Raw genomic sequence first — 279,668 nt, 5'->3', positions numbered from 1 at the left:
AAAAGGTCAAAATATGCTTTTAACTTGAAAAGGAATAAAACACGATTTGCCCTTTGGTGTTTAACTTGATGACACTTTCACATGAAATAAGGTTTTATTGTGGAACTAAACTCTTTTTGCAAAGACTTATATCTCAGTTTACTCTCTCTCTCTCTCTCTCTCTCTCTCTCTCTCTCTCTCTCTCTCTCTCTCTCTCTCTCTCTCTCTCATTGATGACTGCAAAAAAAAATTAAAATTTATCTTGTAATATCACAAAAGCACATATGCGGAATGCGTTCATGTCATTCATATTCTCTTTTCCTTTCGTCATTCATATATCAATATCGGTATATGATTCCTTATAACCGTTCAAATTGCCACAATTCTTTTCTTTTTTGGTCGAAAAAAACTAGCCTTCATTACTTTTAAGCAAAATCTGAATGACAAGATTGATGGGCATCTTAACATAAAAGGTCCCACAAGGCTTGAAAAGGCTTAGAGAGCCATCATCCTCTTCACGGTGTGGTGATTTCGCAAGTCCCCTTCTATGAGGGAATAGCATCAAATCCCCATATGCTAAAACACAACTTGCAACTAGCCATGTAGTCAACTCATGAAACTGAGACTTTGGGAAGAATTAGGGGTGTGCAAAGGAATTGAGAACCGCCCAGAACTGGACCAGACTGGCCCGGAATTGGTGGTTCCTAAGGATTCTGGTCCGGTTCCCGGTTCTATGTGTGGAACCGCCCACCCAAATCGGACCGGAAATATATTTTTTAATTTTTAATTTTTAAAAAAATGAAAATTCTAAATCCCTAATTTGGCTGGCGCCCCTCCTGGGTGGTTCCAACCGGAAGTTGCACGAAATTATAGCTCCAACAAGGAGAATCCTCACCTGGAAATTCTGCGTAGAGACATCAGCATCTATAGTTGACTGAATCAAGAGAGTTTGCTGCCGTGAGAGTTGCAAATGGCAAAGAACTCAGTAAAAAAAAAAAACTGCACAATTGCAGGAGCTACACAAACAGGGAAATGGACGGGGATTGGCAACGATCTTGAGCTAAAAATGGAGGGAAATTGTAGTTGGTATTTTGACCATTTGAGAGGTCATTTGAGGTGACAAAACGAGGGTCAAAACCTTGATGCAATTGCTGGAAATGCGGAGGGAAGATAACAACTGTAAGAAGGGAAAACATAAACTTTGAATTGCAGAGGAAGAGATAAAGGGACATAACGCCGGGAAACGGACCAGACCCACTCGAGAATCGGACTAGATTGGCGGTTTGATTTCCGGGTGGATCCATGGAACCAACGTACGGTTCTCGGTTCTAATTTTCGAAACCGGTCCTTAGCGGGCAGTTCCCGGTTCTGGGGTAGGAACCCCCCACTTGGACCATGCTCACCCATAGGAATAACACATTGCTAAATTAAGAATATAATTCTTAACGCACACAACGATTATTCTCGTGATATGAGCAATCGATACCTTATAATTTAGAATATTTTGTTTATCGAATATGTCTATGCTCTAGTTAAAAGATACCTTGTGAGCGCTGCTCTCTTCATAGTCAACGATAGGACGACCTTATTGGGCTTTGGGCCTAACTAATATAGGATTCACATTCTAGAACCTCTGTATTGGGCTCTGTCTTGCTCAAATTGGTGACAGAGAAACTCAAATCTTTCGAGGTGCTTTTGGGCTTGATCTAGTGGAACTCTCTGCGTAGACAACTTGCAAACAAATGTTTGATTCTATTCTTTTGTTCCAACGGTTTGGGAACAAATGCGTTTGTTTAATTTTTTGATTCTAGGCACAATTTTGTCAAAAATTATTCCCGAATCAGTTTGGAAACGAGAATCAAGAATAAAAAAGTAGCTTCTTGATTAAGGAACAATTTTGAGAATTAATTTTTTTTCTTCTTCCTTTTCTTGATTTTTAATTTAGCTTCTAATGTCCGGCCCGAGGACCGCCCTCGCCGGATCTAACGAGAATAAAATATTTTAATAAAATATATTATTAATAAAAAATATTTTACCGGTCATGGCCAGCGACCAGGCCATGGCAATAAAAAAGAAAAATATATATTTTTAATAAAAAATTATTAATAAAAAATATTTTACCTGCCATGGCGATCGGCCATGGCAAAAAAAAAAAAATATATATTTTAATAAAAATATTTTAATAAAAATTATTATTAATAAAAAATTATTTTACCGGCCATGGCCGCCCAGGCCATGGCCAAAAAAATAAAAATGTATATTTTTAATAAAAATATTTTAATAAAAAAATTATTAATAAAAAAATATTTTACAAGCCATGGTCGCGATCGAGCCATGGCCAAAAAAGAAAAATATATATTTTTAATAAAAATATTTTAATAAAAAAATATTTTACGAGCCATGGCCGCGGCACCAGGCCATGGCAAAAAAAAAAAAAATATTTTAATAAAAAATATTATTAATAAAAAATTAATTTCTACGCCATGGCCTAAGAACTGACACATGGCCAAAAAATAAAAATATAATAATAAAAATATTATTAATAAAAAAATATTTTACCTGGTCATGGCATGACGACGAGCCATGGCAAAAAAAAAAAAAAAATACTTTTAATAAAAATATTATTAATAAAAAATATTTTACGTCATGGCTCTGGAAGAGCTATGGCCAAGAAGGAGGAAAAGAAAAAGAAAGAAATATTAAAATATTTAAAAATATTATTAATAAAAAGAAATTTTGCGGCTACCAAACGCATTTATTCTTTTTCTATTCCGGGAATGGAATTTTGGGCCGTTAAACAAACGCCTTAAAATGCTCAATCAATTCGCACGTAATCAAAAAGAATCATTTCGCAAATCTTTCGAGGTGCTTTTGGGCTTGACCCAGTGGAACTTTTAAGGACGCGAATGATAATCATTCCGTTTCCCTATTTTTTATTTTTTTATTCCCGAGAATAGATTTGGAACAAAAATCCATTTTGTAAAATAATTTCATTTTTTTATTTCCGGCACAAATTTTGACCTAGAAATAGATTTTGAACAGAAATGAGAAGTTAAAATTTTTTACTTTTCTATTTCTGCAACATAAACAAAAATAACAACTCTCTTTTATTGCTCTCTCTTACCTCCGCCGCCGCCACCCGCCGCCGGCCGTCCGCCACTCGCCGGCCATCCGCCGTCGCCTGTCACCACCGCCACCGCCTTTCACCAGCCGGCCGTCCGCCACTGCCGCCTTTCACGGGCCGTCCGTCGTCGCCGGCCATCCGCTGCCGCTCGTTGCCCCCTATCGCTACTCGCCCGCCGCCCATTGCTCGTCGGCTGTCCACTGTCACCCGTTGCCATCACTTGTGACCCCCCATCGTCGCTCGCCCGCCGCCCGCTGCTTGTCGGCCATCCGCCATCGCCCGTTGCCACCGCCGCTCGCCAGCCGTCCGCCACTGCCGCTCACCGGCCGGCGGGAATAGAAATTTTGCTTCATTATCAAACGAATTTTTATTCCGAGAACAAAAATTTTGTGTCGTTATTAAACGATACTTTTTTCTCAGAAACTCACCCAGGAAAGAGAAATAAATTTTTTAATTTCTAGCCAGAAATAGGGCCGGGAAAGAGAAAAGTTGTCATTCGTGCCCTAAGATTGCACGCAAAATTTGAACATGAAATCAAGAAAGATAGAGTTTGGAAGGTTGGGAATAGAAAAATTGAAAGGGACTCCGGATTTTTAGTACTTCATAGGGACATGTCGCGCGCAATACTAGGAACTCATGCTTGTTATAGTCCTTGAAGATCGCCCGAGGACGAGGATGAGTACTTGCGAGGTCCAACTGGGTCCGACCTTATTTAGTGACGAGATATTTCAGTATCTAACTTTCGAATAATCATCTACACCGTCCGACTTCTCCCGAAATTTAACAAGGGGCGAGGGATACTTGAATCCAGTCGCAACGTGTTTGTTGATTTTCCTATTATTCGATGCTAAAGTACGCCCTTCCTCCCCTTCCTTTTTCTCTCGTGTGGGGGTGGGATACGGGCCCAGACTGGGCCATCGCGCAATTCCGTCCAACCAAACGACGAACCAGACGAACTCGCGAGCTACGTCTCGGGTCCATGGTCCTGGCCTACGAGCCCGCCGTCACATCATAGAAGATGGCTACTACCAAATGGGCCCACCCAAGAATTCAAATCCGACATCCGAGGGACATCCCTAAACACACAAAATAACCTAAGCCTTCGTATTCGACCGCAAACGTTGCCGTCGAACGCTCGATCGTTGCGTTACCGAAGCTTTCATGATTTGTTTAGCCCGCAAATGCCAGTCGCCATCTAATCACAGCCACAAACAAACCAGAAAGCACGACAAGAACCAGTCGCCATCTCCATCACCCCCAGCTTTGCTTAACAGAAGCCACCAAGCAATCGTCCCCCCCTAATGGAGGACACGTGTCCCGCCTCCGGCTCCCGTTGCATCACCCGACGATCCCCCACTTCCTCCCATCGTCCACGCGTACGCACCCCATTGGCCGACCTCTCCCCCCTTTTTAATTTTTTTTTAATTTCGAAGGGCATATAGAAATATATATATTGTATAGAAAAATTGGAAAAGTAGAAGCATCTTGGGTCTTTCCTAGCACATAATTCGGGCAAAGAGATAACGTTGATTAACACGTGAGACGTAGGCATGTAGGCAACCTCGGGAATCACCGATCTCGTACACGTGGCGGCCGTCGGGCGGGACGTTAGCGACAACTCTTGGTGCGAGGCAATTATCAGATGAATGGGGTCCACGTGAATCCAGTCCGCTTGCGAACGTCGGATCGAGACGAGAATCGCCAAGATCGAAATCTCAAGGGCCACGATGAGCCGCGCGCACCTCAGAGAATTTTCGTCCTTTTGCATGGGAAGAAAGGTACGTGGTTTCCCCCGCGTGGGGCCCGGGGTCCTCTCGGAGACCGCCACGTGTGTGGGCCCCCTTGATGCCGACCCCCGGCCCGTGACAGGTGTGTAGGTTTGGAGTAGACCGGGACGGGGACCGACTAGGATGCGTGGGGCCCCTTGGAACTGTTTCGACCGACACTAAACTCCAAAATTTGACCGAGCAAAATCCTGCTGATCATTTTTTACAATTTCCAAGAGGCAAGAATTAACCATTGACACTCGCATCAACTTTTTTTCAGAAGGACCCTTATCACGAATTCTTTCAATAATGCCCCCCTCAATTTCAGCCAGTGGTACTCTTTTGGCCCACCTGTTACCTCCATGACGAAATAGCAAATCCCACTTTTTTGAAACGCACGCTCGCCTTGTTTACCGGGTCGTGTCCTTTGTACGTCTGGCTCAAGTCGTCTCGCTCGTGCTTAATTATTTAATTACCCGATTCGAGGCTATGGTAAGTCACGAGTATCATATTCGAAAGACAGCAAACACCCAAGTTTTTGTTTCACCGCTCACATACACGGTCATAATCTGGAAATTGAATATCAATTTGAGTCGAGCAGGTTTGTAGATGCAATGTTTAATAGCCATTTCGACTAGTTTAATTGCTAGAGGGTACTCGGAATAAGAGAAGAAATGACATGAAAGATCATACAATGTTAGATAGCCATATAGTGGGTTTAGACTTAAATAAGCGTAATTGAAAGGTTTAATGGGTTTATGACTTTTTGGGTAATTTTTTTGAGAATCATTAGCGGATAATATCAACCCCCAGAGAACCGACTAGCAAAGGTGGGAATAAAATTTTGTCCATTTTCTCTTTCCACCTTTAGGCCGACCTAACTTTACCTTATCGAGGGGGGTAGTGATTAATCGAAATCACTTTCGCGACTTCTTGAATCCCAGCAAACTATTCATTTTTAGTGCGTTAGATCTGGACTGTTGATTTCGATAGACCTTATATTTAATCTCACATAAAATGTACACTCTTTAACGTCAGGTTCAATTTAGTACGTACGTGTATCACATCCAATAAATGATTCCTTACTTGAATTCCCTCTACTTTCAACGTGGCACGTGTGTGGCTCTCATTCCTTCATATACCGTCACCACAAGACAAAACAGATAATGAAAAGCCCAGACCATGATTAAACCCTTTCTCTCACTACCTCGTCATTCCTAGTCCCTTCTCTCTCTCCATCTCGTTCTTGTTTCACTTCCCTTGCTATGCTGAGCATCGAACATCATCGTCAGAGGCCTACCACAAGCAGCGGATCAATCGCCGACGACGATGAGCAACACTTCAGAGACATCCACGCTCTGACCCCGCCGCCCCTGCCCCCGCCGCCCCCTTCCTCCACCGGTGGCCGCAGGAGAGACGCGTGGGAGCGGTCGTCCTCTCTGTCCATGGGCAGCGACGTGGCCTCGAGCGAGAACTTCACCACCATGAGCAGAGAGTTCAACGCACTCGTCATCGCCGGTAAGGCCGCCAACATCATCTCACTAGATTTGCTTGATTTAGTTGAAGTGTGCAACCGTTAAGCGTTTAAACTGTTAGAGAACGAGGCTGATCGTACAGATAACTTCTCCGAAGCTTTTGACGGATCGCACGACCGTGTGCTCTAAATCTTTCACGATCATAGAGCGATGCGAATTCCACTGTATGATGATTCGTACGCGATCTATATAAAGAATTGGGTATATAGGATGACACGACACGAACTGCATGGCGTCTTGCAGGCTCTACGATCAACACCGAGACCGAGCAGGGGTCGAGCAACAACGCGAACGGGAACAACCTGGCGATGATCGGAGAAGAAGACGACGGCATCCCGGTGGAGGAGACGAACCCGCTCGCGATCGTCCCGGACAACAATCCCCTGGAGGAGTTCGGGCGGAGCAGCAGCTCTTCGAGGCGCGCGGGGCCGAGTGCGAGCGGCGGCCCGGGGGACCAGGTGACGGTGCAGAGTGTGAAGAAGGAGGAGGTGGAGGCGAAGATAGGCGCGTGGCAGAACGCGAAGGTGGCCAAGATAAACAACCGGTTCAAGCGGGAGGACGCCGTCATCGGGGGCTGGGAGAGCGAGCACGTCCACAAGGCCTCTTCTTGGATGAAGAAGGTCGAGGTACGTGGCGCTTGGTTGATCAATATGATTTTCACGAGCACTTTCTGAGGTTAATTATTTTATTTTATGATTTATTCAGCTTTAACTGGTGTGGTGGCTTAACGTTAATCACTCCAAAATGAGGATCCTTTTGACCAGAGGATGGTCTATTTGTCGGATGCATGCGTATCAATTGCATGGACGTTAATGCAACTCAATGATTGAAAGAGTATAGTTTAAGCTTAAGCCCTAAAAGTCTCCTCAAGTTGAGGTCTTCGTTACCTGACGAGATTATTGCCTAGTCTCTCGCTAATACCAAGTTAATCGATAGGATCGATTTTCTTATATATAGGAAGCTGTTAGGATTTTGGCTTGTTGGTGGTGATCACTTAGATCGATATGAATTAATGAATTTGATTGATGCTGCAGAGGAAGCTGGAGGAGAAGAGGGCGAGAGCGCTGGAGAAGATGCAGAACGACATCGCGAAAGCCCGCCGGAAGGCGGAGGAGAGGCGGGCGAGCGCGGAGGCCAAGCGAGGGACCAAAGTCGCCAGGGTCCTCGAGATCGCCAACCTGATGAGGGCCGTCGGCCGAGCCCCGGTCAAGAGGTCCTTCTTCTGATATGTTGTAGAAACATATATACCAAAAGTCAGAACAACAAAAGGCCAAAAAAAAAATAGAGGGTGTTGAGTGTAATTATGTTTAATTATGGGCATGGAAAAATAAGTGCCCCTTCAAATTTCAGGCCTCCTTCGACCTTTTTCAGAAACGGGGCAATATTGGAAGGTGAGCGTGTTCGACTTTGGACCGTTTTTTAAGCTTAGGAGCTGTGAATTGAATGGTTGTTTGCCAAGGACTCTTTTGGTGGGTCCGTTGTGTCATCAATTGCTTTTTTTAAATTTGCCTTCTTGAAAGGGGCAACGTGTGTATTGGCCGATATTACCCAACAACGAGTGTCTTATACGTATCGTTAAATTGAACCCGGATCGTCAAATTTGATGGGTCTCTTGTGGAATTCACATAGGATTCGTCAGATTTAACGGTTTGAATTCAATTTAGCATGTGATGAATTCAAAGGACAGCCTTTTTGTACATACACGGTCTTGGTGGGTGAAGAAGTTGATGCCAATTTGGCTTAATGGTTGACCTAAAGCTGATGGTTCGGTGCATCTGCTTTTGGTGATGTGATGTTATTTTGTGTATCAATCAATCTGTCTAATAATTTTGGCTGCTTATCTACTGTGAAGTCACGAGCTCTGAAAAAATTGTAATTTCACTTTGATTTCAATTTTGCTAAACTTCCATTTACAAGAGGAGTTTTGGTGGGGCCATCTTTGTATAATTTTACGACTATAGTGCAGATGAACCCACCTGCGCATGACCGAGTTGGTGGGCGTTTTCTTTCCCTCGAAAAGGTTAAAAAAAAAGTCACGAGCTCTGAAAATATTGCAATTTCACTTTGATTTCAATTTGGCTAAACTTCCATTTACAAGAGGAGTTTTGGTGGGGCCATCTTTGTATAGTTTTACCACTATAGTGCAGATGGACGATGTGTAACTAATGTCCCTGTCCCTGTTATGATGGTATGAGTAATCGAGGCACACTTTAATGCTCTCTGTATGGGAATGGGAAAGGAGAAAAAATGGAGGGATTGAAAATTTAAGTAATAAATTTATAACTTTTGAGATATCTGTGAAAGGAGAGGGGAGGATAATTTCGAAATTTGTGGTAATTTCTCTCAAAAATTTCTTCAGCTTAGTGTCCCAAACTTAGATTTTTGCCTTTTGGCTCGTTCGAGCATAACATCTGGCAACGTATGCTGAGAATTCTATCTTAGGAATATGCCTAAGAAGATTTCCTTATCAGCCGAAAATATAGGAGGATAAGAACGAACAAGTACACTTCCCCTCTTAGACAATTGTATGGATAGAGTAGATGCACTCTATGCTTGTGTGCACCGTTATGGATTGCGTTTGGTTCGGCGTTTTGTAAGTCTTTTGGGACTCCAAATGTCCCTGTGCCAAAGTTTAACATTTATAAAATCCTTCGACCCGATGCAATTCTTACCCAGCATTTGTATTACAGCATTTTTGGAATGCAACAAGTGGGTGAATGTATTTTTTTCCTTCTAATCTTGTCCTCGTTGAAAGATTTTCATGCTCCATTTTTACCCATGCTAAAGATAGATTGTGGTTAAGATACCCGGATGAGCTAGAGGGACGCCGGTGAAGGGTTAACTAGGGTTGCGTGACACCGGCGTCACCTCACCAAGGGTCGCACCACCTCGGCAGCCCGTCACCTAGGACATGCGACGTTAGCGGCCCCTTGCCTAGGGTCACACTACCTCGACGTTTACTAGACGGGGTTGCATTACTTCTCACCTGGTGTCACGTGACCTTGGCGGCGCTCCCCTGGGGATGCACTGACATTTGATCTATCTGGCTCCCCAAAGGTCGTGCAACCTCGACGTCGCCTTGTCTAGGGTCCCGTGATCCCAAGGACAAAATGCAAGGTTGTGTAAAAGAATTGTTTATCAAATGCTATTTATGTTTCACGAAACCCCTTCAGTCTAAAACCCTTTGCGCAAACACAAAGTTTTTAGGCAAAAACCGAACCAAATGCAGCAAATCCGATAAAGTGTTCACGGATTTTCAATCCCGTCAATGGATCAAGGATATACATATATCCAATTCACGAGCGAAGAGAAGCCCACCATTTTCTAGCTAGAGACACACCAATTCAAACGCACCCAAGTCCTTTGCATTATTTTGTGGTGAAAGAAAGATATTTTCCCCCCTATTCCTCCTTATTCAAAACATAGGAAATCTCCCTTTCGATGTGCTGGCCACTATTCAGTCTCATACTGGTTTCTCTCAGAGTTTTGTTTTCAAGTGCACTTATCCAACGATATAGATTAAATTGCGCGTCTCTTTAACTATATGGATTAGTGCCTTTTCGTTCCGCAAAATCCGCTACTTTAGACCTATCAACACTGTTTATCGACAGATATAAGAGAATCCTCGAAGTATGCGCAAGAACTGATTAGATGAAAGTGGATGCAAATTCGGAATTAAATACCACCGAAAGTGATTTGGAACAAATCTTTCATGGGGCCGACTCATACACTCGCACCAGTAAAGCAACTCTCTCTTTTGGAATGTCAACTTTTATCGATTGGAAAGGCCAACGCGGTCGTTTTTTAAACTAACATTAATCGCATTGCAGTGTTACTACTCTCTGCTGTCTGACGACAAATTAGAAGAAAACTATATTTACAAGTGTTAATATGTCGCGACAAAAATATAGATGTGATATGTGAATGATAAAATATTAGCACGGTACATCATCGATTGACTGATGAAAAGACGTTGAATGAACTCAAAATCGAAGTATTTTTCCTTTGAATGTCGGGCGGTGTATGTTTTTTTTACATGTATACTACTTTATGCTTTGATAAAACGAAATATTTTTCATAAGTCTAGGATATGTACGGGAGACGGAAGTTTTATTGAGAATCACATGTGTATGCATAACCTACGGTTAACAAGTGATTTTGCTTAAGAATGGAATGGGGACTGATTCTTAATCGTGTCGTGCTGTTTAATTGCAGCATGAAGTATTGTGGTTGACTAATCGACATGACACACTTCCCAACCAATCTTGCACTTGAATTTCAAAAAACTCTCATCGTCTCGTTAGTTGTTTCTTCGAGTATTGCCGTCGCATGATGTACCCGATGCACGACATATCTTTTTCCCATTTCATTTGTTAAGAAATCTTCAACTCTCCAACTCAATCTTCTCTCCAATCTCCAAGGGCCAATGTCTCGTTGGCCCACAAAACCAATCGTTCCGGCGGGTGGCCCATTGTTCCCGTCCATGGGCCGAGGAACGAAGGCCCAAAGCAACCAATAGGCATGGCCTAAGAGTGTAGCACGTGGATCCTGCGAGATGGGCCGGTCCATGGACGGCCGGGGCAGCCCATGCTTTGCATGGGTTTTACATTTAAATAATAGTTAGATTTTTTTGTTTCTTCTGGGAAATATATAAGATATTTTTTTATATGTAAATACAAGAAAATATTCTAATGACAAATACTGATTGTAAAACGTCCCACATCATTGATGCACAAAAAACCCACTTGAAATTGTACGTATTTAACGTAAAAAAAAATCACATCTAGTATAATATATTATTCAGAAATCTTCTTACTATACTTTTTCCCTGATAAAAGCCTTTTAATTTTATTAGGTACAGAAAAGGATCATATCATTACAATGAAAGCATTAACTGCGTGAAAACTAGACCTGTCAAATTGGTGAGTCAGGTCGGGTTTGGATTGGGTCACAAATATTGGTCTGACCCAGATTGACCCATTAACTCGTTTATGACTCATTTATGCGCGATCCAATTTTCTTGACCCCTACCCGACCCATATTGTTAAAAAACTTTCATATTTAACTAAATCTAGGAAAACTCATACCTAAATTGATATGAGAGTGTGAAAGTAGGATTGAGTGAGGGTGAAAAAGATGAGTTGAGTTTAAATAAATTGTAAACCCATTTATGATCAATTTACGACCCATTTAACACCCATATTATATCCATATCCATTTACGCCCCATTTACTAAATATAACTAATCAATTTATGACTCATTTATTAATATATGGGTTAAAAAATTGATTTATGATCCATTTTGACATGTGTAGTGAAAACCAATTTTAGTATACTGTATGTTGCGGAATATATTTTAGTTTTAATACTTTTCGAATATTTGTTTATTACTTAATGACTTTCTTTGCATCATATTTAGTACATTTAATATTTAAAAATTCTATTTTACTATAAGATATTAGTTTAGATCAGGCTAGACTCTCAGATGTCCGCCCGAGCCGAGAGAGGAGCCCCGGTAACCCCAAAAACGAACAAAAATACGCAGATAAATAAAAAAAGCGCACGCGACGACAAATCAACAGGAGCCACGTACCAGGAGCCGTCCACGTCACCCTCCAAGTGGGCCACACCGTCGACGTGGACGAACACTGGGCCGCAACTAAAAAAACCCAGGAGAAGAAGATGGCGATGAAGCGAAGCGCAGCACCACCACCACCACCGCCATCGATTGACGGCCTCATTTGCGAAAGCGCTTCCGCCTCGCTCTCTCCCCCGCGCGCGCGCGCGCACACACGCACTGCAATTGCAGAGAGAGTGAGAGCAAGAAGGAGGAAGAGGAAGAAGAAAGATGGAGATGGCGCTCGGCTTCCGCAGTCCTTCGCGTGCCCTGCTAAACCCTGGCGCGAGAGGTCCCCGCCCTTCTCCTCCTCCTCAGCCGGCGAAGCAGCTCTTCGGTCTCGGCACGGGCGGCTTATCTTCGCCCCCCCTCGCCTCCGGGACGAGCCTCCTCCGGTGCCGCTCCGAGCGTCGAGTTCGCCGCCCCCGCCCCATCGCTTGCTCCGCCGCTCAGACCGCGGAGACCCCTACCGGTACGTTTTTCGGGAAACTCCGAGTCGCCGGTTTGCGTCGCCGCCGTCGCGGCGGGGGAGGAGATGAATACTCGCTACTTGATATCATGTAACGTGCGTGCAAGGATGCAATTTCGTTTTTGTCCTTGTTCCGGGGTTCTGATTTCTTAGTTGGCAGAAAGAGGCTTCTTCCTGGTGGAAAAAATGAAATTGTCGCGACTGGAGAAATGGCGAGAGATTTTGATTTTTTAGATCATCAGTGCGTCGAGAGAGTATTGATGCCGAAATTTTGTTCTGGCAGAGAAGAAGAGCCAGTTGATGAGGAGAAGAGACATAAGGAATATAGCCATTGTTGCGCATGTCGACCACGGGAAAACAACTTTGGTGGATTCTATGTTGAGGCAAGCCAAGGTACGGCTCGAAATCGCTTTTTATAATCTGACTGCGGGAAGCAAAGTGCTCCAAAGACTCCAGACATTGGTCTTCGGCAGTTGTATATCTGAACCAGGAGCGCATTCTCTTCCGAGGGAATGAGATATTGCTGACGAGCGTATCGGTTTCTCATTGGCAGGTTTTCCGTGATAATCAATTCGTGCAAGAAAGGATAATGGACTCGAATGATCTTGAACGCGAAAGGGGAATTACAATTCTTAGCAAAAACACTTCTATTAATTACAAAGACACGAAAATTAACATAATCGACACACCGGGACACTCTGACTTTGGAGGTGAAGTGGAACGCATCCTTAATATGGTGGAAGGAGTGCTGCTCGTGGTAATTTTTTCCATTTTCCCTTGTTGGTCGTGTTATGCAGTTCTTGTGGTTTCTGAAAAAGGAAACCTAAATTATCTCATAATTGATGATTATCATTTTAGAAAAGCGGCAGTCTTAGTGCTGCGATAAGATAATTTAGCTACAGAGCAAGATGATATGGTAATGGCTGCATTTATAGATAAATCTTAAACCCAAAATTAAGGAAATTTGAAACCCTGTGCACATCTGGATTCCTGACTTTATTTTATTCGACAGAGTTTGTCACTGAGTAAAAACTATGGTTTCCTCCGATTGTTCACTTCAGAACATTGTGCATTTGATGCTTTGCTACTTCCCTTGTCTGTAATGTACTTTCGTGTGAATAGATGGTAAGAAAGACCTTATTTGAATCGCATATTCAATTCTACACTAGAAGGCATGTACTTTCGTCCGTTAGTTAGTTGTTTCTTTACATCAAATGACAGCCGATCCTCCCTTGTTGTTTGTCTCTGTTTTACTTTCTTTCATCTGTGTGGTTGATAAGTGTTTACTCCAGTGTTAATTTTAATGCACATCACTCCTTTCTCGTAGGTGGATTCTGTTGAAGGTCCTATGCCACAAACAAGATTTGTCCTGAAGAAGGCATTGGAATTTGGTCATGCTGTAGTTGTTGTCGTCAATAAGATTGATAGACCATCTGCTCGTCCAGATTTTGTCATCAACTCCACTTTTGAATTGTTCATTGAACTAAATGCGACAGATGAACAGGTACTTGTGACATGTACAGGAAGACAATCATATCTCTGTTGTGACGCGTCAATAGATAAAATCTAGGTCGCTGAAGTATTTTTGTATAGTAGTAATAGTTTCTGGTAGTCTTGATGGAGTTACCCATCAAGATTATTGTTAAGTCCTTTTGGCTCTTATCTACATGGTTACCGTCAGAATCTAAACATGGGTAATTGGGATTTTATTATTCTTTAATTACTGTTCCTCTTTTATTTTTTGGGTCTTAAGAACTGGATTCATCAGAAGTTAATTCATCTAGATGTGATGTGCGTGCAGTGTGATTTCCAAGCAATATATGCTAGTGGTATTAAAGGAAAAGCTGGGCTTTCCCCCGATAATTTGGCGGAAGACCTTAGCCCACTTTTTGAGGCGATAATCAGATGTATACCCGGACCACGTATTGACAAAGATGGCGCATTACAAATGCTTGTCAGTGGTTCTACACCTTCATAGCCTCTCTCTCTCTCTCTCTCAAATCTATCATGCCATTTTCATCATTGTTATTAGCTGTCTGATGTTGCTATTATGTGCTACCTTATATTGCGCTAGGAAGAAAAAATAATTTCCTGGACTTGTCTACAAACTAGAACACGGATACTTTTTACCTTTTTACACAAATTTCATTGTTAGGTAACAGATGGAGTTTAACATAATGCTGGTCAGCAAGTCTAGAAGATAAGTAGAAATGAACGAGTCTCTTGTTCTCTCAAGTTATAGATACTTTGCTTGGAATTGATTAAGTAAGCTTGATTGTCAACATATCATGAATCCAGTAATGTGTAACAATCACTTTTTGTTATTTTAGGTCACAAATATTGAGTATGATGAACATAAAGGACGAATAGCTATTGGGCGCTTGCATGCTGGGACTTTGAAGAAGGGCACTGATGTGAAGGTACAGCTCGAAAGCTCAAATTTTTTCATGGATGTCTTTCCTTTTCCTTCTCTTGAACTTTTAGCTTTGCTAGTCTTTCAAAGATAGTTTACAGCCGGAACTTCCCTCAACCTTAGTTAGTGACGATCAGATAATTGTGTAAAACTAGCGCAGCGGACATATTGGCTTTAGTCGGTCCACTGTTATTGGAAATACATGCTAATGAAGTGTTCGTTGGTTATGACTCCATTTTGTAGAAAATGCACTGATGAGTCAGTGAAGGAGTTGTCTGCTATTTCAGGGACCTTTTTCTTGAATTTAATCTTGAGATGAGTTTAGTTTGGGACATTTTTCTTATATGCTTTAGTCTTGATGATTCATTTGCTAGAATTGAGAGATTAGTAACTCGTGCTCAAACGGTCTTCGTTAATAGTTGTCTTTTTCATCAACCTGAGATTCTAATCTTATGCTTCTCAATGGAAAATTATTGAATCCTTCCAATTCAATATCTGAATCCACCAAAGTTTATATGACTTACTTTCTTGTCACAAAAACAGGAATTTAATATAAATACTCTATAATTTAGCAACTATTATTCTGTATATAGCCTAACCACGATATCCTTGTGGACAGTCTTTGTTTGAAAGCTTATACACAACTACAGATGCATCGTATTTATCATGGGTATAGCTTGCTTGCTCATTATCCTGATTGAATTTAATTTGTGATATAGTCTAAAAAATTCTTGTATGCCTATTATTGACCTTGTAAGAGGCCACAACCCTGGGATGTGAACCAGAATTGGCTGTATGCTTGTCAGAAAGAAAGAAAGTTTGCTCTCTTTTCTGACTATTTTGAAGTTGTTTCTTGTTTAGGTATGCACTTCAGAAGATTCTTGTCGATATGCAAGAGTTAGTGAGCTTTTTGTGTATGAAAAATTTATTAGAATTCCTGTAGAAAGTGTCGAAGCGGGTGATATATGTGCAGTCTGTGGCGTCAACGATATCCAGGTAATTTATTCATTTCTGACATGATGATCACAATAATGTTCAGCTATCTTTCTGCTTTGTGACTAGCATCTAATCTGCTCAGATTGGAGAGACAATTGCTGATAAAACATCAGGGAAGCCATTACCTGCCATCAAGGTGGAGGAACCGACAGTGAAAATGTCATTTTCTATAAACATATCACCATTTGTTGGACGTGAGGTATGCTATTTGAACAGTAATATACTGGAAGTCATTTGGGGCCTACTTGTCAATTGTAACATAAAATTGCGGCATGGATAGATACATCGTTCTTTGCTAGGTTCTCTTTTTTAGAGTACTGGGAGTCTACCACATGTTAACCAGATCTGCTTTATCTAAGAATTTCATGGCAAGAGCACACATATTCTTTTACTAAAAAATCTTGTCCTTAATTAATGTCCCTGGATTATCCTCTGTAATATTGCATCTCCTACGGCGTTACGATTTACTGCTAAAATTGGTGCGTAAAGGTCCTCTAGGAAATTGTTGAAGTAGCTTGTTTGATTTGACAGTTTTCATATGTCTGGCGATGTGTGCCCCTCTGCAGCTTGACTATAGTTGTACTTGTAAAACCTTTCTAGCAGTTTGACTGGAAGTTTGAGATTAGGAGACTAGAGATTCAACTTTTTTTCTTATGGGATCAAAGCGGAAGCTCCTGATTTCAAAACTTTCTAGGTTTCTATGTGCCTCCCCTATTATGTATTTCCATGCTTTAGTATCAAGTGTCCAGCCTATGACTGAGGGGGAGTGTTGAAGTGTTTAAATATTAAATTACGCATTTATCTAATAGCTTAAGGTTTTAAAATAGTTGACGGTGATCCCACAAAATTTCACATCTTCAGACCTTACGAGTTATGCATATGTTTCCTTACTATTTATAGGAAATAATAGGTTAAGTGTGGGTCCCAAAGTTGGTGTTATTGAGACCCTTGTCTATCTCCGTACTCTTATCACTTTAGCGAAAGCAGCTTAGAAGTAAGATAGATCTGTGTCTTCAGTAAGGCTTAATAGATGCACAGAGGATTGTTTGCTTTATCCCTGGACACTCCATTATTTTGCCATTTTGTCTGTCTGCTTTTCCTTTGTTTCTTATTGGGATGGCATGTTAGTATTTGGATTGCCAGTGAAAATATTGTGGAAGACTCGTGTGGGGGAATTAAATTTTGTTTTTCAGGGAAAATATGTTACTAGTCGGAACTTACGTGATCGACTATATCGTGAACTTGAGCGGAATTTGGCAATGAAAGTTGAAGATGGTGAAACTTCTGATACCTTCATAGTCAGTGGGCGTGGTACCTTGCATATCACCATTCTGATTGAAAACATGTAAGTGTACTCCCTCTCCTTTCGATTCTCATGTATGTATGCCTACGCACTCATTAATGCCTTTCAGGCGAAGAGAAGGATATGAATTCATGGTGGGCCCTCCTAAGGTCATTAGCAAAAAGGTGAATGACAAGTTGCTGGAGCCATTTGAGGTGAGTGCCTAATTATCATTTCTTCGCAATTAATACTTTCAATACTGATATACCTTCTATCTCTGCGGAACCCTCGGATGACTTTCTATTTGCTGAAATCAAGTGAGGACATTACTGGTAGAGAGAATTTAGAGAGAGTACTGGAGGATCTGCATCTTCTGTTATGTATTGAAATAAACCCATGTTCCTGCACCAGATATTAGGGTTCTTGCCGCTATTTAACTTAGAAACTTGATTCTATTCACATGGAGAACTATGCTTCAAAAATTAGGTGATCTTGATGTTTGATATCCATGCCAGATTGCTACGGTGGAGGTACCAGAAGAGCACATGGGATCTGTCGTTGAACTTCTTGGCAGAAGGCGTGGGCAGATGTTTGATATGGAGGGGGTCGGGTTTGTAAAACAATTTCTCTCTTCTGTCTGTTATTTACATGACCAAACTTTGAGGTTTCTTTTTGTAAGTGTATATATTGCAAATTTACTACAGCATTCAAAATGCATGTCAGATGCATAAATGACAACTTATGGAAGAAGTTGTTTGCATAGCCGTTTTGGTGCCTGGTGGCACCATATTTGATCATTGTATGGTAAATAATGCTATGCTAGTCAAACTTTTGTGCTTCCATCTGTAAAAATGAATGATGCTATCTGCTCATTGGAGATCTTTAGATTTTAGCGTTCTTGCACACCATTGCATGCTATATGAGGATAGACATAATTTGTGAGATGAGATGCTTTCGCAGGCCCATGTTTAGATAGTTCTTAAGATCTTTGATTCCTGAAGATATTTAATCGGCACTGAAACACATTTGTTTTACTGGACTTTTCTTAGTTGCAGCTAGAATAGAGCAGATCAGCTTTAGTCTTGGTAGAATGGTGCTTGGCTCTTCACAATATGTTGTTTAATTGAATTGCTGACTGCTGCTGCTTCCTTGATCATTAGGGTCTCTCTCCAGTTTGTTTGTTGTGTGAAAACTTGATTTTGATCTTAATTTAGGTGAACTTTTTTGTCTTGCAGGTCAGAGGGAACTACTTTGCTTAGATATAAGATACCAACTCGTGGCCTTCTTGGACTGCGAAATGCAATTTTAACTGCTTCTCGGGGAACGGCTATTCTCAACACAATATTCGATAGCTACGGTCCTTGGGCTGGTGATATCAACACTCGGGATCAAGGATCATTGGTAACTTTTTTTCTCGGGAATTTTGTTATTAGTTTAGACTTAAAACCATGTGCATAAATTATACTTCCACGCTTTTATTAACCAAAACCTTCTCTCTCTACCTTTCTCTGTTTGATAGTGACCTATAAGACTAATTTTCAGGTTGCTTTTGAGGATGGAACAAGTACATCCTATGCCCTTGCAAGTTCTCAAGAGAGGGGTCAGATGTTTATTGGTCCTGGCGTGGATGTTTATAAAGGTCAAATTGTAGGAATTCATCAGCGTCCAGGGGATCTATCCCTCAATGTCTGCAAGAAAAAGGCAGCAACCAATGTACGCTCTAACAAGGAACAAACTGGTGAGAAGCAGCTATACTAAAGTTGTGCATTTTCATCCTATTACCTGTCAATAAATAGGCAGGAGCATTTATGTGAAGTTCCTAAATTATCAAGTTAGAGTTTGCTTCTCATCTTTGAGATGTTGATTGGTCCCAATTAATAAAGACAGAATGTCACTTCAATTGATCAGCTGCAGTTACATTTATCTTTTGTGCATTTTGGTTACACAAGTTAAAAATTTATATCTCCTAATGGGTATCTGGATTTGCGTCATAACTTCATCTTTGATCAATTATAGTGGCAAAAATTCTAGAAGTTCATCTCTGTTAAATTTCAAGTACCTACATCATATACATGTATTTGTTATCTGGAAAGAGGCTAATATTAGATTGCTCAAATGAAGTTTTGATCCTCTCTTTTATTTGGGATGTCACTGTAAACTTCTCAGCTGGTCACATGCAAGCAGTAGTGTAGCATTCTCCAATCTGATCATTTAATATTTTATTCCCTTTTGCAGTGGTGCTTGATACGCCAATGGATTATAGTTTGGACGACTGCATAGAATATATTCAGGAAGACGAACTGGTGGAGGTGACTCCCTTAAGTATCCGGATGTGCAAAAATCCTAAACTTTCAAAGAAGCCTAGGTGAAACTTGCAAGAAGTCGAGGTGAAGGTGAACAGCTGAACATCTGCTTGTTGCCTTATTAGTCATCTGCAGGTCGAGCAACATATCTGTCAAGTTTACATGTTGCTCTCTCTCTCTCGCTCACTTTCTGCGGGAGGGTATATAGTGAATGTTGGAAGCTCTCTACACAAGCTACTTTTGGCGATCCACCTCATTTGGTCATCCAGATCATGCCCATTTTTTTTTAACCTTTCTAACTCCTAGCGAGTTCATACATACAGAAAGGGACATCAAGCACTGTATCATTGCCAATTGGAGGTCATAGTTAAATGTACTACTAATTTTGCACATCGATAGTGAAGCATAGAATATACCCTTGTATTCTTTCACCCGAACGAATCATACAATGGAGATCTGCAGAGATTCACTGCCATGTCTTTCTTCACACCGTCGTACAGCCACTTTTTTTGCTTGCTCGAGTCCGCGGTAAGCTTTATTTGTTCATATATGATTTTTCTGCATATGCTGTCATACAATCACCGTCGATCTCAAGTGCCTCTTTGTGGCGTGTCCTGTTGTTTCTGTCATCTCTTTCTTCTGTCTTAGTGATGGAGGGATTTGTTCATATATGATTTTTCTGCATATGCTGTCATACAAAAACCGTTGATCTCAAGTGCCTCTTTTTGGCGTGTCCTGTTGTTTCTGTCATCTCTTTCTTCTGTCTTAGCGATGGAGTGTGGAAAGGTTCAGTGGTTCGTGGCATGTTGATATTTCATGAATGGAAAGTGTAAAAGCCATCTTTCTAGAAACCTTGCTTTTGCATCCATCTATTCAATGAACGAGACGAGTCATTAGCTTTATTCCATCGTACCTCGTCTTACTTGCATATACTCGACGCATTAGGGAAATTTCCCAACATCTAGAACGACAAGTACTCTTCCGTGGATGTTTGCCAAGTCTCCATGACCAAGCATCTCTTAATCCATGGAGTGGATCAAGAAGAAACCATCCTTCTCGCGCACGTGTGCATCTAGAAGGTGAATGGCACTGCACACGATGTCTTTATCTTTTATTGTTTTCTAGACCGCAAAGCATCGAAGACTATGTCAAAATTAATATCTATGACGTCTTGTCAAGGCAGATTCCGGTTCAATAATCTCCAATCATCAAACGGCTGGACATGGAGATCGGGACGACTTTTATTCACCATATTCGGTCGCTTTGCTTTGTTTGACCTTCGCGGTGCAAGATGACGAGAACGAGAAAGAAGAGCTTTCAGAAAAATGGCAGCGATGTTGACTTCTCCTCTCTCTCTTCCTCTTTTGGGGTTTAATTTACCGTCGTTTGGTGGAAGCCTTGATTTGAACGGGCCGTCATAAGTTGCCGAGGCGACGATGTCTCTGCACATACCATTCTTGACTCGGCATCCTCGCATGCTGTCCTGGTGGGACTTGGATCTTTCATCTAGCAAACAACCCTGTCAGTCCGCCCACCTTGCGGGCGAGTGAAATGACCAAGTTTTGTTTTGCTCCGTGTAAACGAAAACGTACTTTCTTTCCATCCCTTTTCATTTGAAATAAACGTACTGAAAGCTTTAAAACTTGCCACAAAAGTATAATTGAGTCCTAAAATTTTTGAAAAGTGCAATCAAGTCCTAAAACTAGTCAAAGTGCTGTCGAGTCCCAATCGAGCCCTAAAACTTTCAAAAAGTATAATTAACGGAATGACTTAATTGGGTCAATTTGATAAATTTGAGGACTTGATTGCACTTTTTGAAAGTTTTAGGACTTAATTATACTTTCATGACAAGTTTTAAGATTTGATTGTACTTTTTGAATGTTTTAAAACTCAATTGCACTTTCGTAACAAGTTTTAGGACTTCCAATGCATTTATCCCTTTTCATTTCGAAACAGCCCGTGTGTCTCGAGGCCAGGTTTTTGTCTCGAGTCTCGGTTCTATCAACGACCCTCTTCTGTGCATCTCGGTTTTATAGCTAACCCACGACGGTAGACTGGCAAAATGGTTGGAGTGTTGATGTGGTGGCCGAGTCGGCGCCGGTGAAAGCGTTTTGATCAGCGCGGCGTCGATTGACCTTATCCAAATGGAGGAGATCTTGGTCCCGCAATGGGAGCCCGACGTTCATAAAATGCGACACCCAAATATCCCAGCACTCGCCAACAACTAGGTCTCTCTATTTGTCGTTCTTTCTATTCTGTCCATCTTCTTTGCAGCAACCTCCTGTATCAGAAACAATGAGAGGTCAATGGATTGGTTGAGGATTAGAAAGAACTTTAGCTCATCAAGCTTATTACAAGAGAAAGGGTAAGACAACTTTGCAAATACAAAGACCACCTCGCATCACACTAATGAAGGCTAATAATGCCCTAGGACAATAGCACTCTTCTACACTTTCTAAAGTCAGAGAATAAGCTAACGCGAAAGAATAAAGGCTACGAACAAGAACACTTTAGCAGATGGTCGATGGACCATTCAAAGAATTCAAAAGGACTGACGCGCCCCACCAATTCCATCATCCTCCGCCTTAGAATAATAAGTTAGAACCACGAGAAGAGACCCACGCGAAGGTGGCGAACACTAAATTAGTAGGGTAGGAAGTTTGGTAAGGTCCATTATGGGCATTAGTATTATACACAAGCGCATCTCATTCGGACCGATGATGTCGACGTGACAAAAGTAAAATAACGGCATCGTTAAACGAGCACAACGTATCGAATCATTAGTTACGCTTACCACTTGTCCACCGATATTTGTGTGTGTATATATATAGAATAGTTTTTGCCAACAGGCCCAAGCTACATTGCACCGATTTGTTCAGTTACATTTCTTTTTCTGCTGTTTGAACAAAAACGGAAAACGCAAAAATCTTTTGCCAATCATGAGTTTCTTTTCCTCTTTTTGTTGTTGTTTTTTTCCGGCTTGGGGCCAGTAAAAGCGCGAGCTGTCTGCTCCGTCGCTTCTTTCCCACTGTTGAATCCACGCTTGTTTCTTTACAACCCAGCAACGTTACGACCCTGTACCTTCTTTTAGCACTTTTTGGCTTTATAGTCCGGTCATTCAGCTCCTGTTTCTAACCTTGCATGCATCTCGCTCTTCATGTCATGTAAACCAAAGTACATACATACATGCACACGCACATATATATACACATACACATAGGTCAGAGACAAGTTCTTTGCGGCGTGAATGAGGAAGCCACTAGAGTAGTCAATAAGTGCCAACGTTCTTCATTCATTTCCCACCGGAAATAGTGAATTTGCCATTTCGACTTTCGAGTGGTTCACATGTTTCTCCCTATGCACACCGTCCAAACTCTCCCCCTCCCACTTGGGCAAATTCTTGACTCTTGGCCCTCGATTTTCTCCGCTTTTCGCTTAGTGGGTCTGTGTTGAATGTCAAAAGAACGACACGTCGGACATTGCCCGTCGAGGAAATCTCGTGATATGATCGAACGGCGGCGATCGGTCGATACCGATGACTGACGTGAGTCATTAGGTAAGAGGAGGTCACTCGATAGCGGATTCAGTTTAGAGAAGAAAAAAAGAAAGTAATGTCCTGTTAGATGAAAGATACTTTCGATGCACCAGCAAGCGCATTTGAGAAATCAGATAAAGCAGACCTTTTTTTCTTTGGAGATGTCTTTATAATCTTAAAAAATTGAGAAACCATGAACCACTAGGGGACACCGTTCCCACGTGGGAATAGGGAATTCGAAACTCCCCTCCTCCGAATAGGGGGATTTTATGGGTTTATGTGATTATTTTCCCGTCACTTCAACACCCAGCCGGCCAAAAAAAACGGAGAAAAATATGATATGATCGTAATCGAACGAATTATATAAAAATTTGTGGTGACATGAATATGTTTTCTTCTTTGTCTGTATCGATTATAATGCATTTTAGCTGCGTTTGATTGTTCGAATTCGGATCGCCAATATATCCTCGCATATGGATAAGAAAGGAAATCCCCCCACTCTAGCTACGGTTAATTAGAGGACTGTTGACATGTCAGCATGTCCACAATGATGTATAATAATAATAATAATAGAGAAAAAGAGAGAGAAAATTTCCAACGTTATGTTCAAAGTCAAAATCTTGGAGTTTGACCGGACAGCTGAAAGGTGGCGGTGCTTCTTAGATGCTAAAGTGGGGTGCTCGAATTGTCCAAATTACCCCTCCCCCACTTTCCCCACCCCTCCAGCTCGGAAGGAGACATGAAACGACTTTCTCTCCCCGCAAAAAGAAAGAAAAAAACATTGAAAAGAAAAGAAGAAAAGAAAAGCAGATAGAGAGAGAGAGAGAGGCCGTGTGCTTTGACGCAAATGCCCCTCGGGCGGGATCGAAATTACCTCAGATGACATCCTCCGTTATTTCCCATCCCTTGCATGTCATTTTTCCCATTTTTCCTATACAGGTAATGTCAGGCATACCAAACTAATTTGCTTGATAGTTTCGGTCACATTTGATGTTGGATAAAAGTTTGCTGCATCGTATTATCGTAACAACTCAGACACCGGTCCCGCTATATTTGAGCTGCTCGTCTTCGAATTTATCGACCGAAATTAATTATCGGTAAGAAGTTTGTAGCGTACTTAAAACGTTCACCAACCTCAACGCGTGGGATAGTCATCATCTTTCCACGCGTGAAACTCCGAATTAACCGAGCCACTCCACAAATCTATGAGATACATCGGTTAAATAGCAGCATTGTTGTTACGATTGCTTTTATTTCTTATCATGCAACTCGAAAAGCATGCTGTGCACAAGGTAGGCGAAAGTGCACAAGGTAGGTAATCCGACGGACATGTTCACAAGAGCTATCCCATCAACTAAGTTGTGATACTGTTCGGAATTAGTCAGCGCCTGCAACCGGGTGAGGAGCTTAGAGGGGCTCGGGAGAGATGGCGATCGATGGAGGACTAAGTTGGACTTCTCATCGAGGTGAATGGGTCCGTCGAGATAAACTATTCGAGAGAGATTTTACTGAGTAGTTCTCGTAGGGTTTATATTGATAGGGTATGATCATGATCGGAAAATCCTTATGAGTGAGTGTGATCGAGTGACTATTAATCTCTTCTTTTACCGATTAAAGTAAAGCCATCTCGTCCATCTTTCTTCACAGAGTACACAAAACCGTTGAATCCCCGTAACTATGCCGTGTCAAGTTCACCTCCTCGAGAAAATGTTCTGGTTTGGTTTGCATACGAGATCTTTTATTTATTTATTTATTTATGACCTAGTTGCGTATGCGATCTTGCGCAACAACACATGTTCTAGCGGCTTTTTCCCATGCCAAACTACGTCACATAAAACCCACATAATAAAAGAACAATTACCTAAGTCAAACCACGATTTTCGTCAAAAACACTTAATTGAAATGTTAGGCTTATTCCCCCCCCCCAAAAAAAAAAATACCAATTTTATCTTGAGCGATAATTCTGACTCGGAGAACTTTTTTTTGTCTCAATAAAAAGCACTAACTTTTACTCGAGTCCCAAATCTGATTCCTGTGATGTAAAATTTTCAAATTGCTCGGGTCAGATTTGGGACTTAAGTGAAAGTTGGTGATTTTTTATGTGATAAAAAAAGGATTCAGGTAATTGTCACTCAAGGTAAAGTTGGTATTTATTTTTTTTTCGAAATTAAGCCCCAAAATATTGTACTTTAATGCTCAACAGCTATCCAGATTATGCCTCCGTCATAATGTTGAAATTCGTTAGCTCATAACAACCACTTTGGAAGACTTTTATTTTTTTTATATTTTATGTGGTAGCTGGTGAGGTGGACAGTGAAACGATCTCTTGATTTTAATAGGGTTTGATTTTGGATGATAGTTATGTGATTTAACCAATAAAAAGCCAAGAAAATAAACAATCACCACACCATTCAGCCAACTGGCCAACAAAATGGATTTAGGGAAAAAAAAAAAGAAAGGAATTTTTGGACTATTATCGTTATTATTATTAATTATTATTTGGGTTAACACCACGAAAAACTCCAAACTGATATACATGTGATAAATTTACCCTCCGTTAATTTCCATTAAATTTTACTATCAAATTGCTTAGTTAAATAACACGTGACAATTTACGGATATACCAGTTTAGGGTTTTACCTTCTGTTTGTCACATGTATACTAGTTTGTGATTTTTTTTCGGATTAATCCAATTTAATGGGGGGTAAATTTGTTACGAATGTACTAGTTTGAGATTTTTGGTGGTAAAAAGTTAGTTTATGATAAATCTGTCACCGATGTACTCGTTTGAGGTTTTTTATGGTCAAAAAATTAATTTTGAGTAAATTTATTACGGATATACAAATTTGGGGTTTTTCGTGGTATTAATTATTATTATTAACATTATTTTGAGTGGTAAATGGGCTGGGATTATCCTTAATTTAATTTTTTTTCCAAATAAAGTAACTCGGTAATTAATTGACCGGGGGGGGGGGGGGTCCAGGTAATTTATTAGTAGGAAAATATACACTCCAAAGCTATTTGGGGGGTGGGGGAGAAGGTGAATTGACAGAAGTGCCCCTCGTCGCTCCTGTCCAATCGCCGCCGTCCTTTGTACGCACGTTGCGGGGAAATGCAGGCCGGCCGGCCGGCCGGCTTCCAGAAGGGCTCGCGCCATTCGGCCAATGAATCAGGTACACGTGTCGATCGCCTAACTTCAGAGGGTCGGCTTCTAGAAGGACTTTGTAGTGGAAGGCCTTTTTGTTTCCCCCGACTATATTTTTACGAGATAAAAAAAAGTTATTTGCGAGAATATCCTTTGGCTTGTCTAAAATCCGGAAGCTTGTGTACCAGGAGAGTAATACATTGACATGAGAAAATTCATGCATCGATTAAATTGTGCGCATCTTCGACGTGGTATAATCGATCAATCACGTCACTCACGAGACACGGGTGTCTAATCCGATTTTCTAACCCGAAACCCCCCCGTTTTTTTTTTCTCGAATACAAACGCACACCGCCAGCTACGGACTTCGTAGAGCCGTTGGCCCCTCCGAATATGTATACTTAAATCAAAATTTTTTTAATGACTGCTGTATTACCGATTTGCATTAAAATAGTACACTTTAAGTACAGTATAAAAAAATTAAAAAGAGGTTTCGGACGGAAAAATTATGTGAGATATTTCTTTCACAACCATTTTCTCTTGATTCTATGTTAACTTTGCGAGGACTGACGCATCGAACGATCGAAACGAAGAATCCCATGCAAAATAATTGTCCAACTTTGGACTCCAAATAACGACGGAGCGCGCATCGGAGCAATTATTTGATACATCGGGTGCACCAAAATGTTCGATGCAATTAAGCCAGTGAATTCGATGGATGGAATGATCCCACACGAGGTTCATCTGATCTAGACACTCGAAAGCAGTTAAGCCATTGAAGTCGAGTCGAGTGGCAGCATTTGTAGCGCGAGGACAAGGACATCGTTCGGATAGTCCAAGCGAAACCCAACGACGACGAAGAAGAAGAAGAAGGGAAAAAAAGATCATTGGCCACGATAATGACGGTCCATAATTCTCGAATAAATTAATGACGTGGAAATTCATACGCCCTATGCACAAAACCTCGCGGGACTCATCATGAAAACTGTGACCCCACGTATAATAACTACGTGGGGCGAACGTAATAATGACCATGCATGTGTGGTTGTAATCGATTGAGAATATGATAATAAAAGTTTAGTAACGAGTGCTCCGAAACACTTATCGGATAATAAAATATGCAAAAGTCCTCTTACCATACAATGTTAGGTTCGAATATCGGCTTTCCCCTTTCTTTTCTCGTAAATAAGCGGCCCATGTCTACGTAAGCCCGAATTTAGAATATTGATCGTTTATCGGACTTCATATTACAATATTGTTTGGATAACTATAAATTCCAAAACGATGTGTGCTTTCGTTTATATTTATTTTTTATACCGACAATTTATGCTCTAATTTATTTAATTTAAATATTTATTTAAAGTCAATTGCTATTTTCGGTGGCTTATACAATTTTTGTAATTTTTTTTTTGTCGAGGTCGTCTAACTGGTCAAGGGAACAGTACTCGCATCGCACGATCTTTCGTATACCGAGGTATCAGAAGACTCGCGCGGTGAAATCACATCGGTAATTCGAAAACCGAATTTAAATCTTCCTTTGTGGGTGAACGACGCTGGGTGGATGCTGCCGACCGAGTCGCGAAAGACGTCTTATTCGACGTACGTGGGCAAAGCAATTCGCGTACGAGTGAGTAGGGTGAGCATGGTTCCGAGGTAAAATTTGAAACCGGACTATTGGAAACCTGTCCGGTTCCAGGTTCAAAAAAATTGGAGAATTTATTTCGACGGGTAGGTTCCAGATTCTAGGTAGGTGGAATCTGGAACGTGGAACAAGTTTTTGTGTTTTTTTCCTTTTGTTTATGTCATCGCGCGATCCTGCGTTATTCTATGGCGTCTGATGATGAGTGTATAATTTGGAACCAAGAACCCACCGCCACGCCCCGCTTAATCATACAAAGCTGCCAATGTGAATCGAACCCTGACAAAATTGTAGACGAACCACACAATCCTAAGACGCCTAACTAATCTGAGAATGCACCACGCGCGTGTAAGTGATAGACTGAGACTTTTACTTTATTAATATTTCATATTTTTCGCGTGTCTAAATATAAGTTACGGTAAGTGGATTGTATCGACAAATGGTGGTCATAAAATGTGATGATTCACCTTAATCGTTTATAGAACCTGGATAGATCCTCAAACCGGCTCTGGAATCTGTGACACGGAAGGTTCCAGATCCAGGTTTCCAAAAAACGAGGAACGCATTCAAACGGGATAGGTTTCGAGTGTAACGTTTGTGGCGCCTACACGTGAGGAAATTAGGCGAAAGATACGGGGTTGTTAAATATGTCCCTGTTTTAACGGGAAAGAAATTCATTTGTTCGCATATATTGCGCGCGTCCCATTTGCGCAATAAAAACGAACAAGAGAAGAGAACCTTGAAGTCCAAATTTCCCATTTCACACATATATAGAGGCAGTGAGTGGCATTCTTGAAAATAGGGGGACAACTCAGGGGCCATTTCGTTCGACGGGACCGTTTTCCATCTCGATTTTCCTTTTTTGTCTTTCTTGACCCCAAGTTAAGTTCCTCCCCCCTCTCCCTCCCTCTCTTCTTTTACTATATCGATCAGGGGCGCAAAAACGATCCTTGTTTCGGACATTCTTGGTAAACAACAACATAAACAACAACAGAGGAGGAAACTCCCTCTCTCTCTCTCTCTCTCTCTCTGTCCCCCCTTCCCCTTTCTCTCTCTTCCTCTGTAAAACTTCAAAACAGCAGAGAGAGAGAGAGAGAGAGAGAGAGAGAGAGAGGAACGTGTCTGGGAAAGGTAGGAGAAGGGTCCCTTTCCTGTTTTTTTTCTTTTTTGCTTGTCCTCCCTCGTTCTCTCTCTCTCTCTCTGTCTATTATACATTTTTTTTTTCTTTCTTTTTGTTGGGTTTCTCTCTGAGGCGGGTTTGACCCCCCATCTTGGGGTTCTTCAGCAATGGTGGCTGGTCACGCGCTATATTCCTCTCCTCATCCTCTTCTCCTTCCTCCTCCAAAACCCTCCTCCCCATAAATTCCCTCCTCCATTTTCTTCGCAATTCGCACCTTCTCTCTCCCCCTCTCGGATTCTTGGGATTTTCCCCCCGTCTCTCCTTATCCGCGTTCCCGTGTTTTCCCGGGGAGAAAAAAAGAAGGAAACTTTCAGATCTCCCCACTTCGTCGTTTCCCGATCTGATCTCGACCCTGTTGAGCCTTTCGTCGGTTCTTGCGTAAAGCCGGGTTCTTGCGCCGGTCCCGGATCTGCAAAGGGTCGCTGGAAAACCCCTCCTCAGGAATTCGGACGCCCGTCCCGGCAGATCGCCCGGAGAGATCTTGATCGCCATCCATGGGGAATTGCTGCGCCACGCCCCAGGTCGACGGCGACGAGGCGAGGGGCAAGAAGAAGCCGAACCCTTTCGCGGTCGACTACGGCGTCAGTTACAACGTCAACGGCGGCAGCCACAAGCTCGCCGTCCTGAAGGACCCGACCGGGACCGACATCGGGCTCCGGTACGAGCTGGGCCGGGAGCTCGGGCGCGGCGAGTTCGGCATCACGTACCTGTGCACGGACAAGGAGACCGGGGAGGAGCTCGCGTGCAAGTCGATACTGAAGAAGAAGCTGAGGACCGCCGTGGACATCGAGGATGTGAGGAGGGAGGTGGCGATCATGAAGCACTTGCCCAAGCACCCGAACATCGTGACCCTGAAAGACACGTACGAGGACGACAGCGCGGTGCATTTGGTGATGGAGTTGTGCGAAGGAGGGGAGTTGTTCGACCGGATCGTCGCCAGGGGACACTACACGGAGCGTGCTGCCGCTGCGGTGATCAAGACGATCGTCGAAGTTATTCAGGTGTGTGCCTTTTTGTGTTTTATCAATAGATTTTGGGCTACTTCTTGGTACTTTGGATTGATGGCTAGATCTGATCCGTGGGTTACTGTCTGCCTTTTTAGATCGTGAATTCAAATTATCACGTCTTGTGTGTGATTTTTATTACTTGATCTCGTGGGGAGATGAAATCCAGCTTCAGGCCTGTTGATGATCGCCTTACTAGGTGAGTTAGGTGGCACTTGGCAGGTTACTAGGTGGACACATGTATCAAAGCCGTTCGATAAATCAGATTGTGACCGGAGGAAAGAATGTAAGCTAGTTAGTCAAACCGGTCGACAGATTAGGTGCTAATAAATTCTTGAAATCCGGAAATATGGAGAAGTGGTATTTAACTTCTTCATCCTGTTGGGAGTGTCAACGATGTTCTGGAAAAGAGTGTGAATTCAAGAAGGCGATACACCAGCTAGCTTTTTGCTTGTTTTAATGATAATAAGGCTATGAGCTAATGTTATGATGCCATCTCCTGTATGTCTTGACATTCCCAGTTGACGTGCTACTAGATTACTATAAATTTCACTATAGGAGAAGAGAAAGAGTGACCCAGCACTACGCTCTTGAATTTGGATTTACGAGGTTCATTATTGTTTGTGATGCTGCAGGTTTGCCACAAGCATGGGGTGATGCATCGGGATCTTAAGCCAGAGAATTTCTTGTTTGCTAACAAGAAGGAAACATCACCCTTGAAGGCAATTGATTTTGGTCTGTCAATGTTCTTTAATCCTGGTAAGTTTTGTGGTACAAATCTTCTGACTTCTTGTGTCCAATTAGATACATGTAGCTTAGATATTTTCCTGAACTTAGAGATTTCTTACAGGTGAAAAATTCAGCGAGATAGTTGGAAGTCCGTACTACATGGCTCCAGAGGTGCTTAGAAGGAATTATGGCCCAGAAGTGGATGTCTGGAGTGCCGGAGTGATCCTTTACATTCTGCTTTGTGGTGTCCCGCCTTTCTGGGCAGGTTGCTTCCTTTTCTCTTTTTGGGAATGAATTATTCATCAATGTCCGTTAGGGCTGTTATGGTTTGCAGCGAAATGGTGTATAAGTTCACAAAGATGGATCTGCTGTGACCTTGGATTCGTAAGATAATTGGAATGCCCATACCATTTAGTTAATGCCTGCATTGAATTCTTTGACCAAATGTCAGGCATGCTTGATCATACGAATCCTAGCTCACTTGGTAAGTTAGAGCGGTGGAGTGGAAGTCAGAATGCATAGTTTACGACGTAATAAGTTGGAAATTTAGTGTCTCAAATGGATTAGAATCAAAATTTTAGATACCAAATTAACATTTTGTTTTATCATCTTTTTCTCTTCTGAGGGAATCTTATGTTTGGACTGTCCACTCATGTTTTGTTTCAAATGCAGAGACGGAACAAGGAATCGCCCAAGCTATCATCAGGTCGGTTGTGGATTTCAAGAGGGACCCCTGGCCCAAAGTTTCAGCTAATGCAAAAGACCTTGTGAAGAAAATGCTGGATCCTGACCCGAAGAAGCGCCTTTCAGCTCAGGAAGTGCTAGGTGATGTTTGTTTTGTCGTTTTGGTTTCTGTTCGTGAGTGAATAATAATGCTTAGCTCCTGTCAAGGCAGATGGGCGAACACTTGAACTCACTGTGTTTCCTTGTTAAATGCAGATCATCCTTGGGTACAAAATGCAAAGAGGGCTCCAAATGTTTCTTTGGGTGAAACTGTGAGGGCAAGGCTCAAGCAATTCTCTGTGATGAATAAGCTCAAGAAACGAGCTCTTAAGGTATTATTGTGGCCTGTTGTTCTTTCTTCACCTAACACGCCAGTCAGCCAACAAAGATGGATTCTCCTTTGCATTTGTGCACGTTGCATTTTCTGAATTTGCATGGACTTTGTAAATAACAGGTAATAGCCGAGCATTTGTCTGTGGAGGAAGTTGCTGGCATAAAGGAGGGATTTCGATTGATGGACACAGACAATAAGGGCAAGATAAACATTGACGAGCTACGAGTTGGTTTAAACAAGCTTGGTCATCAGATCCCTGATGCAGATCTTCAAATTCTAATGGACGCCGTAAGTACAGCATTTCATAGTTTTAAAACCTTGTGCTATGTTTTTCTTTCATCTCTCTCTCTCTCTCTCTCTCTCTGTGATTCGGATTTAATAGTCTGGACTCTAGTCAGTTACTTATCAGCTTGCTTTCAACAGATAGCATTACCTAGTGAATGATAGCTTATTACTAGGAAAGAGAACTTGGCGGTTTCTGTTAAACATTTCTTTGAGACCTTACTCAATTCATGTATACTTGATTAGTTGCTGCTAACGATTGAGGCGGTTGTGGTTAAAAAGGTTTTTGTCTTAAGTAATCTGTGATTGGCGATGAGAAATGTGACTTTGCCATAGGCCTTCAGATGAGTGCAAGCAATGCAAATGCGGACCATCAATTACCTTTCATCAAGCCAATTCATACAAATCTGTGACTCAATAGTAGTAAACGGTGACTACATATCCATGTCAAGCCCTTTACATTTTGGAACTTAATATAAGAAGGATGGGGGAGAACTAGCTATGTATAAATATTTCTCTTCCAACTGCTTGTTCTTCACTTTGAAAGATGTTTAGCGGAGCAGACTTGTTAACTTTTCCAGATTTGCTTGTTGCAGGGTGATGTTGACCGGGATGGATATCTTGACTGCGGAGAATTCGTTGCTATATCTGTTCACTTGAGAAAGATGGGCAATGAAGATCATCTGCAAAAGGCGTTTGAGTTGTTTGATCAGAACCAAAGTGGATACATAGAGATTGAAGAACTGAGGAGTGCCTTGGCCGATGAAGTTGATACGAGTGAAGAAGTTGTTAGTGCCATCATGCAAGATGTAGATACGGACAAGGTTAGTTGGGCGAATGTGCACGTTTCCACTGCGATTATTCATCCTGTTTGCTTTTCATTTGGTTATCAAGTTGATTTTTCTACCTAAAACCAAAGCAGATTTTGCTGCAAAGTGCATAACTAATCATGCGTATGGTTAACTTAAAAGGCAAAAATGCATATGAGGATGCTTTGGAAATGCATGAAAACTGCCTATTGACAAATCGGAAAATTTACGATTTTCAAATTACCATTAATGAGTCTTAAAGTGCCCCAAAGGGCACTACCTGTCACTTTCTTGTTTTTTTTTTAGTTGATGCTTCTGCGTTTGCGAGAGTGTCTTAGTGGATTCAGAATTGTCATGTCCGGGGATCAATTAATGGGGCTCAAGCGTGAGCTTGATCGAATTAATTTGTCACGCTGGACTTTTCTGCCTGTGGACTCTAGTTCTAATCGTCACCTTATATCCTCGATATGCCCGTGTGACTCAGCCCTGAAATCTTTGATGCTAAATTCATTACGGCGTGGAACTTGTAGGATGGGCGTATCAGTTACGACGAGTTTGCGGCGATGATGAAGGCCGGCACGGATTGGAGAAAAGCGTCAAGGCAGTACTCAAGAGAGCGGTTCAACAATCTCAGCTTGAATTTGATCAGAGATGGATCATTGCAATTAAACAACGAGGCTAAGATGAGTTGATGAGGAGGATGTTATCCCGGACAACTATCTAAACGAGTAGGGGGGTATAGGGTACGAATGAGGAACAGTGTATTTGTTCCTTGGCTTTTCAGAAATTATTTTTCTTCGGTTTTTTTCGATAATTTTCTCCCCTTCCTTCTAGGGACCCGGGTATGAACAAATAGATGATTTGGGTCCCTGGCTGGTTAATGTCTTTCAAAGGAATTGCTTTGTGTTTCTTTGGTTTGTTGTTGTGAATTACACACTGGGAAGAGAGAAAGGAGTGGTGGAGGTTGAGAGAGGTGATTGGTGAATGTAAATATTGATTTGCCAAATACTATTTTCAGTATAGAGACAGTCGGTCGCTCTTGGTTTTGTTTAGGTGGTCTTTGCAGACCTTGTGGAAGAAGTATGTTTGTCTTGTCAAAAGAGCTCTCTCTACTTTGTTTATGGGATGCAGAAGGCCATTGGATCGGCATAGGAATGGCGCAGCTGGTGGGGTCAATCACGTGCCTTGGCAAAAATCCAAGTATATCGACTTGGTTTTCCGACTCGAATTGCGTAGAATTCGAGATGGCTCAACTTGATACTCTTGAGTGCCTCACATGGTATTGTATCATGAAAATGCTCTTGCTAATTCTCGGGTGTTGTCAAGTGATTCAAAGAACGGTTTCCTCTGCATTGGTGTTGTCCTAACTTTGAGTTGAATTTCAATACTTGGACGATACAACCGAGTCAAGTGTAGGAGAAAACGGCGCTAATCAATCTTGCAAATCGGCTTCGGTACATCGTTTGCCAGCTTAAACTCAGACCGGATGCCGTTTCTAGCGTGCAGCGGTTGCCATTTCTGCGATTGTTGCAATAGGCATGGAGTTATTTTCATGGTGTGGATGAGGAGAGATGGAAATGAAGGGAATTGAATGGAAACCCCACCTGCCCAAGAAAAGCAAGCTTCTCCCTCCTCCACATTGACACTTCACCAGCTTCGTTTAGTTGGGGCTTCTACAAACAAGAAAATCTGACAAAACACAGAAGTTAGGAAGCAACTGATGTTTCTCTTCATCTCAAAAAGTCAATACTCTAAGACAACCTGATAGCTTTTAGGAAGGTTTAGGTAACCAAAATCATGACTAGGAAAAAGTGATCTTTGTGTGAAGAAAATTTTGTAACTGAGTTTGTCAATTTGTTGTCCTGTTGTCAACCAAACACAGAGTACAAACTTGTGCCTCTTTCTTTCCTCTCCATCCGAATTGACATACCGATAAATTCACCTTTTGTTCTAATTCTATTATGATCGTTCTGTTCGCTTACGATACGTCCAGAGAAAATGAGGACAACGGAAAACTAGTTTTCATCGCGAGATTAAGGGGACACTCAACATTACTATCCATAGCCGACCCAGTTGTAAGAAAAGTTCCTGGATTGGCTACAATTAGGGGTGAGTGGTTCCAGGTTCTTTACAGGTTCCACCTGGAACCTAGCCTCAGGTACAGGTTTCCCATTTTTTGGAATCTGGAACCTACCCGTTGGAACTTGGAAACTACCCTGTCACAAGTTCCAGGGTAGGTTCCAGGATCTAATGAGTTCTTTTTTTTTTCATTTCATTTTTAATTAAACAAAACGAAAATGAACGTAACAATATTGAACAAGCTTGTCATTCACCAAAGAGAATACAAAAGACTAGTTTTCCGGGCATTACGGTTCAAATAAATACAATTAAAATGAGAAGTTATTGCGTGAATCGATACTAAAGGTGAGTGGTTTCATGTTTCGTACAGGTTCCACCTGGAACCTACCCATGAGAATAGATTCCTCATTTTTTGGAATTTGGAACCTACCCTATCACAGGTTCTAGGGTCTACTCAGGTTTTCCCATTTGCTGCTTTGATCCACTGACCAAAACTTATATTTAGACACATGACGAATGTGAAGCATTAATAAGTCATTAAATGAAAGTTTAGATTAGTAGTTCCAAATTATACAGTAATCATTTATGGCCATGAAATACCATAGGATCACGTGAAGACATAGATCAAGAAAAAACACAAAAAACTTGTTTAGGTTTCAGGTTTTAGGTTCCACCCTAACTAGAACCTGGAACCTACCCGTCGAAACAGGTTCCCCAATTTTTGGAATCTAAAACCTACCCTGCATACTTTGGAATCTAGAACCTACAGGTTTTCACCAGTCAGGTTCTCAGGTTCCAGGGTAGAACCTGGAACCATGCTCACCCCTAGCTACAATGGCCCAAATCTTACTTTCTGGCCCATTCATCATGGAGACGGCCTAGCAGCATATTGGGCCGATAGCAAGATCCCCAATTTAATTGGGTCCTTGGAGCCATGGGCCCGGCCTATACAAAGGAACATCAATGGACGCATTAATGAGCGAAGACTGGTGTTTAAGATTTTTGGGCCAAATCCGTCACCTCCACGCCACCGGTCAGTCCCCTTTCTACCTTGGACGGGCTGAAAGACCGAGGCGTCATAGATTGGCGGGGGGGGAACTCATGTCTTCCGCTCTCGAATACTAACTTGAGTGTGGAAGGGTTTAATCTGGGGACATGGTGCCGATAAGTGCTCGCACGGATCTAGCAATGCACGAGCAGGTCGGGTCGGGTCAGGACAGGGCAAGTGCTTGCTTGTGTAAAGAAAGAATTAGATTGCAAAGCCATTTTATGTAGGAGAACAAGGAGGGAGAGAATGAGAGTCTAGAGATCCTACAGTTCTAAGGCATGGTTGGACCTTTGAGTGGGATGTAAGAAAGTGGACTAGGCCTTTCATCACTTGCCCTCATTGTGCCTCACCTATGTGTTACCCAAAAACCCTGAAGCAATCCATTAGAATTGGGCCCAAAAATTAGGTAATTTTAGGACTACCTAACTTTAACAAACTCGTGGCCCCGCGTTTTGACTATAACCGGGAAGATGGAAATTTACGTAGGGTGCGAAACTTGGTTGACGATGACACCATGCCACGATACAAAATCGAAGAGACGTATCACACACAATCCTTTCTTTCTCAATGGTGTTTGGATATATCAGACCACTCGACTTAACTCATCGGGCCTAGGTAATCTTCGCATCTCATCGAAGACCCAGTAACTGTCGGGACCCATAAGCCCTAGAGGGAGGCCCTAAGGGAATTGCTTTCGCCACGACCTGAATCCGCCGCGCATCTCTAATCGGCTCGACAAACTCCTCGACTTGAGATTGGGTCGCGCAATCTCTTTTTGGAGTTTTTCCACAACGTCGAGCGCAATGACAATCCAAATCAAAGATCAAGATCCACATGCCACATGATAACTTTTTACCGCGATGCACGTGCTGAGAAGCAGACAGTCGAGGCTACGCAACAAAAAACCATACAAACGCGAGGTGGCGATGAAAGGAACGTCGATTGTCGAATTGCTCGTCAACGATCGAACTTTGTTGGGTTATGATCGTTAAAACGACACTTGGACTCATCTCTCTGGTTATGATCATTCGTGCGTGGCTGAACCACTCCTTCAGGTTCAGTCCATGGCTCTCCACCTGCGAAATCGGCCATTGTATGAGGCCCCTCAGTGCCAACAATCATGGGATGAATATGATCATCGTGTGACCACGACAAAAATCATCACCACATTCATTGCTGCAATTAAGACAAAGAAATGTGGGTACCCAAGAGCAATGATTATATGCAAGATCCATCTTATCGGATCATGGGCATCGTTCTATGATCAGAAAAGGACAGAAATTATCTGAAAAAAGAGCCAATAATTGGCCTCTTCCATTTGCTTCTCCAATTGGGTTTTCACTCCTGATGAGCTCAATCAAGACCCCAATAAAAAACCCTGAAAATTGGACGCACACAAAAAGAAAAAGAAAGACAGAGCAACGCAAGGAAAAGTTAACAAAGAAAAGTCCTAAATTTATTGTATTGGTACCAATTCAATCGTCCTAAACTTTTCAATTGATTCTGTTCGCATTGGTACCAATTCAGTCCATTTGATCAATTTAGATCGGAAATCGTTGATGTGTACGACGGTCATCCTACATGGTACGACAGGCTCTGATTTGGACACTTTTTTTTTTAATTTTTAAATACTATCTTTGAATTTTTTTATTAATTTTTTCTTTTCTTGTCTTTTCCTCTTCTTTTTTTCTATCCTTTCTCTTTTTTCTTTTTTCCTTAGTTACCCCCGCCAGTCACCGACCTGCGGAGGTCACTGGTCGCCGAAAAGGGCAAGGGCGGGACGCTCTCGCCAAAGGTCGGCGAGGCCCTTGGCGACTGCGGCGAGGGCTTAGCAAGGCCGCCCCTCGCCACATGTTGGCGAGGACATCCCGGCCCTCACCCTCACCAGTGACCTCCGCCGACTGGCAACAGGCGGAGGGTAATAAGGAAAAAAGAAAAAAAAAAAGAGAAGGAAAGAAAAAAAGAAAAGAAGGGAAAGAAAAGGAAAAAGAAAGAAAAAATTAATAAAAATTTCAAAAAGTATCCACGTAAACACTGGCCCTCCGTGTCACGTAAGATGACCGGTATCCACATTAGCAATCTCCAGTTTATATTGGCTAGATAAACTGAATTGGTACTAGGTTTAGGACTAAATTGCTATCAATATAATAAATTTATGGCTTTTTTTATACATTTGCCAAAACCATCTCTTTGTCCAATTCGCATGATTTAGGCGGGTGTGTGGCGATCTAACATCCCATACGGGTGTACTGATTGCCCGCACGTGAACGTCTTCGAAATGATTTCTGTTTTAGTCGGGGTCTTCGAAACGATTGATTGAGCATGTTTTGTGCGATCGCGTGGACGTGGGTACACCTGGATATCCTATAGCCATGCGTATCCGACCCTCGAAACTCCGGAACACTACGCGAATTTGGGCTTTTGCGAGAACACAAAAAAAAATGAAATGAACAAGATAGAATGTGTTCGACAGAGATGGTGGTCAAGCAGGGCACGTACGTGGGACGCACCTGGTGGAATCGACATGTACGTCCAAACCGAGAAATCGGGGGAAAATGACAAGAGCGACAAAACATGTCGGTAGGGTCTGAAAATCTAACTTTGTGAGATCGATGTTGAAGCGGAGCAAAATGCAATCAATCGACGAGAAAGGTGACTAGACCGAGTTAGCAACAATCAATCTTAGGAATAGTGCAAGAAGTGATCGACTGACTGTTAGCACATAAGATGTCGGACTAATCCTCCTCTCCAATGTACTTTAGAGACATTGAGAGCGGAATGTATGAGCTCGGGACCGAATTATTTGCAAGGGTGCGAAGGTACATGCATATACTGTTCGTATACGGCGATGCGTGTCCCAGGATCGATGATTCCGCCCATCGAATACGAATTTCACGAGCGTGCGCTAGCCACGTGATTAGTTCGGGAGGAGACTCGCATCCGGTCTCTAAACTCGTATTGCCGATCCGATGTGATTTTTCGAGCTTATGATTCGTGTGGTCGAATTCTTGAACCGGTGGTCCAGTCGATGTGTCAGCTTCGATATGCAATGTCGTAATTGCGATTCTCATTGATGACTTTAGGCAATAATTTCGTTGATGGGTCATTGTACCAAGAGCAACCCTCTCCCTCATATCCACCACCTAACTTGCATTGGCCTATTTATGGAAGAGATGTTGACCTGGTTAGGCCGTCGATTTGTTGAGGTTTCTAACTTTCGAAAATCTCCATTCATCCGATAAAATGTATCTCGATAGTATATATACTTGGCCAAATGGAAAAAAAACAATAAAAAATCTTCATCCTATTTATGTCAACATCGTATGGTAAATAAAATGTGTCGGAATTCGGACCCTCGAGTCGCATTTTGCTATTACGTTTAGGCGACGATCATTTTTCTCGACAATGTAAAACTATCAAGAAAAACAAACCCTAGTTAACTAGTTTTCATTCTCGTGAGTTGCACGGACCATGATTGGTTTCTATAACTAAAGAAATAGATATGTAAGGGAAAATACATTTAGAACCCTAAAAAGTAATTGTAAAGTTTTTTTTTGCTATATCTTTTTGGTGGAGTTTTATTTTAAACGAATGAAGATGCTCTAATCTAAAGGAGTGACAATTTACTATGAAAGTGCATGCAGACATGAAGTGTTTCTGAGATGGAAAATGTTCTGATTCATCAATATATGAATTTTAAGTTACTACGTCATTCGTCAGACAAAACTTATACATCTCTCTTTGGTACAATTTCATACTATATAGAGTTAAAATGTCTCGTTAGTCGTAACTAAAATATGTAGCGTCGGTAAAAAGCGTTGCGATATTAGAGAATAATGCGGCGAACGAGGAAATCTCTTTACAGCTTGAGTTCAAGGATGAATGGCAGAAATCATACGAACCAAGTCATGCGTAGACCGGCTCAACATGTGGTTTTGTCAAGTTTCGAGCACATGTGCCAATCGATGCACTCAATGCACGTGAGCCCACTTTATCTCAATCATTAGATATTTAAACGGTCGAGACGAGACGGGCTCTCGTGATCCAATCGCATGCGGGAATTTTCCCCCCCGGTCACGAGGGCGGCCGGGGAGTGCGTAAAAGTTTCTCCGTATCATAATCGATCGGGAAAGAAGAGGACAGAAGCAAAACGACACCGCGGCTAACAAAGTCGCACATGCCTCCTCCGACACTTCCCACTTTCACCAAAATTCCAGCGACAACAGTGCACGTTCATGTCCGGACTGGTCCTTCCCCCTTCTTTTTAACTCCAACTGCCCCCTGTCGTTTTCATCAGCAACGAGCTGGAATTGCGGGGAAGAGGAACAACACGCTGCTCCAACGTTCGTTGCTCCGACCAATTGCCCGTTCCGTCGTTTTGAGGGTCAAGCTCGATCAGGATTCAACCCCGCTCGAAAACTCGGACTTCGACACGAGGATGTTGTAAGGGTGTATCTGGTTCGACCATTTTCGAGCTTCCGTCGGAACCGGAAAGAAGAGGCGCTTTGAAGTCTTGGAAACTGTGAAAGCATAAACGCCGTTATTGATCCGTTATTGATTTCATAGAGTCCGATACATCAAAGAGTCTAAAGTAAGAATTTCACAAAACACACCCGATTGAATAAACAGAGTTATAAAGTTACACAGTCGCGGCATCGCGCGTTCTTTTATCGGCGAGACCTTTCGCTCAAAACTCGACACGCATCTTTGTAAGTGAGAGTGAATGGCGTTTTCTTCTCCGGTCGTCGGGTGGGTCGGACGAAGTTTGTGCAGTCGGACCTTGAGGGGAGGATGCATGTGGTCCGTGAGTACCCCCATTCACTAGCCAATAATTCGAGGGACATATGCTGAGCATCGAAATAAGATCTCCAATTTGTCGTATTTGTGCTTCATTTTTATTCTTATCGTCATTTTTTCTGTTGCAGATGCCGAATCCACGGCTACAGAAGAAGGGGATTCGATGCTTCATGGTGGTGAAAGACAGTTGTGATTGTGCATGGTGTTGATTAGATCGAAGCTAGTGATGACAAGGGCTTTTGCCTATAGGGGGTAGACTTTCATATTCTTATAATTCCAATCTTTTCAAAGCATAGTGCTTTCTTCGAAGTGGCTACAGGCAAGTGTATGGAGACTAGTGAAGATCGACGAGCCTTCCGACTAGATTCCTTTTTGCAATCATAACCATCGATTTCCATACAATCCGAACCCCTTATATATATATTGTAATATTCGGTATTCATGGGTGATGCAAAAATGGACTGCTAGTCATTTTACCGTATCATATTATTACGAACATGAATATTTTTCGCCACTCAGATGAAAGACGTATGTTTGATTCCCAAACGCCGCCGAGTGTAAACAATCTCGTGTTTGGAGCACCCGTCTGATTCGGATTTAACGTGAGTATTCGACGGATTTGGAGGTTAATTTACCTTCCCAAGCAAACTTTTACGAGGATTTCTCGATCTAATGTTAATAAGATCTTTGATCTCAATCGTTCGTAATCATTTTCACGAGGCTTAAACTTGATGGCCTGTTCGAGAGCGACTCGAAGATTAATCTTTTCGATCAGCAAATGGCAGACACTTTTAGACTCAGCATCATTCGAAATGCGTCCATTACAATAAAAAAAAACCGAAAAAAAAAAATATTCAGAATTTACTTGCAAAAAGGAACCAAATTTTGCCATTCGATGGCTCGAATTAGGCTTTGCTTATTATATGCAGGAAAGCAACAAAGCGGAACCAACACACGGCGACCCCTGTATCTATAAAAATAATCTAAGCCAAAGACCCCCCCAAAAAATATTTAGGTTATCTATCTGGCCACGTGTCGAAGTATCACGGGCCGACTGGGTTGGTACCGACGTGGACGAATCTCCACCGCCCTTGCGATGGATCTCATGCGACGAAGATCTCTACTTGGTTTCTTATTCTTCTGGAGTAGAGCTAAATTTGGGACTTGATTACTTCTCTGAATTGACCTGGTGTTAGGAGGCCACCGAAAAAGAATTGACTTTTTGAGATGACTTTAGACGATAACACTTCAATAAATAACCGTGAAGATCTCGGGTTTTTTACTGTAAAAACCCACGTTTCGCACGCTAATGGCTAGAGTTTAATCACAAAATTTAAAAGCCAAAAGTAAAAAAAATCGAAAATCGAAAAATCGAAAGCCAAAATTCAAATCCAACGTGTGTTTTACTTTATTAGAGACATGTTTCTTCCAAAAATTTTAGAAAACTATACCCCATTATCATTTGAAAAAATTGTTTCCTAATTTTAGATTACGTAGGATATCCACATATTTGGTACGGCTAATTTTCGTGGATGCGCAAGCTGCTTTGTCCATGTATATCAAGTGAGGCTCCTCTCGATTGTGGCATGCGCGTCTCTCAAAATTATCTGAGTGAGAGACTCTGTAATTGAAGTATAAGATTAGTTTTATTCAATCTAAACGCTTGATCGCATAGCTAACCATTTAGATGGGAAAATAAGGCTTATTGAATCACGAATCGTGAGGTATTGAGAGCAGTTTTATTTTCACAATTTCCCTCTAATGTATCAGAAATGAATGCACTTGGACAATGATCTGACCTAAAATACATGGATCAAAACCCTTAAAAGAATTACTTAGACGATGGTCACTATCGAAATTGAAATGTCCCATGTCGTTGCTAAAACCTAGCTCGGCACTTAGCTAGCGTGTCGTAAATACGAGATCAACGACACGAGAATTGTGGGCGGTTGGTTACCAATGTACCATGCGAGTGGTCTTACTCTAGAGAATGGGCGCCTACCATGGATCTACATATTTACACATGCTAGACGACCGGGTTCACACGACAAGCACGTACGGATCTAACCTATGGACAACACCACAATCTATAACTCCCGTTTCCGATACACGTCGGCCGTCTGCCTCCACGGTCGATCGGGCGGTGAACTTTGATAAATTTCGAGTTGCTAGCTACTAATGCACGACTCCACATTGGATTGAACCGCACTTGCAACCACGCATGCGATGAAGAAACTCATTTGAAGCAAATATAATTGAGTTAGGTATATGCTCGTGTCAAGGCAAAAACCAGTCAGCACCTAATCACCCATGGAGTAGAATAAGCCAAGAGTGGCAGCCAGAGGGTTCAAACCGCCCACGACCGGTCCTTTTCCTTTGCTCATTCACGCACTCATAACATCGAAAGGGACAACCCCAAACTAAAGTCACGTTTAATATGCCCATCATTGAGACGATATTATTGCCTTAAGATCATTAGAATACACGGGGAAGTTTGGGTGCTTCTGTTTCTGTCGAGCCCTCCTCTCCGCTAATCTTCCTCTCGCGCGCACCCACAGATGGCAGGCGATTACATCGGAATTACAAGGGGAAAAGACAAGGGTTTAGCGAGAACTCAAAGTTGTATTGCTCTCTTCTTCTTGGAGAGAGATTTTGAAGAGGTTGCACGCGTGAAGAAGAAATCTTTGGCAGGCGAGGTGCGAAAAGTGCATACGAGCCCTTTCGATCGCAGTCACTCACCATCTTCCCGGGTTAAAACAAACGTTAGGTAGCCCATCGAGCCTTTTTAGAAGAAGAATGTATGTCGAATATACCGAATGCTGACCTTAACATTTACTAGGAGTGTCAACGGGTTTGAGTTCTCATGATACCCGAACCGACCCCAAACATGTTCGGTACGTGTGTGTTCGCGACCCGAACCGAATAGTGCTCGAACTGAAAACAATGTTCGGGTCAGTTCGGTTCAGTTCGAGTCGAGATACGAAAAGACAATTATGAAGGAGACTTTTTTTGGAGGTTGTTCTCTGCTGGGAGGAAGACTTTCTTAAAGTATTTCGATTCGGTTCGGGTACCCGACCCGAAACTGTTGAAGTACCCGAACCTATTACAAGAACTCGACCTGAAAAGACCCGAAAAATAAAGTCTATAACTAATTAAGAAAATGAAAGTGTTAAAGAGTGCATCTAGGACATTCGTTAAGTCTAAATAAATTAAACCGTGCCTTGAAAACATGCATATTTCTATTTAAGGCCGGTGACTTTTTCGAAATGTGTTATAGCTCAATTTTCAATGTGTCTCTATATGCCTCATATCTATTTTCGGTGCTTTCACTGCTCTTAGTTAGTCTCCTCGAGCACTCGTTAACAAGATCCTAAAAAAGTACTACAAATTTTATTAGATTAACTATTCGTACATAAGCATATAAATGACGCTTTTATCAGCTTATGTAAATATTAAATAACACATTCATCTAACAGTTCGAATATTTTAATTTCTTAAGACTGCCGGTAGTGGTCCCTACAGACTTGTTTTTATCTTTTCTTCTCGAAAATTCTCGACTCTCTCCCCGCACAATAATCAATCGATCTGACTCGCATCGAATCTTTTGAGCTGGCTGAAAACTCTATCTTTAATCGTCGCTAAACAAATTATCTAGTGTCGGCCAAAATAAGGACCACATCAAGTAGCAACGACTACATGCTTCCCCTGTTTTTCTACCCGCTAATTAATGCGTCTCACGTAATCGTCCACAACTTCGCCCTTGTTTAAGGACTTGCTTGAAATAAATATAATTACGGGGGGCAGGACCTGCAAAGGTAATACCCAGTAATCCCACATGCAAAGAACGCGACAGGGAAGTCGGCGGGATTTCACGTGACGACGATGTGTGGCCCCCCCCCGAACAAGAGGACATGCACGAACGGATACGTTCCTCGTCGGATCTGACGTGTCGTGGACCCACATTTGTCCCCAATTATTTATTTTAATCATAAAACTGTCACCATTTTATTTATAAAATTTTTTTCTATTGATTTAACTTAAGGATTAATACCGCGGAAGACTTTAAACTGGTACACATACAGTAAATTTACCTAAAAATAATTTTTTGACCACAAAAAACTCAAACCGGTACACTCGTGACAAATTTACCAAAAATTAATTTTTTTTATCATGAAAAATCCCAAACCAGTACATTTGTGACAAATTTACCTTCCGTTAAATTATATTGATCCCACGAAAAATCGTAAATTAGTAAAGCCCGTGACAAACGGAGGGCAAAACCCAAACTGGTATACTCGTCAAGTACCACGTGTTATCCAACTTATAAATTTTAACTAACTGAGGGTAAAATTGTCACAGGTATATCAGTTTGAGATTTTTTATGATCAAAAAATTAATTTCGAGATAAATTGTTATAAGTGTACCCGATTTAGGGTTTTTCGTTGTATTATCTTTTGATTTAACGACGAAACATTTTTTTGGCCTACTAAATAAATCCCCACGAAACGGAAAACAATGCCGATCCGACATTCTCTCTCTCTCTCCGTCTGACGTGGAGCTGAAACGTTTCGAGACGCCATTGCACCCACCCCGGCGCTGCCCCCGGTGGGCCCCGCGCACTTTCGGGGAGGGGGGAGCCAACCGGTTGCCAAGGGGGTTACGTGTCCCGATCCGGACCGTCCCTTGTCTTGCCCCCGTCCTTAAGGAAAAGACGGGGAGAGGAGGTGATCGTTTTGATTATGGAGATGCCATTACGATCGAGATTAGCCCACTTCCACTTCGTTATAATCTTCCCTTCTTCTTTTTTATGCCGTTTTTGGGCTTTCGATGTTCTCTTTCGGAGGCGAAAGACAGCAACCGAATTGGGTCGTTTCCCTATATGCTCAAATGGAAACATATTTGGACTCCGCAAGGGCAAAAGCGAAAAGACCGAACGCATAAGGGACGGCATCATTTGGGGACAGGATAAGCTCTAAGCCTTTTTTGTGAGATGTACTTAATGGTGGTGGTGGTGGTGGTCATGTCAAGGAATGGGACTAGACTAATAATGGTCGGTTGAGATTACGTGGCGATCGTGCATTTGGTTCGAAAGTTACTGGGGCTTATCCCGTAAATCGTGCGAATGAAATTTCAGCTCGATGCCGATGAAATGACAAGGCTAGCTAGGATGCGTCGACGGAGATTGACCTGAAAGTTTCGGATACCCCGTCTCGTTCAAATCAACTCTGCATTGCAAGGAAGTTTTCACTTACCAAAGCACAAATAGTTGTTAAATTATTAATATCTCATTATTTGATTATTCACATCACCCGTTGATAAAAACAAATTTTGTAGTTTTATTCATCAGGGAGTGACTCTGCGGGATGTTTTCTTGTTTGACATTGCTTGCTTGCGTGCATGCGCTGCTTAGGAAGATAAAATAGAAGTCAAATCGTTTTTTTGGCGTGAGATCAATGTCTTCACGCACATGGCCCCCGATTGCTCCATTTCCCTTTGCCATACTCGCAGCAACTTAGTGCATTCCATCCCATTTTTTTAGTGATTCACGTAACCCTTTTTTTTAGTAATACCAATTAGAATGATTTTCCTCACTTATATTGCCCCGACGCCAATGAATTGCACGTATAGATATGAATCGTTAAAATTGGGGCAAGAAGCACGCGAAAGCCACGATGGGCTTACACAAAAGCGACCAGTCAGAGTTAGAGTCGCTTGATCTAGTGATGGATAAACGTTGCATGTTGTCGAATTCCTGAGACATCGACGCCTTCCTCGAGCGAACGACAAATATATTTTGTAACCGGGTTTTCTTGGTCGCCCATTGAAAGTGCACCTAACTTTCAATTTGACTGGGAAAACAAACACAAAGAAAAGGGGGCAATAAATTTTCCATGTTCTCTGATCAGTTCATCATCTCGAAGGACACCCACAAAAGATCTGATTTCAATGCAGAAAGCAGCCTAATTCCTTAAAAAAACCCTCAATTTTAGGTCAAGTCTTAAATCTGCCTTGAATCTTTTTTTGTCTAAAAAAAAACTTAAAATTTTAGGTCCAGTCCCAAATATATCCTGAACTTTTTTTTATCTCGGAAAAAATCCAAAACTTTAAGTCCAATCCCAAATTTGCCCCAAATTTTGTTTAGTGTAAAAGAAATCATCAAAATTCAATTTATTTTCAAAAATATACCTTGTGATCTAGTCTCAACTTGACGTGGTACTTCCACGTCGATAATAAATTCACATTAACAAAGTAATTGAGCTTTTTTTTAGACAAAGAAAAGTTTGAGGCAAATTTGGACTCAACTTAAAAATTGGGTTTTTTATATTAAAAAACTTTTTTTTGGGATGGATTTGTTATCGTCCCTAACTTTCATATCCTAGATCGGTCAACAATTTTTATTGGGTTGGATTTGTCATCAAAGTAGAAATGCGACGTTGGCTTGTACCTATATATCGTCCCATTACTTTGCTGATGTGAATTTGTTATCGACGTCGAAGTGCCACGTGAAATTGGGATTGGATAACAAGGGTATATTTTTTAAAATAAATAAAATTTGCTGATTTTTTTACACAAAATAAAATCCGGGGTAGATTTGGGACTGAAGTTAAAGTTTGGGGTTTTTTCTGAGATAAAAAAAAGTTCGGGACAGATTTGAGACTGGAACTAAAGTTTAAGATTTTTTCTAAGATAAAAAAAGTTCATGATAAATTTGGGACTTGACCTAAAGTTGAGATATTTTTTTGGAATTCACCCTACAGAAAGCTGCCTTTTCCTTTTCCTCTTCATCAGACAACATAAATCGGGCATTCATCAATTCATGCTCTGCCAAAACGACACACACACACATATATATATATATATATATATATATATATATAGTCTTTATAATTTATGTTTCCTGCTATATATTTTTACGTGCAAAGAAATTGGTTTTTCGTCCCCTTCAATGGGCTTAAAAAAAAAAAAACCTAAAATTTTGAAATCTTGCCCTTTCATAAAACCAAAAAGGTCTTCTAATCTTATCAATCACCCCCTCGAAATCACAAAAATTTAAAATAAAAAAACCGATTTATAGTGACTCGGTGGTGCCCAAACAGGGTTACCCTTTCCTTGGCTCCTCGGCGCCAAAGAAAGATTACGAAATTATAAAAAAGAAAGAAAACGGAGAGAAAATCAACTGCCGCGCCAGAACTTCCTTCGAAGCCACAGTGCTCACATAATAACTCCAAAAAAAAAAAAACGAAATAAATATAAGATAAAACTCGCAGGAAAAAAAAATTAAATAAAAGGAGGAATGGGATTGTTGCGTTTCAGGGAGTGGAGAGGCGGCGCCACCACTTTGGAACTGCGTTGATGATCGAAGACAAGTTGCTGCGGCGGTCACAGCTAGTTCGGCATTTTCGAGGTGGAGATAAATAATAAATTTGGCCGACAAAATTTTTTTTTTTTTTTTATGAAATCATTTCGCCAATTTTCATAATCATCAAGACATGCACGAACGGATACGTTCCACGTCAGATCTGACGTGTCGTGGACCCAAATGTCCCCCATTATTTATTTTAATCATAAAACTGTCACCATTTTATTTATAAAAAAATTTACTATTGATTTAATTTAAGGATTAATACTGCGAACTACTTGAAACTGGTACACGTATAATAAATTTATCTCAAAATAATTTTTCGACCATAAAAAATTCCAAACTGATACACACGTGACAAATTTATCTAAAACTAATTTTTTGACCATAAAAAACTCCAAACCAGTACATTTGTAACAAATTTACCTTTCGTTAAATTGGATTAATCCCACAAAAAATCACAAATTAGTAAGCCTGCAACAAACGAAGGGTAAAACCCAAAACTAGTATACTCATTAAATGCCACGTGTCATCCAACTCAACAGTAAAATTTAACGGAAAGTAACGGAAGATAAAATTGTCACGGGTGTATCGGTTCGGAATTTTTGATGACCAAAAAATTAATTTTGGGATAAATTATTATAAGTGTACCCGATTTAGGATTTTTTGTGGTATTAATATTTGAATTTAACCATTAAACATTTTTTTGACCTACTAAATAAATCCGACATTCTCTCTCTCTCTCTCTCTCCGTCTGACGTGGAGGTGAAACGTTTCGAGACGCCATTGCACCCAGGCGGGACGCTGCCCGGTGGGCCCCGCGCGCACACGGGAGGGGGGAACCAACCCGTTGCCAAGGGGTTACGTGTCCCGATCCGGACCGTCCCTTGTCTTGTCTCCCGTCCTTAAGGAAAAGACGGGGAGAGGAGGTGATCGTTTTGATTATGGAGATGCCATTACGATCGAGATGAACAATTAGCCCATTATAATCTTTCCCCTCCCCCCTGTTTTTTTGCCGTTTTTGGGCTTTGGATATTCTCTTTTGGAGGCGAAAGACAGCAACCGAATTGGGTCGTTTCCTTATATATGCTCAAATGGGAAAATATTTTGACTCCGCAAGGGCAAAAGCGAAGACCGAACGCATAAGGGACGGCTTCATTTGGGACAGGATAAGCACTAAGCCTTTTTGTGAGATGAACTTAATGGTGGTGGTAGTGGTCATGTCAAGGAATGGGACTAGACTAATAATGCTCGGTTGAGATTACACGGCGATTGTGCATTTGGTTCGAAAGTTACTGGGGCTTATCTCGTAAATCGTACGAATGGAATTTCAGCTCGATGCCCATGAAATTACGAGGCTAGGATGCGTCGACGGAGATTGACCTAAAAGTTTCGGATACTCCGTCTCGTTCAAATCAACTCTGCATTGCAAGGAAGTTTTCACATAACAAAGCGCAAATAGTTGTTAAATTATTAATATCTCATTATTTGATTATTCACATCACTCGTTGGTTGATAGGGAAAATTGTCAAAAAAGCCCTAAACTTATTGCACTTTTGCTAATTCAGTCATAAACCTTTTAAGTTTGCAAATTCAGTCATAAACTTTTGCACTTCTTGCCAATTCAGTCCTAAATCTTTTCACTTCTTGCCAATTGAGTCCATTTGGGCGGCCGGCGCTGACGCTGACGCGGCCACCGGCCGTCCGGCGCTGACGAGGCCGCCGGCCGTCCGGCCAACTTTAACGTGGTTGCCGGGCGTCAGGGCAACGCTGATGTAGCAATTTTTAAATATTTTTTTCTTATTTTTTTCTTCCTTTTCCCTCTGGCCGGTCCGGCGATCGGCCATCGACCTCGCCGACCTCTGGCAAAGCTCACCCCTGCCCGCCATTGGCAAGGGCAAGCCTCGCCCGCCGTTGCTAGGCCAGCCTCGCCTTGGCTGGGCGAGGCTCGACCTCGCCGTCGCTGGGTTTCGCTAGCCTAGCGACGGCGAGGTCGACCTCACAGCGGCGGGCGACGTTCGCCCTCGCCAGTGGCCGGCGGGGGCGAGCTTTGCCAGAGGCTGGCGAGGTCGACCTCGCTGGCCCGCGACTCTAGCTGGTTGCCGGACTGGCCAAAGGGAAAAGGCAGAAAAAAAAAGAAAAAATATTTTAAAATTCGAAAAAAATATTTAAAAATTACCACGTCAGCGTTAGCTGAACGGCCGGCGGCCACGTCAGCGTCGGCTGGCCAAATGGACTCAATTGTAAGAAGTGAAAAGGGTTAGGACTGAATTGGCAAAAGTGCAATAGGTTTATGACTTTTTTGATAATTTTCCCCTCGTTGATAAAAACAAATTTTGTAGTTTTTTTCATCATGGAGTGTTTCTGTGGGATGCTTTCTTGTTTGACATTGCTTGCTTGCGTGCATGCGCTGCTTCGGAAGATAAAATAGAAGTTAAATCGTTTTTCTGGCGTGAGATCGATGCCTTCACGCACATGGCCCCCGATTTCTCCATTACCCTTTGCCGTACTCGCAGCAACTTGGTGCATTCCATCCCATTTTTTTTTGTGATTCACGTAACCCTTTTTCTAGAAATACCAATTAGAATGATTTTCCTCACTTATATTGCCTCGAGGCCAATGAATTGCAGGTATAGATATGAATCGTTAAAATTGGGGCAAGAAGCATGCGAAAACCACAATGGGCTTACACAAAAGCTACCGGTCGGAGTTAGAGTCGCTTGATCTAGTGATGGATAGTTGCCGAATTCCCAAGACAACGACGCCTTCCTCGAGCGAATGGCGAATAAATTTTGTGACCGGGTTTTCTTCTTCGTCGCCCATTGAAAGTACACCTAACTTGCAATTTGATTGGGAAAGCAAGCACAAAGAAAAGGGGGCAATAAATTTTCCATGTTCTCTGATCAGTTCATCATCTCGAAGGACACCCACAAAAGATCTGATTTCAATGCAGAAAGCTGCCTTATCCTTTTCCTCAGGCAACATAAATCGGCCATTCATCAATTCATGCTCCGCCCAAAAAAAAATAAATATTTATACATAGTCTTTATCTTTACTATTCATGTGTCCTGCTACATTTTTATACGTGCAAAGAAATTGGTTTTTTGTCCCCTTCAATGGGCTTATAAAAAACAGCTGAAATCTTGAGATCTTGCCCTTCCATAAAACCAAAAAGGTCTTCTAATCTTATCAATCACCCCCTCGAAATCACAAAAAATAAAAAATAAAAAAACCCATTTATAGTGACTCGGCGGTGCCCAAACAGGGGTCACCCTTTCCTTGGCACCAAGGAAAGATTACGAAATTATAAAAAAGAAAGAAAACAGAGAGAAAATCAACTGCGGCGCCAGAACTTCCCAAAAAAACAAATCAGATAAATATAAGATAAAACTCGCAAGAAAGGGAAAAAAATATGAAATAAATAAAAGGAGGAATGGGGGATTGCTGCGTTTCAGGGGGTGGAGAGGCGGCGCCACCACTTTGGAACGGCGTTGATGATCGACGACAAGTTGCTGCGGCGGTCACAGCTAGCTCGGCCTTTTCGAGGTGGAGATAAATAATAAATTTGGCCGACAAAAAAAAAAAAAGAATTGATGAAATCATTTCGCCAATTTTCGACCAAAAAAGATATCACCAATCGAATTTACTGTTTGAGTCATTGCACGGTCCACAGTAAAAGAATACATATACAGTAGGCCTAATTAAAAAAATAAAACGCCAACTTTACTTTAACCTACAATTTTGATCTGAATATTTTTTATCTCTTAAAAAATCACAAATTTTCTCTTAAATCTCAAATCTGATCAAAACAATTTGAAAAAATTTCACATCACGGAGAACTAGATTTTGGAGTAAACTAAAAGTTGGTGTTTTTTATGGAGACAAAAAAAATTATGGCCAAAATTATCATTTAAGATAAAATTGGTGTTTTTGGAATTAGTCTTAAATATATATGCTTGCATAAATGGCCAAGTTTGTGTTTGAAGTTGGTTTTGCAATTGAACCTTTTCGTATATTAAACATCGTCCAACATCGAATTCGTGAATTATTCTTTTCCACCTTGCAGTGGAAATAATAAATATTATCAAAACACTTTCTCGTAGAGATCGAGCAACATGGAGAAGCAAAAATTGAAAGCGAGAAGACTTTCAAAAAATCAGCGGGGCGAAGCCAGACGAGATTTTGCATCGGGGTGGACATCCTCGAGTCGCTGGGCTGCATCAACGTCGCGGTCGAGGTTCTTCTTACATGAATTATATCGAGTGCACTGGAAATCGATTTGGTAAAATAACACGTCCGAGTTAGGTGGTAAATTTTTATCGAGCACTGAATATGGCTCGTTTATTTAAGCACTTAATTTACTAATTATCCGATCATTTCACTTGATGTATCGGATTAATATATATTTCTTTCTGAGTTTTTCCTTTTTTTTAGTAATTTTTGCTGAAATCAGTAGGACTGTCGTTCTTCCTAGAATTCACCAGAGAAGAAGACCAACTTTATCGTCGCCGAAATAATTAATAAAAAGAAACTCGGAAAATATCCCAAATTTTTTTATTTATTTGGATTTTCGGGATGGGTTCTTTCGTTTTGTTTATTCCACAACCCCCACCAGCGACGTCGATCAACACCAGTTCTCCACGTGTCGAGATCCGGACGGCTCCCGCGCCTCGAACTTGCTATAAATAGGGGCCACTAAGCTTTGCCGGGTCTCCAATAAGTGTAGCGGAAGACCAAAGCTTCTCCAGAGCAGCTTTCTATCTCTCTTCGCTCGCTGGCTCTCTCTCTCTCTGAAGAAGAAGCATTCCTCTGTGGAATGCGCTTCTTCTGCTGAGTTCGATTCCTCCCTATCGCGAGAGCGAAGAGTTCTTTCGCCGTCGTCTGCGCGCGAGGCTCGGGGATCGTCTGGTGAGTTTTCCGGCGGAGATCTTTGGCGTCTTTTTGAGCTTTTGGTGTTGTCGTGTCGATGCCGCGGGAGATGAAGCTCTCTACTCTCCCTTTTGAGTTTTCGAGCCGCTTCTTCGTGAAGAAACTCCCTGCCACAGAGAGAGAGGGGCTCGAGTTACGTGCCTGATAATCTTAGACGTTGTCTTGAGCTCATCCGTGTCGGGCACCGAACGATCGGGACCTTCCCGTTCGAGATTCGTCGTCCGCTCTTTCGAACGACTTTTTTAAGTTCGCGGAGGAGGGCGACTGACTTGAGAGGGAACTTTCGTTTGGTTTCTGAACTTGCCGAGTGAGTTGTGGCCTTGCTTTCTGGTGAAACTTACTTTTGTGTTGTGGCGGTGGTCGGTCTCTGGACGATTTGTTTTTCGGACTCGTGTTCAGCCTTGGGGCGAATTCCGCATCCGTTCGCTGAAGCCACGGCGGATCCGGTCGCGAACGAGACCGTAACTCCCGAGTGTGAGATCCGCGTAGTTTAGATGCGGAAAAAGGACGCGCTCGTGACCAAAAGTCGACGTCCCTCGAAAGTCGCTCGCCCTATCGCCGCGGTCATCGGAGGATCTTAACCCCGTTTCGACCGACTCCCGTGAATCTCTCTGGTCCTTTCTGAATGTCTTCGAGCTCTCTTTCTCGTGCAATCTCCCAGCTCTGCTTCCCATCTCTCACAGGATACTCGTCCCTTTTTCCTCCAATTCATTTGCCCTTTTCTCTTCAGTGGATATTTTTCCGTATTTTCTCCAAGAAAATAAGAACAAAAATTTAGGAAGGGAAAAAGAAAAAAAGGACGAAGTAAATGCCAAGCTTGGTTGGCAAAGCTATAAAGAGTTTCGAAAGCGCGAGCAGAGCTATGGGGCGGGGGACCTGCCGGGCTCCGTCCAAACGATTTTCCCTTCCTCTCTTCTTCCTTTTCTTTGCCTTATTTTGCGAGGAAACCCCCTGAAGATTCCCTTATTTTCCAAGGTAATGGCGGTTGCTGTAGCGTTTGGCTTGTTGGAGCTCCTGTAAATGGTCCAAATGGTTCCATCTAACCCGAAAGCGATCTCTTGTTCTGTTCTGGCACGATCCAGAACAGAACAAACACCACAAAATTAGTGTGGCTTCCGTGGGTTAACTGTTCAAATCAAGCACCGAGTTTCCATTGACAAAAACATACGTGTTCAGGCATACCAACCGCTGAAGCAACCGGGGGGGAAACTTTTGCCTTCATCTTTGTTTCCTTCCCCTCCTTAGTTGTTCCCTGGATATAGTAAAATTGAGATTGAAAAACCAAGAACAACATATTTTGAGCACCATCTTTTTCCCTTTTTTTTTTTTTTTACTATTTCTTTGTCTTGCCCCGGTTTTGTTCTTCGGGGTAGTTGAGGATGTTGAGGACAGCATCAGTGCATCCACCCAAATGGTTTGCTCATTCATGGATGTCGCGTGGCAGTCGTTCTGATGCACGCCTAACATTTCCCAGGAATCATAAATCTCTAGGTTCTTCCCTCAATAATTTTTTTTACCCTTTTTTCCCGTCCTCCTTTTCTTTTAACGTTGTGATTGGTTTGGGTGAATGAGTCTATCCTTGTTGCTGTTGATTTTTGTCCTGTATCATTCCTATTTGAGGCAACGTTTGCTTCGAAGGGGGCACGCCATTTGCTCTTTGGCTTGTATCTGAAATTGCTAACTCTTTAGCCTGTCTGCTCTTTTCGCAGTACTAAGGTGCTCGACAATGACTGTCACGCCGAAAATCTCCGTCAATGACGGGAACCTTGTGGTTCACGGAAAAACCATACTCACCGGGGTGCCAGACAACATTGTGTTGACTCCAGGGACTGGAGTTGGGCTTGTTGCTGGTGCATTCATCGGGGCTACAGCCTCTCACAGCAAGAGCCTTCATGTGTTCCCTGTTGGTGTTTTAGAGTACGCACTATTCCACCTTTATTATTTTATTCATTCTTTATTCAATATGTGTAGACTTGTACAATTAACAAATCCTGTTATGTGCATGTTTATATATTATCTGTGCAAGTGATGGCAACTGCAATTAAACCATAGTAATGATTCTGAAATGAATTTGATACACCCAAGTTCTTGAAAAAGGATCTATACATTAAATTTGATGTTTGCGGTTATTATCTGGAAAAATTGCGGAGTATATGTATGATTGTGGCTTTAATTGAACTCTACTACGAGCTTAATGCTAAGAGATGGCATGTTGCCATAATTTTATTTCTCCTGCTATATATATACCGTCGAGGGTGATTTCAATTTAGGAGAGATTCCTACACGTCAGCCAGACACTTTAGTAGTACCCCCTGGTAATAACGGATATGCGGGCAGTAAACTGGTTCTACTTGCTTGATTGCCAGTTAGATGGTGTAGAAGTAGTCTGGAGTGCATGAAGATTGAGAACCTGCTTATGATCCATTTCTGGAGACTAAACATCAAAACACGTCTACCAATATGATATAAGAGAATAGTTCTGTTCATAGCATGGTCATCTCATCCTATATTTGCCTCTCTTACATTATGATTTAAGGCTCAAGTTTAGTAGAGTTAAAATAGGATGAAGAGAAATTAATGTCAGCATTTGCGTGGGCGAATTCTGAAATTTCTTGTTCCTATCTTCTGATAGGGATCACCGGTTCATGTGCTGCTTCCGGTTCAAGCTCTGGTGGATGACTCAGAGAATGGGAACAAGTGGGAGAGACATCCCGCTTGAGACCCAATTTTTGCTCGTAGAGAGCAAAGACAACACAGAGACAGGGGAGCAGGGTGATGCATCCACCATTTATACCGTCTTCCTTCCTCTCCTTGAAGGCCCATTCCGTGCTGTTCTTCAAGGCAATGACAGGAACGAGCTAGAGGTCTGCCTCGAGAGCGGTGAGTAGATCATGGTCATGAAAATGTATGAGACGTTGTTGACCATACACACACTGGTCGCGCTCAATTAGGGGCCATGTCATCTGTTAGTTCTGTCATGTTCCATCGGGCAATAGTGGAGACGCCTGACCATACGAAATCACGTGGTGAAGATGCAATCGACGCGAACACAGTCAGGCTGGAGAAATCACACAATTACTGCATTCGCATGACACAAATTACTGGAGCTTATAGCATCTGTGGAAGAGCAATGTAAAGTCAATCGAGCTCGAAAGAACCGAAACAACATATTTTTTTTGTCCTGTTAATTGGTTTTGCAGGAGATAGTGCTGTCGAAACCAACCAAGGTCTCTACCTTGTCTATATGCATGCCGGGACTAACCCCTTTGAAGTTATCAACCAGGCTGTGAAGTGAGCCCTCCTAACTTTCATGAAATTATTATGTCGAATAATCTCAAAATGTTTTAATTTGCACCATGCATCATGAATAAAATTCTTCTGAACTCTGAAACAGGGGTGTTGAGAAACACATGCAAACTTTTCTTCATCGAGAGAAGAAAAAGGTAGGTGCTCTCTTCATTTATTGCCAAGATGAGTTAGTGCCTCCATTAGAATAAAACTTACGCGACCTTTTCATTTGGTTTTTGTCCAGTTGCCTTCTTTCCTTGACTGGTTTGGTTGGTGCACATGGGATGCGTTCTATACCGACGTCACAGCAGAGGGCGTTGATGAAGGCCTTAAGAGGTAAATAATGAGGGGATAAGTTCAGCTTCAGCATTTTATTCTTAAGTAATATCTTGAGTAAAATAAGCTATAAGGATGGATGACGGCCTTTGTGGCATGCCTCTTTGCAGCCTATCTGAGGGAGGGACACCTCCAAGATTCCTCATCATTGATGATGGTTGGCAGCAAATTGAAAACAAAGCCAAGGAGGAGAGTGCTTCGGTTGTACAAGAGGGAGCACAGTAAGACCCTGCCCCCCGGTTACTCTCCTATTCGATAACCATGGAAAACAGACGCATGATCAGGAGCTGCAAATGCAATCTTTAAGACTAGATTTACGAAATGGAAAACATACTTATCGATTTGAAGGATTGAGAATGTATATGCCTGTTAACTTTGTCGACTGTCCTATACGTGGTAACAAGATTCTTAAAGGATTAATGGAGGTCTTCCTGACTTTGTTATCCTCTTTTGCTACTCATTTTTCAATTTTCAATTTCTATAATCAAAGTAACCACTAACCATCACTTCTGTCTTATTTTGTTTGTCGTAGGTTTGCTAGTAGGCTGACTGGCATTAAAGAGAACTCAAAATTCCAGAAGAATGGCCAGAATAACGAACCGGTCTCAGGATTGAAGCATGTTGTTGATGAAGCCAAGCAGCATCGCAATGTCAAGTAAGTCTCTTAAATGATTCTTTCATTCTCATTTTTCCTCTTATTTTTTGTAATTATTTGAATTTCGCAACATATCCTGTAATTTGTATGCTTTCTCTCAACAACTTCCTTCCTTCTAGTTAATCGGCGAGCATTAAATATAAATCTAGTTCTCCGAGGCATACTTCAATGCCTTCTCTTTGCTCATAACCGTACTACTCACCCGCCTTTGAAGTAATAGATTGAAGCTACTGGGCTCCAATGAGATTATTTGCTTTGTGATTGTGTATGTGTGACTAGAATATGATGATATTTGGCTGAAGAGGTCAAATATTTATATTTAAAGTTTTAACATTTGTAACTGGTGCAGGTTTGTGTATGTATGGCATGCTCTTGCCGGTTACTGGGGTGGAGTAAAGCCAGCTGCTGCTGGTATGGAACACTACGACACTGCTCTGGCATATCCAGTCCAGTCCCCAGGTGTGCTTGGCAACCAACCAGACATTGTCATGGACAGTCTCTCTGTTCACGGCCTGGGTCTGGTGCATCCAAAGAAGGTATTCAACTTCTACAACGAGCTTCATGCCTACTTGGCTTCATGCGGAGTTGACGGAGTGAAAGTAGACGTTCAGAACATCATCGAGACTCTAGGTGCTGGTCACGGGGGAAGAGTGTCACTTACCCGCAGCTACAACCAAGCCCTTGAGGCTTCCATTGCTCGAAACTTTCCCGACAACGGATGTATTGCTTGCATGTGCCACAATACAGATGGGATTTATAGTGCCAAGCAGACTGCTATTGTGAGAGCTTCTGATGACTTTTACCCCAGGGATCCCGCGTCCCACACCATACATGTTTCGTCCGTGGCTTATAACACGCTTTTCCTCGGAGAGTTCATGCAACCTGACTGGGATATGTTCCATGTAAGTACTAAGAACTTTCGAGACCGTGACATATAGTCAATTCTTCTCTTTTCAGTTTTGGTTGATACGCTATACTAACTTCTAACCAACTGAAAACGGTATGAATACTTGGGTAATAAGTAAGTGTTCCGCTTCCTCCTTGGAGTTCTATGTGGAGTGGTACAGGATCATAGATATGGGAGATCATTAGCATGTATCGATTTTATTTTAAAGTTTTAGTTGATGTTGCGACCTTTTTTCAGTTGCTCATAACTAAGTCTTAGTTGACAAATTTTGCCAATTTTTTAATCGCAAATTGAGAAGTTCTTTTCCATTGTTCTACATGCCCTTTCTGCTGTTTACATGAGAAAATGGCTGTCGTTGTGACTTTTGCTTATTCTGTGAACCTGAGAAGCTGACAAAAATGTTTTCCTTTTTCAGAGTCTTCATCCAGTAGCAGAATACCATGGTGCTGCTCGTGCTGTTGGAGGCTGCGCGATATACGTGAGGTAGTTTAAACATATTCTAATATCATTCATATCAATGCTTGTTTTGATATTGACAAGGGTTTTAATGGGAGTGTGTCTTCTTGTGATGTACATATCAGTGACAAGCCAGGCAACCACAACTTTGAGCTTTTGAAGAAGCTTGTTTTACCAGATGGGTCCGTTCTGCGTGCGCAACTGCCTGGTAGGCCTACACATGATTGTCTCTTCGTTGATCCAGCACGAGATGGAACCAGTTTGCTCAAGATATGGAACTTGAATAAATGCACTGGAGTGGTCGGAGTATTCAACTGCCAAGGTGCTGGCTGGTGCAAGGTGGTAAAGAAGACTCGCGTCCATGATGAATCACCTGGTACCCTCTCCAGCTCTGTCCGTGCCACGGATGTCGACCACATTTCCCAAGTGGCCAGTCCAAATTGGAATGGAGAGACCATTGTTTATGCTTACAGATCAGGTAATTATATAAACCTGCCATTCCGAAGAATGATTCTAGAACATAGAGTTTCTTGTATGCTCGAAAGGTTTCTAATATGGGAACGAAAGTTTCAAATTCTGATACCGTTGGAAATTCTAGGGGAGGTGATTCGGCTGCCAAAAGGTGCATCCGTCCCTGTTACTCTCAAGGTCCTGGAGTATGAGCTTTTCCACTTCTGTCCACTGAAGGTAAGAATTCTATCCTTTTCTGTGTTGCCCGTGCGCGGTAAGTAATTTCAGACTTGTCTTTGCAAGACATGGTTCCTAATACCGACCTTTCTCTTTGGCAGGAAATCGCATCTAACATCTCTTTTGCTCCAATCGGCCTGCTCGACATGTTCAACTCTGGTGGTGCCGTCGACCAATTCGACATCCACATGGTTTCCGACAAGAAACCGGAGCTTTTCGACGGGGAAGCTTCTTCGGAGCTGACCACTGCCCTCAGCGAGAACCGTTCTCCAACCGCGACAATTGCACTCAAAGTGAGGGGATGTGGCCAGTTCGGCGCTTACTCTTCTCAGCGGCCATTGAAGTGCACCGTGGGCGGCGTCGAGACAGAGTTCAACTACGACTCGGCCACTGGTCTGATGACGGTGAGCCTCCCCATACCGGAAGAAGAGATGTACAGATGGCCGGTGGAGATCCAAGTTTAAGCTATATGTCATTGTAATAATAAAATATTGGATTAGAATGAGGAGGATCATCAGGTTGGGATGGGATTTGTAAGAGTGAGGGCGGGTTGAGTCTTCATTGTCAAGGTATTAGAGAAGGGGAGTGAGAAAAAAGACCCTTCGACACGGGGCATTATCACTAGTGTGTATGCTTTCCTTCGATTCTATTAAGAAGTGCTAATGTATTCCGAATCTGTCGCCTCTCTTACCGTTTTGTACTCTCTCTCTCTCTCTCCACTGTGCATGAACAATACGAGGACGGTGAAGTACTAGCCAGAGAGATCTAAAGCTGATCGAACCGGACTACCGAGTCCCCAATCTCTCGTGCCGAGGCTAGAAACATTCAACCTCGCTCATCGAACTTTCCGTTCTTGACAGAACTGCTAGGATGATGTTGATGTCGATGGATAACGTAACGGCCCCACGTCTTTTCACGAACGGGTCGCCGGAGGTCTTCCCTCAGCCAGCACCGGAACAGCATTATCACTTTTGACAGGGGATAGCGAAAAGAACACATCTAGTTGCTAGGTCAGGATATCAGCGAAAACTTGTTCTTTCCACATTGGTTCTCACCGAAGATAAACCAGCATGTCCTCGAAGAGCAGAATTTCCGTGCTCAAATGTAGGGATATTTTTGTTTGGTTAAAGTGGACAATTAACCAAATGAGCATTGGGCAATCGATTCAAAACAAGAGTTGGTAGGGTAAAATTAGTCGGTAACTCAATCAAATAAAAGTTGGTAATAATTCTAATTGACGATGGTAATTTTCAAAAAACAGTTGGCCAGTTTAAAAAGCTAGTAAGGAAGGGAAGTAACAACCGCAACACAATAGGTAAGTCGGTAAATTTAAGGATCAACAGATAAGACCTGTAGGCAACTCAAACAAGAGTTGAAAATAAAAAATAAATGATAACTTAATTGGAGAAAAGTTAGTAAATTACACAAACGGTATCTAGTAAATTTAAACCGTAAAAAAGAAAGGTTAATAAAGTTGGTCAATGATAATAGAAGGTAGGATGGGTTGGCAATTTAGAAACCTAATTAATAAGCATTGGCAACTTACTCATATAAGAGTCTACGAATTAGTTTGTAATTTAATTCGAGAAAAAGTTGTTAATCACTTCTATGCTTTGGAGCCTTCTTCGTGGCGACACCCATCAAGGGTTTGCTTCTTTGGAGAGATGACATTGCTATGCCCCCTATAAACTACTGACGAGATGACACAAGACAACCAACGTCCAAAGCAACATAAACCCTAACTTGCTTTTCAATTGGCCTTCTCTCTCTTGTATGAAGTTTTAGAAGCTAATTGCTAATTCTCAATTTTATAGTTTTGTTGAAACGATGCAACTTGGCTTTTGATTATCCAATAGTCCTCGAAGATGAAACTTTAGACGAATTTGTTAGGGGGAACCTTTCGATTTGGTGACCTCCATGTGAAAACTCAAATGACTCAACTTGCTCTGTTCATGTGCATCGAACTAAGTAATGTAAGCTTTCGCCTTCTAAAAGGCGTATTTCGACCAAAAAAAAAGGCATATGGTCATAATTAAGACCGGTCTTCACAAGATTTTGCCTTGTGATACAATCCAATTGGCTAACCTAGGAGCTCAATGAATGCTTAAAGTGGTAATTGGAGAAAACTCCCTTTAATCATATCCTCTAATTGATGGGTCACAAGTAATTGATCCAAACTTAACTATAACTAAATGGGGGCAATGTTTATGCTTATTACCTATTTGATCAGAGTCATGATCGTACACGGTTGTAGGAAAACACGTCCTCTATTGTAAAGAATGTAATAACCATTTGGACTATCTTAGGTTATTATTGTTGAAGCGTAACTTGTGAGTACTTTTGTAATTATCCAATATGTGGAACACCGGATATGCTTTACTAGGATCGCTTGGGATTAATCGGGTGTTCCAATGAGATTTCATGCATACCCCATCTTATAATATATGATATATCCAATCAAATGGATAAATTGGGGAATCAAACGCACGCCCTATGTCCATTTCTTCTTTCTTTTTTGGGTCGGAATATGTCCATCTCACTTGCATCATCGGCAGTAGTCCACAACACCTCCTTGGGATCCAAAACCTTCGTGACAATCCTAACAAGCATACCTACCTATTCCCTCCTCCGCCATTGCGTGGTTAATCGAGATTACGAACGTCCTAATCAAGCATTTAAGGCTCGTTTTCCTTACCCGAAACAATGATCTGAAAATCAAGATGTAAGGCCCAAAGATCATCTTTGGGTCAATTTTTGGCTAATTGCCCCATACCTCTATAGAACAACACCCCATTGACTCGTTGACATTTAACGGTTCGGGACGCACCCCGTCCTTACAAAATCTAGGTAGCTCCGACATCAACCGACACACGTGGCATCGGCATAGCCATATATGGAACGTGAATCACACAAGCTAAAAACTCTTCTTGTCCGAGTTGATCGCTCATCCATGTTGACATCACAAGGGATTTTTGCACCCGATTTGGGACTTGTCCTCCCCGTCCCATTCCGACTCTCACGATTTTATCCTTTAATATACAAGTAAACACCTTCCCAGGAGGTCACCCATCTCGAGAGTGCTTCGTTCTGAGCGCGCTTTACTTTGGAGTTCCGAAATTAAGTATTATTGTTACGTCAATATATATATTATAATCGTTTTCTCCCTGTTTGGTATACAGTTCAATTTATTCTTCGCTATCCTAGAAGCCTATTATGAGCCTCTCCTTATCCAAGCTCTCTGGCCCGGCGACCACTCCCTGTCCTCTTTGGACTGGGTCGTTACAAACGCACTAAAAGGTGTCTAGCACACAACATGGGCATGATGACAAGAGATTCTAGGCATTCTTATTTTTTAGCACTAAGGCTCCATTTGTTTCATGAAAAATGAACGATATCGAAAACATTTTCATCAAAGTGATCACTTGAAATAATTAGTCAATAGAAAAATTTTCCATTATTATTTTCGTGAACGATGAAAATAGTTTTCATTTATTTATTTTTATAAGCAATACAAACGATCACTTTTAGAAAAATATTTTTCAAATTATTCATTTTTCGCGAAATAAACAAATATCTAAGAAGTTTGGTTTATCGTGGTTACCCTAACTTGACCAAAACATAGACGGCAACCATCTATACGAACGTACACCTTGCATCATCTTAAGTTATTGGTTTATTATTTTATTGAATTGGTTTTGATTTAGATGGAAATTTTGCTAAATCGAACAGCGAGCACTCCCGATGTAATATGTTCCAAATGATGTTAGGATACTCAAATTGATTTATGGCTATGGTAACTTATTTACCTTTGTCACCCTATGTCGTTTGTGTCAAATATGTTCTCTGAACATGGGGTTTTCATATTTCAAAAACTCTTATCGCCCTTTTTACGGGGAAAATTGGCAAAAAATAACCTCAATCTATTGTACGGCCACGATTTAGCCCTAAGCTTTTCAATTTGATCAATATATTTGTAAATCTTTTGGCAATTTTCTAACACAATCCACTTGGTCAATTAGGCTGGAAATCGTTGACTTGGCTATCCAATTGGCGCTAACTATTCCATGTGACACAACCGGCAGCTAGCATGGACGATCTTAAATGAAACAACGTTATTTTGCAAGTTTTTTCCTTTTCTTCTTTCTTTTTTCTTTTTTCTTGTTTTTCGTATTTCTTGCTTCTCTATTGTTCATCTTCTTCCCTCCGCCGGTCACTGGCCACAGGCAAGGGCCTGCTAACCTTGCAGGTCATTGTCGAGGACTTGGCAACTTGCAGAGGGAACAGAAGAAGGAAAAAATAGGAAAAAAAGTAAAAGGAAGAAAGAAAAAAAATTGAAGGGAAAAAAGAGAGAATTGCAAAACGACGTCAATTTATTTAAGATAATCCACATCAGTCACTGGCCATGCCACAAAGGACAGCCCAAACTAATTGGACCGTCACATCGGCTATTTCTTGCCTAAATTGACCAGATTGACTATATTAAAAATTTGCCAAAAAGTTTAGGACTAGCTAAATTATAAAGTTTAAAATTGAATTGGCGGTCATACCATAGGTTTAGAACTTTTTGGACAAGTTTCTTTTCTTTTGAAGTAAGAACGGCTAATAATATTTATTGCTAGATTATCAAATGTTATGTGATCTTTTTCCGTCAATTTGATCAATCTTCACGTCCTCGGTCTAAGTTATTCGTATCTAACTCCTTGTACTTCGTGTGAGTTACAAACTTTCTATTCCACATCCTTTGCAACCAAAGCAATATTTGGATTTTTTGTCTATGTTGTATGAGATAAAATTCTCGGATACGGTTCTCAGAGAAGTAGTACTCTTGGTTTACCTATCTTAATAAAGTCTATGATTGGTTTGAAGAATGTCTCAAGATTCAGGCGATTGCATACGATATAACTAGTAAATATGCTCCTCCCGTCCATGCAATTGTCACTTGTGATTTATGAACGAGGGTTTCGTATTTCAATAACTCAAGTCACCCCTTTCGTAATGAAAACAGCTAATAAAATCTAGTGCTAGATTATACAACTATTATGAGATCTTCCACAAATTCGATCCTCATAATCTTCATCTCCCAGGTCTAAGTTATTAGCATGTAACTCCTTGTACTCCGCATATCCCGTGCATATAATTATTAGCGTGAGGCTTACACACTTGATACACTAATAAGTGGTGCGTCGGACTGCAGGTACATGTTTGAACAAGCAAGTCATATATTCAAACACTCGACCGGTAAGTACCTATTGCGTATCAATTTTACGGATAACTTTTGATGTATTCAAAAGCATGATGCTTTCTTACCAATCTCACGTACCCAACCCTAATCCCTTTAGCTGTGTCCCATACCCTTAAGCGTCATGCTAAGACCCAACCTTCTTTCTCTCTACGAACCTCTATAAATACAGAAATCTTTGATCATTGCATTTCCTTAACCTTCACCACCCAACATTAATTCCAAAACATAAGAAGAGAGACCCTTTTCGATTGTTATCTTTCAGTCTCTTTACCAAACTTAAGGAGAAACCATGGACTCCAAAAGACCAGTCGTACATATCCACGCAATGATCATTAGTATCTTCTTTCTCTTCTTCAGCTCATGCTGCAGGCATCTACTAGAGGACCCACGTGTTCATCGCCATTTCCGAGCTCGTCGGAGCTTATTATCGTCAGCTCTTGCTACGACTTTCGACGTTGATGACTTTGGAGCTCGGGGTGATGGAAGCCATGACGATGTTCAGGCGTTTGAGAAGGCATGGAAAGAGGCATGCTCAGCTAAAGGAGCTGTTCTTGTGGTGCCCAAGAAGAACTACCTCCTTGGCCAAATCACCTTCTCAGGTCCTTGCCAAGACAGTATCACTTTTCAGGTAAATAATCAAGAAGATTAATGTGCAGACATGAGATCATTGGCTACAATAACAGCTCACAATAAGATGTTGCATGCATGCAGTGTATACGTGAAGATCGAAGGTTATTGATATGACTTTGTATATTCATTACGTGCTCTTACACGCAGATTAACGGGAATATTAGAGCGTCCGATGATCGGTCCCGACTATGATGAAGATCGGAGGCATTGGATCATGTTTGACGGGGTTCAAAACTTGGTCGTCCAAGGTGGCGGAACCTTTGACGGCAATGGGCTCATCTGATGGCAAAACTCATGCAAAATCAATAAAGCTCTTGTAAACACTTTGCATCAATGTTGTAAATTATTGCATAATCCACTAACTCTTGTAAAATTTGAAGCGCTCATAGTTTATATCTGACTATTGTTCGTTTTTATTTTTAATTTGCAGCCTTGCAAAGATGCACCGACCGTAAGTTACTATTTACCAATCTCTCTCTCTCTCTCTCTCTCTCTAGGGATAGGTACATTAGAGTTAAATTTTTTTAGCATTTCAAACAGTTATTTTTTACAAAGAGTTGATTTTTTTTGTCTAAACTACCGATTAGAGTTTGTCACTCCATATGAAAAAAGTTCCTTACATAGATTTCCTTTTTCCACATTTTGCATTTCTTGTATATGCAAACCGTGACAATAGTGTTATTCGTGTCCCAAATAATCGAAAGTTACCCAAATTATTTAGAGACATTTAGGTCTTGTATCACATGATAGAGAAGATGGCACAAGTAAACTCGAAAACATGCTCGATTAATTGAATTTAACCTTATTATAATCTATTCTTTGCGCCCAAAATTGCCTTAAATTTCTCTGTTTCTAAACTTGAGTGAGAAGTTAAACAAAGAGCCGAGATAATAAGTGCTCATGGCTGACGAAATGAGTTAATAAGGCTTGTTGTCCATCGTTAGCTAGATAACATATCTTGATTTTCATCGTGGAAAGGCAATTTGAATGCATGGTCATTAATTGTCGGGAAGGGCGGTTTTGATTGAATAATGATAGGAATACAATCTCTTTCAACATAACTTATTTGCTAAGCGATATGACAGTATCACATTGATCAAGTAAACAATTCGATCATTTGTTGCATGATATAAGTTTATTTCATTCAAATGCTCCGCTAGAATATGTCGCGACGTATAACGCATATTCCGAGATCCTTCACATCACTGTGCCGTCAACCCAAGTGGTTGTTGCTCGTTTTGCTAGGCTCTCACTTTCTACAACTGTGAGAACCTAATAACGCGGAATCTGAAGATTCAAAATGCGCAACAAATTCACGTTTCGTTCGAGAAGTGCAGCGACGTTCGAGCCACCAATCTCCAAGTCACCGCGCCTAGAAGCAGCCCGAACACGGACGGGATTCATGTCACTGGTACTCGGAACATCCAAATTTCTAGCTCTATAATCGGAACAGGTCTAGAACTTCAATCACATCCGTGAGAAAACTCTCTTTAGGAACCGAAAAATGAATTTGTGTCACTGTCCCATCTATTTTGTACATTCAAGGTGACGATTGCATTTCAATAGTGGATGGATCGCAAAATGTTCAGGCCATGGACATAACTTGTGGACCAGGTCATGGAATCAGGTAAAATTTGGAGTGAATTTTGTCAATATAAAGAGCTTATTTTCTTTCTTTTTTCCCCTATTTTCTTCAGCTTTCTCTCAGCTAATTTACTGACCTTTCGTTTTTTGATCTGCGCTTGGTGATCAACCCTAGCATTGGAAGTTTAGGGCCTGGAAACTCAGAGGCTCATGTTTCAGGAGTAACAGTGAATAGAGCCACCTTCTCTGGAACCAGCAATGGAGTCAGGATCAAGACATGGCAGGTCAAGAATTTTTTGCTTAATTTGTGCAGAAAAAATATATTTTACGGCTTTTGACGGTCACTTACCCTCTTTTTCTTAAAATATATTTTGGGATAATATTCTCAGGGAGGGTCTGGAAGTGCTAGCAACATTAAGTTCCAGAACATAGAAATGCATGATGTGAGCAACCCCATCATAATAGACCAAAACTACTGTGACCAGATTGGGCCATGCAAGCAACAGGTAAAAGAAATTAATCGCCCGATATTTCCAAAAATATAATCTAAGATGAGACGGAAAGTCCAGCTGATTATAAACTGCCATTATGAATTCTTATGTTATTTGATCTTCTGGGCAAAAATGATAAGAATTAATCTTTGCAGAAATCGGCTGTTGAAGTGAAGAGCGTGATGTACCAGAACATAAAAGGGACGAGTGCTTCGGATGTGGCGATCAAGTTCGACTGTAGCCAGAGCTTTCCGTGCGAGGGCATAGTTCTGCAGAATATCAACATGCAAAAGACTGGAGGTGGATCAGCAACAGCTTCTTGCAACAACATCGATCCCAAGTACATGGGCGCTGTTTCGCCTCATTGCTCTTGAACAGATCCACATAAATAATGTTTAGACAGAGGTCGTCAATAATAATACCATAGTGTGAACAGATCAATAAGTCTGCATCGACGATGTCATACCATGAACGTTGATTGTTGAACAGGTTTGCTGTGTTTGCATTTTAGGATGATCTCTTGTTTCTTACATAGGAAACTAGAGCTACAAACGTGATGGGGGTGTAGTGTACTGAAAGAAATGTCGAGGTTATTTTGGATGGAAAATTGAAGTATTGGAATATGATATACCGACTTGCATTTGACGATTTGAATGTCGCCTCAATAATAGAGTTTCTGATATATGATTCATGTCTGCAAGCTTTGTCATAAGTGGGTGATATGCTGATGACTAGTTTGAGATATGCTTGATACATTGACACCAAAAGGCCTTTTATTTTTCCTTTGACAGTTCAAGCTTATGAGTAAATAGCTGTTTACTATGATATATTAGCACACAAATCCCCTATTGCTGTCATTAGCATATCCGGGCTCGAAAAATCAGTCCAGGCTAAGCGGGCGGGGCCTCGGTTTTGGGCCCTCGATTTCCTTCTGCAATCTTAGTATGATGCAAGTTTGGTTCATATTTGAGCAAAGTCAAGGTTTGGATCTCATCTGGGGCAACGCGATTATCAATTAGTAGAGTGTTTGATAGGTTAATTTATTCGGTTAGTGAACTTTCTTGAATTAAAAAAGCAAAAAATATGTACAAAACATGGAGCCCAACACACCGGCTCTGATAAAAGGTCTAGGTCCATTGTTTTTTCTTTGCCTGGATATATATGCATCGATGATTTTCACAACAACATCATCCTTATAATTTTGAATCACTCGCTTGGTTTAAGGTTCGAAACACAATTATTAATTAGTAGAGTATTTGATGGGTTGTTTTATTCAATCAGGGCACTTTCTTACATTAAAAAGGCGGAAAAATATGTGTAAAAATATGTAGAGCCCAACACACCGACTCTAATAAAAAAGTCCAGGTCCATTGTCTTTTTCTCACCCAAAAATATATAAGCACGAACCATCCTTGCAAAAGCAGGGTCTTTTCAATTTTGAATCGTTCCCTTGAATTAAGATTCATATTTTATATGGTATATACGACTATAGATTAATAGAGTATTTCATAGATCGATTTTATAAGACTATATGAAGCCCGACCCACCGGCTCTAACAAGATAAATCTAGATCTTTTGTCTTTTCTTCGCCTGGAGATATATAAGGACCGACAATTCTTGCGAAAAGCATTGTCTTTTCAATTTTGGTTACATAACTAATATGATAAACTCATTCATGGAGACACTCCTCTTCTCTTTCCAAGGTATGCTCCAAAAGAAGGTGATCACTCTCATCTCGATCTCTTTCCTAGCTTCAGAAAGAATCCATGTATCGACTAATATCGTTCTCGCGTTCCATTAGAGGAGAATCACAATTCAGACATACGAGTGCTCCAAACCCATGTTCCATTTCGGTAGGAAAATGAAAGTATCCTCGACCGTTGTCCCTGCTTGTGAAGTTGTCTTTTTTCAAAAAGAGAAGGTCGTGTTTTTTTTTTTCCTCCTCTCTCCTTGAATCTTGGTTCTTTTTCCTTTTCAACGACTTCTTGCTTCAGAAGAAATTGAGTGTGTCGTTTGTCAGGGTTGTGATTCTCCTTTAGTGGCGTGCGGATGATAACAGCCGATAAGAGGGTTTCTCTGTGTCTAAAGACTGAGAACGAGAAGTGGGTTTTGATCGATTCGTGTTTCGCCGCCGGCGACCGGAGCTCGCGAACTTTGATCTCGAGCTCAGAAACGCCTAATTGTCGAACCCAAAGTTTGTCCCTTTTTTAACTTTCGGTTGAAAAGTTGTGAACTTTAGCTCATTTCTTCACCGGGTCTTGCGCGTAACGCTTAGCAAAGATGCTTTACGTTTGTAAGCTCCATGGATGTTTAATCTGATTTACTTGGACTCGCTCTTTCTCTTTGCATTTATATATCTGTGGTTGTAGCTAACTTGATTGTTCAAAGGAGTTCAGCAGATGGAATGGTTAAGAAATGACACCTAAACATTATATATTTGTTGCTTTGTGGAGAAAAGAAGAGTCTACGATTTAAGTAAACCACTAGTCTCCATTGGGTAGAGCTGATTTCTCTTTGTCTTCCCCCTCATCATGTGCTTGTGATGAAGCAGCTGAACATTGTGAAACTTCCCATTTATCTTTTGGTCAGCTATTTCCGACTGAGCACCGTGGTTGATAAGAAAGTGCTTGTCACGACAATCTCGAATCAGACGATATGAAGAAGACGTTTGTCATCAATTGAGGCATGTTTGCCAATGTTCCAGTTTTACTTATGTAAGTGATGGCTTTGGTCTGAAATTGGTTTTGATCGGTGCAATGAAAAACAGTGACAGATGATTTCCCTGCAGAGATCACGGTTACGGTAATAACTATATTTTTGGTTTGCCTGCAATCTTCTGCTATTTGTTCTTGAGTTAACCGACTTATCCTTGCTTCAGAGATGCATGGTCTTATTGCTGAAGCTAGTTTTTTCGTTATCTTCTCAAGACATAATGTAAAATACTAACTCCTATTTCTGTGTAAACTTCTTTACTGACTTTGCCCTTCAGCATGATGATCACGATTTGCTGGAGACAAATTTTCTAACTTACTGTGTTTGAAAATTTGAAGTTAATTGGAGTACTTCCTGATGTTATAAGGTAATTTAGCAGTACCCTTTGGTTTCTTTTGCTTTATCTTCTACGTCAAAGAGGGAATGATGTTGCATCTGTTCAACTTGGTGCACATGTCTGTGAGCCAGATCAATCTTTAGAAGCATATGGACGTGACTTTTTTGAATGAATAATCCCGTTTCATAAATGATGGTAACGTTTTCGGTTCATGATCCTGCTGCTTTATTGGTGCACGGGGACATTTTTTTACATGAACTAAATGAACCAACAAGGTTTGTGGCTGCCGGTATGTCGGGATCCCAAGGACCTGACATTCATGTAACTGACAGCCTACGCCTTTTTTATTTTGCCGAGTATATCGGGATCGCAAGTACCCGACACTGGAATAACCGACAAACTGCATTGAGTACTTTTTTGGCAAGAATCTGCTTTTCTTTAAGGGAAATTGCCGTGTGCTAGAAAGACTGAGTGTGTCTTTATTCTGTACTCTCTCTATTCACACCTTATTTTAGTCAGTATGGAGAATTCACTCCATGAAAAGGTCTTCGTTGAAGTCACAGTGAACCAGGATTAACTTCTGTCTAAACAAGCATTTGTCAAATACAGATATACTTTTATTAATGTTTCATTCATGGTATATAGCCAAAGAAACTATAGCCGTATCATTATTTACTAGCAGATTCTTGGAGAGTACTTTTCTAAATTTTCCCCATGTGTCTGTGTTTTGATCGTATTGTTCTTTTTGGTTGGTTTGTTTGTCTTGCAAGATCAATGAAAGAAAATTAGTTACATTTCTCGCTAGGTGCAAGTTTATGACGTGTCTTTGTTTTAATTCAATCCTGATTTCCACGAGTTCTGAAGAGACTAAATACCCTATTTATTTTTCTATTGGCTTCTGGTCATGGAGATTGGAGATGATCGGAAAAAATTAGAGATATACAGCCCAAATCTTTTGGCTTTATGGTTAGTGAGGTTCCATATAAGTGCCTAGTTTTTGCAAAATAACAATTATTCGGAGCAATGTGTAGACAAATAGTAATATTCTGATGAAATGTATGTTAATCTTGTCAAAAAGCTGTGTGCTTCTTTCTGTCTTAAACTTACTCAATTAATTTTACCATACTTTTGATGGGGATGGTTTTGGTGGTTGTGGAGGGAATCAAGAGATGTAGATGAGGAGATGGAACCATGCTTGCAACCCAACACTCGCAGAATAATATCATGTGCAAATGAAATTGATGCTGCTTAGTTGTTTTATTGGTCCAAGTGTAAATGAATGCCTAGTTCACAGGCTCTCAGATAAGCTTTTACAGAGTGACTGACTTGCCTTGCCCTCTGTTTCTGCTTTACGTGTTTTACTCTTAAATATTGCTGGCTTTTGCAACCAGTCAACCGGGATAGATGATTGATGACTAACTAGTCGTCCACAGTATCCGTTGGCTCTTATTTAATTGATTTCAAGTTCCTATCAATGTATTAACCTATTTAGTACGAATCCATGCTTGCCATTTTGAGCAAGGATGTCCTTCTAAAATGCATGCTGCTCATCAACAGGTGTGACTAGATAACTTGCAATCTTGTGGTGGATGTATCATTTTACTATTCTGTCTCCTTAATAAGAAACATAACTGTATTTGGTAAAGATTTGTGGAAAGATGTCTATGATAGGTAGAGATTCATTTTCGAGTTTTCAATGGAAGCATATGATCCTTGACAAGAAATTGCAATCTTGTGATAGTTCTATATTTCACTCAACTTCAAAATTCTGTAGGCTTTTCTCTGGCAGCACTATGAAAAATCTGTTTGATATGTGCATGCCTAAGATTGGAGAGTGTGTCGCTTCTCTGAGAGTGCTTGTGGTTATAAAATTCTTTGGAATCTCTCTTGCAGGAAATCTTTGAGTTATCACATCGATCGTGGATACTACTCATCTGTAATCTCCCCTTTTGTTTTCTTTACTTCTTGATTCTTTCTATGGCCTCGTGTTGGAAATGCATGTGCCGTTCTGGCTTCACTTGAATAAGTCATCTTTTTATTAGTAGTATAGATCAGTTTGAAAGGATCAACTCCAATATCTTTCGCGAAAAGTGGACGATTTTATGATGACATTTCTCATTGGGTATGTGACATGTACTCCTTTCTTCTCTTGCTGAGCATATAGGAGCCCTGCTTGTTTTCAATTGAAAAGGGTTGTCGTCCTTCGTCTGTTTACCTATGTCTACTCCATGTTGGAAGTCAGGGCTCTATTATGTGATTTGATTCTGTTCATTAATTCATACCAAATTTTATTAAATCTTGACCCTCAGCCCTGATTTATGCTGTTTCGTAAATCAAAGGAGTTGATATTGTTGCTGAAGGGATGAGATGAGACTGGAGCAAGCCTGGGTGGGTTATGGGCTCCACATGTAAGATATACCCATATCTCAAATGAACACATGTTTGTCCTCTTGGAGTTTCAGGTGCAGGAGTGCACGTGTATGTCTTCTCGGAGTTTCACGTGCAGGAGTGCATGCACAAGAGTTAGCCGATTTTGTATCCGTTGAGTCTTGTTATCCCTCATTGTGTGGTTGCATAACTCATAGAGAATTTGAGAGTCAATACTGGAGTGTCGTTGCAGGACATTCCAGGATTATGTCTCCTGTCGACTATCTGATTGAAGTGGTGCTGGTTTACCACATTCGTGAAATACAAATGGAAGAGGAGGCAAGTGGAGTAGTTTTAGGAAAGGGAGGTGATACTCAGAAGTGAAAACATACAATCATCCAATGAGACAAAGTCAGCTTGCTTGCGAGGGTGTCTCGGCCGCTGCGGTGGGAAGTTGCATGCTGCTGGGCAGGAATCTGCAAGATCCTGGGACAAGTCATTCAGAAAATATAGTAGGAGAACTACACATTAGGAGAAACTATAGAGGAACATTGTAGGTACTTGTTTTATAAGTTGCTGTCTAGATTCTGAAGCAGGCTTTCCCTTTTGTCTGTTGATCAATGGGAAACTAAATGTCCCTTTTGTCTGTTGATCAATGGGAAACTAAATGTCATTTAAGTTTATTTGAAGTCGAATAACTTTTATCATCGAATTTTTATCGCAATCGTATCCATAATTGTGCTTTAAGGATCATTTAATTGTGTTTATTGGATGGTGTTTGGTCACATCTATTTTAACACGACCCAACATGCCATAAAACATTCTTACCTCGCACAGTGTTGCTGGGAGGCTGGAAAAGCCGAGTTTTAAATGAAAAGGAGCGAGCCATGCCGCATTCGTGCGCCCTGCAAAGCTTGCCATATCTTCCTCAATAGAGTAAAAAGTAACAATACAGTAGGGGTGATCGGTTTTTGGTTGATTTTCACTTTGGAATTGGAATCGAATTGGACAGGGTCAGTACCTAGTCTATGAAATTGGGAACCGACCATGTTCACCTTGAAAAAAGGACCGGCTGGTTCTGGTTTGGTTTTCGAGTTGTCCCAGGAACGGGTGATGTTATTTATTTTTGTTAAAAATGTTTTATTTTTTTCTCAAAAGTTTCTAAATATATTGAAAGTTACTCTAGTGCATATTGAAATTACTAATCCTATGGAAATTACTAATAAAAGAGGAGATTACTCGTAAATAATCTATATTTTTTGCCCCTACTAAAAAAATATGTACTCTCACCCAGTTCCGCCAATTCGGTCTAATTCCTAGTTTCTGGCCGGCTCGGTTCTCAAGTTGAACCAGGACCAATGCACATTCCAACATTACAGTAACGGATGCAGAAATTTTGATGAGAACAAAAGAAAAACAAATGTGATGCCCTAATTACACCGAGCAGTTAGGGGGACAACCCCCATCGATTCTCACCCCCTCAAAGTTTAATTGCAAAAAATGAGGACTACTCAAAGTTTTATAAGTCATCTTATTCGTCGTCTGGTGATTGATGAACCCTTAAGCACCCTCTAGGCATTCTTCAATCTTCCATCGTTGATGGAAAACAACGACCCTTTCTCAATGTCATCTCACCTCAATTCCTTGTACGAAACGACAGGGTCCAACCAAACTAGTGATCTTTCTTTCTCATAATCCACCATCTAGCCAACAGACAAGCGTGGCAACCATTTTTCATGGCAATTTCAGCAAAGCAAGCACAACAATATGCAAAACGAAGCAAAATTATTACTATACTTGAGAGGCAAAAACTTGGTCTATAAGCAAATAGGAGGTGTTCCTTAATGGGCATTGGCCGGGAAAAAAAGCCCAGTTATTGCTTTATTACTTCTTAGGGGCACTTGGCTGTTAATAGATAGTCAGTCCCTAAAATGATTGCAAATTCCCACATTATTACCGATGTTGATTTTCTTCATCTTATGTTAATGCAACCCAATCAAACCCATGAACTGTTATCATTGATGCCCATTGTCCTTCTCCTCTAGATCTGTTTTTCCTAGGAAATGTAGCTCTCTCATTCTTTATTTTTTCGAGTTTTTCGTGTCGAGAAGAGAAATTTATGAACATCGATCGGAAATTGAAAGGTTGATATTTTAATATTTGGGAAAAAAATTGGCCAAACTAAGCGAAATTGTTTTTAGCCATGCCCATCTGACAGAAATAACCATGAGTACATTAATTTGCATGAAAAATCAGATTTCCTTCAATTAAGCAAATATAAAGGAGCGCCGTTCATTCCCGAATGGAAACGTGAAAGAGATCCTATTGAGAAAAAGAAGAAGTCCATAACATGTTTGAAGCACAGGATGCTTCCTTTAAACCACAGAAAAGCATAAATATATTTCTTAAGTAACGCATGTCACAGTCCCCACCCAAAGAGTCGCCACAAAAAACTATTCCTTTTCTTCTTTTCTTGGTGTGTATTTCCAGCATGTAGAAAGCACTCCCTTTTCTTTGGTGCAACAAGTGGAAGCTTCTGATTGGCGGCGATATGGGGGAAATTTTGGAATGATGTGGATTTGGATTCAAGAAACCAAAGAAATTTTTAAGCTTTCTTATATGACAGTAACAAATGTGTACGGTGAGCTTATGGATATATATGTTCATGATCAGGGAAGAGAGACAATCCCAAGTAAAGTCAGCAGAACATTCCTTCCTCTGGGTGTTGAAGTTTGTGTTGGTCCTTTTCTGTGTTACATGCTTATGTCTGGCCATTTGAAAATCTGACAGCAATCCAAAAGGTCGAGTGATTTCCTGACATTGGGCGAGGAAACTACCGAAACAGGTGACTTTACATGTTCTTGTGCTCCTCTCAACACTTGATGAACATTAGGTGCTATTTAGACGTTTGTTTCGATGTCGAAAAATTTGAAGTTTGATCCTCTTTTTCCTGCTAATAGTAAGGTGGTGCTGAATTTGGCGCACCACAAGTTGGTCTTATCTGGAGGGAGTCTACTGATTGTTGGAAGATGAAGCAACAGGGAAGCGAGGTTCCAGAGAGTGTGCATCATGAGCCTTCCACATGTAGATATGATACCGAATCCGAGGCTGGCACCGAGCCTGAAATGGACGGCACTCTGCTGTAAGTCTGTCGCATTTGCAGTGAGATTGCCTGATGAATGCGTCTGCTTGATCCTTTCATGTAAATTTCACCTTTGAGGATAATTCCCATAGCGATTGATCCATCAGAGATATAAGCAAAATGATGCGCCGTCTATTAACTGATTGTTCTGCTTCTGAAATGCAGCAACGACGAGGCGAGGCAACCCCTATCGAGGAAGATTCCGATCCCTTCTTCTAGGATTAACCCTTATCGAATGGTTATTGTAATGCGCCTTCTGGTGATTGGATTTTTCTTATACTACCGTCTGAAGAATCCAGTTCACGATGCATACACGTTGTGGTTGGTATCTGTAGTTTGTGAGATATGGTTCGCTATGTCTTGGATATTGGAGCAGTTCCCTAAATGGCATCCTGTCAACCGTGAGACCTATGGCGAGAGGCTTGCCCTGAGGTTTTGATGTTCATTCCTTGCGTTGTCCATTGAAAGTTTCCCCTCTGCTAAGTCTTTCGTTGCTGAAAAGTTTCACTCGTTACCAATGTTGGCACAGATATAACAGGACAGGAGAGCCGTCTCAGCTTGCTGCAATTGATGTTGTGGTCACCACCAACGATCCTTTAAAAGAGCCTCCCCTTGTCACGGCCAATACTGTTCTATCCGTTCTTGCAGTGGACTACCCAGTCAAAAAAGTTTCTTGCTACGTTTCTGATGACGGAGCTGCCATTCTCACATTTGAGACTCTACAAGAAACGTCCGAATTTGCGAGAACGTGGGTTCCTTTTTGCAAGAAGTACAGCATCGAGCCGAGGGCCCCAGAGCAGTACTTCTCATGCAATGTGGATTACTTGAAGAACAAGATTCATCCTTCCTTTGTCAAAGAGCGCCGAGCCATGAAAGTAGGAAACTTTTCTGGACTACATGCACAACAATTTTTCGTGTGGCATGGTTTATTTGCGTGTGTCAAATGTTATTGGATCTACCTGTGAATGTATACAGAGAGAATACGAGGAGTTCAAAGTGCGGATTAATGGGCTCGTGGCAAAGGCAAGGAAAATTCCAGATGAAGGATGGATCATGAAAGATGGCACGCCATGGCCCGGAAATAACGTGCGTGATCATCCGGGAATGATCCAGGTTTGTCCTTCAGTTCGATCCGCATATTTCCTGCACTGATGTCCTCTTTGTGTTGTGTTGATAAATTTCACTATGCATTGAAGGATGCCAACCAATATGTACATGATAATTTCCAAAAGTGCATTTAAGATTTGCACCGAACCTGCTATGGATCGGAAAACTCCCTCGAACCAGCAGATAATTTGTGCCACCAAGCAATAAAGGATCCCATTACTCTCCCTTTTGTGTCTCTGTTATGCAGCTAATGTTTTTTTCTTCACTCTTGTTCTCCTGAAGGTCTTTTTAGGCCATAATGGAGGACACGATGCCGATGGTAATGAGCTTCCCCAGCTGATCTACGTGTCTCGTGAGAAGCGTCCTGGATTTCGTCATCACAATAAAGCTGGTGCAATGAACGCACTTGTAAGTCGTGATTGCATAAGCTTGAGCTTTTCTACCTTGATTTATTTGTGCTAGTTGAAATTCTTTAGGTAGGGATTAAATCAACTGACGGGTATCAACCTTTTGATAGGTTCGTGTGTCGGGAATACTTACCAACGGACCTTTCTTGTTAAATCTTAACTTTGACCACTACGTAAACAACAGCAAGGCATTGCAGGAAGCAATGTGCTTCCTCATGGATCCAAATCATGCAGAATCGGCTTGTTATGTTCAATTTCCCATGAGATTCGATGGGGTCGATAAGAATGATCACTATGCTAACCGCAACACCATGTTCTTTGATGTAAGTTCCACATCTTCTGTTACCTATGATGTCCATTAGTCATGATTTCTCAGCTTTACGTGCTCCGTGACTGCCTTCTTTGGATTTCAGATAAATTTGAGAGGCTTAGACGGCATTCAGGGCCCTTTATACGTGGGTACTGGGTGCGCTTTCAACAGGCGAGCTCTTTATGGTTTTGAGGCTCCGCGCAAGATCAAACAGAGAAAACAAGGGATTCTCTCAATGTGCTTTGGAGGATCACGTAGAGAGGATTCTACAGCTAAAAAGAGAACCGACAAGAAAATGAAAATTTCGAGCAGGAATGCCGATCCTAATGCTCTGACAGTCAATCTAGAAAATCCTCAAGAAGGGATAGAAGGTGGTTTTATGCAGTTCCTGTTAGAGTAATTAAAGTACTCTCGCTTACTATTGTCAAAACTTCATTTTTATGGGCGAGCTGTAAATCAACGTTCAGGGTAGTGTTCTTTCTTATCGATTTTGTTCTTCTTTGGGTCGTACTTTCTCATTAATTTTGAAGAAGTGATCTGAAAATGAAGTTTAGTTTGAAACTTCTGAGGCCTGCATATTCGGATTTCCCCCAAATTCGGGCGCAGGCTCTCGTCTATTAACAATTTAAACTGTAAGATGTAGAAAAGATTGATTTTGGCAAATCACCTCATAATGACTGAAGAGTAATGGTTAGCAAGTTAAGGGTGTCTTAGACTAGTGAGGCTAGATAATAATAATCCCTGAAAGTTCTGATGTGTAGGTGACGGATATGAGGATGACACGTCGCAGCTCACGTCACACTTGAGCCTGGAGAAATGGTATGGTCAATCATACGGCTTCATCGAGTCGATACTGCTTGAAACAGGGGATGTTTCTCAGTTCGCATCTCCAGAAACTCTCCTCAAAGAAGCCATTCAGGTTATTAGCTGCGGATACGAAGACAAAACCAAATGGGGAAGCGAAGTATGCCTCTATCACCCACTTCTATGGCCGTTTGCTGAAACACCTTAGCTGAATATGAGCTTTTTGCTCAGTATAAACAAAATGAAAATATACCTATGTGACAAAGAATGCTTGGAATCTGTGACCATGACGTTATTTTTGCAGATGGGATGGATCTACGATTCTGCATCAGAGGAATTCGTGACAGGACTAAAGATGCACACCCGTGGTTGGAGATCAATCTATTGCATGCCGAAACGTGCTGCTTTTAAAGGGTCAGCTCCCACTAACCTGTCCGATCGTCTAAATCAAGTTCTCCGTTGGGCCCAAGGTTCGGTTCAAGTGCTACTTAGCCGGCATTGCCCCATTTGGTGCGGGATCGGTGGGAGGCTGAAATTGCTTCAAAGGCTCGCATATATCAATGCGACGGTTTATCCATTCACGGCCATCCCGCTGCTCACGTATTGCACATTGCCGCCTGTCTGTCTATTCACCGGAAAGTTCATAATCCCACAGGTACACTTGATATGTATTGGATCGTGACCTCTCCTGACTCTTGTAAGACGTTACTTTTGTGATATGTTAAAACCGCATCGTTGAGTTAAATTGACGAACTATCTATCATATGCTTCCCATGGACCATAAAACTTCAGGGACAATCAATGTTTGCAACATGTAAATAGAGACTTAATGCTCCTGATCTATATAGCTTATTGTTTCTTTTCTCCAATTGCAGATCAGCATCATAGGCATTATCTCTTTTATCTCACTCTCTTTATCGATCCTCGCCTCCAACATACTAGAAATGAGATGGAGCGGGGTCGGGATTGATGAGTGGTGGAGGACTGAACAGTTCTGGGTAATAGGAAGTGTCTCGGCGCACCTGTTTGCTATTTTCCAGGGCCTACTCAAAGTCCTCACCAGAATCGATATCAGTTTCCATACTCCTTCCAAAAAATCCTACGAAAAGACCAACTTTTCCGAGCTGTACATGTTCAAATGGACGAGCCTGCTCATCCCGCCAACGACCCTCCTAATCATAAACCTGATCGGACTGGTTGCCGGAGTCTCTAGCGCCATAAGCAGCGGGCATCATATTTGGAGCGTGCTGTTCTGCAAGCTGTTCTTCGCTTTCTGGGTGATCATTCATCTCTATCCCTTCCTTAAAGGACTCACAAGCAGCCAGAACAGAGTGCCAACCATCGTCCTCGTGTGGTCAATTCTGCTGGCCTCTATCTTTTCCTTGCTCTGGGTGCACATCAATCCTTTTAAAACCCGGGTGGTTGGCCCGAGTGCCGAGCAGTGTGGAATCAACTGCTAGGCACCATAGAAATCTTGCACAAATCCGAGCGTGTTCACAAGTTTTCGTCACACGTGTTCAGTTTGACAAACAGGCTATATGAGTGAACTTCAACTATCTAGAGTTTAGTGAATCAATTGATTTGTTGATCTTATTCGGAAAACCTAAACCTAGCTTTATATAGTTGAGTTGCTGACAAGTTCCAATGTTGATCTTCGATAAAGTTTGGTTTTGTTTGAACTATAACTCGGTCGTGTAAGCATTGTATGATTATCAGTTAAGCAGGACGACCTTTTTCCGTGTTTCTGCTAGAAAGAATCTATTTATTCGCGTGATTCCGACATCTTCTCAGGAGTTAACAAATGATGAGCCATGAACCCTTTTCTCTGTTTCTGCTAGAAAAAGAAGCAACGGTCATAAGAAAGTTTCGCAGTCCATGTAGCTTTTGGAAAAGCAACATTATTAGATATTATGAGAACCACCATGGACTCGAGAGGCTTTATGGTATTTCTTGTCTTCCCACCAAAGAAAGGAACGGAATGAAAACTCTTTCATTACTATATCACCAAAAAAAATATGGCGAGAGGAGACTCTATAACTGCATAGACTAGGCCAAAATCCGACTGTATAGACTAGTCCATGTTGAAAGTCCCACCTAAAATCTCAAACCGATAAGTGACGGGAGATCGCATGTATATAAAGAGTATATAAACTTCGTAACCGAGAAATGTTGGATATTTTAACCGAGCGCATGCTAAAAGTAAAGATTCGCTCTTTCGCGGCGAAGTGGATTAGAACATCTATTTGGGAGTTTCAAACATCAAATCATCACAGGGTGACTGCTAGATGTAAATTTGATCGACGATCAATCACAAGCTAATATTCTTCGAAATTCGACACAAGGGTCTCTATATCTCACCTTGCCCAATTGATACTTTTGCCAGATTTTCTCGTGAAAGAAAAATACAAAGAACATCCAATCAAGAAACCACCAAATGAAGTTGGTTATTTCCAAAAGTAAAATTAAATATTTTGTATTGTTAAACATATTAGAGAACCTCTAATTGCGAAGAGAATAAGTGAGCTACAGTTCAAACAAAAACCCTGCAACACCATTCACATATATTTTCAAACCGTAATGCTGATCACTAGCAGCACTCCGTACCCTCGCCTTTTACGGTTTTACCCCTCCCATCTCCCTTAAGAAAGAAAATAAAAATCACCACGAAAAAAAAAAACGAAAATGGCTAAAGCTCACCGTCCTCCCGGCAGTCCCCCCCCCCCCCCCGCTTCACTTCTTCTCCGCCTGCTCCGGCGCCGGCGCGGGCTTCGCCTCCGGCGGCGGAAGCCCGCCGTCGATGCAGCTCTTGCACCGCCTCTCGACCCAGCCCTCGATGTCGTCCTCCCCGCTCCCCCCGAGGTGCCTCCCCCCGCACAGGCGGGCGACGATCCCGGCGACCACGCCGAGGATGGAGATCGCCGCCAGCACCACCACCAGCGTCTCGATGGACCGGTGCGCGTAGTAGCGGCCCAGCTCCGCCGCCGGCGGGGGAGGCCCCGCAAGCGGCGCGGATAGGCAGGCGTCCATCGGCGGGGGAGCTCTGTTTCCTCTTCTTGATGGAGGTGAAGCGGGAGAGCTTGATCCCGAGCTCAGGGAAGGGAGTTTACGAGGACGTGCATGCGAAGAAGGCAATGCCGTACGGCGATGCGAGGTGAGACTGTTGGCTGCTGAAGCGTGCGCGGAAGAGGAGGAGCGACGGCGAGAGAGAGAGAGAGAGAGAGAGAGAGAGAGTGAAGCTCGAGGAGAGAGATGGAAATGGAAGCAGAGAAAGGTAGAGAAAAGAAAAGCGGTTTAACGGCATTGTTTCTCGGAAAATTGCAAAAATATAAACAATTTTCTACTAATTTCGGGATGAGAAATATAATAACAACATTGACGATTTTTTTTTTTTGCAAAATCTATTGATATTTCAATTTAAGCAGTTATCACGAGGGGTGTGCAAAGGAACTGGGAACCGCCCGGAACAAGACCGGACCGACCCGGAACCGGCGGTTTCCGTGAGGACCGATCCGGTTCCCGGTTTTAATTTACTAGAACCGGTGAGTACCGGTCCGGTTCCCGGTTCTAGGCGTGGAATTGCCCGCCCGGACCGGACTAGTAATATATATATACATATATATATTTTAGGAAAATTTTAACCAACAAAAAAAAAAAAGAAAACATGTTTAGAAAAATGAAAACCATAAAATCCATAATCTAAAGCTCGACTCTCAACTCCCATCAACTCACGGCCGCGCCTTTAGGCATTCATCGCCTCCCTCTCTCACTCTCGGTCACCTCTATTTGCGCGAAACTTGATGGGACTGATTCCATGGACCCACCCGGGAACCGGACCGGACCGGCGATCCGGTTCCCGGGTAGATCCATGGAACCAACGGGCGGTTCCCGATTTTAATTTCTCCGAACCGGTCCTTAGTGGGCGGTTCTCGGTTCCATGTTGAGAACCGCCCGCCCGGACCACGCTCACCCCTAGTTATCATTGCCGCGGACGGTCTTATTTCAAATTATACCCACTATAACATAACTACCTTCGTCTGACACGAATACCTCTGACTTTTTTTGTGGCACGAAAAAAACCAAACTTATGCATTCGTGACATATAAGCTGTCTCTTTTAGTTTCATTCATGGTATATTTGTCACGCCGCGAAAAATTTTGAGGTATTTGAGTCTCAATGGCAAGTTTATGAAAGTTCGGAATATATGTGTCGTAGTGAATATTGTTTGGGATTTTTTTTTTGTGGTATTAACTCATTATTTTAGAGGCATAGGGAGAATCATAAAATTAACAAAAAAATAATAATTTTCCAAGTTCAAATCATGCATCTGCCACCTTTACTAAAAGTGAAGGAAATTAACAGTGTTCGACGATTTTGCAATTAAATACGAAAGCGGGTAGGAAATTTCGAATATTCTGCATCTTTGTAGGTATTAACTGTAAATAGGATTAAAATGCGACAATTGGACGTGGGAAATTTTTTGTGGGCTGAAGATTGGAGGACGAATCCTTCAAAAGAGCATAGGAGGAAAATTTCTCTCCTTATTTTTCTGGAAATATATATATAGAAAGAGAAGGAAAATATTAATGCCTTTAATCGCCGGGAATTGCAAAAATAGAAAATAGAAGAAAATGAAGGGGGCATCTGACATGTCAGCAGTGGGTTTTGGACTACTATTTGGCACTCGAGCGGAAAATCAATATGTTGGTGCCACGTGTAAATTTTTGGTTGGTGGGGTGGTGAGCTCAAGAACCGAGTCAAGATTGTACCTGGTACCCCTCTCGTCAGAATCTTTCCCTTCTTGTCACTATCTCCGTGCATTTAAATGAGTGATGATTTCATGTATAATCCCCGAACTTTGATACAATGCATAATGTGATTCTTAAATTTTTGAACGTTTTCATATAGCTCAGAGACTAAATTGAATATGTATCAAAAGTTCAAGGATCATATTAAAAAATTAAAAATTTAGGGACTACATTATATACTGGGTTAAAATTCATAAATTGCATTCCACATTGAGCAAAAGTATTATCTTTGTTTTTATAGATTTTCTCTGTCGGATCGATCGATACAAAATCACAACCATCCAAATCGAAAATCTGCCGAAGGGGGCGAGATTTGTTACATTTCAATTCTACGGCTAAAGATAATGAGAAGTGATCGAATTGGTGACCTTTAAGTCAATTGTTTTTTCAAGTTTTTCGTTCACTAAATTGGGCACAATCTTCGACTATTGGGCCCGAGTGGATCTCTTAGTGCCTAATTATTTTCTTTAAGGTTGGGCCCTCTAGGACATTTTAAAGAAATTTTGGCCCTAGATTGGGTCGCTAGGGCCCATGGGGCTAACCCAGCCTAGGCCCAAAATGGGGCATGACCCGTGACCTAATGGGACGTTTCGTGCCTGAGCCAGCATGACTTGTTGCCCTGCCCTAACTCTGAATTGGAACAGTTACGGTTATTGAATCGTGATCCTTTACCTCAAATGAAACAATTATGTTCTCAATCGATGGTATTGAGTGAATTCGTTGGTTTGTAAGCGGTAAAAACTAAACAACAAGTATTTTTTGTCTCTTAAGTAAAACTCCATACACTTTTTTATGTACTTTGAAAAGCAAAGATATTTCTGTGTTACATATATAAGTTCAAGCTCTTCTACTTTTTTTGCAATGGTCCCCTCTTTTCCTAACCCTTGCACTTTCAACCGAGGGTATTCTCGTCACTTCATCAAATTAACCGTGGAGGAAGCATTTCACACAAGTTTCCCCGGCAAAAGCCGAAGGCCCGTCAGGCCCGTGAAGCTGAAAATGGGCTTTTCGGGCTAATAAGCCCATATCCTTCGTCCTGGGTAGGCCCGGCCCAACGGCCCATTACCGGTCAATCGCTGCACAAAACCCTAGCAGCACCACCTAGAAATTCTTCCTTAATTCTCCACCGTCTCCCTCTCTCCGACCCTGATCACCACCTACCGCCATCCCTCGCATTTGACAGAGAGGAAGAGCCCATGGCGGAGAGAGGTGGAGGCGACCGTGGCGGCTTCGGCCGCGGGTTTGGCGGCCGCGGGGGCCGGGGCGACCGCGGGGGCCGTGGCGGCCGCCGCCGCGCGCCGCGCCAGGAGGAGGAGAAGTGGGTCCCCGTCACCAAGCTAGGCCGCCTCGTGAAGGAGGGCAAGATCCACTCGCTCGAGCAAATCTACCTCCACTCGCTCCCGATCAAGGAGTACCAGATCATCGACACCCTGGTCGGGCCGTCGCTCAAGGACGAGGTGATGAAGATCATGCCCGTCCAGAAGCAGACCCGAGCCGGTCAGAGGACCCGGTTCAAGGCCTTCGTGGTCGTCGGCGACAACAATGGCCACGTGGGGCTGGGAGTGAAGTGCAGCAAGGAGGTGGCGACCGCGATTCGCGGAGCGATAATCCTCGCGAAGCTCTCGGTGATCCCGGTGAGGAGGGGCTACTGGGGGAACAAGATCGGGAAGCCTCACACCGTGCCGTGCAAGGTCACCGGCAAGTGCGGGTCGGTCACGGTCAGGATGGTGCCGGCGCCGCGGGGGGCCGGGATCGTCGCGGCCCGCGTGCCGAAGAAGGTGCTCCAGTTCGCGGGTATCGAGGACGTGTTCACGTCGTCCAGGGGATCCACGAAGACTCTCGGGAACTTCGTGAAGGTAGCTCCTTTACTCGAGCTTGTGTTCGTTCTGTTTTGTTGTTTAATTGAATTGTTAGACCATGCTTTGCTGATGCACTGGATGTTTTTGTCTTGTGAAGTGAAAGTGTGAAAATGGACTATATTTGAAGGCCTTTGATGTGCTTGAATACCTTAATTCTTAATGACGAGGATGCGATCGACACTCTGACCAGTCTCTGTGTAGTTTGCAAATAGCAGTAATCATCACGAGCTTTGTAAGCATGTTCCACCCAATGGTGTCGTTGATGATGGTAGAGTTTGGGTGTCCTTTAGCTTATCATTGTCATGAATTTGTATTTAGACTCCGTGATGAATTTGCACTGCTTGTCATGACAATCCATTGCTTATGTATTGCCGTCCTATCTCATCAATCCTCTAGAGTCAGAGAGTGAAGCAGAACTAGAATGGATATTTTGTTGCTTTTCAATCAATCTCTAATTCTAATCTTCCTTTCACTGTTGTGGTACAATTGGCTATGATGCCAAGACTTTGCAATATTTGATTGATCACGATTCTGTGTATTGCCATTTTCTATAGAAGTTCCCGGGGAATTCATTGACAGAATGTTTCCTATAAAAAGTATTAGTTCTTTTATATCCTTATAGAATTAATCAGGTGGTTCATATAATCAGAAGAATATGTGAGTGATTAATATATGACATCTCCTTCTTGTATCAGATGTTCTACCAGTTGACTCCTTTGTAGAATGGTTGTTGTGTTGTTCGCGAATCCACTGTGGTCTTTATTTCAAAGGCATGGTTTTGGACTTATATTTCATAATATTAATTAAAGAAGAAGCAAGACGAAACATAGAATTTAACCAAGAGAGTTTGTCAAGGCAGGCTCAGGCGGTTACGGGGTACAAATTTGGCTTTCTGTAGTCGATAAACTTCCATCTGAAATGTGCCTGCTCTGCCTCATTGACGGTCTATGCCGTACTTTATCTATGTGATGACATGGTGTTGAAGTGGTATTACTCGGTCATGAAATTGTGCCTTCCACTTTTTTCTTACTTTTTATTTCTGGCGATTTTCCTCAACATCCTCGATCAAATGTTTTCTCTAATTTGGTGATGTCGTGTGTGCATTGAGACTGTGCAAGTTCTTTTCGAGGTTAGTAACATGTGTAATCCTGGTGTTTTATGTTAATCCTGCTTGTCCACAGGCAACCTTTGACTGTCTACTGAAGACTTATGGCTTCCTTACCCCTGACCTCTGGAGGGAATCAAGATTCATAAAGTCTCCCTTCCAGGAGTACACTGATCTGTTGGCGAAGCCCACCGGGAAGCCGCTCATTTTGGACGACGTCGAGAGGATCGATGCCTGAGGTAGCTCTTTGGCGGCTAGGAGTCGTTTAGTTCGCGTCAGCAACATTACTTTAGGTTGTTTGTGTTGTTTGTCTTCACATTTGTATGACATTCAGTGCCTTTTGTTACAATTTGGATTGAGGATTGAACATTTGGTCCATATTAAAAATTTTTTCAGAACTTCTCGTCGAATATCTGGTCATGCCTGATATTGTATGAGTAACGAGTGTCGGATATATGACCGAGGGCAACTTGCAATGTGGGAAAATTGATTTTAGATAGGGAAAGGCCAAGCCTGAAAGAGATAGGCTTAGCCAAGAATGCGTACATGGTTTAAGCTGGGGATCTGCTGTTCGGTTCACGTACTTTGATCAATGGTTAAGGTTGAAGGCGACGAGGTTTTATCCTCTTATGTCCAAAATCTACAGGAGCAGTTAACTTCCGCTACAATCAATGAACAATGCAGTTTGAGATTAAGAAGCAAACTCTTAAAATTGTGCTAATCATATTTGCTCCTAAGCTAAGTATAGGGCAAACTAATTCAAAACTCTCGTGGAACTTTGGTTTTATGCGTTTGTTCTGAACTTTCATTCGTTACAAATTACTCCCCAAACTTTCATTTTGGTACGGTCCTTAATTCCTTATATTACCCAGCCAATGCACTTCTATTACTCAGTAGACCGTCGATAGCATTAAGTGAACGGTGATGAGAAAGAGGAAGTAACCTTCCGAAGCTCCTATTTGGGCTATTGAGTAGGGGTGATCGATTCCTGATTCGTTTCCGTCCCACCCAAGCACCGGGAACCGGACCGGATCAACCAGTTTGTTCCAATGGAATTGGTGACTTAGCAATTTCACATCAAAATTTCAGCAGCCTAGACATGATGTAGAATTCAAATTTTAAGCTGCAATGTAAATTATGAAGGTAATCATGGAGCAAAATCATGAGAATCGACGTTGCCTTTAGATCGGAACATAAGAAATGGAAGTTTCAAAACTCATGCATGTCGCCATATATGTTCAGACTTGTGTGCTCTCACGACTTGGTCGATAGAGCAAGACTAAACTGAAGAAGTATGTGAATTAGCACAATTCGGGTAATATAAGCACTAAATTTGAGGTCTGAGGCAATACTACAATGGAATCTCGAGCTTAAACGAACCAAGCCAATGAGAATCAGCTCCTAGAGGTGATTAAAGTCTCTAATCTAAGCAAATCTCCATCCACAAACCTCATCATTGCTCGCGGACAATGAAGAAGGCAATGCCATGATTAAGAGAGGTGCATAAGGATGGAACCAAACGCTAAAACATCGATCTACATCTCAGAGACAAAAATGAAGCATTCACATGTTGGAAACGAATGATCAAAATCTAAGAAAATGCAAAGACAACAGAAAATCGAGTGAGAAAAACTCATGAATTACAAGAAAGGGCCATTTGAGAGCAAGAGTCAAGTGAGAGCCTAGAGGAACATTTGAGAGTCGAGCGAAAGCTGAGTTGTGGAAAGAGTGAAGAGCAAAAGAGTGAAGCATGAAAGGCGAGAGGGAAAAAGTGAAGAGCGTTGACATCGAGCACGGCGTGAGGCAAAGTGGAAGGCGAGATTAGATTAAGGTTTTCTACAAATTTTTTATACATGTATATAATCAGTCCGATTCCCACCCTGAGAATTGGGAACCCAACTGGCACCCCATGGAACAGCTCAGAATTGTCTAGTTCGGTCCGGGCTATTCCCAATTCAGTCAGTGATTATGGATGGTTGTCCTACATCGAAGTTACTAAGGGAACAAAGAGCACTTGATGTTGGGTGGTTGTGGAATTCACTTGGCCCAAGTTTGTCATTCAACAACGTCAATAATTGCGCCTCTTTTCGAGCCCAATAGGCTAAATGGATCCTTGGGCACCGTTTTACATTTTCGATTCTACCCATTTCACCCCAAGTCCATGCATGCTCAATTGCTCAGTTCCCTAGTTCAGCAAAAAAAAAGAAGCAAGTATTCTCAACCCGGTTCGAAACAGTTTGGTTTGTGATTCTAAACCCTGAACAGGGCCGGTTCTAGTACAAAACTACCGAATCGATCAAGACCCGTTTCCAATTTTCAGAACCGACACCAGACCGGTCCCCATGTGAACCAGCTTTGAATGGGCCGTGTAAGGTTGGTCCTGACCTGTTTCCGATTCGAACCAGCCCGATTGCTCACTTCTAAATTATTATTTATTGGGGGTCAAAAGTGGATAATTTCAGAAGCACAGGGGTCGAAAGTGTAATTTCTCAAGAGTTATGTATAACTCTGCAACCAAACACTCCGAAACGCCCCCTACGAAACCCTAGTTCTCTCGCCACACACACACATATATATATATGTTCTTCCCGGTCTCTTCCCCATCCATCAAACCCTAGCTCATTTTGCCTCCGCACCACTACCCTCGCGAACCAGAGAAGGCAATGGCAGAGAGAGGCGGAGGCGACCGTGGCGGTTTCGGCCGTGGGTTCGGCGGCCGCGGAGGCCGAGGCGACCGCGGAGGCCGTGGCCGCCGCCGCGCGCCGCGCCAGGAGGAAGAGAAGTGGGTCCCCGTCACCAAGCTCGGCCGCCTCGTGAAGGAAGGCAAGATCCAGTCGCTGGAGCACATCTACCTCCACTCGCTGCCCATCAAGGAGTACCAGATCATCGACACCCTGGTCGGGCCGTCGCTCAAGGACGAGGTGATGAAGATCATGCCCGTCCAGAAGCAGACCCGGGCCGGCCAGAGGACCCGGTTCAAGGCCTTCGTGGTCGTCGGCGACAACAATGGCCACGTGGGGCTGGGAGTGAAGTGCAGCAAGGAGGTGGCGACCGCGATCCGCGGAGCGATAATCCTCGCGAAGCTCTCGGTGATCCCGGTGAGGAGGGGCTACTGGGGGAACAAGATCGGGAAGCCTCACACCGTGCCGTGCAAGGTCACCGGCAAGTGCGGGTCGGTCACCGTGAGGATGGTCCCGGCGCCGCGTGGTTCCGGGATCGTGGCGGCGCGTGTCCCGAAGAAGGTGCTCCAGTTTGCTGGTATTGAGGACGTGTTCACCTCGTCCAGAGGGTCTACCAAGACTCTCGGAAACTTTGTGAAGGTATGGTTGTTTTGCTTGTGAAGATTGTCATGTTGTATGGATTGGTTTTGCTATCTGTTTACACTTTGTGGTGAATTTATTAGGTTTCAGCTAGGTGTTTGATAAGTTCGGTATGCTGATGATAGCTTTTTTGTAGTCGAGGCTTGTGAGATGTTCAATTAGCTAGGATTTATACTTGGGAATAAGGTCAAGGCAAATCCATTAGAATTGGCTGATATCATCTGCTTTGCCCCGGTTTTGGAATTACTGAGGTGGTTGGTCCTGAACTCGTATAGCTTATCATCTCCATGAAAGCAAATTCAAACTCGGCGTGAGTGTGTGATTTTGACCTTGCCTCATGGAGACAGAAGAACAAAAGGATGGGGGAGGGGTTGAGGGATAATGGCTTAAATTCTGATGATGAATCTTGGGGATTAATATTAATATGATACTGCTTGTGCATCTATTTTCAATTTTGATTGTGCCTTCGGTTTTCTCTAATAGTGTAGGTTTGTACCATGTTAGTAAAAAATGTGTGCATTCGAAAAGAAGTAGGAATAAGTTTAGAATCTACTTCTTTGAAAAAAACAAAGAAAGAACAAAGAATCTAACCGAGATGGGTTGTTTAAGGTTGGCCTTTTTGGAGGAGATAAATTTTTACTTGAAATGTGCCTGCTCTGCTGTGCTTCTTTTTTAAGTTGATTGATGGTCTCTATGGCAGCCCATCAACTTGCCGATACAGATATTCAGTTGCATTTCCTAGCTTCTGACTGATATTGTTTATAGAGGTTTCTCAAATCCATCTAGAAGTAGTAGTAGTAGCACATGCACTATATTCATTTAACAAGCATTTTTTGTGTATTAAAAGTTAATTGGGTTCTAAATCACTCTGCTTGTCTGTAGGCAACCTTTGACTGTCTTCTGAAGACCTATGGGTTCCTTACTCCGGAATTGTGGAGGGAATTGCCAATCAGAAAATCTCCATTCCAGGAGTTCACAGATACATTGGCAAAGCCCACTGGGAAGCCACTCATTTTGGACGACGCTGAGAGAATTGATGCCTGAAGCTAGCATTTGGGTTGTTAAGAGTCTTTAGTTTTGTTAGTACTTATAATTTGTTTAAGATGTTATGTTTTTCCTTCTGAGATACCATGCTGCTACCCTTTTGGTATAACTGGGCACTGCTTCATCTATTGCTTTTTGTCTTGATTTTCATGAGGGTTGAAGACAGATACTGTGATAAATCTTTCAGAGATTCACATTAAGTTCTCGTTCAATTTGGGTCGAGACGTTCTTTCGTGTTTGTCACCACATCTTTTTCCTTTTGTGTCTTTCCCTGCATCTCCTGTCTTATCTATGAATAACTCATAGGAGGATATTGTATTCTTGACAGAAGCTACATTTGTTGTCGAAGTTGAACTCTCTGAAGGAGATAGATGCTGCTTGCTTCGATTCATTACCCTATGTTATCGCTGCGCGCTTCAAACTAGTAACAGGAGCCGTTGCCTTTTGGCCAGTTTTGGTTATTAGATCGTGTCCGCATCGGTCTTCTTAGACAACAACTCAGGAGGTGAAAACTTGTCAATGCGGTTGAAATAAGCAGAGACCCATGGTCGTTTTTGTTTCTCCTGGGAAGTGGTTGCCTTGGAAATTTTATTGGAGTAGTTTAGCATTCTACCTGCTCGTGCCATGCTAAATTAGTTTTGGCAAGGTCATGTGTGGCTTAGGTACCTACTCCATGCAAAGGAGTTGTCGCGGTTTAAACGAGGGATTGTCGTCATTGATGAGATGATGCGAGTTGGACGTCTTATCTCTTTTAAGATTGTGAATTACGTCAAGAGATTTCGGACGGTGGCAACTGATATCGAATGCCTCATTGCCGCAGGACCATTTAGTCTTTCAATGTGTAACCAGGTTTCGGCGTTCGAAGCCGGATCTGACTTGATGTTCTTGCTGTCGAGCGATCTTCACGTTACATCCTCATTGTACTTTTGACAACTCGAGAACCTCGAATCTGTCTCGTTGATCATAGCGGCTCCAACTACTAGAATCAAGTTTGAGATTCGATTTCTCTCGAACACGAAAAAACTTGCCTGGAAATCGACCCGGGAGTGACCTCATTGGTCCGACTCCAGGATCAGACCGTGCAGGTTGTGCATTCCTAATCTTAGCTTTTAGGGGCACTTTCTTCTTCTATTTTTACTTGTGTTGGTTAATCTTGGGATAATCATTCCAAAAGTCGTAAATGTATTATATAGCAATCAATTTAGTTTCAAATCTTTTGACGAATTGTCAATTTAGTTTTAAACTTGTGTCAATTTAATTTAAAACTTATTGAAGAGGATATCTAAATAATATATATATGACTTTTCGGATAATTTTTTCGGATGACTCGTGCTATTACCATTCGCCCAGGAAAAATATAGCGGGAAAGGAGGGGGAAAGAGAAGAGGAAAGCTCTCAGAAATCGGGTCAAAAATCTGGATTGTTTTTAGCGTCTCTCTCTCTCTTCGGTGCGGTACGGCAAAAAACAGGGAGACCCGGATTCCTCCAATCTGAGGAAGGACGACCGGGCCAACGACTTTCCGCTGTCGCTCTGTTTCGGTTCCCTCCCATTCTTCACGCGGATTTTTGGAACTCCTCGAGACCTCCCGAGTCGTCGTGTTCATCTTCTCGGTCCTAAATCCCCCACAAAACTCGCCGAATCGAAAGTAAGTCGCACGTTTGCTCTCGCGATTTCACGGCTCCTCTCTTCTTCTTCTTCGTTCCTCGTGAATCCTCGTTTCGGGTCCGGTGTCGGAGCGCTCGCCGAATTTCCCGATGGGGACGCCGGAGTTTCCTGATCTGGGGAAGCACTGCACCGTCGACGTCTGCAAGCAGATCGATTTCCTTCCCTTCACTTGCGATCGCTGCAATCAGGTCTCCTCTCCTTCTCCTGCTCCCCTTCTCCTCCCACCGCCGTCTCCTCTCTCTCTCTCGTTCGCCTGTTCGCCTGTGTACTCTTTTCTTTTTGTTTGTTTCGTTTTGGACTTTGGAGGGCTACGCGTCGGTGGAGATTGCGTCCGTCCGAGTTACCTGATTCTCTGGTTTAGGATTTTCGATGCTCCTTGGCTCATGTCTTGATCTTTATCTTGATTATGGGTGTGTGTGGAGGCAAAGCGAGAGGAGAACGTGACGGCGATTGTGTGATTGCCGGAGCTCGATGTTGGGCCTCTTTTGATTCAATTCATAGGTAGAAGTGTTAAGTCGAACTGGCAAATCTATCGTATTGGGTGTAGTTTGCGGTGTCAAATATTTGCGAAGAGGAGTGGATGATCAGGAAAAAGTGGGTCCGAGGTGAATCAGCTTCTTGCACGTCTAAGTTAATTTTGGGAGTATGAAGAGCTGCTTGCAGATATAATGTCTCGCGGATCTCCGTCTTGTACACTGGGCGCACACTGGGCGCGGGTTACCTCTTAAAGAGCGAAAGGGAAGGTTGGGATGTATCTAATACCTAGTAGGAAAAGGAATATAGAATGGTGTGCAATGGGAATGTGAGTGCACAGTGAATTTGTCGAATTGGTTTTGGGGAAGTGGGTACTTGTTATTCATAGGTGAAGATGACTCTGGAATTAAAATGCTGAAGCGGAATAAACGAAACTTTACGTGTTGAATAATGCGTTTTTATTCATATACTTTTATGAGCGAACTATTTGTTTTTAGCTAACAATCTCATGAATTTTGACTATTCGAGGTAGAACTCACCGAGTGGAGTAACTAGCTAGACATCGAAATAGAGATGATAGGATGCATCCAGCGTGAGATATCGTGTGCATGTCAAGATTCTCTGCAATCAGACGAGTTACCATGGTGCAGCTCTTAAGGTCCTTTGCTCGCTAGATAGTTGCTCTTAAGTCTAGCAGTATGTAATATGTGTTTCTTTCTCGTTTTGTGTTCTCCTCTTTGGATTAGTAACTAAAAACAAGATAAGTCCCCCTTTTCTGATCATTGCTTAACTGTTGCATTGTTTTCGTGAACTGGCCGCATTTATCACTTCTTTTTGTTTGGTGCATTCATCTGATTTATGAAATATATGTGATTGTAGGTATTTTGTCTGGAGCACAGGAGCTACATCAAACATCGATGTCCGAAAGCTGACAGGAAAGATGTCACAGTTGTTATCTGTCCACTCTGCGCCAAAAGTGTCCGGCTTAATCCCGATGAAGACCCAAATATTACTTGGGAGTCCCATGTTAATATAGAGTGTGACCCCTCAAATTTTGACAAAGTCACAAAGAAGAAAAAATGCCCTGTACCTGGTTGCAGGGAGATCCTTACATTTTCAAACACAATTAAGTGCAAAGACTGCACTCTGGATCACTGCTTGAAGCACCGGTTTGGTCCAGACCACAATTGCGCTGGTCCAAAAAAACTAGACACTACTTTCCCCTTTGTCAATTTTTTGAACAGGAGTAAAAAAGAAGTCTCAAAATCAAGTGGAGCTCCAGCAACATCTTCCAAGTGGACGGCGAGCATTCTGAATGCTGCTTCAACAGTTAGAGCCTCAACAGCAGGAGGCATGGCGAAATTGAGTAATGAATTAAACCGAGCATTGCAAATTGCAAAGGATGGGGTGGGGCAGAGTAGCAGCAGTGTTAGTGGTGGTGGTAGTGGAAGTGGAAGTAGGCAGCTAGAGGAGTGCCCACAATGTGGTGCAAAGTTTTCATCTGTCGCATCCCTCATAGAGCATGTGGAAAAGGTCCATGAGAGCAGCGGTAACCGTGCCCCTGTTCGAAAGGTCACAATTGATGTTTGCCCCAAGTGTAGTAGAGGATTTCGTGATCCCATTTCTCTTGTGGAACATGTTGAAAGGGATCACGGTGGTACTTCTACAGCTTAGTAAGCCATACTTTGTGACGTTTCAAAAGCAGCATGTCAATGACAGATCTTTGGAAGTAGTTGTTTTGTCATTTGTTTAATTATTGGCAAATGTTCAGTTTGTTTGAACGCGTCGGACCTATTTGTCTGAGGGCTCATTTGTGACTCTTCTGCAAGTGCATTGTTAACTGTGAGGAGGATGTACAAGGGGAAAGGTGGAGGTATAATAGATAGAATTTCGAGCTTTTTGATTGTGAATTCTTAAACAATCAAAAATCAATTTTATTTTTACCACTTTCTTTTAGTTATGCAAACAACTATTTGTTGTGGCTTTCTCTTTATTGATGGTTTTCTGTCCAATGAGGACATTGAAAGAGAGAGAAGCATGCCAGTGCACTCTTGCTGAGAAACAATTTTCGCCCAGGTTCTGTCAGATAGCGCCCTACTGAAATAAGGAAATGTTGTAATTTCTAGTATATGGCGATTTTACTAGCGATATGTGTCAGTATTCTGACAATTGAAGTTTGGCTTATGAGGTATGTCTGGGTACTAGTTAACACTATCCTTTATTTATGCGCAGTATTAGCTTCCAAGTATCTCGTCTTTCTGTAATAGAATGCTTCCTTGACAATACTTTCAATCGCATCATGAGAGAAATTTCTGGACCATGTTATCTCGATTTTCCATTGAAGTGCCCATTCTTCTCCCTCACAAATCTCAATTCCAGAGCAACATTGACATTTACGCATGCATGTTTACTGTTGTTTCTAAGCTCATTGCAGATGTGTACTGAGAATGCCTTTTCAGCTCAGCACCCTTGATTTGTTGCATACTTTAGGGAAACAGTGAAATGCACTCTGGCAGCTGTTTGGAATAATTCATACCCAAATAATTGTTACTTATGAATTGGATGAAGCTCGTTTTGACCACTCCACTGTCCGTCCTTTCTATCATCCTCTTCTCTGCCTGATTCTGAGTGTGGAAGCACTCAAGTGCTTCCAGTTGTGATGGTGGCTTTAATAGCTGGATGACTTTCTCACTGTCGACTCTTTTTGTAGTCTTGCACCTTCTTCTCCGGTATTTTCTGGCTTGAGTTTGCTTTAAGGAATAGCAAGCAATCAAACTGATTTGCCTTTTGAAACTCCTTCTGCTTTGAAAAAGGCGACGAGGGACGACCTCATCCAATGAGCTAGCAAGGCCAATTCGACTTCGGGCATTCGCATGCGTTGGGTCCACACCAGCCGTGCTGTCGACTGCACATATTGTCGGATCGAGGTAGCAGCAAGTGAAACGCGAGGATTTTCCTAATTCCGGTGTCCTACTGTAAATTGAATGGGCGGGTCATAAGGTGTGTACCTCAACACAGATGAGCAGCCTCCTTATGTTTGTTCACCAACAATGAAGGGATACCATTGACAGCAACAGAGAACGAACCAAGCAGCTTCTCAGGGAGTCCCCGCGTTGGGCCAGTCCATTGTTAAAATTTAGTCAACTTGAGTTTGAATTCGCAAGCTCGTCTCGTCCGAAACGACTTTATGAAAACGGCTAATGTGACTTTGATGAAGATCAGGGCATGTGTAGTGTCCAGAAACCTTCAAACGTTTCTTTACTTTTTTTTTTTGTTTCAGGAAAATAAAAAATAATAAGCAGATTTTTGGATTTTTTTATTAATTAATTAAGGGCTCCACACAGCTCAGCTCGTACCTCACCATGCACAGCATGCCATACCCTGCATCAAAAAGTCGCCATTTCTAGACAGCAACTTGAACGAACCGTGTATGAAAATGAATCTGACTTGCATTTATATGAAATGAATGCACAATGAAGATTGTCCAAATTGAATTCATTTTATCTTGATGTCCAGTGTGTGCTTGATGCACTGCATGATTTTCCCTGTTACACTTTGAAAAACTTTTATGGAAAAATTATGAATTAGAACTTCAACGGGACGCTGCTCACAATTTCAACATTTTAAATCCCCAAAAACGAAAAAAAAAACGATTGTTTACCAAAACAAGAAAAATTGTTTACCAAAACAAGAAAAATACTTTAGTGGTGTGTGACTTTTCAGTTAGACAAAAAAAAAGACGTCTATGTTCCGGGGAATTTTATGATTAAAAAGTGTATCTAGATAGATTTTTACTTTTCCCTATCTGTCTAATCCGAATCTCGTGAAAGATGCATTTTGATTCCGTCTTAACTCGTAACGCCCGAAATTTCCTAATTGTGACATATAAACTCACACATGATTTTCTTTTATAGTTCTTTCTAAAAATTCGGATGATATATTAAATTTCGGTCAAAAAAACAAAAGAGTTGGCTGAAGCATAAAACCAAATGACGTCGGCGTTATCCTCGCTGTCAGAGTGTCAACTGTCAAGACAGCACAGCCACACCACGACTTCGTTCCCGCGAAAAACTGACGTTAATTCAAAACGCCTTACCAAAGTACGATATTTTCACAATAAAAACCAAACGAAAAAAATAAGGAACAAAAAACAAGCAAAAAACAAAAAGTTAATACTACGAAAAATCTCAAGCCGATACATCTGTGATAAATTTACCTTTCGTTAGTTTCCGTTTAATTTTAACCATTAGATTACTAAGTTGGATGACACGTGGCAGTTGACGAGTGTATCCATTTGGGATTTAACCTCTATTTGTCAAGGGTGTATCGATCTGCGATTTTTCGTGATATCGATCCAATTTAACGAAAATTAATGGAGTGTAAATTCATTACAAATGTACCGGTTGGGGGTTTTTGATGGTCAAAAAATTAGTTCGAAGTCAATTCATCATAAACATATCGATTTGAGTTTTTTCGTGGTATTAACAAAAGAAAAAAAAAACACAAGAATTCTCTCTGCCCAGTAAAAAGAAAAAGAAAAAAAAAAGGGAATTCATTTTTGGTCGGAAGAAAATAAGAAATCGAGAAATCCGATGTGGTGGGCTCCCACAATGATGGTCGCGTGAGGCCCACACATGTCAGAAACCGTTGAATGCCTGCGTTTATAGACACATTCTCAAGCGCTTCGGCAGGCGCTCATTCGAATATAGCGAGCGAGAAGAGAGAGAGAGGGAGAGATTTGCGGTGCCACATTTCGCATCGCAGGGAGACGATTTGCAAAGAAATTTCATGGCAATGGGTTCCGAGGATTTCCAGCCTCTCCGCCTGCTCCGTCCGTGATTTCCCGAGGTATCCTTCTCCCTTCTCTCCCTCCCCCTCCCTCTCTGTCTCTCGTTCTTTCTTCTTTCCAATTTGGCACCCACATTCGATCACCATTCTTGTTTTCTCTTTTCCCTTTTTCCGATGACGGGTTTTGTTGTTCATCTGTCGATGCGCTGTCTCGCCGCGTTCTTTTGGTTGACTCGGTGTGATCCTATGCCGGGTCTTCGTTTGCTCGTCCCCGTTTTGCCGAAATCCGCGGACATTGTGCTCGAATGGGTTCATTCGTTGATGGGTTTTTTCTTTTTTCCTTGCTTTTAGCTTTTCTGGTTTTCGAAATGCGGGAATCGGGCATTCGTTAGGGGGGAGCTAGGAGTGACCTTAGATTGGTGATCCTTGCATTGCAGGCTGGTTTGCCTTTTTGAAGAGGTGACGCGTTCCGTTCCGGGGGCAGCCTTTCTTTCCCTTCCTGCGCGCCCCGCGGTACAGGCTCCGACATCTGTTCCGCGAGGGAAAGAAGGGTTGTGTGTGTGGGGGTCGGGGTTTTCTTCGAAATTTCCGGAGGCGATTGCGCGGGGATTTGAGGAAACATGAGTGTCATTTCGGGCCTGATCTCCAGGCGAGTTTTGCCTGTTTGCGGCAATCTTTGTTTCTTCTGCCCGGCGATGAGGGCGAGGTCCAGACAGCCTGTGAAGAGGTACAAGAAGCTCATTTCCGATATATTCCCGAAAAACCAGGTTAGTGATCTTCAAGCTCGGTTTCACTTTTCATATTATGGGCGTCAGCAATTGGTGGTTTTGCAATTTATTTGCTGATTAAAACTTTAAAAGAAGCTTGCGGGGCTTGTTTAAATGGAAGCATACATGGGTTTTGGGACAATATATGACTTAAGAATTCAGTTGGTGTGGTAAAATTATCCTTTTTGATCAATCTTTTGGTTTCTTCACTAAGTGAAGACAGGGCCAGCATCCCAGCAAAGGGCTTACTAATTATTATTTCATTTTCGCTCTGTAAGAGAAAATCATCACAAAAGGTTTGGTAAGCAAGAGCAGGAGGAGTCTATCATTACCTAGACAGCACTTATGCTGCTAAGCAAGCTTCAAATGGAGAAACCATTATCTCTGTCAGTTGCTTTACTAGAGGCTATAAGCCACGTGCTGCAAAACTCAACTTTTGATTAACATTGCAATCATCATGAACAAGATCAATCCTGACGAAATTGAAGTGATCTTGTTACAGATTGACAGATGTCAGGATAAATCATTGAGATAATCTGGAACTATAGAAGATACTCTGGTCGTAATTGCATCCACGGGGTTGCACATCTATGCTCTTGAATGCGTACAGGCAAAGATGAGGGAATGACCGGTTTGAACTGATATTAGGCCTCTTCGCCACAGTACCTTATTGGCCTCCTCTTACCACAGATATTAGTGGCTCCATCGATTCAACTCTTCATGTCAGTCCTTTTTGAAATTGAGCATGGTTTCACTGCACTAAGTGGGACTTGCCTCTGGAGTGCTCATATGTATCCTAACACAGTGAATAATTAGTACAAAACAAGAGCAGCAAGTGCAGGAATGCTACCTTTATATATTTTAGAAAGCCAAAATCTTTATAAGCTGTCGATATTCTTATTCTGTATTATGCTTTCTTCTATGTACTTTCTAAACGGATGTGGCTTTGTATTGTGACAGGATGAAGAGCCAAATGATCGGAAAATTGGGAAACTGTGTGAATATGCTGCTAAAAATCCTTTGCGTATACCAAAGGTACTGTTGTGGGATAGATAATGTCCTGATTTGCACTCTTATTTATGATCAACTGTGCTGAAAATGACTGGGCCACAATGTAGGATATATTTCCATTCACCATTGTTGATTGTTGGGTTGACCTGCTTGGATCGAGTTTTTGGTCAACTAACATCTGGTTGTATTGCATCTTTGACGAGTTCATTTTGTTGTAGAAGAGCTTTGCGCTTTGAATATTGAAGTTTGTTTCATACTTCAATGGAAATTTTGTATCTTGTTATGGAACCTCTTCTTTCAATTGCTCTACCAATTGTATCCAGCAAAAAGAATTAGAAATTTTTTAATGATTTTTTCTGGAGAGTTAGATGGCCATTTTGAACAGGCCTCTGACTTGGTGTGGACCCTTTCAAAATTACAGCGTGGAAGCAGGAATATAGTTTGCAATGAAGGGTGGGGGGTAATCCTTTTTAGCCCAAAAAAGCAAAAATATTGGAGGGTAATCCGAAGCTTCTGATTTTCCAAAGTTCCTGTCCAGTGGAGCTGTAAAACTGAAAACTATGTTGACCCAAAGGGCTTTGAGATTGATGTTTATAGGTATATATGCCTCTGAAAAACTCACATAGAAATTAGACATTGCAGCTAAGGTGGCCTTTGATCAGAAAATATCAGGGCAGATGTAACCAATAAGAGTTCTTGAATTGTTTGATGAAAAATGGGTGAAACAATGACTTGTGAAAAATGCCATAATCTTCCAGCTAGAAGAACCTTTAACTCTGGATGGGGGTCCTAAATTGAACTCTTAGATGTAATTAATGTTCCGAGGTAATTTGGCTGCTTGATGATTTTTAGAATCGGGCTCTGGTTCCATCGTTGTAAAGATAATCAAAGCAAGTGGTGTCACTGTGGACAAAGTCAAGAAATTGATCTTGCTAATGTAATGTCTAAAGTCTGTAATGCCATGGTTTCCGTATGTAGGAGAGTTAAAGGGTTAGGTTGCATCTCCGTGGTTGTGAAAACTCAATGATATTCTCAGCCATCAGAAAATGGCTAATTTTTTAGGGAAAACTCAACAATTCTTGACGAATTTAATCGCTGTGGACTATGACTCGTTCAGGTGCCAAGCATGTTGACTTGTGTAGGAAAGGAAGAGCTTTAAAAAGTTGATGCTATGCTCCCTCTTTTTATCCTCTGGCAATCACAAAAACTGCCATGTAATACAGTCTGAAGTTTAGAAGATAACCGTATCACATAGGAAACTGAAGGTCGAGATACTTGTTGGGCCCACATTCTGGGGAATCGGCAGTTCATGTATACATGGGGTTTCAGCATGGCTAAGGATAGAGAGAAAGTGCAAAGGTCATCATTGATATAAAATATTCGATGTTGGTTTTCCTAGACAGCCATGCTATACCAATCTTAAGGAATAAGTACAATATTTTTTTGAAGTCAAACCGTCTCATTGGAAAACCTACACTTCCATCAAGTCAAGTTGAGTTCTTATAACCACAAACATTGTTGAATACATCTGAAATTTTTTCATGATAAAAATGGCAAATTTGTTATTACACCTATTAGATCGACGAAGTTAAAGAAATAAGGGCTGACTCACTTGATGGGGGCCAATCTTTTTGAGGTGTTGTGTCTAAGTTCAGGTCTCTCCATCCCCTTGTCTGCACCTTATATGAAAATATCCCATTGACAATTTGGAAAGAAAAAAATGAATCATTCTTCAGACCTTGCGTTGGTCATTTTAGGTTTTCGAAGTAAACTTTGTGCAGGATAATTAGTTAAAATTTCAAGGTGCCTCTCATAATTTTTTCCCTCGCCATTTATGCTTCATTTGATATTGTTCGAAATCTTTTTTCTTTGAACATGTGGACTAATTTGCAAATCTCCTACCAATTTCTTCTGCTTATTAATTTTATTTAAATTCGGCGCTGACGGGAAAAGTTCTATTTTTCTTACTGTTTATGTGTTTCTGGTAATTGGTTTATAATAGAAGGCTTACTAGTTTGTTTAGAAAATGCTAGACTTTATGCTTTGTCTTTTCATCTTGGTGATAGTTGCTAATTTTGAACAGATCACAAGCACACTTGAACAAAGATGTTACAAGGAGTTGAGAACTGAAAATTTTCGATCTGCCAAGATTGTCATGTGTATCTACAGGAAATTGCTAATTTCTTGTAAGGATCAAATGTGAGTTTGCCTTCCCTCAATACGTATTTGTTCTTTCCGTATGGTTTTCAAAGACATCACTCTGTAATGATATCTTAGTACAGGGTTCATGTACCTGTATCAATGGCAGATGATCTGACCGTCAAATTACTATTTTAGTTGTGGCCCTCCTTGCCATACTGGGAACAGTTCTCTGCAAAAAATTTTGTTCGTTTGGTTTTTGTATTTTTTTTTGAGAGTACCATTATGGAAGTAGGTGTAACTGTTGAGTTATATGGTGGGGAACGCTATCATGCTTGTGCAGCCAAGTCTCAGGGAAAACATTTACTGAAGGCATACTATATGAGCAGGATCGACTCTGGCATTTCCTGCACAAAAACAACAGATCTGTCAAGTTATCTAGTGGAAATTAGATTTTTTTTTCTTAAACAGTGGTTTTGTGGCTGGATTGGTGCTTAATAGTTGCAACTTAGAGTTTAGTTAGTAAAGTATAAGTTTCAGCAAATAAATTGTTGTGTATTTAAAGAGACCACAAGATAAGGAGCTTTTTTTTCGATTCTTTTATTCAACTGTGAAATTTAGTCATAGTATTTATGTTGGGCTGCTTGGAACCTTGTACAGCGACTGAAAACATTCACCCATAATACTCTTCAGCACTGATTTGCAAACTTGGAATAATAGCTTTCAAGTGAATCTAAAGCAATTAAAGTCTATGGATGTGCTCCATGGTGATTTGCTCTCCATTTGTTGCCTCTTATAATTAGCTCAAAGGAATGGCTTATACCATTTTGCATATTTCACGTGGCCTTTTTTCTCTATCTCCTGATCAGGATAGAGGCAGAGTCATTTGTCTTATATCCATCGACTATGTGTGTGCTGTCTAACCTTAACATTATGTTACAGGCCTCTGTTTGCAAGTAGTCTACTAAGCATAATTAGCATTTTGCTGGATCAGACAAGACAGGATGAGATGCAACTAATAGGATGTCAGAACCTTTTTGACTTTGTAAATAATCAAGTGAGTTTTAATGGTGGATATGTAAACTTTCCTTTTGATTGTGAATTTTACTCGTCGAGGTCTTCATGTGAATGTCCAAGTTTTTCATAATTAATTTGATTTTGTAGAGGGATGGCACCTACATGTTTAACTTAGAGGGCTTCATTCCGAAGCTCTGTCAGTTAGCTCAAGAACTTGGCCAAGATGAGAGAGCACAGCATTTGCGTGCGGCTGGTCTACAGGCACTTTCTTCTATGGTATGTTCTTTTGTTCCAGTTACTTGCATAACCTTAAAGTTTCATATGACCTTATATTTGTGGAGAGAAATAGCTAATGAGATAAAGATACTAATGGTATATTAACCATCTTGTATCTTCTGATCGAATGGAAAGGGGAGAGACAGAATATTGTAATTCTGTTCACCACAGAAACATGGGTACAGCTCTCTTCTCTCTCTGCCCGACCCCCTCCCTCCCCCAATCATTTCAGTTTGAGTCATCATTAGAACTTGGTTATGAAGCTATTCCTCAAGCAGGAGTTGATCCGATAGCATCATGGCATTAGCTCCCTCTCACTTAACTCATTGAAGCTCTCTTTTGAGAGAATATAAAGTGGCAAGGGACCATTTAATGTCATTTCAGTCTCCAATAATTTTAGATAAGCACTCCATTTACCTTTGAATTGGTTTTATGATTGCATGAAGAAGTTGCTCTTGCGCTGTGAAGGCAAAGGGCATCCTCATATCTTTGAATCGTCTGGTGGTGGCTTGTTTGAGACAGAGACACCTTGCATTGTGGGTCCATAGCCTCCGAAACTTCCCATCTCTCTGGCTGGTGAATCAAGGACTGCGGGAGAATGTGAAGATTTGTGACATGAGACCCTAGTCCCACATAGATTTGGAGTGAAAATGCTGTACGATCTCTAGGTAGCACCCACTCCATATAGACAAATGGAGTGCTCTTTTAAGGATTTGGCCCAACTGAGCAATTTTATGGACCATTTGGCCTTGAATCAAGTGACTTTGAAAAATGTTCTTCTAATTCATGTCTGCAAAGGAAGAATGTGGTTTGTGATTGAACTGAGAGGAACAAGGTTTGCACTTTTTAGAGCTGTAACTATTATTGTAGTCTATGAAGGAAATAGTCTATTGGGGTAATTCGAGGATAGTGTAGACTCACAAGGAGAGTGGGATATCTAGAGCATTGTTCAATTAGATTTGTAAAACATATGGATGCCTGATCTGCTTGTAAGATATAATATTTTATTTTGGACTAACAGGGGATGTTTAGCTTGTAGCGGTAGTTGCATTATATGCATTCTTAAGGTTTAAGTAATCGCCTTGCTGTTCATTGGTTTTAATGACCATTCGAGTATTGCCTTGTGATCTGCACACTAAACTGACGTATTCTTGTGCAGATCTGGTTCATGGGTGAATATTCACAATTTTCAGGCGAGTTTGACAATGTGAGTATATCGAAGTGCTTTCTCTTGACTGTTGCCTGAATAATTTAGCAGATTCTCATTGCAATTCCACGTTTTTCAGCATCTGCACGAAGTTCATGTCTTGATGATGACACTCTTATTCTGGTGAACAGAAATCTTGCTTTTGTAGAACGCTATACATACTTTGCACCTCAAAGATGCTGAACTTTAGATCACAACTGATGCTAACAAAAGCTTTGGATCACAGTTTACACATCATTGCACAACTATGCACCTTAAAACAGCAAGCCTAACTATGCACCTTAAAACTGACTCACGATATTTCTTTTTTCATTAAATGTCAATATTGACTATTCCCTCACTCTACACATTGCAACTAAAGCTTTGGATCAAACTATGCTGACCAGCATATGACGATCCTCAAAGGTTTATTTCTGTTAGAGTAATTGATCTCTATGGTTTAAATACGAAATCTTCTTAGCATCTTTGCCATATTGCAAATAACAATCGGCAGATTTAACTACAAACCTGCAAGTCTGTTGCCATTACATATTTACTTTCTCTTTTCCCTTTCACTATTAAGGTGGTCTCCGTGGTCTTGGAAAATTATGGGCATGCTAAGAAAGTCTCTGAAGACCCAAACAAGCAAGGTTCTGAGAATCGTTGGGTACAAGAAGTGCTAAAACATGAGGGTCATGTCTCCGCATCACCAGAAGTCACAATGAGGGTTCCTTCTTGGAAGAAACTTGTTAATGACAAAGGAGAAGTAAATGCGACAGTGTAATCTCTCATGAAATGGAATTGATATTACGCATTTGCTTTTGTCATAATTTGTAATTAATAACTGTCTAGAATTTTACTTCTCCTTTTTATGCCAATAGGGATGTGAAGAACCCTTGCTTTTGGTCCCGCATTTGTGTTCATAACATGGCCAAGCTAGCCAAGGAGGCGACCACAATCCGGCGTGTATTAGAATCATTGTTCCGTTATTTTGATAATGAAAATTCATGGTCTTCAGAACATGGTCTTGCTTTTCCTGTCCTGAAGGACATGCAAGTTTTGATGGAGAGTTCTGGTAATTGGATCTGTTAATTGCAGTAGAAACCCATTGCCAATCTGGAAACTTACTTGTTTGTTCATGACAGATCCTGTTTTTATTTTTCCTCACAGGTCAAAGTACACACTTTTTGCTGTCCATACTAATCAAGCATCTTGATCATCGCAATGTCCTTAAACAGCCCAGTATGCAGATTGACATTGTTGAGGTGACAACCTTCCTGGCTCAGCATGCAAAGGTTGAACCCTCAGTAGCCATTATAGGTGCCATAAGTGATGTCATGAGGCATCTGAGGAAAAGCATACACTGCTCGCTCGATGATGCTAATCTGGGAGCAGATGTAATTAAATGGAACAGAAAATTCCAAGATGTCGTGGATGAGGGTCTGGTCCAACTGTCTCTTAAGGTTCTATTCTCTAATTTTTGCGCCCTCGGTTTGGTCAATTTTTTTTGCTTGCGAGGCTTGCTTTTCGTTTCATTTTTCTTTCTCAGCAAATGCTTATTGACCTGTTTTCTGTGCTATTCGCAATACTTTTATAGCTTTTTCCTGGACAGATAATGATGAATTTTGTACATGATGTTGGGTTATAGACTACATTGACGTTGTGACAGGTTGGAGATGCAGGTCCAATACTTGACGTTATGGCTGTCATGCTGGAGAATATCTCCACCATTACAGTTATAGCCAGAACAACAATTTCTGCTGTTTATCGCACTGCCCAAATTGTTGCTTCTCTACCAAATTTGACATATCAGAATAAGGCAAGAAGTTAAGTTTAAGTATTTTCATTTTTATGTCTTTGCCGATTGCATCTTGAGAAATGATGTTTACTTCCTCCTCTTTTAGGCATTCCCAGAGGCTCTATTCCATCAATTACTGCCAGCTATGGTGCATCCAGACCATGAAACAAGAGTTGCAGCTCACCGCATCTTTTCAGTTGTTCTTGTTCCATCTTCAGTTTGCCCCTGCCCATCTTCTGTAATTTCTGAGTCCAAGAAGGGGCCAGACCTTCCTAGGACGCTTTCAAGAACTGTCTCAGTATTTTCATCTTCTGCTGCCCTCTTTGAGAAGCTGAGAAACGAGAAGCTTCTGGCGAGAGATCATGCTCCTCCGGATGATAAAGAGAACAGTGAGGGAGATACAAGAAATAACAACATTGGGATGCTGAGCAGATTGAAGTCAACTTACAGTCGAGCATACAGCATCAGAAATCCTTCTGTACCACCGAATATAAATGGAAATCCTCTGAGCAAATTAAATAAGGAACTGGTGAGTCTCAGAGATGCATCTGTCAGTTCTCCTGTTGTTTTTGTTGAAGGGTAGCTTCCCAATGCCAATTTATTGACCACATGAAATTTCTGAAGCTAAGAAACTCGAGTTTGTGCTCTTATCTAATCAGTCCTAGATTGATGCTAAATGACAAATCTTGGCCACCCCATTTTTTGTTTCACTGAGTCTTTCATCTTGCTGCTTTCTGATGCAGAAGTATTCTTATCTCTAATAAATCGGACCAATTTGTCAATATGTTGATAGATGACTATGATCTAATTTAGCATCATTTTCTCATGTATGCAATTCTAACTTTTAACTAGAGATGGAAATGGTATTTTCTCGTATATCAATTTGGTCATTTTTGCATGGTGAATAATATTTTTCTTTAGGCGTAATAATACATATTTCCTATATGCATGAGATGACAGTTTTAAGTTTTTTGGACTTCAGGAGGCTGTTCCTCTTAGGTTGAGTAGCCGCCAGATCACACTTTTACTTTCATCCATCTGGGCGCAGTCTATTTCCCCAGCAAACATGCCTGAAAATTTTGAAGCTATTGCGCACACATACAGCCTTGTATTGCTGTTTTCTAGAGCCAAGGTATGATTTAGATCCAGTTCTCAAGATTGTATAGCGCTACATGTCATGCAAATGCATTCCTTCTCATCATGTATATTCACGTTGTCACACCATTGAAAGAAACACTGCAGTTCAGTTGCATGAGGATCCACGCAACCAGCCCCACTTAATGGCAAAAAACTTTCTTTGTATTGTGGTTGTTCTCCATGATAAATGACTTGGATGTTATTTTTACCAGTTTCACAATACCAGATTGTGGTGTTACTAAGTTAGGATTGTGTAATCTTGCCTGTCAAAATTTTTTTTCTCTGTTTATCTGAATGCTACCTTTGTAAGGATTCCATGTAAAAGGATGTGTGGAAAGATATCCAGAAAAAGGGAAGTGTGGCATACTTAACATGATGAGCGCGATTTGGACCATAAATTTCTGGTCATTTACTCTAGGAACAATTCAGCTTTTCCTACTTTTTTCTTTTGGGACATTAGGGGCAGTCTTAGGACATTTGGACATGGCAAACAAATTGAATCAGGTTTTGTTCCACATCAGGCACCTTTGGCTCTGGGATGTTTGATTGGGAAAAATTTGTTCCTTTGGTCATGTTCGACACATAATAAACTTAGCCTTAACAGATCGGTGATGCGGTTGCATATTTTCATACTTTGAGTTTGTGATGAATGATTTCATGTACAATGCCAGTCAATGTAAATGCTTGTTGTAACTGGCTAGAAAAAATGTAAATGCTTGTATTTTAGTACTTTGATGGTAATATTTCGATGAATAAAATTTCTTGACTCTGTTCCTAAATATTTTGTCTTGCCTGCAGAATTCCAGCAATGAGGCGCTGGTTCGAAGTTTTCAGCTCGCCTTTTCCTTGCGTGATATTTCTCTCAAAGAAGGAGGTCATCTACTAAATTTCTATTTTATGCATTATTCATGGTTTTACCGGACAAGGATTGATGTTTCTTTTCCTTTTGTGATGACATTCAGTTTTTGCGTGCCTAGTACTGTGAATGATTGTTCTTGCAATTGCTGATGTCAATTAAAGGGACTAGTGATGCAAAGATAGGCTCTCTATATTTCAACCAAATAGTAACATGTAATGTCACTCAATATGTTATGTTAAGCCAGGTTGATTGAAAAATGACAGATGCTTTAAATGTGGGTTGGATCCTGAACCACCTGGACTACATAAGAAAGCCTTTTAACGCATAACCATCAATGAAGCTTTAGAAAAATTTTCTTTTTAGGTTCTCTTTAGCATGCAAGAGTTGTATTGTTTGATTGACTTAATTTTAAAGTTTTCCAGCAGTGTAAACTGCTGGGCAATGTTTCTTGACTTGCTGTGGCTTTGCTAGCTTTGATTTCTTGAAATGTTGTTGATTTTCCCATGCCTTACCATAATAAGATTCAAAGTAGAATTACTTGATGTCAATTTGATTTGAGAATTGTGTCCCTATGAGGCTGATCATCTCTTCATTGCGGGATGGGAAATGCCATAGCTTCAGGTTCCATAACTTATATGATTTCTATGTTTAAAGCTGATAATTTCAGTCTCAGCCAACTAATTTGACTTTGCATCAATTAATAATTCTTATTATTAATTTCCTGAATTGAAAAAACTGTAGATGTCTGTGCCTATGCTGAGATGACAACAATCATTGTAATCAGGAGGTTCTTTTGCTTACTTCAGGTCAATAAGTTGAAAAAGAACGAAAAGAATACTTTTGTCCATGTTTCGTATATAATCTGAAAGACAAGTTAAGATACCACAGTAATGGCTCACTGTAACTTTTACTAATCGCAAAGATGCTGACATAGATTATGCCATTCTAAAATGTTGGATTTGGACGGGCTCTACTTCCAGTAAAACATCTGCTATATCTCACTCTAAATCTGGCTCATACGCTTCATTCTGCAGGACCATTGCCACCATCACGTCGGAGGTCCCTTTTCACGCTGTCTGCTTCAATGATCATATTCTCTTCAATAGCTTACGGAATTGTTCCACTTGTTCATTGTGCCAAGATAGCACTTACAGAAAGAACGGTGCGAGTTTTATTTCAACCCCTCGATGATCTTTATCTTGCAAGGAATTCTCCATGCAAAATGAATACATTCCCTTCTATCACATATCACACTCTTATCGTGGAAATACAGGAGTCTTCGTTTTTTCAAAAAGAGATTCTTTACATTTTCCTCAAGTGTCCAGTCAAGTTGTCGGCAATAAGTAAACTTTATTAGGTCTAATAATCTTTTTGTGCTGGAATCAGGCTGATCCGTTTCTGAAGTTAGTTGAAGATCGCAAGTTACAGGCTGTAGGCACTGGATCTGGACATCAAACCAATGTTTATGGATCGACAGAAGATGATGCCGCTGCCGTAAAATCTCTCTCTCACGTTCAGTTCACAGAGGATCAAGCAAGCGAATACTGTGCTTCTGTAATTTTGAAGACTTTGGGCAGCTTGCCGGAAGTAACTTCTGGATATCCTTTATCACCTGAATGTTATTAGATGCATTGTATATTGAATTTGGCATATTGCTTGAGCTCCAACATCTTTTATGCAGCCTGAGCTGTCCACCGTTAGGGAGCAACTTCTCAGTGAATTTTTGCCTGATGATGTCTGTCCCCTGGGGTCCCAATCATTCACGGACTCTCCATGCAAAGTATATCAGCTTGAGTCGAGAGCGAGCGAATCTCATGATGATGTAATTCGTGTGGCCAATTTTATTTACTTTCTTTCTATATAAATGACATTAACATCAATTTCTGTTTTTCTTTTTATCCAAAAGCCTCCTTTATTACCTGTGGAAGATGATGCTTTTGCGGATTCATTTGAAAGTCAAACTAAACAGAATTATGAGGACATTGCCGGGGGCGTACCCAATCTCTTGAGCATAGATCAACTTCTAGAATCTGTATGTGATCTTTATTATTACTTAGCTACTACTATGGAATTGGCAGTTATTGATTCTGCAAAGTTTGAGTTTTGAAATAGTTTTTCCTTACATAATGTTGGTTTGGTTCTCCAATTTTTAGGTACTGGAGACTGCACATCAAGTAGGGAGACTATCTGTTTCAACTGCCCCAGATGTGCCTTACAAGGAAGTGGCACGGCACTGTGAGGCACTTCTCATAGGAAAGCAGCAGAAAATGTCCAACTTGATGAGCGTCCAGCAGAAACATGAAAGCTTGAGAAACTTAAATTTGCAAAAGAATAATGATGTGAAGATGGGATCTCATTTCCCTGCGGAGATGGGTACTCAAAATCACAGGGTAAGTGATTCATAATTTAAGTACCATAATTTGTCTGCTTGTGTTTTTCGTATCCATGCCTTTCCCTGGTGCCTTCTTTCTCTTTTGCCTTGTGTCTTCTTTCTACAAGAGAGAAGCCACAAGGCAAAGGCATCATGTATTAAGCCAAAATGGGCAGCACCGCATTATAATGTACGAGGTCCCCTACCTTTGCTCTGTAGTTCATTAAACGGTGCTACATCCACAGCCTCAGGGTACTTGATTTAGTCGATATAATTTCCGAGGTCCCCTACCTTCTCTGTAGTTTCTTTTAGAAATGCCAGCTTCTAACATATTCAACCGACAAAAAACCATTGCAGGCTGGCAATCCTTTCCTGGATAATGACCATAATGCCAATATGCAGAAACCAACAACTAGCACTGCCGCATTATTGTGTTCGACTGAATACCAGCATAACCCGACCTTCTTCAGACTACCTGCGTCAAGTCCATACGACAACTTTTTAAAAGCTGCAGGCTGCTGATCCTTCAGTAGTATGAAGACGACATGGTTTAGGATAGATGGCGCACTGGCATAAAGCTAGTGATGGTCGGACATAGAGCTCAAAGACTTCGCGGGCTTCAAAGCATTCGTCGCCTAGTTATGGTACATCCAATCTTCTCGGAATGTAGGAGAAGCTGGTCAAGGTTCAACGATTTTGTCACTCCATATCCAATTCTTTCATTCTTTAATTGTTGCCCAGATTGGGGGGACATTCTCATGATTCCTTTTCCTGAAGTGTTGGTACCACATCTGGGTTCACATACAGTCCTTTTGTTGAATGCTTTTAATGTGTAAATAGGGCTTTCAGTTCTCTCTCCTCTCTGTTGTTTTATTTTTTCTTTTTCGTATTCGGATGGAGATGTAGGCAAGTTTGGAGGCCTGGAGGCAAATGACATTCTCCTCCTAGATTTAACATCTGGAAATCCTTCTACCTTATTACTAAAGACGTTGAGTCCATCAACTCCATTTGACTGCCAAGAGCAAGCAGAGTAGCTTTCATTAGGATCGTGCTGAATGTTTGATAGTTCATTCCATTCTCGTGGTTAATACTTTGGAGCATCTTGTCAATGTAATATGGTCGATTCCAACAATATCATGAATTTCAATCCTACACCGTTTTGATTCTCCCATCAATACTCATCATAAAACATGAGAAAATATCGGCTTGTCTCCGAGAATCTCGTAATCAAAAGTTTTTCTGTCATGAAAATTTATAAATTCTCAAAAATCTCAAGCTAAACAAACCGACCACTCCTCTTTTAATCTTTATTTCCGGGCAATCGACGAGGCTTAGTTGGAGTAAGTTATCTATTCATGTTTAGTTTTCTAAAAAGAAAACAAACTTCTTAAATCTCAAATTTTTTAAGTTTAATTGTAGGAGATTGGGAGGGAGTACTTTTGTCGTTCCGTCGTTCAATTCAAAAGAAAGAAAGAGAGTTGTACCATCAACCAAGAACCTATTGTCCATATTTTCAAGCAAATCTTGTCAAAAATGAATGAATAACTTTTAAGAATACACTTAAAAATAATTTGTAATTTTAATAAAGGAAAGGAAGATTTTATGTGGGTTTAGCATAACACGTGATTAGCCATTTCATTTTAAGTCGAAGTAACTTTCAAGATACTTCTAATGTGGATACATAAATACTTGACTAGGTTTTTTTTATAATATTTTGAGGTAACTTTGACTACGCTCAATTACTTTTTCGATTGAAAAAGTGTGGTCAGTAATTTTTACATTGCCCGGTAACATCTAACATGTGATTATTAATTTTATTTTAAATATAAGTGAGACGCTTCGATATTCTTGATTAATTTTTAATGCAGAAAAGTGTCGAGGTTAACGCGGTTAGTAACGTCCCGTTTACTAATAATACAAGTGATCAGTGGACCTCACATGAAGATGGCTACGGCCACCTTTCATGGGCACGGGGACCATGGAAGAAAAAACCAAGAATCGGGTTGCCTGTCGCAGCAGCGAGACACGCGCGGCAATAAGTATACCGCGAAGGCTCGAGAAGCTATCAAGAGAAGAAACTTGAAGCAGGTTGCGTTCTGGTAAAGCCATCTTTCTTCTTCACGACATACCTCGGAGCAAAGCTTTAGGAGGTCTGGTCTTAGGTGAGTGAAAAAAATGTCATCTTGTGGTGCCCGAGCATGTTTTCTTCTCATTTTTCGTGTATTTATTGATATGGGTTTCTTCCTGGGATATCTTTTGGTTCGCTTGGAAGCTCTCTGTTTGGGTGTTGTTGGGAAAATGCAGGGAAAACTTGGGAAGGTTTTTGTTTTTGGGTTTGAGCTACTTTGTTTTTTATTGGGTGTGTGGGGGAGAGGTGGAAATCCTAGTTGGTTTCACTGAAACGCGTATGAGCACTTGCTGGGTTGGCTTACTTTGAGATTGTGGCAGGGATGGTTCAGTAAAGATGAGGAATTTTGGAAATTAGAAAGTGTTGTGCAGCTGTAGGGACTTGGATATTAGAAAAGAAGAGGCAAAATTAAGTTGAGGATAGAGATCGGTCCTCAAGGTGAGTCAGACCTGGTTGTGTTGCGATCATCTAAAAAGTGGCTCCATCATGGTCAATGATATGATAATGTGTAGCAATTGGCATGAGATTGCAGCATAGTTTCATTAGTTGTAGAATTGGTCTCAGGGTTCATTTTCTTGGGCTGTTTGAGTTGGACTGACACATCGTTGGTTCGCTTTGTCTGAGGGAGTCGTTGTTTCTGCTTGTGAATTCTGAATCTTATGAAACACTTGTGTTCGAGATCATTGAAATTGTTGCAGTGAAAGAGCTAGGCATGCTTAGCACTAGATATCGTAATCAGAATTCTCCTGTTAATGTCTCAGTTTGGTATCTGTGTTGTCTATCCCTCACCATGAAGTTTGTCGCCTCTTTTTTGTTTAATGCAATTAACAACCTTGATTCTGCCACTTGTTTGCAATGTTTTTCCTATCGCCCATATGGATTTCAGGTCACCAATTTGGGCAATGTTATAAGAGACTGAGGGCAACCGTAGTTGTAAGGATCCTTTCCATCTAAAAGAGGAAATCAGCTAAAAATGGAGAATGAACGTCCTAAACTCAACCTTCAGAGCCTTCTTTATGTATATACATACTCAGATCACTATCTCTTTTCTCGCTTATGTTTCTGTGGTTTCTTCTATTTTTTCTATCCCGTTAGATTTTTCAGTTGGAAAAATGTCGGTCAAGTACATAATAACTGCTGTGCTCGGATCATTTGCAATTGCATTTGCAGCTGACCACTTTATTGCCGACAAGAAGATATTTGGAGGCAAGTGAAAGTCACAATTGTCTTGTTTGACTGCTGTGTTTGGATGCATCTCTTGACCAGAAAGTCGTGAATGCGAATGCTATCTAATTTTCTTTTTTCCCTGTTCTTTTGAGTATTCAGGAACCACACCGTCGACCATTGCTAGCACAGAATGGTGGGAAGAGACGGACAAGAAGTTTCAGGCATGGCCTAGGACGGCAGGCCCGCCAGTCGTTATGAATCCTATCAGCCGTCAAAACTTCATCGTCAAATCTCGCTCTGAATCTTGAATCATAACTGTCTTGGATCTCTGCCTTTTGTATCTAATGCTTTGTCGACTAGTGTAGTAAATAGTAACTGGCTTTCGGTGATAGGCATGTCTTGGCTTGAATATTATGTTTGTATGAAGTCTTCCTAAAATTTGGTCTACCCGTCTAGCAACTCACTATACGGTGCGGAGGACTTGTATTGGTTCAGTTGTAGCACATGCTGTTGGTGTCAGATGCTCGATATCTTTCTGTAACAACATGGCCGTCAATGTGAATAATGCTATCACTCAGTTTTTCTGCGGAAAAGAGACTTAATCATGAGTGTGTCTTTTCGAATCCTACTGTGTACTTGCCAAAATTCCATGCTCCTGAGCATTTCCATTCAAACTCTGTCAGCCAAATTGAAATGTGCAATGAGGGTAAAGGCCACACATATGTGTTGGTACTCCTAAATCTTTCAATACGATGTGATGGCAATCCCGCAACTCTTCCTAACACCAGAAATCTTTCATGTGCATCGAGTATCATGGAGTGTTACTTCTTAACCGTCTGTCATGAAATCTTCTTATCGGTGTCCATTTCGTGCAAAAATGGGGTCGTTACCTTGCATCTAACTTCCACTATTTAGCATCAATGTTTGGGACAGAAGAATTAATATAAACCAGAGACGTCATGAAGCAATTTGAACGGATGTTTCCTTTTTTACTTCTGTTTGTTTTTTTTTTGTTGTAGTGTAGGCAATTCGACTCTTATTTAATATTGAACAGCAGCCATACAAAATATGGACATAAGAAATTATATAGCATTTCTTTGATTATCTTCGGGATATCTTTTACCGAAAGTCTTAAAACTTGTTATGAAAGTGCAATTAAGTCCTAAAATTTGCTAAATGTGCAATCAAGTTCTAAAACTTATCAAATTAGTGTAGTCGAGTCCTTTCGTTAACTCCGTACAACTTGGCAAAGGAAAAATATTGACGTGGCTTTTTTTAAATATTTTCTCTCTCCTAAGTGGCTAAAATCACGTAATTTTGGTCAAAATATGATTTTTAATACAAGTTTCATTTAAATTAAATTAAAAAAAAGCTAAAAACAAGGCGGCAAAGGCTTTGAAGTTCTTGCTGCCGCTGCCTCACCATCTCTAGGAAGGGCCAATGATGGTGGGGGAATGGTTGGTAAGGGTTGCCGAGCCCCAGCCAAGGGTTGGGGACCCTCGCCGATCGTAGGCAAGGGCCTGCAGGTCCTTGCCTAGCCCTTCCTGGCGATGGTGGGGCATCCCTCGCCGCCTGATCCAACTGTCCCCTTTTTTAAGCTTATTTTTTTAATTTAATTTAAATATAATTTGTATTAAAAATCAGATTTGGACCAAAACAATGTCGTTTTAGCCTAATATTTCGTGTTTTAGACACGTCATCACCACGTAGGGTAAAGAAAGCATTAAAAAAAGTCACCTAAGCATTTTTCGTTAGTCAAGTTGGACGAATTTAACAGAATGACTTGATTGCACAAATTTGGCAAGTTTTAGGACTTGATTACGTTTTTTTTGCAAGTTTTAAGGCTCAATTGAATTTCGTGATAAGTTTTAGTATTTCTAGTGCACATATCCAATTATTTTCTAATATTCAAAAGTCTTTTTCCAATTTTCAAAATTGTGGAGGGGAAACAGCACATATTTCTAAGCCTCTCATTCTTGTAGAAGGACGAAATTAGTGGGCATCTGCTACAGGGACAAGCAACGAAAAGGAGCTTATTCTTCTCTGTGCACATTTGAATCCTAGGAGAAACAGAGAACAAAGAAAGGAATGTGCTAAAGATTAAAGAGAGAGGCAGCATAATTCAGGCTACTTTTGCTTTATCTTTCAACAGAGGATGGCATTCTAAATGCAACAGGAACAGCATCGAATTGCTTGCGGATTCCACCAAGAATCGAGTGAACTATGCAACAGTTTGGAATAACGTTGTCCATACGACATTGCACCAAGAATATTCCTAGGACTCAGCCTATAGAACCTAGCAAAATCATGCCTCTCTAGTAACCTTCTTCTGATAACTAGTTTAGTTCCTGCATATTGGCTAGGTTAAACCTCCTCGAAAACTAATAACACCGCTCACAACCATGACTGAGGTCGTCTCTAGCATCCTTGGACCTCTTGTGGAGAAACTAACTTCATCGGCTGTCGAAGAAATTCAACTGGCATGGAGCGTCAAGGATGACCAAGAAAACCTCAAGATCATGCTAGAGATGATCGAGAAGGTGCTCGCCGATGCTGAGCAGAAGCAAACAAAAGAGGAATCTGTGAGGCTTTGGCTGTCGAAGCTTAAGAACTTCTGCTATGATGCCGAGGACGTGCTAGACGAATTCGAAGTCAAGGCCTTGCAGAGGCGGGCGAGGTCGACTGAGCATTTGACCTTCAAAAGGAAGGTACACTACTTGTTCTCGTGGCTATCCAACTTCATTTTCCAGTTTAAGATGGCACATAAAATGAAAAAACTGAGGGAGAGGCTTGATGGGATCATTGAAGAGAAAACTCGGCTCCACTTGTCAACTAATGTTTATGAAAAGACTATAATTCAGCGGAAGGAAACTCATTCTTTTTTATCCATAACAAATGTGATTGGAAGAAACGAAGACAAGAAAAGAATAATAGAGCTGTTGATGAGATCAGATGGTAGAGCTGGAAAGATAGCTGTCATTCCGATTGTTGGAATAGGGGGTATTGGAAAGACGACTGTTGCTAAATTGGTATACAATGATGATAGGGTAAACAAGCATTTTGTTCACAAAGTTTGGTTATCCATGCCAGTAAAATTTGAAGTTAATCAGATAATAAGAGCCGTCATCCAGTCTCTTAGTCAAGAAACATATCGTGATAGTTGGAGCCTTGAAATGCTGCAAAATCACCTAAGAAACCTCGTGAAGAACAAAAGGTGTTTGTTCGTAATGGACGATGTGTGGGAAATGACACGGGAGGATTGGGTGGGACTGAGAGATCTGTTAGAAGGCGTTTCTGAAGGGAGTAAAGTCATTGCGACTTCACGGAATAAATGGATCGCCTCAATCATGGGCCCTGTCTCCCCGTATAATCTGGCCAACCTTTCACAGGAGGATTCTTTGACTTTGTTCATGAAGTGCGCGTTCGATCAAGGGCAAGAGAAGAGTCACCCGGACCTTATGGTAATCGCCAAGGAAATAGTGAGCAAATGCGGGGGTAATCCTATGGCAGTGAAAACTCTGGGAAGCTTATTGTATTCAAAAGATAATCGGAGAAATTGGGAATCTGTAAGAGATAGTGAGATATGGCAATTACCAACTGATATTTTACCTTCATTGAGAATAAGCTACGATCTAATGCCGTCTTACTTGAAACAATGTTTCGCTTATTGCTCGATATTCCCGAAGAACTACGAGTTTAACAACCTTGAATTGATCCAACTGTGGATCTCGAACGGGCTTATCCAATCCAGTGGAAATAATAAGGAGCTGGAAGAGATTGGACAGCAGTACTGGGAGGAGCTGTGGTCAAGATCCTTCTTCGATGATGTCGTGGAAGACTATCTGTTCCTGACCTTCAAAATGCACGACCTCATACACGAACTTGCCATTTCGGTGGCACAAACAGAATCATCCAACGTGAACGTGCGGTCGCAGAATGTTTCCTTGACGGCTCGGCATATATCATTTTCCGATCCATCTCTTCTACAAGAAGATGAACTACCGGGCTACTTGAGCAAACTCAGCGGCGTTCGCACCATCATGTTTCCCATAAAAAAGGAGGGTTCTGCTGGGGAGTCCTTTCTGGAGATGTGCATTTCAAGATTCAAGCACTTGAGAGTGCTATATCTACATGACTCTAGCTTTGACCAACTGCCTAGTTCCATCGGCGCTCTAAAGCATTTGAGGTTTCTTCATTTATGTGGCAACCATAATATCAAGAAACTCCCCAATTCGGTCTACGAGCTCCACAATCTGCAGAGCTTAGGACTTGCCAGGTGCGAGGAACTGGAGGAATTGCCTGCAGACATCAAGAATATGATCAGCCTCCGCTTTTTGGATATAACCACGAAACAGCAGCGATTCCCGGAGAGCGGAATAGGATGCTTGACCTCTCTGCGATGTCTATTCATCGGAGACTGCAAGAATTTGGAGGCCTTGTTCAATGATATGCAATCGCTGAAGTCGCTCCGAAAGTTGTCTATTGGAGGTTGTCCAAAGTTGGCATCCTTACCACAAGGCATCATGAATCTGAAGGCATTGGAGAATCTCTGGATTTACAACTGCGAGAAATTGAAGCTGCCAGAAGGCGAAAGTGATGAACAACGCTCCATGTCGAGGCTTCAATCCTTGATGTTTGTGGGATTACCAAAGCTAGCTTCTTTCCCCCGGTGGCTCAAAGGTTCTGCAAGTTCACTGCAGAGTATAATTATTGCGGATTGTCCCAACTTGAGTGCACTGCCGGAGTGGCTGCAAAATTGTTCTTCTCTGAGAAAACTGAAGATTGAAGACTGTCCTAGATTGTCGTCTTTAACCCGCATTGCCACATTGAGAGAGCTGCGGATAGATCATTGCGAGGAATTGAGCAGTAGAATTGCAGATAGAAGCAGTGAAGATTGGAGCAAGATTGCTCACGTCCCGGAAATTTATGTAGACAGAAGGAAGATGAAATGAATTGATTTAACGGTATGGGCAAATTCCTCCCCTATGAACGAAAATTTGATGCTTTGAATCATGTTTCTTATATTGTCTTCATTTACTTGCAGTGTCGGCTGTCGCACCATGCCAATGGAAACATGTGTTGCATGGCCAGGCGGAACTTCCTTTTAGTTCCTGAAGAAAAAGTTTGGATCTTTGCTCATGGAAGATACTATCCCAATAGTGCTAAAGTCCCATGTTCAAGATCAAGAAAATTATGTGTTTGGTTGATCAGTGTCAATGTTTGTGAAACTCCTGTAACTCCACGACTCTTCTTTCTTCTCATTGTTTCTCTTATTTTCTGTTTTGTGTGGTGTGCACTGAAGATATTGTAGATGTATCTGTCCGCCTGTGCCAGCTTTGTCGTCTTCTGAAGTTCTTCTTGGTGAGATAGAGTTGGATGATGCCGACAATTCAAATGATTGCTTATGTGGTGACTTTTGGTCTGTTTCTTTGATAAACAATATCCTTGTGTCGAATTCTTCGAGAAAGTGTGGAATGCTATCTGCAAAGCAAAAGTGGTTGCTTTGCTTTTGGAATTTCATTTATGCTTCTGTTCTGCATAAAATGCTATCTAATGTCCCATCGTTAGTTATGCTAAGTGTTGTACTTTTTCTCGAATTGTTGTAATTCATCATTCAAGAATGCCAACCTGAGCCATGTGCTTGATAAATTTTCGTCTTCACTGAAGGCAATTCCAAGCAAAAGTAAATGATTTATCGTTCTGTGTTTTGTCATCAAGTTCTTTTAGACAAACGCGGAAATCACTATTTGACAACAGCATCACACGACCGCTTGATTCAAGTCAATGCTTGTACGAAACTGGTACATGTTAAGGTACTTAATCATCCATATTCTCGTTAAGCTAAGCTTGCATTAATTGTAAGCATGTGCACAACACTTCCCCCTAACGATGGTCCATCTGAATCTGATCTCCCATTATCAAACTCAGCGAAGTTTCTCGTGACCTGACAACTTTTCGTTTCAGGAAATTTAAAATGAATTTAGTCAGCAGAAATCACGGCAAATTCATGAAAAGTCACGTGGGGTCCCACACAACACCACTCATAATTTGGCCAACTTTTCGCAGGAGGGTTCTTTTGACTTTGTTCATGAAGTGCGTGATTGATCAGGGGCAAGAGAGGAATCACCCGAGCCTTGTGGCAGTGAAAATTTTGGGAAGCTTGTTTTATTCAAAAGACAACCAGAAAAACTCGGAATATGTAAGAGATAATAAGATATGGCAATTACCAACTGATAGTTTACCTTCACTGAGAAAGAGCAACGATATAATGTTATCTTACTTGAAATAATGTTTCGCTTATTGCTCGTTATTAAACTACGAGTTTCAACAACATTGAACTGATCCACTATGGATCTCGAACGGGCTTATCCAACCCAGCGGAAATAATCAGGAGCTGGAAGAGAATGGATACCAGTACTGGGAGGAGCTATGGTCCAGATCCTTCTTCGATGACGTCAAGGAGTATTATTAGTTCCCGACCTTCAAAATGCACGACCTCATACCCGAACTTGCCATTTCGGTGGCACAAACCGAATCATTCAATGTGAACATGTGCGCACATGATGTGTCCTTGACAACTCGGCATTTATCATTTTCCGATCCATCTCTTCTACCAGAAGATGAGCTACCTGGCCACTCGAGCAATTTCAGCGGCGTTTGCACCATCGTGTTTCTGATGAAAAAGGAGGGTCCCGCTGGGAAGTATTTTCTGGAGATGTGCATTTCCAGATTCAAGCACTTGCGAGTGCTATATCTACACGACTCTAGCTTTGACCTGCTGCCCAGTTCCATCGGCAGTCTAAAGCATTTGAGGTTTCTTCATTTATGCGGCAACCATAATATCAAGAAACTCCCTGATTCGGTCTGCGAGCTTCACAATCTGCTGAGCTTAGGACTTGCCGGGTGCGAGGAACTTCAGGAATTGCCTGCAAACATCAAGAATATGATCAGCCACCGCTTTTTAGATATAACCGCGAAACAGCAGCGTTTCCCGGAGAGTGGAATAGGATGCTTGACCTCTCTGCGGTGTCTATTCATTGGAGAATTGCAAGAATTTGGAGGCCTTGTTCAATGATATGCAATCGCTCACGTCACTCCGTGAATTGTTCACTGGAGGTTGTCCGAAGTTGGCCTTCTTACCACAAGGCATCAAGAATCTGAAGGCATTGGAAAATATCTGGATTTGCAACTGCGAGAACTTGAAGCTGCCTGGAGGTGAAAGTGATGAACCGCGCTCCATGTCGAGGGTTCGGTCCTTGATTTTCGTGGGATTACCGAGTATAGTTTCTTTCCCCCGGTGGCCCAAAGGTTCTACAAATACGCTGCAGAGGATAGATATTGCGGATTGTCCGAACTTGAGTGTATTGCCCAAGAGGCTGCTAAATTATTCTTCTCTGAGAAAACTGAAGATTGAAAACTGTCCTAGATTGTCCTCTTTAGTTGCCAGATTGATGGGAAGGATTTTAGTTTTTGGAAAATGTAGATTGAAGATTATTTGCACCACAAGAATTTGCACTTGCCCCTGTCTAAGGAGAAACCATTGTACATGAAGCAAGCTGATTGGATTTTTTGGTATACAGGCATTTAGTGTTATTCAAGTGACAATGCCTCAAAATGTGGCGTTCAAGTTCACTGTAGAACTACCCTATCGAATATACATGAAACCCTTTGCGATCAACAAGGTTTAGTTGATCTATTATCTATTTCACTTAAAGATAGTCTTAGGAGCGTGGTTCCTAAACATATCAATGAATAATACGGTCATTAGTCAATTAAGTTCGGTTGAGATTGACTTTGTTGATTACGTACATGCTTTGATTCTATTATCCTCGTTGCTTATAAAATACTATTGTTACTGCTATAATAATTCCTCAAGGTCAAAAAACTTGATGTTGATGAGGTTTGAGATTTGATTTTGAGTGAAGGCATCCATAAGAGAAAATCTACTTGCCTGCTTCGGTAGGTGAAGATCGAGGAAGTACTGATATGCGTATATAGTAGGAGTAGTGCAAACTTAAACAAACTTAGTTAGTCTAAAACTGGTATTGTTGTCTATTGAAATTGTGGTAAGAAAAGGAAGTTTAGAAGGGAATGCCTTAAACTTAAGAATGATAAGGAAAATTAAGGGTGTGTTTGTTTCGCGGAAAACTCAACGATAAAGAAAAATGAGAAAGCATTTTCCAGAAACGCAGTTAGTTTTCCTGCGTTTGGTGATATGTGATCGAAAACATTTTCTAGTGTTTGCATATCATTTAGAAAATGATTTCAATTTCGTAATTTTATACACACACAAAATTCAAGTATTTTAATATTTTTTTTAAAAATCGATTTTTTAATTATTTTTTGAAAAAAGTCGAAATTTAATTATTTATTATTATTTTTTCTCTTTTCTTTTTTATTTTCTTTCCTTTTCTTTTTCCTCCTATCTCTGCCGTGACCGGGCAGCGACGGCCACAAGCGAGCTTGAGTTCACCGAGATTGGCCGAGCTTGAGCTTGCTGAGACCGGCCGAGCCTTGAGCTCGCCAGCCTCGATCGACCTCAAGCTGGCCGGGATCCAGCGAGCCTTGAGCTCACCAGATCCCGGCTAGCCTCAACCTCATGCCAGTGAGGCTCGCCGGGATTTGGCGAGCCTCAAGCTCGTGCAAGGCTAGCGAGACCTCGCCGCGAAGTCGAGGCTCGTCGGCGCGAGGTCGAGCTCACACGGGGCCGGCGACCGGTGGAGGGAGGAAGAAGGAAAAAGGAAAAGAAAAGAAAAAAATAAAAAAAGAAAGAAAAAAAAAGAAGAAGAAAAGAAAAGACAAGAAAAAATAAAATATTAACAAAATCAAGATAAATAATATTGGAAAGTATTTTCACCTTCTTAAATTAGAGAATTCATTTTCCTAATTTTATACATGAAAGTTTTCCTTGACCGGAAAGTGTTTTTGCCTGATTAATCATTTTCCGCGAACCAAATGGGTGAAAGTCCCGAAAATGGATTCCGAGAAAACACTTTCCCTCAAACAAACACACCCTAAAGCTTAGTCTACCGATATTGCCGCAATATCTTATAGTATATTGGATAGTGATGATTATGTCCCGTATGTCACTGAGTATTCATCGTTTAACGGATGAATTATGGATTTTGCTTGTTCGTTTCACGCTACACTAAAAAAGAACTGGCTTACTACTTATTGGTGTGCAAATAGTAATAAAGTGCAGTTAGAGAACAATGTTGAATACGATGTTGTGGGTGTTGGTGATTTTTAAGATCATAATGGACGATGGTATCGTGAAGACATTAACTAAAGTGAGACATGTTCCAAAATTGAAGAACCCCATTTCCTTTAGTGCTTGGATTTAGCTGGTCATCAGCATATTAAGGTAGAGTTTTGAATGCCGTTAGGTGTGCTTGGTGATAATGAGAGAAATCAAGCAGAGTGACCTATATGAACTTCAAGGGAAGAAGTGACAGATTTCAATTTGGACGTCGAATGCATGTGTTTGAAAGTCTAAATTGCTGTATATGCATTTGAAGCACATTCGCGACAGAGTCAAAGTTTTAAGCGAAACCAACCTGTTGTGTGGTCAACTTGGGGATAGGCTTAAAATTGCACGAAGTCATCGGAAAAGTTGCCAATGAGCACCGAAGACCATTGACATTTTTGGACGTACCTCTGGACCAGAAAGTCGCAAACACGAATGCTGTTTAATTTTCTTGTTTCCCAGTTATATTTGGTTGTTCAGGAGCCACACACTTACAACCATTGCCAGCAAGGAGTGATGGGAAGAACCAGATAAAGAAGTTTCCGGCGTGACCTCAGACAGTAGGCTCGCCGGACGTCATGAATCCCGGCAGTCTCAAAACTTCATTGTCAAATCCCGACCCAAATCTTGAATCTCAATTGCCATGAGTCTCTGGCTTTTGTATCTACTGCCTCGTCAACTCATGTGTAGTGTGGCAAGTAGCGACCGGCTTCCTATGAAAGCCATGTCCCGGCTTAAATATTAGGTTTATATGAAATAATCCTCAGGCGGGTCCTGTCCTATTGTCTAACAACTCTCTATAAGCCGTGAAGTAGCATCAGTTCAATTTTAACGCATGCTGATGGTGTCCGATGCTCAATATCTTCCCGCAACAATTTGGTTTGTGAATAATACCATCACTGAGTTCGGTTGTGGATAAGAGATTTAGTCGGGAATGTGTCTTCGCCAATCCTACTCAGGACTTGTAATAACGACAACGCTCCGAAGCATTTCGATTGCAGACCTCGTCCCACGAATTGAAATGTGCGATGAGGGTAAAGGCGAAACATGATGTGATGGCAATCCCGCAACTCTTTTTAACACCAGAAATCCTTCAGGTGCATCGAGTATTATGGAGTGTTGCTTTTAAACTGTCTGTCATGTAATCTTGCTATCGTTGTCCATTTCATGCAAAAATGGGGTTGTTACCTTGCAAGAAGCAATTTGAATGGATGTTTTCTTTTTTACTTCATGCTTTTTAACTTATTCTATTTAGCATCGATGTTTGGGACAGGAGACATAATTCTAATCAGGGACATCATGAAGCAATTTGAATGGATGTTTTCTTTTTTACTTCATTTTTTTGTTGTAGTAGAGGAAATTCGACTCTTATTAAATATTGAATAGCAGCGATACAAATATCGACACCTAGAATCATTCAAAATTTCTTCGATTATTTTCTAATATTCAGAAAGTCTTTTTCCAATTTTCGAAATTGTGGAGGGGAAACAACACATACTTCTAAGCCAATCACTCTCATTCTTGTAGAAGGACGAATTAGTGGGATCTAATAAAGGGATCAAGCAATGAAAATGAGCTTATTTTTCTCTGTGCACATTTTTATCGTATGAAAAACAGAGAACAAAGAAAGGAATGTAGTAAAGATTAAAGAGAAAGGCAGCAGAATTGAGGTTACTTTTGTTTTATCTTTCATCAGAGGACGGCATTCCAAATGTAACTGGAAAAGCATCGAATTACTTGCAGATTTCCACCAAGAATCGAGTGAACTATGCAACAGTTTGGAATAACGTTGTCCATACTACATTGCCCTATGTATATTTCTGTGACTCAGCCTATAGAACCAAGCAAAATCATGCCTCTCTGGTAACCTTCTTCTGATAACTAGTTTAGTTCCTGCATAGTGGCTAGGTTAAACCTCCTTGAAAACTCATAGCACCGCTGACGACCATGACCGGGGTCGTCTCTAGCATCCTCGGACCTCTTGCGGGGAAACTAACTTCATTGGCTATCGAAGAAATTCAACTGGTATGGGGCGTCAAGGATGACCGAGAAAAGCTCAAGAACATGCTAGAGATGATCGAGAAAGTGCTCACTGATGCTGAACAGAAGCAAACAAAAGAGGAAGCTGTGAGGCTTTGGCTGTTGAAGCTTAAGAACTTCTGCTACGATGCCGAGGACGTGCTAGACAAATTCGAAGCCAAGGCCTTGCGGAGGCAGGCGAGGCTGACCGAGCATTTGACCCTCAAAAGGAAGGTATGCTACTTCTCGTGGCTATCCAACTTAATTTTCCAATTTAAGATGGCACATAAAATGAAAGAACTAAGGGAGAGACTTGATGGGATCAATAACGAGAAAACTCAGCTCAACTTGTCGAGTAATGTTAACGACAAGAGTATAGTTCAGCGGAAGGAAACTCATTCTTTTGTGCCCGTTTCGAATGTGATTGGAAGAAACAAAGACAAGCAGAGGATAATAGAGCTATTAATGAAATCAGATGATGGAGTTGGTAAGATAGCTGTCGTTCCAATTGTTGGAATAGGAGGTATTGGAAAGACGACCCTTGCGAAATGGGTATACATGGATGACAGGGTAAACAGGCACTTCGATCACAAAGTTTGGTTATCCATGCCAATAGATTTCGAAGTTAAGAAAATAATGACAGATGTCATTGAGTCGCTTAGTCCTGAAGCAAAATGTGATGGTTGGAGGCTTGAGAAGCTGCAAAATCACCTAAGAAGCATCGTGGAGAACAAAAGGTGTTTGTTCGTAATGGACGATGTGTGGGAAGTTAGTCGGGAGAATTGGGTAGAACTGAGAAATTTGTTAGATGGTGTTTCCGGAGGGAGTAAAGTCATTGTGACTTCGCGGAATAAATCAATCGCGTCAACCATGGGCACTGTCCCCCCATATTATTTGGGCAACCTTTCGCAGGAGGATTCTTTGACTTTGTTCACGAAGTGCGCCTTCGATCAAGGGCAAGAGAAGAATCACCCAGACCTTATGGTAATCGGCAAGGAAATCGTGAGCAAGTGCGCAGGGAATCCTATGGCAGTGAAGACATTGGGAAGCTTGTTGTATTCAAAAACCAACCAAAGCAACTGGGAATCTATAAGAGATAGTGAGATATGGCAATTACAAACTGATATTTTACCTTCATTGAGAATAAGCTATGATTTAATGCCTTCTTACTTGAAACAATGTTTCGCTTATTGCTCCATATTCCCGAAGAATTACGAGTTCAACAACCTTGAACTGATCCAACTGTGGATTGCGAATGGGCTTATTCAATCCAGCGGAAGTAATCAGGAGCTGGAAGAGATTGGACAGCAGTATTGGGAGGAGCTGTGGTCGAGGTCCTTCTTCGATGATGTCGTGGAAGACTACCTGTTCCTGACCTTCAAAATGCATGACCTCATACACGAACTTGCCATTTCGGTGGCACAAACAGAGTCATCCAACGTGAACGTGCGGTCGCAGGATGTTTCCTCGACGACTCGGCATATATCATTTTCCGATCCATCTCTTCTGCAAAAAGATGAACTACCTGGCTACTTGAGCAAACTCAGCGGCATTCGCACCATCATGTTTCCAATAAAAAAGGAGGGTTCCGCTGGGGAGTCCTTTCTGGAGATGTGCATTTCAAAATTCAAGCACTTGAGAGTGCTATATCTGCATGATTCTAGCTTTGACCAACTGCCTAGTTCAATCGGCGCTCTAGAGCATTTGAGGTTTCTTCATTTATGCGGCAACCGTAATATCAAGAAACTCCCCAATTCGGTCTGCAAGCTCCTCAATCTGCAGAGCTTGGGACTTGCTGGGTGTGACGAACTGGAGGAATTGCCTGCAGACATCAAGAATATGATCAGCCTCCGCTTTTTGGATATAACCACAAAACAGCAGCGATTCCCGGAGAGCGGAATAGGATGCTTGACCTCTCTGCGGTGTCTATTCATCGGAGACTGCAAGAATTTGGAGGCCTTGTTCAATGATATACAATCACTCACGTCGCTCCGTAAGTTGTTCATTGGAGGTTGCCCAAAGTTGGCATCCTTACCACGAGGCATCAAGAATCTGAAGGCAGTGGAGAATCTCTGGATTTGCAACTGCGAGAACTTGAAGCTGCCAGAAGGCGAAAGTGATGAACCAGGCTCCATGTCGAGGCTTCGAAGCTTGATGTTTGTGGGATTACCGAAGATAGTTTCTTTTCCCGGGTGGCTCAAAGGTTCTGCAAGAACACTGCAGAGGATAGATGTTATGCATTGTCCCAACTTGAGTATATTGCCGGACTGGCTGCAAAATTGTTCTTCTCTGAAAAAACTGAAGATTGAAGACTGTCCTGGATTATCCTCTTTACCAGATGGCATTCGCCACATCCCGGAGATTTACATTGACGGAGGGAAGATGAAATCAATTGATTAATCGGTATAAGCAAACTCCCCCTCTTTTTAAAACACGTTTATGAGTTAAAAGTCGATGTTTTGAAATCATGTTTCTTATATTTTCTTCATTTACTTGCAGCAACTGTCGCACCACGCCGATGGAACCATGTGTTGCATTGTCAGGCAGAAATTACTTTGAGTTCCTGAAGAAAAAGTTTCAATATTTGCTCATAGAAGATACTACTTTCCCAGTAGTGCTGAGGTCCCATGCTCAAGATCAAGAAATAATGTTTGGTTGATCAATGTCAATGTCTGTGAAACTCCTTTAACTCCGCGACTCTCCTTTCTTCTTATTGTTTCTCTTCTTTTCTGTTTTGTGTGGTGTGTTCTGAAGATATCGTATAGGTATCTGTATGCGGGTGTCAGCTTTATTGTCTTCAAAAGTTCTTGGTGAGATAAAGTTGGATGATGCATAAAATTCGGATGATTGCTTATCTGGCGACTTTCGGTCTGTTTCTTTCATAAACAATGTCCTTGTAAGTCGAATTCTTTGAGAAAGCATGGAGCGCTATCTGCAAAGCAAAAGCGGTCCCTTTGCTTTTGCAATTTCATTTATGCTTCTGTTATGCATAAAAGCTCTCCAATGTCCCATCGTTAGCTATGCTAAGTGGTGTGCTTTTTCTCGAACTGTGTGATTCATCATCATTCAAGAATGCCAACCTGAACCGTGTGCTTGATAAAATTTCATCTTAACTAGAGGCAATTCCAAGCAAAAGTAAATGATTTCTCGTTCTGTGTTTTGTCAACAAGTTCTTTTAGACAAACGCAGAAATCACGAGTTGACAACAGCATCACATGCCCGCTTGATACAAGTCAAAGCTTGTACGAAACTGGTACATGTTCAGTACTCAATCATCCAAATTCTCGGTAAAGCTAAGCTTGCATGAATTGTAAGCATGTGCACAGCACTTGCCACTAACGATGGTCCACTGAATCTGATCTCCCCTTGTAAAACTCAGCGAAGTTTCTTGTGACCTGACAACTTTTCCTTTCAGGAATTTTAAAATGAATTTAGTCAGCAGAAATCACGGCAAATTCATGAAAAGTCACGTGGGGTCCCACACACCACCATTCATTCATTCAAAGACCCATTTGCGCGTTTGGAAAGCTGTGATCAATTCAGGTCCCCTTGGAAAATTCACAAGCAGACCGACACAATTCACGCCTCATTTGGTGCTCCCGTTCACCCACATGGGATTCTGTTTCTTTTTGTCTGAAAGTCACATCGCCTTTTCCTTTTTTCTTGAACACTTGATCTTCTTGGATTGAGTATAAAATAACATTTCTATGAGGTTGTATCGTGTCTATAAGAATACGGTTGTTTCTAACTACTATCTCTTGCATAAGCACAAACAATGAGTCCACTTCTCTCTCTTTCCCTTGCATTCTCTCTCTCTCTCTTCAATATTCTCTGTGTCTCCACAGCTGTTACTCTCCCCCTGGATGGTGAGCCCTTCTCTTTCTTTTTCTTTTCTTGCCCTTTTTCTAAAGCATATTAGTCATTTCATCAATGAGCAAGAACGACCGTTCATAAACAAAAGGACCCTTTTTCTTGCTAACATAGTATAGTGAGCACCGAGCAGATTGGTGATATTTTGGTCTCCAAGCTTAGTATTTGAAAAAAGTGCGAGTTTTGATTCACTTGTTGACAAAGACCTTTTCTTCTGCTTGTTATTCATTATACATTTCAGGACTTCTTCCAAATGGGGACTTTGAGGAAGCCCCCAAGCCGAGCAACCTCAAGAAGACAGTGATCCTTGGGAAGCACTCGCTGCCCAAGTGGGAGATCGATGGCCTGGTTGAGTTTGTCTCGGGCGGGCCGCAACCTGGTGGCTTCTTCCTGGAAGTCCCACGCGGTATCCACGCAGTGCGGCTGGGCAACGAGGCATCCGTCTCGCAGTATCTGAGTGTCAAGCCAGGGTCAGTCTATGCCCTCACATTTGGTGCCACAAGGACTTGTGCACAGGATGAAGTGTTGAGGGTCTCAGCAGCCCCTGGCCAGTCTGCAGAGTTGGGGATACAGACCCTGTACAGCAGCAATGGTGGGGACACCTATGCTTGGGCCTTCAAGGCTGCTTCCAAATCTGTGAAGCTGACCTTCCACAATCCTGGGATCCAGGAGGACCCCACCTGTGGGCCTCTCTTGGATGCTGTGGCCATCAAGGAGATGCTCCCACCCAAGTACACTCCTGGTAAGCTTTCTGTTCTTTTGAGCTCTTTATAAGCATAATAAAGATACAGAGAAAGGATTTAGGCCGACCTTGACCCCAGGCCGGAGGACCCTAGATGGCTGATACTCCTTTGATATAGAAGGAGGAGCAGCTTCCTTCCCTACGGGATTGCAGTCGGTGCTTGACCAGCTTACCATATTCTAGACTAATACTGTCATTTGGCTTGCGTGGGAGTTCTAGTTTGACTAGATCTCACATCAGTCATTGTGTTTGGAAACATGGTCTTGTATTTTGCATTTACGACTTGTGTACTGTATATTGTGCTACGAAGTAGCCAATCTGACCATTGGATGTGCCTTGAGGTCCTGAATGTTGCCATGATGACCCCGCTCAAATGGGCGAATTTGGTCAGGCCTAGCTCGTGCACGAGCCTGACTTTTTGAACCATTGCCCACTACTGAAAAAACTAACATTTTCAGGTTGAGTTGGGCCAGACTTGGACCAAGTCGACTCCAAGCATGTTAGTTTTCATGATTGAGGAGTGAGGACATTTCATGGTATGATCATGCACAGGGTTTTGCCCTTCCGGGTGACCTTATGGTAGAAGAGCATCTAGTTCGAGCTTCAGGATGATTAGTTTTGTGAACCAGGAGAATCACTCACCTAAATTTTTTTCTTTTTTCCCCCTCTTGTCCCTCCATTCAGGAAATCTCATAAAAAACGGAGGCTTCGAGATTGGCCCGCACGTGTTCAAGAACTTCTCGACAGGGGTCCTCCTCCCCGCCAAGCAACAGGACTTGATCTCGCCGTTGCCCAGGTGGATCATCGAATCCTTGAAGCCAGTCAAGTACATCGACAGGAAACACTTCTTCGTGCCCTCTGGGCTAGCCGCAGTCGAGCTGGTTGCAGGGAGAGAGAGCGCGATCGCACAGATAATCCGGACGGTCCCCGACAAGTTCTACAACCTCACTTTCACCGTCGGGGATGCCAAGAACGGATGCCACGGGTCGATGATGGTTGAGGCCTTTGCGGCCAAGGACACTCTCAAAGTCCCATACGTGTCCGCTGCAAAGGGCGGGTCGAAGACGGCGAGCCTCAAGTTCCGGGCGATATCAGCCAGCACGAGGATCACATTTTTCAGTGCTTACTATCACACAAAGCTGCATGATTATGGGCACATGTGTGGCCCTGTTTTGGATGACGTTAAGGTTGTTCCTGTCAATTAGGTTGTTTCTGAGAGAGGTATAGGGCGCGGCAAGAGCAATTGCGCGCTCATATGCTAAATTGGTATTTAGAGGAACGTGGCACATGTTTCCATGTTACGTTTCAAGCGAGATACAGTCCATACACAAACAAAACAAGATGCACCTTCGGCTATTTGAATAAACTCTTCTACTTCCAACTTTCAAGATTAGCGAGGGATCGACAACACAATGACTAAAGTCTACATAAAGCATCATGACAGAGAGACCAAAGAAACATCAGTAAATTTGTCATACTGATTCCGCATAAGAAAACAGTTGTCTCGATTTATTGATTTTAAAGGTGGTGATTTTTTTTTTTGGACTATGAAGATATGACTCGAATATGATGCGAAACTTGTTGAGGCTTATCCTATACCAAATGAACATTGATCAAAACGAAAAAGCTTGACTAAGCAAACGTGTAATTGCTTGAACCTTCGGTCGCCCAAAGGGTTGGGTTGGCGTTGGGCCTATACAACTTGAAATTGCCCATGAATCGTGTTGATCAAATTAATGATCTAACCTATGTTGCCTCCATAAACCTAAGATAGTTCTTATCCTAGCTAAATGAACAAGCATAATACTATAATGAGGTAGTACGACTTATTTTTTAAAAAAATTACATGGAAATTAATTTCGGGATTTTGTTGAGTCTTTTTGTCACAATTATTTGGTTTTTGTAGACAATCATATTAACCACATCAATTATACGAATGAAAGCCACAAAAACTAAATTATATCTCGAAGAAGCTATTCCCATATATAAATTAGTGATCTAGCTATATGAATCTGTAGAGAAGGTCAAGTTTTTGAACAAGCCATTTTCATAATGACACTAGCATGATATAAACACGACCCATAGAGACATACCGACGCCCCTCGTTATTTCCTAAGAGCACCTAGGTATCGATCACTATTTCGCATGTGCACTAGTTATCTGCACATTTTCAACAGATCTAGAATATGGTTAACACTCTACTAGTGTACCAAGTACCCTGCAACCAGAAAGTGTCCCCTAACAAGATCCACAGATTTCGTACCAGTAAAAGAGAAACAATTTAGGCGATCAAAAAGTCACATCTCAAGTACCGTCTAAAAGAGAAACAATTTAGGCGATCAAAAAGCCGCATCTCGAGTACCATCAATGACGCATCAAGGAAACTAACATTGCGCACGCAATGTAATTCTTCGATTGAGCTCCTACAACACCTTAATTTCCATAAAGCCATTCGATATTGTAGCCATTCAGTTCAATGCCCCGCTCATTCCAAACAAGGCTCCATACCATTGTGCAACTATCCGAGTTATAAACAAGCACCATGGTATTCATTTGATTTCTTCTTTCTTTTCTTAAAGTAATAAATATCTTCTCCTTCACACTTTGCAATGAAGCAAACCACACTAAAGATGTTAGGTACACTTATAAACACCATGATGCAAAAGGAGAATGCTATCTAATATCTACTTCCCCCAAGTTGCAGCTGAGAGACCGAAATTCCTCTTTGCATTTCTAAGCACCTTCATTTCCCAGATTCCCATTCTGCCTTGCAGTTCCACACATACCTGCAACAATTATAGATAAACAAGTTTATGGAAAAACATTTCCATTTCTAGATTGGGAAAACAAGAATCATAAAACTGGAATCTATCTCGATACAAAAATCGGTACCACCTGTCAGATGGTCCACAGCATCAGAGTACTGCTCCTCCAAAGTTTTAAGACTTGGAGCCCTACAAAATGCCAAGTATCATAATATAGCTACCTCACTTCTTCGTAATCACGCATCATAACCATAATTCGAAAAGACTGTCCGTATTCAATAACCATGCAAGCATATGGTACCCTGTGGTTATTAACCTGAGGTGCTCCTTCTGGAGGCAATGATGAGCTACCATCCTGAGTGCGACGTGAATGTTGCACAAAGCGGATCATTTCCTGATACGTGGCTTCAAACTCATCCATTCGACGCCTAAGAGCAGCATTTTCCTGTCGAGTTGCTTGAAGTTCATCTTCAATCTGATCTAGCCTGCGTTCAATGGCATCCAATCGACCCTCGAGGTCTACTCCATAAGAAGAAGAGCATCTAGATACTCTTAAATGTTTTGGATTCACACCACCACCATAAGTGATCACACGAGCACGCCGCTTGAGGACCATGCTGTTAATGGTTCTCACAAAAATCAAGAACACGTGTCACTTTTAGTTCATATGTTCAAGAAAAAATTGTTGGAATGTACACTCACATAGTGCAGGTGAAAGCTATCAAATACTAGATGACACAAGAATAATCTCCCCCATGTAATATTTTCCATGCCAAGTTTACTTCAGTTGAAGGATTGGCAAAGGATTTGAACTTACAATCAATCAAGCATCTATATGTATATCAAATCCTAATCAAGAATTTGGTTGCAAAGCCACCATTAAGCCAGAAAATCAACATGCTAATGATCTTTGCTTTTGAGCTCCGTGCTCATGATCTTTAAAGCCTCTGAAATTGTCATATTACTACCAAGAGCGCTCATGTGACATGACCCTTTGATGATACCCAAATAAGGAGACTTTCTAGATCTCTTTTAATTTGGATTCGAACTAAAAGCAAACCACATACCGATTTCCTAGACTAAACATCGGACTTAAATCACTAACTAAAGCATTACCACTCGCAAAATCTGCTAATCTCCCCATCTTCATCCCGTGTCGTTAATTAATACCGTTCCAAACATGAAACACAACAAATTTCCTCATTCCTGACGAAAGCAAAACCAAGAGATTCATAACTTATTTTGCAAAACACAATACTGAGAAACTCCCTTTCTCTAATGAGATCCACCAGAAAAAGAAAGCAAGCCCAAAGATAACGGACATTAATTCTGTCTGCTCTACTAACTCCAGGGAACATAAATCTTTTTATCAGTGAAATCGCCGTCGCACTTGGTGCCAGAATAATATACATCTCCAATTCGCAGTTCTCCAAATAAATAAAAGTCCATAAGCAAATCCTTTTTATCTGTGTGCTATCGGTACCAACTTCAACCTAGATAGTTGACCCTTTCAAAAGAGTATGTTCCTTTGCTTTCAAGAGCAAACAGATTACTACCACTGCAAAGCTGCCAGTGGACCTATACTACCACAAAATGGATGGTTGACATGTTTAGTGTTGAATGTCAAAAAGATGAGAGAAGACATTAGTAAATCTCTAGAAGAGATAGAACATTTTCTGTTGGATGTCGACAATCTAGACAGCAGCATGACAATGAGTGCATGGCCTTCCGTAAGTAACATACAGATGCAACTTTTTATTTCATCAACTTAACATATCAACCATATGCACAAATGTATATTTAAAACCTGCTACCACCTTTCAGGATACCATGTCAAACACAACTGCTGGTTTTGGTAAATAATGGAAGATTCCCCTTGCTATTTTTTTAAAGTAAAACCTTATTCTAGACGGCAAGAAAAACCAGGAGAAACATTTCATTAACAGACTACTCGACATCAAGGAAGCACTTGAACCAAAAATGAAGAAGAATGCATCTTCCATTTAATCACCACAACAGAACTCTCTCTCCCCTAAATCCTTTTGTTGAAAGTAGAGCATCATTAATTACATATATCAAACTCTGTCTTTAGTAATCTTGGTGCGTAATGAGCCTCACCTAAGTATCTGTAGGCTTAAAAAACAATACATGAACTTGCAGAGGTATCTCCCGATCGACCACACATATTTTCTACAGGACCTCCAGACCATAAGTATCTCATTCTCTTGAATGTGTACTCTGCACTCGCTATATAGAGATACAATTTAAAAGTGGTTTTTGTCCATTAACTTCTACAGATGTAGTTCCAGCTCTCCAGAGTGTTAGATACACAGCTTAATGTGTTTCCAGTACTTCAGATTAAAAGGCTATTCAAAGACAATCAAAGGCATGCAAGCACTTCAGCTATAGAGTCAAAAGAATCCAGACTACTCCTTGCATTTCCATAGGGCACATTCCTTGACGAGAAAGACGGCTTAATTCAGCCTTAGGCCACAATTCTAACCGCGGACATATAGGTGAGCCACACCATTTCCCGAAGGCAACATGAGTGTCGCGCTTTACGCGCGTGGCAAGTAGCAACCGACAGATAATACCATCACAACAGCCAAGGGATAAAAAACAAAGGGCATTGCATGCAGCTAAAATAGGGACCAGCAGAAACACTGCAGGACACAAACAGATCCCTCTGGGCCAAACTTCCAAACCCGAGCCGCACCAACAAATTTCACGAAATCGACCGAAACAGCCCGACGACATTCGCCACGTTCCGCGAAACCTAGGAGCCCGAAATGTAGCTAAAAGAAGAAGAATCACTCATCACGGCAAAGAACTACACCGAAGCATCGGCCACCGGCTCGACTCGAACACTGAAACGGAGAAAAACGAGAAACGCATTGCGACGACGGAAGAGGGGGGAACCGGAAGCATCCGCAATCGCGAAAAACAAGCGGCGCCTCCGACGCGACCGCAACCGAAAAACCCAGCGGCGGAAAAGGCCCGAGAGGAAAAAGCAAGCGCCGCCGCGTCCGCCGTGGCGCGGGGGGTTTTTTTTTTACCTGGGAAACGCGGTGCCGAGCGCTCTCGAGATCAGGCGCCGATCACATGAAGGCGGGGGGGCGACGGCGGAGGGGGGAGGAGGAGGAGGGAGGAGGGAGAGAGAGATCGCGAGGCCAGAGCGAGGGACGGAGGAGGAGAGAATTTTTCCGGAATTTCTAGCGAGAGGAAGTGGTGGTTTTAGGGCACACCGGGGAAAAACGAGCAGAGGCTTGGGCTTGACGACAGAAGTGAAGTTTTAAGATTATATAATTAAATTTGGCCCGTAAAGGCATAAACAAAAAGCTTGTTTTTTCTTTCTTTTTTTCCGTAGTGGTTGTGGATTTATTTGGGGGTAAATTATTTTGGAAAAAAGCTCATTTGTTTTATTGATCCTGAAAAAATATATCTGGCACGGACATGGTGCTAAAAATGAGAAAAAGATTATAAAAGGAAAAAAAAATACGAGATTTGGACTGATTTGACATTTTGTCCATTATTTGATTATGCACAAATAACTTAATGTGGTAAGTAAGAATGACTTGCTTAATCGAGTGAGTGACACAACATCTTGCAGTAATTTTCGTCGAGACATTCCAATAATGGTGGCTATTTTATGTCTAGAAAAGTAACAATAGAATTTATTTTCATATGTCAACAGACAACTTTTTATTTTCATTTCTAGTATTTAGGGGCGCGAATAATAACTATTTTATTTATGTTCAGAACTAGTTTTCTGTTCTAGGAAACAAGTTTGGAATAAAAACCCGTTTAGTAACGCAATTTCATTTTTCTATTTCTGGAATAACTTTTTTGTTCTAGAACTGGTTCTGGACAAAAAATCCGAACAAAAAAAAGAGTAGGTTTTCTGTTTTCTGAACGAGAAATGAAAACCATTTCTAGAAGAACTTGTCTTCTCTCTTCAAAATACATTTTTTTCTAAATTTGGCCCCAGTCTGACCAAGTCAGACCGATTCAAATCGGTTAGGTCCAATTCATTCCCGGCGGGAAAATAAAAAAAATTCTAAAAACAATTAGAAAAATCATAAAAAAAATCAAAAGATTCATAAAATTCATAAAAAAAATTTAGAAAATCCATAAAATTTCTAAAAATCTCAAAAAAAAATTCAGAAAATCCATAACAATTGAAAAATTCCAGAAAAATTCATAAAAATTTCCAGAAAATAAAATAAAGTCAGATTTCGGGAAAAAAGGAAATTTGGTGAATTTTTTGAAAAAAAATTCAAAAAATCAAAACTTTCAAAACTTCACAAAATGGCTTATAATACCTGTGGCTACCCACTTTGAGTGAAATTTAAAATTTTTGAGATGCCCGAATGGTATTTTTGAAGACTCCTTAGGGTCTGCATAGCAACGTTTCTGTTCCTAGAAATAATTTTTGATCAGAAATAGTTTTTTCTATTTCTATTTCTTAGAACAATTTCTGAGCAAAAAATAGCGTTTAGTAACTGCACAAATTTTCTATTCCTGTAATAGAAAAAGAATAGAAACGCGTTTAGGGCGCGAATGATCCATTTCTATTCCATGGACGAGTTTCTCCCTTCTGGGCTATTGGCGGAGGACGGGGGTGGCGGTGGGGGGCGGAGGACGGTGGTCGGTGGCGGCAGAGGATGGCGGCTGGTGGCGGGAGGCAGTGGAGCACAGCGGTCAGCGGCGGAGCATGTTGGCATCGGGCGACGGTGACGGCAGCGGGGGGCGGCGGCGGGAGGTGGTTGGCGGTGGAGGGTGGCTAGCGTCGGTCGATGGAGCACGGCGGCTGGTGGCAAAGGATGGCGGTCGATGGTGGGTGACCACCGGCGTTGGGTGGCCAAGGGCGGGAGGTGGCCGGCGGCCGAGGGCAGCCAGCGCTAGGTGGTGGCTGGCGTCGAGCGGTGGAGCATGATGGCGGGCGGCGGAGGATGGCCGTCGGTGGTGGGTGGCCGTCGGCGGCGGAGGACGACGACCGGTGGTGGGTGATCGCCGACGTCGGGTGGTTGGCGGGAGGAGGTGGCCAGCGCCGGGTGGCGGCCGGCGTCAGTCGATGGAGCACAGCGGCCAGCGGTGGAGGATGGCGGCCGGTGGCGACAAGCGTTGAGCGGCGGAGGACAGTGGTCGACGACAAGAGGCGACCGGCGGCCGGCAGCGGAAGGCGGGCAGTAGGTGGCGGCGAAGGACGGCGGTGGGCGGGTTGCGGCCGATGGATTGTTTCTTGTTTTTGGAGGATTCCAGAAAAAATCATTTCTTGTTTTTGTTCCAGAATCAAAGAAGTAGATTTGTTTTGCTTCTTGTTTCTGTTCCAAATCTATTCCAAGATCACTTTTTTGTTCCAGAAACAAAAAAGTAGATTTTTTTTACTAAACGGATTTCTGTTCTTTTTCTGTTCCGGGAACAAAAGAACATAAAAACAAAGAAACAGAAACGTTACTAAACAAACCCTTAGTTTAGGGATTTAAAAGGGGTTTTAACCCCTAATAAACCCTAAAATTGGTTTAACCCCCAAAAGGGGTTCTAAAAAAATGGATTTATGTTTCGGGAAATAGAAATTTGTGTTGTTATCAAGCGGGTTTCTGTTCTAGGAAATAGAAATTTTATGCTGTTATCAAATGGATTTTTGCTCCAAAAATAGAAATTTTTTGTTGTTATCAAACGGGTTTCTTTTATCAGAAACTTGTCTTAGGAACAAAAATAGAAAAATCTATTTCTGTTTCAAGAATTGTTTCTAGAACAGAATGGTTATCGTTCGCGTCCTAAAAGATTCAAACAATTTGGGATTTAAATTTTCAGCACTAAAGAGTGCGTTTTTTAAAGTTTCCATTTTTTTAACCCACCGAGTCTCTCTTATCAAATGTATGATTTTCAGCCCAATAAATTTCGCAAGAAAGAAAAGTGGGCCAGTACAAGTAATTTTTTCATACACAAAGTAAATTTCCAATGTTTCATGTGTGAACTATGATCGAAAACTCAAGAAAGCAATAAATCTTGTATAGTTGGTTTTCTTTTAAGGTGCGTGAAATTTTGAAATCCTACTCACTTCTCTAATTTTGATCAGATGGGATCATTCACCTTGAGAGTGGATTAAACTGAATTCTTAGAACTTTGGGCATTGTGGTCGGGACTCAACTTCATAAAATAATTTAGTTTTCAAAAAATTATAATCGGAATTAACTCTAAAGACATAACCGATCTTGTTAATATCGATAAAGATATAAGAAGACTGTAAAGCACAATATCACTTTCATAAATGAAATCGTCGTGGTGACTGATTTACCAATCTTGAAATTGATAAGCGCTTGGACACTAAGGGCCCGTTTGGCAACGTGCCAAACAGTGAAAATTTCTATTCTTTTGTTCCCAGAAATAGTTTGGGAACAGAAATGCGTTTGGTAAACTTTTTGTTCCCGGGCACATTTTTGCAAAAAATTGTGCTTAGAAAAGTTTTGGAAGAGAAACAAGAAGTAAAAAAGTTGCTTCTTGTTTCTGCACAATTTTGAGAATCGGTTTTTTTCTTTTTCTTTTTTTCTTTTCTTATTTTTGTGTTGTTCTTCCTCAGGGGGCCGGCGGCCGTCCATGGCGCACGGCAGGGCCGCGTCCGAGGCGCGCCCTGCCGCTGTGGCGTGCCTTGCGGTCGTGCGACCGGCCATGGCCAAAGAAGAAAATGGGTAGAAAGAAAAAAAAAATTAAACAATTCAAAATATTATTAAAATATTATTTGGGAACAGAAATTTTGTGTAGTTACCAAACGCATTTCTGATCTTTTCTACTATAGGAATAGAAATTTTGGACAGTTTATCAAACGCCTTCAAATACTCAGAAATTATTTTCGAGCACAAAATAAAAAAAATTATTTCTGTTCAAAAATAGTTCTCGAGCACATAATGGTATTCATGCCCACCTTAAATTCTTGTCCTCGTCTCGTACAAAGTTACATAGGAACATAATAGATTTATTTATATGAAAAAAAGAAGAAGAAAAGTACACCTTCCTGCTCCTCGTCGCTAATGCTGACCAGCGACGACTCGTGCAAGCGAAGCGATGATACATACACGCAGCGCATTGACTCGACTCGGAGCATTCCATTTCCATCGTTCCTCACTCGCCAGAACACGCACCTGCGCACGACTGTCTTCTCTCTCTCGCGCATTTGATCAAACACCTGAACCGCGCGAATCGAATCGCCGGTCGTAGCTCCACGGCTCCGCCGGAGCTTTCTCCTCTTCCCTCGAATTCGCTCGAAATCTCTCTCTCTCTCTCAAAAACCGAAGGAGGTCTCCGGTTCGCGCCACCGGCAGGGAGGGAGAGGAATTCAATTCCGTCAATAGCGGCTCCCTTTGGTGAGATTGCGAGGGCGGCGGAAATGGCGGTGGGGAGGGAGGAGGTGGAGATAGTGAAGCCGAGGTCGGACAAGAGGGAGTACCGGAGGATCGTCCTCAGGAACGCTCTAGAGGTCCTCCTCGTCAGCGATCCCGAGACCGATAAGGTCCCTCTCCAATCCAGCCGCGCTCCTTCTTTTTTCGATTTATTCGTTTGTGTACTGGTTAATCTGTTGCCTATTTGTCTGTCGGCTTGTCCTGAAAGGAAGCGACGCTTTTACGACGGTCTGACTTAATGGATGTGGCTTTTTGTTGTCCTTGGATGCTGCAGTGTGCTGCTTCCATGGATGTCAGCGTCGGCTCCTTCTCCGATCCCGAAGGCCTCGAAGGCCTTGCGCATTTTCTCGGTAATCGGTTGTGTTTTTTTTATAATTGAAAGCATGTGTAGAAACTACAATCTCTGTGAGGAGCAGTGCCCATGCGATTATCGATTGCATCTTCGTCGATTTGTGCATGTGCAGTGAGAAGAATAAAACTAGAATCTTAAGTTCAGTAAGTTTTGGGTAGAAAATGTTGATACTTTTCACATCATCCAGACCACAATTCGTATGTTGAAGGTGAAGAGAATCATTTATTCTCTGGGAAATTCACTGTTTAACGGATATATTAGCGACAAATCTGGTAGAAAAAAGGCGTAAAACAAAAGTAGGTAATTTTCCTAAGTGTAGTTTTAACATCAAGTTCAGATTGGTGCTTTATTGCAAAACCATGTTTCAACATCTCACACCTTGCATTCTTAAAACACTAGTTCGTTGGGTATGAAATCGTGTTCACCTGAAAGCGATATCTTCAGCGACAAATTTTGATCAACATGATTAACTTGTTACACCTTTGACATTGATCCATCATCTTTAAATATTTCCTGATCACCTATTCTAATAAGCTGGCTGCTTGGAGTTGCTTTTTTCTCCTTGGGTTCTAGGGGCCCATATCTCATCTCGCGTGTATTTTTGCCTCAAACGGTGCTCCTTTTTCTATCTATGTCTTTGAGTTCTGCCTTCTTATTTTTGATATGTGGTTGCAGAGCACATGCTGTTTTATGCCAGCGAAAAGTATCCTGTGGAGGATAGTTATTGCAAGTTCATCGCAGAGGTAACTGCTTACATTTTTCCGTGATGCATCTGGCTTATCCTGTTCATGACAGAGAGTGTTTCATGTACCTGAGATGCTTGGTAGATAGTTGAGGTGCCTCCCTTCTCACTTCCCAGTTCCTTTTGAATTTTTCTAAAGCAATCAGCATAACAGACGAGTTGCTTTTAGGTTTCTTTTTTTATGACCCTGAATGCAAGTAACTGGAGCACTAAAAAAGAAACTAAAGCCTTTCTGATACTGGCGCTACAGACCAAACTCTTAAATCAACGAGTCTAATTTGCAATTTTAGGATCTTAGAATTGTGCATAGTCGAGAAACAATCAAGGCCAGTTGTTCATTTTGCTTTCATGACATTATACATGGCAATAGCTCCGTATAATGATTAAGCATTTTCTACTTGTGTTTGCTTATGTAAGTTACTTTTCTTGCTTCCCTCTCCCTTTCGGAGTTTAAATCAAGACAATTATGAACTGCTATATGCTGCAATAGCAATGTATCCATGCTTAATTTTGGGGATAGGTTAATTTCTTTAAGAATAACAAGGCCAAGGATATTGTGCTATGGCATCCCTTGTGGAATCTGAAATTGTGGTCACGAGAATCGGGAGCTTGTGTTCACTTTCTTTGGCATCAACTTCTTTGGTAATTGTGGATGAACAAGGTTTCTTGAGTGTTCTCTGTCCATTCTCTGTAAATTACAGCATCTGCATCTGCTTCTTGCTTATTTTGCTCTCTTGGGATATTTGGTGGCATGGTAGCTTGTTTTCTATATTTGGTTCCTTTATCCTCAAAGAAACTCCTTGACATGTTATATGCTTTTACATGGCTGAAGCTTGTGAAAATAACTCTTAATTTTTTATCACATTGTGATTAGCACGGGGGTAGTACAAATGCCTTTACAGCATCCGAACACACGAACTACTATTTCGATGTTAATGTTGATAGCTTTGAAGAGGCATTGGACAGGTACATGGCGAACTTCTCTTTTTTGTCAATGATAGCTTAAGGAATTTTCGTATAACTTCTGCAGTTATCGTGTTTCTTACCTGTGGACCAGGTTCGCACAGTTTTTCATTAAACCCTTGATGTCCGCTGACGCCACAACGAGGGAAATCAAAGCCGTTGATTCTGGTTAGATTGTTTATTAGGAACCTTTTGGATCGTAATTCTATTCTTCAATGTCTTGTCTCTGTTTATTTCTACGCAATCATTTTCTACAGAGGCTCATTGTTATAGCCTTTTGGTTCATGCAGAGAATCAGAAGAATTTATTATCTGATGCTTGGCGCATGAACCAGGTAAGAGTTAAATCATTGATAAAACATATTGACCTTGATTTTGACAGTCATCTAGCTGCCTTAGAAAATGCACTTTGAGGATTCGTATCCTAACCTGAGCTAAATGCTGGAGATAATGGTCTTCAACAATCAGGCTAAGCCCATTTTGTATCTTTTTATTGTATAGATAAAAGAAAAGATTATTATAGGGCGCCAAGGGGTGCAAGCCAATATGCAAAAAGAGTTAAGTTACAGGACAAATCATCTACAGTGTCTATTAAAGCATTTACATCCAAACATAACTTTCCACTATACCAAACGTGTAATGACTTTCAACCAACTTTCGCTAATTACAAAAATACGTCTCCTCTCCGATGAAAGATCTCTTATTCCGCTCTTCCCAAATCAACCAAAAAACAGCAAGAGGGATTGAAGAAATCCTCTTTTTCTCAACATGACGCAAAAGAAGGCGTTGCCAAGCCAATAATTCTCGTGCAATAGATCCTCCTATAACCCAAGATTGCCCAATGCACGCACCCAGATTCTTGTCCCCGGACAATGAAGGAGATATCTCACCATCTCTGCCTCTCTTTTGCAAAAAAAAAAAAAAGCATCTATTGACCAGCAGAATCCCTCTTTTCTGCAAATTGTGTAAGGTGAGAGCACATTCCCACGAAAATTTTAAAATAAAAAATTAAACTCTAGTTGGTACTCTCACTTTCCAATTAGCTTTCCGAGGAAAAGCCTCGTTGCCACCAACAATCTTCTTTTCGAGTAAACTAAAATAAGACTTTACAGAAGAAATCCCATCTCTACACTACTAGAAGACAAAGTATCCACAGAAGTGAGAAAAATGTTAGAGGCATATGGCAAATAGAAAGAGCTGACAAAAGCTTCAATAGTTCTCCCATTAGAATATTTTAGCTTTTGCAAGTTTCTATACAATTTCATTGTGCTGCAATAAATCAATTTTGAATGCGTAAAATGATGGTTCTGTACTCTATATAGTCAGTTATATTCTCATTCATGCTGATGCTAACGCTGGTCCATCTATGCAGCTTCAGAAACATATAAGCGAGAAAAGTCATCCATATCATAAGTTTAGCACAGGTGAGTGTCTCAACTTTTTCTGTGTCTAATGCAGAAGAGGATGGAAGTTCTTTTGTTAAACCCCTCAGTTCTTGATTAGTTAAGAATCAGATTTTAGGTCTTAGGTGTGAGAGCTTAATGGGCTGAGCTACTTGAAACCAATTTCTTTTTATATTTAACTTGTAAAAGAAATGCAGTTTCATGTATGTAGTAATTGTAGTCTATTGCATCATTTGTACACTTTTATAAAAAGAAGAAGCAAGGTGATTTGTCTTGTTTCAATTATATTATTTTTCATCATTGCGAAAACACATTGCTCCTGCTTATTGTAGGAAATTGGGATACCTTGGAGGTTCGACCGAGGCAAAAGGGACTGGATACCAGAAATGAGCTCATCAAATTTTACAAAGAGAACTATTCATCTAATCTTATGCATCTGGTCGTATATTCAAAAGGTTTGTTTCAAATCTAGTTTCTAAATGCTGATGATTTGTGGAAAAAAGAAATACTGATAATTTGGATAATTGTATCAAGATTTTGTATTAAACTCCCTTGAGATGGGAAAAAATTTGGTAAATAATTTTCTTATTCAGGTAACATCTTTCTCTGATGTTGATGACAGAAAATCTTGATAAAATTCACCATATGGTAGAAAAGAAGTTCCAAGAAATTCAAAATTCTGACAAAAGCTGTTCTCGTTTTCCTGGACAACCTTGCACCTCAGAGCATCTACAGGTTTTCATGTCCTTGCCAGGATTGTTGTGCTTAGTCTAAGATTCTGCGGTTTTCAATTTCTAATTTAAGGGTAGAAAGGGTAAGACTTATTAAAACAAACTATCAGGATCTTGATTTCTAAAATTTGATCTCCAGGTTCTTGTGAAAACTGTCCCAATCAAGCAAGGTCACAAATTGAGAGTTATCTGGCCAGTTACTCCGGAGATTCGTCACTACAAGGAAGGGCCTTGCAGGTATCTTGGTCATCTTATCGGGCATGAAGGAGAAGGGTCTCTGTTTTATGTCTTGAAGATATTGGGTGGGTCTGCACATCTTTCACATGATTTTGCCCATCAGCTTTCCGACACATGCATTTGTAATTGTGATGCAAAATTATGTGAAGAGGATACATACAAAATTTTTTCACTGATGATTGCACAAATAGATCAATTAATTTTTTGAAGAAAATGTTAACGAGTCAGTAGATAATGTTTTAATTTCTTGTGATATGTAAAAGTACTGCTCTTACTTGCTTTTAATGTCTTGCATATATAAATTTGTATATTCAAGTAATATTTTCGAATGCCCTTAGGGGCACGCGATAACAAAAGCCTTTTGCAATTATTTTAGTGTGATGTCCTTTGTTAGGAACTGGAAATAGAATCCACATAGGGGACTCTGATGGTTATATCGTTTGGTTGATCTATAGGTGCTTTTGACGGTTGAGTTTTAATTTACACAAGTCGCTTTTCCCTTTTTTCTGCACCTCCGTTTCTCATCTCATTCACCCGTTGATATGAAGAAAATAATTGAAACTAGGATGTTAGCATATCCGTGTGTATTCTCTCTTCAGAATTTTAAATATGCAATAGAAGTAGATATGGATCCTTTTTGTCTGAATCCGATGCAGTCTGTCATCCTTTCTCTTTCTGAAAGATAATATATATTTTTGTCGTTCAATTTTAAATGGTAAATGCTAGCTTATGGGATTTTGAAGCTTCTGGGCTCATGAAGTTCCCTGTAACTGCCTCTCTCTCTCTCTCTCTCTCTCTCTCCAGAAGGAATTTATATTTGCCAACCCACCTATGGAAAAGTGCTAGTTGTAGCATTAAGTATAGCAAATTGTCTGGTCTTCATATGGAGCTGCCTTCTATACTATTAATCAATAAAATAGATCACTTTCTGTAGGTTTGCAAAGGTTCTACTGTTTCTCTGGAAGGTTTAAAATTTTTTCTTCCTAATAAAATTGAAATGACAGCTGAACGTGCAGTACTTTCTGCTTTTTAACAACAGAAAAATCTATTGGCCAAAAGAAAAATGACTGGAAAATCCCCTGCAGAGCTGGAACTCATTCTCCTCTGTATTTAGCATGAAATAACACAACAAAGCTTGTCCATAGCACTGTCCTGATACCACAATAATGTAGTCCAGCTGCAATTAGAGATCTTGTGCATCCTTCCATCTTGCCCAAAGGCAACGATTTATCGAGATCTTGGTGGGGCTGCGTGTAACAGGCTCCCCAACCTTGGATTTTCGGATTGCTGTTGTTGCAGAGTAGCTATGGCTCAAAGCAAAATTCTGTCGTAGGTGTGGGACCCTTATGGTAACGCTTATCAAAATAAGCTAACAGGTGGGGGACACTAGTGCTGGTCACCTCCCCACCCTTTTTACGTATCAAAAAAGGCCAATGGTTTATTAAGATCTTACCTCTCTGACATTGTTCACCCAAAATCATGTTCGTGAGACTGTTCTCTTTGACTGTCATCTTTCCATAAACAATAGAATTGCAGAGCAAGCAAACTAGCTAGAACCTGTTAGCTTATTATTTAGCGACGATGATTTTGGGTTCACTTTGGTAACACTACAGACTACACTATTATAAGCTCTTTATGGCACTGAAACTCAATGTTGGATGACCTAGGGCCTCCATTCATGCTTAGTATGGTTGAAGCAGCCTCAGTGTTAGCTTTTGAACATTACCCACTTTTGTGGTGGAAAAGTCGCAGTTTTTCCGGGGAGGATGAAGCTTTAGCATGTTTTTCTTTTTCTCTCTTTCCTTAAGTTTTGAAGGACTCTGAGGTAGAAGAACTTATCTGATCTTACTATATTTCCTGCGAATTGCTCCTTCGTGCAGCTTTTGTCTACACTAGTAGAGAAATTACATAATGCTTTGTCTTCTCTTGCCATTTTATGGCTTTGATGTTGCAGGATGGGCTACGAGTTTGTCTGCAGGTGAAGGGGAGTGGAGTTGGGATTTTTCATTTTTTAAAGTGGTAATCGATCTTACTGATGCTGGTCATGGTTAGTGTCTTTATATTCTTCATTCTCTCCTCTAGGTTTATCATAAATAACATCTCTCTCTCTCTCTCTCTCTCTCTCTCTCTCACTCTCACTCTCTCGTGTGTGCACGCCTGCACGTGCTTTTGTTGGATTTGTTGTCTTAGGCATGTGCAGCTGTGCCATCAATTTGTGTGAATCTGCCCCTGCTTGTATGTATAAGGATTGCATCCTGGCTTTTCCCAGCCCTTTTCTTATTTTTTGCATTCTCAAGTGTTCATTTGTGTGACCACAGATATGATAGGCTTTTCCATTTTCTACTTGAGTTTTTAGTGGTGATTTTTTTATTATAATTCATCTGTATTTGTTCGCCATCAGAATATGCTTTCTTTCATTGGTGTTTGTCAACCTTCCTAATTTTTAAGTCGGAGGAATTAGTGATCACGTTGCATGTTGCATACTTGTTAAGCGTCCTAGTGGAAATAGGAGATAAAACTTGGGGTGAATTTGTGAATTTTTATGCTTGGTCAGTGTTTTATTTTCCCACTTTATTTTTCTGTTTAATTTGGCTTCTCCATTTAGTTCTTGACCAAACATTTCTATTTCCCAAACTTGACAATACTATGGTTTCATGGTGGAAAATTTAGACTTTATAATTTTTTTTACAGGCCACGCCTCAAAATTATGGAACTGCATTGACCTTTTCCTGTTGCACTTTAGAAGATGTATGGTGTTAGAATAATTAAATATTAAGCCATACTTTTATCTAACAGCTTAAGCTTTTAGATCAGTTGGCAGTGGTTTCACAAAATCTCACATGGTATTAGAGCCTAGGTTACCAACAAGTTTAGACCCAACAGTCACATGGGAGAGATACGGATTGTTGCTACTCTGACCTAGGGCCCGATGTGTGAGGGGGAGATTGTTAGGGTTATCCCACATCGGTGGTGGAAGGGGCTGGTGGTCAGTTTATAAGGGTGAGGGTAATAAGCCTTACCCTTTGAGCTAGCTTTTGGGGTGAGAGAGGCCTTAGATCACCCAACACTAGTATCAACGCAAGAGATCCTGAGTTCAAATATTTTCAGGCCCTATTTGCCTCCCCAATTAAATATGTCCACGCTTAGTACTAGGCAAAACGACCAGACTAAGCGTGAGGGGGAATGTTAGAATAATTAAATATTAAATCACGCCTTTATTTAACATCTTTAGCTCTTAGAATAGTTGGCAGTGGTCTCACAAAATCTCATATATGGCAATTTCTGGTTTGAAATTGTTATACGATGGACTTGATTTTTTGCTACCAGATACATAAGTTGTCTCATAAGGTCCTCTTATTCCAGACACTATACTATACTTATAGGAGCTTTGACTTTTTTGGTCTCCCGGCTGTCTATAAATACTCTTTTGTCCATTTATCTATGGATTAGTCGGTTTTTCAAGATTAATTCTGTTTTGTTGACTTGTTTGCAGAACATGTGCAAGATATTATTGGATTGTTGTTCAAGTATATATCTCTCTTACAGCAGTCCGGTGTTTGCAAGTGGATATTTGATGAGGTAGGCAAATGAACTATGTGGAAAAGGTTGCTCATTTTCTTATTCATCACATGTGAAAGCAAAGATTGACTTCCGATAGCATGCGTATGAGCAATCTCTTCTGCTGCTATCGGTGGTTGTCTTATTCTCAGTTTCTCGATTGGCATCTCGTACACTTAGCTGCATACAGCAAACAATAAATGCATCACCTATTTTTGGCTGGTTTGTCTTCTTGTTCATAAATGTATAGTATGTTGAACATCTCAAGTAGTTTTGGCGATTGCATACAAATAGATACAGGGAAATACTGGCATAAAATGTTTATGTATTCTTTCTAAATCATTTTGAAACATATCATTATGGTGAGAAATAATGATGAGGTATGTGGTCTATTCATTTATACTTCACTGAGATATGCTAGATGATTGTCAGGCAGGTAAATCCACTACGTGTTGTCATATCTGTATCTGTATCTGTATCTATACATTAATGAAAGTGGTTATTACTAGCACATGGTTGTGCCCCGTGGCATCGTTTACGTGCAAGATTACCAATTAATTTCTTTTTCATTGACATGCTTTAATATCACTTTTTCGATAGGGTCACTTATGACTATTTTGAATTTAACGCGTCATTGTTCATGATGTTTTCGAAGTTTCCTTGATTTTCAAGTTCTATTTCGTTGTATAGTTGTTTGTCGATTTTTTTGTAAATATAAACTTTCCTTGAAACTTATAGAGTCTTTTATGTGTTGATGAAGCTCTCTGCCTTGTGTGAGACTAAGTTTCATTATCAAGACAAAATCTCTCCCATTGATTATGTGGTCAATGTTGCATCCAATTTGGAGGTGAGTTAATCATTTCTTTAAAATCTCCCTTTTGCCATTTTCTTGATATACACGTGTGTTGGTGGTGCCTAATTGTTATTAAGGGCTGGCTGGAATTCTTTTGATGTGGAAGTTAACTTGACATTAATTTATTGAAAAACTTTAGTTAATCTGTAACTAAGAACTCCTTTGGTTTTGATTAAAAAAGCAAAAGGGGATTTCCCTCTGTAACGTGAAAATAGAAAAAATACTTTAAGTTTTATGAAATATTATATTTGAATTTACATGTCAATATATGTGTGTTTCAAAAGGTTTTAAGTGTTCCACATTGAACAATGGCTTATATGGGTGTATCAATGAAAAGATCATTAAAATGTTTTGAACAGGTTACTCTTTTTTATGGAAGTCCATGAGGTGAGGGCAGCTTGCCACAACTTAAAACATAAACCTGTCCCTGAAGTAGAGTGGTCTTACGCCTGCAAAGTGCTAGTTGTTCAGGTAGAATTGATTCTGAAGAGTTTGAAGGATGTAAATGGCATGACAAGTACCTGCAAAACTCATCTTGATAGAATCAATATCTTCAGGTGTTTGTCTTCAGTTCTTGGGGTTGGAGTAGATGAAATTTAGATGAGATGTAAACATTTGGTTCTTTAAGTAATCCACTTTTCAGTAAGACCTTGCGCTTAGAGAGATTTTTCTCCTTTTGCATTTAATGCAGGCCATGCCTGATTGAAGTGAAATTATTGTGATTATTGAGTATCAAATGATTTACCAGTTCTTTTACTGAACTCTAGATATATCCACCTGAAGATTGGATTGTGGGATCATCTTTGCCTTGTGAATTCAATCCTGGCACTATTCAAATGGTGCTGGATAAGCTCTCTGCAGACAATGTCCGGTGAGTTTATTACTTTTCAGGGAGGATTAAAATCATGCTTTAGGGGCGATTTCTTTGTTCTTTTCCTGGTTGCTGCATTGTAAGTGCATTGGAAGGTTTATCAAAGAAAATTTAGTTTTTTTGATTCTGCATGACTTTTCGAGAGGAATCATCTTGTATACACGAAATTACATGAAAACAAAGCTATTAGAACTTGTCTCCCGTTATTTTTCTTGTGCAAGAAGTTTTAGAGGGCTAAGTTCACCGGGCCCTGTATGGATGTCACACCTGCATAGAAAACCATAGGGTCAGGTTGCGTTGGTTTGTTGACTCGTCTAAACTCTATAATTCTATATGGTCTGGAGGATTTGTTTGGCAGGTACCTCGATCAAACCTGACTGCAATATTATCATTCTTTTCTTTTTTGTGTTTATGTATATCTATTTATTCAAACTAAAGAAAAAGTCGGGTTTTAGCTTCTATTATACCTAATTGGGATGAGTTTTGAAACTCCATTTCGAAAATATTTTCTAGGGTACTAATCAGGTTCGTGGTTTTTATGGGGTCGGCCATTCCAACCCATCACACTGCTATTCATTTCTGCACCTGCAAGAAGTAAAAAAAGGCAGTACTAACACATACACATCCACATGCATGCACCTGTCCAGACACACCCCTTCATGCTGGCACCATATTGTCTGTACAGAGGCAAAAACTTGGAAACGATATCTGCTTTGACATTTTTTGGCAAGATCTGCATGGATTTGCCAGTAAGGATATTCAAGCACAGGTTACACCAAAGTCAAAATTGAGAAATCTCTTTCTATGTTTATTTTTTTTATAAAATATCTTTTATGCAAACACAACGTGGTCCCTACAATTTTTCGACAAATAGGACAATACAGCTGGAGAAAGCAGCTACCCAACTGCCATTTCATCACCCAATTTTTAATGACCATTTCCACTTTCCAGCTTATTCGATGAACATCAAATCCAGAATGTCCTAATAAAATCTTAACTTATCCAAGACAGTAACCATCCCTATTCACTAGATATAAGTCACGCTATTCATAGTTATTATTAATGTATGCACTAAAAATTCTTTACGAGGATTGCATTGTAACTATCCTTCCTTTTGTAAATTGGAATTTTTACATGCTTACTTTTGTCAACATATTCCTAAATAGGAATTAAGTCTTTTATCCAACAGAATCTTTTGGGAGTCCAAGAGTTTTGAAGAATCAACTGACATGGTGGAACCATGGTATGGAACAACATATTCCATGAACAGAATCTCCGTCTCTACTATACAGGCATGTCTTCCTTGTTAATCATGTCACTGATTTTCATTCTGAGTGGAGAGGTTTCACAGATGAAGTGGCACATTGTGCTTTAATGATTAAAATCTAATCTTGAATTGATTTTGACTAGTTGGCAAAATTGCAGCCACCACTGTGAATATTCAGTCCCTGCAATATTCAAAGATTTTTAGGTCTACCAAGCTTGCTGTTTTTCTTTTGGTATTCTGGCGGCGTGATTCTATTAGATACTTTGTGAATCATTTGTATAAGATGTCTGAGAGATAATCCCCACTATCCATCAGTTGCTTTTGTTATGTGTACTTTTCAAATATAATATTGTGGACCCTCTGAGATCAACTGGTTTTCTTTTCAAATGTAGTATGCAGATTTACACTAAAAGAGGGAACGTAAAAGAGCTTACCTTGACATGGAGTATCATTTTTTTCTTTTGCTGGAGAATTGGAAGGATTATCCTTTATAAAGTCTGTACTTGATTTGCAGGAATGGATGTCATCTTCTCCTGATGAAAATTTGCATCTACCAGTTCCCAATGTATTCATCCCTACCGACTTATCTCTAAAAATTTCAGAAGAGGTGTGGTGTACAATGCATTCTGAACTTATCCTATTATTTTTTAGCTCCTATCGTGACTGATTTTATGAACAGATCAAATTTCCAATTCTTTCGAGGAAGTCATCATACTCATCGTTATGGTTCAAGCCTGATACTGTATTCTCCACTCCCAAGGCATATGTTAGAATAGATTTCAGCTGCCCCCATGCTAGCAACTCATCTGAAGCTGAAGTGCTGACTGATATATTTACGCGGTTGTTGATGGATTACTTGAATGAATTCGGTAAGATTCTAAAGTACACTAGACGATATGATCTATATGAATACCTCATGCTATGTTGTGTATCAGTCTTCATTTTACTGTTGTTATTCCTTAGAAAAATGGCAGTCAATGTTAATGTGATCTGTATAGCTTAGAATTTAGTTCCTCTTCTTCTGCAAATCTGTTCTTCTATTTATTTGTGTATTACTGTGATCAAACATGGCTGGTTCTCTCCATAATTTTCTTTTTTGGGTATGTTTCAGCCTATTATGCACAGGTTGCTGGCCTTTATTACAGTGTGCATCACACCAACACAGGTTTTCAGGTACTAGTTTTAGTTTTGTCGAGCATAAAAAAACTGGGAAATGCTTTTTAGCTTTCCTTCACTCAGTTTTTCTGTTTTCTGTCCTGAAAAAGATCCTTGAATTTTTCTGAATGGAAATGATCTGGGCAAGCGATTCTTTAGAGTGCCCTTGTCTCTCTTGTGTATGCAGGAGTGGACATTCTATGTGCTGATCATATGTTTTATTACTTAGGTCACTGTGGTTGGTTATAATCACAAGCTGAGGATATTGCTGGAAAAAGTCATCGAGAAAATTGCAAGCTTTGAAGTAAGACCTGAGAGATTTGCTGTGATCAAGGTTAACTTTTGGTTCTCTCTCTCTCTCTCTCTCTTGTACCCTAGCCCCCCAAAAAAAACAAAAAAATTAATAATAATGATAAATAATAACAATCTACACCATTTACCTTCTGATTTTGCGCAAGTTACCTTAGTGATTCTCTCTTTGCGCATATATGTCACAGGAAGTGGCAGCAAAAGATTATCAGAATTTGAAGTTTCAGCAACCATATCAGCAGGCTATGTACTATTGCTCACTAATACTGCAAGATAACACTCGGCCCTGGACAGAACAACTTGAAGTTCTTCCTTCCATTAAGGGTGAAGATCTCACCAACTTTTTGCCCCTATTGTTATCGAGGACCTTCCTGGAGTTTTACGTAGCCGGTATGTGGTCATCTACAGCTTCATTTTACAATCTGCGGTAGATCACTGCCATCCCTTTTGATTTTTAATTATATCTGCTACCTCTTGTCTAGGGAATATTGAACGTGTTGAAGCAGAGTCTATAGTGCAGCATATTGAAAATATTCTTTTCCATGGTCCACAGCCAATATGTCAACCCTTATATCCATCGCAGCATCTGACAAATAGAGTAGTTAAACTTGGAACTGGATCGAGTCACTTCTACTGTGCAGAAGGCCTAAATCCAAGTGATGAGAATTCTGCTCTGGTGCACTATATTCAGGTAGTTCCGTAACATGATTTGTATATGTAGGAATGAATTGTTGGGATGTAACGTGAAGCCTGGCACATATGTTATCTTCGTAACGAAGATCACTTTGGCTGTCACTCTCCTTGTCAATCTTCACTTGTAAAGACTTTAGATTTAGAATTTACATGTGGTTATTCTCGTTCCTTTGTCTTGAAGGAGTGTAAGGCTTTATTATTGTCTTCAGAATGATATAAATAGCCTTTATTGGACATCATTAATTCCCCTTGTTACATCCTGTTTTATCCTCTGACATTTGGTGAATTCGAACATTAGAAGTTTGTCTTATTTTTCACTCCAAGTGCATATACTTTTGCCTTGTCTGTCCAGTTGAGTGTTTGTTTCTTCCATTTGCTGTTGGTGATTGGAAATTGGCTGGAAGACCAGAAGATGGACTTTTGGGTTTGGTAAGGATGTCATCAGATCTGTAGTTGTCTGGGGCTTGACAAAGGAACATCTAATATTTGATAAGTCTTATATTCTTAAGGATCCCATGATTTATTTTGACTGTATAAAGTTGCTTTTTCAATGTTAATGTTAATTAATCTATGTTTTATTTCTTTCTTTGTTCTGTGAGTTGATTTACTTCTTTAATGTTATTGCTTTCTTGACACATTCGTATTCCTTTGCCAAAATCCGAAAATGGGTAATTAACTCTGAAAATGAGAGCGTCTAGCTCCCCCTCCCCCTCCCCCTGCTTGCTTCTCCCTTTCTTCTTCTGGTATGACTATGGTAATGTTTTGCTTTTTAATTTTTCAATGTCCTGTTTCTTTGGAAGGGTTTTGATTGGCTATTTGATTGATTATGTAGGTTCACCAGGATGATATCATGATGAATGCAAAACTTCAGCTTTTTGCTCTAACCGCCAAACAACCGGCATTCTACCAGCTTAGATCTGTGGAGCAGCTTGGGTACATAACCGTGCTTATGCAGAGGTACTTAAGGCACTCCTTGACCTACAAAGTTTACATGCATTGTTGCTGTTCCTCATATTTCTTTTGTCTCCTTCCACACAGGAATGATTATGGAATTCGTGGACTACAATTCATTATCCAATCCACAGTGAAGGTGACTAGCAACATTTTGTTTGTCTTTTCGGATCAAGGTCATTGCCTCATATTTTAATTTTCCGTCTTTTTAGGGGCCAGGGCATATTGATTTGAGAGTTGAGGAATTCCTAAAAATGTTCGAAAGCAAACTATCTCAGATGACAAATGAAGAATTCAAGGTGAGTCAAATGATGCTTGCATTTGGAAGGTACATTAATTGAGGGCAAACCTTTGTTGGCAATAAAATGGTTGAGTAATTGAAAATTGATATCAAATAGGAATACATATCAAATGCTAAGATTACCCATTGAGTTTCTGGTATTAGATCTATAATGAAAATAATGTTTGTGATGCTTGGAATGTGGAAGGTACGTCTATGAGGAAAACCTTGAATGACGTAGCCACTTTTATGATCGTTCAGATAATCAAGGATATACTCAACTAAGTAGTGTAGTTGTTCATATTATCACTCTGTCGGTCCGTTTACAAATATTGCTTCCAAGTCTTGTTCATCTTCTTCCTGAATGCCTCATGTGGAAGGAGTGATAGAACATGCACCTGAAAAAATATTGCGTCAAGCACTTCCTCAGTTCCAAGAATGCACCAAGAATCTTTTGGGAGTTTATATGAGAAATACTCGATAGGAAAAATCTCTTGTAGTGGTGTTTCATTCTCAGGTAAAAATAACTTCCAAAAAGGATTTGTGCTACAACATTTACTTAATGAGAACTTTTTTTCTTACTGACTTTCCTGAAATCCATTTCATTTTCAATATCTGTACTCGAGTGGATTCTTGTATCGAGAATATTGCAAACTAAATGTGACATCTTTAGCTGGGAGACATAGCATGGTCAAACTAATTGTTTCCCTATCATATGCAGAGCAATGTGAATGCGTTGATCGATATGAAGCTTGAGAAGCACAAGAATCTGAGGGAAGAATGTGCATTCTACTGGAGAGAAATTTCCGACGGAACTCTGAAATTTGATAGGAGAGAAACTGAGGTATGAACATCGATCTAGACTATTTAACTAGGCAAATATACTGTAATTGTTCTGTCTACTTTGACCCCTACTATGGGTGGAGCTGCCAGCACTAAGAGAGAGTAGTTAGAAACAAGGTTGAAATTAATGACAGCAAGTTCTTACAAATGAATATGGGAACAGGTAGCAGCGTTGAGACAGCTGACGCAGCAAGAGTTGTTGGATTTCTTCAATGAATATGTAAAGGTCGGTGCAGCTAGAAAGAAGACGCTATCCGTTCGTGTTTATGGGAGCCTGCACGCATCTGAGTACACGACTGACAAAAACCAACCGGTTCAACCATCCTCGACTCAAATCGAGGATATCTTCGGTTTCCGACGATCTCAACCTCTTTATGGTTCATTTAAAGGGGCTTATGGTCGAGTGAAGTTGTAAGGTATCAATACTCGTCTTCCAGATGTAGTCAGTCCATAATATTGAAACGGCAATATCTTGGAGTAGAAGGAAAGTTTATAGTATTCAGCATTAGAAATGGATACAGTCGCAGTTGGAAATCCTCCATGAACGGGGAACTCATTCATACAAGGCCTACATTCTTGAACATAAATTTCGTCCATTTATTCGTCTAACCTGCATAAGTAAAGAACGAAGTTTGTTCTGTTATCTACCTCAGCGACACTCGAATTTGATAGAATGTTCTCTTCTCATTGCGGTCCGTAAATATATGTTGTGTATTTGGGCGTTCACTTTCAATGTCCTTGCCAACCCTTTCTTGTTTTTTTTTTTTTTTTTTTCTGAACAGTGGCCATTGCTTTTGAGGTTTTCGACTAGGCCGAGAGGACCGAGTCGAACGCGAAGGTAAAAATTATATTCCTTCGAAAAAGTCATCTTTGATAAGATAACAATTACATGACTTTACGAACCCCACTAAAATCACCTCAAAGTTCCAATTATCGTATTCGTGCACGCATTAGCAATTGAAGAAGTCAATGTGCTCGTCATTCTTTTGATTCGATCTTTGTTACCTCATCATCAAGACTATAGATAGATTACCCATCGATGTTATCCCGGTAGTTCATAGAAATTTCTTTGCTTCTAATAAACTATAAATTCGGAGGGCGATGAGAGCAGAAAGACAAAAAAACCATGGGACATTGATTGTTGATTGGGACTTGTTCATGTGACGAGGAGGTTGTCAAATGTCAGTATCAAAGTTAAAATAGCTTATCTTACACCCTTGTTATAATTTAGGTTCTGAGTACTGAAAAGGACATTTAAGTCGTAATAATTTATTTTCCTTTTTTCTCCTTTGTCAGTTTCCAAACAACATTCTAACACGCAATCCCTTGGAACTCCTTTGTAATCCTTTCCCTCTCGTGTCTTTCTTCTCGCCCGAACAAGTAAAATGTGTTCTAAATGATGGATAAATCACGTAGCAATTATACTTCATGTAATGGATCATTCAAAAGTGAGATGTGTATGGACGTGAATAGGATGCAATTCATTACACGGGAAAAAAGGTCATTGGTCAGTTATACCATGGCATTACTGCCACATATTAAAAATGTCACATGAATTTTTAGTCTCCCAAGTAATGTTTGATAACCACATTAAGAGCGTTGAATAACCACCAACTGCACACAACTTAATTGATTAGTTTAAGAAAAAAATTACTTAATGAGATAAGTAAGAATAACTTACTTAATTGGTTAGGTGATAATAACATATAGTGTAAAGTAAATCTTACTAACAAGATCGTCAAGACATTCACTCAGGTAATTATCGAAAAAATTATTCAAAAAGTCGTAAATCTATTAGAGTTTTATTAATTTAGTCCTAAACTTTTTAATTTTGTCAATTGAATCCTAAATTTTTTCACGTTTTGCCAATTGAGTCCATCTGGCAAATTTTGATCGAAAATTGCTAACGTATAAGGTGGTTGGGACGTCCTCATGTGAACATGTAATATGTTATCGCGACAAAGAAAAAGGGTCGTCGCCTTTACTTTGTGTTAAATGACTTGTTAGAGCTGGCCAGCCTTCGGATGTTCTCTGCTTAATCATCTAGGGTTTCATAATACCTCCATTAATCTAATGTTAGAGGTGACTACCTTGGACGAATTAGTCTTAAACCATGTGAACAAGGTTTTTAAAGAATCCTCTCTTTTCCCCCAACAAGCCCCACCTTATCTAACGTAATACTTAAATGTGCATGAGACCCAACAAATTTCGCGGGAAAGAAGAGCGGGGCCTGCAACACGTACCTCCTTGACGTCGCTGATGCTGACCTGCGACCACTCCGGCGAGGCAATGACGATACATTTCCATGTCGTCGCTAATGCTGTGACCCGCGACGACTTGGAGCAGTCCGTCTTCCATCGTTTCACTCGCCTGCACCCGACGGTCTTCTTCTCTCTCCATCTCGCGGATTCGATCAAACGCTCGTACCGCTGCATCGGATCGCAAGCTGTGGCTCTACCGCTCCGTCGGAGCTCGTTTTCTCTTCCCCTTGACTCGCTCAAAATCTCTCTCGCTGAAGGAGGTTTCCAGTTCGTGACCAACAATGGCGGTGGGGAGGGAGGAGGTGGAAATAGTGAAGCCGAGGTCGGACAAGAGGGAGTACCGGAGGATCGTCCTTGAGAACTCTCTCGAGGTCCTTCTCATCAGCGATCCTGAGACCGATAAGGTCCTCTCCAATCAGCCGCGCTCGCTCTTTTTCACGTTTATTTTTGTGCTGGTTAATCTGTTGTCTTTTGTCTATCGGCTTGGCCTGCAAGGAAACGACGTTTTAGGACGACTCTGTTGACTTAATGGATGTGGCTTTTGTCTCCCTTGGATGCTGCAGTGTGCTGCTTCTATGGATGTCGGCGTTGGCTCCTTCTGCGACCCCGAAGGCCTCCACGGCCTTGCACATTTTCTCGGTAGTAGTTTGTGTTTTTTTTTCTATTGACAGCATGTGTAGAAACTACGATCTCTGTGAAGAGCAGTGCCTGTGCGAGTATCGTTTACATAATTGTTGATAATCTTCACATCATCCAGACCAGAATTCTAGTGTTGAAGGTGAAGAAAATCATTTATTTTACATTGAAATTGACTACTTGTTTCGACATCTCACGCCTTGGATTCTTAATTCAAGGCATGAAGCACCCTCGAAAAGAAAGCGAACCGAGATGTGTGGTTTCTTTTTGTTTGAAAAGCTCATCTTCTCCTGTGGATTTTACAACACTAGTTCCTTAAGTATAAAACCTTGTTCACCCGAAAATATCTACAAGATCAACTTATAATACCTTTGTCATTGATCCATCAGCTGTAATTATTTCCTGATCACCTCAAAAGGTGCTCCTTTTTCTATCATATGTTTCCTGCCTTCTCATTTTTGATATGTTGTTGCAGAGCACATGCTGTTTTATGCTAGTGAAAAGTATCCAGTGGAGGACAGTTATTCCAAATTCATCGCAGAGGTAACTGCTTACATGTTTTCCATGAAGCATCTGGCTTATCCTGTTCATGACTAAGAGTGTTTCATGTGACTGAGATGCTCGGTAGATAGTTGACGTGCCTCCGTTTCCACTTCCCAGTTCCTTTTGAATTTTTCTACGTCAATCAGCAAAACACAACAGTTGTTTTTAGGTTTCTTTTTCAGACCCCGAATGCATGTAGCCTGAGGACTTAAAAAGAAACTAAAGTCTTTCTAATACTGGCGCTACAGACCAAAATCTTAAATCAATGAGTCCCATGTACAATTTTAGGATCTTAGAAACGTGCCAAGGCGAGAAACAATCAAAGCCAATTGTTCATTTCGCTTTCATGACATTATACATGGAAATTAGCTCCTTATAATGATGATGCATTTTCTAGTTGTTTTTGGTTCTGCAAGGTACGTTCTTCCATCGTTTCCGTCTCCCTTTCGGAGTTTAAATCAAGACAGTATTTAACTGCTATATGCTGCAATAGCAGTGCATCAGTGCTTAATTTTGGGAATAGGTTAACCTCTTTCAGAATAATGAGGAAAATGATGTTGTGCTATGGCATCCTGCGTGGAATCTGAAATTGTGATCATGAGAATCAGGGGTTTGTGTTCACTTTTCTTTAGCATCAACTTTCTTTGGTATTTTAGATGGACGGGGTTTCTTGAGTATTCTCTTTTTGTTCTCTGTTGATTACGGCATTTGCGTCTTCTTGCTTATTTTGCTCTATTGGAATATTTGGTAGTATGGTAGCTTGTTTTCTATATTTGGTTGCTTTATCCAAAAAGCAACTCCTTCACATGATATATGCTTTTACATGGCTGAAATTTGTGAAAATAACTCTTTATTTTATCGCACTGATTAGCACGGGGGCAGTACAAATGCCTTTACAGCATCCAAACGCACAAACTACCATTTCGATGTTAATGTTGATAGCTTTGAAGAGGCATTGGACAGGTACATGGTGACCTTTCTCTTTTTTCTCATTGATAACCAAGGGAATCTTTGTAAAACTTCTGATGCTGCCTTGTTTTCTTACCTGTGTGGAACAGGTTCGCGCAGTTTTTCATTGAACCCTTGATGTCCCCTGACGCCACCATGAGGGAAATGAATGCCGTTCATTCTGGTTAGATTGTTTATTAGGAAACTTCAGTATCGTAATTCTGTTCTTCAATGTCTTGTCTCTGTTTATTTGTACGGGTTCATTTTCTATAAAGGCTCATTGTTAGCCTTTTTTTTTAATGCAGAGAACCAGAAAAACTTGTTAGTTGATCCCTATCGCATGCACCAGGTAGGAGTTAAACAACTGATAACAGATATTGACCATGATTTTGACTGTCATCTATCTGCCTCTGAAAATGAACTTTGAGGATAAGGTCTCCTAACCGTAGCTAAATGCTGGAGCTAATGGTATCGTGAACAATCAACATAAGGCCATTTTATATGGTTTTTTTATAGGTAAAGAAAAGATTACTACAGGGCACCAAGGGGGTGCAAACTTGTATACAAAAAGAGTTCAGTTACAAGACAAATCATCAACAATGTCAATTAAAGCACATACATCCAAACATAACTTTCCACTATACCAAGAGTGTAAGACTTTCAACCAACTTTCAATAATGACAAAAACGGGCGTCTCCTTTCTGATGAAAGCTCTCTTATTCTGCTCTTCCCAAATCAACCAAAAAATAGCAAGAATTATTGAAGAAATCCTCCTTTTCTTAACACGAGGCAAACGAAGACTTTGCCAAGCCCATAATTCTTGTTCCATAGATCCTCCTATATCCCAAGATACAGTGCACACATAAGTGCCACCCAGATCGTTCTTGTCTGGGGGAGGAGATGTCTCACCGTCTCTGCCTCTCTTTTGCATAAAAAAGCATCTATTGACTAGCACAATCTCTCTTTTCTGCAAAATGTGTAAGGTGAGAATACATTTCCCAGATGCTTGCAAAACAAATAGTATCCACATCTGTGGATACTTTCTCTACCACTTCTCCAAGAAAAAGTATCCACAGAAGTGAGAGAAATCTTAGAGTCATACATAAAATCGAAAAAACTGACAAAAGCTTCACGAGTTCTCCCGTTAGATTATATTAGCTATTGTAACTTTTCTGTACAAAATTTATTGTTCTGCAATAAATCGCTTTTCAATGCGTAAAATGATGATACTGTGCTCTATAGAGTAAGTTATTCTCTCACTCATGCTGGTGCTGACGCTGGTCCACCTATGCAGCTTCAGAAACATATAAGCGAGGAAAGTCATCCATATCACAAGTTTGGCACAGGTGAGTGTCTCAACTTTGTCTGTGACTAATGCCGAAGAAGATTATAATTCTCCTTTGTTAAACACCTCATTTCTTGATTTCTTTGGACTTTTAACTTCTAAAGAATTCCAGCTTCATGTATGTTATTAATTGTAGTCTATTGCATTTTTTGTATGCTTATAAAAAGTAAGAAGCAAGGTGATTTGTCTTATTTATATTGTTTCTCATCATTGCGAAAACACGTTGCTTCTTGCAATTTTAGGAAATTTGGATACCTTGGAGATTCGACCGAGAGCAAAAGGACTAGATATTAGAAATGAGCTCATCCAATTTTACAAGGAGAACTATTCAGCTAATCTCATGCATCTGGTCGTATGTTCAAAAGGTTTGTCTCGAATCTAGTTTCTAAATACTGATGAGTTGCGGAAAAAAGAAATACTGATAACTCAGATAATTTAACAAGATTTTGTACTAAACTCCCGTGAGAAGTGCAAAAATTTGATAAATTTTCATATTCAGCTAATTTGTATCTCCGCTGACGATGGCAGAAAATCTAGATGAAATTCATCGTCTGGTAGAAGACAAGTTTCAAGAAATTCTAAATACTGACAAAAGCAGTTCTCGTTTTCCTGGACAACCTTGCAGCTCAGAGCATCTACAGGTTTTCATGTCCTTGCCAAGATTGTTGTGCTTAGTCTGAGATTCTGCAATTTTCAATTTTTAATTTTAAGCGTGTAAAGGTTAAGACTTATAGAAACAAACTATGAAGATCTTGATTTCTTAAATTTTATCTCCAGATTCTTGTGAAAACTGTCCCAATTAAAGAAGGTCACAAACTGAGAGTTATCTGGCCAGTTACTCCGGAGATTCAACACTACAAGGAAGGGCCTTGCAGGTATCTTGGTCATCTTATTGGCCATCAAGGAGAAGGGTCTCTGTTTTATGTCTTGAAGACATTGGGTGGGTCTGCACATCTTTCACATGATTTTGCCCATCAACTTTCTGACACATGCATTTGTAATTGAAGAAAATATATAAAACTGGTTTGTAAGCATATCCATGAGGGCGCAGGGAGTTCCCTGTGCCTGCCTGCCTCTCTCTCTCTCTCTCTCTCTCCAGAAGAAGTTTCTACTTGCAAGTATGCTGGGGTTGCCAACCCACCTAAAAGATGAAAGTGCTAGTTACAGCATTAAGTGTAGCAAATTGTCTGGTCTTCATATGGAGCTGCCGTGGGTACCATTAATCAAGAAAAGAAAGTGATCTTACTCTACAGGTTTGCAGAGGTGCTACTGTTTCTCCGGAAGGTTTAAGAGTTTTTCTTCCTCATAAAATAAAAAAGACAGCTGAATGTGCAGCAATTTCTGCTTTTCAACAACAGAAAAATCTATTGGCCAAAAGAAAAATGATAGAAAAGTCCCATGCAGAGCTGGAACCTCATTCTCCTCAGTATCTGGCATGAAATAACACCACAAAGCTTGACTATAGCACAGTCCTGATACCACAATAATGTAGTCCAGGTGCCACTAGAGAGCTGGTGCATCCTTCCATCTTGCCCAAAGGCAATGATTTATCTAGATGTTGGTGGGGCTTTGGTGATGGGCTCCCCAATCCAGGATTTTCAGATTGTAGGTGTGCGGAGTAGCTATGGTTCAAACTGAATATTCTGTAGAGGGGGTGGGATCCTTATGGTAACGTCTAGAGGGGCTCATAAGCGCTAGTCACCTCTCCCCACCCTTGTACTTAACAAAAAAAAGGCAATGGTTTATCAAGATCTTGCCTCCCTGACATTTTTACCCAAAATCATGTGCTTGAGACTGTTCTCTTGAATGTCGTCTTTCCATAAATAATAGAACTGCAGAGCAAGTAGACTAGCTGGAACCTGTTAGTTTATTATTTAGCAACTTGAGACTGTACTCTTGAATGGCGTCCTTCCATGAAGAATAGAATTGCAGAGCTAGGAGAGCTGGAGCTTGTTAGCTTATTATTTAGCGACGAAGATTTGGGGTTCACTTTGGTAACATTACAGACTACACAATTGTAAGCTCTTCGTGGCACTGAAACTCAATGTGGGATGACCTAGGGCCTCTATTTTCGTGCTTAGTATGGCCGAGGCAGAAGTGTTAGCTTTGAAGACCACCCACTTTTGTTGTGGAAAAGTTGTAGTTTTTCCGGGGGAGGTGGAAGCTTTAGCATGTCTTTCTTTTTCTCTTTTTCCTTAGAAGAAATTATCTAATCTAACTACATTACCTGTGAATTATTATCCTTCGCATAGGTTTTTTACACAAAAGTAGAAAAATTACTAATGCTTTGTCTTCTCTTGCCACTTTGTGGCTTTGATGCTGCAGGATGGGCTACGAGTTTGTTTGCGGGTGAATGGGAGTCGTATTGGGAATTTGCATTTTTTACGGTGGAAATCAATCTTACTGATGTTGGTCATGGTTAGTTTCTTCATATTCTTCTTTCTCTCCTATTGGTTTATCATAAGAAACACCTCTCTCTCTCTCTCTCTCTCTCTCTCTCTCCTCTTCCTCCCTCTCTCCCTTGCGCACCTGCGCTTGCACGTGCTTTTGATGGATTTGTTGTCTTGGGCATGTGCAGCAGTGCCATGAATTTGTGTGAGTCTCTCCCTGCTTGCATCCAGGCCTTCGCCAGCCCCTTTATTATTTGTCACATTCTCAAGTATTCATTTGTGTGACCACAGAGATGATAAGCTTTTCCATTTTCCACTTAGTTGTTAGAAGCGGTTTTTTATAAGCATTCATCTTTATTATTAGCAATCCAAATATGCTTTTTTCATTCATGTTTGTCAACTTTCCTAATTTTTAAGTTGGAGGAATTAGTGATTGCGTTGCATTTTGCATACTCATTAAGTGTCCTAGTGATAATAGGAGGTAAAACTTGTGGTGAAAATAATTTTCTGCTTGGGCGGGAAGTGCTTTATTTTCGAACTTAATATTGCCTTTTCTGACTTATCTTCCCCTTTATTTTTCAGTTTAATTTGGCTTCTCCATTTAGTTCTTGACTGAAACATGGCTATCTCCCAAACTTGATGATATCATGGTTACATGGTGGATAATTTGGACTTGATATATTTTTAGACAGCCTACGCCTTAAACTGATGGAATTTCATTTACCTCTGCCTATTGCACTGTAGAAGATGTTTGGCAATTGCTGGTTTGAAATTGTCATATGATGTAGTTGTTTTTCTGCTACTAGATACGAAAGTTGTCTCGTAAGGTCCTCTAATTCCATACACTATAGTATATACTTATAGGAGCTTTGATTTTTTCTTCTCGCCGCCATCTCGAAGTTCTCTTTTGTCCATTCATCTATGGATTAGTTGGTTTTCGAGGTTAATGATATTGGGTTTGTAGGGTTCATCAACGATAAAAAAACGCAGCGGAATATAAAACCCTAGACATGATTCATGTGTATATTGAAATCGAGACGGAAGTTCGATACGTACCTTTTGCAAATCGAAGATAAATCGGCAACCGATTGTGTTTGGATTAGCGTCCCAAGTGTTGCGCCTCTACCGGTATCCACACACACGAACGGAATTCTCCAACGATCCACGTGCTAGCGAAAGATCTTGAAGTTCCTTTTTCTTGAACGGATTTTGATTTTTCGATACTCTGTCGAAAAACCCTAGACAGAGAACGATTTTCTATTTATTTATACAGCCTCATTATCCAGCGGAATTAAAAGAAGTGGACCGGGCGATTTGGGCCCGCCAAACCGTCCACCTTTAATCGTACGTTTAATCGCTATCTCATAACGTGCACGACCGCATAGATAATTTAAATAAGAGAATAAATTAAAATCTACTTTTAAGTAGATCAAGTTGCACAGAAAATATTAAGTCCGTTCGCTATTGTGTGCGACCCTGTAGGTTCACTAAACATTAGCAGTGTGCTCAAAACTCTTTTTGGCCCACAAGTCATAAGCGGTCTCTAGCAAGACATTATGACTACCTAAGTATAGTGAAGGTCGATTTTCCGTCACAACCTAATCCACAACTAATATTAGAGTATCAACCTTGATTGATTCCTAGGGCAGACCACTAACAATCTCCCACTTGCACTAGAACCAATCATATAAACTAAGTCCCTTTGTCACTTGATTTCCGAGTTAAGCATAAGACAAGACAAGTGTCATCCTTATATAGCTTAAACTCATTTTTCCGATACCGCAGTTAGACTGTCAAAACAAGTAATTGACTCTTCAACTCACATGAGCATGGCCATGCATTTCACAGTCTCAATTCTACGGGAGGCCAGGAAATCATACCCTCGTTATATGAGAGGGACAAATCCCATCTTGTCTACTCACATCACTCAGCACGATTCATGACATGCCCAGTCATTACCTTTATAATCACCTGTTACGGCTGACGTTTGGCAATGTTAAAGCATGCCAATCCACGTCTAGGAAACCATGGCAGACTCAGGTCAAAGGACTATACTCTATAGTTGTGATGAGAAATACTGATGACATTATATAACAATCCTACAGTATTCTCATAGTGGGTCTGTCCAATACAATGTTCTCCAACATGTATTCCATGTGATCAAATTTATATTTCTATATTCATGACCCGTGAAACTTGGTCATCAGTTGACTCACATGCTAGTATCAAACACCATTTGCTTCCCAATGCACAATGGCGATTGACTAGGGACATTTAGAATATTAATATCCACTCTATTAATAGAATTTCACGATCAAATCACGTATTTGATTATCTATTAAGGATATTCAATATTCAGGGGATAAAGATTTCACATTCAACTATATACTCAAATTAAATCGAAATCAAATATAATATATATATATATTTTATTAATGAACAATGAAAATGTATATCACATATACTCCCACTCAAATCAAGACCAATCACTAATGTGTCTAAGGCCTAAAACGTTACAATGACGCTCATGCTTAGGTTGTGGAAGAGCCTTCGTCAACGGATCAGCTGTATTCAACTCCGTTGCAACTTTGCACATCTTGACATCACCTCTTTCAATGAATTCTCGAATGAGATGATACTTCCTGAGTATGTGTTTGATCTTCTGATGAGACCTAAGTTCTTTACCCAAAGCTATGGCTCCATTGCTGTCACAATAGAGGTCCATTGGAATCAAACTAGTGGGACTGATTCCCAGTTCTTCTATGAACTTTTGAATCCAAACAGCTTCCTTTGATGCTTCTGAAGCAGCAATATACTCAGCTTCTGTCGTAGAATCTGCAAGAGTGTCCTGCTTGGAACTCTTCCAGCACACTGCTCCACCATTCACGCAAAAGACAAAACCTGACTGCGATCGAAGGTCGTTTTTGTCGGTTTGGAAACTAGCATCAGTGTAACCATTTACAGTGATCTGTTCCTCACCTCCATAGACTAAGAATAAATTCTTAGTTCTTCTCAAGTACTTAAGGATATTCTTGACAGCAATCCAGTGAGGTTCCCCTGGATTTGACTGGTATCTACTTGTCATGCTCAATGCATAAGCAACGTCAGGACGAGTGCATAACATAGCATACATGATGAATCCCACAGCTGATGCATAAGGAATCCTACTCATGCTGTCTCGCTCATCTTGTGTTGAAGGACACTGTGTCTTGCTAAGACTTATGCCATGTGTCATCGGAAGAAAACCTTTCTTGGAGTCTTGCATATTAAACCAATTGATGACTTTGTCAATATATGTACTTTGACTCAGTCCAATAAGTCTTTTAGATCTATCTCTATAGATCCTGATCCCCAAGATATAGCTTGCCTCTCCCATGTCCTTCATGGAGAAAATTTTTCCTAGCGATGTCTTAACTGACTGAAGCATAGGAATGTCGTTTCCAATGAGTAGTATGTCATCCACATACAACACTAGAAACACAATTGCACTCCCACTAGACTTCTTGTATACACAAGCTTCTTCTTTGTTTCTGATGAAGCCAAACTCTTTGACAGTTTCATCGAAACGAATATTCCAGCTCCGTGATGCCTGCTTCAATCCATAAATAGAACGTTGAAGCTTACATATCTTCCCAGTGTTATCTGGTGATGTAAAGCCTTCAGGTTGTGTCATATACACATCCTCCTCTAGTTTTCCGTTAAGGAAAGCTGTCTTTACATCCATTTGCCATATCTCATAGTCATAATATGAAGCAAACGCTAGGATAATCCGAATGGACTTAAGCATGGCTACTGGCGAAAAGGTCTCGTCATGGTCAATGCCTTGAGTTTGTTTGAAACCTTTAGCTACTAGCCGTGCTTTATAGATGTGAACATTTCCATCCATATCAGTTTTCTTCTTGAAAACCCACTTACACCCTATAGGTTTGACACCTTCGGGTGGATCAATCAAAGTCCAAACTTTGTTTTGATACATTGAGTCCATTTCGGATTTCATGGCCTGAAGCCATTTATCGGAGTCTGGGCCCATCATAGCTTCTGCATAGGTCGTAAGTTCGTCATTTTCTATTAACAATAGATGACGATGTTCTGTCTCGTGAAAACCATATCTCATAGGCTCACGATGTGTTTTTTCAGACCTACGAACTATAGGTGCCACTGGAGTAGACTCTACAACTCTTTGTAGATCTAATTGAGATTCCTCATGAACTAGAACACCCTCTTGTGGCACAATAACTTCTTCGAGGTTTACCTTACTCCCACTGGTTCCTTTAGTAAGAAACTCTTTCTCTAAAAAGACGTCATTTCGAGTAACAAATACTTTGTTCTCTAATGGATTGTAAAAGTAATATCCTTTCGTTTCTTTAGGATATCCCACAAAGAAGCATTTATCAGATTTGGGTCCAAGCTTATCAGAAAGTAAATGTTTTACATAAGCTTCACAACCCCAAATCTTTAGAAAAGACATACTATGAACTTTTCCTGTCCACATCTCATACGGTGTCTTCTCTACAGCTTTTGATGGACTTCTATATAGTGTAAACGCAGCTGTCTCGAGTGCATATTCCCAGAAAGATCTGAATGACTCATCATTGATCGAACCATGTCTAACAAAGTTCGATTTCTCCTCTCAGAGACACCATTCCATTGTGGTGTTCCAGGAGGAGAGAGCTGTGAAACAATTCCACACTCTTTGAGATGGTTATTGAATTCTTGGCTTAAATATTCTCCTCATCGATCAGATCAAAGAGCCTTGATATTCTTGCCAAGTTGATTCTGTACTTCATTCTGAAATTCCTTGAACTTTTCAAAGGAGTCAGATTTATGTTTCATCAAGTAAACATATCCATATCTACTGAAATCATCAGTAAATGTAATGAAGTACTGATAACCTCCTCTGGCTGCAGAACTTAGTGGTCCACACACATCAGTATGTATAAGGGCCAATAATTCTTTTGTCCTCTCACTTTGATTAGTAAAATGAGCTTTTGTCATTTTTCCAACTAAACAAGATTCACATGTATCAAATGATTCAAAATCAAATGAATTTAATAGTCCATCACTATGAAGCTTGTGAATTCGTTTCTCGTTTATGTGGCCTAATCGACAATGCCATAGGTAGGTTGGATTCAAATCATTAGATTTAAACCTTTTTGTATTTATATTATAGATTGGCACATCAAAATTTAGAACATATATCCCATCCACAATATGAGCGCTATCATAAAATAATCCATTAAGATAAAACGAACAACTATTGTTCTTTATATCAAAATAGAAACCTTTCTTGTCCAAACAAGAAACAGAAATAATATTCCTGCGTATAGCAGGTACATAGTAGCAATTATTTAGTTCTAAAATCATGCCGAAGGTAAAGCTACATCGTATGTTCCTACGGCTAATGCAGCAACTCTTGCTCCATTTCCAACTCGTAGTTCCACTTCACCTTTTGCAAGTGGTCTACTTCGTTTTAGTCCCTGCACATCCATACAAATGTGAGTACCACAACCGGTATCCAATACCCATGAAGTAGAACTAGTAGTAACATTTACTTCTATAACATAAATACCTGAATCGGAAGTCCCACTTCCCTTTTTCTTTAGATCCTCCAAATATTTCTTGCAATTCCTCTTCCAATGTCCATTCTCACCACAATGGAAGCATACAGCATCAGCAGTTGGACCCGGTTTGGTCTTGAATTTGGGTTTGGGCTTAGTACCCTTGCCCTTACCCTTGACCTTACCTGGCTTCTTAAAGCCTTTCCCCTTTTGAACTATGAGAACATTAGGGGTAGGGTCTTTGATATTCTGCTCAGCAGTTTTGAGCATCCCATGTAGTTCAGTCAAAGACTTATTCAGATTATGCATATTATAGTTCATAACAAACGTGTCATAATCTTGAGGCAATGACTGAAGAATAATGTCAGTAGCCAACTCTTGGCTAATGGGAGAGCCCAGTCGCTCCAGGTTTTCAATATAACCTATCATCTTTATGACATGTGGGCTAACTGAGCTCCCACTTGCTAGTTTGCACTCAATTAAGGTCTTTACCGTTTGGTACCTTTCAGTACGTGCCTACTCCTGAAACAAATTTTTCAGGTTCATGATCATATCATAGGCATCCACGTTCTCAAACTGCTTCTGAAGGTCTGAGTTCATGGTAGCTAACATTAGACATGATGCATCTAATGCATCATCTTTATGCTTCTGATAAGCATTCCTTTCAGCATGGGGAGCGTTGGAAGGAGGTGCCTTCTGAGGGAGTGGTTTCTCCAGGACATAATCCTTTTTCTCCTGCTTGAGAACAATTATCAAGCTTCTATACCAGTCCAAGAAGTTTGAACCATTCAATTTGTCCTTCTCAAGGACAGATCGCAGTGAAAAGTGTGATGCAGAGCTATTTGCCATCATCTACAACAAATATGCAAAGTGAATTGTTCATTAATATTATTTATAATAAACTCCCACTATACTTTTATAACATGTGTCCCAATAAGTATAGTGGACCAAGATCCATATTTTACCAAGACTCGAGTAAACTTTGGCTTACTGCTCAAGACTAAGTTATTTAGGTAGACAACTCTTTGTCAATTGTATCAAATACAACTCTTGGTTGTTGGAGTTGACATCTCATATCTTATCCCCAAACACTATGCCTCAAGGCCCAAAACTGTTTTGATAGCCTCGTTAAGTAAACCAATCTTAACATATGGATAACCATTATCCATCCTATTTTACTCAAATAGTTAAAGACACCCTGCTTTGGCAGGCCCATCTTTTGACGATTCGAGTCTTAATAGGTGTATGATTGGAAATGCATCATATTATTACTTAATTTTATTAGGGACTCTTAATGTTTATTTAGTGATGAATGCATGCATGTTCTGAATATCAACAAAGCATCACTTATAATAACAAAGATACATCAATCATACGGGAACAACCAATTCCATGCAGGGGTCAAGGGGGCTGCGCCCCCTTGCTGGGTCGAGGGGCAGCGCCCCTCGCGAGGTCAAGGGGCAGAGCCCCTTGCGGTGGTCCCGAAACCTAGACAGAATTCTCAATTCTGTTTTCCAGGAGAGCCCCGAAAACCTAGACAGAATTCTCAATTCTGTGTTCTCGGGAGACTATCCGTCGCTGCCACCTCCCGCGCCCTCACCGTACGCATCTGGCCGAACGCCTCGAGTCCTCGACGTGCCGGATGACCAGGCGCGTTGCCGTCTCCGCCTCGGGCAACAGGCCCAGACGCGCCACCGTCTCTGCCTGCCGTCTCCGCCTCGGGCAACAGCCCAGGCACGACGCCGTCTCTGCCTCGGGCAACAGCCCAGGCGCGAGCGGAGCAGGATCGATCCATCCCTGCTTCGTTCCTTCTCAATTGATCATATCAATTCGTATTTTAAATTCATCTAACCCTAATTGAGACTCACTTCAGGCATACATTATATGTATCAACAATTAGGGTTTCCGATTCAACTTCAATATATCACAAGCAGCTCTGATACCACTGTAGGGTTCATCAACGATAAAAAACGCAGCGGAATATAAAACCCTAGACAGGATCCATGTGTATATTGAAATCGAGACGGAAGTTCGATACATACCTTTTGCAAATCGAAGATAAATCGGCAACCGATTGTGTCTGGATTAGCGCCCCAAGTGTTGCGCCTCTACCGGTATCTACACACACGAACGGAATTCTCCAACGATCCACGTGCTAGCGAAAGATCTTGAAGTTCCTTTTTCTTGAACGCCTTTTGATTTTTCGATACTCTGTCAAAAAACCCTAGACAGAGAACGATTCTCTATCTATTTATACAAATTTCATTATCCAAATGCGGAATTAAAAGAAGTGGGCCGGGCGATTTGGGCCCGCCAAACCGTCCACCTTTAATCGTACGTTTAATCGTTATCTCATAACGCGCGCGACCGCATAGATAATTTAAATAAGAGAATAAATTAAAATCTACTTTTAAGTAGATCAAGTTGCACAGAAAATATTAAGTCCGTTCGCTATTGTGTGCGACCCTGTAGGTTCACTAAACATTAGCAGTGTGCTCAAAACTCTTTTTGGCCCACAAGTCATAAGTGGTCTCTAGCAAGACATTATGACTACCTAAGTATAGTGAAGGTCGATTTTCCGACACAACCTAATCCACAACTAATATTAGAGTATTAACCTTGATTGATTCCTAGGGCAGACCACTAACAGGGTTGACTTGTTTGCAGAACATGTGCAAGATATCATTGGATTGTTGTTCAAATATATTAGTCTCTTACAGCAGACCGGTGTTTGCAAGTGGATATTTGATGAGGTATGCAAATGAACTATGTGGAAAAGGTTGCTCATTTTCTTGTTCTTCACTTGGGAAAAGCAAAGATTGACTTCCGATGGCATGCATATGAGCAACTTCTTCTGCTGCTATCGGTGGTTGTGTTATACTCAGCTTTTTAACTGGCATCTCGTTCTCTTAGCTGCATATAAAAAAAAATTGAAAACAACATGCGCATCACCTATTTGTGGCTGGTTATTCTTCTTGTTCATAAATGTATAGTACGTTGAACATCTCAAGTAGTTTTGGCGATTGCACACAAACAGATTTTGACAGATGCTGGCACAATATGGTTCTGTATTCTTTCTAATTCATTTTGAACATATCATCATGGTGAGAAATAATCATGACCTAAGTGGTCCGTTCGTTTATACTTCATTGAGATATGCTACATGAATGTCGGTCAGGTAAATCCACTGCATGCTGTCATATCTATATCTATACCTGTATCTATACATTAATGAAAGTGGTAATTACTAGCAGATGGTTGTGCCGCATGGCATCGTTCACGTGCAAGAATACCAATTAATTTCTTTTTCATTGACATGCTTTAATGTCACTTTTTTGATAGGGTCCCGCATAATTATTTCTATGAATGCCACATAAATTCAGTGCATCATGGTTCATGATGTTTCCGAAGTTTCCTTGATTTTCAAGCTGCATTTTATTGGATAGTTGTTGTCAATTGTAGATTTTTTTTCTTTTGTAAATATATATTTTCCCTTAAAACTTATCCAGTCTTGGTTGTGTTGATGAAGCTCTCAGCCTTGTGTGAGACTAAGTTTCATTATCAAGACAAAATCCCTCCCATTCATTACGTAGTCAGTGTCGCATCCAATATGGAGGTAAGTCTAGCAGTTCCTTAGATCTCCCTTTTGCCTTTTTTTTATATACATGTTTGTCGGTGGTGCCTAAGGGCTGCGTAGAATTCTTTTGAAGTGGAAGTTAACTTGACGTTAATTTATTGATAACACTGTAGTTAATCAGTGACTAAGAGCTCACTTGGTTTTGATTAAAAGAGCAAAAGTGGATTTCCTTCCAAAATGTGAAAAAGGAAAAGATACTTAAGTTTTTTTTATTAGACTTAAGTTTTATAAAACATTTTAAAGATCAATGAGAAGATCTTTAAAATGTTTTGAAAATGTTATGTTACATGGATTTCCATGGGGGCAGCTTCTGCCACAACTTAAAACATGCACCTGTAACCGAATGCTGGAGAGTGGTCGCACACCAGCAAAGTCCTAGTTGTACAGGTAGAATCGGTTCTCAAGAGTTTGAAGGCCATAAACAGCATGACAAGTACCAGCAAAGCTCATCTGTTTAGGATCAACATCTTTGGATGTTTGTCATCAGTTCTTGGGGCTAGAGTAAAGGAAATTCAGATGAGATGTAGATATTTGGTTCTTTTAAGTACTCCATTTTTCAGTAAGAACTTGCGGTTAGGGAGATTTTTCTCCTTTTGTATTTAATGCATGTCATGCCTGATTGAAGTGAAATTATTGTGATTATGAGTACCAGATAATTTAACAGTTTTTTTTACTGAATTTTAGATATATCCACCTCAAGATTGGATCGTGGGATCCTCTTTGCCTTGTAAATTCAATCCTCACACTATTCAAATGGTGCTGGATGAGCTCTCTCCAGACAATGTCCGGTGAGTCTATTACTTCTAAGAGAGTATTAAAATCATGCCTTAGGGCTTATCAAATGACCGATGTTTATAATGACTATTTCATTGTTCTTTTCCCGGTTGCCGCATTGTAAGTGCATTGAAGGTTTATCAAAGATAATTTAGTTCACCGGGCTTCTGTATGGATGTCAAACCTGCATAGGAATACCAGAGGATCAGTTTAACTTGGTATCTCGACCTGTCCATACTCTATAATCCAATATGGTTTGGAGAATTTAGTTGGTGTGTACCTCAATCAAAACTGACCACAGTATTTTTATTCTTCTACATTGTATTATTTAGGTATTCATATTATTGATTTTTTTAGGTATATTTATTTATTCAAAATATTAAAAGAAATTGTCGGGTTTCTGGTTCTCATGTACTTAATTGTGATGAGTTTTGAAATTCCATTCAGAAAACATGTTCTAGGGGACTAATCAGGTTCATGGTCTTTATGGGGTCGGCCATTCCAAACCCACCTCACTGCCATTTCTACACTCGCAAGAAGTGGAAAAAGGCGGTAGTAGCATACACTTTCACGTGCATGCACCTGTCCAGACACAACCCTTCATGCTGGCACCATATTGTCTGTATAAAGGCAATCAGACTTGGAAAAGACATCTGCAATGATTTTTTATGGCCAATACGCATGGATTTGACATAAGGATATTCATGCACAGGTTACACCGAAGTCAAAATTGAGATATCTCTTTCTATGTTGAGTTTTTTTGTAACATGTCTTTTATGCAAGCAACTGGAGGAATCAGTCGCCGAACTGCCATTTCATTACCCAATGTTATCAACCATATCCACTTTCTAGCTTGTTTGTTGAACATCAAATCCAGAATGTCCTAATGAAATCATAACTTATCCGTGATAGTTACCATCCCTATTTGCCAGAAATAAGTCATGCTATTCATAGTTATTGCTAATGTATGCTACAAAAAATTCTCTACAAGGATTGTGTTGTAACTATCCTTTCTTTGCAAATTGGTATGTTTTACATGTCAATATAATCCTAAATAGGAATGAGTCTTTTGTCCAACAGAATCTTTTGGGAGTCCAAGAGTTTTGAAGGATCAACTGACATGGTGGAACCATGGCATGGAACAGCATATTCCTTGAACAGAACTACCGCCTCTACTATACAGGTATCCCTTCCTTGTTAGTCTTGTCACTGTTTTTCATTCTAAGTGGGAGGTTTCACAGATCAAGTGGCACATTATGCTTTGATGATTTAATCCTAATCTTCAATTGATTTTGTGGAGTAGTTGGCAACCGCCATGAATATTCATTCCCTGCAATATTCAAACATTTTCAGCTCTACCAGGCTTGTTCTTTTGGTAATCTGGTGGCGTGATTCTTTTAGAGACTTGCTGAATCATTTGTAAAAGATATCAGAGACAATCACTACTACAGTCCCATCAATTGCTTTCGTTAGGTGTACTTCTTCAACTAAAATAATGCGGACCCTCTCAGACCAACTGGAGTGATTGTACGTCTTTCAAAATGCAGTGTGCAGATTTACACTAAAAAAGGGGAGATAAATGAGATTACCTAGACATGGAGTATACAATTTTTTTCTTTTGGTGGAGAACAGAAAGAATCCTTTATATTGTCTGTATTTGATTTACAGGAATGGATGTCATCTTCTCCTGATGAAAATTTGCATCTACCAGTACCCAATGTATTCATCCCTACCGATTTATGTCTAAAAATTTCAGAAGAAAAGGTGTGGTGTACAATACATTTTGAACTTATCCTGTTCATTTTTTAGCTTCTATAGTGACTGATCTTTTGAACAGATCAACTTGCCAGTTCTCTTGAGGAAGTCATCATACTCAACATTATGGTTCAAGCCTGATGCTGTATTCTCCACTCCCAAGGCATATATTAAAATAGATTTCTGCTGCCCGAATGCTAGCAACTCATCTGAAGCTGTAGTGCTGACTGATTTATTCACACGGTTGTTGATGGATTACTTGAATGAATTCGGTAAAATTCTAAAGTACACTAGACTATATAGGAATATCTCATGCTATGTTTCATGTAGTCTTGATTTTACTGTAGTTACTCCTTTGAAAATGGCATTCGATGTTCAATGTGATTTCGTATAGCTTAAAGTAGCATTCAGTCCCTCTTCTTCTCCAAATCTGTTCTTCTATCTAATTTGTATATTACTGTAACCATATATTGTTGGTTCTCTCCTTAATTTGCTTTTTTGGGTATGTTTCAGCTTATTATGCAAAGGTTGCTGGCCTTCATTACAGTGTGCATCACACCAACACAGGTTTTCAGGTTCTTGTTTTAAAAATAAGCTACTTTTAGCTTAGTTAAGCATAAAAAGACTGGGAAATGCTTTTATGCTTCTCCTTCACTCAGTTAGAAAAAGGATCTTTAAATATTTTGAAATGGAAATAAAGTGGGCAAGCAATTCTACAGAGTGCCCTAGTCTCTATTGGGTATGCAGGAGTGGACGTTCTATGTGCTGACCATATGTTTTCGTACTTAGGTCACTGTGGTTGGTTATAGTCACAAGCTGAGGATATTGCTGGAAAAAGTCATCGAGAAAATTGCCACCTTTGAAGTGAGACCTGAGAGATTTGCTGTGATAAAGGTAAATTGGCTCTTCCTCTCTCTCCCAGAAATATCTGGACCATTTACCTTTTGTTTTTGCAATACCTTTGTGATTCTCTCTTTGCCCATATATGTTACAGGAAGTGGTGTCAAAAGATTATCAGAATTTGAAGTTTCAGCAACCATATCAGCAGGCTATGTACTATTGCTTACTAATACGCAAGACAACACTTGGCCCTGGACAGAACAACTTGAAGTTCTTCCCTCAATTAAGGGCGAAGATCTCACCAACTTTGTCCCCCTAATGTTATCGAGGACCTTGCTGGAGTTTTACATAGCTGGTATGTAGTCTACAGCTTCATTTTAAAATTTGTGTTAGTACACTGCCATCTCCTTTTGAGTTTTTGAGTTATATCTGCTACCTCTGGTGTAGGGAATATTGAACGTGGCGAAGCAGAGTCTATAGTTCAGCATATTGAAAATATTCTTTTCCACGGTCCACAGCCAATATGCCAACCTTTATATCCATCCCAGCATCTGACAAATAGAGTAGTTAAACTAGGAACTGGATTGAGTCACTTCTACTGTACAGAAGGCCTAAATCCAAGTGATGAGAATTCTGCTCTGGTGCACTATATTCAGGTAGTTCCATGCCTTGATTTTCCTACGCAGGTGCGAAATTGTCAGGATGTAACCTGAAAGATTGGCATATATGTTATATTCGAAATGAAGATCATTTGGCTGTCACTCTCCTTGTCAATCTTCACTTGTAAAGATTTTAGATTTAGAATTTATGTGTGCTTATTCTTGTTCCCACGTCTTGAAGGGAGTGTATGGCTTTATTCTTGTCTTCGGAATGATATAAAATAGCATTTATTGGACATTATTTTATCTTCGAAACTGTTCTTTGTTCTTCTGTTGCCTGTGAGTTGATTTACTTCTGTCATGTTATTCCTTTCTTGACACATTCGTATTCCTTTGCCAAAATCCAAAAACGAGTGTCCAGCTCCCCCTCCCCCCGCTTGCTTCTCCCCCTCTTCTTCTGGTATGACTATGGTAATGTTTTGCTTTTTAATTTTTCAATGTCATGTTTCTTTGGAAGGGCTTTGATTTGCTATTTGATTGATTATGTAGGTTCACCAGGATGATATCGTGATGAATGTAAAGCTTCAGCTTTTTGCTCTAATCGCCAAGGAACCAGCATTTCACCAGCTAAGATCTGTGGAGCAGCTTGGGTACATAACCATGCTTAAGCAGAGGTACGTAAGGAACTCCTTGACCTACAAAGTTTCGATGGATAATTGCTGCTTCTCATATTTTTTTATGTCTCTTCAACATAGGAACGATTATGGAATTCGTGGACTACAGTTCATCATCCAATCCACAGTGAAGGTGACTAACAACATCTTGTTCATCTTTTAGGACCAAGGTCATTGCCTCATATTCTGATATGTCCATCTTTTTAGGGGCCTGGTGATATTGATTTGAGAGTTGAGGAATTCCTAAAAATGTTCGAAAGCAAACTATCTCAGATGACAAATGAAGACTTCAAGGTGAGTCAAACAATGCTGGCATTTGGGAGGTACACTAATTGAGTGACAACCTTCGTTGGTAAAATGAAATAGTTGAATAATTGAAAATTGAGTTCCATTAGGAATACACATCGAATGCTGAGATTACCCATTGAATTCGGGCGTTTGATCTATAATCAAAATAAGTATTTGTGATTGAATGACGTAGCCACTTTTATGAGCATTCCCTGGTTTAGATAAGTAAGGATATTCTCAACCAAGTAGCAAGTAGTGTAGATGTTCATATTATATTACTCTTAAGATGTCAGCTTGCCTTTTCATCAATAAGAATCCACAGCAGTGTTGGATGCAGGCTTGACTGTTCAATTTAGGGTACTTAGAGGGGAAAGTGAGCTGATGTTATCAGTCAGCCTTTGGACAAATACTGCTCCCAAGCCTTGTTCATCTTCATCCTGAATGGCTCCTGTGGAAGGAGAGATAGGGCATGTACCTGAAAAAATTGCATTAAAAACTTCCTCAGTTTCTTTTCCTGGATAGGCTCATGGACTAGTGATGGTGCATGTACCAAAAAGAATGCATCAAGAATCTTTTCGGACCTTATATAACGCTTGTAGTGGTGTTTTATTTTCTGGGGTAAATTCACTTCCAAATTTACTTAATGAGAAGTTCCTTTCTTACTGACTTTCCTACAATCCATCCCATTTTCAAGATTTGTACTCGAGTGCATTCTTGTGTCGAGGATATTGCAAACCAACTGTGCCATCTTTAGCTGGAAGGCATAACATGGTCATACTAATCGTTTTCCTATCATATGCAGAGCAATGTGAATGCATTCTACTGGAAAGAAATTTCTGACGGGACTCAAAAATTTGACAGGAGAGAAATTGAGGTATGAACAAAGACTTGGACTAATTAACTAGGCAAGTATTCTGTAATTGTTCTTTCTGCTTTGACCATTAAGCCGGGTGAAGCTGCCAGCACTAAGAGAGAGAAACACAATGAAATTAATGATAGCATTTGTTTAGGGCTAATTTCTCAAGCCAGGCTTCAGTAATAAAGTATTAAGTTCTTACAAATGATATGGGAACAGGTAGCGGCGCTGAGACAGCTAACGCAGCAAGAATTGTTGGATTTCTTCAATGAATATGTAAAAGTCGGTGCAGCTAGAAAGAAGACGCTATCCATTCGTGTTTACGGGAGCCTACACGCAGCCGAGTACACGATTGACAAAAACCAACCGGTTCAACCATCCTCAATCCAAATCGAGGATATGTTCAGTTTTCAAAGATCTCAACCTCTTTATGGCTCATTCAAAGGGGCTTATGGTCATTGTAAGGTATCGATACTTGTCTTCCGGAAGAAGAAAGTCAATAATGTTAAGGGTCGCTTTAAAATAGCAGTATTTTGGAATAGACGGAACGTTCGGAGTATTCTGCATTAGAAATGGATACTGTCGCGGTTGGAGATCCTCTATGAACGGTGGGACGTACCTCATTCATAGAAGGCCTACCCGCTTGAACTTAAATGTCGTACATTAATTGCGCTTCTTCTTCAATTATAACCTGCACAAGTAAAGAACGAAGTTTGTTCTCTTTTATTTAGCTCAGCTCTGAAACTTCTACACAGAGGGCAGCAGAACTCCTTTGACTTATACACAATTTCAGGAACTCGGTTGTACATTGGTGACACTGAAATTTGATGGGGTGTTCTCTTCTCATTGCGGTTACGTATGTATGTTGGGCCCCTGCTTTCAATGTCCTTTGCCAACCCTTTTCTTGTTTCTTGTGGCGTTTTTACTTTGTGGGGTGACCTTTCGTGTTCCATTTCCTATATGCCTCTTACGAGTAAAATGGGATTCCTCGCTAAGGAAAAAGGAAAATGAGATTGCCTTGGATGTGAGATTTGGTTTTACTTTTTATCTTTCATGTTTAATGGTGTGATACTTTTAAACGTTGAACACCACAATACTTTCAAGCATATATGCATTTCGCATAAGGGTTAATACCACGAAAATCTTAAACTCAGACACTTATGACACATTTACCCCAAACTATTTTTTGATCATAAAAAACCTCAAACCTGACACCGACAATTTTATCCCGAACTATTTTGACCACCAAAAACCTCAACCAGACACTCGCGACGATTTTACCGAACTTATCACGTAAACCTAATTCCGTTACCCGCAACTTCCCAATGGTCATTCAGGAAAAAGGAAAAACAAAAGTAAATGTGAAATTCAGTTTTTCCAATGGTCATTCAGGAAAAAGGAAAAACAAAAGTAAATGTGAAATTCAGTTTCGGAGCACAAAAGTAGAGGGCTAATTCCAAAAAAAAACACCAACTTAGTATTGAGTGACAATTCTGACTCGAACTTTTTTTGTCCCAATAAAAAGCATCAACTTTTACTTGAGTTCCAAATCTGACTCCCGAGATGTAAAATTTTCAAATTGTTTGGGCTAGATTTTGGATTTAAGTGAAAGTTTGTGATTTTTTATGAGACAAAAAAAAATTCAGACCAAAATTGTCACTCAAGATAAAATTGGTGTTTTTTTTGGAATTAGGCCCAAAATTAGAGAGAAATTACCAGAAAAGTCATAAACCTATTGCACTTATAACAATTCAATCATAACCCTTTTAATTTGGCCAATTTAGTCGTAAATCTTTTGACAATTTCTCAATGTCAATTTTGGTCTGAAATCATTGACGTGGCACGGCCAACGCCAACGCGGCACAGCCAATGCCGACGCAAACAAATTTTGTAATTTTTCTAAATTTTTTCCATCTTTTCCTCTTTTCCTTTTTCCTTTTTTCCCCTTTTCTTTTTTGTTTTTCTCTTATTTCCCTCGGCCAATCTGCGACCTTGGCGGTGGCCAGCAGAGGTGACTAGCCATAGGCGAGGCTTAGGACGCCCTTGCTGAATTTGGGCTAGGCAAGAGCGTTGCAGTCCTCGACTAGGTCTAGCGAGGGCCTCACACCCTTGCCTAGCCTACGTATGCCCTTGTCGGCCTCATTTTAAAAATAAAAAGGAAAAAGAAAAAGAAAAGGAAAAATTCAAAAAAATTATCCCATAAAGGAGAGTCGATATCCATGTCAGACATCCGGCCAAAGCCGGATGGACTATATATTGACAAATTATCAAAAAGTTAGGAATGAATAGGTACAAGTGCAATAAATTTAAGACTGTTTTGGTAATTATCCCAAAAGTAAAGAATGAGAATTGGAGAAGAAAGTCACGCTCCATTTTTTTTTTGTCCTATCTCTAACTCTCATCACTCTCTCTGATTTTTTATTTGCCTCTTGCAAAGCGAGAGAGTCGAATCCCCATCTGTGATACAAGCGTCTCTACCCCCAATCTCTTTACTTGCAGGGCCGCATGCATATAGACAGTCACACTCCAGTTTAGTCGGCTAGAAAGGCGATAAAAGTTGATGAGTCATCTACTCGGCCAAAGATGGTAATGGTCATCCCGAACACGCTTGTCCGTCACCGACATCTCCTTGTTCTTCGTTTTTTCTTTTCTTCTGGACGATGGTCGATGTTTTTCGATCGGACAGAAAGAATCGAATCAAACGGGAAGATAAAATTATGTTCCTTAATATTCCTCCAAAGAATTCTTCTTTAACAAGACAAAAATCACACCACTTTCTGAACCCAACCATACTAGTCCAAGCTAAGCCGATGATACGTCGCTTCATTATTTACTTCATTGCAAGTATCCATTTATCTATTCTCATCTCCGATTGTTACTGCAAAGATAATTGATTAATAGTCCCCTTAAGCCATCTGTGATAAATTGTTAAATGTTTTTTCAGGAGCAGATATTGCTTGATCGCGACATCTCAAAAATATACTTAACTTACAAAGTTATGCTCGATTTTTTAAGTCCCCATCATCGTATATTGTACACTCTTGTGAGGCAATTGAAGATATCAATCTGCTCGTCATTCTTGCGGTAGGTTCGATTACCTCCCGCTCGTTATGAAAGTCGAGGGGCTCATGTAACAACAGTAAAGTATACTGCGCATGTAATTGTCAGTCTCTCCGATCACCATGTCTTATTATAGATGGTTAAAATCATGCGACTCACCTGATGACGCACATAATCAACGATTCTGATAAATTCGATTTTCGTGGTAGAGCCGGATTAAGAATTTTTCGCTGGAATGGCCCACTCAGGAACTTGGGAATTTCTCCGAAAGACTCGTAGGAGGAGACAGCGTGCAAGGAAGATGAATTGCTAAGGCTAGCTTGGGCCAAAATCTTATGGGATATTTCTTTTTTTCTTTATTTTTGCCTTTTCAGTTCTTGAACAGGAAACTGATGTGGTACCCATTTCCAATAACCAAAAAAGGGATAATAACACAAACTATCCCTAAACTTTAGCTTAATGTGTAATTTGATCTCTGAACTTTTAAGTTATTTAATGTAGTCCCTGAACTTTAACCTAATGTTCAATGTGGTCCTTAAATTTTCAATTTGTTCAACTTAATCTCTGAATTTTTAGTAAATGTTTTATTTAGTCTCTGAACTATATGAAAATATACAATATAGTTCCTAAATTTGAATTAATGAAAGGACTATATTGTATATTTTTATAAAGTTCAGGGACTATATTGAACATGTACCAAAAGTTCAGATATCATATTAAATAAATTGAAAGTTTAGGGATCATATTGAATATTAGATTAAAGTTTAGAGACTATATTGAACAAATTAAAAGTTTAAAGATCAAATTACATATTGAGTCAAAGTTTAGTCAAAGTTGAGGGCTCTTTGTGTCATTTTCCCACTAAAGAACGACAAAGTCCTACCTTTTGTCAAGCCAATAACGCACGCCCTTTTCGAGTCAAGGAAGTTCACATGTTCAGACACGGTGGGCTGAGCTCAAACTAGAAAAACGAAGATCAAGAACTCTTCCTTTCTAAGCTTTTCTTCAACACAGAGAAAGCAGAATGGCAAAAGCTATGGTGGATCATTGCATAATCAAGGCCAGAAATGACAGGCGACAGTACAGGAGGGTCGTTCTTGAGAACTCTCTGGAGGCTCTTCTCGTCAGCGATCCTGACACTGATAAGGCAAGAGTCAATCCTTGAAACAGCAGCTCGCAAGCTATGCTGTTTCGCGTTCTTTCTTGTTTCTTGATTGAAGCACTTGATGGATGCATCTGGGTGCCTTTCCGTTTGTTGTTAGATTGGATAGATTTTCTAAAGCTGGTGTTTTTTTTTTTTTTGGTGCTCAGTGTGCTGCTTCTATGGATGTGGGTGTCGGCCACTACAGCGACCCTCCGGGCATCGAGGGTCTTGCTCATTTCCTCGGTACCTACTGTTTTTCCGTCTCGTTCTTGAAGTAAAGAACATTAATGGCTACTGTTTACCCCCAAAATAATTGGACAGGAAGACCGCTCGATTGAGCATGTGTTCAAAGGTTGCCTGCAACTCACATTGCTCGAATCGTGTTGCTAAGTAGAAAAGAATCAACTATAAGAAATCCGACTTAAATCGTAGCATCACCACCACATGGACTAACTACTATCACTATACTCCGATATCATAAGAGATCCCCGCCCTTTTGTTACTTCAAAACTTCGCCGCACGAAACTTGAAGGTGACTTGAATTTAGAACTCTCCTTCTGTTACTTTCTTGGTATCATGATGATTTTGCCAATTATCTCAACCAATGATGACTTTACCTGTTGCAAAGCAATTAATTAACTGCCAAACGCATGCCCTTGTTTGCAAGTGGAGAAAGGTACCCTGCCTTATTTACTTTTTCTTCTCATTCAAATGCGTCACATGCAGAGCATATGCTGTTTTATGCGAGCGAGAAGTATCCCGAGGAGGATAGTTTTGACAAATACACATCTCAGGTACCGATGCTGACCCTACAAGGCTTCTTTTGTTTTAGCTGCTAGTCTGCACTTTGCTTCCGCAAGTTAATTGTGGAGCTCAAAAGAACAACTAGATTTGGAGAGAGTCCGCAACATTTTTAAAGGCTGCACTCACATTTCTAGCATGTAGGCACATCTATGCTTCTCTCCTGTATAATTCAGTTTCATGATAGTTAAGGATTTGTGACTCCCAAAGTCTTTTCAATTCGGAAGGAGAGACCTAGATTTTGTAAGTAGTACTTCCACAGTTACTCCTGTACCTGTTCTACCTGGTAAATGCAGGTTAGCCTTTTCAAATGGATGTTACACGATAACAATTAGTTGACATGCTGATGTAACTCTCTGTTATTTCTTCGAGAAATGGATAAGAATCTCATTCATATGTAGTTCCTATAGCTTTGGTCTTTACTATGAAGGAGAGTCTCAAGTGTCCTTAACCGGCTCAATGCATTCTGGTGCAATCTGACCACTCTTCCTGTACCTTTGAGGAATGTCAGAAATTCTTTTACTTTAGAAGATTAGTTAATTGATTTGTGCTGGCAACTCGAAATGCATACGAAGTATACTCACATTTTAGATCTTGTGCCAACTGCCAAGGACTTCTGCTAGATTTTAAATTGTTTACAATTTTATGTGTTCAATTAGCTTACTTTACCTTGAGAAGATCTTCTGAGAATGTCTTGCTGTAAACTCTTGATCCCAATCTGCATATTTTATGGTTTATTTTCCTATTCAATGTGCATAGCATGGAGGAGGAACAAATGCTTTGACAGGTTCTGACCATACCAACTATCATTTTGTTGCAAATGCTGATTGTTTTGAGGAGGCTTTGGACAGGTGGATGGTAGTTTCATATTCTCTTGCTATCCAACTGTTCCATTTAGGCAATCTCTGAGTGTTATTTTCTTGTGTAGATTTTCTCAGTTCTTTGTCAAGCCATTGATGTCATCCGATGCTGTTAAGAGGGAGATCAAAGCAGTTGATTCTGGTGATTATGCTTCGCTGCAATTTGGAACATTATCTTCCTCTGTTTAGCTTCAAGTAATAATATCGTGAAAATTAATATTGATGATCCATCTGAATATGACTAATTGCTTCTTCCTTTTCTCTTACAGAGTTCCAAAAGAACTTCCTTTCTGATTCTTGGAGAATAGGCCAGGTACCATGTGGTCACCTGCAATTCTCCTTACATAGATTTTGACACCATTTGAATAAATCCTTAAACTGTATCTGGTTAGAAGCATCCAAGGATTGATTTAAGAGTGCTCCAGTTTTTACATCCATAGCAGCATGTTCAGCACTTTTTCAATATTATGTGTATTCTTAACCTACTTCTAAAAAAGGTTCTTTTCATACTCTTTTACTTTGCTGTGCATCTTTGCCAAGAATAGTTACAAAACTTATATTTCACCCAGTGACTTCATGTTGTGCTTTGTTTTTCAATTGTTGTAGATAGTCATATTGTTGATATACGATGGATTCTGACTCAATGTCTTTTTGTTTATTTCCCTCCGCGCAGCTTCGGAGCCATCTGAGCATGGAAGCACATCCCTATCATAAGTTTGGTACCGGTAGGTACTTCATTGACAAATCGACTCTGGATATGTTATAATATCCCTAGTTCCTATGTGGTGGAAGAGATCTTGTGAAGTGATACTCAAGTAAAGACTCGCCCCTATATGACATTACATCATTATGCCTTTAGAGGTCTTGGCCTATGTGTGCTCGGGAAAGGCCATTACATATTTAGCTGCACAAATAAGTTGCCTATGCTGCTTTTCCTAGCAGCCAGTCTTCCGATAACAATTCCATTTGTCCCCGCTTTAAAATTTCAGTCTAGTGGTTCTTCATTTTTTTTCCTCTTCAAATGGGACAATTTTTTCAGGAACACACTGCCTAGAAACAAATCACATTCTGTAACCAGACAAATGGTTTTAATTAGAAGAAGTTAAATTAAGCTTGTGTTCATTCACATATTCAACTTGAAATACTTTGCACTTTTTAGAGTAATTAAATATTAAACCACGCTTTCATCTAACAGCTTAAGCTTTTAGGACAGTTGGCAGTGGTCCCACAAAACCTCACATGCTATAAGAGCTAGAGGTCCTAAGTTGGAATCTTTTCAGGCCCCAATTGTCTCCCCAATTAAATGTGTTCACGCTTAGTGCTAGTCAAAAGGACTAGACCACTAAGCGTAGGTAGAGTATTAGAGTAATTAAATATTAAACCAGGCATTCGTTTAACAACTTAAGCTTTTAGAACAGTTGGCAGTGGTCCCACAAAATCTCACAAGATATTAAACTATGCCTTCATCTAACAGCACTGAATCACGTAGGACAAAAGCTAGTCTGAGACCAAATAAAATCCTCTAAGTTTCAAACCATCTTAATCGGACATATCGCTAAAGAAACTATGCTCATCTTTCAGATGCGTAAATGTTCAATGCAGTACGAATGATTTGTCTTTGTAGAGTAGATTTCCATGTTAGGGAAGAACTTGTACATTAGTGGGTTCTGATTTGTACGAATTCTGGCAAATAATGAGGAATTGAACTGGTTAATAAGCTCCTACCTGGAGCTAGTTCATTTTTTAATGCAATTCATACATACAAGCCAGCATCAAACACATTATTTCTGATTATTACTAGTACTATAAAGTTTTGGAGAAAATAGATGGCTTGCTAATTCTATATGCTATTTTCGCTTCCAAAGAAGGATACTGAGCTTTTTTTCTTTTGAATAAAGACTTCAGTATTCTATGTATGAATTGGAACCAACAAAGATGCTTATTATTAGACTATGGAATCTGTGACAAACTGTAACCTGTGAATACTTCACTACCTTAGGAAACAGACAAACTTTAGAAGTTCAACCGAAGGCTAAGGGGATTGACATAAGGCAAGAACTCATTAAGTTCTATGAAGAAAATTACTCTGCCAACCTCATGCGTTTAGTTGTTTACGGCAAAGGTACTGCTTGTGTCTATAACGCAGCTTCACAGTTACTGGATTCTCTTCATTCAGTGGTGCAATTTTGTAAAATTTCATGGATCTCCACAGGATCTCTTGATAAAATCCAAGATCTCGTGGTCCAAAAGTTCAACGCTATTTCCAACAACAAGGAGAGCAGTTTTCATATTTCTGGTCACCCTTGCGTAGGGGAACATTTACAGGTCCATTTCTGCAGTCCGCTCCCATTCTTTGTTGGAAGATATGCACATTCCTCATTTCCTGTTTGGTAAAAATTTCTGTCCAGAAGAAAGTTAAAGGAACTCCTTGTTGTTGTCGTCCAGGTTCTTGTTAAAGCAGTTCCAATATGTGATGATCACACGCTACAAGTTCAGTGGCCAATGCCTTGCAGCATTCACCATTACAAAGAAGTCCCATGCAGCTACCTCACCCATCTTATAGGCCATGAGGGAGAAGGATCTCTGTTTCATGCCTTAAAAAGATTAGGTCCGTTTCTCATGTCATTTACATTGCTTATCGTATGCAAATCCTCAGGAGGATTTATCTTACTAGTAATGTTCCTTTCTGCTATGATGACCTTCTTGATTGAGTTATTGTGTGGTAATTACAACTTAAATGTATGCATCTCATTTTCCATGTAGGAGATTTTTTTGTCATTTTAATGCAGCTCCTCTATATTCCGGTTTCTTGCACACAAGATGCTCGAAATTTCAACTAAAGCAGAATAAAGTCATGCTCTATGCTTTTTACTGAAAAGGAAAAGGGTCATGCTCCATGGAATTCTCTTTTTTCTGCCGGCATCAGGAGACATAAAGAGTTTGATTGACCAAAAGATATTCTGCCGGTATTAGGATGTATTTGAGTGAATATTGTTTTTTACTTTTACTTTTTCCTTTTCTTGTTGCCTTTGAAATGTGGCTTTAAATTAGTGTCAAACGCCTGAAACCTTTTCAAAACATGCAAAAATTGACATACAGAATTATTTAGGAATTTTTTAAAGTTTAAAATAACTCTCTTACAAACTTTTGGGGAAAGAAAAATTTACTCCTTTCTAAACTAAATAATTAGATTGGGTTATGCAAATTTATGATCCTCTGCGGTTGAGGGGGCATAAAAGCATCTGGACCTAAACTGTATGCTTATCATAACTATTGTAAGAAAAAATTAACTCGTGAAAGTAAAATATCCAATTAGAATTGCTGGAGCCAGCTTATTGCTTTGGATTAATTGTATTCAGCTAGTATGATCAATTCTCTTTTCTGAAGGGTTTATGATCTGTTCTGATGCAAATGACTTTGCAGGATGGGCCGCTAGTTTGTCTGCTTATGAGAGCTTTGCGGATTCAAATACCTCTTTCTTTAATGTTGTTATTGAGATGACTGATGCTGGTCATGGTAAGTTGTTTTGTTCTGGCCATTCTTGCCTCTGGGTGTTTTTCTGTTTCTTTTCGGGTCATTTGCAAAAAACCATTCTCATAAACTTAGGGCTATGCTTATTCTCTTTGGTGAAAAGTCCGTCATATAAGAAAGACCGGATTATGAGGCTTGAACTTCTAATCACATATTGCACCAAAAAGCAGAGCACATGCAAGATATCGTGGGATTGCTCTTTAAATGCATTGACATCTTACACCAGTCTGGCATTTGCGAGTGGATATATGACGAGGTACGAATCCTAAATACCTATTTAGGACTATCAGTTGCAAATATGATAAGTTCAGGATACTACCTTCGGCCCTTGCATGTATTTACTCATTTCTACATTATACATTAGCTAAGAAGGTAATTGGCTGGTATATGGACTTTATATCACAGCAACAATGCTAGCCAAGAATGCTGGCGCTCCACATTGCAGCATTTTCGTAATTAGGAACTTGAGGCTACATTCATTCAAGCTTCTTCTATACTTTGCCAGATACAGCTTTTATTGAATGTTGTCAGAGCAAGTCTCTTAGGGGACATTCACATTATCGATTGTAATAGTTATAGAAATAATAGCCTCAAACAGTTGTGAGAAATCGACTTTTTGATGACACGTGTCCTTCTTAAAGATCCATCTGTCCTTCAATAGCTGTCACAAATGTGAAGATGTTTCCATCATGGTAAATGTTCTGCAAAATGTGGAAAAATAATTTATTGGACAACTCTGAATACGGATAGAACTGGCAGATGTCTCCATTAGGGCTTCAAAGGGGAGTCATCTAAGTTTTGGTCCTTGGAGCTCTATCTTTGATCGTGACTTTCGTAATATGGTAGTGCATTATAATGTAAGCTTACAAGTACATGAAGCTTGTCAAGGGTACTTTTCTTACTAGAATAGTTGCTCTTAGTTTGTTAAATGAGAAAGCACTGCCTCCTTTCTGTCAAAAGAGAATAATGCATCTATTGAAGTATCTCACTTCGCTTGTCTACGGGGTTTCATGGGCTTTATATTCATGTGGTCTCCCTCCACATTCCAGCTTAAGCTTTTGGGTTGGACATTCTAACAGCATCAAGGTCGGTTTTTGACAAGCCTAATAAAAAGAAAGAGATTGTAACTCTCTATTCCTTGTCAATGATTTGTTGAGCAGTAACTAAAGACACTTACTAGGCACTACCGTGTGTATATGTGTCCATTTCTAAAATATTTGAAATGAGTAAAATGTTACTTTAAATTTATTTGTCTGTCTTTGCACCAAAAAGAAGAAAGGAATGAGTAAATTATTGCATTTCGTACGTGACTAGTAAATTAAACTTAACATTTCAAAATTTCAAAGTACATTAAACCTGTCAAATTGATCACAAATGGTAGTTGCATGGAATGAGTGAATGTGCTTCAAGTTTGAATTGGAATTAAAGGAATCTGGACCCACCCTGTATGAGTACCTCATCTTATGTGATCACATTAAATATGAATGTCAAAGGTTATCATCTAACATCTTCTCTGTGGATCCCCATTTTAATCTTTCGGTGAAGATTGCAGCTGTAAATGAGACGATGTTCCATAATCAGGATAAGATATCTCCAATGAGTTATGTGCTCTCTATAGCATCAAATATGAAGGTATCCAAACTTTCTTTGTATAATGCGTTTACCTCTTTTAATTGATGATGTGCACGCATTCTATGGTAAACATTTATATCTTTTCTAGTTTAAACTTCAGACCAATCCCACTGGCCATCTTCAAGTAAACTGGAATAGATATGATGTAGATTCTAGATATTATCTCTTGGAAATTTAGGAGTCAGAGGGAATTGGTGTAATGAGGTAATATAAAGTTTTATTCAGATTTAACTTAGATTTTTGGGTTACAATGACACCTGACGGAAGTAGTAAGATGTGATCAATTTCCTTTGCTAGACAATAAGTACATCTGGTTATACTCGGATGTTTCGTGTATTAATTACAGTGTTCAAGAGCAGTATCAAACCAGCTTTAAAATATTGGAATTTAGCTTATAGCTTCTACAAAAAAATTTCCCCTTTCTCCACTCAGTCCATTACTTTGGTCAACTTAGTTATAGCTCTCTCTTTTCCTGCTAAATTTGATTTTTGGGGTATGAATCAGGAAAAGTGGCATATGATAACTATTTCAGAAAAAAACATAACTCCAAAAGGCATTGGAATATTAATATCAATTTTTGTCAGTTGTACCCGCCAAAAGATTGGCTAGTGAAGTCGTCCTTGCCTTCCAAATTTAATCCCAGCATCATCCGTGCAGTACTCGAGAAGCTTTCTTCAGAAAACTTCCGGTAAGTTTGTCTTGTCCTGCATTCGTTGATACGCGTACATTAGAGATATCCTTTCGTCTTATGGGCATCTTAGAGAAAAAGGTTACAGCAGTCCTCAGTGATTTTTGTTTCTGAAAATATACCATAGCAACTAGAAAGAATTGTGAATGTGTCAAATACATCAACATTATGGATTTGCTGATATGCTATCAAAATTTCATCATTTATTTACTTCCATGTTTATGAAGTTATTGCATTCAGGAAAAGGATAAATGCTTTTTTTACTCACTGAGTGACGTAGGATGGCATTGTCAATATTTTTTATATCTTCCTAGGCTTCCCTCTTAATGTATGCAGTTCTCAAAAAAGTTAGTTTTGATTGTCATGACTTTCTGAAATACTTCCATTAGCCTAATTGGATCATATGCTTGAGCTTCGAGAATTTCCATCTCATTCTTTCATGTGACCAACAGAATTTTTTGGGTGTCAAAGAAATTTGAAGGGGAAACTAACATGGTTGAGCCATGGTATGCAACTGCATATTGTGTAGATAAACTTACCGACTCGACAATCCAGGTATTGAAAGATGAGGTCCTCACATACTTTAACCGTTTGTTAGTGTAATAGTCAACTTCCAAAGAATGCATTTTGATGTTCACTTTTGATTCCTTATTGGATATCAGGAATGGGTGCAGCATGCTCCAAGTGAACATCTTCATTTGCCAGTGGCTAATCAGTTTATTGCCACTGACTTGTCCCTCAAGAAGACTGCTAAGGTGGTCTGATCAATCTTAGGTCCATTTGGCGTGCTTTTTGAACTAATCCACTGTCTTGATGTTTGTAACATTGGATCAGGTCATGTATCCAGTTTTGTTGAGGAAAACAAGCTTTTCGACGTTATGGTACAAGCCTGATACGGTGTTCTCTGTTCCTAAGGCTACTGTACATCTAAAATTCAACTGCCCTTATGCTTGCAACTCTCCTCATGCTGAACTTCTTGCAAGAATTTTTAAGCATTTAGTATGTGATTACTTGAATGAATATGGTAAGGCTTTGATGGTTTTTAAGCGTTAAGTGGTCATGCAATCATTTATGATGTTTCTTTTGATGGAAACCAGCAACGCCTGGAAAAACGATTGTAGCCTAAAGATGTCTCTCAGGTCGTAACTTGTCTTCATAACACTTGCAGATGCATCAAAAACCAATCCTTAACAATAATTCTTGAATCTTGTCCTTAAAGATCTCTTTAGATTTTTTTTTTTCCTGATGTATTCAGCGTATTATGCTGAGCTTGCTGGACTATATTACGGAATATGCCAGACAGATGATGGATTTGAGGTATGTAGCTCTTGCTAAAGTTAAATTTGATATGCAGTTTATACTGCGTAAGAGGATAACCAGGTGCTCTCTGGACTCTTTGATGCTCGCCTCGCAATGCCTTTAGCTTCATTTCTTTGTGGAATCAATTAGTCAAGAATGAGAGAAGTGATTATCGGGCCAAATTTTGGACTTTCAAAAGATTGTTGGAACTGGCAAGAGTTGGCTCTTCTTCATCTTATACCATTCTTTTAGTAAATTAAGGAAAGATGCGCATCTTTGTGCAAAAAAAAGAGACAGCTGAGTATCTGGAGTGCTGTGCCCAATATCCTGTATTTAAGTATCGCACCATAAGTATTTCAGATATGTTAAGAAATAAGGTGCACGGTTCTCTTTTGTAATTGTGTCAATTTCCTATCTGCGGCCTCATTTTGTCATGCATGATTTGCTTGTGGCTATTGGTTAGTCATTCGTTTTTTCTGTCCCATACCATCAACCTTTATCTTGCTGCAAGATGCTTCAGTCTACTACCCCCAAGCTTTCTTTAGTGTGTCATAAATTATTCTGACTATGTAATTTGCCCGCATGGGTGACAGAATTACCTTCTTTTATGTAGCCAAAGGAAAAGAATACGCCCACATATATACACACTAATATTTGTATATGTATGTGTGTGTATGTGTGTATTTACATATATATACAAATTGGGCATTGCTTTGATGCAGAAATATATAATTTCCTTTTTCACATCTCATTCCTCCAGTAATTGCGGTTCTCCATTTATAACATGCTCACTCTTTTTTCTGATTTTCTTAAGCTCAATGTCAGTGGCTATAATCATAAGTTGCGGGTATTACTGGATACCGTCCTGAAAGCAATGGCAAATTTTACAGTGAAGCCAGAAAGATTTTCTGTGATCAAGGTAATCATGAAAATTTATGCTGCAGAAAGAGATTATATTAGTTCCTGCGTGTCAATAATCTTTCGTACGCTTGGTTGAGGAAAGGTAGATAAGTGCAGGCAGATGCAGTAACTACTTTTTACATTGTTTGACTTTTGTTATATGCTCTACCAAAACATTTGCATTAGTTCCTGTAAGGAAGGACTGCAGAATAAAAGTTTTTTTGGGGCCATCAGGACTGCAGAACAATAGGAAAAGCATCCTGTTATGTGGGTTTTGTATTGGTGGAAATTGTGGATACTACCGCTAATTGATCTAGTAGATCAAGCTGAAACATGAAGACATGGTTTACTGTTTCAGTATTTCAACAACCCCGCATGCATAGGCTAAACTTTGACCTAAGACTGAAGTGTGGAAATTGACTACAGTTGGGGGCTCAGGAAAGGTTTGTTAGGACCTGTTGTAATACCATGTTGAAATTGCAGGACCTTGTTAAGTTCGAGCTTTTAGACGGAGATATAATTTAAAATTTTAATATATTAACAAGTTTGATGTATCGAAATACTTTAAGCAATATTGATATTATTTTTGCCTTTGTCATACTCTCAAAGTGAATCTTGGCACAAAGTGCTGTGAACTTGACAAATCCATGTTCTCATGGAGATCAAATAGCACGGGGAAGACCAATTTATTGTTAACTCTGGTCAACTTTTCTCAAGAAGCTTCCACGACATTAGGCAGATATGCCAGTCATTTTGCAGAGTAATGCTTTTATCTGGTCATATTCAATTTCCAATCAGGAAATCTCTTAGTACATGACTAAGTCGTGAAATCGTGAAGGGTCCAAATACACTTTGCCGATTCAAGTAATACATCTCAAAAAGGGCCACCACTAGAGCAGTGGCTTCCAGATTGGTTCTGTTGTGCTTTGACATTAAAAACTTCATAAAATGATCTTATGCGTCAAGCTTCCTGAGCTATGTACTGGGTGCACCAATTAATATTAATACTCGTATTTTATTGTCTTCCAGGAGAAGTTGACAAAAAGTTATCAGAATTTCAAATTTGATGAGCCAAGGTTTCATGCCTCATATTATCGCTCTTTAATATTAAATGACCATTCATGGCCTTGGGAGGAAGATCTAGAAATACTTGAGACTCTTAAGCCTAACGACCTTTCACGGTTTGCACCTACAATGCTCTCGAGAGCATTCTTAGAATGTTACATAGCAGGTTCAGTATGTTTAGAAGATTTCCCTTTCTTTTGTTATATAACTGTTTCATAATTGAACCTTGATCTTCTTTTATTTTGTTATCATCTCATAGGGAATATAGAGCGTGATGAAGCAGAGTCAATTGTTCATCATATCGAAGATATTTTCTTTGATGGTTCTCATCCTATATGCAAGCCAGTGCTCCAATCCCAGCTCATAACAAGCAGACTCGTCGCACTTGATGAGGGTGTAAGTTACGTCTACTCAACTGAAGGCCTAAACCCTAATGATGAGAATTCTGCATTGGTTCACTATATTCAGGTACTTTTACTCAACTATATTAATGAAAAGAACAAATTTCTGTCCGCATAACTTTATCACGAAATCTTTTGGCCCGTCTTTTGCCTGAATACACGTTCAAGACGACTCCCGGCTCCTTTAGATGAGCTAAATTGGCCTAGGCCACCTTTTTGTTAGTATGTTTCTCTGGGTATGTGAGGCTGTATTTAGCTTGTAATTTTGGTTTAAAACCCATCCAGTGACACATCTTAAAGAATGCTTTTAAAGTCGGACTGGACTAAAGTTCAGCAGAGAGATGGGGGTAGGTTCAACCGTTAGAATTGCGCATTGTTAGTTTCAGGGTAGTAAATGTTTCCGCAAACGGAAGCCTAGAGGGAGCAGTTCTAAACCTTTTCCTCACCTACATCTTACTTAATCTTTCCCAGACCCTAGTCCCAATAGCAGTTGGACTAGGTTGAGAGACTGGTTGGTAAATCAACACCGGTCGAACCCCTTGGTTTTGAGTGACAGAGTCCCAACAAACGAGACGGGGTTGGACTTGGGAACTGTCCTAGTTAAAAAACCATGCTCTTTGTATCCCAGCCACATGGTGATACAAATTTTTCGTGCATGTTTTGGTAGCTGTAAGCAGTAGAATCCAATAGCTGAGTCTACTACCTGATCAATCAAGGCTTTAATACTTCAAGAAGTAGTTCAACGGAACAGATTTTTCGTGTTTCTTTTGATAGCTATAAACAAAGAACTTCCTATTTTCCCTTTTTGTTATCTGCACCACATTGTAAGCAAGAAAGAAAGAAAGAAATAAGAAAAGCAAGGAATCATGGTTTACCCCCTTGGGATGGTAGATTTCCGACGCACCAATTCACTTTCAGAAATTATATGCTCATGCATTAGCAACGACGAAAAGTTCATCAGATTACAAGCATTAAAAATCACAGAGTAACTCATTTTGGTAGGTCTACTGAGTCTTTTTACCTATGTATTTGATTACAATCCCCATGGATAAATGCAGATCCATCAAGATGACATTACTTTGAACGTACAACTTCAGCTTTTGGCTTTTATAGCAAGGCATGAAGCCTTCCACCAACTCAGAACGGTTGAGCAACTCGGTTATGTCTGTTCGCTCACACATCGGTAAAACCATTTAATTTCTCCTTTCTTCTCCCCAAAAGCGTAATTTGCTAATTATTTGAAGTGCTTCATGCAGATACGACCTTGGTGTGCACGGTCTGCAGTTCACTGTTCAGTCTGCTGTGAAGGTACTTACTCAAAGTTCTCCGTGTTTTGACTGCCTCATCACCTTATCCCTTCACTTTCTTAATCTTAACAGTGTCCAAAATACATCGACACAAGAGTCCAGAGCTTTCTCAAGTCTTTTGAAAGTAAACTTGTCGAGATGAGCGAGGTCGAATTCAAGGTGAGTTGCTTCTCGCATGTTCCATCATGAAAATCACATCAGCTTTCAAATGATATTTAAACCATTACATCAAACCTGTGGAATTTCCAAATTAACATCTAACCTGCCGTTGACAGAGCCATTTAAATGCACTAATTGAATCAAAGCTGGAGAAGGACAAGAATTTGTGGGAAGAATGTGAGCGTCACTGGGAAGAGATAACGGATAGAACTTTCCTATTTGATCGAGTCGAAACTGAGGTACAAGATATTACCTCTCTCTATCAATTCTTGATTAGCAGTATGCTCTTTCCCTCCTCTCGGCTGAAACAGCATAATTTATCTTTGTAAAGCCGGACATGCAAAGCAACTCACAAAAATTCACTTTGTTTGCATCGGACCAGGTTGCCGCTTTAAGGAAGCTGACAAAACAAGAATTGATAGCTTTCTTCCACAAGCACATAAGAATTGGAGCGCCTAAGAGGAAGGTGCTCAGTGTACGAGTTTATGGGAGCAAGCATTCTTCAGATTTCGTAGTGGATAAAAATGAAGCAGTTGGACCAAACACAGTACGAATAGATGACATTTTCAGCTTCAGGGCATTGCAACCTCTTTACGGTTCACACAGAAGAGGGTACGAACGGATGGAAGTTCACAGCAGTTCTAAATAAGCTAGAGTTGAGGATCTCATGAAACATTACTCCAAAGTCCATATCATGGTGCACTTGCCCTGTGGCATCTGTACCCTGTAGCGTTTAGTGTTTGGTGTGCGTACATGACTAATGCATCCCTTGGGATTTACTAGATAGCGGAATCCAACAATAGGTGGTTTCTCCAGTTCAATGTTCCTGACTGAGGGAGAAAACTGCTGGTGCTGGATTTAAGGTGTTATGCATATCCGGATCTATACCATTGAGAGTTTCATAGCAAAACAAACTCATAAACTATGAGGAAATTTTCAAATTGAAGAATGTCCTACTTGCCAATTCTCCATACAAGCATACTTGCTCTGCAGTGAAATGTTATTGGGTGGTCTTGAGTCTTTTTTATACCAAAAATTAGCTCTAAGGCAGAGGCTTTTCTTCTCACTTATAAATTGATTATCAATCCCTTTCGCAACCGACGTGGGAAACAAATGCTACCTTCTCACAATGAAGTACGAGAGGCATCTATAACACCTAGAGGAACTGTGCTCTCGTTGAGTTATCCGTTGGATCACTAATATAAATTCTCGACTGTTCCATCGAAATATAGGCCTCTCAGCATCATAAAATACTGTCTAATTCATGTAGAGGACAACCACTGAGAGGCTGCACAACCTCGAAGCTTGGAAAAGTGCTAGCAAAAGGCCGCGAATTGATGCGAGATGACCTGGACTCACTGTGCAAAATGCGATGAATGATGTAGTCGCAGTGTCATGCGATATTGTTCCATTGTCCTCCATGGTCAATTTGCGGATGCTGTAGAGCAAAATCTGCTCTCAAATTAGACCATAGCGCTTGTTCTTTTAAACTCTCGTATTCTGGGAACGTTTAGAGCACAGCACCACAGCGCTTGGTGACGACAACCATCGATTTGGACGTTGTCAAACCGTCAGACACGAGATTGAACGAGATCAATATCAATGAACTGGTCGACAAAAACAGAACTTGGAACGGAGTTCATTCATTCAAAGACTTTCATCACCGCTTCAAGAATTACCCATTTACGCCGGGCAGGGACCCAATTGAATAAATTGAATGGAGACACAATCCGTGTCCGAAAAAAATATGCGAGAAGACAGAAAGAGCTCGATATTTGGCTCGACTGTCTTCCCTATAAACACCCGACATCTCCGAAATGCTAAGTCTAATCTCTTCCTCACACGACCGAATAAACGATGAGCTCGGTAGAGTCGATTCTGAGCCTGTGCTCCGGATGAGGGCCGCCGTCGCTTGCGCCGCCGCTCGAGTGGAAGTCGCGGTGGTGGTGGTCGTCATGGTTGGAGGGAGGATGGTAATACAGACGTGCGGTTTGTGGGCAGTGAGAGTGGAACCTCGCAGCCAGCCTCACCCCAAGGTCCAACAACTCCACGTACTTCCCCATGTCTCTCTCTCTCTTTCTCAACGCTTCTCGTTCCTTTGCTGTTCTTGATCTACAGAGAGAGAGAGAGATCTGCTGTTTGTGGGAGAGAAAGGAAGGAGCTTCAGGCGTTATATATACAAGGCCACCGCGTTGCCCATCTATTTCCACTACTTTTGTGGAGCTTCCTCCCTCTTTCCCTTCCAAGAACTTTCGCGTTGACGATCGACTCGTTGGTCCAATACTTTGGTGCTAATCTCTTTCCCACCCCCTTCTGGCATAATCTTTTTCTGTTTGGTCCTTTTTTTCCCTTTGTTCTCAACTGAGCTTCTGACATTGAAGGCAAACTTCTTTTTTCACTTTACCATGGCTGCAATCTAGGTACTTTTTATTACTTCAATGATTCGCGTCCGAGTAGCTGCGCCTTTTACATCATGTAGCACGATGATATCAATTGGTCGACAATTGCATGTATTGAGGCTGGAATAAGGATATTCTTGTACTACTGAAACAATGAATATTGAAGGTTAGACGTACTTTTTGGATGACCCACATGTGCACTACCAACCGGTTTGGGCTTAGGTTTAGGTAGGGCATCAATAACTTGTAATTTAGTGGCACGTTTATGCGCAAATAGTCACTAGCCACTAATCAATTTGATATCATGTCAGCATACTCTGGTGGTTCACCCATCGCACTTCGTATGCTATGTACAATCCGCCGGTCAAAACCTTTCGGTTTTGGATAGTCGAGGACAGAATTGACAATACATTGAAGAGGAGGGGGTGAAATACCGGAATTACGAGAATTGGAGGGGCAGAAAGTGGCAAGTTTGGCCAAAACGGAGGGCTTTTGGTTGCTTTTTCTTGGCTTTTCAGTCATCCCCCTCCCGGGAAATTGGCTTCCACGAAGGTAAAAGGCGTCGAACTTTTCTGGCCTCACGCGGTCCGCAACAGCTGGCTTGACTTGTGACGACGCAGTCCAGCTCGCCACTTTCCTTGTCCTCGGTCAAACAGAAAGAAGCTTCGCGATTTTGTCTGTTTCCTTCCATGTTTTTCATTTGCTATGGCATAAATAATTTGATAATGAATGCGTCAAGCAATGGGAAAATGAAAAAGAAAAGAGGAAAAACTTCACGATGACCGTAAGTCTAACGTTATGCGTAAGTGTTCAAACGATGAATGAGATCAATACACACTTGGAGTTGACGACACGGTAATGGCACGAGCACATTGCAATGCTTTGTCTTCACGAAACGGGGTATATGCTTCTCCTCGAGAATTGATGATTGGTCTAATTGTAAAGGGTCTCCTGTCTTCTATGAAGCGATGATTTGATTCGCGTCGTGAGTAAGATCTCTAAACAGCTCGTGTTATATTTGTTAATTATGTCGTTCTGACTAAAGTATATTCGAGGGGATGCGATAACAGACTCATTAATCTCGAATTTTCAAATCGCATGGGCTGAACATTCCGTAGCAAGTGTGAGACCCTTATAATAATGTTTAGAGAGAGACGCTAGCGTTGATCGCCGCTCCCAACCCTTCTAATTCTCCCAAAAAAATAAATCTAGGAAAAAGTTAAATATAGTTTACAGCTCCACAATCATGAGAGACAGCTTGCTTATCCAACCCCGCCTCTGATGAACGATGAGTTCCAGGTGGCAAGGGCCAAATTGCAACATCTATCTTCCATGATTGGGCTGTGAAGACGGTCTCAACCAAGTTTCTTTGCGATTTATATAATCATATACCCGGTATAATTAAAAGCCTTGAATAAATTGAGATTTGTGTTAGCCACGTGACTTGAGACCACATGTTTTCGTACTTACTCACAACATGTGAGTAATGAATATTATATACATTATAAATTGTCCACATCCCGCCATTCTTACTCTTGTAAATTTAACATATGCGTCCAGAGGAAATTATTATTCAATATATAAATGATAAATCGGCGGTAATATTAGAAGACAACTTTTGCTTAGCGTTCTACGGGTCCTTATTACATATAATTTAATTAATAATGCACCCATGTACGCATACCTTTCCAACGATGAAAATAAATGAACCGTGCATGAAAATGAGCAAAATAAAGGAACAAATGATATATTTCCCTCAAGTAAACGTATAACGAAAGAAAAAGATACAGCTTTCCCTTCATCAGTCATTCACAGAATTTAAGAAAGAAAGGAAGAAGTTGGTTTTTAGCAAAAAATGAGAACCACGAGTGTATAAAATATTTTAAAAAAATAAAGATTTACGCCTATTCCAATGACAAGATAGCCAAAAATAATCATAGAATTTACAAAATTAAGAATCACTTCAAAATTAGTCATTCATAGGTTCACGGCAATGAGAAAATGTTACCTTAACTTCGGCAAGACTTTACAAAAAAAACAAAAAGTTTTAAGCTCATGCATAACATCTGACTTGCACTAATATATCTAGCGTGTATCTATAATATATCGATACTAAAAATTTTCAGTTCTAGTACTCATTTCTCAATTTTCACTGCCATATAACTAAAAAGGTTGATTTAGCTTGAACAAGATGTTTTTCCGGCAACAAATTTTCATGAACTCTATACAATTTGTTCTTTTTCTTGGAGGAAACACGCTGTTGGAACGAAGCACGGACAAATTGAGTGAATGGTGTATCGGACTGGACGAGGTCTGGAGTCAAGGATGCATCATCGATCAATTTTTTGACGTGGTGGGGTTGCTTTGAAAGTCTGCGACTGTTCGGCGGTTGACTCTGGCTCCGTCTTAATTTCGTGAGACCAGAATAATCAAACAACCTAGAGCTACGCAGCAAAGGGGGACGGATTAGGACTCATTCAAAAAGAAACAAGACTCGGAATATCTACCCGTTCATGGCAGCAAGAGGATGCCTAATTCATCTTAACAGTCCAAAAGATGCGTCCTTTGCTTTGCTTCGAAAACTGGACTGGGACCGGTGGCCAACTGCGAAAGAATGCTTATCCAACATCCCACTACATTTCTCAACTGCTGCTTTTGCCAAATAAACATTTCTCTACTTGTTATCAGGACACTGGAACAAACCTTTTGACCAGAGAATGTCGGTAAACATGAATTCCCAGGGGAGCTTTGAGAAGGAGAAGAGACATGGAATGGAATCGAACTTTCGGGACAAATGCTATCACAGCTCACTACTTTTCAAGTGGAAATCGACTAGCTATCATTGCGGATCTTTCCCCAAGAGAGGTGTTTCTCCAAAAGGATGGTTCCACATTTGTGATGGTCGTTTAGAACGAGGCACAGTATTGTGATGAAACGGTCCAATGAAGGTTTATCGGTCCTAATCATACTCTATCAGGACAGAAATGGTATGCATTTGGAAACAGGTAATTTTCAAATCGTATTGCTTCACCACCTCACATCACAACAGGGAAATACGAAATGATCAGTTATTTCGTTGGCCATTCGGATACTGACCTATTTCTTAGTTGTACGATGAAGAGTTCTTAGTTTGACAAATCATCCAGCAAATGTGGATGTTAATGCAGCACTGCTGTTCCCACATGTCGAGTGTCCCACATATGAACATAACTATGATGACCAAATATTTCTGTTACTAATTCAACTTATTCTCCAGGTCTAACATTGTCCCAGACGAGACAAGCACATAGAATGAATAGCTCTAGTCTGTTACGAAATTAATTTTGCCGACTATGCTCCAGTTTTATATACTGTGGGATGAATATATCTTTAGAGATATGATATTTATTGGCTCTCCTAAATCAGAGGATACTACTATATGTATACTGCTATATGTCATCATGTTATGCAGTCTAACTAACCTGCAATACCTTTCTGATACTCCCTTTGCGTGACCTACAGAGGTAAGATCACCACTCACCAGATAAGAATCATGTAAAGAACAACTTTAGCCCAAGCTTATATGCAGAATCATGCCTATTCTAGCTCCCATGCATCTTCATTATTGAATCGGTCAATGAGAAGCACTTACCTTGTAAATATAGGGGTCATGCCTTCCTCCTGTCCCCGATCTTTTGACTTCATCTAGCTTAAGCAACCTGAGTTAGCAACGCATAAATGTAAGAAAACAGGAAAAGGAATTTGCATGATCATAGACTTTTACGGACATGATAGACTTATCAATGACAATGCAAAACTCGCAGCGAATTAACTCGGTGCATAATCACCATACTGTTTGTAATGTTTGATTTATTCAGTTTACAATGCAAGTCATAGATGCTGCGAGCATTACTAGTACCCATTAACAATTGATCATGACACCATTATAAGCAGAGTTTGTGAAATGTTGCTAACATGTGGTACGACATGGTATCGAAGCTCGACCACAGTCACATCAGTGATTCTTGCCTATACTTAATCTCATTAACGCTAATAGAATTTCTCAGATCATGAGGATTCCACAATAAGTTACTTGCCAAAAGACATGAATCATATGTTAATCACAGCTCTGATGATTGGTCTAGTTTGCCAAGTCATCCATAAACCAGCAAAAATTCTTTCACACAGCATGCACAAGGAGAGCAGCACTAACATTCTGAGAGCCTTGCTGGTGTCAGGGCTGTCACCAAGCACTTGACGGATCTGCACTTCAGAGGCACAACCTTCAGAGAGGAAGGTCAGAATGGCATCAGCTCGACGGCGCATGGGCGTTGAGCCTGGGCGCTTCCGACTGAGCACCTCGCAGTGAGCCTCCTCACGCTTCTTCTTGAAACTTTGGACTCCAAGACTTTGAGCGCTCGAACCCTCGCTGGAGCTGCTAGTTATACCTGAAGCCGCCTTTGTTGATTCAAATTCAGATGAGGACATCGACACGGTCTTGCAGTTCATGTTGGACTTCCAGTCATCAGAGCTCTTGATGATCTTCGACCGAGCTCTTCGGGCCACCTGTGAGCAAGTGACTATCCATTTGAAGTCCCATTCACTGACACGTGCAATTTGCCAACAAGTGACGAAATAAATCGGAATTTGAACAGACCAATGCAAATATTCAGAGAACAGGAATTGTAGTTGCAGGCATTTTGTAATCTGTGTATAGACCGAGCGAAATCAAGCAGATTGCATTATAGCTAATAATCAGTGTTTATTGAGAAAGAAAAACAAGCAATCCAACTACGTGACGAGTTAAAAATAGAGAAATTCTTTCTGAAAGTCGCTGAAACTGACGATCTCATCACGCAGTGTCCAAACTTCGAATTTAAGGAGAAGATAGTAAATGGAAAGTGACAGTGCAGAACACAGAGGTATGAGGATGCAAAGGAAATCTCAACGATCACGGATGACTTTCTCTCAGTAACGATTTAACTCAGACTACGATTTCAAAATTTCAAGTCTAGAATCCAGATGAATGTACGAAGAAAGGAGAAACTGGAGCCACTTCCGCTTGGATAGCTCACTGCATCAGAGGGATCGAGTCATGCCGCTTAACACAAGGAACTAAGTAAGACCGGCTTCCATATGTTCCACTGAGAACAAACACGATTCAGAACGACGATCATCGATGCATCAAACATGACGATCAGCGAGGATAAATGAGCTGGCGACTACAAAACAGATTCGCGAACTCGGAGCTCGGCGCGCCATTCTAATCTGAGCAAAGATCATCTGGCAAACAAACGAGCAAGAAGAAGAAGAGGCAGCAGCGCGAGGATCACCTGGAGCTTGAACTCGTGGAAACGAGCGGCGACGGCGATGATCCGCAGCTGGTGCGCCCGGAAGTCCTCGGGCGAGACACCGCCGGTCTTCGACGGCGAGCACGGCTTGGAACCGGCCGAATCCAAGCTCAGCGTCGAGCCGGAGCCGGAGCCGGAGCCGGCGCTCCCTTCCTTGATCGGGTCGACGGCGGCGTCCTCGCGGGGCCTTGAAACAAAGCAACAGAGCAAGCAAGAAGAAGAGAGAGACGTCAATGGCGGACGGAAGAGAAGAAGCGGATGCAACGAAGACGACGAGTGCAGAGAGAGAGAGAGAGAGAGAGAGAAAGTCACGGAGGAGGAGGAGGAGAGAGAGAGGGAGGCTGGGCGGAGAGGAGGAGGAGAGCGGAAGCGGCAGTGCGTTCGAGGGAGCACGGGAATGGCGTCAGTGACGTCATCCTCTCCTCCTTGTTTTTTGACTTCCCCTTGTGTTTTTCCCGGGGGAAATGGCGGGCAAAAAGTTTCGATTTAAAAAGCTCTCCGTCGAGGTGGTGGTCACCACGCTCGCGGGGCGTTTGGAGGATGAAGATGAATCGAAACGGTTCGGGCGAGCTCGAAAAATCTCTCTAACGTCTCCTCCCCACCCTTTTGTTTAAAAAAAAAATTCAAAAAAAATCTTAAATCAAGACCTAGGCCCGTTTGGCAATGTGCCAAACAGTGAAAATTTATGTTCTTTTGTTCCCAGAAATAGTTTGGGGAACGAAATGCGTTTGGTAAACTTTTTGTTCCCGGGCACATTTTTGCAAAAATTTGTGCTTAAACAGGTTTTGGAAGAGAAACAAGAAGTAAAAAAGTTATTTCTTTTTTCTCGGCACAATTTTGAGAATCAGTTTTTTTTCTTCTTTTTTCTTTTTGTTCTTTTCTTATTTTTGTGTTGTTCTTCTGCTGGGCTGAGCCTCACCAGGCCGCCGACGTCACCATCGCCACGAGCCCGAGGGCCGGCGAGGGCGTCACGGCCCTCGCGGCCTGGGGCAGTGGTTCGCCAAATCGTCAGCTTACGCGGCAGACCATGGCCAAAGAAGAAAATGGGTAGAAAGAAAAAAAAAATTAAACAATTCAAAATATTATTAAAATATTATTTGGGAACAGAAATTTTATGTAGTTACCAAACGCATTTCTGTTCTTTTCTACTCTAGGAATAGAAATTTTGGACAGTTTATCAAACGCCTTCAAATACTCAGAAATTGTTTTTTTTTTTTTGATGACCCAGGGAACCCCCGCACGGCCGACAGCCGGGAGGTAAACCCTGGGGGCGACACGTGCTAGCCACCACACACGTGCACCGGTTAAGTCACCCTGCGGCACTCGGGATTCGAACACTCAACCTTTTGCGAGAGGAAGAGTGCGCGCTCCAGCAGTGCCACCCAGGCGGGTGGTCAAATACTCAGAAATTATTTCCGGGCACAGAATAAAAAAAAAATCATTTCTGTTCAAAAATAGTTCCCGGGCACATAATGGTATTCATGCGCACCCCTAATATAGTGTTGTGAGTGACCACCGAAGAATTTGATTCTGCGTCGAGCAACAACCAATATTATCTTGTATCACTGAAAAATTTTATATCCGATGAAAAAAAAAAAATTCCGTGAGTACGTTTTGTGACAAAATACTTATAAAAGTTATTGATCCTATATGATTACTATTGTAGACGTTTTCTTATTTGGACTAACGTGAATCTACTATTAATCACGAAAACTTTTAATTTTTTTTAATATCGAAATTTATGACCATCTGAAGAAAATTTATTACGACGTTCAAACATGCATTTTATATGAGCTGAGAGTTTATTAACAATAGATAAGTTGATGCTTGTTTTTGTTCATTCGAACCTACTTAATGCATGTTAAAAACTTAAAATTACCGGTTGCTAGGGGTTACATATTTTCCAACTGATGAGAAAGTTAATAACTACAGTGTGAATGATACTTTGCATGATTTCTAACTTATATTATTGTTCCTTTGTCAAACTCGAAAACTTAAACCCGATCGCGAAGAAAACACGAGATTTGACAAAATGGAGTGAACACACACGCGAAATAAATTGGGGCGGCGCCCCGACTCTAATACCATGTTAGAGAATACAACAAAAAAATTAAATTGATAAATGAAGAGAAAGTACACATATATAAAAAGAGCATATAAACCCATAAGTATATTCGGTTTTGATCCAATCCGAATGTAGGAGAAAATATCCGGTGGTTGCAATTACAAAGTGTCACGTCAATTGCTGGCGTGGCATGTGTTTTCTACTTAGGACCAATAATAAATTTACACATGTCCACTGAATCGGAGTTCAAATCCTTCCGGACTTGGCCGTTGTGCATGGCTCTTCAATTCTGCCCCGTCCATGGCCGCCAGTGCCAAATGAACCGCCATCACTCACGGCCATGGCTCCAGATATGGAAGTTTGGCTTGGCTCTTCAATTCTACCCATCCATGGCCGCCAGTGCCGAACGAGCTGTCGTCGCTCACAACCATGGCCTCCAAGTTCTCTCTTCTCCATCCTTCGTCCAAGAGTACTGCCGGTGGCTCCGTCTTCTTGCTCCGTCCATGGCTTTGCTTGCTAGATTTTGGCTCGTGGAACTCGCCGCCGATACGTTCCGTCTTCCCCAACGAAGAGCTCCATCTTCAATTCTAGATGAACTCACTGCTGGACCATCTCCATATCTGCAACTATGGCAACGGAGGTTCGTCCCAAAAAAACAAGCGTGGTCGGGTGTGCTCGGAAACAAAAGCCAACAAAAATTGGAGCTTATGGTCTTCACACACAAAAACACGAACAGGGTCTCTCTCTTTTCACCTTTTTCCCCTATAATTCCACTCTATCGCCATCACCATCTCTCTCGTCAACTCTCTCATTAGCATTACCTTCTTCACTCCAACACTCCCCACAATCCTTTGCATCGTCGGTTCATCGCGACCGTTCGACGGAGCCGGCCGAACTTCCAAATCTAGAGCCATGGCTGCGGGCTCGTTCGGCTCCGGCGGCCATGGACGGGCGGAATTGAAGACCCGGGCCGAACTTCCAGATCTAGGGAGCCATGGGCGATGACGGCTCGTTCGGCATCAGCAGCCCTGGACGGGCAAAGTTGAAGAGCCATGGACGACCCTCCAGATCTTGAAGTTAAAATTTTATTTTTTTATTCCAATTCAGCGAACACTTGTCAATTTATTATCGGACCTAAAATGCACGCCACGTCAGACGGAAAGAAAATTTCCCAGAAACGACAGGGTGTATTATGTCGTCTGTCAGAAGTGAAGTGGAGAAATGGGCTGCTTTTGGGACTTGGACCCCAGCGTGGAGACCACTAGGGGGAGGGCATCAACCAAAACCAGGGCTCGGTCCAGCCTCGGGCCACAGAAGGTCCGAATAACTCCCACGGACTGTCCAGGGACAGAGCCCCGAGTCCGACCCGTTCATGTCGCCCCGGTCCGATTCGCCTTCGTCAGGAAAAGCGAAACTGGTCCACGTTTTCCAGGAATGTCGGTGGGTGGCCGTCCCGATTTCCGTCGGCCGTGAAGACAAAATTTCTTTCGCCACTATGCCAAAAGAATAATAATAATTAGGGTAGGGCGATTCCCGACGTGATCAATTTGCACGATGTCAAGGGTGATTAAATAAGTCTGAATTCGATACGATAAATATGTGACGAATTTTGTGCCTCACAGGATTCGACTAGCTTATCCCTTCAAGCACAAATTGACATATTTAAGCTTGCGTGTCGATCTGTATTTTTTTTTTTAAGCATGCTGCGTTATTCAAATCTAAAGGCCATTCTTATTCTTAAGAGATTGTATAAGCGGCACTCGTGTTAAGAAAGAATAAATGGGTCACGGATTATAAACCTTCACTATAACATAAAATTATTAAAAGTTATCTATTATCAGATAGTAGAATAATCGGTATTTTTAATAATAATTTATACTTATAAATTATGTAAAAGTAATCATAACTTTTTATTAACTTTAGTTTATTGATTGTTTGTAGCTGAATACTTAATATTTAACAGTTATCAATATAGGTTAATTAAATAATTTGTTTTTTAAAAAATGAAGTAAAGAAAAAGCATGATTCTTTTTCAGAGGTGGAAAGGACATTCCCCATTCCATTTGCAATGTTCATCGCACCTCGTATCTGCACAACAAACATAGGAATAGGCATTCTATAAACCAAACTTATTGTAAAATATACTCTTACTAAACCTTCTTTTTCCATTCAATCAACGTAAGTGATTTATATTCGGATTAAAGAGAATTAACCTTTACGTCTTATCTCACGAGGATCACAATATCGTTAAACCAAAATCAAATATCTCAAGCTTCTCAAGGCATAGAAGCCCTATCTTCGTGCAAAAACTGCAAGTCTATCAATATTAGGTTGGAAAAATAAGCTTCGCTCAAGCAAATTTTTCCATCGACTCTCGAGGGAAGCTCGCCATAGTTTTGCTCGGCGATTTTTCAATTGACTCTTGAGAGAAGCTCACCATAAAGATTTTATCTTGTGGGATGTCTTTATCCATATTAAGTCTTTTCATGCACGATTTGAAAGATTAAAACAGAGTGATGCGATTTCATTTGATTTGGAAGAATATAGATCGAGAATGAAAAATCCGACTCATGACAGAGAATAATGTCTAACCGAAACTCGGAAGTGAACTCGATATCTCAACCGGCGAAAGTTACACTCGATTACACGAAGCCTAATGTTTATACAGCACGCTCTTTACCTAATGCAAATTTTGGGTCCAATATATCTCCTTTTCTTTTTCCTGCCTCTCAATCTAAAAGATTGGTCACAAAAACTAAAAAGAATTCAGACATTCAAGAGAGAGCATAAAATTAAGCCTCAACTTGCAGCTGCAGGTCACCTCTCGCCATCACCAAGCAGAAAAGGGCCAACCGCCACTGTCCAGTGTCCAACCTCGACGATCACCCCAAAGCATCATCAACACTCGACAAGACCAACCCCTCATAAAACAAATCGTCGGATCCGAACAGGAACAGCTCCCGATTTACGTTTGCGCAATAGAAAACCCCACAAATCCATCACATTCCCACGTTAGCAATAGCAAATAAATACTGGGAATACGAAAGAGAGAGAGAGAGAAACAAAACGCCATACACACATGCCCTGTACAGGTCCAGACAGGGACATATCCATACCCCACGCCCCGAAAAGAAGAAAGGAAGAAAATTGGAGCACCAAACGCTTTGCCGTCGCTTATTTAACACTCGCAGCTCAAGCGTCGCGTCGCGTTCCGTCCGCGGAAAAGCATTCCAAGATTGCATCTTAAGCAAGAAGGAAGCAGAAGAAGGGAAGGAAAAGCCCGCGACCCAACCACCGTGTCGGCAGCAAGAGACTGGATCGAGCTGAGCTCGTCGTCGGCAAGTGGTTCTTGACTTCTTGGGTCTTGGTTTTCTTGGTGCCTCCCGTCTCGGTTTCCGTCGCGCCGTTCACTTCCCGAGTCAAACTCGGATTGACCTCGAGCTGAACTGGGTCGCGACTGGCGATTTGCTCAGTGCCCATTTCGTGAGCTCCCAGAAGAATGCTGGTCCAGGACCGTGCGGCGCCGGCTGCTCCCAAATCGCCCAAGACCCAGATGCAGGGTCAGATCAGGGCGGCCCTCCCGACCCTGCATCAGAACCATCGGTTCTCCGAGCCCAAGAGCCTCGATTTCTCCACCTGGGCGTCTGAGAATCTGTACAAGATCTTCACCGTCGGCGTCCTCATAGTCACGGTGGCCGCGTTCTTGTTCCTCTACAACGTCGGCGACTCGGCAGCTCTCCTCTGCTTCAAGAACACCCAGTCCGAGAGCCTCCAGGCCCTCCAATTCCCTCGCGTCGACTGGGGTTCGGTCGCCGGGGTCACCGACAAGTCCTCGCCCTATGCGAATTTCCGATCGGAGAGGTGGATCGTGGTCTCGGTCTCGAGTTACCCGTCGGAGTCGCTGAAAAATCTCGTGAAGCTCAAGGGGTGGCAGGTCCTGGCGATCGGTAATTCCAGGACCCCGGCCGATTGGAAGCTCAAAGGTGCGATTTTTCTGTCATTGGAGCAACAGGCCACTTTGAGTTTTCGGGTAGTCGATTACTTGCCTTATGATTCGTATGTTAGAAAGAGCGTTGGGTATTTGTTCGCGATCCAGCACGGGGCGAACAGGATCTTTGATGCGGATGATCGCGGGGAGGTGATTGATGGGGATTTGGGAAAGCATTTTGATGTTGAGCTGGTTGGTGAGGGTGCTAGGCAAGATATTATATTGCAGTATAGTCACGAGAACCCAAATAGGACTATCATTAATCCGTATATTCATTTCGGACAGCGGTCTGTATGGCCTAGGGGATTACCATTGGAAAATGTGGGTGAAGTTGGCCATGAGGAGTTCTACACTCAGGTTTTTGGTGGGAAGCAACTTATACAACAGGGCATTTCAAATGGCTTGCCTGATGTTGATTCGGTGTTTTATTTCACTCGAAAATCGGGTCTGGAGGCCTTTGACATTAGATTTGATGCGCACGCTCCAAAAGTGGCATTACCGCAAGGAATGATGGTGCCTCTCAATTCGTTCAATACTATGTATCATTCCTCGGCATTTTGGGGTCTGATGCTTCCCGTCTCCGTCAGCACTATGGCTTCTGATGTACTGAGGGGATATTGGGCACAGAGGCTCTTGTGGGAAATCGGTGGTTATGTCGTTGTTTACCCGCCTACCGTCCATCGATATGACAGAATTGAGGCATACCCATTTTCTGAGGAGAAGGATCTTCACATTAATGTTGGCCGTCTAATCAAGTTTTTGGTTTCGTGGAGATCAAGTAAGCACAGATTGTTTGAGAAGATATTAGAGTTGAGCTATAAGATGGCAGAGGAGGGTTTTTGGGCCGACAAGGATGTGATGTTTACTGCTGCTTGGCTCCAGGACTTGCTCTCTGTTGGATACCAACAACCCAGACTCATGTCATTAGAGTTGGATCGGCCTCGAGCAAGCATTGGCCATGGGGATCGGAAGGAGTTCATCCCTCGAAAGTTGCCATCAGTTCATCTGGGAGTCGAGGAAACTGGGACTGTTAACTATGAGATTGGCAACTTGGTTCGCTGGAGAAAGAATTTTGGGAATGTGGTGCTTATTATGTTCTGCAGCGGGCCTGTGGAGCGCACAGCTCTTGAATGGAGATTGCTTTATGGCCGGATTTTCAAAGCTGTTGTCATATTGTCAGAGCAAAGAAATCCTGACCTTGCTGTTGAAGAGGGTCACCTAGACCAAGTTTACAAGTAAGTCGAGTTTATACATATGCATTGTTCTTTGTATATCATTTCCCATTTTGCCTTGCACTTATGTCATACACATGGAGTGAGTATGCCCACTGGGGATCTTGCATCAGTTCACAGCAATGTAGCATTCAGGTTAACTGTAAAGGGGATCATAACTCACTTCCTATAGGACATAGATTGAGATGTTTCGATAAAGGCCTGCAGAACTTGGAGCTTATTCTAACTAAAAGCCCAGATTTAGAATGATTTGGTGGCAACCGGATCAAACTAAAGCTATCTGTAATTTAGATGGAACTATCACCATTTAATGACAACTGGTAGTTAGAATCTGTATGTGTAAACTTATGGGGAAAGATTGCACTATATATGTTGTGCAGGCTACTCAATTTGCTTGTAAGGGAGTAAAATGTCACCTGTAGGGCACTTTGATACACTGCCTTTCAGGGAACTCGAGGACTCTTAGTTTGGATTTGGTGTGATGTCGCTAATTTGAGAGTTATCCCCTTGAGAAAAATCTTCTCTGATGGCTATCACGCCTATCTGATACAATTACATAAAAGCTTTACTGGTTAATGCTCTAAGTGCTTTTAAAATGTCGTCTTCAAGATTTGGAGAATAATTACGAAGTTCAGGGGTGACTTCTACTTGGGCCTCAAAGATAGAAGGTTTTGGGTATGCTTAACAGTTTTCATAGGATAGATATGTAGGCTGGCAGTTAGATTTTGAGATTGATTGCATGTATTTTTGTACAATTACGGTATCAAAATGTTGAGTATAGTGTTTTTATTTAGTCTCGCCTATATGAGGTCTCTCTCTTGTGCTTTACAAGTTGTGGGTTTGGGCTGTGACATTATACTAGATTCTAGAAGAGTGAGGTCTGGTGATTATTTGATAAAATTGCATATTTGGGTCCTTTGTTGCTTTTGTTATTTGCACTTCATATTTAACTGAGGAGGCAACTAGATAATATACAGCTCATACCATCTGATTCTGTTTGCAGACAGCTGCCAACTATATTCAATAGATTTACCAGTGCAGAAGGATTTATGTTCCTCCAGGATGACACAATTCTTAATTACTGGAATCTGCTACAAGCAGACAAAAGTAAACTGTGGATCACTGATAAGGTAATGAATTTTTACACATTCTGTAACCATATTATTATTGAATATGGGAATGGGAAATGGACAAATTTTCAATTAGGCTTCATCTATTATATAGCAATGAGTTGGACAATAATCCCAAAACTTGAAAACATAATTGTCCGACTCGTCTTTCAATGGAAAACCACTCGACCACCTTCATCTTAATGATTTCTGTTTCTTAAGGATAGTGGTCCGGTTTTATGTCCTCTTGGCAGATACTCTGCATCAAGTTGGTCAACTGACTCCTAAAAATATGTCTCTTGAGTGGTCATATTGGATCATTTTCTGAAACTAACAGGATCAAAGCTGTTAAGAACCTATACCTTTTTCTTTACTAGTTAATCAAATGGATAAAGCAGCTTATCAAAAGAACAGTTGATAGCTGGGGAGACACTCCTTTAGCAAGTTCTTCGGTACCATGGTGCCATTGTCATTGCACTTAAACATGCTTAATGCAAGCTTTATGCATCTATTACTAACTTTTTTCTTGATTCTCTCCCGAATTTCGCTTTCACTCAATATGTTGGTTATTAAGCTCTCCCCTTTTTGCTCAAAAAAAAAAAGCTCTCCCCTTGGATTCCTCCACACTTGACTAACAAAACTTTGGCGAACCAGGTATCAAATTCTTGGACCATGGTTTCTGCGAGTGGCAACTCCGACTGGTTTTCGAAACAAGGGGAATTGGTAAAGAAGGTCGTTAGCTCGATGCCAGTTCACTTCCAGGTCAGCTACAAAGAAGCTGTCAACAGTCAACAGAGCTTCGCTATTTGCAATTCTGAAGTGTTTTACATCCCTAGACGATTTGTCGCCGACTATGACGATCTGGTTAGTTTGGTGGGCGATCTAGATATACATCACAACGTTGCAATACCCATGTTTTTCTTGTCAATGGACTCCTCTCAGAATTTCGATTCGGTCTTTAGCACAATGATCTACAAAAGAAAACCCCCATCAAGTAATTCGACATTTTATTCCGCCCAAGCACCGGCAGTACATCCTTGGAATGTATCAAGTGAACAGGAGTTTATTAAACTCATCAGGCTAATGGCCGAAGGTGATCCTCTTTTGATGGAGTTGGTTTGAACATGTAAAGCTGTCGGATTTTGCTGAGAAATGGACACATAGAGGAGCTGCACTGGAAAGAACAGAGAATTATGTACCGAAAACGAAGATCAGGTGGTTAAATTGTATCGATAAGTCCTTTTTGACCTTCATTTAACTTTACAATTTTAACCTTGGGAGGAAGAAACTATCTTCCCTTCTTTTTCTTTTCTTGTATATTAGCCTTGTACCATTCATTTTGTGACTGGGAAGCCTCTCCGAGGACATGATATCTTCATTCGTAATTTCCTCGTGAATATATCAAAAGGAAATTTGTTTTTCTCGACGACCCTCTTTGTATGTTTGATCTACCCTAGTTTTAGGGAAAATTTCAATTTGAGGTCCAAAGTGGGGTCATTTTCTCAAAATGGGGTCCCAAGTGGATTTAGTGCCAAATTGGTACCCAAAGTCCCCAAAAAGTGTCAAATAAGGGTCTGGGTCGCCGGCCGGCCAAAATACCTACCGGCCGGCGATCCCGCGACTGTTCCGGCGAACGGAACAGTGCTTTTTATATTTTTTTTTCTTTTTTTTGTTTTTTTCTTTTCCTTTTTCTCTTTTTTTTTTTCTCCTTTCCCTCCACCGGCTATTGCCGGGGCCGGCGGAGGTCGCCAGCCTCAGGCGGAGGTCGCCAGCCTCAGGTGGAGGCAGCCCTCGCCGGCGAGGGGGACCCAGGGTCGGGCGAGGGTTGCCTAACGCCGGCGAGGGCGAGGGCCGCCCCGCCCGCCCGGCCCCAAAGCGAGGCGGCCCTCGCCTCGACGCCGGCGAGGGCGTACCCTCGCCTGACCCTGGGTCGCCCTCGTCGGGGTCGGCCGAGGGCCGCCCTCGCCTGGGCTGGGCGGGCGAGGGCGGCCCTCGCCGGATCCGGCAAGGGGGGGGGGGGGGGGGGAAGGTAATGATTACCCCTTTGGTGGAGGTGTGGCGGTGCCTCCGGATCCGGCGACTGTTCCGGCTTCTTGATACCGTTCTTGTGGGTCTTGTAGGACTGATTGTGCGCGGTGTGGTTCTTCGACTTCGCCATCTCCTATCTGCCCAAACACGAATCGAATTCAGATCCAAATTCCGCAGCTTCAAGATCGAAATTTTCAGCGACAAAAACAGCGACCCAAAACCAGCCGGTGAGGACGAGGGTCGCCCTGGCCCGCCCAGCCCAGGCGAAGGCGGCCCTCGCCCTCGCCGGCAAGGGCGACCCTAGCCAGATCTGGCGAGAGCATCCCTCGCCGGATCTAGCGAGGGTCGCCCTCGCCCGCCCAGCCCAGGCGAGGACGGCCCTCGCTCGGCCCTGGGTCACCCTCGCCGGCCAGGGCCACCTCCGCCTGAGGCCAGCGACCTCCGCCGGCCCCAGCAATGGCCAACGGAGGGAAAGGAGAAAAAAAAAAGAGGAAAAGGAAAAGAAAAAATATATATAAAAACATTGTTTCGTTCGCCGGAACAGTCGCGGGATCGCCGGCCGGCGACCCAGACCCTTATTTGACACTTTTTGGGGGCTTTGGATATCAATTTGGCACTAAATTCACTTGGGACCCCATTTTGAGAAAATGGCCTCACTTTGGACCCCAAATTGAAATTTTCCCCTAGTTTTATATATGGAGCTGCTTAAACACTTGTCTTTACACTTATTTCCTTTTCTGACAGGAGTTTTGCTGGGGCTCCTCCAAGGAGCCATTTTAGGCCATCTTCTTGTTGCTATAGTCGCTTTTGATCATGATGCGAACGCATTTTATCTGGAACGAGTTTGCGTTTAAGACAAGTGAGGAAAGTCTATCGCCATTCATTGTCTTTCACCCAACAAAAGGGAAAATCATCCAAAAAATCTCAAACCTATTGCACTTTTGCCAATTCGATCCTAAACATTTTAAGTTTGCAAATTCAGTCCTTAACCTTTTCACTTCTTGCCAATTGAGTCATCCGGTCAATTTTGGCCGGCTGGCTGTCCGACTAGCGCTGACGTGGCAATTTTTAAAAAAAAATTCGAATTTTTTAATTTTTTTCTTTTCTTTTTTTTTTCTGCCCTTCTTCCCTCTAGTCAGGCTAGCGAGGTCGACCTCGCCGGTTTCTGGTGAAGCTTGCTCCCGCCGGCTTCTGGCGAAGCTTGCTCCTGCCGGCCACTGGCAAGGGCGAGCCTCACCCGCCGCTGCTTGGGCGAGATCGAGGCCGACCTCGCTGACACTAGGTTCACCTCGCCCAGTGACGACGAGGTCGGCCTGGCAGCGGTGGGCGAGGGCAAGCTTTGCCAGAGGTTGCGCCTCTGGTCGATCGCCGGTTGCCGGACCGGCCAGAGGGAAGATTGCAAAAAAAAAAATATATATATATAAAATATTTTAAAATTGCCACGTCAGCGTTGGCCGGACTGCTGGCGCCGGCCGGCCAAAATTGGCTGGAAGGACTCAATTAACAAAAAGTGAAAAGATGTAGGACTGAATTGGCAAACTTAAAAAATTTAGGATTGAATTGGCAAAAATGCAATAAATTTAGGACTTTTTGGACAATTTTCCCCCAACAAAATCCTAGAATTGCCCTTCCTAAGATCTTAAAGTTCTCCTACAAGAAGGGACCAGGAGGCTTTGTCTAAAGAGATTTTAACGCCCTTTAGGTGGAATTTCCTGAGCAAGAAAGATGGCATAATCTCTGATAAAATAGTCCAAGAGTACCTGAGGTGACATTTTCAGTCCATTAATGACTTGAACTGCCTTATTGGATCCTTCTGATCAACAATCCTTACCGGAAAAAAGAGGCCACAAAAATATTGGCAGCGTCGAAATCATCGGTCATGTATGTTCGGTTGGAATTAGCCTATAAGTCCGAGAGGGAAACATCACCAAACAGGACTTGATGAATGATTGACTCCCTAATAGCCAGTCTTCCTCTTTACCATTATTGACCTCTAATAGAGCAATTTCCTAGCAGCATGGAATGCTTAAATAGCTGTCATTTCATTTCTTCGAGGATAACGGGGCAATCCCATTGGCTGGAATCGCATATATCTGGTGCATGCCGCGACTTCTAGTATACCTTTGGCATCCATCGAGGTACTCGTTTGCCAATTCTTGCATTTCTCTTTGTTGGGGATCTTACTTGTGTTTAATGACTAAACTTAATGACTTCTTGTTCTCTGTATCGTCATTTTGAACCTCACTTGTTAAAGTTGGTCATACTCAAATCCTAGGAATTTGTGCATGGATTGACCTTTGTCAGTTACCATCGCTAAAAGCCTGAACAGATTAATTACATTGGGAAACTTGTGGAGAGTCATGTTACAAATTTTCCCGCAGATTACACGTCTATCCATTCCTTGGATAAGGCGACCTCAAATAAATCAGAAAACTGTGAATTTGATATTTGCACTACAATACACAATGGGAATTTGTCAAGTTTTTATTATTTACCTATCTATCCCTTCGATCTTGTCCTCGACCTCGGAGTAGAGCTGCCTCAACTTTTCGATATTCTGCTCAGATGTCTCCCAGTAGCCACGCCCATTCGCTTCCAAGAATGTCTGTACCAACTTTCTGAAGGAGTTAGGATTTGTGTTCATGAGCCTGTTCAGCATCTCCTCGTCCTGAATGAAAGTTGAGTTAGCCTCTTCATAGACCCAGTTGTCGACTTGGCCTGACGTGGCACTCCACCCGACTGTGTTTGTCAGCCGCTTCTCGATTTCACGCACACCCTCATACCCACTAGACATCATTCCCTCATACCACTTTGGGTTCAACAACTTTGTTCGCGCATCCAGTCGCACAGTCTCAGCAAGTGTGCGCACCTGAATCACGGAAATAGTTCATACTCAGCAAAATGTTGTCTGGGACTTCGTAGAGTAAAAGGCAGTGAATCAGAAAACAAGCTTCTAGAGGCATAGTCTGAAAAGGTTAAAGCAAGCAAAATCAGAAATTTGTTTAGTGAGCTTCACCTGGGCATTAGCTGTTGTAGTGTCAGCAACATACGCGCTGGGCTTCTTCCCGTCCTTCCTCAAGTTCTGCACTAAATTGGTAGGGTCTGAGTCGAAGTAATGGCTCACATCGGTGAGCGAGATTTCGGAAGAGTCAAGATTTTGGAATGTTGCCTCAGCAGTGCTGAGAGCCATCTCAAAGACTTTCCTTTTCTCAGTCATTCCAGCACCCGGGGCATCGCAATCAAATGCAAAGGATTTTCTGCTCAAGTACATGTCCTGGAGCTGCTTCTCATCATTCCAGGAGGAATTCTCGACGGCAAGATTGATGTTGGAGGAATAAGAACCTGAAGCATTAGAAAAGACACGTGTGGCAGCTTCTCTAACATCAATGCCTAGGGTCTTGGCTTGTTCCAATGCATGCTTCCTCACATAGTTTAGTTCTTCGGGTTCATCCAGTTCAGCCACCATCTTGATAGCTCGATCCAGTAGATTCATCTGCAAAAGATGAACTGATCTTAAAGGGTACGTTCTAGATTGCATGATGAGAACAGATCTAAATGGTTCATGATAATGAGACATTTATATTCTAATTTGAATCGTAAAGATAGGACTCGGCTACTTTTTCATCTAACACAAAATCAAAACAATCTACTGACCCTTTAGTTAAATAGTGGGTAGAAGTGTCATACCTGATTGATGAAGAGGTCTCTGAACACCCCAGAACAGTTGACAACCACATCGATCCTAGGCCTTCCCAACTCTTCAAGGCTTACTGGTTCCACACGGTTGACTCGTCCAAAGGTATCAGCAACCGGCCTCACACCAATCATCCACAAAACTTGACCCAAAGATTCACCGTACGTCTTAATATTGTCTGTTCCCCACAGTACAAGAGCAACTGTTTCAGGATATTTTCCACCATTATCAACCTTCTGCCTCTCAACCAACCTATCCACGACAACCTTTGCACTCTGCATCGCTGCTGTAGTTGGAATAGCTTGTGGATCCAGTGCGTGGATGTTCTTTCCAGTCGGCAGCACTTTAGGATTTCTAATAGGGTCACCACCTGGTCCTGGCTCAACATATTTTCCCTCCAATGCTTGCTTCAAGCTCCCCAACTCATTATCAGCCACGACAAGTTGCAAACACTCCCCAAGAAACTCGAAGAGGGTCCTAAGCTTCTCTCTATCTGCACGGTAAAACTTAGTGCTCGACAAGTACTGGATCCAGGGTTCATTTATTCCAAACCCAAGAATGGAGCTCAACTTGTTGGTGACGTCAACAACTTGACCCTTGTTATTAGTTGTTCGCTCTACAAAGGCAGTGACTGCGCCACGAGATGCTTCAGTTATTTGTCGAAGCAGCTCCACATCCTTCAATATTCCCTTGTCACTTCCTCGGTACACGTCCTCTATGCGCAGTCCAACAGTCTCAGCTAGTATAGCTGGGAGCGATGATATCCCATCTTCAGGACGATCTAGAGCAGCAATGTTCACCAGTGTGGCAACTGCTTCCATCGCTGATGGGGGCTCACCAATGACGTGGAGCCCACAAGGTAGAAGCCGGGATTCGATTTCCATGATCTTAGAGTAAACCTTTCCAACAACCAGATCGCGTTCTTTTGCTGAGATCTCCTCTCCCTCAGCCGGGAGTTCCACATCCTTGTCGAGATTGCATTGCTTAGCTGTGCTTATAATGGAGCTGACAATCTGTGGTCCGCGGCCAGTGTCTTTGAGGGATTGGTACGAAGAGATGAGCTCACTCAATTGCTTAAGTCCCTTGTAAAGCCCTGCATTCTCTGCTGGAGGGGTCAAGTAGCTTATGGTATTAGCGTAGCTCCGACGTTTGGCAATAGTAGCCTCGGAAGGGTTGTTAGCCGCGTAGTAATAGACATTCGGTATGTTTCCAATAAGACTATCGGGATAACAGGCGTCGCTCATTCCCACCTGCTTCCCAGGCATGAACTCTAGTGAACCATGGGTGCCGAAATGGAGAACAGCATCAGCCTGAAATATTTTCTCCACAAAAGAGTAATAAGCGGCAAATCCATGGTGCGGACTCGCTGATTTGGAGAAAAGAAGCCGCATAGGATCGCCCTCGTATCCGAAAGTGGGCTGAACTCCGATAAAGACATTTCCATACTGTTTTCCATAGACCAAGAGACTTTCTCCGTCAGAGTTCAAATTACCCGGCGCCTTACCCCAGTTCTCTTCCAATGCGGTGGCATAAGGAGTGAGGTCATAATATTCTCTCACGCCCATTTTGTAGGCGACATTCAGATTTGGGCTGCTGAACTGAGCCTCTTTATCATGAATGACTTCTTCGATCAAAGCTTCAGAAGTCTCTGGAAGGCCCTCCACATTGTAGCCGTCCTTTTGAAGGTCCTTGAGAACAGAGTAGATAGAAGAGAAGACATTGAGGTATGCTGCCGATCCAACGTTTCCTTTATCCGGAGGGAAGCTGAAGACAGTAATTGCAAGTCGCTTCTCTGCCTGCAGCAGTACATATTTACATCAGAAAAGGCTGAGTAGAGTTTTGAGTAGTTCGATGAGTTTTCGATATTGACATCTCTCTCTCCCCACCAACACAAATCACTGGGAGGGAGGTATGCCCTACTTCAAAGATGTCGAGTCTCCAATCAACAGGAACTTGGTTACTTAGCAGAAAAAATCATGTCTGATTTAAGAATAGATGTCATAAAGGATAATCAGTATCAATTTTGCCCTCTCGACTACCATGCCATTAATTTTTAGGTGCAGATAAATGCTGGGTTAAAAAAAGAGTGTAAAGGACATTATATTTTGCCAAACTGGAATCTACAAGCAGTAGTAATTAATATAAAGGCAGACAAGACTTTACTTGGGTAGGACTAATGCACCTGCTCTACATATGGTGTAAGAAAGCCTAGAAAGAGGGGAATATTGCAACTGAACTCACTAGCTATTTTATCGTCACATCCTACTGAAAACAGTTCTGCAATATCAGATCTAGGAACAGAAAATCAGAACAATATGCAAAGAAGACGATTTCTCGAATGGGCATGTCGCAGCGAAGCAAGTACCTTTGATTTCCTTTTCAGTTCAGCCCATCTGATTGCTCTGGTGCAGAGCTGCTCCACCCTCTTGTGAAGAGCATGTGATTTCCCTGCGATGACAATATCATTCAGCACTTGATGTTTGATAGATGAGGATGAGATGGCAGAGAGATGGAAAAGCAACACAGAAGCAAAAGGTGAAATGGGTATTTCTACTATTTTTATGGTTCTGCACAAAGCAAAAAAGAGAGGGAAAATCAGGAATACAGAACATCGACTTGGTGACGTTGATGTTAGTATCATCTCAGAAGAGATCAGCTCATTAAAAAAGTTATGCTTGTCCATTTATTTTGGAAGCAAGACAGGGCAACTATAAAAAAGAGGAACCGGAAAAAGGCATCGTACTTACCACTTCGAGGATCGCGACCAGCGAAGACAATGGGTTCCATGCCGCCATCCAGCTCGGGAAGTGCAACCTGCAGAGCTACCTGAATTGGATGCAAACCCAGAGTACTGTTCAACCACTCCTCCGTGGTTTGAAACACCAAAGGCAGCGCAACAATGTAAGGGACATCGAGCTTCATCAGCGCCTCCACTGCCCTCGGATGATCCTGCCTCGCCGGTCCCCCCACAAGAGCAAACCCAGTTAGAGAAATCGCCGAATGCACGAATGGTTTCTTCGTGACCGGGTCAATCAGGAACCTTTCAACCGGTCCCGAGAAATCAAGACCGCCTGCAAAAATGGGTATGACTTTCGCCCCTTTCGCCTCTAACTCCATAATCACTGCCACGTAATGGCTCTCGTCCCCAGTGACAATGTGGCTCCTCTGCAAAATCAACCCGATCACTGGTGCATTTGGTCCCTTGAGCTTCTCATTAGCATCCTTTCTGGTGCCATACCAATTCAAGTACTCCTTCACATCATCATACATACAAGGAGCCAAAGGGTGCCAAATTCCACTGTCCAAGAACAGAACCGGGTCCGAGTACTCGATCTTAGTCCCCTTCAGTGCCGGAACATAAGACCCTGAGATCATCTTCAAGAAATTCTGCAAGTTATCTGGCGACCCGCCAAGCCAGAACTGCAAGCTGAGGATATATAACCTAGCATCCTGAGCCTTGTCGCTCGGCAAGTACTTGAGCACCTTCGGCAACGTCCGCACTAGCTTCAACATGCTGTCCGCAAACCCTGCAGAAGACTTCTTCTTCTTGAACAACTGGAAAAAGGGGCTCTTCGATTGCCCGAGCTGTGACATACTGAACGAGCCCAACTTGTTGAGTCTCATCACCTCAGGCATTGAAGGGAACACCAAGACTGCATCAAGCCTGTCCCTTTCCGTTTCCACTGCAGCCTTCACTTTCAGTGCAAGCTCCTCCACGAAGATCAATGACCCAATGAAGATATTCGCATCCTCAAGGTCCTTGCAGAAACTTTTGTATGTATTCTCATCCCTAAGCTCTTCAACTAAGTAACCCACAACTTCAAACGAAGCATACCTCTTGTTCTTATTCAGTGCAAGCACTGCAGCTGAGAGAGACGACTGGTACTGAGCCTCCAGGACCACGTACACGATCTTCACCGTTGGGAGGCTCCCGTCTCGCTCCGGCACAATACGGCGGACTTCAGGCGTCGTCTGCGTGAAGAGGCCATTGCCCACCACTGCACATTTCACTTTCATGGCGGATTTTGAAGAATTGCCTGCTGGGTTCGTCTTCCTGGGGAGGAAGGAGCGTAAAAAGTAGTGCTTTTGAGAGAGCGAGGAGAGTTGATCAGCCTTTGGAGCTGGTAACGTGAATTGGGACGACAACAAAGTAGCCATCTCTGTGATCACGCTCGAAACAAAAACTCTCTGTTTCTCGTTCGTTGGGAAAAAAAAAAGAATCAATCGAACAGAGAGGAGAGAAAGAAGAGATAGCGAGAGAGAGAGGAAAGATCAAAGATCAAATCTTTTTGCGACCCCTCGGTGTCAAATTTGTGTCTTGGTGACACCAAATGTTTTCTCTCCTCCTCCTTCTGGAGACGCAAGCTTTCGTGCTTATATCTCTTCTGTCCCGACACCGAGAGCACTGTAGACCCAGAGAGAGAGAGAGAGAGAAGAGAGAGAGAGAGAGAGAGGGTATGGGAACAGTTGGAAGGGTGCTTTCTGGTTTAGTGGAGGAGCGAGGGACACGTGGCGACATGGGTGGTCAGATAGTTACGATCGGAGTTTCCCACTTTGCGGTTGAGTTTTGCTCAGAGTCCTTTGAGTGAGACAGAGAGAGAGAGAGAGAAACAGAGAGAGAGAATTTGGGGGTGTGCCACTTATCTATCTGCAAGGTTCATGGCGATGGAGTTTCCTGAACTCTCATTGGCTGGTTTGGATTTCACTTCGGATGGGTCGCAAGGAGGCCTAGCCAGGAATGGATGATGAGAGAGAGAGTGAAATCCCAAGTGGAAGGTGACCAAGATTTTTCTCACTCTTACAGTGAAAGCCCCCACTCTCCTCTGCGTGTAAAGATTCTTTTGCCTTTTGAGTTTGTGTCCCACAGGGAGAAGGACCTGATAATATTTCTGCGGACTGCTATGCGACCAGGCTTCCTGCTTCCCATCCAAGTGATCTGCACAACCCCTCCTCCTCCTCTTCCTCGGATGATTACCATCGACGTGGTCTATAGTCGATCGAATCGATGAAAATGCGGGAATCGTATGAACATGAGTTTCATCTAACTCAGTGATGGTAATTGTGTCGGGTCCGCGGATTCGGAGGTCCCGATAAGAATTGAATTCGCCCATTTGGGGTTTATCGCACTAACAATCAAGTTGGCACTCATGGGTACTTTAATATGTTGGGATTTGTGAGTAAGCAAAGAGGAAGATGGTAAGACAGACAATATGGCTGCTAGAATTGATTGAAAAACCAAAGAAAAAAATGGCTGAGTCTCAAACATTTGCTGTTTGGCTAACGCAATCCGATATTGATACTCTTAATTAAGGTGATAAGCGCAAAGGTAAAGATGGTAAGATGTTTTCGTTTCGCAATCACAATTGAGATCAAAACGTATTTACGGCTAATTAGCCATAAAAATGTTGATAGATTTTCTCCGAAGGCCAGGCGTTTTGGGGCTATTTCGAAAGGCCCAAGGTTGAACAGGCCCAATACTTGCTCTCTTCATGCCTCTTGGTTTAGTATTTCTTCTGGTGCATGCACGGTATGGGAAACTATCGACGTAAGACAATGAACCCATTTGTCTGTCAATGTAGTCCTCTCGTTACGCAAACATGTGAACAAATCATAGGTTTGTTCAAAGAAGAGTTTGAGTTGACAAATGGACCATTTCGTACTTAATTAAGAACTAACTATAATCATTTTGTGAGGAATACGCCGTCACAAATGATGATTTGACTAATGTGTTTCGAAAAAGAGAAGAGAAGAGAAGAGAAGGGGGGGATTTCTTTCTTCTTGCTTGGTTGGTATCGACACGAAAGTGAAGGAATACCTTACAACTACCCTTCCTCTTAATCTGTCTAAAGCAAGCACTTAACGTGGGGATTATTCCAATCAACACCGATATTCACCTTTTGTATACATGATCGCCTCTAGTGGAGTCTGCAAAACTAGGTGTTATAATTGGCATGCCTAGTTTGCCTCCTTGCTAAAACCACAAGAATTATGTGCTAACAATTATTGCGAGCAACTCATGTTATAATGCTCAATCGCGAGACAATTGAAGGGCGCAATAGCAAGGAAAATGTGTTGCGAAAGAAAATGAGGTTATGAGTTCGTTTCATCTTACGATCTCCATATTCAATGTCCCTCACATTGTAAATATAAACGTCATGATCATCTATCGGCCGATTCGTTCTCAATAAAAGCCGGTAACTATCTGGAAATTGCCGTCCGTTTCTTGAAGAAGTATTGGCTGAACGAACAATTACTAGGACGCTATTCGAAAGCGACTACGTTCATGCTAAAAATGCATAACATCACTAAAAGGTTAGGTCACATGATACAAGTTGCAAGAGATTTGGGGGCAAAATGCCTTAAAAATGAGCTCCTAAGGTACAATGTAAAATAAGAGGCAAACTTCCAGGGCGCAAGTGTAAAAGATTCACTTTAATCTTCTATGGTTGATTGAAAGTGGGGAAAAGTGTCAAAAAAGTCATAAATTTATTGCATTTGTGCCAATTTAGTAATTTAATTTTTCCAGCCAAGTTTGGGCAGATATTACTGATGTGGATGCCGGCTGGCCTACGTGACCACTGATGCTGATGTGGATAATTTTTTATTATTATTTTTTCTTTATTTTCTTTTTCCTTTTTCTTCCTTCGTCAATCATCAGGCACAGGCAATGACCAACCACCAGCCATGGCTAGGCGGGCTGGCCTCACTTGCGTGAGGGTCGCCATTGGACAAGCAAGGCCGGCCAAGCGAGGCCAGCCCAAGCGAGGCCAGCCCAAGCGAGGGCAAGCCCCAACGAGGGCTCCCTTTGCTAAATCTGGCGAAGCCAGCCCTCGCCCAGGCCAAGGCAACCTCTTTGGGCATTGTCGCATCAAGGCAACGCCCCACGAGGGTCATCCTCACTAGCAAACTTCCAGGGTGCAAGTGTAAAAGATTCACTTTAATCTTCTATGATCTATCGAAAGTGGGGAAAAGTGTCGGAAAAGTTATAAATCTATTACATTTGTACAAATTCAATCATTCTTGTTAATTTTGGCCGAATATTGATAACGTGGATGTTAGCCGGCCTACGTAGCACTATTCGTATTGACATGGACAAAATTTAAATAATATTTAAAAAAAATTATGATTTTTTTCTTTCTTCTGCCTTTTGCCGGTCATCGGCCACGGACGATGGTCGACCACCGGCCACAACCAACAAGGGTTCACCTCGCTAAATTTGGCCTGAGCGAGGGCAAGCCCCTTCAAGGGCTCCCCTTACTAGATCTGGCGAAGGCGACGCCCGGTGAGCGGACCTTGCCCAGGTGAGGCCAGCTTGCTCGATCGTCACCTGTGGCCAGTGGTCGGTCACCGGCAAAAGGAAGATGAAAGAAAAAAAAGGAAAAAAAATCAGAAAAAATAATAAAATATTATGTTGTCCACGTCAACACCGGTTCACCTGCGGCTAGGCCGACCAACGTCCATGTCAATACTATTCTGTCAAAATTAATCGAAATGACTAGATATGCACCGTGTCAAAAGATTTAAGATTAAATTAACACCAATAAAAGATTTAGAACTAAATTGATACGAATGCAACGTGTCTAAGACTTTTCCAACACTTTTCCCTGAATATCATGACGTCATCAACCTGCTTTCTGTTTTTGTTCCCCTTCAATGCGGGAAGCTAATTGAAGCATCCGATCTTCGAATTTAAACCCTAAACCCTCAGATAAAGCTGTCGCCTTTGAACCTGAGCAGCATGGCCTGCAATGGCTCCAACTGCCAATCCAATTGCCACAGAGATGAGGACGATCCCTCCGCCAAATCGGACGTCGCCGGCTCAGCCGCCGCCGCCGCCGCCTCCGTCCACAGCTCCGGGGCCGTCTGCGTCAAGTGCAAGGCCAACGAGCCGATTCCCGCCGCCGTCGCCCGCGGCGGCGAGGTCGGCCGGTTCTGCGCCGACTGCTTCCGGAGCAACGTGTTCGCCAAGTTCAGGCACGCCGTCACCTCCAACGCCATGATCTCTCCCGCGGACAACGTTCTCGTCGCCTTCTCCGGTGGCCATGCCTCCAGGTCCGTCTTCTTCTTCTTCTTCGAACCTGAAAAAAAACGCGCCGTGTTGTGTCGCGTAGGGTATGTAGTGCTAGTAGGGGGAAGTTAAGTGGTGGTGTTACTGTTGGTGCATTACATTAAATAATTAAGCTTGTGTTCTTTTTCATTCCAGGGATTGTTTTACTGTGGTTTTTTTTCTTGCTTGCATGAATTAGTTAGGAAAAAGGCATAGTCCTAGCAAGGATTGAACTTTGTTTGGTATAATCATCAATGCGACGTCTGATTGTCTTTCTTATGGTGACATGCTCTGTAGGGTGGCTTTGCAGTTTGTGCATGATATGCAATACAAGGCGCAAAAGAACTTTGATGCGAGTAGGGATAGATCGTTGCCAGTGTTTGGTGTTGGAGTTGCTTTCATCGATGAATGCACTGCTTATCCGATTCCGTCGAGTGAAATGGATAGAGTACTTGGAGATATCAAGTTAATGGTATCGCAACTATCCCCACCCACTAAAGAGCTGCATATCTTTCCTATAGAAAGTGTCTATTCTGAAGGGTCAAGAGACAGCAAAGACCGGTTAAAGGAGCTACTAGATAGAGTTACTGACGCTACTGGGAAAGAAGATCTTCTGCTGCACTTGAGAATGTTGTCCTTGCAAAAGGTTAGACCATGAATTGTAAGTTAATGCAAATTTTATGGAGGATCGAAAAGGTTCATTAATGCTGAATTTTTGCCTATCTTGTAGATCGCCTCTGATAACGGATACAATAGAATCGTGTTGGGATCGTGCACTTCAAGAATTGCTAGCCATGTCCTCTCTGCCACCGTGAAGGTTCAGATTCACATCTGCTAAATAATTATTTTAATTGAACATAGCTTTTCCTTTCAAAGTTATCGACATCTCCATGGAAATGATCTCATTGGAGTGATACTTGTTAATAGTTATAGATGATAGAGTTTGCTTGGGCATGCTGAGCGTGGAATTACTGTGAATTTTGCGGGCAAAATAGAGTATGGTTGGTTTTATCACAACTTAGGAGTTTCTGTGATTTAAACTGTAAATGTTTCTTTCACCTGGATTAGAAAAATATCTTGTTCCTGCTCAACTCGGAATTCGCTTATTATTAGCTCGGTACTATTATTCCAAGCCACAACTTGTGTTTTGCAGGTATCTGAATGAAACAACTGTTGTGCTCTGAATGAAACAACTGTTGTGCAAAGTTCTTATATTTAACAATAAAAATTTTGTCTGTAGATTGCTTTCTTGCTACAACTACCCTATGTCCACATGACTAAAGATCAGTTTCCTGGAGCAGTGTCAGAACTGATGTTCTCTTCAGTCAACTGTACTCAGCAAAAAACCAGTTAATGTGACAATTTGAAGCATAACTAATTTCCTGAGACTATGTATGCTTGGGACAGGCATTGGCACCAATTATCCTTTTGCTAGCTATTCTTCTCAGTGCGTAACTCTCTCCCAATTGAACTCCTGGTTTATGCATGTTTAGCTGAGGTGGTTGGTCTAACTGATGACCGATATCTATTTTCAACCTCAACCAAGTAGAGAATAATCTGGATCTCCTTTCATTGGCATTGAGGAATGCGTGTGCATGCGTGCTGCAAGCGCATGTGTTTGTGTGAGCCCACACTGCTTTTTGATGCCTTCTATTTTCTCGTTGCTGGTTTCCTGTTTAGATGGAAAGAGAGACTCAATCTCATTCTTTTTTGGTTATTCGGTCAGATACTCAATCTCATTGAATAGGTTCATTTTGCCTGACTTGGATAATAGAGCTGCATTTGATGCATGCCCATTTATTCATGGGAGTCCATTTTACAGTCTTTTAACTTTTCTTTGTTTTAATTTCCCAATCTAACATGAAGTGAAAAGTAATTGAGTTCTGGGAAGCAGTTATTACCATCTGATTAATGAGGAAAGGCATATTCACGACAGGCTATCTATGTTTTTAACAGGGCCAGGGCTATTCATTACCTGCAGATATACAATACGTTGACGCTAGGTGGGGGGTCCCTTTAGTTCTTCCACTTCACGATTGCCTTGCGCAAGAGCTCAGCATGCTATGCCGTCTAGATGGGTTTGTAAACTCCTCCTTTAGTACTCTTTTTCTTGTCATCCTACCTGTGATATTTAAAAGTTTTTTCAAAATTGCATATAATCTCTTTACATTAGTTTGCACAAACAGGTTAAGGTCAGTTTCCTTTTTGTGTAGTTGATCTGTGATTTATTGCTGAGATCATGGTACTGTGGATGATGGGCTTTATGTCATTTTGGCAGGGCAGCCTTAAGACTGTAGAGTTGCCTAATGGACCATGCTCCAGCATCAACAGCTTGGTGTCATCATTTGTAGCTTTGCTTCAGGTAATGCCCCTTCTTCTTGCCCCCCATACCTTGTTTACTAGCACTGCTTCTGGTAGGAGTGACTAATTGGCTATGGTGGCCAGAAATGTTTGATAAATGATAAAATAGAGAAATATTATTTGTTCTTTTGTTGCTTAAGGCCATGGTTGGCCTTTTTGTTCACTTGTTGCCTCTGGTCAATGTACAAACGGAAGGCTAGAGCTTGAACTGTTGATTGTAGAAATTAAACCTCATTTGCCGTGATTATGTGACATCGAGTAAGAGTACAATATATTTCCTTTTTGAAAGATTCCCAATTGTTGTAGTCTGATTATTTATATTCATTCTTGTGTAGTGAAGACAATGCTGATGCAAAGTTTTGTTTCAGGAAGAAAATCCTTCTCGTGAGTGCACGATTGTGAGAACCGCTGGAAAGCTCACCCCATTTCACTTTAATAGGATTCCGGAGATTAATGATTGTAATGTTCCTTTGGCGACCCGACGACGCCAGAAGAGGTCCAATCTCAAGCTTAATGGATCCATATCCTTGGAATCTTTTTGTCCCATATGCTACAGCCCACTAAACAAATCTGACTTGCCGGCTTTAGGCAGTCTCGAGACTCGACAATCAGCCTCTGATGTTTTTGGTGCTGCCTGCTGTTCTAGTTGTCAGTTCCAAATACTTCCTCGGGACGCCTCTGATATGGAGCAGTTCTATTCACTTTTGCCTGAGGCACTGGCTTCCCAAGCAAAACAAACCAATAAATATGATTTTAACCCACTAAGGTGAGGATTTACTTTTACTATCACATGATGTATCTTTTGATTTTTCCAGGGGACTTGAATTTGCAACGCCTTATAATCTAAACCCTATTTCCGACTGGAAGTACTTTGTGAGTAATCTTACCATTGTTCCACCACTTGTACTTTCAGGGAGCAAATTCAGGATTACTTGCTTTCAGACAGTGAGACTGACCCTTGAAGTCTTCTACTATTAATAGCCCTTTTATGGCGTCAATTTTGGGAGCATCATTCTTTCTTTTGAGCAGGAGTTCATCGCAGTTCTTGGAGCTCTTGCATTTTAATCCATTGCTCAGTTTTAGCAGTTGACTTGTGCTCGAGCAACTGTGCACAGAGGCAATACCCTGAAATAGGTGGTCATTTGCTAAATGGCTCTGGGACATTTATCTATTACCAAGTATCGACATCTGCAGAGGATTTTGGCTGCCTGTAAGAAAAAAAATGGGAGAAATATTTTATTTGTATTCAAATATCATTTTTCTTGGTTTCTTTTTGTTCTAAAATGTTTTTTTCTCTTGAATTATGTTTTGGGTGGATTATATATAGAATCGAATGCACACTCATGTGAGTGCTCAAATAACCGATCCATTGATGTCTCATTTGAGAGCTTGGTTTTCCACTCTCATAAGATGGTTTCCAATGAGAAAGAAGAAGAAAGGGATATTTACGTTTGGCTTGAAGAAACTTTTTTCGCGCTGGCTACCGGCTCAAAATTCTTTCCTTTCTACTGGAAACTAGGGCAAAAAGACAGGCAAATGTATTCTTGGAGTAATCCATTCGATAAAACTGCAAGCACAGGGGTTTGATAATGCACCTTCAAGAAACAAAGAAACCAAATCCAATCTCATCAAGAAACTCAATTTCGCCTACATTTAACCCAGTTTTCGGGTGTGTAGTCCTACACTTTTCCACATCGCAACACTTCCAAGAATTAACTCGCCAATGCTGTTTACTCAACGATAGCAAGTCCACTCATAAGTGCACCGCACCACCTGAATCCACGCAATGCCATCAAAAAAGGAAATTGTCCAACCTGTACCATAAGCCCTCTCGAACAAAAGAACTCGCCATACATCATGTAGCGTGCGTAAAGAATTCTTCCACCTGAGTTTCTTTTATAACAATGCCAAGTTTTTCGGAGTGAACTGTATTGACCAACTCGCCATCCACATTTTCAACAGCATCGGCAGCCCTAATCTCAATGTATTCATTCATATTGTGCACTGTTCCATCTGCACAAACAGATCCAAACAAAGCTACGGCCTTATACTGTGGCTTCTCAATAATTCATAGATAAATAACCTATAGTTACCAAGGGCACTAATTGACCATGACTAAATAGGACCTTACCTAAACAATGCTTCCTATATACACCTCTGACTCTGAGTGATGATGAAGGAAGCCCAAAAAGTCACGAAAAGAAAAAAAATTTCCCTACTAACTCAGCTTATGCAAATTAATTAGATTTCGAGCTTGTATTAATATTGACCTCCTAAGCTTGATGTTAAAGAAAAATGATAGAATTCCACTCTCTCCTACTTAACTCCCCTTGAGGTCCCATCTGATATAATTACAAAATATCTGGCTTGCTTTTACTTGGCAACCGCAGAGTATGCAGTTAGCTGAAAAGGACCTTCCTTTTAATGGAGATACAAGAAATACCTTGAGAATCCCAGTAAATAAGGGAGAATTTACAAGCCAGGAAAGTAGCAGTAGACGCTGGATCTGTCGAATTTAATCCCTTCAAATTTTAGTAGTTCATCATGGAACTGACAGGCAAGTGCCCACAAATGCAAATGCTATGACCATTCGCATGGCATTGTCTAAACTCGAAAAGTTACATCCATAACAGGCATGAAATATCGAGTTACAGAATTTCGCATTTACCTTCAGCAACAATTGGATCATTTGCTGGAGGCTGAGCTTGCCAGGTCCCATCGGGCTCTTTCATATGTCTTCTATCAGATGCAAAGCAACGTAGAAATATTGGAGCATGCACAATGCGGAAGAACCTGACCATGAAAGGAAAAGCCCAGTGTGTCAGATAAAGTCATATTACTTAACTTGACCTCGGTATTATCTCATTAACTCCAGAATGGCAGCTAGTTACAATGTTGACATTAGAGGCCTGAAATGCCAATCAGGAATAAAAAAATCGTAATACTGTTGACCTAACTTATTGCTCAACTCCTCTCAGCTCCTCTAAGGCCTAACATAGCAAATTTTACTCATCATAGCACACTTGAATTTTTTAAGGACAACATGTGGGAAGTCATAGAGAGTGGTGAGTTATTATTAGGAGGTCTTGTAGCAGCAGGAAAAAGACTTGCCTCTGATACTCAGAAAACAGCTGAAACCAGGGTCGTGTAGTTTCTGAAACATAGAAAGCCAAGGGAGAAGGAAACTGGAGGGCAGAGTCCAGATCCCACACCACAATAGAGGAATCTCTTTTTCTCTGCACAACAATTTTCCAAGATTATGCCGAGAAACAAAGCATTATACTTGTACTGTTACTAGGTAAAATCGAGACAGTTTATGCTCCCAGAGGAGTAATTAAAATTATTCAGAGTACACATAAATGTCAAGTCTAGCCAGTCACCTGAACACAGATGACATGATAATCCCAGAGCACAAGTCCATCGGTGAATTTGCTGGCCTTCTGATGCCACAGCGCAGTCTGCAGGAATCAGCAAGCAACAAGAATATGTCTCTGGCATCACCATAAAAGGATTTTTCAAGATCCCAAATTCATTCAAGATTGTCTTCAAGGAAAAGAAAAACCCTACGATATCAAGCCAACAGGGAGATTACACTACCCAAACTTAGCAATTAGGAACTCATTTTCCAAGTCTAGTAGTATCTTTTATAAGAGCGAGCCCAGTATACAGGCTGCCCTCATCAGCTTAAGAGAAGAGTAACTCATATTCCACCTCAGGAATAAAAGTGAATGCAGGTTATTCAAATTATTCGGGATAATATTTCTAGTGCATCACCATTGTTCCTTTCCTTCACAGTCTGTACTAGACTAATAATAACTTGTTTGGACAGAAACAAAATGAATAAATCACAAAGAACCATCAGAGGAAGATATACGGAGAGAAAGAGAAAAACAATACAATGGGAAAGTTTCAAAGAAAAGGAAGTGCATGCCTGCTTCTTGTCGTTAGAAATGAAGATGATATAAAGGTCAGATCCATCAGGATGAGCCATCCCATTTGCACACAATTTCTTACAAAGGAAGTAGACATTCTCCTCACTGCCAGAAAGAAACACAAAGTCTCACTTAACCGGTTATTACTCATAGGCACCTAATAGTCTATCATCTTCTGCTTAACAGAACAAATCTCATGTTTATCCTCCGGGTAGTCTGAGCATAGCAGAAAAAAAAGGAAGATCAGCAACAGCAAGAAGTTTTTCTGTAAATCATCTTGCTGAGTTGAAAAAGAACTGAAAGCTTCAAACTTTTTCTTTTATCAAAATAGCAACCATTTTTAATTAATCGAATTGGTTCAACAGAGAAACTGCAACCCCCAGTACACAGCAAGCATATAGCAATATCACCCTAGAAATTAATGGACAAACAAAAAAAACAACAACATGAAACATAAATTCAGGATTCTTAAGAAGCTCAAACGGATAGGAAGAAGCACTGTTCCCCGCATAAATAATCTCCTATTACAGATATAAAAACCGAAGCCCACGAAACGATTCTACCAAAAACTCAAACTTTCTAGAATTCCAGGAGAATCCCACTTCCTTTTTCTTGGGATAAAAGATTCCAACAGACGCAGCCATCGGACGATCAAAGGCCCAAGAAAAGACAAGCGATGAGGTCACTCCTGCTCCCCCCAATTCCACTCGGGGAAGAGCAAAATGAAAAACCGACAAACTGGGTCCACGATGGACCGAAACAACAATCACAGACCCGACCAGACGAAACGGGAGAGAAAACAGGAATTGGCCGAGCTGAGCCGATCGGCCACAAGGGTCTGGATCGTTACCAGTAATAAGGAGTGTGATCGAATTGGGAGACGTCCACAGCCGCCGAACTCGCCATCCCGCTGGTCTCGCCTCGCCTCGCCCAGGTGAACGGTGAAGCGCTGGCCTTTGTATATCACTCCAGTCGACGCCGAGGACCACCCCCACCCAACGGTCCCGATGCGCGAAACCGAAGCGACCCCACCAGGGAGGAGGACAATCGTCGAGAATACGCGGACTCCCCGTCCGACAAATTCGAAGGTTGTCGGAGCGTTTTGGTTAACGACGAAACAAAGTCAGTCGTCCACGCGTGGTTTTCTGTCTGTTAAACGCAAGTGGTCCAACAAGAGAAATGCGTGAAGCGTCCAACAAATAAAAACGCGATCTTTAACAAGGCCCGAGCCCAACGCAAAGCCCTGTCGCGCGCGAGCATGGACCCGCCAGAAGAAGAAGGACCCGCCATCCGCCTCCCCACTTCCGACGCAGCGCCGCCGCCGCCGCCGCCGCATCCGCCGCAGCCCCGCCGCGTGTGCCCCGGCTGCGACCGCCCGGCCCGGGTCTGCCTCTGCCGCGTCATCCCCAGCCCCCCGATCCGGACCGCCGCGAGGGTCGTGGTCCTCCACCACCCGCACGAGTCCCGCCACAAGCTCTCCACCGTCCCCGTCCTCTCCCGGTGCCTCCTCAACTCCACCGTCCTCCTCCACCGCAAGCTCCGCCCGGGGCTCTCCCCTCTCCTCGACCGGTTCCCTCCCTCCATCTACCTCTTCCCGCCGTCCACCTCCTCCTCCTCCTCCTCCCCGTCCCTCACCCTGTCGCAGCTCCGAGCCTCCGATCTCCTCCGGCGGGCCGAGCCCGAGGGGCTCGTGGTGATCGCGTTCGACGCCACGTGGAAGCACGCGCGGGAGATGCTGAGCGCGAGCGAGGAGTACCTGTCGCGGTTCGCGGTCAGAGTTTGCTTGGACTCCGATTACGACGAGAGCGTCGACGGAGGGAGCATCTACGATTCGGAGCTGGTGCTCCGGAAGGAGCCGTACGGCGGGTGCGTGAGCACGATGGAGGCGGTGGCTAGGGTTCTGAGGGCGGTGGAGACGAACGGGGAGGAGGTCGAACGGAGGCTGATTGGGGTTTTGAAGGAGATGGTGAGGCTGCAGGCGAGCTTCTTGAAGCCCTTGAAGCCGAGGCACAAGCTGTTGAAGAAAGGGAAGCAGAGGGCAATGACAGAAGGAAATGGAGCAGGGGCAGGGGCAGGAGCAGAGTGAGCAGCTCCAAATGTGAAGTCACTTGCCCACTCTTGTTAGAAGAAGATGGGATTTTTGAGAATTGGTTTGTTCATTTGTTTTGGTTGTTTCTTATGCTTGTTTGTTGCACTGCATTCCCTGGGATGAGAAGAAGAATGTGATTATTAGTAGGTGAATTCGCGGGAAATGATGTCCGATCTTGTATAGGCGGCAACCAATTTCAGTTTGATGTTCGAGTACCTTTTGGCATCGGAACTACTTAAGTTGACCACAATTTTGAACCCCGGTCGACATGCTCTTGACTAGTTCAGCCTCCTGGTACGTAGTGAGTGTAGTTAAGCATTTGAATCTGTGTTAGTCTGGTGGAATGCCATGGAGGCGGCCTCGACGGAATGTGTGTGTGGACTGTGGAGGAACGTCATTGGCACGCTTTGTGATGCGGATTTTATGTTATCAGTGAGAAATTTATTGTATAGGATAAGTCATGACTGAGTCGGTGTTGAGCTAATATCCTGCTGGGGCATTTTGGAGACCCCAGGAGAGTTGGAGCGCTTTCCTCTGGATAAGTGGTTTTTAATCATGTCCCAGAGATGAAGGTGTAGTGACATGTGAATGCCGGGTCAGGCCGTGGACAAAGGTTTTTTTTCTGTATAGGCATTCTCATGGCTGTTCAGAGGAAATTGGTGCTTATGAAAGCAACTGATCTGGAGCAGAAATCTTGTTTAGTCTAAGAGTTCTCTATCACGAAGCTAATGCTCAGTGTCTTTCATTAAGGAGTGTCATCTTCTCATATTTTAGATTGATGCAGATTATCATCTCTATCACGAAGCTATTGCTCAGCGTCTTTCATTAAGGAGTGTCATCTTCTGATCTTTTAGATTGATGCAGAATATCATATCTGGACCTTTTAATGTGATTACCAGTCACAGAGCTCTTTGTGCGATATCTGGTGATATTGCTAGCTCGGAATTGATAAGTGCCAAAGTTTCAATTCTAAACTGGTCTCATTTCACTCTGATCGAATCATATTACTGCTACAAGCTGTTAGGTAAGTTTTACAGAAAAAATCGATTGTGGATACTGAGATTTTAAGTGATGAGGTTGTAAAAGAGTGCTGATTCGGATATTTACCATCACTGAAGGCCTGCTTATGTTGTCGGTATCCGTATATATTCTCAGGAGGCAATTGTCTTTTCTAAAAAAAATCTATCGTGTGTCCCATGAAAGGGAACCTAAATGGTCACTGCACAGGTGGGATGTCCGTTTCTTGATTGTTAGACAACTTAGTGTGGCATGTAATTAGCATCTTCGGGTGCTAGACAAACTAGTGTTGCATGTAATTAGCATCCTGTGAATGAGGAACTTCTTAGAGGCTTTCACATTGAAATAGTAGTGAAAATGAAGGGAGCCTCTCTCTGCCAGACACTAAAATATAATGTCACTGCCGAATCATGTACAGATTCGGTTTGCTTTTCGATATGCATGACCTGAACTGTCAACTTCAAGCTGGTGTGCTGTAATCTTCTGAAGCCATCTTGATTTGGGTCCACTCTTTTGCGGCGCTGCTGATATTTCCTGCTTTGCCACGTCGATGTTGGTGTTGTGCAGATGCAGTTGGTCACAAGATGGTTAAGCTTAATATAGGAGTTTGGCTGTACATGATTGTTGTGGGTGCATAAAAAGGTGGGTCTTCTCAATGGTTCAGACTTCTCAGTTAATCTTTGCTTCGATCATCCCCCTGAAATCTCCATAGCCCTTCTTGTTCCAGAGGCCGAGGTGCCTCCAGACGAGAAAAAGGGATGATTTTCCTAACATGTCGCTTTCAGTCTACTACTTCAGAGTGGCTTTCGAAGTCTTCCATTTTTAGAAAATCAGACCGACCAAACCGTCCAGCACCAACCTCGGCGCTTCATTCCCCTGCATCTACAATGTCCTGGCCTGGTATTCTAATCCGATGCGGAAACTAAAAGCTTTTGAATTCCATTAAATTTTGGGTAGGATTCTTCATCATAACCAGAACCACCCCCGTATTATAAAACTAAAATGACCCAAGAGCCTCTAAATGAAATAATTGCACAATATGACATGATAAGAAACTCTTATTAAATGCTTGTAAATTGCAAGAATGCAAAAGAATCTAGTTGTCAATGAGCCACCGCCCCCGCCATGATGCACCGCTTTTTTTCTGATTCTTGACCATGATCGGTGCGCATCTTCCGTGCAATTCATAGGGCCGAGGCCAACACATTTTGATGCAGATGGTGGACCCTCTGTTTGTCTTTTCAGTCTTAGAGAACAAGAGAATATCCTGGAACAAGCAAATGCCCAATTACTTGTCATGGAAAGAAAAAGGGAAGGGTCAGGCGTGCACAGACATCAAGTGCTTTTTTGGGGGAACGTGCTCTTTGCGTTTAATTTGTCTAAATTGTGTTTGATAAAAGTGATTAGAATGGCCAAAAAAGAGATTAAATCATCATTAGAGAAAACAAAAAAATGGAAAGGATTTGAAAAATTGAGTTATAACGTAATTTGAATGTTGACTGAGAGAAAAAGAAATGAAGAGAATTATAAAGTTCGATAAAAGACCGCAAATGAGAAAGCATACAATCCACCAATTTCTTCTAATCCTTCTTCTCCTTTTCTTTCCCTCCGTTCAAACAAGATCGTTTCTTTCCCATCCCAATCCCTCCTGCCAAAAAATGTGTAAATTCTCCTAATTTTGTGCGAGAAATTCCTGCATGGATTTCAATTCATGAACCCAAAATAATTATAACATTTGATCGTATGACACTAACATATGGAGCTCGTACGATTAATCTTTATGATAGACCTAGCCACTGAAAACTCAAGTCCAATGAAAAATTTAGTTTTACGTGGGGATGTATCATAGAGTTTCTCTTCATCTTATATGATTTTCATTAAATACAGATATATTATGATGTACTGTAATTTACACGATGTACTTTTAGTTTATGAAATATTAAGTCCTAAAATTACCATCATTTGCAACTTTGAATCATCAACTTTACCCATTTTTTTCTTGCCCCACTCTCGCTACTGCCCGCCAGAACCACCGACGCAAAACCGGTGCTACAAGACATGCTCCACCGTGACTCCAATTATATTTGCCACCACCCATGGACAGCAACAACCCCAACATCATCGATAATCGGCGTCACCGCCACTAACCAGCATGGTGACCACCAACTAGTCTATCACCACCAGCATACTGTCACCATCATCACTTGGTCGCAGCACCCACAAATAAATATTTGATTTGAATTGTAATAATTTAATTCACTCCTGGGCCCCTGTTGTCCAAATAGACTTATCAAATGAGTGATTCCGCGTTGAAAATAGTTCTATCCAGATTGATCCATTTAAATTGCTTTCAATTCCATTTTCACGCAATACAAATCTAACGACGCATACCGACCTAATCAACGTCCAACACATGTCCGACCGTGACCTTTATTACTAAAACACTTCTATATTATAACCAAACCAAGGTGTAGTCTTCGATCGATTACATATTAATCAATATTCGATTGATTGGTCTGAGGTTATCGACAAAAAAGATTTATCCTAATCAACCGACTTTATCGAGAAAGATTACTTTTTTTAGGCCAAGAGGTTGATAGCGAGATTTCGAATCAACTTATTGATCTTATGGTATATCTCAGTCTAGAGACCTCCCATTTTCAGGGGATTATCTCGGAGAAAGGATTAATATTTGTTCTATTATTTTTTTTTAGTAAAAATGGAACAATTCGGTTCGTAGGAACAAAGAGAAGCAGATCTATTCTATACCCAATAAGGCAATAGCTTACCAAGGCGATGAACTTCTTTTCCCGGAGAAGAAGCAATAACGGTATTTCGGATTGCCTAGTATTCCACCAATTAGTAATCCAAAATTCAAGACATTTATTAAATGAGAGAGAGATCCACCAGGGCAAAAATACTCTAGATGTAAGATATAACCGAATCCATTCAATTTCTAAAAAGGATTACTAATCCTTAACTTTTCGAGGAATCCTTCATCAGTGGTTGTGAATGACTGATTTTTTTCAATCTTTTCGACCTTGGTTCCATAGGAGCAAATCGACCGTTCGAGTATTCCAAATTGCATGAGAAAAATGAGAGTAAAAGAGGCATATATATGTTATATGATATATATCATATCCATCTATATTGAATTGCGGATACAGAAATAATAGAATTATTTCTGATTGGATCAAATGTAAGTCGCCCATAGAGATTAAAGAGGATAGGCAAGAAATTCAAAGAACAAGAAAGAGCACGGAGTAAACGAGCACGAGATCAAGTAAAAGCGAGAGAAAGTAAAGAGAGGGTCATAGAGGTGGGTTGAGTCCAAGTAAGTCATTAATTCATTTATCACTCATATTATTTTTATATTTACAATATTTACTAAATATAATGAACCCATATAACAACCATGTCTATCATATATGGGTTAAGAATTATGTTTGTGACCCGTTTTGACAATTTCCATATCGCAACCCTATTTGTCGTGCTATAATCAGGAAGTCTTTCTAGATAAGGTAGGCCTAAATTGATCAAACATTCTCTCGCAATGTGACTCGAGCTTATAAATGTCATGAAAGGTAGCGAGACATTTTATCATCTTTTGGGGTCGAAAGACATTTTATCATTCGGTTACTGCACTTATTGACGAGGCAGGCACACATTTAGGGAGGGCCTCAAAATACGCAGATGCTTATTGACGAGGCAGGCACACATTTAGGGAGGGCCTCAAAATACGCAGATTATGAAGTTCCACGTTAAATCAACATGATAATACAACAAATCAAAATAATATGGATTATCCGAAAAATCTCTATCGATCACATGAGAAAGGCAATATCCATTGAAGTTCCACGTCAAATCAATGAGTAAAAAACGGCTTACACCACCGTTCCGTACAGTTGGCTCTATTAGCTTTAGGCCGATCCTACATGTGTTGGAGTGAATTTCCGCCCAATAAACCCACTCACTCGTCTTCAAAGGAAAAAATTAGAGATAAATATGGAAAGGAAAAAAAAAACGAAATAAATCGAAATCTAATTTCCGGTCAGCATCGTCATCCATCAGCAGCAAAGCAGAGAAGGGAAGCCAGAGCTTCCACAAACCCCACCATGGCCGGTGCCATCTTCTCACCGGATCTCTTCCTTAAATAACCTCTCTCTCTCTCTCTCTCTTCCCTTCGATAATCATTTTCGTTCCTTCTCCCTTCGCCCTTTTCGCCTCTGAACTGCCAAATCTCGGAAGTTTCGAAAAGCAAGCAAGGAGAGAGACAGAGAGAGAGAAGAAGAAGAAGCACGGAAGCTCGAGAGCTCGCTCGCTCGACGGACCGCACTGCCCGCGACGTCTCCGGCTCCATCTCCTTTCAGCTACCGCACATCTCCCTGGTCGCTTCGCCTCGTGGTCCGAGAGGCAAGAACCGAGCGCCGCCAGGTAAAACTCTCTCGAGCTTCCCTTTCTCCGCGATCATCGGTCCCTTCCCCGACGTTCCGATGAGCTCCGCTCGCGGTTGCGGATCCTCTGTTTCCCTGATCGCAACTCGGAACCGATGCCGTGCTTCGTTTCCGTTCTCTTCCGTTGCGAGCGTTGGATGGGTTCCGACTGGCGAGCGAGCTTCGCTTCTTTTGATGTTCGGTGCTGATTCTGGTTGTTCCTTGATTGTGGTGTCGGTTCTGGCTCGAGCTCTGATCGGGTAGCTCGGCAGAGAATTCTGGACGCGTTGTTTTGTTTGTCCCCGGCCGTGCGATCGTCCCTTTCGCGGATATGAATTCTGGCTGAAATGCGCTGGACTTTGGAAATGTAGAATTGGGCACGTGATTGGTAGGCTTCAATGCGGCTTGTGTAGGTGAATCTGGCAGTAATCTGTTCTTGAGCATTTCGCTCTCTTCTTATGCCTGGCGGCTGCATTAGGTTCTGTTAATTTCTTTGGATATCGTGCGGTGTAAATAAGCTGCCACTTGATGGGGTCCGGTGGTTTTAGTGTCAGTTCCTCATGGCTGCAATCTATATAAGCCGAACTGATCTGAGCTGGGAATGCTTGCCTTTCTGGCTACTAAAAAGTTAGTGAGTAAATGTTGGTGGTTGAGAATTCTAGTGTTCCTGGTCATGTGACACATCCGATATTGGGATAGATATTTGATTAACAGGCAAATAACTGCTATTAGAAGAAGACTCTAGCATTCGCATATTATGACTGCTTATAAGAGCTTTCATATTGGATAAAGTGAGCCCAATTTGCGGAGAATAGAAGTTTACTAAGTTCTCGAGTGAAGGTCATCTGAAACTTGTGGGGGTTTGTGATCATTCACGAGGTTTTGTATCATTTTTATCTTTTATTTTTAAAAGAACATCAAAACTCAACTGCTTTTATGCTTGCATGAGGTGGAAAAAGGGAAACGGCAAACTAAAGCCTGTAATGCATCGGAGAACTAGAGAAATTGAGGAAATTCGCAACTTTAAGTATCTATTGAGTTTGGCATCTACAAGTCAAAAGCAAAGATACAGGTATTATCTCCATTTGAGTGACGATCACCGCAGAAGGTAGTGAAGAAGTATATGGGATGAGGAACCAGAAAGGTTTCCTCTCTTTAAACCAATAGGGAAATAAGCAAGATGAGACGTTCAGGCTCCGGTGAGAGCAATAGAATAATTAATCCATGTCCTAGATAGTACATGTTGTCTTTGCGAAAGACAATTAGAGAGTCATGCGACCTGATGTTTGGTCATAAAAGTTAGTCTGCAAATGACATAAGCTGGATTAAGATTAAACAGAGCACATATGTCATTCTTTGTTGCAACTGGGTTGCTTAAGTAGCAAAGCAGATCTAAAGACCCACAGTTCTATCCTATAGACCCCTTGAACAATCCTTTCTATCTTATAACTGCCTAGCAAACAACTCTACATGACACAATCAGTCAAAAAACTATGTTCCAAAAATATTCTGCCCGTGTTTGATTCTCTTCTATTCTGTGCTCTAAATTAATCTTGAAAATCTGGTGGACAAGATATCCGAAAGTGACATACTCCCCAATGATGTTGTCTTTCGTGACATAAAGGTGCTTCCAAGTGCAATAATTTAGTAAATGCTTACATGTTATGGACCTTTATTGCTCTGAATGTAATGCAGATCACAGATGGGGAAAGACCTCGTCAATTCGAGGCCACAAATCTAAATTATGGTTTTTGCCTTTCTGTCTTTGGCTAAACAAGTAGACTTAGTCAAGAAGCACACGTAGCCTAAGGTTTCATCTATATTATCAATCTTTGGCATCTTTGTCGTTCCTTTTACTGGTTTATAGTCATAGTTGGCAGTCTATTTAAGCTTCAGTGGCACTGGCCATGTACTTTTCTGAATTGTGCTACAGCTGTTCTTGATAGGTACTTTAGCCCCCAATTCTCTTACAGTTCACGAGTGACTGTTCTGCTTTAACAGTGGTTTCCTGTGAATCTCAATACCAGAATCCTGAGGTTTCTGACTCTGCTGACAAAGATACGAAGGATTTTGCAAGATGTCTAGCCCTGCAAAAGTTTTAGATCCTGCTTTCCAATCAGTTGGTCAGAGAGTGTATCCTTTTGATAGAAGAATTAACTTTATATTTACTTGACTTTATCTTCTTCTTCTTTTTTCGAAATCTCTGAGCTTTAAATCTACCTGACTTTATTTTGTTTTTCAAGATCTTTGATGTGGCCCTTGGCATAAAAATCGAAGTTCATTTTATCGTTTATTTATGCTGCTTTTGATCTTAAGCTTGTTAACCCTAATAGCTTTAAGTGGGACTGAGATTTGGCGAATTGAGGATTTTCAGCCAGTAGCCTTGCCAAAATCTGAGTATGGTAAATTCTACATGGGGGATTCTTACATTGTTCTACAGGTATGCCATGTTCCTCCACATTCTGTTGAGGGGGATAAAAGTAATCAAGAATATGAACACATGTACACACTCACGCCAAAGTGCGCAAGCACACATAGACATGGGAGAAAAATTCTCTCCCTTTTTCTTTTGTGGGATAATGAAATTGGAAGTTCAGTAGCTTCTTTGGAAGAACCAGAAGATACTTATGTTTGCAAATTTTATCCTATTTTGTACTCAGACTACGTCTGGCAAGGGTGGTGCTTATCTATATGACATACACTTCTGGATTGGAAAAGACACGAGTCAGGTACATTGTAGAGCCTTCTCTTGTTTAAGATCTTCAACTTGCCTTAACTGTATGAGGTATACCTGTAATTACGAATTCTCTTCATAGGATGAAGCTGGAACAGCTGCCATAAAAACTGTCGAACTAGATGCGGTTCTAGGTGGTCGTGCTGTGCAGCACAGGGAACTCCAAGGTCATGAATCTGACAAATTCTTGTCTTATTTCAAACCTTGTATTATACCATTGGAAGGAGGTGTAGCATCTGGATTTAAAAAACCTGAGGAAGAAGAGTTTGAAACTCGTTTATATGTTTGTAAAGGAAAAAGAGCCGTGAGGTTGAAGCAGGTTAGTGAACTTTTGACATATTCTCAATTTTTGCTGCAGCAAGCTATTTTGGACGTGATAAGCTTTAATCAACTGAGTACAGTTACTTAACTTTACTTGTGCAGGTCCCTTTTGCTCGATCCTCGTTAAATCACGATGATGTATTCATCCTGGATACTCAGAATAAGATTTATCAGTTCAATGGCACAAATTCCAATATCCAGGAAAGGGCAAAGGCCTTGGAAGTGATTCAATTTTTTAAGGAAAAGTATCATGAGGGGAAGTGTGACGTTGCCATTGTTGGTAAGAGTGCATTTAGTTATGATGACCTTCTGCTTGTTTTTGGCGGTTTTTTTTTTTTTTTTTTGTATTTTTATGAAAGCAATGGATGTTAAATTTATGATTTTGTGATAGAATCGCAATAAGGAATTTTACACTGCCATCATGTGATCTCCCTTCTCATGTATGCACGTTTTATTTACCATGATAGAGGATGGGAAGTTAGATACAGAGTCAGACTCTGGTGAGTTCTGGGTTCTCTTTGGTGGCTTTGCTCCAATTGGCAAGAAGGTGGCTAGTGATGATGATGTTATTCCAGGAACAACTCCAGCTAAGCTCTATAGGTATGTCCCTTTTTTATATGGGGAAATGGGAATAAATACAGCACAATTAGTTGAGGGGCACAGTGCCTCTTTTTTCAATATCCCCCATATTGATTTCAAGTGTTCATAAGGATACTGATACCTTCAAGAAAACTGATCTACAAGTTTGCAGATGCTTTTGTGTATGCCTTGCATTTGGATATAGTTAAGACATGAGATTTCACATACTTCCCTTCTCCTGGTTTACCAGCATGTTGTTGAGGATAGTGGTCAAATAGTGAAATCAACCCAATCCCGTCGACCCCATTCTGCTTCTTTCCACCATTAGATAACCCTGGTTCATGTTGTTCTATGAGGAGGAACTTGAAATGCACAGCTCGTAGAGTAGAAGATTAATGAGTGGATCAGCATCTGTGCGTTCATCTGTGAGTTCTGAAGGACTTACTCCTTCAAGGGCAACATAGTGAAGAGGAAAGATCTGCTAAAGTTTTTGACAGTCTAAACAATTGACCAGTGACTGAAGATTGGTTCCTACGAACTTTTCTTGATGACGTCCTTACTTGTCATAGCTTTATTTGCCTCCTCTGCTAAAAAATGCTTAGTGGGTATACTAGTCAAATGCCACCTTACCTGTTCTTTTTACATTCTATTTAATCCTTTCTATAAAAGTTTATTTTTTTTTTTTTTTTTTTTTTTTTTTTTTAATTTTTTTTTTTTTTTTTTTTTTTTTTTTTCCCCCTTTTTTTTTTTTTTTTTTATTTATAATATAATCAAACCTTGTGTAGCAATTGTTTTTCGTTGTTGAGTTTCTTAAGTATGTCCAAGAGAGCTGGCCATCTGATTACTTTCTACTGACAATTATGTACATTTACCATCTTGTATGGTTTCTCTTGGTAGCTTCATTGACGGTGATGTGAAGGCTGTTGAAGGTGAACTATCTAAAAGCATTCTGGAAAACAACAAATGCTACATGCTCGATTGTGGTTCTGAAATTTTTGTGTGGGTTGGCCGTGTAACAACGGTGGATGAGAGAAAAACTTCCAGCCAAGTGGCTGAGGTAGATCTGTAGTCTATGGAGCTTAATCTTCACGATGTAGAGGTTACATGTGCTCATTTTCAAACTTATATTCAGGGTTTTGTCGCTAGCCAAAACACACCAAAGTCAACACGCGTAACCAGGGTCATCCAAGGTTATGAAACACAGGCATTTAAGTCCAAGTTTGATTCTTGGCCGGCTGGATCCACTGCTCCAGGTGCTGAGGAGGGCAGAGGGAAAGTAGCAGGTGTCACTTCTCCTTCAAAATTTGTCGTCTTATTTTCGAATGCTTTCTTTCTTATAATTACTGAAAGACAATTCATGTTTTGCTAGCTTTGCTGAAGCAACAAGGTATCGGTGTGAAGGGAATGGCAAAAAGTGCTCCTGTCAATGAGGAAGTCCCACCTTTGCTTGAAGGAGGTGGAAAAATGGAGGTATAGTGGATGTTTCCCTTTGCTAATTTATTAATGAGGCTGATTGAGGTGACATCTCTCTAAATACACTTCATTAACCATAACGCAGGTGTGGCGTATAAATGGCAGCGCTAAGACGCCATTGCCTAAAGAGGATGTTGGGAAATTCTATAGCGGAGATTGCTACATTGTTCTTTATACCTACCATTCAGGGGACAGGAAAGAGGATTACTTTTTGTGCTGTTGGATTGGAAAGGATAGTATTGAGGTAATTGATGTCTTGGCAAGTTGTGCTGAGCAAGTTAATGCACTTATATGTTTAAATACCAAAATAGGGATGTTTTACGTGAGAAAATATTGTGTTGCTGTTGCTTCCTTTCACAAATGAGATACCTATGGGGATATAAGTTAGCTATGGTCATCTGGGAATCTGGATTTCACTGTATATGAAGATGGAGGAAGGAGTAAAATAATTGGATAACAAAGGAGTGATGACACAAAAATTTGTAGATAACTATTAATGAATCTCTAGTTGTCTAGGTATAGATGAATGCAAAAAAATAGATGCTGTAGTCCCTCTTTTATGCAATTCCATTGAATAGTGCAAAGGATGATGATGGAGGATCTATTACCCAAATTGTTCTCAGATGCTAGAGTTCCAATAGTAGATGCTAACATGCTGTTTCTTCATAAAAGAGTGAGTTGCACAAGTTATCCACACAAATTGGGTCTCTGTGATCTTTGCTTTTATTGTCTGTTGAGTAGTAGTAGCGTTCTGGCTTTGCTTTGAAGGTTAGTATTTATCACTAATTCTAAGTGTACAGTCCTTTATCCATCCTTTCTTCTTATATTATAATTTTCTTGGACTTGTGGAATTCATAAGTTATGTTCTGTTGATTAAGATACAAATTCACACGTGCTGGTCCAATCTTTCAATTTCAGCTTTGAAACAACTTGTTTGGCTGGATGTTCCATATTTGATGCAAGAATATTAACAAAGATATAATTTTCTTATGTAGGAGGACCAAAAAATGGCTGCTCGTTTGGCTAACACAGTGTCCAACTCGTTGAAAGGGAGACCTGTTCAAGTACATCTTTCCTTAGTCAACTTGAAACTTAAAATTTCTATTTAAGAAATTGTTCTCTAGCATTCTGTTTAATATATGCTTTTGCAGGGTCGTATATTGCAAGGTAAAGAGCCACCTCAATTCATTGCACTTTTTCAGCCAATGGTAGTCCTTAAGGTATCCTTTTGTCTTTTGTGTAATAATATTGTCACTTCTGCAATGAAATGCATATATTGAATTAAATGATTTAAAAGTTTAAATTGCTATTTTTTTAATCTGATTCTTCTTCAGGGAGGTTTGAGCTCGGGTTACAAAAAGTTTATTGCAGAGAAAGGTTTGACAGATGAAACTTATACACAAGAAAGTATTGCTCTCATTAGGGTTTCCGGTACTGCCATTCACAACAGTAAAGCTGTCCAAGTTGATGCGGTAAGTGTTGTTGAGTACCTTTTGACGTATGATTCATAATTGTCCATGTGATCCATGTCACTTAAACAGCTACTTTTTCTTCTCATGCATGAATATCTTGCTTATATTATTTACTCTTTCGAAGTTGTGGAGTGTGCAATATGATAGTAGGTGGACTCTGTTCAAAAGGTGAAAGGGTTAGGTAGTTTTTAGTTGAAGTTATTATCAGTTGGATCCTTGTTATCATTATACCTACCATGACACCTTGTAACATACCGTCGGTGGATTATGGTTACCTGCTTTGGGATTTCTATATTGGAAATCCAAACTAGGGATTGATTCCTGTACTTACTGTCTTCCTCATACGATCATACGAATTGTTAATGTTCTTCATTCTGGGAGTAACCTTTGGTGGCAAACATTTCCTTATCCAAATGGCAAACTGTCATTATAAGACGCCAGTAGTTCTCACTCATGACGTTAGCCTTAAACATGGAGATCATGATTTCAAATGCAATCATCTTCCTTTGCTATGCTAACTGCAAAGTACACAATGAATAGGTGGCAACATCATTGGATTCTGCTGAGTGTTTTCTTCTTCAATCTGGATCTTCAGTTTTCACATGGCATGGCAATCAGAGCACTTTTGAGCACCAGCAGCTTGCTGCAAAAGTTGCAGAGCTTTTGAAGGTACTATCTGCTTTCATTTTCTGGTATTTTCTTATTTTAGGATAACTGCCGCTGTTTGAAAACATACCTAGTGTTGAGTGATTTGTGCGTGCTTGTTCTTGAGTGAATGCATGGAGATTGTGAAGTCATAATATCAAACCAAAGAAAGGGAAAAGAAACAAGAAAAGACTTACTTAACCAAGATCATGGGGTCACATTGTTAAAAATCCTCTCTGCAATGAAAGGCTGAGGATTAATAAAATGTGGCCTTTTTATGGACGCAGCATTGTGGGAACATTTAATACGAGGAAATTAAATGTTCATCTCATGAGGTACCCTATGTAACTGGTCCCTTACCGTGCCTAGAGGGTGTAAAACTGGTCTTGCATCCGAGAAAGAGATATGTCAGAAAAAATAAGCATAACATATCCATTTTAATTAGGGTTAATACCACGAAAAACCCCAAATTGGTACACTTGTGACCAATTTAGCCCAAACTAATTTTTTTACCCTAAAAAACCTCAAACTGGTACACTTGTGACAAAATTTACCGTTTGTTAAATTATATTAATACCGCGAAAAACTATAAATTGGTACACCTGTAACAAACGAAGGTGTAAAACCCTAAGCTGGTACACCCGTCAACTGCCACGTGTCATCAAATTCAGAAATTTGACGGTAAAATTTAACGAAAACTAAATTGGTGTTCCGGTTTTGGGTTTTTGGCGGTCAAAAAATTAGTTTGAGGTAAATTTATCACAGGTATACCAGTTAGGGGTTTTTCGTGGTTATGCTTTTGAAAAAAGGGAAACTATTTTCTGTTAATTAAAAGTGGTCTTTATTCTCTCTCCACTTTCTTCATCACCAACCATGCTACTAACAAGGGACTTCAAAGACCATCGTAGAAGTTTCTTCATCCAAGGACTTTCATATGTCCAAATGTGACCATTCTCGTAGTTAGGGCCTTCGTTCCAACCTCGTTACCTATTTATGCTGGAAAAGGTCCTGTCGGATCTGATGAAGCTGTATTATTTTCTCAAAAAGACAAGCTGCTGACACTATGATGGAAGCTAGTCTCACTAAAATTTCAGAACCTGAGTTTGTATCCTGTTACTTTGTTCTTTCCTTTCCTATTAATGGTAATTAAACTTTATGTTTCAATGTGTGTGTGTGGGTGAGGTGTCTAGGGAGAGGGAGATGGAGTTGTGTCACACAACCCTTAGTACTTAATGCCTCAGCTAGTTGGAGAATTATTTATGTGAGTTTTGAAACCAACTAAGCTGTGCATAAATGTTTTATATTGCCTCATTCTGGTTCAGTTACGTGATATTTTTGTTTGATATATGATTTTTGTGTCAAAGTGCAGCCTGGGGTTGCTTTGAAACATGCAAAAGAGGGTACAGAGAGCTCACCCTTCTGGTTTGCACTTGGAGGGAAACAAAATTACACTGGTAACAAGATTTCCCAGGAGACTGTCAGGGACCCCCACTTGTTCACATATTCACTTAATAAAGGTGCGGATATTGACCAAAGAATGTCCTTTTTATTTTTTTCTCATCGTCAACTGCAGATCTTCCATACAATTGGCTAAATTCTGACTTCTCTTTTTTCCTTTTTCTCATGGATCCCACAGGAAAGTTTGAGGTGAGTTCCAGCTGATCTTGGGAACTAATTTTGAGTTTGTTTGGAGTGGCTCTCACTTTTCACTTTTTCAAATATTGTGACACACACACTGACTTTTTTTTTTTTAATCTTAAATGTCTGAAATGTTCTTCAACCAAAAAAAAATGTTTGAAATTTTCAAAATATACAAGTGTTGACACGTGTTCCGCATAAAATTTTTGCATAATTTTTATAATTTAAAAATATTTTGGGTATTGGCAGAAAAGTAAAAGAAAAGTTCCTTCTGAATTTTCAGAAATCCCCACAAACAAACACATGTCGCCATATTTCTTATGATTCTTCTTTGTAGGTTGAGGAAGTACACAACTTTTCACAAGATGATTTGTTAACCGAGGATATCATGATACTGGATACACATGCTGAAGTGTTTGTTTGGGTTGGTCAGTCTGTGGACTCGAAAGAAAAGCAGAGTGCTTTCGAAGTTGGTCAGGTATGCCCACTTAGTTAAATAATGTCTTCAGTTCTCTTTGTTGTTCACTGAGCTCACTTTTGGCTGTTCTTTACAGAAATACATTGACATGGCCGTATCTCTAGAGAATTTGTCTCCAGATGTACCGCTCTACAAAGTTACAGAAGGAAATGAGCCATCCTTTTTCACAGTATACTTTTCGTGGGACTCTGCAAAAGCAACAGTATGTGTTTCAAAAATGGGCAATGTCTTTTCACTTTTGCCTCGATTTCCACTTATTTGACTATACCCTCTTGCATTCAACATTATTACTGAAAGTAAATAAATGCAAATGCATTTTGTTAATTTCTGCAAGTACATTTTGTTTTTCCACCTTGTTTTTGCATCCAAAGCTGCATAATGTCCATTCACATAGTTAGCACCAAGAGGCAAAGTATGTCGAGTTTCTGAAGCTTATAATTTTGAGCGAGTTATCTGAAAATCTTATCTTGAAATGAAGATGCTAAAGAAACTCTTTTAGCAAATATCAATCCAGTTTCAACTTATTTTTTATGAATGAATAGTGAAATTCCGAGGTAGCTGGTGAAATATAAATTGTCTCTATAATGGAAGACCAGGATTAACACATGCAGTATGGCCGTATTAGAAGAGACAGAATAAACATTCATAAATTGTTTCTCTTGGAACCCTGTTTTGCCCGAAAATATGTCAGCTGAGACTGGCAACAGCAATGACTGTTGAAGCTGAGTCCTCATATTGAATCATCAGTTTCTTTTCCTTGGTTACACTGAAGACTTTCTTGAGACTATGTCAGATGAAATATAATGCTCCTGTTGTTTGTGTGAGAGAGCTTACGATGTGAAACAAACCCCTAAACATATGGACCAGCATCCACAGTCTACACAGGTAATTTGTAGAGCTCTTAGGGCCAAGGCAGCTTTGGTAGAGCTGAGGTAAAGGTGATGCTTATTCCTGTGGGAATGTCATTGAAATAGATGCTAAAGTTGCTTCTTTCCCATGTTTTATTACTATGGTTATATCTTTCATTACCCAACTTAGGTAAAATCCACCTGTCATTACTGAATTCTGGTGCAGTTTCAATCACGTTTGTGAGTTGTGATTTTAATTGTTAACCAACCAATACATTGAACTTTTATGACTTAGACATTGATGCATGCTAACCATTTTCCAACCAATTTTTCATCGAAAATCTGATGTGGCTTCCTATGCTTCTCACCAAGAGGATGCCGCCTGACACACATGAGAAAACATCACACGCTATTTACTAGTGGGATTTTAAAGTGATTGTTATTGAGTATTGTTAGAACATTTAAATAATAAACCACGTCTTTATCTAACAGCTTAAGCTTTTAGAACAGTTGGCAGTGGTCCTACAAAATCTCACATGATATCAGAGCTGGAGGTCCTGAGTTCAAATCTTTGATTGCCCCATTTGTCTCCTCAATTAAATATATCCACGCTTAGTACTAGGCAAAAAGACTAGACTAAGCGTGAGGAAGGGTGTTAGAACATTTAAATAATAAATCATGTCTTCATCTAACAGCTTAAGTTTTTAGAACAATTGGCAGTAGTTCCACAAAATCTCACAAGTATCTTAGAGGCACTTGTTAAACTCCAGTTCAATGATTACTGGTGAAATTAACCTACTTCATATTAGGAGACCCATTCCTTGCTTAGGGACTGATGCATCAATTGAAGGATTCTTCTTATATTGCATGGTTTCTGTCTTCTTATTAATGGTTAAGAACACTCATGTAGCTGCTGAATCAAAGTGAGCTGCATAGTCTTTTTGTGCTTGCTCAATAGTTGTTGAGGTTTTTTTCGATTCTTTTAGCGGATGAATCAAGTAGTAAATTCAGTGGTTAGTGAGTGGAAGCTTCAGAATACTGAATATGTCTATTGGAGGATAAATATATTATCATGGAGTTGCCATATTTGCCTGTGCCGACTGGGCTGCTTAGTGTGTCTTGATGATAGATTCGCTCGATGCGAAGCATCAAGTTTTCATTCATTTGCTTCAGAGCAGCTTCTATTTAGTTGTTATTCTTACGTAATCGTCATCTTCATCATGCGTATGCCTTTTCTGTACACTTAGTAATATGGTGAAATTATGGCATACAAAAATACTAGTTCTGACCCCAAAAAAAAATCCTGTTATACTTTTCCCTCCATCCTTCTTATTCCGTAAGGTTTTCAATGGATGAGAAACACATTATCCTGACCATGGATCTAGAGATTCACTCTAAAATTGACTATTATCTTTTCGCTGTTAATGTTTTTCCAAACAATGCAGGTTCAAGGAAACTCATTCCAGAAAAAGTTGGCATTACTTCTGGGGATAGGCCATTCTGCAGAGGTAAAACGGCTTGACTTTGAATTTCTGCGGGTGTGAATTAATTCCTCAGCCATCTGCACTGAAGATTACACTGTTGAAATAGCCCAAACCATGTTTGTGATCATTATGCACCCAGTTATGTAACTCTTGATTGGGCCCATTGTTCACCTTTATAGTCTCAGTCTGCAAACATCTCGCACGGTATTCGACTCTTAGGATGTGCTTCGCTCGGACGATTATGTCTTGCACCAACATACTTCAGTAATCATTGCTATTTTGATGGCTGTATACTTGTCTGTCATTGTAGAACCAGGATAGATCAAATGGGAGTCGAGGAGGACCAACCCAGAGAGCTTCAGCTTTGGCAGCCTTGTCCTCGGCATTTAACGCAACTCCTGGCAAATCATCTTCAGTAAGATTGCTATTCTGGCAGTAGCTTCACCTCAGGAGTGTGAAATGAAACCTTCCTTGTATTTAAATTGTTCTTCTTCTCAAGTGTTATTTCATGCTCATAAATTTTGTCTGATTATGAATAGTTTGAAATTTGAAGTTCATGGGATATGAGTGTCTTCGCTATTTTTATAGTTGAAGAGTCAAAGTTCATCTTGAGAATGCAGCTTTTTGATTTGTACGGAAATTTGTAGGGTGAGGACAAATCCAATGGGTCAAATCAAGGTAGCGCAAGGCAGAGAGCAGAAGCTTTAGCTGCATTATCCTCTGCATTCAATCAATCATCTGAGATAAAGACCTCCGCTTCTAGGCCATCTCCGGCAGGTCAGGGTTCACAGCGAGCTGCTGCTGTAGCTGCCCTATCTTCGGTTCTTTCAGCTGAAAAGCAGAAGTCGCCAGATACCTCTCCCACTCAAGCGAGTGGAACTCCTGCAGAAAGCAGCTCTCCCGGTAATAATTCACAATCATCATTTTTGTATAGGCTAATTACTATCTCGATAGGATTTAGCATTATGTTCGAGTCTTTTGCTTGCTCTAAACGTGACCTGGCCAAATTCTCTCTGTTATCTGCCTGAATTGCTACTTCTCTCTCTCTCTCTGTTATCTGCCTGAATTGCTACTTTCTCTCTCTCTCTCTCTCTCTCTCTCTCTCTCTCTAAAGCTTACACCGTATGTGCAGTTGGAAATCCCCTTTTTGAAACAGAATGGAACGATTCAGAACCAAAGCAGGAATTGGAGCAGGATGAGAATGATAATGGAGGTAGCGGAGCGATATTCACCTATGAACAACTGAAGGCTAAATCCGACCATCCCGTGACTGGAATTGATTTTAAAAGGAGAGAGGTAAGTTGCTATTTGACTCCCTTAATACCGACAGGTTTCCCCGCTTCTCGGTTCCCAATCGAAATTTCATATTCACTCTACACAACTCTTTTTAGGCCTACCTGTGCGATGAAGAGTTTCAGACCGTGTTGGGGATGACAAAAGAAGAATTTTACAAATTGCCAAAGTGGAAGCAAGATATGCAGAAGAAGAAGGTCGATTTATTTTAGGGGCTGCATTATCCACGGACTTCTTCCTATGCTCCTTTTTTCCTTGGCTACTCACGGTTCGGTGTGGAGTCACGTCGGACAAGCAGGCGTGGGGTTTGTTTCGTCTATCATTTTTCGCGCGTTGATGAATGTGTAGTTTCTAGCGAGAATCAAGTTTGCGTTTGCCGCTTGTTAGGAAGGACGGTCTCTTCTTTCTTCCTCCTAGAAGGTTCTGCCTCGCATTTTTTCAAGCTCCCTTTTTCTAAGGACTGTGACAAAGGTCAAATTCTTTTGTATGGTCGAGCATAGTTCATTTTTTTTCGGGTCTCCCCTTTTCCCTTTTATTTCTTTTTCCTCTCGACTCTTACCGGACGAACTTGTGAAAGGAATGTACATGTATTGCATTTGATCTCGACTTAATGTATAATATGGCGATTGGTTTTCTATCTGTACTCGGATCCATGTCCTATTCGGATTCTTCTTCTCTTCCTCGTCACGCTCACTCAACTCGGTCATTGAAAGTAAGATGCATGGAGCTATGCTTTCAAGCTTAACAACTTTGTACGACATAAAGATAACTTTCGTGCATTCTTTCTTCTTCTTTTTTTATCAAGAATCGCTCTTTTTATCCAAATGTAACTTTCTATGAAATAAAGATGAAGGAATTGCTCGGATAAGTGCCTACAGCTTTAAGGTCAAAGTTATTCGCGATCGAGGTAACTTCATTTCAATCGAACTCTCAAAACCTCAAAAAGTTCACGACCAGCGAGCCGCGAATCTAGGAAAGGCATTCCCACCCCCAAATTCGCGCCAATCGCGAAGACATCCTTCAGCTCGGAACACATGATTATGCAGGGCCCTTTTTAGGTAGTCATCATCAGACCAGAGAGCCACCATCATTTAAGGTTAAAAGTCGCAATAGACTTAACTTGTGAACCCCCCCAATTGGACAAAAAAAAAATAACAAATATACGCTAATCATTCGCGACCCCACTGAACCTTTTTCTTGCTCGCCTGCCTTTACATTCGGTCCTTAAGAGAGAGAGAGAAATCCTTCTCTTTCAAGCGAATCGAATATCCTCTTCCTCCTCGCGATAAAGCCTCTCCGTCAATCAGCAAGCTCCGAACCACTCACGCCCCAGCCAGAAAGCCTTATCCAAAGTTATCGCCAACCCTAATAAATTGCGATGATTGGCCGGTTACGTTTCTCAATTGGACGCCAAAGCGTGCATTATTTCTTGGGTCCCCCCCACAGCTTACGCTCTCGCTCTAATCATGTCGGTCCGTCTTGTTACCAACTTAAGCACCATAGATATTAAGATTATAGAGTGCTTTTTGCACGTTAAGTGACAACCTATTATCTTCTTCCCCACATTGACAGACAGACAGAGACAGACGGCGACAGAGACCGAGAGTAAAAACTTCACGTAGATCTATTAATATAATTCCGGCTTCTCTCGGTTGGATATAGTATAGGAGACGGGTGGGTGGTGCATGATGTGATCTCTTACGATACGACCGCACAAAGATTTAAACAATGGCCTGAGCAATTAATGTTCTTGAGCTGGAGATTAAGTCTATATAGATAGGTTCACATGATCCGCCACGCGGACGTAATATGACCGATTTGCAAAACCTAGCATCACATGCAATCCGTGCGAATATATGCCCTTTCTTTTGGTGGGGGGCCCAAAGAAATTATGTGCCTATGCCTGCTACTTGAAGAACCTCCTCATTTGGACATTGCTCAATAAAGTATTTGTGAAAGCGACCACCTTTCATGATCCATTGTCCCCGCTAATTGGAATTTAAAAAACTACGTCACTGGATTGATTAGCGAAGATTTCTAATTGATGAGGAAGTATATCCACATTCTTGTGTTATGTTGGGCTCTTCACGAACTTTCACTTCCCTCGTAGCTCCTTTACATCGAGAGAATTCACCTAAAGCAAAGCCCTTTTGATCGAATGAATGCGAGGAAAGATTCTCCTCGGATCAAATCGTCGAGATGGGTCGGACGAACTCGTTCGGAAAACAGCAAAAACGGTGATGATTCTCTCGCATTACACAAGGATCGATCAAAGGGTATATTGTCTGCATCTGGAGAGGTTTATATTGACCGATGTTTTGGCTGATTGTTCTGCTTTGGCGCTTCTGCAATGGGAAATGGATGACCTTCATTCCCCAGAGAACATTGATAAATATGCATGTAAATAGAGAATCCAATCATGCTCGGACGTCTCGGTAATCAAACAAATCGGCGTCATGTGATTTGCAGTGAAGAATGAATGGTCTGATCAAGCTCTGGAAGCTGCTGTTTTTGGACGGACCACGTTTACGGATTAGAACCCCACCTTCTCTCTCTTACTCTCTCTCTCTCTCTCTCTCTCTCTCTCTCTCACGGAACTGATATTTTATACGGCTTCCCAAAAAAGCATTTCATCAATACAAACTAGTTGTAAAGAGTATTTTCTCATGCAAATGAAACTAATTATAGTCAATATTGGAATTGTAATGATGTCAAAAGTTAGGGTGAAGTAACTTTCCCGATTTTCTAGACGCATCTTAGATATATTTCGCGATTGGAAAAAGCGAAAAGAAAAAAAATACCCGTTCAGCGCGAAAACACGAACTGTCGGTTTAGACTTACGAGCGATCGACATGGAATGTTGTCTAAGATAGTCAGCATGTTCTATCTATATTGATCAAGTCAGGCCCAGGTGACTTAATCACATTAGTAGGATAATTGAGTGGCATTTTGATTATTTTAATTGACCTAATCGACGACTACTTACATGCACAATAAGCAAATACGACGAGCATCCTACCCTGTACAGAAGGCAATTACGTGAGATTAGCTATGAACTAATTATAAAATTTTTTGTCCATTCCTTAATCAATTCCAACAACATGCTTGCAAATCACAAAAGCATCCAAACAAATCGCACCACGTGATCCATCATCCACAGTCCATCATTGTCCGTCGATTAAAAATGCTCCACACTTTTTGGAATTATAAGTAAATTATACCCATTAAACTAAATTTATCTTCTAATTAAAACAATTTCAAAGAGAGCCGCACCGTGTGATCATCATCCACAGTCCATCATTGTCATTTTTTTTGCAAGGCACAGTCCATCATTGTCTTTTTTTTTTTTTTTTTTGCCGAAGTGTCTGCTTGCCTAGCGGCAACACGCTGCATGTGACTATTCCTCGGACACAATCCATCATTGTCTTTTTTTTTTTTTTTGTGACCTAGGGAACCCCGCACGGCCAGGCAATAGGAGGTAAACCCTGGGGGACACGTGTTAGCCATCACACACGTGCACCGGTTAAGTCACCCTGCGGCACCGGGATTCGAACATTCAACCTTTTGCGAGAGGAAGAGTGCGCGGCTCCGGCAGCGCCACCCAGGCGGGTGGTAAGACAGTCCATCATTGTCTTTTTTTTTTTTTTTTTTTGTAACCCAGGGAACCCCGCACGGTCGACAGCCGGGGAGTAAACCCTGGGGGCGACACGTGCTAGCCACCACACACGTGCCACGGGTTAAGTCACCTGCGGCGCCCAGGGATTCGAACACTCAACCTTTTGCGAGAGGAAGAGTGAGCGCTCCAGCAGCGCCACCCAGGTGGGTGGTGACAGTCCATCATTGTCCGTCAATTAAAAAAACCAATTTTTTTTAACGCCGCCTTATTTGGAATTATAAGAAAATTTACCCATTAAAAATACATTTATCTCCTAATTAAAACGATTTCCTGTAAAAAAAGAGAGAGATTAACTAAAACAAAGCTTTGGGACCATGTTTTGTGCATGCGGACCGGCGTTTTGGAGCTTTCGGCGTAATTTTATGAGTCGCCCCATTATCTGCTTTTCTATGCGGTCAACACGCTGCAATGATGATGATGGATGGATTGGAGCAAAACTCTATACATAAATTCTAACTTTATCTTTTTTTTCTTTCTTAGCAAAAAGGAAAACTTTACCTTTTTTTTTATCTTTTTGATAAAAAGGAATTATTTAATTGTCCCAGCTTGTGTGTCCATCTTGTCTTATTTAATTTCTGTAGCGGTTGATCTCGACAGCGCAAAAGTGCAAGTTTTGGTTGAGTCACTTCTCAATTTGGAAAGATCTTACCATTGATTTTCTGCGATTTCGTTTGGGTTTCTATGCCAAGATATGGAGGATCAAATTGCCCTTTACTTCGCCTCTATAAAGACTCGATCGAAATTATGCGACCCCGTATCGAGAGGAATTCTCGGGTGGCGATCTTTGATAATACTATAGAAGAATATCGAGCACATATGCCATTCGATTGTCGACCGGTAAACACTATACACGAAAATTCATTTGTTCATTAATGAGATATATACATATCCATTCCCAAGTAAATGCTTATGTATAGAAATGACTCACATCGTAAGTATAACGTAGGCTCATCACTTCGGTTTGTAATCTATAAATCAAAATCACAAGGAGTTTATTCCAAAAAAAAAGAAGAAAAAACAAGAATAGCACCCGATATCTATCGAATTAATGAAGGTGTCGTGTTTAACAAGATGTCCGGTATCTAAATTCGGAGGCCAACCATCTCGGAGATGACCCAGATTAGCTTTCCTATAAACACAATTTGACTCGAAATTCGAAGCATTGGATGTTACATTTCTCCCATTACCGATATACTTTTAATTAAGTTAAGTTAAAATCACGCGAGGAAAGTCTAGAGTTTGACTCGGTGCTAGTGACGAGTTGAAGTTCGCCAAATTCCAATTCGTTCCGAGTGCGAGTTGACTGGAATTAGAGGAGGCACCACCACGACGAAGCTAACACGAACTGTTGTGCCGTTTGGTCCTAAACGAAAGACCGAGTCCCACAGTTTAGAATTTAGGTAATGGAGCAAACAGATTGTGCAAAAGTCATTCCACTTCGCAATAATTACTTTGAAATCCAAAACCCACCGCTGAAAACACAAAAGTTAAAGTACTCGCATTTCTCTCCAATTCGCTCTTTTTTTTGTCCGAATGTCAAATTTTTTATTATATTTTTTTTGTCTTTTGTCCACAAGAAATAGGATTGAAGGTTCAAAAATACATAAGGGGCCAAAAAAAAAAAAAAAAAGAACCTTCTCATTGAACTCGTCTCATGTCACAGTGTGCCGAAGTTAGCGTTACCTTGGACTAACAGGACAGGAAAAAAACAGAGGTTCCCAAAGAAAAAGCTGGGCCCAATTCCATAAAAAACCCCAAACTTTAACCTTTATCTCAATTATATCCCAAACTTTTTTTTGTCTCATAAAAAACTCCAAATTTTTACTTTTGTCCCAAATCTACCCCGTTTACTATTTATCTAATTTTTTAATATTATTTTTTCGAATTTTTTTCTTTTTTCTTTTCTTTTCTTTTCTTTTCTTTTTTTCACCCTCAACCTCCGGCCGGCGAGTCGGCCTCCCGAGCTGCCCGGCGAGGTCGGCCTCGCCGCCCGGTTGCCGGCGGAGTCGGCCCGCCGGCAGGCCGGCGAGGGCTCGGCCTCGCCCGACAACGGCGAGGCACGGCCTCGCCCGAAGCGGCGAGGCCGACCTCGCCACGGCGGCGGGGCGAGCCTCGCCCGGATCTGCGGCGAGGCTCGGCCCGCCGGCTTGCCCGGCGAGGTCGGCCTCGCCCGGAAGCGGCGAGGTCGGCCCGCCCGGCCGGCCGGCGAGGCTCGGCCTCGCCCGACAGCGGCGAGGCCGAGCCTCGCCCGGCGGCCGGCAGGGGCCGACCTCGCCGGCCCTCGCCTCTGGCCGGTCGCCGGACCGGCGACCGGCCGGAGGTTGAGGGTGAAAAAAAGAAAAGAAAAGAAAAGAAAAGAAAAAAGAAAAAAATTCGAAAAAATAATATTAAAAAATTAGATAAATAGTAAACGGGGTAGATTTGGGACAAAAGTAAAAGTTTGGGGTTTTTTATGAGATAAAAAAAAGTTTGGGATATAATTGGGACTAAGGCTAAAGTTTGGGGTTTTTTAGGGAATTTGGCCAAAAAAAGCTGCCACCAACATGCAAAATCCTCAAAGTCGCCATCACAAAAGCACGGGGAATATTGGAAATCTATTCCGACCCAAAAAAAAAAAGTAACATATTGGAAATCTATTACCATAAAGCGTGTCAATGTTCACACAAATTTTCCAAAAAAATAATAATAAAAGGGTGTTTTTTTTGCTAAATCTAATAATAATAATAATAATAATAAAAGGGTGTTGTTACCAACTCACTGAGTCCCACTCAAATTTGCTCATGAGCTATCCATCCCTCTTATCCCTCACCAATCTCGATTTCGTTTCACACATTTTTGTGTGGGCCCCCCTCCCCCTCCCTCTCTCTCTCTCTAGGATGAGGCAAGCTAGAGAGAGAGAGAGCATGAAATAAATTTTTTTTTTAAAAACGAAAAAAAAGGAGGAGGAGAGAAGAAGAAAAGGACAAAACAAAAGGGGGAGGGGGAGATGTCTCATATGAATTATGTGACGCCCACAAGAAGAAGCCACCCCCCACATCATCATCGTTATCGTTTTTGGGTGTCGGCGGAAAGCTTTGGTCGCGATATTGATCGAATCCAAAGCCCCCATTTTCCTAATCCTATCTCCGCTTAACTAATAATTCTCCCGCTTAGCACCCCCAAATCGCAACCATCGAAACCCAATTCGATGCCCCGACAAGCGATGCGACATGCTTTTAGCACTTGTCCCCATCTGAAGTACAAGTACGGTTAGATCGAACGCGCGAAATAAATCGGAGGGCAAAAGATACCGTGCTATATTGCCCGACCCCAAGAACAATATAAGTATAATAGAATCTTGTAGACGAGCAATATGGGATACTTCGACGGATTTGATAATACGCAGGGTCATGCATGAGATAACCGGGCTTATGAACACTTTCAATTTGGAGGAAAAAAAGAAGAGCAAATTACTTTAGTATAACATATATATATATGTGTGTGTGTGTGTGTATGTGTATGTATAGATTAAAATAATTAATGAGCCATGCACCTGAATATATTTCTTTTGGAGAATTTAAGGGATTTGGAACTTCAATGTCGTGGGAACGCCAGAATATAGAACAAAGTCGTCCAGATTTGGTTTTGACCCCCATGAAATAATTAATTAATCAATCGATTAATTAGTTGATTAATCCTGAGAATTTGACTTGCGAGTCTTGGCATGATATTATATTATCACGGACCAACTTCCCCACATGGCTCACCGCGCCTCTGTTCTTCCTTCCACGTGATTTGATTGAAGAACAAGCTACAATTAACTTCAGTACAATATTCCGCGGCTAAATTAGGGTCGTCATGATTGATGATGTGGCCTAAAGTTGCCGAAATTTCGACATTAGCCTCCGGAAAAACTTCGGACATCGACATTTTGCGCGCGTCGTTTTCGATCACTCGAGGCCGGCGGTTCTCGACACGAACCGTCCACGTGACCCGATTTGCGAATACACGGATCTGGGTTCGACACGAACGGGTCGACCTGTTTATGCTGGCTTGTTCGAGTCCAGTGCTCCGCATGACTGCGGAAGCTTCTTTGGTTTCTTCATGGCAATTTCCTCAGTGCTGGCTAAGTAAGCGAAGTCCAAGAACTGATCAAGGGAGGTCAATGGCAATTCCATTGGTTGCGATTTCACTAATTAAACAATGGGATCAGTCTTCGAAAAGGGTAAAATGGTGATTATGATTATTATAAAATACAGTTATTATTAGTTATTGATTATTATAAAATACAGTTATTATTAGTATTAATGGTGATTATAATTATTATAAAATACAGTTATTATTAGTATTAATGGAGGAAAATCTCAAAGGCAGAGGGACAAGTTCTGAATCCCGGACGTGGTTACCGCGCATAATCACAGATCGGACAATCGGATTCGTTTGCCATCAATGACCCGTGTAAGAAAAACAAGAACTCCGGTCTTCTCCGACCGCATACGAACCCCGTTCCTTCCCTCATCGGGCGGCGCCGGGGGAATTGTTGACGAGCCCCCTCGGCATGGGCGTCCCCGTGATAGATAACGGGAAATATCTAGGCCTAGCATCCATCAATAACGTGTAACGCGAGACGGAACGACGCATTGAATTTAAAAAGGAGAAAAACCATAAAAAAAAACTATATCAAATCATGTCCATTGTGACATATTTACCTTAAACTTTTACCCATGACACAAAAAATCTCAAATTTATACATGTGGGCTAAATCTATCTTCATTGACACCGGTAAGTAAACATTATTGACGTGGCGTTCACGTGACTTAGGTGAAATAAAAGCGACGTTTTGATTTTTGACTGAAAAACATCCAACGGAACCTTGACAGAAGGTAAACGTGTCACGTAGGTACGGAGTTTGGGGGTTTTTTATGTCACGAGAAAAAGTTCAGGATAAAAGCGTCATGGTGAATATAATTTGGGGTTTTTGACGTCATCAAAAGAAATTACGGGTAAATGTGTATAGTTTGGAATTTCTTTTTTTGGTGACTTTTTTTCCCTTTGAAAAATAACAAAAAAAGGAAGAAAAAAAAAGTTAAAAGTTCGTGGGGGGACTAGGAAGTAGGAAGGCGCGTAAATGAGCGCGCTTTAGGTTGCATTAAAAGCCGGGAGCGAGGGCGGGGGTAGCATAAAGGACGATCCGCACCACCGCGTGCACATGGCCTCTGCCCCTTTCCCATTTCTTCTTTAATCAAATTGCACTTTAGCCACATCCCATTTATGCGTTTTATTCAATTTCATCCCCCCCTCCCTTCCTATGGCTAATCGCATCGATCCCTCGAGCTAGTCTGGTTCTCCAGGCTCGAGCTCGACGTTAACTCCCAGCCCGTCGCCCCGCCCGTCGAGTTTCCAATCGCCCCATTTTGGACTCGGGGTGGAAATTGGGTTCCTTCTTACACATTAAGGTCGCGGAATTAAAACCGATTCAGGTGTGTGCCACATGCCAAAGGGGACACTAAACCCGGATCACACTCCTTTTGTGCTCACCGCTTGCGGTACAAGAACCCGACCCACCCCCCAAAAAGGCCGCCTTTGAAAAATTACAATCGACAAGAACTTTGGAGACAAGAATCCCTCCTCCGGTGCAATAATAAAACGAGAGAAATCGAATCGAAATGCCAATTCTTATTGCCGCGGATCTATGTACATTTCTAGTAACAAAATTTCGTAGGACCCAAAAAACAAAACAAGGAACGGAAAAAAAAAAAAAAAAACACGAAAATCGAAACCGATGATCGGCATTTCTCTCCATCGGACCGTAACGTAATTCTGCTATTTTCTTTGTCTATGAACTTATTTTTCTTGTCTCTAACAATCGCTATAAACAGAAGAATCCACCTCGGACGAACACATTTGCCTCATTATCATACCCTTTACGTCACGATTGTGACCGCTATTGCCATTATTATTATTGCCGTATTTGATCAGCGACGGCGGACCGGACTTGCCTCCGCCGCCCGGCTCCTCCGGCGGCGGCGGCACCACCACCAGGTTCACGTTGCTCAGCACGAACTCGTTGTTCGCGAGCTGGCTCAGCACCCCCGACTCCGTCACCGCGCCGCCCTTCCTCTTGTGCTGCTGCTGCTGCGTGGACGCCCGGACCACCTCGTTGAGCATCGCCGCGGCCAGCCGCCGCACGCCCCGCGTCCCGCCCATCACCACCCCCGGGCTCACCGCCGACCCGCGCGGCTGGGCCCGGTCCGGGCTCCTCCTCCCGTGCTTGCTCGGGGCCGCCGCCGCCGCCAGCAGGTGCACCGTCTCGGGGCTCCGGCCCCGGACGCGGCCGAGCGGGTCGCCGAGCACGGCCCAGCTCTTGGCGTCGATCAGCATCGTGTGCTTGAAGCTCCGCCGGACTCGGCCGAGCAGCATAGAGTAGCATGCCCACCGCCGCAGGCTCATCGGGACGTGGTCCAGGAACCCGGAGAGCGAGTTCTCCGGGTCGAGCTCGCCCGCCTCGAAGCCCGCGACCGACCCGTAACTAGGCCGAACCGACTTGTCCAGACTCGCCGCCCCACCGCTCCCGGCACCGGCGGCGGCGGCGTCGCTGCTGGAATTGCCAATCCGGGCGCGCTTGCCCCACAGCGGCTCGCCGTCTTCCTTGGACGACTTCACGAAATGGGCGGCGTCGAAACTCGCGGGAGACCTCGAAGTCGCGGCGGTCGCGTTGAATCGCTGCGTGTAGAGATAAAGGAGCTTCGAGAACGACTCCTCTTCTTCGCGGATTACGGAACCGAATCTCGAGGCCGAGTCGCGGGAAGGGAAGATGAGGACGACGTCGGCTCTGGCCGTGAGGCCCGACCGATGCAGCGTCCGCAAGAACAAGCGGAGCTCTTCCTCGGAGAGGTTCTCGGCCAGGTGAGCGACGACGAGGTCGCTCATGGCGCGCGTGCCTCTCCTGTACAGCGTGCCCATCCCCTGCAGCGCGAACTGGCGCTTGGGACCGCCATTGTCGGGCCTGGCCCTCCAGGAGAAGGTGGGGAACGACCAGAACGACGAGGGAGCGCGGTCGTTTCGGGTCTCGGGAGCGAGGAGAGGCCGGGGCTGCTGTCGGTGGCGCGGCGGGGGCTGCCGTTCGGGCAAGAAGCGGCGGGAATAGGAGGCGGCGGAGGCGGAGGGGGAGTTGGAAGGAGGGTCGAAGGTGGAGAGGGCGAAGACGAGGAGGGTGAGGCAGACGAGGAGGGCGCAGATGGAGATGGTGGACTGGGCTCTGCTCAGGAGGGGGCCGGAGCGGGTCCTCCTGAACGGAGGAGGAGGAGGAGGAGGAGGAGGGCGGAGGAGCTTGGGTTCGTCGACAATGTCGGTTGAATCGGAGGCGGAGCGGTGCCGGTGCTGGTGTTCTTCGGGGAAGAAGACGAGGAGGAAGCCCATGCCGGAGCTCTGGTCGCTGTTCTTGGCCTTGCTCGTCGCGAATATGCCCATTTCCTCTCCCCCTCTCTCGCCCTATCTGTTTCGATCGTTTGGTGTGAACGCGAACCCTGTGATTGCGATTGTGCGTGCGTGCGTGCTCGCTCGAGAGCTCAGAGCGAGCTCTGTTTCTGGATTCTGCTTGTGCTTGGGAACGTGGGATGTGGACGTCCTGTTTTTCAATGGTAAGAAAAAGCAGAGCAGAGCCTCTCCATGGGCCGCTGTTTTTAACAACCCGACTTGTTTCGGGCACCGTAAATTCGAAAATCGCTCCCGAAATTTAAGAAAATTGTTCTGTTCGAAGTATGGTTTTAATTTTCGTAAGGTCTGTTCATTTCGTGAAAGATTAGTAATACGAAAACATACTTTTCTAAAAATGATCGTCTGGAATAATTGTTCAATGAAAATATGGTTAATATCGCGAAAAGTCCCGTACAGATACACCTGTGGCAAATTTATCTCAAAATTAATTTTCTGATCACAAAAAATCTCAAACCGGTACTTTTGTGACGAATTTACTTTCCGTTAAATCACAAGCTGGTAAATCTATGATAAACAGAAGGGTAAAATCTCAAACTAGCACTCATGTAAACTGTCACGTGTTATCCAACTTAGCAATTTGACAGTAAAATTTAACGAAAACTAACGGAGGGTAAATTTGTCGCGGGCGTATCAGTTTGAGATTTTTGATGATCAAAAATCAGTTTAGGGTAAATTTGCCTCGGATGTATCGCTTTGGGATTTTTTTGTGCTGTTAACTCATATATATATATATACATATTCAAGTCATAAATAGTGGAAATTGAATATTTTTTCCTGTAATTTGGTGTAAAAAAGAGAACTTTCCTGATTGGGAGGGAGCAAAACCTATTTAACTGCGGAGAGCGGGGGAAGGAAGTGTGCAGAGTCCCGAGAAGGACGCGTCCCATTTGCTTCGCTCTGGTTTGCTCTGCTCTGTTTCTGCTCATTTAATGAATGCATGCATTCGGCTCTGTAAAACTACCTAAGAAATTAAAGGAAGGCGCGGACGAGGAGGCCCAAACGACGAGGTTTTCGCGTGTCCTTTCGCCGATCGTGCGCTGTCGCGGTGGTCCGCGTGCCTGAACTTTGCGAGCTGAGAGAGAACTAAAATTTGAACTTTTGAAGAAAGCAAAATTCATGGGTCATGTTGGACAATTAGGAAGGGAGGAGAAGATCTATCCGATTCCTTAATTGGTGCTTTAGCGTTTATTGCTTCGTCGTTAAGAATGGTGTGCTCGGTGTGCGCACGCCGCGAGGTCGAATTCGGGTGACGCGGGCTGTGCGTGATTTGACGGTAATTTGCATCCTCGATCTGTTACTTTTGGTATGATGATGTCGCTAATCGCGAGGCTTTGAATTTTCATGGGAGATATGAAAAAAGGGTTACGGGATACTCGAACTCTGATTTAGCTTTGTGAGAGCGATGCTTCCTACTCATGGTACGTTAGTAGATTGATCATCGACAATCGCTGTGACGAATCGAAATCGAATGTTGCGGGCGTAAAATTCTGCTTCGAAAGCACGAAAATAAAGTTGGGGTGATTTTGGAAAATTGAAATGTTAACCTTTTTATTTTTAAAATAACTGGTCATCTCGATATTTATTTTGAAAAATTCTAAAAAACTCCCTAATGTGGGTCCGATTTCTCAAATTCTCGCAAAATAAGGTTTGTTGGAAAAAAGCAATCCCATGAAGTTGGCCATGTTCTAACCCTGGCGAGGTTGTTTAAACTCGCCCCCATCTCATCGGCTGTCCAAATATATATCGAACGACGACCACGGGCGAGTCGGGCGCGTCCATTTTTCGCGCCCTCGATGAGGACGCACTTCGTCTCGAAATTTACGGAACATGCACTGCCAATCGCGGGTAATTTAGGAATTTCCCCTCTAACCAATTTAAATCTCGGCGTCTCCCCGGCATCTAAAAACAAGTCGCGCGCGACAAATTACGGTGGATATCTTGCGATCGTCGCGATACCTTGTCCCCACGAATGAAAAAAATGAATCGATCGATCAAAGCACGCAAAGGGACAATCGATAAGGGAGATCCAAAAGGGTGATTGATGATCGAAAAGGAAGGTGGGGTTTGCATTCGTCCCAAGAAACATCAAAATCTAAACCTGAAATCACTTGGGGCTGTGGGGGGGTTGCCGCCTTCAATGAATATCAATCGAACACGGCTCGGTGCCGACAATTTTGGGCGTGACCCGGCCCGGCCGCTCGGATTCAATTCGGTCCACCCGCATTTATTGGTCCGTGAGACGGACACGTCTTGCGTGGGGACCCCCCTACCTTCGAACACATCCCGAGCTGCTGGATTTCTCCCGTGGATATATTTCGATACAACCGATCATTTTCGAAGGAAATATTTTTCGAATCGTTCGTTTTCTTTCTCGAAATAAATGAGGCATTCATGATGCGGATCGGGTTTTTGCTACGCGTGCGCGTTTTGAGTCTTCGGTTTTTGTATCTTTAGTTTCTTGAAAACGGCGCCTTGAGTACGCTTGCCAAAATGGTCCGTAATATCTATGTTATTTAAGGCTCTCGACTCTTGAGCGATTAATTTTGTTGAGCGCTTCGCTTGGAGCTAACTGATCGGAAAGATAATAGGAGTCTCTGTTTCGAGCTACTGTTAGATAGATTCACCGTGCGCCGATCAAATCAAACGTGCTGATATTGCCATAAAATTGTCATATCAAAGCATGTGAATTCAGTAGTTTGTTCGTCGTTTCGAAGAAGAGGTCTATTATGGGCGGAGAGATCGACCCGGCATCTTGTGTGGTACCGAAGATGACTTAACTTCATTGAGTTGGGTCTATCCGCGGTAGCAACGTCCGCTAATGTCGTGGTCAGTGGGATAATGACATCGGTACTTCTTAAACTTTTACTCTCGTTCAATATCACTCAAGAATTATTTTTTGATTCATCATTGTCTTTAGACTTTTAAAAAGCCGTTTAATCCGATCCTCCACTAAAATCATTACTGACGTGGACAGAATACTTTGTTTAGCTCGTGAGTAATTATTATTTCTGTTCAATTTAGTCCTTGGTGTTCAGTTACGTCCCTGGATTATTATTTCTCTCTCTCTCTCTCTCTCTGAATTGTGGCACTTCGAATTTCGATTTAACCCCACCACGAAATGTTGTTAATTATGTCGTAACATTAACGCCTAATCTAAGCCAGCATCCCGTTGGGTGTCGGCAGAGACGGCAAGGGAGCTTGCTCTTCTTCTTGCAGTCTCGACTTCAAATCTTGTTGCAAGCACTCTAGCGGTAAATCTTGGATGCACCGGGCCGATGAAAGGGAGTACGCCTTTAAGATCGTTAGCGAAGCGAACTAGTCAAGATGCGTGAAAGCTGACGCTAACACCATTTAATAGCTACACAAAAGAAAAAGGGATTACGAAAGACAAAAAAATTTAATGGTATGAACTTTTGCATTTATAAAATGTTTACTTACGTTTACATATTGTAAGTATTTATATCTCTTCATGATGTGCTAACACAATGGGCACTTTTTAAATTGGCTAACTAAACGAGTCATGAACGGGTAAGATGGTCAATTCATGCTCGACATATTTATCATTTATCACGATCAAATTTATTCGAATACAATAACACATGGTCGGACTATTAAATATCAAGTGAACTTTTGTCATCAAAATCATGTAAAAAATATTTTAAAAAATCAATCCAAATCCATCTCGTGATCACCTCTGTACGCAATGCGCATTTGTACACGTGCGCATGCAGGGAGAGAAACGAAATACGCGGTTAACAATATTCTTAATTTCTAATTTCATATATACGATAATTCTCGATTACTCAATAAATCTCTCATCCTTTAGTTCTACCACGAGCGAAAATATTTTTAAAAGATGGAGTCGACTTCGGATATATTTTATATTATTTTTATTCTCTAGCAATGTAACTCTTTCACGATTCTTCTTCGCATTCGAGGCGTGCAAAATATTTTTTTTTTTTTTTTTCCTTTCTTTCTAATTTTATATAAAAATAGTGGAATTATTACTTTCTTCGCCCCTCGCGCAGTGTTTCCTCCTCTCGACAAATGCAGAGCACCTGCGACTGGGAAGGGAGGAGCGGCAGAATCACGTGGTGGAGAGGACAGGGACCTAAATACGGGCACTGCACCACCAACCGTCGACAGGGGAGGTGGGGCCCGGACGATCGGACGGCGGAGATCCGCTCTCCGCGGTTCCCGAGGCCCCATCGAGCGTCCGTCCGGTTGATTCCGTATGGAGGCGTGGGGCCCCCACCCTCCCCGTTCCCCATCTCAACAGTCCTCGGAGCGCGCGTAGCCACTCCTACGGTGAGGCCCTCTGCACCGAAACATCATTACTATTGTTACCACGTCAATGACCCCCCCGAACAGTCCTCGGATCTGATGGAACCTTCCGTGAAGCCAAAGCACACGTGTTTCTTCACTTCTGCATGACCCTTAAAACCCCATTTCTTGTTTTATTTTTTTTTTATTTATATTTATATTTTTCCTAACTTTTTTTTTTAATATTACCGACGATCATTTATTCTGCGTGACCCCTTCACCAATTTCTTTAATGCAAAGTGTGGATTTTGTTCAGAGCGCGTGCTCCTTGATTTGAGCAAATCTGATTACGTTTAAGCATTACTCGATTGAGCATATACTTAAGGAAATATGGCCCGATATTCGAAGCCCCAACTCCGGATGTGTTACTTGAAAAGTTGGGCACTTATAAAACTGTAAATTCTGTACTAGGTGGTCCTCTGGCTACTATTAGTATTAGTATTAGCCCTTACTTATGAATTTGACCTAAATGCTTAATACTAATTAAATCGCTGTTCACCCCCATGCCGGGAGATGTTTGTATTAATACTGATGTCGCTGCAAATGGGGAAGGAGATACCGGCACGGTTTTTTTTTTTTTTTTTTTTTTTTTTTTTTTTTGGGGCTAAAACAAACCTTCCATTGCATCAAAAAGCACGTTTCCGAAAACCTACAAAGAATAAATTATGCGATCATCCTGATGATTAATATCTCGAAGGGCAAAACTTCCGGCGCGCGTTGAAATGCAGAAATCGGAGCAATGTCAAGGACAATAAGATCCGCTTACAAAATTATTTGCAAGCTCACGAGCAAAACAACATCACTAGATGTACTGGTCCACTCCAAACATTACGCAATACTTGGGACAGGGCAAGATGCGCCGCGTCCTTGTATCCGCAGCGTTATTTCGATGGTAATTCGTAACTGGTCATGCGATACGCTTTTGACGGACTCTGAACGTTGGCTTCCTCCGTCACCGACAATTCGGTTCGGGGCAATACTCAGCATGGTCCACTCTGATCCCATGGGCCAGCGCACACCAATTATTGGTCGGGGCCGTACGAAAGGACCTGCGGTTCTAAGCTGCTCCAGTTCCGAGATCTTTTGTAAATCCAATCAAAGCCCACCGCATAGCCATTTTGGTGGGTCCCCTCTCAGCTTCCCATTGGGTAATTGTCACTGCACAGTCCGGATTTGTACATGCCCATGGGCCTAGGACAGGCCCTAGTCTCCATTCTCAACCCAAAAGCCTTTTTTTTGCCAGATTTTTCATTTCATTTCGACATATTTTATAACATTCAACAAGAAGAAGTTACCGTGCGATTTCTCTTTTCTGTTTTTGAGCTAATAGACTGAGAAACTTTGGCAGACATTAGTCAGTGTAAATTCTGTACTAGGTGGTCCTCTGGCTACTATTAGTATTAGTATTAGCCCTTACTTATGAATTTGACCTAAATGCTTAATACTCAAGTACATTGCTGTTCACCCCCATGCCGGGAGATGTTTGTATTAATACTGATGTCGTTGCAAATGGGGAAGGAGATACCCGGCACAGTGCTTTTTTTTTTTTTTTTGGCTAAAACAAACCTTTCATTGCATCAAAAAGTTCAAATATTACATAGAGAAACTAGGGCCCAAATGCAAATGATAAATTAAAGAAGACAGCTACTTGGACATCATTAAAAGGAAAGATGATGCAGTCCTAACTGATAAAAAACCCATTTTGCAAGCTCACGAGCAAAACAACATCACTAGATCTACTGGTCCACTCCAAACATTACGAATTCTTGGACCCCTCCTAGATGGGCCCAGGCCGAATGCCTGTGACTTGGCGCAAGAGCAAGGTTCTTGGAAAAAGACTGTCGGGACTTGAACATGGGCATCAAAGTCCCAAGCCACACCTCGATGGACCAAGGTGTGTATGTCGTCGACTCTGAGGGTAAGGGCCAGGCACCCAATTATGGTCGGGGCCGTACTTGAGCAAGGGTACCTGAGGTCTTGGCTGCTCTCAGTTCCGAGATCTTTTGTAAATCCAATCAAAGCCCACCGCATAGCCATTTTGGTGGGTCCCCTCTCGGGCATGGTTGCCCAAGACTTGACCATAGCACTGCACAGTCCGGATTTGTACATGCCCATGGGCCTAGGACAGGCCCTAGTCTCCATTCTCAACCCAAAAAGCCTTTTTTTTTTTTTTGCCAGATTTTTCATTTCATTTCGACATATTTTATAACATTCAACAAGAAGAAGTTCTAATTTTTCAAAAATGAAATCACTTTCCTAAATTTTAACATAAATTTCCTGTTAACTCATTTTCTTAAGTGATCTGAATACCGAAAAATGTGTTCCAAATGAAAATTTCACATGAAAGAAATGGAGTTGAAGTTATAGTAAATTTTTTCAAAGGGGCATCTTGTCGAGTTTACTCAGATATGGCGGACTTCGGAGTTCTACCTCAAAATGTTGACTTTCGATTCTGAAGAAATTTTAAATGGAATTTATATCCTTTTTCTTTTGGACCAACAAAAGGGAATTCAGATTTAGATACAAAGAAGACTATAGCTAAAATTTGAAAAATATATGTCTATAAAAAAAATTTTCGCCAGAGCGAAAGTATTCCGCTGCATTTCGGGCGACTGAAGTCAACGCGTGGTACCGTGGAATCAATTAATTTGCGACATTAAAAAACCAAAAAATTAAGATCGTAATGAAATATAGAGCAATCAAATTTCTTAACATTAGCACCGAACTTGAGCTTTTCACATTAGATTTTTATATGCTTCGTTAAACACATGAGTTCCAATTAACTTGATTTAGGGTGCGTTTGGTTCAGGTTTGTTAAGGGGCTTTCGGCCTCGAAAGCTCCTAGCCTTTGTGGACTTGAGCTTGGCCACAGACGAGGCGGTCTCGGCCTCGATGGACCCCAGTATGGGAGCCAAGCTACTCGAGCATGGCTGCCCAAGACTTGATCATAGCACCAGGTCTCGGGCCTAGCCTTTGTGGACTCAGACCTAACCTTTCAGGCTTGAGCTCGACCACCGAGGACCCAGGCACGGGCTTCGAGGTTCCTGTGCTCAAGTACCGATATATAGTCTTATTTTGAAAAGTGATTCTAATTTTTCAAAAATGAAATCACTTTCCTAAATTTTAACATAAATTTCCCGTTAACTCATTTTCTTAAGCGATTTAAATGCAGAAAAATGTGTTCCGAATGAAAATTTCCCACGAAAGAAATGGAGTTGAAGTTATAGTAAATTTTTTCAAAGGGACATAATGACGGACTTCGGAGTTCTACCTCAAAATGTTGACTTTCACGATTCTGAAGAAATTTTAAATGGAATTTATATCCTTTTTCTTTTGGACCAACAAAAGGGAATTCAGTTTTCGATACAAAGAAGACTATAGCTAAAATTTGAAAAATACATGTCTATAAAAAAAAAATTTGCCAGAGCGAAAGTATTCCGCTGCATTTCGGGCGAGTGAAGTCAACACGTGGTATCGTGGAATCAATTAATTTGCAACATTGAAAAACCAAAAAAATTAAGATCGTAATGAAATCTAGAGCATTTCTTAACATTAACACCGAACTTGAGCTTTTCACATTAGATTTTTATATGCTTCGTTAAACACATGAGTTCCAATTAACTTGATTTAGAGGCAAACAGAGTTAATTAAAAAGATTTGAGCAAAAATCAATATCTTGATTATTCATTTGAAAAATACAATAAGATGATTAGAAAAAAAAATCCACCAGTTCAAGTTCAAAGTTGATTTTTATGATTAGGATTAGTTGTTGAGATAAGTGCATTTGAAGTGCTAACACTTGTCACGAAAGTACATAATAATTTTTAAAAAATGTAATAAAGTCCTAAAACTTGTTACAAAGTGTAATTGAGTTCTAAAACTTTTAAAAAGTGTAATCAAATCCTACAATTTATCAAATTGATTATATTAAGTGTTTCGTTGATTGCACCTTTTAAAATTTTTAGGACTCGATTGTATTTTCGCGATAATTTTTGGGACTTAATTATATTTTCGTAACACATTTTAAGACTCGATCGCAGTTTTAGCTACAAATTTTAGGTTTTTTAGTGCAATTTTTCCTTACTCATTAGACTTGGCCGTTTTCTCCCTATCCTCAGCTGCTGCCACCGGTTCGTTTTAGTCCATAAGCAGGCTCCTCATCTCCGGCGAAGCTCGACGCTTCACGGCGGCTTCCGCCGAGGCAGTCCCGAACTCTCATCCGCCGACGAGCTCCGTCGCCGCTCTCGCTCGCCTCCCCATGGCGGCGACAATTCCCGCCCACATCCCCCGCCCTTACCTCGCCGAGCCCGCTGCCCCCTCCGTCTCCACTCGCTTCCCCCCCCGCCCGCGCCCGCGCCCGCGCCGCGCTCGCTCCGCCGCCCGAGTCACCTGCGGAAGGTCCTCCGCGGACCAGCCGGCGCCGTTCGAGGCGACGAAGTCCGTGCTCGTGGACTACGACGAGGGGCGGCACGAGGTCTCGACTCGAGTGAGCGGGCTCCGGAAGAAGGATATACCGAGGCGGTACAGGACGCGGGTGGAAGCCGACCGGTTCCAGAAGGACTGGACCGTGTCGGAGGTAGTCGAGAAGGTGCTGGAGCTCAAGCACTGGGAGGATGTTCAGGGAGTGTTGAATCGCTGGGTCGGAAGGTTCGCGAGGAAGAACTTCCCGCTTCTTATCAAGGTATCGTCGTAAGGTATAGAACCTGTTAGTGAATGCCGCAATTGATTGATTAAATTCGAGCAGCCCTGAAACACTGGAACTAGAAAGGTGAAATCGGGAATGTTATCGTTTTGGCTCTGAGAGTTGAGTGTTGCCTGTCGATTACGGCTTCTACAGACCAACGACGCACTGTGTATGTCGCTGCTATCTTAGTTGTAGGGCTGGATTTGTTCGTTACCTTTGTTGATGCGGTTGAGTTTGGTTTATGGTGCGGTGGTCGCTACCTGGTTTCCAGGATACAATCCGCATGTGAGAGGTGAGAGGCGTTAAATTCGAAGTTCGAGATGGCGGAATTCAGCATTAGTGCGTACCCGTTACTTTGTGTATGTATTGAGTAGGATTGTCGGGGGAGAAACTTTGCGGAGTTCATTTCCAGGTTTAGCAGATATTCATGCAGTTGGCTGTATAATTTGGAGCTAGGAAGAACTCTGATTTTTGCACGTCGCGTCTTATTTGAATTAAAACACGACAATAGACAGGCTTCTTCATTAATTGTCAAACGAAAACAGACTGATGTTTGGATGTTGTTTCCAATCCCACTTGTAAAGCTGATGTTATTCTCTTGGTTAATCATTCATGGCATTTGAGTGGAACTACTCACTTTCTTTCTTTTATGTTTTGCAGGAGATTACGCAAAGGGGGTCTATTGGACATAGCAATGAAGTTTTTAATTGGATGAAGAATCAAAAGAACTACTGTGCTCGTAAAGACATCTACAATATGATGATAAGGTTGCATGCTAGGCATAGCCAGACAGATCAGGCTCGTGGTTTGTTCTTTGAGATGCAAAAGTGGAGGTACTGTGAATGAGCTAAATTGCTCCTTTATGCTTTCTGTATCCTCCTCCTCGTCTTCCATTGCTTCGAATCTCTGTTGGTAGAAGACAAAAATGTTCCTGGCACGTGTTCTCTCTCTTAATGCTCTTTCTATATCTAAAATGTGGAGTGATGCTGATTAAGCTGTGGTCACTGAAATACGAGGGCAAAAACAACGAGCATTAGCAAACCGTAGTGATACCTCAGATTTTGCACCATGGTTTCCCTTTAGCAGCATACTGACTCTTTGTTTTGTTTGTTTCACCTGCATATTATCTTATCTCAGAATGCAGTGTTGTTGCATTGAAAGTTGTGTATGCTTGCGGAGCCATAAGCTGAATAATCCCCTTACTGATGATGATATCACTTCAACTTTAGTTTTTTCTCTGCAGGTGCAAGCCTGATGCTGAAACCTACAATGCTCTTATAAATGTACATGGACGAGCGGGTCAATGGCGCTGGGCTATGAATATCATGGAAGATATGCTCCGTGAGGCTGTGGGTATTTCCATTTTATTCTCACGATTCTTATCTGGTTTAATGCGAGCTTCCTTCAGTAACATTTTCATAAGAAATGATGCTGACTTTATGCAAGCTTCCATTTGTAACCGTTGAGATTTGCGAAGTACTTAGGATGCACCTTTTCCAGTAGCTTGTTTTCATTTGGTGGGCACTGCTTAATTTAATTCTTGCATGAAATGGAGTTCTTCTTCTGGCTGTTTTTCTCTCCTGTTTCCGAAGTAAAATTTTTGTTTCTTCAGCAACCCATTCTTTTCGGAGGACAAAATGAGATGGGATCATAGAAGGAGAACCTGTAATTTTACATTGCTGTTAGAAAGCCCAAGTGAATGAAAGTGGATTTAATGATGGTTTTATTCATCTTGCTTTCTCAGTTTCATGATGGATACCTCATGTAGTCCTTGAATGCACGTTCATTAGCATGCCATTGCCATTTCTGGAGTTCATCTTTCTCAATCATATATCTGCACTATATGAAAGAGTAGAAAAGTTAGAATGTCTCTCCCTGGACAACTTTGCTTGGATGTCATCAGGCAACTTAGGACTTCTGTTACTAGCTAGTACTTGTTGGAGCAGATGGCAGTGTTAAAAGCAGTTCCCATCAAGCGACCATATGGGTTAGCTGGAATGCAAATATGCAAACCTGAATTTCATTTTTTTCTCCCTTTATAGCATCTTATTCTAGGCACTATGATAATTTTGTTCAATCAAATATTAAGACACTATTCCATGCTTGCAGATTCCTCCTAGTCGAACGACGTACAATAACTTGATCAACGCTTGTGGATCTAGTGGAAATTGGAGGGAAGCTCTCAAAGTGTGCCAGAAAATGACAGAAAATGGAGTGGGTCCTGATCTTGTGACACATAATATCATTTTATCTGCCTACAAGAGTGGCTCTCAGTACTCAAAAGCTTTATCCTATTTCCAACTGATGAAAGGGACAAACATACGTCCTGATACCACTACTCTTAACATTGTCATGTACTGCTTAGTGAAGCTTGAAGAATATGGGGAAGCCACCAATATCTTTAATTCCATGAGGGAAAAGAGAGCAGAATGCCGTCCAGATATCGTGACGTTCACTACCATCATTCATATGTATTCAGTCTGTGGACAGATTGAGAACTGCAGGGCTGTCTTTGACACAATGCTTGCTGAAGGTGTAAAACCTAATATTGTCTCATATAACACCCTTATAGGTGCATATGCTTCTCATGGAATGAGCAATGAGGCTTTATCAGTGTTTAATGAGATAAATGGAAGTGGTCTCAGACCAGATGTGGTGTCTTATACTTCTCTACTTAATGCTTATGGGAGATCCCAGCAACCAAAGAAGGCCAGAAATGTATTTGACATGATGAAAAGAAACAAATGCAAGCCGAATATAGTGAGCTACAATGCACTCATTGATGCTTATGGATCAAAAGGTTTGATTGTTGAAGCTGTTGAGGTTTTGCGAGAAATGGAGCTGCAAGGAATTCAGCCCAACATTGTTTCTATATGCACACTATTAGCCGCCTGTGGCCGTTGCAGGGAAAAGGTCAACATTGATACTGTGCTTACAGCGGCACAGATGCGAGGAATAGAACTCAATACAGCTGCCTATAATTCAGCTATTGGGAGCTACATGAATGTTGGGGAATTTGAGAGAGCTACTAAAATGTACAGATCTATGAGAGCAAAGAAAGTAAAACCTGATTGCATTACCTACACCGTGTTGATAAGTGGTAGCTACAAGATGTCAAAATACAGTGAGGCACTTGAATTTTTCAATGAGATGATGGATTTGAATGTTCCTTTGACAAAGGAGGTTTACTCAGCCGTAATCTGCACCCATAGCGGACAGGCAAGAATTTTGGCAAGACATGCTTTGAATAGTGATGCGAAATTTATGAAGCTAATATATATTTATTTTTTCCTGTTATTGTCTCGTTTCAGGGCCAGCTCACTGAAGCAGAATCCATGTTCAGCGAGATGAAAATGGCTGGTTGTGCTCCCGATGTTGTTACATATACAGCAATGATACATGCATATAATGGTTCGGGTAAGTTCTTTCTTTTTCTTAGTCTTTCAATATGATAAGAATTATCCAGGTTAAATCTCACACATTCTGTCAAATGCAGAGAACTGGGAAAAAGCCTTTTTGTTATTCCAGGAAATGGAAATGAGCAAAGTAAATCTGGACCCAGTAGCGTGCTCAGCTCTGATGAGAAGTTTCAATAAAGGAGGTCAGCCGTCTAAGGTTCTCAACCTTGGAGAATACATGAAAGAAAAGAACCTGCCCTTCAATGATGCTATACTATTTGAAATGCTGTCAGCTTGTAGCATGTAAGCCCAAATGTGCTTGTTTTCCTTTTTCTACTTTTGGATTATGGTTCTGTCTGCTCCTGTGCGAATTGGTTTTGCATTATATAGGAAAGATCTTACCAATTCTAGTCCCTGATAGTGCTGTTGTTAGTATAATTTTAATATCTCACCCGGTTCCCTTATGTTCTTATAGTTCTTTTGTTTATTTATGGGCAAAATATTACTAGTCTACTGGAAATCATGAGGCAATCTTCCAAGGTAGCAGTCATCCACGAGTGTGAATATGACTGGGGGCTAGAAAAGTGGATCTTGGAATTAACTTTGTCTAAATACTTTGAAATTCCTTATAAAGTTTCCACTAGCCTGTACAGTGGGAGACCACGGGCATCTCTCTTGTGAAATGAAGGGGAAAGAATTTTCTTGTAACTGGTTTGAACTTCTCCTCTGTATCTGTTGGTGTATAAGATGCACCTAACCAGGATACTATTCAAAGTTCGGTTGATCATGTGGATGTACCCTTAGTAAATTGGTTAGATCCGTGTTTTCCATTCCTATTATAAAAACCATTGTAAAAGCAGTTTTTATTCAGAGCAATGTGATAATATCTCCATGTGCTACCTTCTGCAGTAGCACTTTTCGTTCTCTTTTTGTAAAGCAGTGTTTATTGACACCAACAGGTAAAATCTTCATGTGCTTCCCTTTTTTGGATCGTGAAGTACATTAGGCATGATGACGATAAACTCTTGCATTAAATGTTGGCTTCATGGGGATCCCATCATGTTCAGTATGCACTTGTTATTTATAAAAAGGCAGTCCTTGCAAAAAGCTATAGGATGTTGTGTGATTAAACCCAACCAAAGCACTTTGCAGTTAGTTTTTTAAAATTTACTTTTGTCATCAGGATTTAGAATCTTTTAATAGTGCTTTAACTGGTAGTGATCAGTGTTGATGGATGGTTAGTCAGAAAATAATTACTGGATGAGAATCATATATCTTGCACAATGCTATTGCTTTCATTCGTTGCATTTTCACTGCCTCTTACGATCGATCATCTTTTGATTTAATGTCTATGAGTTTTCTTTAATTTATCCAAATCTTTATTTGGACATCCTTTCATTAGTTTTGAACTTTCATATAATCTAGTAGCTGCAAATGATGGCTGTATCACTTGATTATATATTTGAAGAGAATTCGATATCTTATGTTTTTCATGTTACTGCTGTAACTCCATCTCATTATTTTATGTTCAAGTTCTGAGGGGTGCCTCTCTGTGAAATTGATTTTCCACATTTTCTTTAAATACTCACTGTCGATTACCCTGGAACAAATCTAATTTGAGTTACATTTCAAGATTGCGAGATTGGAGGACAGCAATTACTATGGCTGGATTGCTAGAGCCTTCCTTAACTACGGTGTCAGTCGGATTGCTAAATCAACTTTTGCATTTTCTTGGAAAAAGTGGGAAAACTGAGGCGATGATAAAGGTAATTGGAAAAAAAGCTAATTCGATGAGAATCCAATGCCGCAACGCCTGTCCCCTCCCTGTCAAACCAAAAAAAAAACAAAAGCACTTGTAGTTGGTGATTTTTCACAAGGGTTTGTTGATTAGGGTTCAAAATTGGTTAATGTGGGGGTATTTTGGTGGTTTGCAGTTCTTCTACAAGATATTGGCATCTGGTGCTGAAGTGAACTTCTCCACCTACACGATATTGTTGAAAAATCTTTTGGCCGCTGGAAATTGGAGGAAATATATTGAGGTAACAAGCACAGTGAACTTATGTCTTGTCATGTCGTTAATCAGGATTCTGTTGTCTGATGGAATTCCTGAAATTATTTTCTTTGGGCAAGCTGACCAGTGATTGCCCATTTGTTAACAGATTTCGCTATTTTAAGTAATATTTTAATCTTTAGCCCAAAGAAAGTATTACGGCAATTAAAAAAGGTCCAGTATGAATAGAGAACTAAAAAGCATCTTCATGTCTAGATACTGGATTGGATGGAAGACGCAGGAATTCAACCTTCAAATAGAATGTATCATGACATATTCTCATTTGCCCAAAGGAGTGCCGGCGCTGAACATGCTGCTTCAATATACCATCGAGTTGGTAAGTAGATTCCTGATTCTCTTGCCTGGATGTCATCTATCTTTATTATCTACAACCAGATATCCATATTTAATTATTATTGTTTCTTTGGGCTCTTCAACCTTCAATGGTTTACATGTATATTATGATTTCAATCACATGTCATGGATCTGTTGATGAGAGTCGCACTTCAACTCAGAATTGGTGTCTGATTAGCTGTAGAAACTTGCAGCGATATCATTTGTGGGCACACACAAGTTTTGACTGGTTTTACTTAGCATTGTTCCTTTTTCCAATGCGACTAGAGTTTTTGAATCTCGGTTGCACATTTTGATATAGTTTCTTGCTTGCATGATGCATGAAGAAAGAGATCGGTAGAGATTTGAAAATTTTGAAATTTGTCTCTTGCAATAATTTGGAAATTTATTCCTTCTCCTCCACCTCTCATTTTCCCTCCTCCCCTCCCGTCCATCATCACTTGCTTGCATAATGCTAAACATTTGTCTAATTTGAGTGCATGGTCTGATCGCAGTAAGCATTTTTTATTGCAAATGCACCCTCGGCACCTAAGGGTGCGCATGAATACCATTCTGCGCCTGGCGCTATTTCCGAACAGTAAATGATTTTTTTGATTCTGTCCCTAAACAATTTCGAGTATTTGAAGTCGTTTGATAAATGTCCAAAATTTCTATTCCTAGAGTAGAAAAGAACAAATGCGTTTGGTAACTACACAAAATTTCTGTTCCCAAATAATATTTTAATAATATTTTGAATTGTTTAAATTTTTTTTTCTTTTTACTTTCTTCTTTGGCCATGGACCGCGACCGCCACAGCCCAGGGCCGGCGAGGCGTCACGGACCTCGCCGGCCGCCGGCGGAGGCGAGGGCGAGGGCCGGACCCTCGCCGCCCGGGCGGCCTCGCCCGAGACGGCGAGGCTCGAGCCTCGCCAGATCTCGGCGAGGCCGAGCCTCGCCGTCTCGGGCGAGGTCGACCTCGCTGCGCGCGACCGACGGCGAGGCTCGGCCTCGCTCGATCCGGGCGAGGCCGCCGCCCGCGGCGGCGAGGTCCGCCCTCGCCTCGCGGCGAGGGCGACCCTCGCTCCGCCGGGCGGCGGCGAGGGCCGTGACGCCCTCGCCCCTGGGCCGTGGCCGGACGCTGCGCCGCCGGCCGGCGGGCCGGGCACCAAGAACAACACCACAAAATAAGAAAAGAAAAAAAGAAAAAGAAGAAAAAACTCGATTCTCAAAATGTGTTAGAAACAAGAAGCAACTTTTTTTACTTCTTGTTTCTCTTCCAAAATTGTTTCTCGGCACAAATTTTTGCAAAAATGTGCCGAGGAACAAAAAGTTTACCAAACGCATTTCTGTTCCCAAAATAGTTTGGGAACAAAAGAACAGAAATTTTCACTATTTGGCACGTTACCAAACGGGCCCTAAATCTCATTGTCTCTAACTTCATTTATTTCATTCGTTTAGCTTCTAATTTCATTTTAAATGACTTCCCCATGCTATCTTTATCCGTTTTAGCTTCCTCCTTTTCATTTCCTCTTGTTTATCACGGTTGTGCTTCAGGTTTGTTAAAAGAGAAGTCTGCTGACTTGGCATTTGTCGATGATGATCGTAGCATTCGACCACTGGCACCTTCAGATATAGCCGATGAGGTTTTCATCACAACTCTTTCCCATCCTAAGGATCAAGCTTGCAGATAGGATGAATATAGCGGTGACCAAAATGTATAGTAGCTCGTATACCAGCATATGTGGAAAGGTGCAGGTTAAAGAAGATAATCCTTCCCTAGAGGGCTTTCGACTCAATGGCATCTGCCTTCCTTGGAATGGCAGAGTTCCAGGATTCGACGACTTTCGGACCTCAGATCTTTGGATCGGATGAAAAAGTTTTTGTCACGGAACCCACTTGGCCATTGTCTTACAAGGCCCCCTCATCATCATCAGATCAGAAGGAGAAGGAGAAGCAGAAGAAGAAGAAGAAGAAGAGAATCCTTCGCTAAGCACGATGGGTCGCCACATGACCCATGAATCCCATAGGGAGATAGATGCCTATAACCGGTCGGAACCAGTATTTCCAATTCGTCCTGCGGACTGGCCACGGCCAAGAAATGTTGTATGAATATCCCCCGACTGCCTCGGGTGCGATTGCTAAGTATCACACCTTCGCACGGCTCTTTCATTCACGTTCGAAATAAAGAACGTTTCCCATTTGACCAAAAAAATGAAAAAAAAAATAAAAATAAAGTAACGTTTCCCTCGTCTCATTCATATTTCCCTGTTTCTTCTCTCTTTTTTTTTTCCGTTTGGCCCACTTCAAACCCTTTGCCGTGTCAAATATCTACTTATGGAAACAAACGGGAATCGCGACGAAAAACTCGCGCGCGCGAGAGGA

At 41.3% G+C, this 279,668-nt stretch overlaps 26 protein-coding genes, 2 long non-coding RNA genes and 1 pseudogene across 38 annotated transcripts; 23 read left to right on the top strand and 6 right to left on the bottom strand.

Moving 5' to 3' along the window:
* The first annotated feature begins 6,004 nt into the window (after nucleotides 1-6,004).
* LOC115674761 (remorin 4.1-like) lies at nucleotides 6,005-7,862 on the top strand. Its single transcript, XM_030597261.2, has 3 exons — nucleotides 6,005-6,387; nucleotides 6,648-7,030; nucleotides 7,439-7,862. The coding sequence occupies exons 1-3, from the start codon at nucleotides 6,135-6,137 to the stop codon at nucleotides 7,628-7,630; spliced, it is 828 nt and encodes a 275-aa protein (XP_030453121.1). The 5' UTR covers nucleotides 6,005-6,134; the 3' UTR covers nucleotides 7,631-7,862.
* Nucleotides 7,863-12,232: 4,370 nt separating this feature from the next.
* Nucleotides 12,233-19,959, top strand: LOC115674737 (putative elongation factor TypA-like SVR3, chloroplastic). The gene is made up of 14 exons (XM_030597231.2): nucleotides 12,233-12,493; nucleotides 12,774-12,883; nucleotides 13,044-13,247; nucleotides 13,818-13,994; nucleotides 14,292-14,444; nucleotides 14,821-14,910; nucleotides 15,765-15,899; nucleotides 15,982-16,098; nucleotides 17,093-17,244; nucleotides 17,312-17,396; nucleotides 17,697-17,791; nucleotides 18,417-18,582; nucleotides 18,724-18,919; nucleotides 19,417-19,959. The coding sequence occupies exons 1-14, from the start codon at nucleotides 12,253-12,255 to the stop codon at nucleotides 19,548-19,550; spliced, it is 2,055 nt and encodes a 684-aa protein (XP_030453091.1). The 5' UTR covers nucleotides 12,233-12,252; the 3' UTR covers nucleotides 19,551-19,959.
* Nucleotides 19,960-27,746: 7,787 nt separating this feature from the next.
* On the top strand, nucleotides 27,747-60,082 carry LOC115674721 (probable galactinol--sucrose galactosyltransferase 2). The gene is made up of 14 exons (XM_056302840.1): nucleotides 27,747-27,750; nucleotides 52,881-53,056; nucleotides 54,787-54,994; nucleotides 55,710-55,957; nucleotides 56,278-56,368; nucleotides 56,472-56,520; nucleotides 56,610-56,701; nucleotides 56,812-56,922; nucleotides 57,234-57,356; nucleotides 57,706-58,258; nucleotides 58,679-58,746; nucleotides 58,845-59,197; nucleotides 59,318-59,406; nucleotides 59,508-60,082. The coding sequence occupies exons 3-14, from the start codon at nucleotides 54,804-54,806 to the stop codon at nucleotides 59,868-59,870; spliced, it is 2,331 nt and encodes a 776-aa protein (XP_056158815.1). The 5' UTR covers nucleotides 27,747-27,750; nucleotides 52,881-53,056; nucleotides 54,787-54,803; the 3' UTR covers nucleotides 59,871-60,082.
* Nucleotides 29,009-33,916, top strand: LOC115674722 (calcium-dependent protein kinase 32). Its single transcript, XM_056302841.1, has 8 exons — nucleotides 29,009-29,984; nucleotides 30,623-30,746; nucleotides 30,838-30,981; nucleotides 31,389-31,541; nucleotides 31,656-31,771; nucleotides 31,894-32,061; nucleotides 32,652-32,879; nucleotides 33,395-33,916. The coding sequence occupies exons 1-8, from the start codon at nucleotides 29,478-29,480 to the stop codon at nucleotides 33,554-33,556; spliced, it is 1,602 nt and encodes a 533-aa protein (XP_056158816.1). The 5' UTR covers nucleotides 29,009-29,477; the 3' UTR covers nucleotides 33,557-33,916.
* A 4,855-nt stretch (nucleotides 60,083-64,937) lies between the features above and the next one.
* On the top strand, nucleotides 64,938-67,794 carry LOC115674814 (polygalacturonase). The gene is given in 9 exon segments (XM_056302996.1): nucleotides 64,938-65,276; nucleotides 65,426-65,461; nucleotides 65,463-65,594; nucleotides 65,709-65,729; nucleotides 66,524-66,731; nucleotides 66,824-66,905; nucleotides 67,038-67,146; nucleotides 67,252-67,368; nucleotides 67,509-67,794. Coding segments are annotated over 9 exon segments (1,263 nt in total). The 3' UTR covers nucleotides 67,728-67,794.
* Nucleotides 67,795-68,994: 1,200 nt separating this feature from the next.
* Nucleotides 68,995-73,419, top strand: LOC130134885 (uncharacterized). Its single transcript, XR_008814410.1, has 2 exons — nucleotides 68,995-69,073; nucleotides 72,742-73,419. It is a non-coding gene; the product is annotated as an uncharacterized LOC130134885 (long non-coding RNA).
* A 1,809-nt stretch (nucleotides 73,420-75,228) lies between these two features.
* Nucleotides 75,229-80,177, top strand: LOC115674727 (probable cellulose synthase A catalytic subunit 8 [UDP-forming]). Its single transcript, XM_056302711.1, has 11 exons — nucleotides 75,229-75,614; nucleotides 75,730-75,911; nucleotides 76,077-76,343; nucleotides 76,441-76,786; nucleotides 76,887-77,024; nucleotides 77,301-77,426; nucleotides 77,536-77,748; nucleotides 77,839-78,106; nucleotides 78,497-78,699; nucleotides 78,844-79,194; nucleotides 79,415-80,177. The coding sequence occupies exons 2-11, from the start codon at nucleotides 75,799-75,801 to the stop codon at nucleotides 79,997-79,999; spliced, it is 2,610 nt and encodes an 869-aa protein (XP_056158686.1). The 5' UTR covers nucleotides 75,229-75,614; nucleotides 75,730-75,798; the 3' UTR covers nucleotides 80,000-80,177.
* A 779-nt stretch (nucleotides 80,178-80,956) lies between these two features.
* Nucleotides 80,957-81,803, bottom strand: LOC115674728 (uncharacterized). Its single transcript, XM_030597217.2, has one exon. It carries the CDS (start codon nucleotides 81,564-81,566, stop codon nucleotides 81,270-81,272), a length of 297 nt encoding a protein of 98 aa, XP_030453077.1. The 5' UTR covers nucleotides 81,567-81,803; the 3' UTR covers nucleotides 80,957-81,269.
* Nucleotides 81,804-84,457: 2,654 nt separating this feature from the next.
* LOC115668620 (40S ribosomal protein S2-4-like) lies at nucleotides 84,458-86,718 on the top strand. Its single transcript, XM_030590046.2, has 2 exons — nucleotides 84,458-85,200; nucleotides 86,385-86,718. Exons 1-2 carry the CDS (start codon nucleotides 84,541-84,543, stop codon nucleotides 86,544-86,546), a joined length of 822 nt encoding a protein of 273 aa, XP_030445906.2. The 5' UTR covers nucleotides 84,458-84,540; the 3' UTR covers nucleotides 86,547-86,718.
* A 2,179-nt stretch (nucleotides 86,719-88,897) lies between these two features.
* On the top strand, nucleotides 88,898-90,884 carry LOC130134915 (40S ribosomal protein S2-4-like). Its single transcript, XM_056302863.1, has 2 exons — nucleotides 88,898-89,628; nucleotides 90,511-90,884. Exons 1-2 carry the CDS (start codon nucleotides 88,972-88,974, stop codon nucleotides 90,670-90,672), a joined length of 819 nt encoding a protein of 272 aa, XP_056158838.1. The 5' UTR covers nucleotides 88,898-88,971; the 3' UTR covers nucleotides 90,673-90,884.
* Nucleotides 90,885-92,125: 1,241 nt separating this feature from the next.
* LOC115674871 (zinc finger AN1 and C2H2 domain-containing stress-associated protein 16-like) lies at nucleotides 92,126-94,755 on the top strand. Its single transcript, XM_030597391.2, has 2 exons — nucleotides 92,126-92,526; nucleotides 93,692-94,755. Exons 1-2 carry the CDS (start codon nucleotides 92,428-92,430, stop codon nucleotides 94,484-94,486), a joined length of 894 nt encoding a protein of 297 aa, XP_030453251.2. The 5' UTR covers nucleotides 92,126-92,427; the 3' UTR covers nucleotides 94,487-94,755.
* A 2,753-nt stretch (nucleotides 94,756-97,508) lies between these two features.
* LOC115674660 (protein SEMI-ROLLED LEAF 2) lies at nucleotides 97,509-111,146 on the top strand. 2 transcript variants are annotated; one of them, XM_056302933.1, is made up of 20 exons: nucleotides 97,509-97,660; nucleotides 98,038-98,367; nucleotides 99,328-99,402; nucleotides 101,462-101,577; nucleotides 102,460-102,574; nucleotides 102,682-102,810; nucleotides 103,970-104,017; nucleotides 104,580-104,776; nucleotides 104,878-105,071; nucleotides 105,167-105,459; nucleotides 105,666-105,815; nucleotides 105,901-106,323; nucleotides 106,777-106,926; nucleotides 107,730-107,805; nucleotides 108,825-108,952; nucleotides 109,177-109,377; nucleotides 109,472-109,591; nucleotides 109,697-109,822; nucleotides 109,944-110,180; nucleotides 110,519-111,146. In XM_056302933.1, exons 2-20 carry the CDS (start codon nucleotides 98,221-98,223, stop codon nucleotides 110,681-110,683), a joined length of 3,090 nt encoding a protein of 1,029 aa, XP_056158908.1. In that variant the 5' UTR covers nucleotides 97,509-97,660; nucleotides 98,038-98,220; the 3' UTR covers nucleotides 110,684-111,146. The 2 variants fall into 2 exon arrangements, with proteins under 2 accessions (XP_056158908.1, XP_030452983.2); XM_030597123.2 differs by having other exon boundaries at nucleotides 109,472-109,612.
* A 2,247-nt stretch (nucleotides 111,147-113,393) lies between these two features.
* LOC115674663 (uncharacterized) lies at nucleotides 113,394-114,049 on the top strand. Its single transcript, XM_030597126.2, has 2 exons — nucleotides 113,394-113,495; nucleotides 113,616-114,049. The coding sequence occupies exons 1-2, from the start codon at nucleotides 113,402-113,404 to the stop codon at nucleotides 113,762-113,764; spliced, it is 243 nt and encodes an 80-aa protein (XP_030452986.2). The 5' UTR covers nucleotides 113,394-113,401; the 3' UTR covers nucleotides 113,765-114,049.
* Nucleotides 114,050-115,489: 1,440 nt separating this feature from the next.
* Nucleotides 115,490-118,971, top strand: LOC130134429 (disease resistance protein RGA2-like). The gene is made up of 2 exons (XM_056303045.1): nucleotides 115,490-118,420; nucleotides 118,501-118,971. The coding sequence occupies exon 1, from the start codon at nucleotides 115,859-115,861 to the stop codon at nucleotides 118,406-118,408; it is 2,550 nt and encodes an 849-aa protein (XP_056159020.1). The 5' UTR covers nucleotides 115,490-115,858; the 3' UTR covers nucleotides 118,409-118,420; nucleotides 118,501-118,971.
* A 5,536-nt stretch (nucleotides 118,972-124,507) lies between these two features.
* On the top strand, nucleotides 124,508-127,697 carry LOC115674661 (putative disease resistance protein RGA3). Its single transcript, XM_030597125.2, has 2 exons — nucleotides 124,508-127,125; nucleotides 127,222-127,697. Exon 1 carries the CDS (start codon nucleotides 124,651-124,653, stop codon nucleotides 127,120-127,122), a length of 2,472 nt encoding a protein of 823 aa, XP_030452985.2. The 5' UTR covers nucleotides 124,508-124,650; the 3' UTR covers nucleotides 127,123-127,125; nucleotides 127,222-127,697.
* A 651-nt stretch (nucleotides 127,698-128,348) lies between these two features.
* LOC115674571 (protein DUF642 L-GALACTONO-1,4-LACTONE-RESPONSIVE GENE 2-like) lies at nucleotides 128,349-130,722 on the top strand. The gene is made up of 3 exons (XM_030596985.2): nucleotides 128,349-128,588; nucleotides 128,834-129,334; nucleotides 130,019-130,722. The coding sequence occupies exons 1-3, from the start codon at nucleotides 128,498-128,500 to the stop codon at nucleotides 130,537-130,539; spliced, it is 1,113 nt and encodes a 370-aa protein (XP_030452845.1). The 5' UTR covers nucleotides 128,349-128,497; the 3' UTR covers nucleotides 130,540-130,722.
* A 1,139-nt stretch (nucleotides 130,723-131,861) lies between these two features.
* Nucleotides 131,862-135,311, bottom strand: LOC115674762 (uncharacterized). Of its 2 annotated transcripts, none has more exons than XR_004004975.2 (4): nucleotides 135,156-135,311; nucleotides 132,416-132,716; nucleotides 132,230-132,288; nucleotides 131,862-132,120 (listed from the first exon to the last, which is right to left on the bottom strand). It is a non-coding gene; the product is annotated as an uncharacterized LOC115674762 (long non-coding RNA). The 2 variants fall into 2 exon arrangements; XR_004004977.2 differs by having other exon boundaries at nucleotides 132,416-132,728; nucleotides 135,156-135,276.
* A 3,871-nt stretch (nucleotides 135,312-139,182) lies between these two features.
* Nucleotides 139,183-155,349, top strand: LOC115674615 (insulin-degrading enzyme-like 1, peroxisomal). The gene is made up of 26 exons (XM_030597065.2): nucleotides 139,183-139,609; nucleotides 139,774-139,849; nucleotides 140,527-140,594; nucleotides 141,468-141,559; nucleotides 141,651-141,724; nucleotides 141,847-141,890; nucleotides 142,928-142,979; nucleotides 143,291-143,413; nucleotides 143,581-143,693; nucleotides 143,829-143,991; nucleotides 145,881-145,973; nucleotides 147,420-147,505; nucleotides 148,245-148,331; nucleotides 149,105-149,208; nucleotides 150,398-150,500; nucleotides 150,990-151,082; nucleotides 151,155-151,344; nucleotides 151,587-151,648; nucleotides 151,860-151,964; nucleotides 152,128-152,329; nucleotides 152,422-152,630; nucleotides 153,465-153,589; nucleotides 153,671-153,722; nucleotides 153,796-153,882; nucleotides 154,585-154,707; nucleotides 154,870-155,349. Exons 1-26 carry the CDS (start codon nucleotides 139,487-139,489, stop codon nucleotides 155,119-155,121), a joined length of 2,901 nt encoding a protein of 966 aa, XP_030452925.1. The 5' UTR covers nucleotides 139,183-139,486; the 3' UTR covers nucleotides 155,122-155,349.
* A 1,553-nt stretch (nucleotides 155,350-156,902) lies between these two features.
* On the top strand, nucleotides 156,903-178,659 carry LOC115674616 (insulin-degrading enzyme-like 1, peroxisomal; annotated as a pseudogene).
* A 3,120-nt stretch (nucleotides 178,660-181,779) lies between these two features.
* Nucleotides 181,780-195,621, top strand: LOC115674613 (insulin-degrading enzyme-like 1, peroxisomal). 5 transcript variants are annotated; one of them, XM_030597063.2, is made up of 26 exons: nucleotides 181,780-182,017; nucleotides 182,182-182,257; nucleotides 182,741-182,808; nucleotides 183,575-183,666; nucleotides 183,744-183,817; nucleotides 183,945-183,988; nucleotides 184,349-184,400; nucleotides 185,675-185,797; nucleotides 185,888-186,000; nucleotides 186,121-186,283; nucleotides 187,099-187,191; nucleotides 187,377-187,462; nucleotides 188,752-188,838; nucleotides 189,423-189,526; nucleotides 189,979-190,081; nucleotides 190,189-190,281; nucleotides 190,361-190,550; nucleotides 190,782-190,843; nucleotides 191,640-191,744; nucleotides 192,755-192,956; nucleotides 193,050-193,258; nucleotides 194,250-194,374; nucleotides 194,448-194,499; nucleotides 194,571-194,657; nucleotides 194,774-194,896; nucleotides 195,040-195,621. In XM_030597063.2, exons 1-26 carry the CDS (start codon nucleotides 181,895-181,897, stop codon nucleotides 195,304-195,306), a joined length of 2,916 nt encoding a protein of 971 aa, XP_030452923.2. In that variant the 5' UTR covers nucleotides 181,780-181,894; the 3' UTR covers nucleotides 195,307-195,621. The 5 variants fall into 5 exon arrangements, with proteins under 5 accessions (XP_030452923.2, XP_056158722.1, XP_056158723.1 ...); XM_056302747.1 differs by lacking the exon at nucleotides 185,675-185,797; XM_056302748.1 differs by lacking the exon at nucleotides 183,575-183,666 and having other exon boundaries at nucleotides 181,785-182,017.
* A 4,105-nt stretch (nucleotides 195,622-199,726) lies between these two features.
* Nucleotides 199,727-202,833, bottom strand: LOC115674813 (uncharacterized; the record flags this gene model as incomplete). Its single annotated transcript, XM_030597328.2, has 4 exons — nucleotides 199,727-200,551; nucleotides 200,688-200,754; nucleotides 201,249-201,601; nucleotides 202,369-202,833. Coding segments are annotated over 4 exons (924 nt in total), but the record flags the coding sequence as incomplete, so codon positions are not given.
* Nucleotides 202,834-207,645: 4,812 nt separating this feature from the next.
* Nucleotides 207,646-212,206, top strand: LOC115674652 (probable glycosyltransferase STELLO1). Its single transcript, XM_030597112.2, has 3 exons — nucleotides 207,646-209,674; nucleotides 210,675-210,801; nucleotides 211,435-212,206. The coding sequence occupies exons 1-3, from the start codon at nucleotides 207,951-207,953 to the stop codon at nucleotides 211,900-211,902; spliced, it is 2,319 nt and encodes a 772-aa protein (XP_030452972.1). The 5' UTR covers nucleotides 207,646-207,950; the 3' UTR covers nucleotides 211,903-212,206.
* Nucleotides 212,207-215,122: 2,916 nt separating this feature from the next.
* Nucleotides 215,123-220,888, bottom strand: LOC115674624 (magnesium-chelatase subunit ChlH, chloroplastic). Its single transcript, XM_030597078.2, has 5 exons — nucleotides 219,250-220,888; nucleotides 218,868-218,950; nucleotides 216,496-218,298; nucleotides 215,825-216,301; nucleotides 215,123-215,677 (listed from the first exon to the last, which is right to left on the bottom strand). The coding sequence occupies exons 1-5, from the start codon at nucleotides 220,658-220,660 to the stop codon at nucleotides 215,300-215,302; spliced, it is 4,152 nt and encodes a 1,383-aa protein (XP_030452938.1). The 5' UTR covers nucleotides 220,661-220,888; the 3' UTR covers nucleotides 215,123-215,299.
* Nucleotides 220,889-224,145: 3,257 nt separating this feature from the next.
* LOC115674625 (cytoplasmic tRNA 2-thiolation protein 2) lies at nucleotides 224,146-228,277 on the top strand. Its single transcript, XM_030597079.2, has 7 exons — nucleotides 224,146-224,554; nucleotides 224,847-225,195; nucleotides 225,280-225,366; nucleotides 226,506-226,627; nucleotides 226,833-226,911; nucleotides 227,279-227,676; nucleotides 227,824-228,277. The coding sequence occupies exons 1-7, from the start codon at nucleotides 224,241-224,243 to the stop codon at nucleotides 227,870-227,872; spliced, it is 1,398 nt and encodes a 465-aa protein (XP_030452939.2). The 5' UTR covers nucleotides 224,146-224,240; the 3' UTR covers nucleotides 227,873-228,277.
* A 235-nt stretch (nucleotides 228,278-228,512) lies between these two features.
* Nucleotides 228,513-231,900, bottom strand: LOC115674626 (protein N-terminal glutamine amidohydrolase). The gene is made up of 6 exons (XM_030597080.2): nucleotides 231,693-231,900; nucleotides 230,842-230,947; nucleotides 230,291-230,368; nucleotides 230,022-230,146; nucleotides 229,579-229,703; nucleotides 228,513-228,923 (listed from the first exon to the last, which is right to left on the bottom strand). Exons 1-6 carry the CDS (start codon nucleotides 231,746-231,748, stop codon nucleotides 228,766-228,768), a joined length of 648 nt encoding a protein of 215 aa, XP_030452940.1. The 5' UTR covers nucleotides 231,749-231,900; the 3' UTR covers nucleotides 228,513-228,765.
* Nucleotides 231,901-231,958: 58 nt separating this feature from the next.
* On the top strand, nucleotides 231,959-233,063 carry LOC130134898 (tRNA-uridine aminocarboxypropyltransferase A). The gene has a single exon (XM_056302789.1). It carries the CDS (start codon nucleotides 232,101-232,103, stop codon nucleotides 232,926-232,928), a length of 828 nt encoding a protein of 275 aa, XP_056158764.1. The 5' UTR covers nucleotides 231,959-232,100; the 3' UTR covers nucleotides 232,929-233,063.
* A 5,177-nt stretch (nucleotides 233,064-238,240) lies between these two features.
* LOC115674627 (villin-3) lies at nucleotides 238,241-251,989 on the top strand. Of its 5 annotated transcripts, XM_056302717.1 has the most exons (25): nucleotides 238,289-238,382; nucleotides 240,315-240,327; nucleotides 240,409-240,514; nucleotides 240,722-240,821; nucleotides 241,042-241,110; nucleotides 241,198-241,434; nucleotides 241,539-241,716; nucleotides 241,904-242,036; nucleotides 242,913-243,072; nucleotides 243,148-243,298; nucleotides 243,385-243,485; nucleotides 243,574-243,732; nucleotides 244,484-244,552; nucleotides 244,640-244,708; nucleotides 244,823-244,960; nucleotides 245,501-245,629; nucleotides 246,975-247,122; nucleotides 247,242-247,252; nucleotides 247,581-247,721; nucleotides 247,798-247,923; nucleotides 250,015-250,077; nucleotides 250,364-250,468; nucleotides 250,701-250,956; nucleotides 251,186-251,349; nucleotides 251,445-251,989. In XM_056302717.1, the coding sequence occupies exons 3-25, from the start codon at nucleotides 240,459-240,461 to the stop codon at nucleotides 251,556-251,558; spliced, it is 2,877 nt and encodes a 958-aa protein (XP_056158692.1). In that variant the 5' UTR covers nucleotides 238,289-238,382; nucleotides 240,315-240,327; nucleotides 240,409-240,458; the 3' UTR covers nucleotides 251,559-251,989. The 5 variants fall into 5 exon arrangements, with proteins under 5 accessions (XP_056158693.1, XP_056158691.1, XP_056158690.1 ...); XM_056302718.1 differs by lacking the exon at nucleotides 240,315-240,327 and having other exon boundaries at nucleotides 238,241-238,382; XM_056302716.1 differs by lacking the exon at nucleotides 240,315-240,327 and having other exon boundaries at nucleotides 238,253-238,382; nucleotides 240,383-240,514.
* An 8,664-nt stretch (nucleotides 251,990-260,653) lies between these two features.
* Nucleotides 260,654-262,565, bottom strand: LOC115674812 (uncharacterized). The gene has a single exon (XM_030597327.2). It carries the CDS (start codon nucleotides 262,469-262,471, stop codon nucleotides 260,861-260,863), a length of 1,611 nt encoding a protein of 536 aa, XP_030453187.2. The 5' UTR covers nucleotides 262,472-262,565; the 3' UTR covers nucleotides 260,654-260,860.
* An 8,368-nt stretch (nucleotides 262,566-270,933) lies between these two features.
* Nucleotides 270,934-279,233, top strand: LOC115674609 (pentatricopeptide repeat-containing protein At2g41720). The gene is made up of 10 exons (XM_030597052.2): nucleotides 270,934-271,502; nucleotides 272,166-272,338; nucleotides 272,749-272,854; nucleotides 273,615-274,724; nucleotides 274,817-274,922; nucleotides 275,002-275,206; nucleotides 276,537-276,669; nucleotides 276,838-276,942; nucleotides 277,170-277,290; nucleotides 278,841-279,233. Exons 1-10 carry the CDS (start codon nucleotides 271,080-271,082, stop codon nucleotides 278,975-278,977), a joined length of 2,619 nt encoding a protein of 872 aa, XP_030452912.2. The 5' UTR covers nucleotides 270,934-271,079; the 3' UTR covers nucleotides 278,978-279,233.
* The last annotated feature ends 435 nt before the right edge of the window (nucleotides 279,234-279,668 follow it).

This window comes from Syzygium oleosum, unplaced genomic scaffold (assembly GCF_021117445.2).
Source record: "Syzygium oleosum isolate NSW1041296 unplaced genomic scaffold, Sole_v2.1 Sole_v2.25, whole genome shotgun sequence".
Taxonomy (NCBI): domain Eukaryota; kingdom Viridiplantae; phylum Streptophyta; class Magnoliopsida; order Myrtales; family Myrtaceae; genus Syzygium; species Syzygium oleosum.
Note: the sequence above shows the minus strand (reverse complement) of the source record. Positions and strands in the feature narration are given on the sequence as shown.

Bases quoted from the DNA above. Each gene is read 5' to 3' on its own strand.
- LOC115674871 (XM_030597391.2), top strand. From the start codon at position 92,428: ATGGGGACGCCGGAGTTTCCTGATCTGGGGAAGCACTGCACCGTCGAC. The intron at 92,527-93,691 runs GTCTCCTCTCCT...ATGTGATTGTAG, and splicing joins CTTGCGATCGCTGCAATCAG to GTATTTTGTCTGGAGCACAG.
- LOC115674812 (XM_030597327.2), bottom strand. From the start codon at position 262,471: ATGGGCATATTCGCGACGAGCAAGGCCAAGAACAGCGACCAGAGCTCC.
- LOC115674613 (XM_030597063.2), top strand. From the start codon at position 181,895: ATGGCAAAAGCTATGGTGGATCATTGCATAATCAAGGCCAGAAATGAC. The intron at 182,018-182,181 runs GCAAGAGTCAAT...TTTGGTGCTCAG, and splicing joins GCGATCCTGACACTGATAAG to TGTGCTGCTTCTATGGATGT. The intron at 194,375-194,447 runs GTAAAACCATTT...TGCTTCATGCAG, and splicing joins GTCTGTTCGCTCACACATCG to ATACGACCTTGGTGTGCACG.
- LOC115674663 (XM_030597126.2), top strand. From the start codon at position 113,402: ATGTCGGTCAAGTACATAATAACTGCTGTGCTCGGATCATTTGCAATT. The intron at 113,496-113,615 runs GCAAGTGAAAGT...TTGAGTATTCAG, and splicing joins CGACAAGAAGATATTTGGAG to GAACCACACCGTCGACCATT.
- LOC115674722 (XM_056302841.1), top strand. From the start codon at position 29,478: ATGGGGAATTGCTGCGCCACGCCCCAGGTCGACGGCGACGAGGCGAGG. The intron at 30,747-30,837 runs GTAAGTTTTGTG...GATTTCTTACAG, and splicing joins GTCAATGTTCTTTAATCCTG to GTGAAAAATTCAGCGAGATA. The intron at 32,880-33,394 runs GTTAGTTGGGCG...TGGAACTTGTAG, and splicing joins AAGATGTAGATACGGACAAG to GATGGGCGTATCAGTTACGA.
- LOC115674615 (XM_030597065.2), top strand. From the start codon at position 139,487: ATGGCGGTGGGGAGGGAGGAGGTGGAGATAGTGAAGCCGAGGTCGGAC. The intron at 145,974-147,419 runs GTTAGTGTCTTT...ACTTGTTTGCAG, and splicing joins TCTTACTGATGCTGGTCATG to AACATGTGCAAGATATTATT. The intron at 153,590-153,670 runs GTACTTAAGGCA...CCTTCCACACAG, and splicing joins ATAACCGTGCTTATGCAGAG to GAATGATTATGGAATTCGTG.
- LOC115674728 (XM_030597217.2), bottom strand. From the start codon at position 81,566: ATGGACGCCTGCCTATCCGCGCCGCTTGCGGGGCCTCCCCCGCCGGCG.
- LOC115674609 (XM_030597052.2), top strand. From the start codon at position 271,080: ATGGCGGCGACAATTCCCGCCCACATCCCCCGCCCTTACCTCGCCGAG. The intron at 271,503-272,165 runs GTATCGTCGTAA...TATGTTTTGCAG, and splicing joins ACTTCCCGCTTCTTATCAAG to GAGATTACGCAAAGGGGGTC. The intron at 274,923-275,001 runs GTAAGTTCTTTC...TGTCAAATGCAG, and splicing joins ACATGCATATAATGGTTCGG to AGAACTGGGAAAAAGCCTTT.
- LOC130134898 (XM_056302789.1), top strand. From the start codon at position 232,101: ATGGACCCGCCAGAAGAAGAAGGACCCGCCATCCGCCTCCCCACTTCC.
- LOC115674627 (XM_056302718.1), top strand. From the start codon at position 240,459: ATGTCTAGCCCTGCAAAAGTTTTAGATCCTGCTTTCCAATCAGTTGGT. The intron at 244,961-245,500 runs GTAAGTGTTGTT...CACAATGAATAG, and splicing joins AAGCTGTCCAAGTTGATGCG to GTGGCAACATCATTGGATTC. The intron at 245,630-246,974 runs GTACTATCTGCT...GTCAAAGTGCAG, and splicing joins AAGTTGCAGAGCTTTTGAAG to CCTGGGGTTGCTTTGAAACA.
- LOC115674761 (XM_030597261.2), top strand. From the start codon at position 6,135: ATGCTGAGCATCGAACATCATCGTCAGAGGCCTACCACAAGCAGCGGA. The intron at 6,388-6,647 runs GTAAGGCCGCCA...GGCGTCTTGCAG, and splicing joins CAACGCACTCGTCATCGCCG to GCTCTACGATCAACACCGAG. The intron at 7,031-7,438 runs GTACGTGGCGCT...TTGATGCTGCAG, and splicing joins CTTGGATGAAGAAGGTCGAG to AGGAAGCTGGAGGAGAAGAG.
- LOC115674721 (XM_056302840.1), top strand. From the start codon at position 54,804: ATGACTGTCACGCCGAAAATCTCCGTCAATGACGGGAACCTTGTGGTT. The intron at 56,369-56,471 runs GTGAGCCCTCCT...ACTCTGAAACAG, and splicing joins GTTATCAACCAGGCTGTGAA to GGGTGTTGAGAAACACATGC. The intron at 57,357-57,705 runs GTAAGTCTCTTA...TAACTGGTGCAG, and splicing joins AAGCAGCATCGCAATGTCAA to GTTTGTGTATGTATGGCATG.
- LOC130134915 (XM_056302863.1), top strand. From the start codon at position 88,972: ATGGCAGAGAGAGGCGGAGGCGACCGTGGCGGTTTCGGCCGTGGGTTC. The intron at 89,629-90,510 runs GTATGGTTGTTT...GCTTGTCTGTAG, and splicing joins CTCTCGGAAACTTTGTGAAG to GCAACCTTTGACTGTCTTCT.
- LOC115674737 (XM_030597231.2), top strand. From the start codon at position 12,253: ATGGAGATGGCGCTCGGCTTCCGCAGTCCTTCGCGTGCCCTGCTAAAC. The intron at 14,445-14,820 runs GTCAGTGGTTCT...TTGTTATTTTAG, and splicing joins ATGGCGCATTACAAATGCTT to GTCACAAATATTGAGTATGA. The intron at 16,099-17,092 runs GTATGCTATTTG...TTTGTTTTTCAG, and splicing joins CACCATTTGTTGGACGTGAG to GGAAAATATGTTACTAGTCG.
- LOC115674660 (XM_030597123.2), top strand. From the start codon at position 98,221: ATGAGTGTCATTTCGGGCCTGATCTCCAGGCGAGTTTTGCCTGTTTGC. The intron at 102,575-102,681 runs GTGAGTTTTAAT...TTGATTTTGTAG, and splicing joins TTGACTTTGTAAATAATCAA to AGGGATGGCACCTACATGTT. The intron at 109,613-109,696 runs GTAATTCGTGTG...TTTATCCAAAAG, and splicing joins CGAGCGAATCTCATGATGAT to CCTCCTTTATTACCTGTGGA.
- LOC130134429 (XM_056303045.1), top strand. From the start codon at position 115,859: ATGACTGAGGTCGTCTCTAGCATCCTTGGACCTCTTGTGGAGAAACTA.
- LOC115674661 (XM_030597125.2), top strand. From the start codon at position 124,651: ATGACCGGGGTCGTCTCTAGCATCCTCGGACCTCTTGCGGGGAAACTA.
- LOC115674626 (XM_030597080.2), bottom strand. From the start codon at position 231,748: ATGGCGAGTTCGGCGGCTGTGGACGTCTCCCAATTCGATCACACTCCT. The intron at 230,369-230,841 runs GCATGCACTTCC...TGATTCCTGCAG, and splicing joins TTTCTAACGACAAGAAGCAG to ACTGCGCTGTGGCATCAGAA. The intron at 228,924-229,578 runs GTAAATGCGAAA...CTGTTTGTGCAG, and splicing joins TGATCCAATTGTTGCTGAAG to ATGGAACAGTGCACAATATG.
- LOC115674625 (XM_030597079.2), top strand. From the start codon at position 224,241: ATGGCCTGCAATGGCTCCAACTGCCAATCCAATTGCCACAGAGATGAG. The intron at 226,912-227,278 runs GTAATGCCCCTT...GTTTTGTTTCAG, and splicing joins CATTTGTAGCTTTGCTTCAG to GAAGAAAATCCTTCTCGTGA. The intron at 227,677-227,823 runs GTGAGGATTTAC...TTGTACTTTCAG, and splicing joins TATGATTTTAACCCACTAAG to GGAGCAAATTCAGGATTACT.
- LOC115674652 (XM_030597112.2), top strand. From the start codon at position 207,951: ATGCTGGTCCAGGACCGTGCGGCGCCGGCTGCTCCCAAATCGCCCAAG. The intron at 209,675-210,674 runs GTAAGTCGAGTT...TTCTGTTTGCAG, and splicing joins CACCTAGACCAAGTTTACAA to ACAGCTGCCAACTATATTCA. The intron at 210,802-211,434 runs GTAATGAATTTT...TTGGCGAACCAG, and splicing joins AACTGTGGATCACTGATAAG to GTATCAAATTCTTGGACCAT.
- LOC115674571 (XM_030596985.2), top strand. From the start codon at position 128,498: ATGAGTCCACTTCTCTCTCTTTCCCTTGCATTCTCTCTCTCTCTCTTC. The intron at 128,589-128,833 runs GTGAGCCCTTCT...TATACATTTCAG, and splicing joins TGTTACTCTCCCCCTGGATG to GACTTCTTCCAAATGGGGAC. The intron at 129,335-130,018 runs GTAAGCTTTCTG...CCCTCCATTCAG, and splicing joins CCCACCCAAGTACACTCCTG to GAAATCTCATAAAAAACGGA.
- LOC115674624 (XM_030597078.2), bottom strand. From the start codon at position 220,660: ATGGCTACTTTGTTGTCGTCCCAATTCACGTTACCAGCTCCAAAGGCT. The intron at 218,299-218,867 runs GTACTTGCTTCG...GTACTGCTGCAG, and splicing joins AACTGAAAAGGAAATCAAAG to GCAGAGAAGCGACTTGCAAT. The intron at 216,302-216,495 runs GTATGACACTTC...CATCTTTTGCAG, and splicing joins GAGACCTCTTCATCAATCAG to ATGAATCTACTGGATCGAGC.
- LOC115674727 (XM_056302711.1), top strand. From the start codon at position 75,799: ATGAAGCAACAGGGAAGCGAGGTTCCAGAGAGTGTGCATCATGAGCCT. The intron at 76,344-76,440 runs GTTTTGATGTTC...ATGTTGGCACAG, and splicing joins GGCGAGAGGCTTGCCCTGAG to ATATAACAGGACAGGAGAGC. The intron at 78,700-78,843 runs GTATGCCTCTAT...TTATTTTTGCAG, and splicing joins AAACCAAATGGGGAAGCGAA to ATGGGATGGATCTACGATTC.
- LOC115668620 (XM_030590046.2), top strand. From the start codon at position 84,541: ATGGCGGAGAGAGGTGGAGGCGACCGTGGCGGCTTCGGCCGCGGGTTT. The intron at 85,201-86,384 runs GTAGCTCCTTTA...GCTTGTCCACAG, and splicing joins CTCTCGGGAACTTCGTGAAG to GCAACCTTTGACTGTCTACT.